Source organism: Ixodes scapularis, unplaced genomic scaffold (assembly GCF_016920785.2).
Source record: "Ixodes scapularis isolate PalLabHiFi unplaced genomic scaffold, ASM1692078v2 PGA_scaffold3__209_contigs__length_174095766, whole genome shotgun sequence".
Taxonomy (NCBI): Eukaryota; Metazoa; Arthropoda; class Arachnida; order Ixodida; family Ixodidae; genus Ixodes; species Ixodes scapularis.
In genome coordinates this window covers 92,493,740-92,741,465 of record NW_024609868.1, presented here as the reverse complement: position 1 = coordinate 92,741,465, position 247,726 = coordinate 92,493,740, and the positions used below count along the sequence as shown (strand labels likewise).

General features: G+C 44.3%; 3 protein-coding genes across 5 annotated transcripts; 1 reads left to right on the top strand and 2 right to left on the bottom strand.

The window, feature by feature from the left end:
* The first annotated feature begins 18,060 nt into the window (after nucleotides 1-18,060).
* LOC8026816 (putative helicase MOV-10) lies at nucleotides 18,061-112,143 on the top strand. Of its 2 annotated transcripts, XM_042292551.1 has the most exons (18): nucleotides 18,061-18,243; nucleotides 18,761-18,919; nucleotides 31,951-32,179; nucleotides 35,075-36,240; nucleotides 38,483-38,623; nucleotides 51,093-51,255; nucleotides 54,021-54,172; nucleotides 55,159-55,335; nucleotides 58,840-58,987; nucleotides 66,584-66,745; nucleotides 79,868-79,968; nucleotides 88,552-88,769; nucleotides 93,497-93,657; nucleotides 99,215-99,460; nucleotides 100,911-101,087; nucleotides 106,718-106,806; nucleotides 109,232-109,347; nucleotides 111,668-112,143. In XM_042292551.1, the coding sequence occupies exons 1-18, from the start codon at nucleotides 18,200-18,202 to the stop codon at nucleotides 111,724-111,726; spliced, it is 3,708 nt and encodes a 1,235-aa protein (XP_042148485.1). In that variant the 5' UTR covers nucleotides 18,061-18,199; the 3' UTR covers nucleotides 111,727-112,143. The 2 variants fall into 2 exon arrangements, with proteins under 2 accessions (XP_042148485.1, XP_042148486.1); XM_042292552.1 differs by lacking the exon at nucleotides 38,483-38,623 and having other exon boundaries at nucleotides 18,094-18,243.
* A 5,112-nt stretch (nucleotides 112,144-117,255) lies between these two features.
* On the bottom strand, nucleotides 117,256-124,216 carry LOC8024088 (vesicle-trafficking protein SEC22b). The gene is made up of 5 exons (XM_002404279.4): nucleotides 123,737-124,216; nucleotides 122,865-122,977; nucleotides 121,221-121,381; nucleotides 119,631-119,777; nucleotides 117,256-118,037 (listed from the first exon to the last, which is right to left on the bottom strand). The coding sequence occupies exons 1-5, from the start codon at nucleotides 123,809-123,811 to the stop codon at nucleotides 117,889-117,891; spliced, it is 645 nt and encodes a 214-aa protein (XP_002404323.1). The 5' UTR covers nucleotides 123,812-124,216; the 3' UTR covers nucleotides 117,256-117,888.
* A 1,998-nt stretch (nucleotides 124,217-126,214) lies between these two features.
* Nucleotides 126,215-196,573, bottom strand: LOC8024086 (bifunctional 3'-phosphoadenosine 5'-phosphosulfate synthase). Of its 2 annotated transcripts, none has more exons than XM_040502073.2 (12): nucleotides 196,081-196,573; nucleotides 150,860-150,971; nucleotides 148,709-148,944; nucleotides 143,951-144,089; nucleotides 142,339-142,457; nucleotides 140,061-140,286; nucleotides 137,280-137,485; nucleotides 136,366-136,497; nucleotides 133,634-133,763; nucleotides 132,009-132,151; nucleotides 130,641-130,766; nucleotides 126,215-127,369 (listed from the first exon to the last, which is right to left on the bottom strand). In XM_040502073.2, the coding sequence occupies exons 1-12, from the start codon at nucleotides 196,108-196,110 to the stop codon at nucleotides 127,130-127,132; spliced, it is 1,839 nt and encodes a 612-aa protein (XP_040358007.1). In that variant the 5' UTR covers nucleotides 196,111-196,573; the 3' UTR covers nucleotides 126,215-127,129. The 2 variants fall into 2 exon arrangements, with proteins under 2 accessions (XP_040358007.1, XP_002404324.3); XM_002404280.5 differs by lacking the exon at nucleotides 196,081-196,573 and adding an exon at nucleotides 154,062-154,322.
* Between the last annotated feature and the right edge of the window lie 51,153 nt (nucleotides 196,574-247,726).

Sequence of the window (247,726 nt, the reverse complement as noted above, 5' to 3'; positions counted from 1 at the left end):
GTTCGAAACGGCTGCAGCCAATCAGGGACGCAATATTTTCATGTGACACCCCTGTGGTGGTGATGATGACAGCTATAAACTTGATTCTGGTTTGAAATGGATCGTTTTTGGAAATAAACCTTTTCAGAAAGATGAGTTAGTATTCTCAACACCATTCAAAGGTATAAAAACACCTTTTTAGCGCGTAGCTGTGCGTCTAAATAGTGTAAGAAAAATCAAATTTCATGATGAGGATAGCAAGTCCGAGCAATTCGGTTGCTGCGTGTGAACGCGGGCGGCCCGTGTTGCTGGAGTTGCTACGTCAAGTTGCTGGGCGAAATTGCCCAGTCGGAAGCGGGCCTTACAATTCTACTACCTGATTGCCGTCCGCGTGCCTCGCTTCCCGCCGGTGACGGCACGTTTGGATGGCGGGGAAAACTGGGGAAAAACTAGGGAGAACGAAGTTTCGGTTTCGGTTGCGAACAAAATATCAATTTTTTAATTAACTAGAGTGAATCAAGAGGAACGAGGTAGCATTTCGGAATCAGGAAGCCATCCGCATTCAGATAATGCCTTTTTATTCGGTAGTTAAAAAAATCAGCAGCTCCCCTTTAAATCCTAACTTGCATCGCGTTCGCTCGAACTAGTGTGTGGGACTCTAACGACGCATTAAAAATATTATAAAGAAGACATCTGATGTATTCTGAACATAATAGGTGAAAGAAGTTCAAAATTTTGAGCACATTTTTGGTGATGACATTATTGGTCTGAACCAATAGAGAACCAAAACGACAAGAGCGCGCAACAACCATGCGCTAAGTAACATCCAGTTATGAAGATGTGAACGCCCCACCGTTTTGCGGGTGTTTCAAGCAAAACTTTTAGTGAGAATTACGCGCTGAAAGGATCAGAAGGGGTCGCGTGCACCGATTCAGGCAGTCCTACCGCTAGAAGTTTGTGTCGTCATTATCCGACGCTCTAGACCAATGTCGTCACTAAATGCTCGTGTTTGACACTGAGAGGTACGCCCTTTGAAGCAGCATTTGGATTTCTTAGTACCCCATTCACACGGTCAACATAAAGGTACCGTTAAAGGGCTACTCCACCGTTTTTTTCATTGTATCCGATTTGCTTGAAATTTTGCTAAACTAACCAACAAACATTGCTAAAATAGTATCCCAAATATTAGGTCAAAATATTGTTTTTTCGCGAAGTTATTGAATTTACAGTTTTGGTCTTCACCATGTTTTTCAAACTGAAAGTCTCTACTGGCAACAATGAAAAAGTGACGTCAGTGGAAGGCAGGGGTTAACTTTTTGGACTACAGAAGTTGTTCCCAACGGATTTGAAGCAGTTTCTTGGTGTCAAATGAGTGCTTTGGAAGCTCGCACCCGTATCCGCGCTCCAGCACGGAACAAATGATTGGCATATTCTATTTTTAGAGTACTTGCTCGACTGGCAAGCCTGCCTGCCACTGACGTCACGGCACTGAAAAGTGCGCGAATATTTGAATGTTGGTTTTTGCACCATTTTCATTTGCCGATTTCACAATACCTATTATGAGTTTCGCCATGCTAAATAGCATACCGGAAAGGCTAAAGGCCGGGGAGTCAGAAAATATAGTTAGTTGAAGTAGCTCAAAAAATCGGTGGAGTACCCCTTTAACATAGGTCCCTTTGCTATCGGCGAATCAGCCGGTGCTCTTGGGTCGCGAGCACGCGCCACGCCCAGAAAATCGTGAACTGATTAGCCGCAAAGAATAAATTAAGGTCCCTTAGCTAAAGGTAGGGACTTTCCGAGCAAAGTACTACTTCCAACTTCAAGGTACCCATTCTCCAAAATTCATCTTGTTAATTTTGTATCACAAATTGATGCTCTGTCAAAAAGAAAAAAAAAAAAAGAAAGGAAAAAAGTCTGATAAATTGATTGTGTTAAATAGGTATTCAGCGAATGTAAAACAAACAACTCTGTGGTCACTTCACTTTCTCCACTATTCGCCGCCATTTCCGAAAATAACTGTTATGCATTCCTGATTACCCCCGGGGCAATGCAAATCAGTTAGGGGGAAAAAAAAAAGAAGAAAAAGAAGAAAACATTGTTTAGGGGAATGAAAGGGCACCATAAACGATTGCGTTAAAATGTTACTTTACTCTGAAGGTACAGTGCTCGTCGCACTTGTCTCTAACGCGGGAGCGCGCGCCTTTCTCCGAAGAGCGCTCAACTGGTGCCGTGTGTGCCGTATGCTTTTGATGAGGCGGGCGGGGCATCCCTCGGGCGGATTGTTCCATGTTGCCCCACGTGACTAGATTAGTTGTCGCTTGATTGGCGCTGTGCATTGTATTTATACTACTCTACTTCGAGTACTCTGCGCCCGGTAGACTCACTACTTTACCTGACGTATACATAACCTCTCATTATGTTTTGCACTTCAATTACTTTTTAAATGTTCTTTACCTAACACCGAATTAAGGAAAGGCGTTTAATAACGCACGACCCGGCCATGCTTAATTTGTGAACTGTTTGTATGTTTATCTCGACCTTCCCACCCGACGTGCACATTCCAGAAATTGGCAAATTAAAAATATGAATATAAATGAATGACGAAAGAAAATGAATGAATGAATGAGATGTACAACGTGGTGGTCTAGAACTAACCCGTGTATGCCACATGGAGCATGCATGACGAAGATAGCTGCAACAGAATGACCGTCTCGCGCCGTCCAAAGTCGACAGACCGCGTTGGTCTCGCGTCTCATGTTCGTGACCTTCGACGCCGTCGCCTATTTTATAACTGTTGGTTGGTTCTGTTACGTGAGAGATTTCCCACACTTGGTGAGGTTTCCTGGTCATTTGATGCTCAATTTTATCCCCAACGCTGAGAGACCTTTTCTTTTTCTTTTTCTTTTTTTTCTTTCTTTTTTTAGGTTGCAATGGTATTTTAACACGTTTCAATTTCTGCGAAGGGTTCCGATGCTTATTTTGATGGAAGCTTTGCCGAAAAAAGCGAGCATAACTCCACTGTCAAACGCAAAATATTTATAATCCAACTGCAAAATAATTTTCAACTATTTGCGATATAACGCGGACTTCAAATGTAAAGTTGGTCAAAACTGTGAATAGCTCATAAGCCCTTGCCCACGCTCGCCCGGCAATAATCCTTCGAAATGGTCCCGATCTGCATTTCACGCTTTCTCGATCTTCGAGGGTTTGTCGATTGCTTGTACGGAAGCCGTCAACTAAAACACGCGTAAACTATTTAGCAAAATACCTTCGTTACGAGACGCTCGCCATTGTTAAGTTCATTAATGATCTTCTAAACATAAACAGGCCAGAAAAAAAAAAAACATTCCGATATAAATAAGTAATATATACGTTTAACCGGTTTAAGGGGTAACATGGGTCTTTGGAGCCAAAAACTTCGTAATTCTGCATTCTTTTGAAAATGGCGATGGCTGTCGTTCTTCTGAATCTACCAGGCTTATAAATTTATAGATGAATATTTGAGCTATAAATCACTTTATAACTCTGTGCGGGTTGAATGTGCATCAAAGTTGACTCTAAAACATTGTTTTCACAAAACACAATTTTTGGACTCGTTGAGAATTTGCAGGAAGGATATCTCATCATCTAGAGCAAATAGAAATGTAACTGTTCCTGAAATGTGTAGCTGAACATGTGAAGCATACAATGTTGAGAGCAGAATTTTTGATATAAATCTAGAAAATTTTATATTTGATCTTTTGCTTTATTACTTGTTAGCCATGCATTGAGATATGAACTTCAATGTGAGGTAAAATCACTAATAATGAGTTTTTCTTAAAAGTGCTTCCAACATTGTATTCTCTACACTTCGTAGTATCTAGCCATGTGTTAAAAAGAATATTTTCTTGAGCAGTTTTTTTTTTTCTATCGTTTTTCCAAACAAAGGCAGGCAAGTTTTAATTATCTTGAGGACAATTCTACTGGCTGAGAAAGTGACCAGATATATGAAATCAGCACAAAAAGCTGAACAAGCCTGTGCAGTTTCATTGGGTTTGGTCATAAAATAAGAAAAAAAAAAGCTCTAAGACCAGCAAAATTATTTTCTTCTGGGTTCTTTTTTGGAAACCATGAGCAAAGCTTTTAGTAGTATTTCAACCTTACAAGAAACAATAATAAAAAAAATAAAAAAAAACTACGGGAACGCCTTTTGTGTTTAGATATTCCCGTGTGATTTAGAATAGTTCTGGTGTCCCGCCTTAAAATTATACTGGTACAAATTTACATCGTGAAATTGTCAAGGATTGGGTGAAAATTTAACCTCTTTAAAAATATCATGGGTACAAATTTACGTCGTGAAATTGTCACGGATTGGGAGAAAATTAATAAAAAAACAAATTCTATCTCCGTCTGAAAATAAAATAGATGCTAAGTTCGGACCGGTGACACGCGATGAGGTCCACGCCCGGTGTGGAGTCAGCGGAGAGGGCGGGGGCTAAAAATATGGAGTACCTCGGCAAATTGCTGACGTAAACACGTCAACGCGGACAAACCGGAAAGAGCTCAGACCCTGAGTGAAATGTGAATTCACCAAAAAAGTCACCACACACGTACAAAAAAAAAAAAAAAAGAAACAACAACAACTTAAAAGTGTGCTTTTTTTACACACACACAAAACAAAGATGAATAAATAAAGAGTACTGAAATTTGCGTGACAGACGCGCTTTTTGGTTTCAATCGTGATTTTTTTTTATTTATTTAAATTGTGCAATATGCCGACGAAATAAAGAACTGGATCGATGAAACTAATCTGTCCGCTTAAGTGACTCTTGTGAAACCTTGCTTAACTTTGTGCGGATTTCAACACTTGATTTTTGGTCGTATTGATCAGTACGCAGTTTACAAACAAGACCGAAAGGGAGGCGTAGTGCGTCGTGCGCACGCATCGTCGTGGCCCCCAGGAGCGTGCACCGCAGCGGCGCAACATCCGAGCTTATCTGAGCTGCGAGCAGGCTTCGGGAATGTAACAGAAATTGGGCGCAATGTTGACATATGCCTGCGAACGATCATATAGAGACCCTCGGAGAGAAGGGCGATGCAGGTTTCAAATTTACGCGCGGAGGTTTTTGCTTTTCAAGGTCGTTCATTATGGGACGGAATTTAGGAATGGCAGAAAGGGTTAATAACGGTTTGTGTTTGGTACCTGCTTCACGGTGAGCTAATAAAGCAGGCCTTTTCAAGGTGTGCGGTGTATGGAAATCTTTTACGGGCCGACTATACGAACCATGGATGTGAGGACTATATGGACCGGATGCAAACTGTCTGAGGAAACACTCTTATTTTTCGTCCGAAATTTGACCCTGCGGAAATCTGTAAATATACGGCAGTCACACAATTTGCCGATGCAGTAATAGATGCATTGACTCATTTTCGCAGTGAGGATTCACTAAAACATTAAAGATATGATTCAGACCATCAAAAAATATATTGGACCGTTTTGTCCGGGACAGTAAAGTTGACTGGTCTACAATGATAATCGAATATATAAAAAATATCCGATAATTTTATACAATTAATTTATTGCACTGAATGGTCGAAAGTGTAGAATACTGTAAAACCTAAATTTTGTATACTTTGTAATATTTATTTTTATTCCGTGCCCGAGAATCAAATATCACAATTTGGTCGAATTTCGCAGTTTCCTTCTTTGAATTCTCTATGACACTCTAGAGCCATGCATATCTGCGGGTTACCCGTGGATATCCGCATTAAACTGGCGAATGTGGATAGAAATGAATCATATTTGGAGGATCGCGGATCGGGTGCGAATCAGAGGCTGCGGATGCGGATCGGATGCGCATTTCCGTGGGTCCGGTTCAACATTTTTGCCGGGGAAGCGAGCAAGCCGGCCGTGTCGCGGCAGTCGCCTATTGTTCGCCGCGACCTAGCGGTAGCCGCCGCAGGAGCATCGGGGAGCAATGGCGACGAACAGCACGGCAGGCAGTGTCCCCGTCGTGATTACGAAGGAATTTAAGGCAGTTACGAATTCAGAAAGTTTCTTCGGTAGCCGGTGCCGTCGGCGCAGAATCTGCAGAATTATCGGGAAGTAATAGCAACGGACGCCACAGAGGACAGTAAGCGATTACGAATCCGGAAAGCTTCTTCGGTAGCCGGTGCAGAATCATCGGGGGGACGCAATAGCGATGAGCAGCACAGCGGACAGTGTTCCCGGGGTGATTACGACGGGGTTTAAGGCGGTTACGAATCCAGAAAGCTTCTTCCGTGGTACCTATGAAGAAGGGAAAACTCCTTCGTGAATCTCGCCGCGTGTACGACGTGAAGGAGGTCCGTTTCGGCGGACAAGTGGATGTCACGGCGCGCCGTACTCCGCTAACAAAATTAAGCGCGCCCGAAAAAAAATGCACTTGGCGTTGAGTGGACTGTGGTAATTATGCACGTTTATTTCTGAATCAGCTTGACAATGACTAGACGATTTTTTTAGCGCCGTTCCGTGATTCCCACTACTATCTTCCTGTAGGCTGATGGAAACATCCAAGGGTAGGCTTAGATGGGCGACCGCATTCCGCTTCTCGATTCCGGTGAAGTATTTGCCGCATACTTTAGAGTTGGCCGTCGGTGTCGATGCTGTTGCATCGTCGCTAGAATAGAAAAAAAGTTAATTCTATTATTCGTGAGCAGCTTAAAGCGCGAACTGGAAGGTAAGAAACGCCACTCTGTATGGACGCACAAGTCGCACCTGGCCGCACAGTACTCCGCCTCGTACGCTTCCAAAGGGACGATTTAGTACTTCGTGCCCTGCGCGATCTTCAAAGTACTGTTGCAGCCGACCACGCAGCAATTGTTACGGCTTTCTTGGTGCGGAATAGCTATCTCAGAAATTACAGCGCTAACCCACTACAACGCACAACCAACGCAGCGGCTGGTAGAAGCTCCCCGATGCAATGGACCCGTTTGCCGCTAGGGGCGCCCTGGTCGGGGCTTGAATTAGACCCACACGGTTCCTCCGCACAGTGTAGAGTGAAGAAGCGAGTGATACTATAGAAATTCATCACCGAATGCATTGCGGGAGCGAACTACTTCCTTAGATAAAAGAAATGCATATCGGGAAAATATTGTTCTTTGCGACATGAAAGTTTTGATCCTCCGCGAAGATCGCTTTATAACGTCCTATCTCGTCAAAAATGCTGTTCCTAGAAACAGTAAAGAATGTATGAGCATCAGTCGTCCCAGGAAGGCGTGTTCTTGTTTGGCAGGGAAAGAGCGGAAAGCTTTCTTTGGGCAAAGAAAGCTCAAAACGTACAAGCCACAAGAAGGTAGAAGCCTGGAAGTGGCTCTTCGCCAAGTAGATCGAGGAGACTGAATTTGATCCTCTGGAGTGGCGGAACTTGAGCCAGCACGAGTTTCCGCACCTCGCTCTTGCAGCACAGTTCGTGCATGCCATCTAAACATCAAGTGCACCAACGGAGAGAGAATTCTCATTAGCGGGTATTAATTTTAGAGAGGGGAACCAGTCTGAATCCGTCCAGACGATATTCTGTGTCATAGCCTCTGTGTAAAGGCGGCTGGTTTCTCGATCGGCCGGGCGACGGTCGTCTTGTCCGGCAGCGTGTATGATGCTCCCTCCCCGGTCGTTTTGTGTATAGTTTCGTTTTTCTGACGGGGGACCGCGTGGGCCTTTCTGCCGACGCGGCCCCCCTGGGGAGCGTCTTCCTGTGTTTCCCCCATCGGGATGACCCTTCGGGAAGAAATGTTCTTTTTTTCTTTTGAATCTGGAGGCTTGCGCATTCTAATTTCTACGGGGCTTCTTGTGTTTCAACCTAGGGGTTCCGGAGAGGCGCCGCTGTGTCTGCAACGGAATGCACGGACGAAGTTACGGAGCTGTCGGCTGACGCCACCAAGCGGGAAAACCGGGAACCAGCCGGACCAGGTCGTTCCGCGCCCCTTTGCGTCTCTGGCGGCTTTCGCGGATACGTGTTGTCGGCGCGGTGGCGAACAACTTAATTTGACGGACATGCGAATATTCCTTAACTTTGCCCGACTAGTCATTAGTGTCGTGAAGCCTCTGTAGATTGTTTCCACCCATCACGTGTTTGAAAGCGCGTTTACTCCACAACATACGGTCGCGTGTTTTCGATTTCTTGGATGGGGAGGAATCGCGGAAAAACGTTTTGATTTCTTGTCTGTCTCGAATCACATTCAAAGTGACGACGAATTGGTATCTGATAACTGGTTTCTTTATACGGATGTGGAACAGTACGTGGACCGAGGACGACAGACGAGGCATTTCATGTTGTAGTCAAGTGAATGGGAAGGTTCGATAGCTGCTTTTCTTGAGTTTGGTTGTGTTCGGTTAGCTTCCAGTTTGAGCCACCCGGGTCCATATCACAAGAGCGAATGGCCTTTCTAGCGAACAGTGACATTTGAGCGAATCGACATTTTAGCGAATAACGGGGGCGTGCGTTAACCCAACCGCCGTGCTGCGCTTTACGCCGCTTCGCCGGCGACAGTCTGCGGCGGCTCATTACAAAAATGTGAACCCAGCTGGCCCACCCGAAAACGCCGCTTCCCGGCGTCCGACTATTCGCTAAAGTGTCATTCGGTGAAACGTGGGCGTTCGTTAAAAGGTCATTCGATCAAGTAAGTGCCTCCCGCTTTCAAAAGGTGGGGGACGAGTCTCGCAACGTTAGAAGCTGTCACGGCACTTTGATCTATCGCGCCTCCAATATTTATATTATACCCCCGTCGAAGACAGCAGGAATGTACGTCTGCATTGCTCAGGTTGACCGGCCACAAGAAATACAAATTTTCTCCGTTCAGGATTCGAAGCAAAGTTCAATGCAGAGAGGTTCTGCGTGAATCTCCGATGACGACTCTCTTCAGTTTGTCTCCGTGCTGCCGGCTAGAACCATTTGGCTAAGTTTAAGGAGTAGCTCTCTTTCTCTGTCAAATATACTTTTATTCAGCAGTTCACCTAACAGCTAGTCAACTAAGCTCATATTTCAAAACGAAAATATACTAATATCGCTTTAGTGGGACATAGTACGCAATTTAATAGATAACCCGCTCGTCAAAATGACTCGTCGATTGCTACTAAAACCTGATTTGGAATACGAGTATCAGCTGCTTAGCGGGGCGCCGGCGGGTTAACATGGTCCTTGGCTCAAGGAGCGTTTGCTTAGTTTTCGTCATTTTCCTGTAGCCTGTGCTGTTGACCGAGCAGACGACTGGAGCTGTTTCTTGAACGCGGATACGCACAAAAGCTCGATTTCGCGGACAGATAAGTCGCATGGTCGAGGCATGCGAGTTAGCTGAAAATTACTCTAGGTGGAACAATTCTGAAGTCATCGCCGCTTTCCTTAGATGATCAAAACTGATTAGAGTCTATTACCGTCTCTCCGGAGCCCATAGTTCCGCTTTTGAACGAAATCTCCGAAACGAAAGATTGACATGAAAAGAATAAAAAACACCGGGAAAACAAAACTATGCCTTGCAAGTTTATGTGCACCGGCTACACCTAACCGTCTCAGTTCAAATACCTATAAAATTGATCATTGAACTAAAGAAAATCTGCCAAATTGGACGCGCCAACTGTTCAGGCGGCCCAGCCGAGCCGACGCGACCTGGACTCAGCCGCCATGTTTGTTTGGTGGCTGGAGTCGCCGTTGGAGAGAGAGAGAAGCGTTGTGAGAGAGGTTTGGGGGGGGAGGGCAAGTTAACGAATGTGTATCGACACCCTTGCCAACCATTGGATGATGGATATCACGTGGTTCCAGCAAAACTTTGAAATGATTCGTTGATCCTCGCCCCAGAGTGAGGGGATCAGCGTCTTCAAAAGCCCGTGACTGGAAAGAGAGAGGCTCCTTTCTGGCTTGGATTTGGACTAATTTGGAGGACGGGGATTTCCCCTTGCTTTCATTTCATTTCATTTCATTTCATTTATTTGGCTCAGGAGAGTCGGGAGTACAGCAGAAAGGCCGAAGGCCCATACCAGTTGGTCTGCAAACACCCAAACTAAAGGGGGGGGGGGGGGGGGGGGGGAAGCAAAAGCAACAAAATACTTTTGACAATACATCACAATACAACGTTCATCAGCGTTGTAGAAGCTTTGTACAGGGTGCGGTCGTAAGGGCCAGCACATTCGGCACACTTGAAATTGGGCATGCGACCTATAGACCTTTCCAGCGGCAGTCTCGAACGAAGCGATTTGCAGCGCGCGTCCCTGGTTTTGAGAGGGTAGGTCAGTGTTGCCCGACTGCGCTGAGCTGTGGAGTTTCTCGTCAGTGGGCTGTGGCAGCCTGCGTAGGCGCACTTCCGGACGCTGGTGGAGGCTAAATTGCCGTGTTCTATTTTTCTTTTGTGTTCTATGGCGAATAGGATTTCTCGGCGTTTTTTTAAGAATGCATAGTACTATTTTTGGGAACAAAAACAAAGCAATGAAAGCTGTTTTGGTGTGTCCGTGAGCGACAGAACAAATGCAACTGGAATGTTCCTTCTATTTCATGTTGATCTCTTTACGGCACCATACACTCAGCCGTGTCAATCTACAAAGGTTTTAACCGTCGAAAATATTTGACCACACACGATATTCCAACTGCATGCATATTCCCCACCCACAACATAAAATTCAACCAGTCTCATCAATCGAACAACATATATTGTACGTACCCCACGGTGCCGCGTTATCCGAACAGGACTTGAAAAAGGTCTCAAATAACACAGCATATCCAATAAAGTGTCGACGATCGGACGGAATCCGGCGTGTTTTGGGCACATGTAGAAAGGAGCTGATTTTTGCACAGCTTCAAAGCAAATGAACGAATGTTTCTCTTCCGTCCCCACACCCCGGACCCGACCCTATCAGGTATTTTTCGCGAAGACCCGGAACACAAGCCGGGAAGGCTTTTTGGAGATTATCTCAACGGAAATAATCCTCGAAGAACGTCGAACGGCCCGCGTCGCAGGCTGCTTGACGTTCGCTCTCTTCGTTCGTTTCTTGCGAAGGCCGAGCAGGCTACGAGCCCTGGTAGTCCCTGGTTCTCACAGTGGAAGATAACACACAAAGGATAAGCATCCTAAGCAGGCAAATAAAGTAAAAATTTCCAAGAAAAGCCGGCGAACTCCGAATGCACAATGGAGCTGCGGAGTCACGCTGACCGGGTTTCCACAGCTCAGGCAGGTGGCAGAAATTTCTGGCTAATAGGGGTCGCTCGGTTCGCAAAATGGCGGCGGCCAAAGAGCTTTTTTTGGAAAGGACAGAAAGTTTTATGTCTATTTCTTAAGGCCCTGTCACACTGAGGCAACACGACGGCAACAGCAACACAACACGTTGTCCAACAGTCGGGCAACTTGTTGCTCGCTCCCCGTGTTGTCCGACAAAGCTGTCACACCGCGGCAACTGCACGACAACATGGACGACAACTAAAATGTTGCCTCGGTATGACAGCTTTCGGCAACAAAAACAGCAGCAACTTGTGTTGGACAACGAGTGTTGCCCCGATCGCTGCCTGAGCGAATTTTGGGCCGGCAACACGACAACATAGATAGCTTCGATGGTAGAGTTAGTCCCCTGTCAATAAAGTCTTACTCAAACAAAGGCTTGGAAAACGTTATTTAACAATAATTAGGGCTGGCGTGCAGCTAAAATATTTTCGATTAATGTTTTTGCTGCGTAGTTACGGAAAGTGATTTTCGAAATGGTCACAGCTACGGTCGTGAACGTTCAGACTGGTTTTGAAATTAGAACTCCCGAGAGACCAGCGCACATTACGGAAAGTGAAATAAAATGGCATGCCTACTCACCCACTAATAAAGTATAATAAAAATAATCCAGAAAACCTAAGATTAAAAAATCGAAGCATAAAACGACCACTCTGATCATGATTGTTGATGCTTGGAACTTGGGAACAGCCGCTACCAGACGCCTGATTTGTTTTAAAAATACCCAGGACGTTTTGTGGGAATGAAGCGATCACGTAGCAGCGGTAGGCCAGTAGACAGCGTTGAAAAATATTTATTTCACCGATTGTTATGAAGGCCGATGGTGTCGGTGTCGCAGTTTTGAAGCACTGTCAGTTCAGCTCAACACCACGTTATAAAAGACGCTTTGGGGTACTGCCGGTGCTAACGCAATTTTGCAGTGGAGATAGGAATTGCATGAAAGAACCGGACAGAATCACTTCATACGGTGGCGTAAATCCCGAACACACCTCAGCAATGTCACTTTCCTCGGTTAGGGCTATCTGCTTTGTCAGCGAATGTAGAACATTTCGATAAAATAAAGAGCGCAAAACACTCCCCGCGTCAAGTTTTCTAATCACAGTCACTGGTTGATGTCGTGCCGTGGTAATTCCCGGCCCTTCGAACGCACTAGCACTTTGTAGAGTCACATTTCCAGCGATACCGCGCCGCACACGAACGAAGGTAAACAATCAATATGGCGGAGTATTCCCCGTGTTGTCCTCGCCGTCAGCGCGGTGTGACAGGGTTGTCGGACAACAAATCGGGCAACACGGTTGCCGGGCGGCAGCAACATGTTGCCCGACTGTTGTTGTTGCCTTGATGTGACAGGGTCGCCGGCAACACGACTTCCCCGTGTTGCCGGATAGAGTTGTCCAACTGTTGCCTCAGTGTGACAGGGCCTTTAGAGATCAACTCGGAGGTAGTGACATATTAAAAATGAAACAAAATCGGAGTTTGTGTATTTCCTATGTCCTATAGCAACCCGTTCCGTTCGTCGTCTACACTCTGTGATTGAAGAGCTCGCTTGTGGGTGGCTTGCTCAAAGCAAATTCGCCGAGAACCAATAATAGAGATAGAGGCCTGCGATGACCAAGATATTCGCTATAATTAATACTTTACCCGAAATATGTGAACAATGGCCACCTGGGAGCAAGCTCACAAATCAGGGTGCAGGCGACGGACGTCCGATATTTTCCAGCGCTTATCACCCAGGCGAAACATACCGAGTCGGTGGGCTATGGACGCATTAGCGGCGTCGACATTAGGGAGTTTTCGTAGACCGCGTTTCCCCCTCCGCTAAGCCCTCCGCAACGAAGCAGCCGTTGCTGCGCCGGCGCGCCGATAGCCTTGACTGTAGAGTTCCGGCTAGCGTAGCTGGTTGCGGAGAGCGTTGCGGGACAGCGGAAACGATCTACGAAAACTCCCTATTGTACCGACAAAGTCGCCGGGACAACTGTTCGCCCTACGCAACACGAGGAGCAACATGCGAGGCGCACCTAATTGGATACGTATGCCATTATGAGTCACGGTTTTCCCTGCGGCGCCGTCGTTGCTGCTGTTCTCGCTGCTCAGGACACAAAACACGTTGCTTGTCCCTCTTCGGTGGCCATCGCGTCAACCTTCGACAACATGCAATCACAGAAGCCAAAAGAGACACGAGCAGAAATCTCGAGGGATCAGCCTGCAAGTGACGTCATGCTAGGGAAGAACGGGGCCCCGCACCATGTGGTTGACTTCACACCGCGCGGATGTGCTTGCCAAGGCGTAGGATGTTTTCAACAAAGGTACCAGTTATGTTAGATGTGAGCTTCGAAAAACGTGCCGCGCTTACGATGATGACGTTTAGCCAGTACGTGCAGAATTTTTCGGCATTGGTGCGATCGCGCTACGAGCAGAAAGCCTTCGATATGCCGCCGACGCAGTTTTAAAACATAACTACTGTCGTGTCAAAAAAGAAAAAAAAGCTGAATTGCGTGTTTTAACATTTGACGAACGGCTCTAGGAGTCGCTTGTAGAAAACTTGTTACGATATTGCGAAATACTAGTAAACAACGCAAGGCTATATACCGTCAATCCAGTCGGAGACGCGTTCCAGGCACCATACCTTCGATAACTCTTCGGCGTCTCTGGAGCCTTGAGTGTGGACGCGCAGACGAAGCACGACTGAAGGCAGGGAGCGCGTGTTTAAAGGACCCATGAAACGAATTTTGGGCTGGAGTAAATCAATTTATATTGGGATTTTACTAATAGCACATCCTTCAGTGGGCCAAAAGAACAAAGGTAGAAAGTCAGAAGCCTGACTTTCGCTACGAAAATTTGCAAAACATAGCGCGCTATTTCGTACCTCCTTCCCTTCGTAAACTCTCCGCCTTTTCACTGTGATACATCCGCGGACCCCGCAGCGCGTCACCGGGCTCGTCACCAGGCCCAAGCGCACGTCATACGACACCGGACCTCACTTAATCCCCTTAAGCTGACATTGCGGTGGAAGCTACACGCTTTCCGGACCAATCAGCCGCCTCCCTTTCATCACCTGACCTCATCCTCCCCGGGTCGGTATGCGCGAGAGAGCGTGATCACGTGAAAAATGTATGGCTGGCCCAACGAGCACGTAGCTTCCACAGCACTGTCAGCTTCGGGGTGAACGGGGCGGGGAAAGCAACCAGTCGGAATTTCGAGCGACGGGCTAATCTTCTAGGGGGACAATGGCTGTGTCCGGCTACACAAGCGAGATTCCGAGCAAGAGGGGACTCCCCCCTTTCCGTCTTCTTGAACTGTTGGGTACAATGCGCGATTTATGAGTTGAGGAGGAAAGCTAAACAGGAAAAAGTTGGAAAAGCGTTTCATGACTCGGTCGTGCGTCCGAGAGATTCCGTCAGTGCCATCACATCGCGAGAGCAGACATCTCGCTTTTTGAACCTGTTGAAACATAATCGCCCCCCCCCCCCCTTTTCCTTCTCTTTATTTTTTTTTTCTTTAAGTCTGCCAGTCGCCGTTGTACATGTGAAGCATCCAGCATGGTCACCGCCACACAGGTATACGCAGTGTTGGGAAGTACTTTGTACTATTTCAAGTAGGCTTGAAGGGATATTGAACCGAAATTCGGATTTCGCAAAGTAAGGCTGCAGAAGTGCTGAACAGGGCGCTACGAACTCCAAAACACCACTCGTACATCGATATTTTAAACGGACGGCCGTACTTTTGGAAAAGAAGGGCGCGATCAAGCGAGTTCTTTGACGTGACTGTCCTCCGGGAGAATTTGAGAATGAGGAGATGCGGCCTCGCTTCTCTCCTCCTCGCTTCGGTTCACCAGCTTGACGCGGCGTAGCGAGGAGGAGAGTGAATGGGAATCGTGACGTGCCTTGTCTCGTCGGCCTCGTCGGCCGGGTTCAATCGCGCACTTCTTTTCCAAAAAATACGGCGATCCGTTAGATATATCGCCGTATGAGTGATGTTTTTTGGTTTTGCAGCTTCCCGCCTATCCGCCCGGCCTTGTTTAGCGAGCTCGAAATTTCGGTCCAGTATCCCTTTAAAAAACTTGTACTTTACTTGAAGTACATTCTCTGAGTATGTACTTGTACTTAGAGTATTCTTTTCTGGTACTTTCCGAGGAAAGTACAATTCCCGACTTCAAAGTACATTCCCCAAATTTGGCTCTGTTAAATTTATATCACGAAATGAAGCTTTGTCAACTCCTAAGAAATACTGGGAGGGATATTTTTCTCTATCCAGAAACGCGAGCAGACGACGCATCGCTCTGTTTGTTCGGGGGGCGGCTTTCCCGCAGCCTTTTGAATTCTCGCTACCTCTCGGTCAGTCAGCGCAAGCGAGGTTTTTAGTCGAAGAAAAAGACAACAGAACGTCACAGACTCACAATGTTGTGAGACATTCTCTTTTGTCTTTTCCTTCGACTTGAAAGTTCCTTAATTTTTTTCGTGCCCCAATCTCAGGTGTCACATTATTATTAATTATCACCAGCTCGCTTGCACACTTACACACACACTTACACACTACGAGAGGATTGCTTGCGGAAGCTACGGGGCTGCCGTCATGCTCTCACCTAGTTACATTTTAACCCCCTCGCGCGCAACAAGTCGGCGCAAGCGGCGCTAAATTTAGAAGCCGAATGGACTTCTGAATTTGGCATTATTTCTGAAAATGACCACTTCGCGGCCACTTGAGTTTATCACTATTCGCCGTTGTTTTTGAAAGTAGGCAATGCATACCAGTTAAAAAAATCACTGCATAGGGGAATGAACGGGCATCATTAAAGATTGTGGTAAAATACTTGTATCTTACCTTGAAAATATACATTGCATTTATAGTACTTTAGTTCAAGTACATTGCACCCAGTGTACTTAGTACTTTACTTGAAGTACATTACGTCTCATTTACTTTGTAGTTTACTTGAAGCACCTTTTAGTTGTACTTTACCCAACGCTGGGTATACGGCGGCGATTATACATTGGAAAGTTCCCACACGTCGCTTGTCGGCTGCTCTAATGCCTCTCGGAACTAAATTCATAGAATGAAAACTCATAGTTTAATGCAGATGCTCTGTAAAGTACCTCCCATTCTGAGAGTCTAAAAGGCAAAAATAAAACCGAATAAAAAAAAATTAAGCAATTTTTTGTTATTAATATTTGCATTCGGTGCTTTCCCAATAAATGCCTGCACGTTAGACGGTAAAAAAAAAGGGCTGTGCATATTTGTAAAAAAGAAAAACACACACAAAAAAAAACACACACACATAATTAAAGAAAAAAAAATGTTTGATCGCGAAAGGTGGAGGGTGTTTCGCAGGGCAAAAACTTAATTACTCCCCCTTTTCCTGTGTCCGTCTTCTTTTACTAAGTTTCCAATCTTTTACCACAGTCTGGGGTAATTTTCAACAATATTCTTCGTGGTATGGTATCGATGAGGACCATATTTCTTTATGTCAAGTGGACCACAACGTTCTTTGTGTGTTTGTCTCTTTTTGTGTAAACTCCGTAACGCGCTTCGAAAAGAAAAAAAGAAAAAAAGAATACAGCAAAAACTAGAAATTTAGGATTTTTGAGGCGAAAGGGGATGTTTCTGTTTGTATTTACTCCTCAATATTTTTACTTTTTTTCTTGAGGTGTGTAGACAGTCTTCAGCAGTGATGGACCGAATCTGCCGGCAAAGTTCCGCACATGCTGCATTTTCGAAGGAAAGTTCGGCAAAGATTCGGCAAACGTCTGTGCACGCGCGAGAACGCGACATGGCCATGGATTGCAAATGGATACCGCGCGGTCGTGCGGTTACCACTCCTCCTTCGTAACGTGTAGTACAACCAGCATTTACGGCGAGGTGTCGAGTAGGCAACAAGACGTTTGTGAGCTTTGTGAGTGCGGTTCTCTTCAAAATTTTCTGCCTCGAGACCAGAAGATCGACCAGTAATTTACGCTGTCCACTGCGCAAGTGACAAATGATGCGGTACATTCTTGATGACGTGATTTTCATTTAACCTTTCCAGTGATGCAACGAGGTAGTTACAACATTGACTGACAATTACTTTAAAGCACCCGTCGCAGTTATAACAAACTTCTTTTCGGCTCACAAGTTGTTTGTGCCAAAACCAATAAGATTTCAATTTAATTAGCGTTATTTCGCGGTTTGCATGTATCTGCATAAAGCCACAAAGAACTGTCATGCTCGACATTTCACATTCTACATTCCTAACTCTTCGCATCTTCCTAAACTTACGTGTGTGGCCTAACACCAGAAACCGGCACTTCAAAGGTTACAAACAAGACGTCGCGAATATGGCACCCACACTTTCATGCAAAGCTTAGTGACTCAAATCGAAAAACATGCAAGGCTCAGCAACCGCAGCATTTGTTTTCGCTCACAAAACGGTGACACCAAGAGAAAGTAAGAAAGCAGTCACTTGCAGGCTTGCACTGATAAAGCTTCAAAATCGAAACACTCGTAGCGTGATTCGTGACTGCGCCGGGTACTACTCAACCTCGTTGTCACGCCACTTCTGCAAGAAGTCACTTGTAAAATTGCCAGTAAACACAAAAGCACGACACCGATACAATTATCTTGCAGAATATCACCTTATTTAGTGATAACTGTAGGTTAAAAAAAATATTTTTCGCGAGAAAAAATAAAATTTCAACGTTAAGTCTGGCAACAATGTGTTTTTGCCGAGTCTGCCGAATTTTTAGAAAAGTTCGGCGCCGAATTTTCGATCCAGCAAAAGTTCGGCCCACTTCAAAAACCTGCAGAAAAGAAAAATAGGGGCGCATAGGGAATCTAGGCATCTAGGGAATTGGCCGGCGCTTCGCGCATGCGCACTGGGCGCGCCAACCATGCACGCGGATGACGCCGATGATGCGACGCGCGGTTAGTTCGGTTTGTTATCTTGACGCGGTCGGTTGTGTAGTGTGTGCTGCTGCTGCGGGTGCCTGTTGTCAGTCTGCGGTCTTCATGTGCGTCGGCGGAAAGCGAAACTATGTCTGCGGACACCCCGTTGTGTGCGAGCGACACCGTTTATAGGTATGCGGTAGATTTGTGTTTACCTGCTGCATATGGCATATGTACGACGGAATCTGGGGGGCGTGCGTATGTGCATATGGATAAAATTCATTTAGTCCCGTACATGTCTTTCTTTAGGACGTGTAGTTTAGGACGTGCAGCCTTTAGGACGTGTTTCTTTGGGACCTAAGTAGTTTGACACTTCGTCCTCTATGCGATTAATCTCAATCCGAATTCTTCGAGTACGCTCGGAAACAAAGAATCCGTTTTTCAAGACTTTCACGGTTTTACTTTTCAAACGGCATTTCACAGCTTTTGAAGCGCAGTGTATTTTTTTTTTTTTTTTTTTGGCTCTGATAGTAGGAATTATCGCTGCTTAGCAAGTTGTGGCGGTTCCACAGGTTAGGGTATTATTTTCGTACCTCGGGCTTGTGTTGTATGTTATTAGGAGTACTACTATACCTGTCCTTCGGTGGTTTAGGATGCCCATAGCTGGCGCGTGCATGCTTATTGCCGGTGCTCTTGGCTTTCGTTCCAGCGTTTCTGCGGTACCAGCGCTTCCAGCGATGTCCGACGAGGACGAGCTGACTGAGCCACGCGGTCCGAGTTGTAGGCCCGACCAAGACGCTGAGCCGAACGGCGCACATTCAAAGGCAGACTTCGTGGCATTCCTCAGGCGTCACTTGTGCCAAGACGAGTGAGAAAATGTTTGCACCATTGCCGATCTATCTGCAACACAGCGTTAATACGAAAGTCCAGTCGACCGTTAATTTCTGCACGGTCGATCAGCGTTTCGACATCTTTGTTTCGTGGTTTCTAGTTTGGACGTTGTACGAAGCTGAAGGCTTGACAGCCTCTACGGATCCGTTAAAATGTTTTCCTAGTGCCTTTGTTCTGCATTCACCGAGATGCTGAAAGGGTGTTTTATTTTTCTAGCATCCATTACTGAATTCTAGCACGTTCGTGGCGCGTATGGCAGCCATCTTGGACATGCTCGTTTTCAATAATTGCCTTATTTTATTGCAGTCTTAAGAGGTGGTTTGATTATATACTGTGTCAGCCAAGCATAGTTTACTGTTTGTGTGTGAAAATAATGCTCTACGATTTCGAGGACAGTTTTAACAGCATGCACAGGAGACTTTAGGATAGCGGCATGCACAGGAGACTTTAGGATAACGGCATGCACAGGAGACTTTAGGATAACAGCATGCACTGGGGACTTTAGGATAACAGCATGCACAAGACACTTTAGGATAACAGCATGCACAGGACACTTTAGGATTATATAATCATGTGGACTTACAGGGGAGCTCCGCTGATATTCTTATAGTCTTCGATTTGGCTGGAAATTGGCAGACCACATCAATAACCCTTTCTCGCAGGTCGCGTGTTTTACGCCCTCTGCTGGCGCTATTGTTTTCTCTACACCCTTTTAACTTTTATGCCTCATTTAGTAGGTATTATAGAGATACCTTGATGTATTCAAATATTTTTAGGCATTTGATTGTTTTCTAAAAAACATGTCAAACTCGTCACTCCAGTCGCTTTTCGGTCAAATTTGACTGGTCATTACTTTTTCTGTACTTAAGTTAAATTTTCTTTCTTTGGCTCTACAGAAAGCCCAAAGCAAGCCCATTATAGATATAATAATATCATTATGATCTGTCAACTAGCTGCTCCGCTACCTTCACGTAAACATTGTAAGAAATAACAAATGTTGAAAGTTTGAGGTCGATTTTCTCAAAAAACCATTCATAAATTTTTATTTTTTAAATTCTTTTAGACATAGTCTACTACAAGAAAAATCAGTCTAGAAATGTAATATTTTGGTTGTATGTCCTCTGAGCCGCAATCGCGTGAAAGATGTGAACATTAGTTAATTTTCACAAGTTTGCGTGAAGGTAGCGGAGCGGCTAATCGGCAGATAATAATGATATTACTATATCTGTACTAGGCATGGTTAGGGCTTACATTATATTTGTTTTGGGCACCCAACGTACACTCTCGGAGTTCCGCTCACGTGGCCGATCTGTTGACGAGAAGCGGCCATTTCACCTAACCCAGCCATACACGCCTCTTCGCGGCGACAGTCTGATGCAGCTTATTAGAGAAAAAAAGCTAATTTGAGTCGTCGAAACAATCTGTTGACGAAACGTCTGTCGTTGAACTGCTCGTCACTGGCAAGCGAGGTTGTTGCATGTGCATAAAGACTACAGTTGCTGCAGTTAACCACGATGCAGGCAAGTATCCAGGGAGAGGGTCCATGGGGCCTGGGCCCCCCTTGAAAGCTTTCATTTTGCTGGGGCCTCCTCTCCCCCCTCGTCTCATACAGCATTTTGTATGTTGTATGGGAGGTATGCTCGACAGTTACATTTTGCATACAATTTTGGGAGTCAGTTGGCAACGGAGCGGAGTGGCATGGTTTCGGTTTGGATCGAACAGTCGTAGTCTCTGCTCGCGCAACGAAGTATGCACAACTGCAAGCCTGCCGAAGTTGCCCTCACTTACATGCAAACATGATAGCACGACAGACGCACCTGCTGGGACGCTTGCAATCCATTGTTTCATATTTGCTTACTTTTGACGAAAATATTGCACTTCGGGTATCGGTAAAAGGGCGGCAAGTGGTATTTCGGAATTGCTCGGCGATGCCTACAGCACTGTGCACTTGTGGGATGTCTCATTATTAAAACCACAAGCAGAGTTCCATCACAACAAGTCACATCAGAACACAACACAAAATGCCTTTCCTTTGTACAGCACTTAAAACAGATATTACTGTTTTCATTGCTCCAAAAGGTACTCCAAAATAGCTTAGAAGAATTGCGTCGCTGCACAACTCATAAGAAGTGCTCAGGTGCCCTTGGACTTCTTTAATGCTCTGTTATCGCGCGACAGACAATGCCTAAGCAGAAGTGCAAGTTCAACAAGGTGCTGAAGAAGGAGTTTCCATCCACAAAGAAGACAAAGTCGGAGTCCGATGACCTCTGCGATAAATGCGGAAGAGACTTTTCTGTTGCCCACAGATGTTTTGACATCGTGAAACACATCAGCACTGAGAAGCACAAGCAGAAACTGTCAGCTGCTGCCTCTTCCTTTTCAGTCAATGGGCTACGTTTTAAAACTTCAGCAGAAACTTTTCGACGAGAAGTTTGCCTGAGCTTGCACGAAGGCTGAAGTGATTGCCTTGAACGTGCTCACTTCTGCAGTAGAAGAGTTGAAGGCAGACCTTTCAGGACGCTCAGTTTATTGGTCTTCTGTGATGAATCAAACCACAAGGATATGAAAACATTTCCAGTAATGGTCTGCTACCTCAGCTCTGCTGTAGGAGTGCAAACAAAGCTGCTTGAGGTCGAAACATTGCCAGGCGAGACTTTGATTATAGTGAGCCAGTACATCATGAGCGCACTGGAAGCCAACAACATAACGTTGAAGCTGGTTGCTTTCAGCGCCGACAACGCCAACTGCAATTGTGGTGCTGCCGCGTGGAACAGGAAGAACTATGTCTTTGCAAGAATACAGAACACTTACACTCACAAGCTCATTGGGATTAACTGTGCGGCACACATAGTCCACAGCCCCATCCAGACTGCAGCTGACTGCCTCCCAATTGACATTGAAGCTTTGATTGTTAAGGTATATTCATACTTTTACGTCTATATAGTCAGGGTGGAGTCATTTAAAGAGTTGTGCAACTTCGCATGCATGGAGTACCAGTGGCTCCTGGTAAAGCTAGGTGGTTGGCATTTATGCCAGCTGTTGAGAGGATGCTGAAGCTCTTTCCTGCTTTGAAGCCATTCTTTTTCAAGGCGGACAAGAGCCCCCTTTTTGATCAAAACATTTTTTTGGAGATGCATGTGGAGATCTTTAACTCTACTTTTTGCACAACCAAGCTGCCATGTTTCAAGTGACTGTGCTGCAGATCGAAGGAGACTCGAAGACTGCCATCGAAGTCCAGAAAGCCTTAAACCAGCTGCAGACGAAAGTCCAGGACAAACTTCAGCGGGGATTTTTGCCGTCGGGTGTGTGCTCCGTGATTACTACGCTTTAGGGACCAGAAGTTGGAAGAGGATCGGTAACGGAAGTTGTGAGGAATTTCTATCGGACATGCATGTCATACCTCCAGCGATGGTGCAACCAGTTTGATGATATTAGCGGTCTCTCCTGGGCCTCTCTCGACGCAGCACTACTTTTGGGACAATGTTCAGAAAAGTGAGCAGGTCATCGATTCAGAGTTCATCCACATCCGTCTTGAGGAGAACACTTTATTTGATGAGGCATGCAATGTTTCGTGTTCTTTCATGGCCAAAAAGCTGAAAGAATGGAAGAGCCACCAGAAACCGGTTGAGGAACGGTGGGTGGAAGTGCTTCAGCATTTCGAAAGAAATTGTGCCTTGCGGCAACGTGAAGACAATCACTGAGTACTGCATGTGTGTGCCAAGTACGAATGTGCCAGTGGAGAGGGTGTTTTCGTTGATGAACAAGGTATGTAGTGTAGGGAAGACATAGCTTCATGTGGCAACACTCAAGGCAATGCTGATGCTCAAGGTGAACGTCCATATATGACCTGTAAACAATACCACAGACACATCAGCAAAAATTAAGGACTACTAAAAGGATCCATTCTAACCAAAAGTATGAAGTCTGCATACCGGCTAAGAGGAAAACTGAAACTGGAGGGAAAGTAATGCTGCACAGTGTGGATGACACAATAAAAATTGGGATTTGTTGACTTTAACTACATGTCACGATTTTAAGTCCTCCCCTCCTACTCTGGGGTCTGGAGAATATGGTCACTAACTTAAAGCAAAAAATAAAAATATTCTTTAATATTCAAAGAAGTAGTAGGAAACAAAATAGTACGAATATGTTTATCACGGCGTCTCCTAACTGCCGTGTCGTTTTTAGAGCGCAGCTCTTGGGCGCCCGTTTCTGGCTTGAGCGGCGTCGGCGTAGCCGTGCGTTGCATGATGGGACGTTTCCCCTACTGACGTCACGTGCGACGTCACGAAGGTTGCTTGTGCAACCACGAGGTGAAGGTCACGACCTTCACGTGAGATGCAAGAGTGACATCACTAGGGTCATGAGTGACGTCATAAGGGGGGGTGGGGGAAGAGGAGAGCTGCTCTCTAATTCTGTATTACAGGAAAATGTAAATGTCTTTTTTTTTTTTTTTTCATCTTCGGTCAGAGCACAAAGGTTTTAATCAGGTTAAGACTGTGTAAGGAATAAAACCTGATTTATTTGATTTAAATTGCTGTTGGTAAAAAATTTATTCTTTACCACAAGATGTATTTTAATTTGTCCCATCTCTGATAATGATGTGGAAAAAATAATTATTTTAAATGTAAAGACTTCCAGTAACATTTCTTTTTGTTGGTGAAACTCCACCATACTATAACTAGGTTGTATCCTTTCCGGTATACTTTCAGATGTTTATCGGTGTTTATTTCTAGAATACCAGTGCTTTTTGGTGATTTCTCTCGCACAGACACTAAAAACTGTGATTATCGTGGGGAGACAATTGCATATTTAAACGTCCACTGGAAATGAAAACAGTTCAAATTGTATTTATATATTTTACACAATCTTTCTCACTCGAATATTGTAGTATATGCATGGCTACAGTCCTAGGCTTGTGTTGGTCACTGCCGCCCGCTCCTTCCTGTTGACTGCGCACAATTTCGAGAACGTCCACTCAACATTTTTGCTGGACACGGGAAGCCCCAAGACGTCCAATGAGGCTTGGGACAGTTTTGGCCTGTCTGATGCATGCAGCTTCCACAAGGGCATGGGGTCAACTACAGTACTGATGTCATACTGGTGGTAATGAAGAAACTCGGCTTCCAGATCGCTGACCTTACATTCATCAAATAGAAGCCTGAAGGTGCTTTCATAGGGAGCAAATACCGTATTTTCCGGTGTATAAGACGCACCTTTGTATAAGACGCACCCACCCTATATGCAGGCTTTCATTGAAAAAGTTGGTATATAAGAACGCACCCGTGTATAAGACGCACCCGAATTTATCCACATAGTCGTGTATAAGACGCACCCGAATTTATCCACATAGCCGGTCTTCAAGTTCAGGCCACCGCGCCTTCTTTCCGCGGTCAGCCTTTTTTCCACTTTTCATCGCCTGTAGTTTGGTGGACGACTGTCGCCATGTGCGAATCATCTTCTCGGTGACGTCGAAACGGCGACCTGCAGCCCGGTTACCGTGTTCGGTAGCGTACTCGACCGCAGATAATTTAAACTTCGCTGTGTAGCTCTTGCGCGACTGCGGTGGCATATTGTAGCAAGACCGGGCAGATGGCAGGAAAACACGACGACGCACGTACGCAGAGCGAACAAAGATGAAAATGGCGACTGAAAAAGAGAGGCGGCTTGTCCTGGCTTGTCTTGGCGAGAAGCGTGATTGTCGCCATCTGTTGGCATTTCACATTACTTACGCCTGGGACCTCCGCATCCGCAACGACCGCATGTTTGCAATCTTGGAGTTCACCTAAAACGTGGCACGCGGTGGTCCCCGTATTGAAGTATCACCGTGTTACGACCGCGTGATCGGTAGCGATATTTTGTTTTTGGTGAAACAAGCTTGAACATCAACCGAGTAAATTTCAAATTTCTGAACTCGCAAAAAAAAAATAAAAAATTCGCGTATAAGACACACCGTTGTATAAGACGCACCAGCAAGAACTTTTGAAAAAAGCCGCGTCTTATACACCGGAAAATACGGTACCTTTGGCAGCTCCATTTGCACACAAGGGTTAACTATCTGCACGCAGAACCAGAGCGATTCATCCGTGAACTGGAGATTATCAGCGATGTTTCGTGAAACAGTCTTGAACCACTTGTCATGGATTGCGCGGTAGTAAGCCAAAAATGAGCTCTGACCTTAGGACCTCTTCAGTCATCTTCAGAAGTGCTATAGATTTTGAGAGGCAGTGGATTCAACCTTTTCAGCAAAGTTGGGAACGTTACACTGAGAAGAAAGCACACCTCGTGCATGAGGTTTTTTTTCTGATTCGAGATATTTAATGAAGTGAAGTAGCGAGCACGAAGTTTCGTGGATGAAAGTCATTTTGATAACAAGTTCTTGCAAGGAATCTGTAGTTGAAATAAGTGCATTCAGCCTTGCACTTCTGACCACTGTGTCATTACTATTCAGAAAATATAGAATTGGACATAGTAATGCAAAACATCCATGAGCGCCTCTTAAAAGGAAAATCACTGTAAAGGAATAACCATGCCCAAGCGAAAATTTTCAACTGGGACCAATTGGTCTCAGTTGCAACTGGTTTATGGAACAATTCTCAGTTGCAGCTGCCAACTGGTCCCAGTTCGAGTTGGTCCCAGCTGGAATTGGTCCCAGTTGCAACTGGTCCCAGTTGGAGTTGGTCCCAGTTACCGCTGGTACCAACTCCAGCAACAATGAAACACGACACAAAATGGAAGGTTAATTGATAAGACTTTACTGTCAAAAACTTGGAGAATGAAACTAAATAATAGGTTCGGTGACGTACATGCTCCGGGTTTAGCCACTTGCTTGCGATGGTTGAATTGCTTTTTCAGAGGTAGTATTCGTGAGATGAAGGAAGATCGGCCGCTGGCGTCTGTTAGTGAAGATGTCCTCAGCTTCTCTCCCAATCGCGTGAAGAAAGGTGCTCACCCGTGATCCCGCGTTGCGCAGGTGAAGTCCTGATAGGATGCGGTAGCGCTCCCACCTTGCAATCTCTGTCACAACAGTCGAACATTTTCGAGGTAGACCTCTCGCCATTGTGCTCTCCGCGGCGTTTTCTTCCGTCCGGTCTTTCCTGGGTGCCCTCTGATCGCTGAACTGCATCTTTCCATCCTCGAAGTTCACCGCCGCCACCATGGTGTGTCTGCAGTTAGGTCCAAAGAAGCGCAGCTGTAGTTTTGACATTTTCATAACGACGCCAACTTAAGCGGGCGATGGCGACCCTTCTCTACCGCGTCCGTCCGACTCCGGCGTCAGCATAGGCAGCGCCATCTGTCGACAGCGCGTACCACTATTCCGCACCCGCGTGCCACGGCGGCTGGCTAGCTCTGATTGGCCAAAAGATAAATTTATTTATTAAAAGAAAAAAATACTGTAGGTGTTTAAACAAATGTTTTAACATATTTTAATGATGCACTAAATGTTCATTTTGGTGAACACATTTTGCCACTAATTATATTTTCCAATTAAAAAGATTATTTAGTTTATTAAATGTTTTATATTAGTTTTATAAATATATAAATGCACCCAGTAATTCAAAAATTTCCCTATATGTATAAATCTGAAAATTTAAGTGTTTTTAGTTTTCTTCATTAGCAAAGGTCAATACACCCCCAACTTGTCAAAATTGTTGCCCGGTGTGAACTGGGAACGGGAAAGGCATTTGAAGTCCGACTGGGAATCGCTCCAACCAGTTACTTTCCTAACTGGTCCCAGTTCACTCCATTCCCAACTGGGAGTCAAACCAGTTGACCCCCAACCGGGAATGGTTCAAACCAGTTGACTCCCAACTGCGAATGGTTGAAACCAGTTAACCCCTCAGCTGGTCCCAGTTCATTCCCAGTTGGTACCAGTTGAAACCAGTTGAGGTGCCAACTGGTCCCAGTTAGAAATTTTCGCTTGGGTTTACAGACACTTCGGTTCAAGATTAATAGAGTGACAAAGAATATTGTACTTCGGTCGTAACTCACGCGACCTCTTCAGGAGGGCGGGAAGGTGAACGACAAAGTCTTGTAAAACGTCGAACTCAATCAGTTTTATTCCCTCGTCGAGTGTGATGTACAGGAGATGGCACGGGTCTTTGAAGTGCCATGAAGCCAGCATGGGATAGTTTAACGTTTCTGTGCTGCTTGTGCGTGCATGATATTGGGTCCGAGGAAATGACGCGCACATCACGGAAACTCTTGCCAAGCTTCCCGAGAACGTCCTGGATAAGCACACCAAGTGCAACGGCGTTGCACTGCTGGAGGACGTGGAGATCTGCCATAAGTCTTTCGTTGGAGAAGATCACAACCAAACAGCGTCACAAGTACAGCAATCGCTGGTTGGCCACGGAGCTCAAGTGTCTCATTGATGGTGAGGAAAATTGGACGATTCTTGCACAGTTCCAGTAGTACGGACAATTCCTTTGCGAATACGTCGGGTGAGTATTTCCGGCACATATCTGCACAGACGGCATTTTGCAAGCAGTGGGGCACATACTTCGAAAGAGGTCTCCAAAGGGGTCTGCAGGTCTTAAGAGGAACGTCATCTTGCAGGGCCTTGCAGAATCTGTGTGCCACATCATCGGTCTCACTTTCTTCCTCGAGACTTGCGTGATGCACTCGTGGAGCTCTGGCTGGACGTCTGAGATAGCTGGCTAAAGTAATAAAAAAAGCTTAAATTATAGAGGCATTCCAAGATGTGACGGGCATTCCTCCAGAGTAATACATTCACTTAGCTTTCCAATTCTAAATCAAATGAAGACATGGTATGAAAAAAGTACTTCCATTCATCAAGATGATGTTTCTTGAGCTGAATGTGATGCGTCGGTATGTGCTTCGTGATCCTCGTAGCGGCTTTCCCATCTTTTACGCTGACTGTGACCCGGCACTACACAGCATGTACAAAGGGTTGGTACACAACAAAATCTTCAAACTCTAGGGTAATCATCTGGAGCTTTACGCTTTCTTCCCATCCTGGTGACATTAATCTGGTTCGTGTGGGGCGGAACTTCAAATGTTACTTCTAAAGAAATTTTTTGACGAGAAAGGAAGAGTTTTTCTCCTTTCTTTCTCAGCACCCAACCAATGGCGATCACTGTTCTCCCGTTCTGACTTTAATAAAACAAGGGCATTGAGATGGTTCTCATCTCAAGAGAACCGGCTGTGACTGGCCTCTTCGGTTACTAATGATTTTCGAGGTTGATGGCCTAGGAGGACCGCTGACCTTGGAGAACAGTGGAACAAAGCTACTGTCTTCCAGTAGTTCAAGATCACGTAGGTCACAAAAGAAAGACAGGCAAAGTGCATGATTCTGGGCAAGATAACGTTTGACGGAAGTTTGCGTACGACTTTTTCAGTGAAAACAAGTACAACACTGCCAGGTAAACATTTAGAAACCGGTATTTTTTGTTTTTAACAATTTTTATTTCTGTCGCTGGCGGATGTTTATTAGCGTTTTTTTGGTTAAAAACTGTGAAGCATAGTGCTTTTTCAGTGCAAAAAAACCAGCACTTGCTTGAAAATCGAGCAAGCGCTGGGGGGAGGGAGGTCTTTGAGACACATATTTGAGAGTCCCTGGTTTACGTAATTTGCGATTTTTCAGTTAAGCGGGTTTATTTTCGAGGTGAATATTTGGTGTCTCGTGTGTTATTGAAGGATAAATCTTTTTTATTATAGCTATTGTTGCATTGCACTTATTGGACTGAATGTAGCCCAAAAAAGTTTTGGCATGTTTTGCATTAACCATGGGAAAAGCTGGGGTTCCACCCAAAGTAAAGATAACTTTTTTTTAATTACTTTATTACAATTACAGTGATGTGATTGCTGCGCCAATTGCGCCAAGGGGATAACTCTGCTACATCCTGCTCCATTTTGCCAAAATATGGATAATCTGCGCCAAGCCTGCGCCAAAGGACCAATTTTGGTCGCCTTCGAAAACCGAAACTAAACTGAGTACCGTAATTGAGCACTCATGAGCTAGGTGCTGCAAGCAGCCGTCCGACACAAAGTACCCTGCATCAATCATTCATCCGGTCTTGCATGATTTTTCCCGCCGTCTCTCGTCTGGCGTCTTTTAAAAAAAAAATAATTTTGATGATGGACGTGGGCGTGTGCGGACGCTCTGACGCTAGCGTGCTGGGTACGAGCCGTGCCGTCATGCTGTGAAACGAAACCATGTTTTTCCGCGGCGGGGGTTACTTTATGGGCTGAAGCACTCGCTCCTAAAAGCAACGGCCTTGGCCAAACTATATTTGGTCCCTGCCTGCCAGCCACTATGGTCACGCGGCGTCGGGTGTTGCCGTCCCCACGTCACTGCAGTTATGGCACTTTCTAAACTGAAACGTAAGGACTGCCGGATGTTCATCAACAATCCTGTTCTTGTTTAATACGCTACTACAAACATCCCTTTAGCTCAAAGACGGCTGTGTCGAAGTATTGATTGCCTAGGTTCCTCTCGGTAGGCTTTCTTTCGAGACGTACCCCGGTACGTGAAAAATCAGCCGCGAAAGATGTTGGTGAAAAAAAGTGAGATAAAGCAAAGAAGGCAATGTCCGCATGCTGAACCCGCACAGCGTGCTTATTTGTCTCGAGTTCAGTCGTTGCACAAAGCGCCCCAAGAACGTTTTGACCCTGGCTCGCGATGTCTTGCATCGACGTGCTCAGGTTCTTTTTTTTTCTGTGTTTAGCTTGTTAGGCCGGCAGGCACGTGCTTGCCTGCCGGCCTGGCAAGCACATGCCGCTGGACTTTTTGTTTCTTTTTTTTTTTTTTTGTCTTATGTTGGACAGTTACATTTTGCATTCAATTTTGGGAATTAGTTGGAGACGGAGCGGAGTGGCATGGTTTCGATCGAACAGCCATCTTCGCTCGCGCGACAATTTCGCATTGCACGGCAGTAGTTACGGGTTTCATCAGTTGGAGACTGCTTCCATTTATTATATTACTAGTCAACATAATGATGTGATAATAAAGAGTTTTAGTAGATCGTGTTTTCGGCCCACGCTATTTATAGCGGGAGCTCTCGTTACCCCCCCTTCGATGCATGCTCCGAAGCGCGCCTGGAGTGGTAGCGGGCCTTTGAAAACGATCTACTAAAACTCTCTAGTTACTGCTAAGCTGGTTAGTTTCAAATAGATTTTAATTTGTGCAGTTTGGTCCGATATATTCGTATCATTTAACTGAAGCATTGCGAAATGTGCTATGTCATTGGCATTTCAGTTATATATTGAAAGAGACTCCCAGGTGGTCTATCTTGACAATAATTGGTTGATTGGGGCGAGCAATGTGTCCTTCGTTTGTCCACCACTTGAAATTAATATCTTTTTTTTTCTAAGAATATTTGCTTTAAAAGCCACTTTCGTTGCTCCGAAGCACTGTTTTAGCTGCTCCAAAAGCCAGTTTTTCTGCTCCAAAACTCTGTTTTGGCTGCTCCAGAAGGTGCTCCGAAACGGCTTAGGCCAATCACATCACTGCAATTACCCAAACTTGAATGAAATATCAGTTTTGGTTGGTCAAAATTATTCTAGTCCAATATTTCTGTAGAATATACTAGTTGGTTTACCTTTGTTTCCATACCTAAAATAACTATTCACAGCAGTTCATACTGTTAGCGAACAAAAGGTAAGGGCACAAACGAGCTGGTGGTGGTTAAACATTTCGAAACCCCGTCCCTTATTGTCCCAGTCTCGGGTTTTTTTTTCGAAATGTCATACTGTTCCTTGTCAGCATATGTTTGGTGCGTTGTGCTTTTGCACGGAGCAAAATGGCTAGTTCTGTGTTTGAGGGAATCAATCTTGCTGTACAATTGATGCTAACAAAAGTTGCATGCAAGTGGGAAGGCAAAGAGACATTGTCTTGTAGTTGGACAGGCCAACAGATGAATTTGAACATATATTAGCAATGGTATAAAGAAAAATTAAGTGAGTGTTTTTTTGCTTCAAATGTCCTTTTTGCTGCTTCAAAATGACTGACCAATCACATCACTGCAAGTATCGCTGATGCAATAACTGCATTTAGTGTCATAGGGCGCTTTATTTTTCAACTAAAATAATGCCAACATTCTGCTTTTTAAGCATTGGTATACTCAACTGGTTTGGGAAACGATGGCCGTTCCGAGTTTAGTGGTCGGACCCAGGAAGGGACCATCCGACCATGTGCTCCTTCTGAAATTTCGCTCTGACCTAGCAGGCCCAAGTCTCCATCCACAATTTGCCACGATTATCTCCAAATATTGAGTGGGTGCTTGCTATGTATTTTACAATTGATCAAAACATTTGTGTCTGACATTGCTCGAATAAAATGTGAGGCATACGTTTTTAATAAATACAGGTCTATCTCATGAATAATTATTTCACTCTTTATGAACAAGGTCTGCATGCCCTCTGCTTCACAGAGAAAAGGTATAGACCAATCTGTGGAGTGCTCTGCTTACATTTAGCTTAACCCAACAATGCATGCTCATGAATGTACCGGCAAGAGGCGATTTCCTACTAGCTGTCTTGGGATTATGCGGGGATTTTTTAGTTCTGCAAATTTCTTTTGAGCTTGAATTTGTGAATGGTGATGTCTGCTTTCTGGAGGGGCATGCACATATATTGTTAGTGTCCCCTCGTGGAAAGTAACCTTGTAGCACTCTGTTCTCAAAAGACTGTAAAGCCCTTAGATGTATACTGCATGAGCAACCTACTCGGAAGTAAGTCATGAGCCTTCCAAGGAATGTAAACACCTTAATACTATGCTTTAGATCCAAATTACACAGAATGCATATTCGCACAGTTTGTATATAAAGCCATGTCTAATTAATAGGGCCACATTAATATGGATACACTGCCTTGTAAACAGCATTTTTTGGAGATAAACTGAGTAAATGCCTGCCTTTTTGTATTGTTACAGAAAATTCACAATATGGTCGATCTTTGGGGGAAACGGAGGTGTCTATATTAATGAGACATCATTAATGCATCATCTTTTAATTTATTTTTATGGTCTTACAAATGCTATTACAGGGACAGACTTGCACGGGGTAAGAACATCACCGTGTCCTGTTCGGAGACACGGGATCGAACGGGCATCAGTTTGCTGGTCCAGCAGAACCAGGAGCTGCGGTTCAAAGTGTTCATCCGTGTCTCCAGTGGATCGACACCTTACGTGTTGCTCCTGGAATGTGCATTGCTCTATCCTGGGCCGCTGGTTGCTTTTAGCGACCCTACTGATCTCGCTGCGGGAGACAAAGAGGTAAGTGAATTCAAAATATAGCCTTCTGTTCCTGCAGCAAAGTGGTTGATTGACCTAGTTCGTTCACAGCTTAAAAAAAGATAAAGCACCGGGAGGACCAATACAAAGCAAGACAACACAGGTGTTTTTTTTTTTTTCTGTGTAAAACCTTTTTAATATAATTAAACTTTTTTTTTTTTTTTAGGGTGATTGATGTTTTGTTTACACGATATGTTCATTTGTCTCGAATTCGTGAATTCTCTGCTTTTTTTGTTTTTGTATCGGGCTAGAATCCTAATATCATGCAACAATAGCAATCACATGCATCTACTACAGTGATTGGCAAGATGGCCAGAAGAGCTAGCTCGCATGCATGCATGGTCATTCATGCATATGCTCGTCTCGCCAATGTACACAGTGCTGCATGACACCTGTAAGCAAAGTATAAGCCCGCCTTGCATAGTCTTACTTCGTCTTGGTCCTTTTGTTTTCAGCGCTTTATACTTCTGTTCCTGCAAAAATAGTCCAGAACTAAGGTCATAACTGAAGTAAGGATTTGACTTTACATAACAGAACAACACAAATTCATTAACTGAAACCTTTTGCCTACAATGCATCATCAGTAGTTAGTGCATCTATGGTTTATTTTTCAGTGTGCTAACACGCTTGGCTACCAGTTTCGTGGTGGCCACTGATCTCCTAAACAATAATGACATGATCATCATCTTTCATTGTCTCGCATTTCACTTTTGCTCAATTTGTCTATGTTCACAGTTGTGTAGAATTAAGAGCATAATGAAGGGGAATCATACTCATCTGCCTGCACAATTTGTACTCTAAGGGCCTCCATTGGTTTAGAGGAGTTTCAAAACTGTGCAGTTCAATATTTTTTGTGTTTTTTGAGTAGCTGGTTTGGCCAAGTCTCCACTCTTAGCAAAGGTCCCACTCTTAACACAGACATACAGCAATGTCTCACTAATATAAACACCTTTGTTCCCCAAAAAATTGTCTAAGGTGAGTCTCCAGAATAACGGAACAAAAAATGCATCTGTTTACCCAGTGAGTCTTTGAAAATTGTGTTCATATAGTGGAGTATAGAGGGTGCTTTTTATAAAACAAAACTTGTTAAAAAAAAAAATGAAAGTTACACTTCTGTGGTTCTTACAGGCGACTGAGACGGCTATTGGGGCATAGTATAGAGAGCTAATCGTAATGATCAGTCAGTTAATTCAGTAAAATTTGTTAACTTTTAAATTTGTGAAAATAGACATGTGGTTCCAATTAGAAACTTGTCATAAAAAACCCATTAAATTCAGTTTTTAGTAACACTTGAGCTCGTATACGAACAAACATATTCTTTACATAATTTAGCCTGAGACAGGCAAGAAAAATAAACATATAAAAGGATGGAACAAGACACAATGTCTCTGAACCCATATTTGATTTATATAAAGCTCTATTTTAAAATAGGTCTTATGCTCTGTCTCTATCTTTGTATACATGGGCTTTACAGACAAACAAAAGCTTGTGTCCCCAAGCGTCTGTTAACCTTTTGACTGTTAACCTTTTGACGGTCGTCACCGTACACGTACGGTGACCCGGAAGCCTATGTACGTATAGTCGCCGCCGTATCATGTATACAGCGGCAATGATACATTGGAAAGTTCCCACACCTCGTGTGTCGGCTGCTCCTGTGGACTTTGGAAAGGGGAGATCTGGCCCTTCCAATTCAGACTTTCAATGCTTAAGGGGGTACACTGGCTAGAGGTTGAACTACTGAAGTGATCGGAATGAAATTTGCAGGGGAGATTTAATTTCAGATGCAGGTGTACTGTGCAAACTTTCAGCTCTCTAGTACAATTTTACATACCTGCATAACAAGATGTGTCACTCTTCGTTAATTAAGAAATCTATGATATCCAAATGAAGCCATTAAGCATAATTTTAACTGCTTGGATATAAAGTGGGGAATGTGGGACTTCGGGCTATCTAGTTTTTATAACTCAAATGTAAATATTTCAAGAAGAGTGTTTACCTCAAAATATGAGATGCATCTCTCTTATGTGTCAATTTTTGAAAACATGGTTTTTTTCTCAATGAGGACTTTAACTTTAAACCAAATAAAGTAGATAGCCCAATTCCCCAGTAAATTTCAATTCGAAAACATCTTGTCTGTGGTATTGGATTAATTTTACCTTCGAACAAAATATTCCTTCATATGAAATTTGCAGCAAAAAGCGGAACTGAGAAAACTGCATTCAGACATTGTACTCCTTTACTTTGTTACTGACTTACAATGTGTTGGAAAATATTTTATATCAACGTAACTATTTGGTGCATAGTTATGAAATTTTGTGTAATATAAAGGGAGAATGAAAACTCGTCATTAAGTGTAGACGCTCTGCAAAGTACCTTCGATTCAAAATCTAAGACCGCCCGAATGTTCACGGGAAGCGGACGCGCGAAGATGAAACTGAATGGAAGAAAGGCGACAACTTTTTGCTATTAATATTTGCATTATATGCTTTCTCAATCTTGACAGCTTGTAAGCACCTCACATGCTCCTGTTAGATGGTTTTAAAAACGCTATGCATTGACTTATTCTTAATGCTATCCCTTAAAAAAAAAAAATTCTGGGTAAATATTCAGAAGAAAAAGAAAAAAAAAATTGCCGTGAGGGGGTTAACCTCAGATTTTAATATGTGCACCCGTAAATTTATTTGGAATAGCCAGACTCGTAAGAATTGAGGAGCACTCGAAAAGAAAGTTTTACTGTATTAAATTTATCAGGCTGTTTTGAAGCTAAGGTAAGACAGAGTATGTGTATACATACTCTTTGCTGCAGTGGTTGTGATAGCAGAGTCTTGCGAGCAATAGCAGGCTGGTAATGTTTTGGTTGCATTATTTTCCTTCCAGATTATAATTGCACCTGGATCAAGCTATCCCATTGGCTTGCAATGTTTCTCTCAAGACACTGGAACATTTGTTGTTCCCTTGGCCCTTACTTTCCAGCAGGGTTGCTCCAGCTTAAAGCAGTTTACTGTTTTAACATTTTTAGAGGTCAGCTGCTCTGAAAATACCTTTCTGGAACTCCTGGAAGCCAACATTCCAAAGAATATTTCTGCACCAGTTTTGGAAGAGGACTGCACCTCTTCCAAAAAATCTTCCAAACGGAAAGATGCCTCTGCCGAAGCTTTGGAAGATGACTATTTCGAAGGCGTCGGATGTTTGGAAGTCAGTTGCTCTAAAAATGCTTCCGTGGAACCTCTGAAAGTCAATATCCCCGAGAGCGCCCCTCTACCAGTTTTGGGAGACGACTGCTCCAAAGATGTCTCTGCTGAATTTCTAGAAAATGACTGTTCCGAAGGTGTTGGACACTTGGTAGTCAGCTGCTCTGAAAATACTTCCATGGAACTTCTGGAAATCAACATCCTCAAGAATACCTCTATACCAGTCTTGGAAGAGGACTGCTCCAAAGATGCTCCCTCTGCTAAACTTTTGCAAGATGTCTGTTCTGTCAGTGTTGGGCTTTCAGAACTCAGCTGTTCAAAGAGCACACCTGTGGAAACTTTGGTGGTCAACTGCCCCGAAACTGCTTCTGCAGAGAATTTAGGCATCAGCTGGTCTAAGGGCTGGTCTGGAGACATCTCTGTGGAGCCTTTAAAAGTTGAGTACTTCTCGAGAAGCACCACCACTTTTGGAGGTTCCACTTTTGTGGAACCTTCAAAAGTCGAATACCCCAAGGATGACTCTGTGGAAGATTTGAAAGTTAACTACTCCAAGAACACCTCTGGGGAAGCTCTGAAAGTCAACCGCTCTAAAAGCCGCTATGTGCAGGATGTGGATGTTGAGTACTCCAGAAACAGTTCTCTGGAGTTTTTGGAAGTGAACTTTTACAAAAATGCTCCTGTAAAACCTTTGGCAGTGAATGGATTCAAGAGCACCCATGGCTGCAATGGCAGCAAGGGTTATCAGCCTTCTTTTTGTGTGCACAACCCACAAAGAATTGGCTTCAGGAATTTCAGGGGATTTGGACGTGGACTTCCCAAAGCTCGATGTGCTGTCGAGGCATCTGTTCAAGGGTATGTCTTTATCTTTAATACGATTTGGATCATCATAGTCCAGAACAGACAATGCAGTAATCTTGAAATTTAGTTGTAGATAAATAATGCTTACAGGACACACCCTTCGTGCTAAAGTGCACAAATTTTCTGTTTCCTTAGGGTGGCTCCCAACCTATGGGGACAGGTTCAGGCACGCTATTTTCTATTGTACACAACACATGCAAGGTATTGGTGGTTGACACACAGGATCAGAACTTTATCAGCGTGCTGATGAGGCTATTCTAGGTTGAGGACTCGAAGCCCATCTGACTTCAAGTCCTCAACGGGTAACCTCTGAAGCATTTTGGAAAGTGCGAGCACTAACTCTGAAACATGCTTCTGGTACACGTATGATGCAATGCTTTCTCAACACAAGTTTTGTCTGATCTTTAAGCTCATTTGTAGCTTCAGTGACTGCACACTAGTCGAGTTCCAGCCATTTTTTTTTAGTGTCGAGCTATGTACTTGGAACTGCACGTGTGGTTTGCCTAAATTTCTTGTGTTCTGCTATGGCTCGAGAAATGCGAGGTCATTTATGCTTTGAAATGCTTTTAGCAAAGAGTCTAATTGGTGCTCAAGCAAAATCGTAAAATGTCTGAATATACACCAATGCACTGTTTACTAACAAGCTGGCACTTGCACAGACCGGGTGTGGGCACTGCACGTGCATAGAAACCAGACTCGCGTAACCTGGAGCATCGCCGCATGCTCCGTGCGACAGTAGTGCCATAGCAGCGGCGTAGTTTCAGATCCGGGTCTTGGTGTATGCAACAGTGAGATAATTGAGGCACAAAACTGCAATTTTATCATCGTTTTACATAGCCAATGACATTATACACTTCTGTGAATTGTTACCGAGGGTTTTAATTCGAGAAGCATTGCATCATTCCAGTTCTGGATTTTAGTTGGCCGGTTGGCAGGTATTTTATCTACATAGAATTCAGGTCAAGTGTATGACTTTGGTGGGAATGCATACTTGTAACCATGTATTTGTAGTAGAATAGGTAAACAAATAAATGCTGATAAAAAAAAATAGCACTAGACAGATTAGGAAAACTGTGTAGAAAAATATTTTAGCATGAGAGCAAACTGATAGCTTCTCTAGGAATGCGCAAAGATCATTTTAAGATCTCGCAATGTCTTTGTAACAGACGCAATATTTGTCACATCACTAAAGAAATATTTATAAGTGCACACTCTCAATGGAGTAAAGAAGGAATTAGGCTCACTCTCGTATGATTTGCATGCCTTTGATACACATGCACATTCTATGTGCTTTTACTAAAGACGTGGAATGAAACGTTTTTTAAACAGGTTATTTCAACCATATCAAATGATGACCATGTCTCTTGTACCTTTGTATGCCTCCTAGCTGGAATCTATGTACTTGGAAGGTAAACAAAACCTTCATTACATTTGTTACACTTTATTTACCTGAACCTGTTAGAGATGATGGGTTCCATAGAGGGTAAATAAATTTAACAGCATTACAAGAGTAAAAATTCAAAAGTGGCGTTCAAACACTATGTGGTGGTTGTAGATAAATTGTGCACAATTGTGGTCCCCCAATTCAAATATGATAGTTTAATTTCAGGCACTAATGGCGTAGCGTATGCCTACACTTAGCAAGTGAACAGTTCCCTGGCCTTGTCTGATGGGTTCACGCTAGCAAGTGGACAGTTCCTGGTCTTGTCTGATGGGTTCAGGCTAGCCCGTTCAATTCTTGGATTCTAATAATCTCGGATAGTCTGGATTTTGCCCAGACTAGATGAGACTGTCATTGTTGTGCAACAGGCATTGTCTTCACTCATGATTCATTGAGACCATGACTGAAATTGAAGGTTTTTGCAGGGTCTAAGCTATGCTTCCAAATGGGCAAAAAAAAAGTTTTCATAGACTATTTCACTGCTGTATTTTTCTTCAGTCATGTAACAGCTTCTGATGCATAGTCCAGGGAGCTGTGGGCATGTTCAAGCATGTGCATCTGCTTGGCCTTCTTATCCTCTTATCTTGGAACGCATTAAAAACACTAAGGAATGTAGAAATGCATGTGCATGTTCATTACAATAATGGTCATGTGAGTACTGCTTCAATTAATTTACTTTTTGAGAATGGCACATCCATTGCAGACTTAAAGGGCATTCAGTGAATTGATTGTCGCCATCTTTTTCCCTGTTTATTGTCAGTCTTTTGAGACTCGTGACAATTAACTTGTTTGCAGTAAACCCGTATCTGACCTGCGATACATATTACCCCTTGGCTTCTACCATCCTCCCGAGGAGTATCTGGACCTTTATGAGCATGGCATGGAGTGCTGGGATGGAATGCAAGAGAAGCAGGCCATGTTGCTTAAGGGACTTCTGTGAGTTGCCTGTGACAGCTTTACCACTGGGCTGCCAGGAGCAGCACTTTCAAAGTTGTTTGCATGCATCTCATCATATCTTAACACGTGTTTTATTCAGCGTTCGCTATGAAAAAATTGTAATGAATGAGCGTTGTATCGAGCTGCACTCTTGAAACTTTACAGACGTTGTGGTTATATATATATATACATATTATGTACAAAGTTCGAACCACTGGCGGGGCTCGAACCTGGGTCGGTGCAGTGGCAGTCGGATGCTGCAGCCACTGAGCTACTAGTGCAGCTCGTATGGATAGGTCAGTGGTTTTATTTAAATGCAAAAATGCCGCCGGCAGTAGCAAAGTATAAATGCGAAAAAATTGTGACAAAAAAAAAAAAAAAATGTAGGCACTAATGTGAATAGTGCTTTTTGAGTTCAAAGTGGATAGCGGTTTTGACCTAATATTTTTTAATCTAATAAAGAATAGTTTCTCCAAGCCCTTGACTACCGTGCACTATGGTTAAATAAAAATTAGCTTAACTCGCAAAGATTGTTCCTAACCTTCCACTTGCCCACTTCAAGCTTGGTTAGTTTGAATACACCAGGTAACTTTTTTTATAAATTGTGGCTTGCAAATGTCAAATTCATTGTGGCTATCCCAATCAAGAGGAAATTTGTTTGCTATACATAAGTGTTGTTCCAATTTCAAATTTGGCAAAAAGATTTAAAAAAGTGAATTTCGAATGCTGGTTTTCAAGACTTCGCTGCGTAAGCCATATGCATAATTGTGGTTGGTTATTCCCATTGAGTGCGCTTTTCACTGAGCGCCTGTGCACTGTAGGGAAGCAACACTTGCGTGCACTGCGGTTATTGCTTCCCCACGGTGCAGAGGTGTTCGGTGAGAAGTGCACTCAGCGGGTCTCGCCCGTTGCAGAGCCGTATAGGCAGAGTCTGGTCAGTGAGGGGAGTGGGCAGAGCCAGGGCATGCACCAGATGCAGATGGAGGGCTGAACACGCTCTCTTGACAAACTAGAAGCCGAAAATAATCCCCTAGCAGAGGTAGTTAGAAACACTTTTAATGAGGCCGTAAGAGGTAAATGTTTTAACTCTCCATGGTTGAAAATATGGTGCATGTTATGTTTGGATTATGGTCATGCAAAAAGATAAAAGCAATAAATGTGCCGCTCAAACTATGTTTTGCTAAGACAGCAGACGCTCGGCGTTTGGTGTACGGATTATGTGCCATGATCGAAGCGTCACTTGCACTATATTTTCAGTCACCGAGAGTTACTCCGACGCACTTCCTAATTTTTGTTTCTGGCGACTGCCGCCAGGGTATTATCCGCAGCTTTCGGTTGGCCACATCCTAATTTGTGAACTTGCCCTGGAACATGCACAGCCTGCTTTCAGCCAATGGCGCCTCCTCATTTGCCTCGTATTCTTCCCAATAAATGCTCAAACTTTCTATATTTTGCTCTGATCTACTGTAATTAAGACTGAGTACGAATATCACAGTTCATCTCTGAGCGAATAACAAATAGCATACTATTCAAAAGTACTAAGTACTATTCGAATATTCGCACAACACTAATCAAATTAATAAATAGAAAATATAGTGATATAGTAAAATAAATCAGAAAGTAGATAATAGAAAAATATATTTAAAGTCTAGCATGAACGACACACTGTGTAGGATAAATTCTGTGCTCCTTGGCCTTTGTCTACACAATCGAGCCTGTTCAAATTTTTTTTTTAATGCGAAAGCTTTAATGGTTGTATGGAGCGCCGCCGGCATTAATTGTGACTGCAAGAAATGAGCAATTATTTCACATTAAAAGCGAGGGTGCCGGTGAGCGAGCAACTAAGAAGAGCGGCATGCGCTTGGCAGCCCCTCTCCCCCCCCCTCCTCTCTTGGGTCACATGTCGGACCTAGTGTACCCTTTCTCCCCCCTCTTTGGGGGAGAGAGGGTACACTTAAGACTGCTCACATGTAGGAATGCAAAAAGCATTCCTACATGCAGTGCATTTCTATACGTAGGTTGTCTTAAGTGTACTCCTGTAATTTGTTTTAGTTTCAGCATACTTGTGCTTTTAAATGCACTCTGCATGTCAAACCAGTGTAGTATTGTTCACACTTGTTGTGTTGAACAGGTCAAGATATTGATTTGCAATGGGCCGAACTGGCTAATTAACACAAATTAATTAGCCAACTTTTTCAATATTAATTTGCATAAACCCCCCAATACAAAAGTTGTAGACTGTCGAGAAAACTCCCACTATGTCATTTCCATGCATCAAGACAGCCTTCGTGTGTAATATTTTCAAGCTCTAAAGAAACCGCGCAATATTTAAAAGTTCCACGTGACCATAAGGGCACTGATGTCTCACTTCGCTAGCTGGTAGTTGCGGGGTATTTTTCAAAGTCTTGCGCTTTCTTTAAAGCTAGAAAAACTCTACACAAAAGTTACTTCAATGGAAATGCCACAATGCTACGTGACTTACAACACTCTACAACTTGTGTATTGGGTTTGTGCACAAATTAGTATTAACAAAACATTAGCTAATCGAGTTTTGTGCATCGCAAAGATATCTTGACTCGCTCAATACGACTGAACAATACTGCATTCCTTTGACACTTGTTCTCTGAAGTCTTAGCACAAGTTAACTGAAACATCCTGTATCTAGAGATGGTCATAGGAATGCATGTGTCCTTGGTGTCTTTCTATATCTTGACTTGCTTTTCTTTTACATGCCATACAATCCAGGCCTAAACTGAACCTGCTCAGATTTGTTCTAAAAGAATTGTATTTGTTATTCAGGATGTAAATGTACCTTCCACAGAACATTTTAGCAATAACTTTTTTTTTTTTTTGACACGTTGCATTTTATTGAGAAAAAGCCCCAAGAGGTGAAAAACACAAAAAAAGGTTTGAAACGAGACTGCAAATTAAGTTTTTAGTTAGTCAATATATTCTAGATTAACCAATATGTTTCGTTACGCATTTCCGAGTGTTTTTAAGGGTGAAGATGTGTTAAAAATTCTTAAAAAGTAGAGATTCACCTTTTATTTTTGAGAACATGCTACCATATGAAGATTTAGAACTTGTGTGTATTAACATATTTTCGTGATTCTAAGCACCCCCCACACACACACACGTTTTCAGACATAAACACCTGAAAAAAAAAAGTTTGCATGCAAATGTAAGCATCCCCCTCCCAACAAGAAATTTGAGATCGGAGACGCCGGTATCGCCGAGCGCCTGAGCCGCAAACATCTGCTGGCGCTTGGTTTCAATGTCAGTAAATAGATGGCAGCACATACCGCCATTTTCCACTTTCGCATCCATGCAGGTTGCGAAAGGGGGTGCATTGCCATGCCCTCCATCGAAGCTGTTTTGTTTGGTCTCTGCGCTTCTTGCAGTCAGTAGTTTAGCCTGTTAAGCATATTCGTCAGCGTTGGCCTCGCGATTGTATTCCGTTCATTGTGTGCACGTGGTTTGCGGAAGTCGTCCATCATAAGTGCGAAGAGAACTTTATACACAATGAAGTTTGTTGTGATTCGAAGAGCCCAACAAAAATAAGAAGGAAATGAAGCAGGGTCGAGGCGGCCTGCTGGAAAGCCGAGGTCTCGCATGCCGAAGTGGGGAGGCCAGCACCGGCGGCCCAAGGGTGGGAATGCCCTGGAAGAGACGACACGTCAGGTAGGGTCAAGGTCCAAACACCAGTGATGTGATTGCTGCGCCAATTGCGCCAAACTGCGCCAAGGGACTAACCCTGCTACATCCTGCTACATTTCGCCAAAATATATGTAATTTGCGCCAAGCCTGCGCCAAAGGAGCAATTTAGGTCGCATTTCGAAACCGAAACTAAACTGAGTACTGTAATTGAGCAGGCGTGTGTTATGTGGGGCAAGCGGCCGCCTGACACAAGGTACTGTGCGTCAATTGTCCACCGGGTCTTGCATGGTTTTCCCGGCGTCTCGCACGCTAGCGTGCCGGGTACCAGTGATGCCGTCATGCTGTGAAACCAAACCACGTGTTTGCGCGGCAGGAGTTACTTTGTGAGCTGAGGCAACGGCCGTGGGAAAACTATATTTGGTCAGTGCCTTTCAGTCACCGTGGTCGGGCGACGTCGAATGTTGCCGTCCCCACATCACTGCAGATATGGTACTTTGTAAAATCAACCTAAGTACCGCCGCATGTTCATCAACATTCCTGTTCCTGTTTAAATCATACGTTACTACAGATATTCATCTTTAATTCAAAGACTGCTCTGTCAAAGTATTGATTATCTAGATTCCTCTCGACGGGCCTTCTTTCGAGAGGGAAATCGATACGTGAAAAATCTGTCGTGAAAGAAAGTTGGTGAAGAGAAGTGAGCTAAAGCACAAAAGGCAATGTCTGCACGCTGAACCAGCACAGCGTGCTTGTTTGTCTCGAGTTCAGTCGTTGCACAAAGCACTCCAAGAACTTTTTAAAGCTGGCTCGCAATGTCTTGCATCGATGCACTCAGGTTCTTTATTTTTTGTTTTTAGCTTGTACCTTGTTTGCCCGCCTGGCACGCACGCGCCAAGGGACTGTTTTTGTCGCGTGCTCGAAAGTTACATTTTGTGTACAATTTTGAAGATAAGTTAACGACGGAGCTGAGGGGTATGATTTCGGATTCGATTGGACAGACATTAGAGAGTTTTAGTAGATCGTTCCGATACCCCCGATAGCCCCGATAACGATACTATGCAGGCGCAAGGGAGGCGGTGGCGGAGTATCGGGTATCGTTATCGGAGTCATGGGAACGATCTACTAAAACTCTCTACTGTCTGCGTTCGCGCGACGAAGCATGCCCAACAGCAAGCCTGCCGAAGTTGGCCTCAGGCGCATGCGAACATGATTGCGTGACTGAGGCACCAGCTGGGACGCTTGCAATTCATTGTTTTACGTTTTCTTACTTTTGACGAAATTCTGGCGCGTCGGGAACGGGTAAAACGGTGGCAAGTGGTTTTTCGAAATTGCTTGGCAATGCCTACAGCACTGTACACTTGTGGGATGTCTGAGCAGTAAAAACAGAAGCAGTGAGTTCCGTCACAACACGTCACATCGGAACACAACACAAAGTGCCCTTCGTTTGTAAAGCACTTGAAACAAATATTTTTATTGTCCTAAGAATATCTGCTCCAAAATCCACTTTTGCTGCTCGGAAACACTGTCTTGGCTGCTCCAAAAGCCGCTTTTGCTGCTCCAAAACACTGTTTTGGTTGCTCCAAAGGCCACATTTGCTGCTCCGAAACACTGTTTTGGTTGCTCCGAAACGTGCGCCAAAATGGCTTAGGCCAATCACATCACTGAAACACATACTGTAAAACCCTTAATGTTCGCGAGCCCTCAATTTTCGCGAATTTCACGAATTGAAGAATTCGCGAAATTTAAGGGCGCGCGAAAATTTTGGTTCTTAAGATTTTCAATCCAGGCGTCTGGAGTTAGCGAAATTTAGTGGTCGCGATTATGTCATCTGTGACCGTTTCGCGAAAAATAGGGGCTGCGAAAATAAAGGGTTTTACAGTACTCGTTTATTCATGGTCAAACAACATCGGGCCTGCAAGCACGGGCCCGATGGGTGGACAGTAGCGCCACCTGGCTAAGACAGATCTGTGGCAGTTCGTGGTGCCACCTAGCTAATGTGGTGAAACTTGAAATGAAAAAATTGAAATACAACTTCAAGAGAACTGTTATTTCTTACGTGGAAGACAACGGAAATCACGTCGCTGCTGAACAGTTTGGAGTGCGGCGTTACGCGCCAGTTTGGAGTGCGGCGTTACGCGCAAGCCGGGGCTGGGTGGAGTGGATGATGAAGAGGAACAGTTTCTCTTCGAGACCTTGCACCACTATCTGCCAGAAGCTACCGTGGACTTCGAGGACAAGCTTGTCAACTTCCAACGTTATGTGATGAAGCTGCGTCGTGAATCTTGCTACGGACTCGGGCAGATCGGCAATGCCGATGAGACCCCTGTGTACATCGACATGCCAAGGACGTGCACCGTGAACGAAGTAGGCGCCCGAGAAGTAAAAGTGCGTATGACTGGCTAGGAGAAGCAAAGGGCGACTGTTATGCTGTGCATCACAGCCGATGGTCGGAAACTTGCGCCCTACATCATCCTCAAAAGACCAGTCGCGAGAGCGACTAGTCGACCGTGGTGCAAACTGATAGCAAGCGGGCTACTCTCCAGTCTTTATTTATTTCCTTTAGAACATTTATTCTTTTATTTTGATTTTAATAAATTGATATTTCTTGTGCAAATTTCGTATTTTCGGGGCATGTTCCGAATCTAAGCACCCCGCCTCCCAGGGGGTGCTTAGAATCGAGTAAATAGGGTAGTAGTAAAACAAAGTACCTTTGTTTCTTTTCTGAATCTCAGCTTTTTATGACATTTTTAACACTTTTTATTTTTAAACTGAGTATTTTGCTATGTTTAATATTTTCTATTTATTTAAGAAACACAATAACAAATGTTTTATAAAAATATTTTGATAAAACATTTGCTACTGTGTTTCTTAAATAAATGGACAATATTGAACATTACCAAAATACTCAGTTCAAAAAAAATTATTCATAAAGGTGATCTATCTAGAAATATGTGCTAGCCGGTTATAGGTAGTCTAGAGCACAACAATAAAGCAAATTAAGAAAAAAATAATTTTTAAAAGCAAAATATAATTTGTGAATTTGGTCCATTGTCAGTATTGAAAATGTTGCAAAATATTCAGTTTTCAAAGCATAATCCTAAAGGTGTATGGTCTAAAACTAGATACTTTCTGCCTATATGTAGCTTGTAACTGAGACAACAAACGAGCAAAGATTAAATTCATTTTCTAAAAGTGAAAAAAAAAAAAGTAATCTTGGCTCATCATTGCACTTAGTCTGTCACTGGGAAGGGGCCTTTTAGTCCCAAGGAGCACGACTCAAGATGGTTTCTGGAACAAAAAATATGCTCAGTAAAATCTTTGAAAACAAAATTCATCATTAATTTTCTAGTTTTCATTTCGTGCACTTTCATATCAATCAATTTTTGAAATAAGAGAATTTATTTTGATAAAAGTCTAGGAGGATGAGATAAAAGGTGACCAGAGGCCCCATCTACCCCCTCAATTTTTGCCCTCTCAAAGGTACAAAAATAATATGAAAGTAGACTAAACTTGAGACCAGTAAGTGCCCTGTTCTATGGATGAGCCAAGTTCCTCTGAAAACCCACTGAGACAAAATAACGGCGCAGGCGCGAGAATTTTATCAAGATGCAGACGGCAGCTCTACCACCGGCTATCATCGTCTCGTTTGGTTGTTCTGCTTCGACCGCGAGCTTGCTGCCTTTGTTATGCTTCGGCGTAACATGCACCTTGAGCATGTGTGCACGCACATCCAAAGCACGGCGGAAGGCATGGAGCGCGTGCTGGAGTACACACCCAGCTGTTCTCATCCTGTCGGTTACAACAGCTGGTGTCTGCTTTCGCACTGTTGTGAAAGCAGACGACAGTGGTGTCGTCTGTTCAGTGGCATCGTTTGCTAAGGTATGCAATAATGCACGTCTCTGCCCCAGGGACAGGGATGCAAAAAGGTGATATAACAAAACAACAGAAAAATATCCTCAGCTAAAAGAAAACATTTTTTTTGCTTGTTTTTTGTTTGAATTTTAGACGACTACAACCGTTCAGTATGTATCTTCAGACCAAACGCCTCCGTTTTTCTGGTTTTTGTTTTCAAGCTGAATATTTTTGCAATTTGTTCAAAGCTTTCCATAAACCAAAATTTAAAAAAGAAAGTATATTTTTTTGTAAAAAATACTTTCTCCAAAACAAAATCGAGCACCATTTGATATTTGCTTTGAAAATTGAATACCATGTTATCCGAGAGCAAATCGGATGAAAAGAAGGAGTAAGCTAACTTCCAATATGCAATCAAAAAAAGCTGAAAAGAAAAATGTAAATTTAAGATTTCTTGGCAAACTTGTTATCGTGGCAAGGGGCAATGAAGCAAAGATATATAACTGCTTCCGAATCATTAATGTTTGCTTATTTAACGCCATAGTATAACTAGTCACATTCGAGCCGAGGTCATCATAGATCGGAACACTATATGACTACTAGGAGGAAGCCATCATTTGGTAAAATATATAGCAAATCGAGCCAAAAATAGGGTTGGAATAGCCTTTGGGGGTGGGCCATCTCTCGGGATGTTACGGTATTTTCAAAACGGGCAAAAGACAAATTAAAAAAAAAAACCTTACTTTTAAAATATTTTTTCCAACTTGCTCGTTTGTTGCGCATGTTCTAGACTATAGTCTGATACAACAAAACAAAGACGCAAGGGGGAGAGGGGCACATGAGAAGTCATTGTGGAAAGGAGGTTGCTCCTCTCAACTTCAGCGTTTTCTAGTTTCTGCCAGTTTCCCCTCGCACTGTCTTTTTTACGTTTTATCTGGCTATATCTAAAACAGCTCAGTATATACTTTTCGACCAACAACCTTAATTTTTTTTTTTTTGAAAACTGAGTATTTGCCTTTATGTTCAATATTGTCCATTTTATTTAGGAAACAGTAACAAATTTGTTATCAAAATGTTTCTAATATATTTCGTTTTCCTTAGTACTAACACACCAAGGTTTTAAGTCTTCATATGGATGTATGTTATTGGAAAAGAAATGTGAATCTCTGCTTTTTTGACATTTTCAACAGATCTGCACCCTTAAAAACACTTGGAAATGCATACCAAACATGGATAATTTAGAATAATATATTGACCTACTAAAAATGGTGTTTATCTTGCAGTCTTGTTTCAAACCTTTTTAAAAAGAAAATTGTGGGTTTTACTTGTTTTTTTCCACAAATCTTAAAATGTTGTAAAAAAATGAAACAAAATAGTTGTTGAAAAAATATCTTTGAGAAGGTGCTTTTACATCACCAATGAGACATACAATTTTGAAATCTACAGGTGGGCTAGTTGGATATGCATTTTAGAATTAAATAGCGTGAAGGTCAAGTACACACTGACGAAACAAGCACTACTTTTATAGTGCTACAAACAATCTTGTAGAGCTATTTTCATAGTGCTACATACAATTTTCTTAACCGAATCCGTGAGGGTCGAATTTAGGCCTGGACTGTTTGGCGTGGAATGATCCACCTGTAGAAAGCACCACATCTAGCAAAGAAACCGCTCGGGGTTCCTCCCCTCGCATAAATTAACTGTGCATTGAAGAATGCCGAGTCTTCATTGAACAGTAGTCCCAGTAGTAATGGCGTGATGCAAATTAAAAGTTCAAAGGTTTAATGTTTTTGGATTTGAGAATGGAAAGAAAATAGTTACTTTTTCGATAGTTATATCCAAATGGGCTACTCCCAGACGCTATGACCCCTGGTTTGAAGAGGCCAACTTACCTTTGCTGTCAATAAAGAGTAGTGGCAGTTTTTTTGTGTTTTTTTTATATAAAAAAAAAAAAAAGAAACAAAACAAAGTTGTTAATCTTTTTTTTTTTTTTTTTTTTTGAGCAGTAATAGAAGCGTTGCTTCATATGTGCCCGATTTCATCATGGGTGCTATGTGACGTGCCAAAATACCATTTTTGTGAGGAACCACGTCACAGATGAGCTCAAGCGAAGCAAAAGAAGTCAGAAAAAGGTCCTTATATAGGAGTGTGTGCTGTACCACATGTGCCACAGTTGTAACCTAAAATAAAAATGCTTTTCTTTGGCTTAGTCAAATCTAGCTAGTGTTTGTGCTCAGGACATTTTGTAAGGATTGACGCCACAGTGCTTGCATCAATCTTAGCACCAGAGCACGTGTGTCGAGCTTGATAGATTTGCACCGGAACACTCTGGTAAAGCTTCAGTACTTTGCAGCAGCTGATGCCGGAGAGCCTTTGTGTTATCTCGATGGGCTCGTGAATTATGCTCACTAGTAATGTGGTTTGACTAATGACTAAAGAAAGCTGAAAAAAAAAAAAATTAGATATATGTATTCTAAAACTTGGTTCCCGTGCATCAGTCAGTCAACGGTGCTGCTAATGCTGGGGAGTAGTGTTCAGTATTTGTTTCAAAACACACATGCATTGCTGGTGGTTATCTTGCAACATTCATATAAACGTGGCAAATGTATTTTCATCAATCAATATTTTAAGGAATACGCTGGTTTCTGCTGCAATTTTACAGGAGTTTCTTCACCTGAACTGAACTGTTGCACACGATTCACACGAAGAGGCTTTTTATATTTCTATGAGGAACCATTTTTTTTATCAACTCCTTTTGTAAATTGAACACATTTTGACTCGTGGCTTTTCTCAAAGAGGGTGGTGTCCTTTTTTTATAATTATTTTTATGTATCCTTATTTAAAAAAAAAAATAAGGCATAAGTAGTAGCTTTGAAATGAAGAAATGAACCTTTAGTCATCATCAAAGATTAATTTTTAATAAGCTTTATTAGTTCATCTTTAAAGGGGCACGGAAACAAAATTTTAGCGCCGATCTTTCTGCATAAATACGGGCTAGGGACAGGCACCACCTCGGAAATATCAATATCGCGCTGTAAAACACTGGAGAACTAATTTTAAAACTAATTAAATGATTTCAAATTCACATCTGGTGGATGGTGGGAAAGTTCTCGTGACATCACTTGTGGCATACGAGCAGCGCCGTTCTACGGCAATACGGCGTGCCTGCAGAATTAGCCTAGGCCTGAACGCATTCGCAAAGCCTTGGCGGAGAAAGCCAAAGCGTAGTTGGCCACAGTGAGCTCGTTCTCGTTGCGGCACGACACAACCCGAGCATGTTTCTGGCACGGCCGCCGGCCGGTATTAGTTGCTGCGAGTCACAAGCCGACGTTAAAAAAGATATGTTTGAACTACCAGAGTGTCAGCAAGAGCCATGCAAATACCTGTTCACACTCGGAGCGGACACGCGCGTTTGATCAAAATGCTGGATTCGCTCTGCGAGACCGCGTTTCAGTACGCGTTTCTGGACCGATCTTTTACGATTGCAACTCAATACTGACATGACACTCCGCAAAGAAAGGTTGGACCGACATCGCGTAGCTCCCACGAACTGCTATAGCTCGACAGTGACGTAGCGTCGTGTCGGAATAAAAATGGCATACTAATAACAAAGCGTACATACCGTCTTGCGAAGGTAATCCGTATGGCGTTTATTTGAGCTCTATGTCACACAAAACGAGGAGATAGAATTAATGAGTCCCTTTTCGGCGACAGCGTTCGTCACCGCTGTCTCGGAAAACAAGGAGATCGAGACGACAAGGGGAAAAGATTGACCCCTGAAATTTAGTTCAGGGATCGAACTATTCATCTGGGAAGGGTCCACAAGGGTCGCGCGGGCATATTCCATTCAACAGGCCAGCTGGTCATGGGCAGACGGTCTTGGCCAAGGACCGCTAGAACAACGGTGCGCCGAGTCAGTGTTGCTGCTAGGCCTACTATATTCTGCCGAGCTCGCTTGGTCGGTAGAATCGTGGCCGCTGTAGATCTTCTCGGGTGTTTGTGGATCCTGCATTCTTGATTGTCATGGTCTGTTTCACATACTCCTTCCTTTTTTCTTGCTGGTTGAAGTTGGGACGCCACGTAGAAAAGTAATTGTCCGTTGGACGTTGCTACCAAGTAACTGAGCAACGCTGTCGGCCATGTTGATTTGATCGTAAAAAGTGTGCAAGACAGCTTCGGAGCTGTCGTAGGATTTTGTCGTAACCTGCGCAGAAGTTACGACAATTTAGTTTCGAGAATAAAAGTTTTCTTTCAAATTTGTCGTACGCATTTTTTTCGTCGTGAGTTTGCTTTGAGAATCCAGCTTCAGAGCTGGTTCTGTCAGTGGTGCGTGGTTGCCGACTTGCCGTGATGCAGCGTGCGTGCAGCCCTTGCACATCTCAAACGGCCACGTTGTCACAGGTCGTTAATCGTCGACGTGCCACCAAGTGGCAACGCTTGTAACCACAACATCCACGCCGTAGCCTTTCCCGACTGGCACAAGTGACGTCACGAATACGCCCAATATCCCAAGACGCATCGCGCTCTCCGATGGCTGATTTTTGAGCGCGCGCCCAATCGGGCCCCTCGGGGTGAAAAATATAGCCATCCGTTCAAAATACAAACGCGCGATTATGATTTACGGATATCATTGATCATATTGAACCTATTTCGGACCATAATAGGTGTATTTCGAGTTTCGCTTCAGTATCCCTTTAAGTACCGTGCTAACATATTTCTTTGCACCTGCTCCAAAAGCAGCACGGGCTGCTCCAGACCAACATTTTAACTGCTACAAGACCTGCTACATCAGGTTATATGCAGTTTACATCACTGATTGAGCTTAAACCTAAATATTTGAATATTTCCAATGTGGTTATCCTGTCTCTAGACGTTTTGGCATTACGTGGTAAGTAAATCACTTGTGTCAGGTTTTGGACGTTGTGAAAAATTTGTAGCAAATTTCTGCTCTCCCTCGCAGGGAGCGCTTGAAGAGTCCACTGTCCCCAGACACCTACCTCGAGGTGTTTTCAACGCTACTCTTTCTTGAGGAGATCAAGATTGACGCGAATTTTCGGAAACCTGGCAATGCCAGCTTGCATCTCAGGCCACTCCCAAACTATGGAGGATGGTTTGTTTTGGAGGTAAGTTACCTGGTGAATATCTTGAGAAGCAGTTTTGACCTTTAGATTTCTTTTTTTTTTTTTTATGTGATTCTGAGAAGGTAGTCTTGATATACCGTACGGGTTGTTTTTCTAAGCGTTAGTGAATTAACGAATTAACCAAAATGACTGGTAGCTGCACTAATGTGGTGAGTTATACTGCCAGAGGGACATAGCAGGGGCTCGCAGTCATAAGTCAAATAAAAAATTTTTATGAACTTTTTAATTAAAAAATAAGCATTGTTATATTTAGTAACTTTCTGAGTGTCATAAAAAAATACTAAAGTAATAAATTTAAAAAGGAGTGCCTGGGGAAGTGTGGTGGTGCACTAACGTTACCACTTGCATTTATACGTGCAAGGCTGGCATAGCATTGCTGTTGTAAGTTAAAAAGAATAGCAATTTTCTGCTTTATTGGCAAAATTTTAAAATATTTTCATTTAAGTATCAGTGTGTGAAAAGCCTGAAATTATTACGACTGATAGCAGCGTGCAAAAAACACAAGGACAAAGGGAGGAATTCACGAGACGAGTGCTGAACTTCAACTGAACAATATGAAAAAGATAGAGGGCAGGTACGAGTGCCGGTTGTCTTTCCGACGCCTAGTAAGTTGTTGCAACTTCGCCCCAGAGTGGCTGACAGAGGGAGCAAAGGTAACAGATGTTCTGTAAAACATAGAAATAAAAATGCTGATTGTGCGACAGGAGTGGTGTACCGAATCCCTTAGAGCTGCAGTTGGGTATACATAGTAGTGGTGCAAAACCACCGATAAATTGACTATCGATACTATCCATAGTTTTTCCGAAACTATCTACTATAGTGCTACAGAACTATCGATAGTACTACCGATAGTTTTTCGGTAGTCGGCTATCGATATTACTATCGATAGTTTTTTTGGTATTCGACTATTGATAGTACTATTGACAGTTTTTCGATAGTCGACTATTGATAGTACTATCGACAGCTTTTATTACTATCGATAGTCCAATTTCTTGAGACTATCGATACTATTCATAGTACTATCGATAGTTTTGCACCACTATAAGTGCTTGGGCTAGTTGGTGTCCCATTTGAAAAAATAAAGTGAGAAAAAGAGAAGAGGGATTGACGCAAACTACTAGTTTCGCAAAACTATTGATAGTCAACCGTCGACAGTAAACTGGAAAAAATACAAAGGAGGGTGGTAAGGTTTATCTACAACTCCTATAGCTGGTCTGTGTCTCCCAGCCAGCTCCTGCAAAATGCCAACCTCGAGAGTCTTGAAAATAGACGACGGAGAGATCGATTAAAATTCTTCTATCTAATCATTAATGACCAGCTAAAGATTAACAAAAACAAGTATATCTAATTTTTTCAGCCACGATTAACAAGACGATCACATCAACTGTCAATAAGGGAATTTTCCGCTAAAAACAAGGTATTTTATTATTCATTTTTTCCACGCACTGTTAGAGAATGGAATTCCCTGCCAGCCGACGTTGTGAATAGTTCAACCTTGTCTTCATTCCTCTCCCAAATCGGTTAGAAAAGTAAATAGTTGTTGTATGTGTGAGTTGCATCTTGATTGTATATTATGCATTCTATACTCGCGAGTGTTTTCCGATGGGATTGGATCAGCGAGTCACTTTGCTTGTCTGTGTCGCGTTGCAGCAAGGCGCTGCCGAGATTTTGAACTGTGTATAACGGCACTTTTTTCTTTTTTTCAAACATGTACAGTTTCACTCCTGCTATCGCCTCCACGAGGTGAGCAGTATTAATAAATAAATAAATAGGTTTAAGATAGTCGACTATCGTTAGGTTTCTCATAACAGTTTAACAATAATTTTCTGATAGTCTACTATCGATAGTACTATCAGTAGTTCGGTAGTAGACTATCCATAGTACTATGGATAGTTTTTCGATAGTCGAGTATCGATAGTACTATCGATAGTTTTTCAATAGTCGACTATCCATAGTACTATCAATAGCCTTTTAACTATCGATAGTCAGATTTCTGGCGACTGTCGATAGTACTATCGATAGTTTTGCACCACTAATACATAGGCTAAACAGGTCAATGCGTCAACGACCGTGCGCGTGAACATGCCCTGTCACTGCGCTCAACAACGGGAGGACATCTGCTTTTACACTGTGCCACTTGCATGTTTCAGCCAAATTTTGAATATATTACAATTGTGGGGAAAGGGGGTGACAACTGCAAGAGAACTGCTGGAAGCGTACTTGATAGGAAAGGAGGGAGATAATTGTGGTTGCCAGACTCCAGTGTATTTACATAAAAAATAAATAGCCTATCTTGAGCGTTGATTTAATAACTGTGTGGTCGTTTACTTGGGTGTGTTCTTTTCATTAAACGTTCAGTTGAAGGTCAGCGCTCGTCTTGTGAAATCCTCCCTTTTTCCTTGTGTTTTTTGCGCGCTGCTACCAGTTGTAATCATGAACCAACTCTCCTGCATCGTCACACTGAAATTATGGTCAACATTCTATTAAGTTTTTTGAAGTCTGAGCTTAACCGGAAACTTTGCGTCGCCTTGATGACACCACTGCACATGTGATTCTGAAGACTAAAAATTAAAAGGTGCCACAAACTTAATTCATTTCTTCTTTATTTTCATACAGAATTTAGCACACTCGGGCAAGAGTGTTTTTTTGTTCCTCATTCTAGGAGTGACGGAGACCAACTCCCAGAATTATTCAACCAAACTCCGGAAACCGTTGCACTGCCCTTGTAATTCAATGTCATTTATTAGGTTCCAGATTCGTTGGTTGGAAACTCTTCTATTCTGGAGGGAAGCAACGTCAAGGTCGATCTCTACTCTGGCCAAAAGAAGCTGGGTCCTAAATTTGCGGGCAAAATCACGGAGATCAAGACCGGAATGATCTTTCTCAAATTTTCTGAAAGGTGAAGGAACCTCTTGGGCTACACTGCAACATCGCTGCGCTGCGCGTTACCTTCTCGCCAGAACTGGAGACTGAACGAAAACACGCTGGGATTTCATTTCCCATGTATTTTGTCAATAAAGGCAACGTGGGCGTTAATTTGTTTTCATGCCGCTACTAGAAGCTCGTTGCATGGCACGCAAACGGCGTCTCGGTAAGGATCACGGCCCAAGCCTTGGGGGGGGGGGGGAAAGGGAAGGGAAGGGAAGGGAAGGGGGAGCTTGGGCTCAGCTCTGTTCCCCCCACCCCACCAGCCTTGATGCCCCCCCATAGTCTATGCCTATGGATGTGAGTCCTCGGCGGGTTTCCGTGAGCCCTATGCACCGTGAAACGCGAATCTGCTGCGTCGGCCACTTGCAATATCCTTTCCCGTGACACAGGAGTTTGTAGCGAATTCGTGCGTGTTTATCGTATCGTGAAACGCGAATTTGCCGTGTCCGCGATCTGCGGTATCAGTTCGTGCATCACGTGGTTTGTAGCAAGTGCCCCAGCGCTTATCATTATTTTGAAAAAGTTCGGCATCCCCAAAGATAACCCACCCCATGTTTTTCACCATTTATCTCTTCAATTTTGGTGGGCCTCTTAACTGGATTTTGCGGTATATTTTCATGCGTTATTTCGTATACAAACTCAAGGGTGGATTTAATTGCCTAATAAAAGTTTATAACTATCAACAGTTTATGTGAGCTTCCTTTAAGTGCACTGTGGTAGACTCTAGCTTCATTCAGAATGTCAGTGAACTTCCTACTGGTTTATTGGCTTTTTTTCTTGCCTTAACATGGATAATAATTTTGTGCAAATATTTTCAACTCATGGAATTGTCCAACCAGCTTTTATAAGATAGTAGTACTTTTACGAATGTGCGTTGTGTATTAGGTTATCATCCAGTGTGATGACCAGTATAGAAATTGTTTTCTAGATGTAATTTTTCATTGACTCCTTATACAGGTTTCAAGAGACATACAAGGAAGGCATGAAGGTAGATCTGCGTTTTGTGTTGAATCGGTTGCCACTTCGCCTCATGCATCGTGCCATCAGAATGTGCAACGAGCGAAAGCTCTGGAACTTCGTGCTACCAGATTGCGATGACCCTTCACGGCCTGCTGTGAATATTAGTGAACTCAGGTGAATGGTGATCTTTTTGCTTTACTATTTAGGGTTTCTTTGTTGCTGAAAGTGATATTCATATTCAATGTTGATTTGCACCAGTCCTGTCACTGCATCCTAAAACGAAGCAGGAACCTAGCCCAGTGGTTTTAGAATATTTGTTGCTAGAATGCTTTTTTGATGGCTAATTCCTAGTTAGTTCAGTTGGTAGGGGTGCTCTGCTGGTCTTTGGAAAGGTCTTCGGATCGATGCCTGGACCAGGTGGATTATGTCAGCTGCGCACCTGTTGCCTAGAGAGCACGAACTACGTTCAATCTTCTGTGGAACTAGAGTTTTGTCCACAAGAACCACAATTGTTCAGGCCACGGTAGATATACTTCAGTCGCAATGGCTTTAACGGTGACCTGAAATGAAAGTCTTTCACAGTATCTTTTGCTTGATGACAATCTAAAAAGCAGACTACAAATGCTCCAATGTTGTTGCCAAGTTGTCGGAGGACGCATAGACAAAAAAAATTGTGCGCCCAGATTAACCGACGTGACTGTTCAGGGCTGTTTATACTCTAACATCGACTAACGCAACGCGCTTTGGCGCAGACCGATGTTTGTCGGTCACTATGTTGCGCCGAGAAGTGCCTGAATTATGGTATTTACAGTCCAGCGCAGACCTATGCGGTCCAGCGTGCCCCGACGAACTACCCCACTTTGTGCATGTGCGTCTCCATGGCAACCGCATAGTCTCTACGGGTTATCTATGGGCGGTAGCTTGCGCCACCTAGCCTAGATGCAGTTGGTCAGTGTGGTTCGTCCTCGTGTTGTCATGCTTCAAAACAACCATCCAGGGTAGCGGTTAGCAGTTCAAGAACAAGCGAATGATAGTGATAATGAGTGCGAACCAGCATTTATTTTCTCCTAAATGTCGCACAAATGTGACATTTAGGAAAAAACAGCCCAATATTGCGTTCGTTGAACCTAGCTGCTTCGCAGGTTCGCTGGAGTCATGCCAAACGACTCTGGCGATTCTGCCAGAATGCTTCAATGAAATCAATATTACACAGAGACCTCTTTCTGACAGATAGACGGTGTGTTATCATCATAGAAGACTTTCACGCTGACTTAAGAAACGGACACTGAAGAGAGCGGACGATGCCTAAATTGTGCAATGTATACGTTCGAAATTGTAACGCTTCTACAAACAATACATGATTTAGTCTAATTGTCGTTGCATACCGCTTTTATCGTTTACAAGCCGAGACAGCCCAGCTGAAAATTTCTGGCCGGCTAAATAGTTTAGAGGTTTTACTGTATCCGCCATTCCCGTTCATTCGACGACGCTTTTTCGATCGGGAACGACTGCAGGTGAGTGGGACTAGCACATGGTTGTAAATAGCACCCCATTAGGTTGACCGTATGGCGCACCGTGCATTCACAAGGGCGTCCATCAAACCATTCTGCCAATCCTTGGCTGCCAGGCAGCTGCGCAGCCGCCTCGCCTCAGACACGATCACATGGTCGTGTCGCCGCGGGGTCGATCGGGATCTCGAATTCGGCTCCCGACGCGCCGCTTTCTCTCCTAGCCACTGGAGGGCGCTGCAGGCGCCCCCGTGGCGGGTGAGGAGAAACCTCCTCGCCCATCGATGGATATATACTCGATGGGGCAGGGGGCGAGAGGCCTCTAAGAACTTAGGACGAGACCAAGACGCAGGCACTGGCAGGCAAGTGGGTGGCGACCGGATCTAGGATATCGCGGGACGCGAGGCCTAATGGCCTTCTTTGTGTTTAGCGTTGGGCTTAACGTGCGTTTGTAAATATTTGTGTAATGTCGCGTGTATTTGTAGTTTAGATTAAGTGTTTTGTAGAGTTGTGTTTTATTGTACGAATAAACGGGGAGCAGAATCCCGCTCCTGTGAAAGAACCAGGCTGGACTCGGTTTGTTGACGGGCCACGTGGGAAATGGCGAATCGGCGGCGGTACGCGATTTCCTACAACCTTAATTCTAATTAACCGTACCTCTGGCGCGTCATCGAGCTTCTAGCTTTTGCTGGCACCCAAACACCATGGCCCACCACCACCGTCTCGTTAGATCGATAGGCCTATCGAGAATCGAGGGTAGCACATCCTTGGAGCGGTCCACGTCCGCGCGCACACTCTCCCAGTCAAGCGCACAAACGTTAATTTACGTACACCAACATGGGAACACGACAACCACACGCAACACACCGCAAGGACGACGGATTCAGATCTCAGAAATGAGAACCTTGCACACACCGACTGGCCGCAACGATCCCGACATTTCGACAAACAAATTCCCGAGTGAGGCACTCGTGCGAGGTTTTCTGGGATAGCCTTCGTCAGCGCTGTCGTCGTCCAACGTTGAACGTAGAGCGTGTCCAAGTCCGTTGTAAGCTACACTGTTGCGCGTCAAGCTGCTCTTCGCTGCGCCGCATTCAACTTGGCGGATTATAGACACCCCCTTCGCAGACAGCGTCGGTGAGCGTGAACGAGCGCGTGTGCTCATTGACGTTACGATGGGCTATAAATGGCTCAGCTTGACACTGCGTGAAAGTGTGTGGACTTTAGTAGCAACCTCGACAGCGAAAATGGTTCCGGTTTTTTACGAGCAGACTTATATTGTCAAAAACAACTTCCAAGCACTAGGTGACAATATGTATTGGGTTGCCAAAGGCATGGTAGCGCTTTTTTGGACGAGGACAAAAGAAAGAAAGACAAGACAGACACAGCGCTCGTGTCTGTCTTGTCTTTCTTTCTTTTGTCCTCGTCCAAAAAAGCGCTACCATGCCTTTGGCAACCCAAGACCAATACCAACTAGCCCAACATACAGCTTTGACAATATGTAGTTTTCTGAATGAACTTAAACTGAAGTTCACTCGATGAGGTAGGACTGGCTCGGCCGAGAGGTCAATAATATGGTCAAACAGATAACTATTGCATCATCATCAAGAACCATCTGCGTGCACCAACTTGAATGTGGTGAATTTGAAAGAAGTGCATAAAACCATTTGCCAGTTGGGGTTTATTTTGTTTACATTATGTTATATTATATAATGAGTGTATCGTATATCTACAATTAATGAGATTAAGGTATTTGTTTCACCTTACAATGAACCTCTGAAGGTGCAATACGAGCCATAGAAGCCATTTCAATGCTATGTGAGCGTCTTGTGACCCTTGAGAGGGGTGCTTTGATGAGCGGCGTGCATTAGTCGCGTAATGCGTGCACGGTGCTTGAATAACTCATAGTTTCTGCAGTGGTCCATCGTAAGGAGAAAAGAAGCACGGAAAAAAAAAATATTTGAGTATTACAAAATGGCATATGCCGAGAGGGGCTTGAACTTGGCATTCGAGCACACAACTGTTATGGTTAGAGTGCTTGTAATGACTTTCGTGTCTGATTTTTCAGATTCTTTTCCTCGCTTTACGTAAGCATGAGTAACTAGAAGGTATGTCTGTGAGAAAGTCTCTTGCACCCAGTCTAATTGCCTTTGCGGTTCTGTGCCCCCAGCTTCTTCAACCGCAGTATTGCGACCAATGCGGAGCAGTGCAGCGCAGTCGAGAACATTGTCTTGGGTTTGCACCGACCATACCCGTTCCTCCTCTTTGGACCACCTGGAACTGGGAAGACCGTCACCCTGGTGGAAGCTTTGATCCAGGTACGATCTTCCCTTTTTGTTTACAAAATGTGATCTTCAGTATTGTCAGTGATGTTCACTATCACACAAATCATTATTAACATTATCCATCGTTAACAAATTCTTTCAGGTCTCGTCATAATAAACAAACTTAAAAAAAAAAATCCATGTATAGTTTGCATTTATGGACAGTCCAGAACACGTAAAATTCCAGCTTTGAAATGTGTAATTCGAAAAATATTAAAAGCCAAATTGTGTCTTGAATGTTGGCTCTGCCACATTTGACCAATTCTTTCTCATTATTTTATATATAATTGTAGGGCTTGCTGCTTGCTGGTGGGCTTCCAGTACCTTGTGGGTCAGTTTGTCTTTGTGCCTCCCTACGATGCTTGTTTCCCCAAATTACGGACTGCACGTGCACTCATTACACTGTGTTTCGGGGAAACAAGCATCCTAGGGAGGCACCAAGACAAACTGACCCACGAGGTACTGGAAGCCTACCACATCCTATCTGCAGATAAGGAATGCATCAGTGTTGAATGTGTTGCATTATCAAACAAGGAAATACGCTTTTTAACACACAATGAACCATGGTTCCCGCGAAACATGAGGCAAGATGAAAACGCGACAGTAGACTACGGATGAGGTGCTCGTCTTCATCTTTGACAATGAAGAGCCCGCACGAGCCAAGATTGATGCAAAACACCCTGCATGATGGCAACGTGACGGGTACTATTTATTTTTCATCTTTCTTCTTTCTTCATCTTTATTGGGGTGATGAATTTTTACAATGTTCTTCCTCCTCTTTATCTAAGTAAATATAGTTGTGAGTAGCGCTCTTTTCTGTGTCTCCTCTTTATGTGTACTCTAATGCCGTTTAGATGTTTAAATACCAACTAGCCCAATTATCAGCACTTTTACATCACACACACAAATGGAGACACTTACACAGTGCTATGCAAGTGCCTCCTTCATTTGTGTGTGTGTCGATTTGAGTGACTGTTTTGCGGTTGTGCTGTTCCCGCTGTACATCAGGGGACATCTAGTCATTCTATCCAAAAGCCATTCGAGTACCCTCAGTATTTCCATTTAACTCCCATTTGTTTCAGGCTAAGCTGTAAGTTTCTAAATTATACTAGCATTTAAATACAGTCGACTCTCGTTAATTCAAAATCTCTTAATTCAAACTTTCGGATAATTCAAGCTAACGTGCAGGTCCTATCCTACGCGTCTCTATGGGAAGAAACTCCTGATAATTCAAACTTTGCTTTATTCAAACAAATTTTCGGCCCCCCTCGAGTTTGAATTAATGAGAGTCGACTGTATCAGAGTTGGGAACTCTTTGGTGGTCTTTCTATGAAGGAGGAAACAATTCTGATAGGTGGAGTCTTGCACACAGGAGATAGCCACAGAAATTAACTTTCACCTTTCAACGGAATGTATGCAATGTTGATTACATTTCACTTTTCTTTAACTGCTGTGTCATTTGGTGTTGGAGCCAAGATTACACATTACTTAGACGCTAAAGGTTTACTCCTGGAAACTGCCTGGTGCTGTCAGACGCAGAGGTCAATTGCAATCTTTTTGAGGTGTACCATATTTGCACGAATATAAAGCAAGTTTTTTTTTCGAAATTATGTGCTCTAAAACGCACCTTGCGTTATATTCGGAATCGAGTTCAGCCTTGAGGCGCGAGAGTCTGGAGAAAGCCATCCCCCCCTGGCTCAATGCAAAATATCCGGTGGGAAAAGAAGTGGGGGTGTGGAAGGGAATTGATTAGCTATTGGGCCACGTGAAGGGGAGAATAGAAAACATAAAGCATTTTTATTGCTTTTATGTTTGTACAATGTGCGTACGCCGCAAAAACACAGCGCGCGCGCGCGCCGTGCGGGAATGCGGGCGCTGGCCAATTCGAGCCAAGCCAAACTGGGCCAAGTCAAGTCAACACAAGCCAAGCCAAGACCACCGACCGCGTTTACACAATCGTGCAACACAAGGCATTTGTTTATGCAGAGGGACCAGAACAAGAGGTGTGATCGTGTATCGGGTTCAGCAGTCTTTTTTCTGCTTGCGCATTGTTTAGTTTCTGCTCCAGAGTGGTCTGGTGTTTGTGTGTTGGTGTTACTGCTTCGTGCCTTGTTTGGATTGTGGGCTGCCGAGGAGCTCGCATGGAAGAAAAAGGAACTACCAGATAAGCAGATGCCGTGAGGCTGCTTATCTGCGTGCTGTGCCGCTGCTTATCTGCGTAGTCGCCAAGTGGATTGTGAATGGAAGGATCTGAGCAGTTAGGATGACTGCAGTCAAAACATAAACTGACATTTCTTCTATTTTCATTGACTTTTCACTTCTGCTATGCCCCCAAGTGTGAGAAATTGACGTGGCCTCGGTTCGCGTTATAATAGTAATAAATTTTTTTTTTTCTTTTTCAGGGCATCAAAACTTGCCCTCGCGTTATATTCGTGGTCGCGTTATATTTGTGCAAATACGGCAATTATGCACATAAGTCGAACCTCGATATAACAAACTTCAATGGAAAGAAATACTCGATTTAACAAAGTATTTCACTTTGCATAACTTGTCCTGAGAACCCCATGTATTTTTAGTCTCAATATAACATCTGTTTTGCTGCTATTTTAAGATAACTAAGTGCCATTGCCATAGAAGGCAATAAATAAATAAACTCTAAAAAACTACTTTGCAGATAAAAAAAAAAAAAAAATTCTGCGAGAACGCGAGCATTTGAGAGGTTAATTCATGGGGACGAGCCTCCCAACATGCCCAGACTGCCCGAGCATGCGGTGCCGGTAGTGCCGGCGAGGCAGGCAGCAAAGCACATCCCGCAGGGCTAGCCAGAAAATGCTGAGCAAAAAGTTACCACAGCATAACAGCAGCACCACTGATATTCACTGATCATTAGCATGGCACCGACAGCACAAGTACTATCCCACTGTAGCGCGAGGACCAAAATCGGCGGGAGCGGCGTAGCAGCGCTGTCATGCCATCTAGGAGGAGAGTGGGAAGACGCATTATTGTTTAAGTTCTTTCTCTAGATGAGAAAGCGAATGTTCTGGAAGCCATCTCCAAAGGCAAATGAAAGAAGGATGTTGTGGCTCACTTTGGCAGTGATGGAAGTGCTGCATCAATTGCACCATGAACGAAAGTCTGCTACATCTCGTGCCAAAGTGTCATTTTTGCTCAAAATTGCGCCATAACTGTGCCAGGATTGACTTAAAACAGAATGCACTAATATTTAGAAAAGTAGACGGAAAAAAAATGAGAGGCGCTATCAAGCGGCTCCGGTACAGCGTCAGACTTGGCTACTGCGCAACGGAGGCGCACAGCTGGGCTCGCGGCGGTGCTAGTGCGTCTGCCGCAGCTATGACGTCACTCCTCTGGAACGCGCAGACCAACAAGGCGTGCGCCGTGTGACGTCACTGCGTCTCGCGCAAGTGCAGCACGGCTTCTCGGGAGCCACGTGAAACTGCTCAACCTTGGCGAGTGTAGCTCACACTTCGAAAAAATGGTTTGAATATATTTCACGGCGGGCGGGGGCGGGCGGGGGAGCCCCGGAAGGAAGGAGGTGTCCGACATGGATGGTGGCTGGTGGCGTACTCTGTTTATTCAACGGTAAACAACATGGGGGTCAAGCGCCACTGGGACGCGACCCTGACAACACGGGCGCAATGGTGGACAGTGGCGCCACCTAGGTAGTGTATATAGAAACTGAAAAATTTAAATACATCTTTCCTTTTCTTAAAAAGTAATTCTCATATCCTTCCCTTTCTTGGAAAAAATGAATAAGCACTCTTCCCAAAACAATGAGGGAAGGAAAAACTGATGCCAAACTGCAGGGCAGTTGGAAAGTATGAAAATGCACTGAAATTAAATGCTTAGTGAGTGACTGCTCTATGTCAAGACACTGGAAAATACAAAGTGAATGAAATGGAAAAGCATGTCTCAATAACATTTGCGGAAAGCACTACACTGGAAAAGCTGCGCTGAGGCATTATGCTGGATAAAGAAAAATTCATATTGTTCACACATATCTTGAACCCAGTCCAAAAGAGTTAATGAAATAGTCCTTCAGCACATCTGGCAGCCGACGACGACACTCTTGCGCAGAGGCGTCTGGACCCTGGGGCTCTGGTGGCTCCGGTCTGCGGAACGGCTTGGGCTGCGTTGTGATGGGTGTCGACGACACTGGTACTGGGAACGGGACTGGCACCGGTACTGGTGCACCTTCAAAGGAGGTGCTAGAGGCTGCATCCTCAGTGGCAGTCTGTGCGCAGCTGGATGAACAGCTGGCGGCTGATTGGGCAGCAGCAGGAACTGCAGCAGGAACTGCAGACGGAACTGCAGCATGAAGGGCTGCAGGCAGGGCTGCAGCGGGAACTCAGGGCTCCGGGGGCGCCAAAATGTAGTAATCCCATCCCCGTCGCCAAAAATGTTGTGAATAAAAAGAAAGGTGGTCACCCGTAAAATAAAAGAGGGCCTGTGTGGGCCAAAACAAGTTCAAGGTGAGCAGTGGATGACTGCTCAGGTTCAAGGCCCGGCATGCAATTGTCGGAAGGATGACAAAGGGGGGAATTGACATTAGTCAATAGGCCTCAAGCCGCTGCTAGGGTTGAAAAGGAATTGCGAGGAATCATGCTGCAGTACAAGCCATCTAACATTTACAATGCAGATGAGACTGGTTTTTTTTATCAGATACTCCCAAATAGGACACTGGCCCTTAAAAGGAGAACGATGCCACTGAGGAAAGCACAGCAAGGAATGGGTCACGATTCTTTTCTGCAGAAATATAGACGCGAGTGACAAGCGAATGCTGTTCATAATTGGAAAAAGTAAGAAGCCGTGATGCTTCAAAGGTGCTCGGGGCCTCGAAATAGAATACACGTCCAACACAGATGTGAATGACCTGCGACATCTTCTGCGGGTGGCTTGATAACTCTGACAAGGTAAGGTGATGAATGACAGCTCCGTATTGTCTACTGCTGGAAAACTGTTCCACGCACCACATACCAGACCTGGAGCTAACAAACGTGGAGCTGCAATTCTTTCCACTTGACTGTACATCGTTGATTCAGCCGCTCGACTGGGGCATCATCAACAGTGTGAAGTGCGTGTATCACCGGTAGCTGATCGACAGGGTTCTGCTTAACCTTAGCCTAAAACGTTCAATGAGCGTGGACATCTTTCAAGCACTGGAAGTGCTCTCCGCATCTTGGAAAGTCGCAACAAACGAAACCATCCAGAACTGTTCCTGGAAAGCTGGGTGTATAACACCTGCAACATCAACAGCCAGGGCTCTCTGGGAAGCAAGCGAAAGCGCTCGCATAGTTTCGTCCGTTCCGAGTGAAGATGAGACGAATCAAGATGCTCTTCTGGGAGCATGGCAGTTCCTCCGTGGCAACACCGTTGTCTCCGACGATGTCATTCTGGAGGACTACCTCTACGGGGATTCTTGCATGGTTGCGACAAAAGAGGTTACCAATGCTTTCATTGTGCAGTACGTGGTTGGGAACTCGACGGAGGATGACTACGATTTTGAGGTTGATGCCCAAGAAACTTGCGAGATCCTGAGCAATTGGAAAGTGCTCGACGCAGTTGACGTACTGAGGCGGCACACGAGATCGCACAGGCAGCAAGATGCTGTGAAGTGTTCTGGGCGCAAGGCTTGCGCCTTGCAAACAAGGCGCAAGCAAATGTCACGGACTACTTTACCCGCAAAGAAATGTAATTTTCTGAGAGTTTTTGCACCCGTAAAACACTTCGAAAAGCTTTTGCATTCTAAACCCGAATTTTAATTAAGCAAATTTTTGATGTAACGAAGTAAATTGCAAATTTCACCAACTCGTTACATTGAGCTGGGTTTGACTGTACTGTAAAATGCGCAGGAAACACCCCTTCAAAATTCGGAGATAACCTTTAAAATCTGAGGGATTGGCGCTGGTTACGTCCAAGAGTGGAAGTGCAGAAGAGACGCATGATGGGGGTCTGCTTCACTGCTTTGCACCAGCGGGAGTGCATCAAGCCTCACTGCCTTGCGCTGGTGCGTGTGTGTCAAGCTTCTCTGTTTCGCACCGGCGTGCTCAGAGAAGCATCTCTCTTCACTAGGGGGACACTTGATATGCCCTTTGCTTATTTTTTAAAATGTTTCAAGGAGTAGCGGTAGGGTTGGGACATGAGCACGTGGTCAGTAATTTATGATAGCTTGTGGTTTTCTTGTAGTAACTTTGGTGAGATGGTTTACAAAAAGTTATTAGCTTCATCCCTAAGCAAAATAGATATTCAGTGGTTAGTGCTGCAACTAGTATATATACCATTTAATATCTGCTCCATATTATTACCGTATTTGCACGAATATAACGCGACCACGAATATAACGCGAGGGCAGTTTTTGATGCCCCCAAAAAGAAAAAAAATATTATTACTATTATAACGCGAACCGATGCCACGTCAATTTCTCGCACTTGGGGGCATAGCAGAAGTGAAAAGTCAAGGGAAATGGAAGAAATATCTGTTTATGTTTTGACTGCACTCATCCTCACTGCTCAGGTCCTTCCGTTTACAATCCACTTGGCGACTACGCAGGTATGCAGCAGCACGGCACCTGCTTGTCTGGTAGTTCTTTTTTCTTCCGTGGGAGCTCCTCGGCAGCCCACAATCCAAACAAGGCGCGGAAGCAGAAGCACCAACACACAAACACCAGACCACTCTGGAGCAGAAACTAAACAATGCGCTGGCAGAAAAAAGACTGCTGAACCCGATACACGATCACACTTCTTGTTCTGGTCCCTCTTCGTAAACAAATGCCTCGTGTTGCACGATTGCGTAAACGCGGTCGGTGGTCTTGGCTTGGCTTGTGTTGATTTGACTTGGCCCGGCTTGGCTTGGCTCGAATTGGCCGGTGCCCGCATTCCCGCATGGCGCGCGCGCGTGCAGCGTGCGCGCGATGTAAAAACACAAAAGCGATAAAAATGCTTTTTTATGTTTTCTATTCGCCCCTTCACGTGGCCCAATGGCTAGAAAATGGCCCTCCACACCCCCACTTCTTTTCCCATTGGATCTTTTGCATTGAGCCGGAGGGATGACTTTCTCCTCTGGCTTTCTCCAGACTCGCGCGCCTCGTGGCTGAACTCGATTCCGAATATAACGCGAGGTGCGTTTTGGAGCACGTAATTTCGGAAAAAAACTCGCGTTATATTCGTGCAAATACGGTATGTACTCATTTATTAACTGACCAAAACAAGTTGAAGGCTTGACTTACCTGATAGCAGTATTGGTACCTTTGGAGTTTTCTAAAGCTAGCATTGTCAAGCATACTGTGTCTTTCTGAGAAATGCAGCAGCAACTGAGGGGAATACACATTTATGGGGGCAACCAACATGGCCATGCAGCTTCATGTGCTGGCCAATGGTATTGTGTGAAACGCCGTCACGGTTGTGGTTCTGGTGTGCACCACTCACAATCGATTTAATTCTCAACTCTTACATGCATATGTTTTGCTTTACATACAGATCCAGCTTACCAATTTTTCTGAAAAATTCAAAAGCTTACTTACTGCATCATTTCAGCATCTTCAGGCTTGAAACTGAAAGGTTTTCTTCTACTAAGGTCTGCACGCTGATCCCATCGAGCCACATCCTGGTGGTGGCACCATCCAACAGCGCTTGCGACAACCTGGCAGAGAAATTACTGGGTTATCTAGGGCCGTCGCAGATACTCAGGATATACTCTGCCTCTGTGCACCGGAGCAAGCTGTCCAAGAAGCTGCAGGTAATTTGTTTATTCTTCAGGTGTCGCTAAATCGAGCAAACTATCAGATTGGATGTGTTTCAATGATGCGAGGTCAGTCTACCTTGTAGGGTGGTTCTGGTTCACACTGGGTGAGAAATCTAGCCAGAACAGTACAGTCGAGCCCGGTTAAGTCACACCCGGGTATTTCGAATTATTGCTTATATCGGACAGTCCAAACATCTCCTTGAAAATCACATGTAATAGTATAGGAGCGTTGTCTTTTTGTATCGAACTCCCATGAGCTCCCATGGCGGGGACACTCGATATAGCGAACTAAGCACGGCGGCCCTTCGCTTCTCCCCAGGTCAGATTGCGCCCACGGAGCACAAGCTCGCGTTGCCGGGCTGGCAGACCGCCAAGCCAGCATACGCACACGGGGATCTCAGGGATACTCAACAAAAAAGCAGTTGTAAAAAAAAAGAAAAAAAAAAAAAAGAGAAACGGAGAAAGAAAAAAAGAATTGAGGATGGCAAAAGCAAAGGGAAGGGCACGCGGTCGCGCGTAGAGAGGCCAGGGGGTGCTCCTTAGCCTCAAGTCAAGTGTGTGTTGACAACGGTTGAGCAATCACACTTCTAACGCCTTATCTTCGTTTACCTTTTTGTTTCCCTGCTTTTGCTTTGCGCGTTTCTTTTTTTTTTGCCTTTTTTTGTTGCTTGAATTTAGTGAGGTTTCTTTTTTGTTTTAACTTTATTCTATGGATCGAGTGTTTTTTTGTTTGTTTTTATACGACTTGCTCTTTCCGTTCTTTCATATTTTTTTTTATAATTCGTGTTTTGTCGCTAATGACGTGCAGAGGTCGCGCGCGCGTAAACGATCGCAAACATTGTGGCGTAAATGCTGTGGTGTTTGTGATCTTTACCAGCTAATCTCTAAGGTATTTAGCGACTCTTAGTGGCTCTATTTGGTAAGGTCCCCTCTTAGTGGCTCTATTTGGCAAGGTCCCATTTGTCGCAGCCTTCGGTATTAGCAGAGAAGTGCGGAAATTTTAATTAGAGCTTAAGTTAACATATTTTTGTATATCAAATTATTGATATATCAAACTATTTTACGATCCCCTTTGAATTCGATATATCCGGGTTCGACTGTATGACTGGCGGCCTGGGGTCTTTAACATGCATCGCGCAGTAGTGTTATGCTACCACGTGCCGATACAATGCTCATCTAGATTGAATTAAACAAAGGTGGGGATCAAACCCAGGGTCTCTTCCTGCAGTGCCAGCTTTTACTCTGTGTACTCCAAGCTGTTGTGTAGTAACATACCTGGCCATTAGCCCTGTAGGTGTCTCCAGACTCGCAAAATTAATGGAGTTGAAACGCAACCCTGTGTACACATATAGTCAAATTGTACCTTTCACACCTTTAAAAGTGAAAGGAACAATTCACACCCTTAAGGTTGTGAATTTTTTCATTGTTTCTAAAGTGAATTTTTTAGATGTGTCAAAGGATGAGGTTTTCAGGTTCCCACGCTCTAATCCCTGCTTTCGCCCGAGCCCGATGCAGCTAGAAATAAATAGGTAGCGACTATTTCAACGTCCACTTTCAAAATATTTTTTTAATTTTGACGTCCATGGTGACGCCACTTCCTGAAGATATGAAAACATTAATTTCCAAATGTGTTTTGACATCCACCGTCAAAATATTTTTGTAATTATTTTGACGTCTCATACTTGAAACTTTGGAGCGAGCTTCAAAAATTGAACTAAAAACAATAATAAAAAAAAAAAAGCGGAAAAAAAAATTGTTTGCTGGCTGTGTTGTGGTTTGACCATTCGACACAAATTTTACGGAAACAAACATTCTTCCCTTTAAATAAAGTGTGATTAAAAAAACAAAAAAACCTTGACGTACATGTTTGGTTGTGCTCAACATTACAAAATGTGGCACCACTGCATTTTATAATTTGTTTCACGTGTTTTATATAAACAAAGGAGCTAAATGCTGTGTCATAAAATTTGCAGTTTCGAAAATGTGTGTATCTCGTACGTACAACCGTGCCAGAACTTGTGTTCGTTTGCACCGGTCAAAACTAGGCAGTATTTGCATTTACAACCTTTTATTTGGCATCCCGCTTGTTTTATAGTTAACCAGCTCGTTATACATGAACCAAACAGATAATCTAAACTGCGCAACAAACTCACGAAACCCGGTTAAAAACTGGGCGGGAGCCAGATGCAAAGCGAGACCGCAACCATACAAAGACGCGCCCGCAAGATATGAAGACACAAAAAGCGTGCCGAATTTCTCAGTGTTATTAGTGTATGCAATTACATTACGCGCAGGCGAGACAGGGATATCCAGCTCGCCTTTGTTTTAGATTAACATTTTAAGTAAGACAGGTGGCGAAATAACATGCAAGCTCAGAACATTGCCACCGGGCGTGTGAGGTCCTAATGAATCAACTGTCTAGCCAGTCCCACACACGCTGAATAAGACATTTCCAATGCTGACTAGGACCGAAACTTCCTAGGCACGCAACAGATGAATCCTTCAAAATAACAACACAGCACTGACAAACTAAACAGAACGAAACCACGAAAACAGCTTTCACCCTACCACTGCGACGACCGCATTGAAGGTAGACGTCGGAATAATAATGCCCCTATTTTGACGTTTTATGGAAGTGTCTACGCAGACGTCGAAATAATTTATGGAATATTTTGACAGTGGACGTCGAAATACCATGAACAACTTAATTTTCGTGGGTACCTAATTTTTGCGAATCGCCGACAATTCGCGAAAAATAGGTCCTGCAAACAACTCTGGTAAAATGTAAACACATTGGAATTTATATTAAGATCCCACCGCGTAGCAAAACTTAGAACCCGCAAATTATTAAAAAAGTTCAGCCTTGACCTACATTGCGAAATGTTAGACCCAAACCAGACTTGAGCTCGAACAGGACATGTCATTTATTGCCAGATTTAAGTTGGGTTCGGGTTTTCGGGCTTGCCTGAGCCCACGCACATCTCTAGTAGACTTTTTGGTTAAGTCTGCTCAGCGAGTAACCTCCTTGTTTTGTTAAAAAAATGAAAACTGCTGTGACCCAAAAAGTTGTTTGTTATTTGATAATTAACCTTGGTGAAACCATTGGGCTGGTGTTTTCTCGGTGTCTATATGTAGTACCAATGATGTCATTGCTGTTTGAATGTTCTGAACCTGCTACACCTTGCCAGATTTCACCAAAATGTGAGGAATTTGGGCCAGTATTGTCAAAAGTACATTTTCCTTAGTGCTGAAACAAATAGCTCAGGCCCTGCTGCACTTCTTGATTGCTTTAGTAGGCTTGTGTGAATTTTAAATAGGTTTCAGTTATTGCTGAGTTTTTCCACGTCATTCATGCAATGATGTTTCAGATGATATTTTTTATATTCAGGTAAAAAATGTGAAAGCCATGCTAATGGTTGGAGAGTTCAGGTACATGTGAACGCCTTAGCTAATTTGCTTTGGGATTATGTTTTTGAAGCTCGAGACATAGAGATTGCCAAAGTTTCACTATGGCACTTTGCACAGCCATCGGTTTTACACCAAAGCACGCACATACCATAGTAATAACTTCCTAATTTATTTTATGACAGATTTATAACATGTACACAGAATATTAAAAATAATTCATATGCATAAAAAGCTATGAAACATGTCAAGTAAACACTGTTTAGATACACATTCACAAATTATTTACCAACAAACTACTTAGTTCCAACAGTGTGAAACATAAAAAATGAGTGTCTTTAAGTGAATTTTATGAATATATATATAAAAAAAGGTGCAGGCATTATTGTAGTTTTGTTACTAATGAAGAAACTGCTGATATCTCTAAATGTGGCCAAATAACATACCAATATTTAAATAAAAAAAATATATATATTTATTAAATTTAACCATTTGTAGTGACTTGATCTAACTTGGGATGCATTGCTGCATGATATCGGCTCCAAAAAGATATTTTCTGTAACCTACTAAGGCTGTTCAGGGGTTCTGCTTTATCATAGGGTGTAAGAAGTCATGCTGTTCCTAACTTAGCTTTATATTAACCTAATTATATCAAACACTGTTGTTGTTTTTTTCTAAATTTTTCCTTTGGTATGGACCAATACTACATCAACCTTTTTTTACAGTGCGATGCATACTTTTCACAGGAACGATGTGGCCCGTGTTTCGTGAAACACCCTGTATACAGGGTGTATACGGGTTTTTAAGTTTCGGTTTGCAATCGGAGCGCTTCTCGGCACCGACGGCACAGCACCCCGTGGACAAATAGTGCAAGCAGTCTCTGCTGCATTGCGCGAGGACAGCGCAGCAGGGGTTGGGTTGCACTATTTCTCCACAGGGTGTGGTACCGTTGGCGCCGAGAAGAGCTCCCTTTGCAAAACTTGAAAACCCGTCGAAATCATGCGGTTTTTCAAAAAGCTGTAAAGTACCGCGCGTGCCATTCTATCATTCTGCAATTTGTTGATTTAGTGTTTTTCAATGATGCTGAGCAAGGTTCTAATTGAAACCATGCCCTAAAATTCAATATTTAAAAAATAATTAACTACTTAATTATTTCAAACGTAAATAATTTTCATAGGCCAAAACTAGAACCAAAACGACGCGAGCCTTTTCTTCGGTGCGATGCATAGTTTTCGCAATATCGAATTTGTCCAACTTTCGTGAAACACCCTGTATATAGCTGGGTGCTTCTTCCAAGGACATTACTTTCATATACCGTAAACTACTGGGGGAGCGCCCACTATACTTTTACTGAAAACCGCATTAATCTAGACATGGTTGCTTGTCCAGTAAAATGGGTGCTTAATGTTTAATTTGCAGAATTTTCTAGTTTGCAACACATTAATAATGGGCGCTTAAACGAAGTGGGCACTTCCGCAGCATTTTACAATAGTATATATTTTACAGAAATACACAAAATATGACGAACCATCATTTTATGAACTGACTTGGAAACACCCAACAACAAAACCCTTGTGGTTATCATCATCTATCTGTATTGCTGCATGGTGAGCTGGTTTGTTTCTTTGTTTCACAGAAGGTCGAAAACCAAGATACCAACTTTTGAGATACTACTTCTTAGCCTTCTTTTTTTAGTGACAGACCTTTCTCATGTGCGGGCTTGGGTCTCTCGGTAATGTGCTGTGCATACAGTTCTCAACTGCCCACAGAAGCAGCATCCGCTGACAGTTCAGGAGCAAGAGGCCTGGGGAAGGGAGAGGGGTTTTAAATAATTAAAAATTATTGGCCTGCAATTTTTCCACATTTAAAGAGGTCAGCTGTGCTTCTGTATTAATAACATAGCTAAAAAGTAATGGTAAGCATATCTTTTTTATGTATTTGTTAAATTCGTATGAAGATGCTCATTCTTATGTTTAGAGCCATTCCATGTGAAGTAGCTTGTTGGTAAATAGTTTCTTAATATGCCCCTAAAACGTGTTTACATGACGTGTTTCACAGCTTTAATTGAATATAAATCTTTTATTGTAACTTTTAATTGTCGCCGACTGATTTTTTGGACGCTGATAATGCGGTTGAAAGTTTGATTTTTTGGACAAAATCGTTGAGCGATCAGCAGGAAATGCCACCTAGAAGCTACCATTTTAGATTCTATGCTGGCTGCACATGGATTGGTTTGGTTTGGCAGTGCTAATTGAGTACTGCTAAGTCCTACTGCTAGGTGACGCTATGCAATGGCTTTTTAGGGTGCAGCGCTTAGGCGCTTGTTCCTGCGTTTTGCAACGTAGCCGTCGGCATAACAGGAGGAGGGGAGGGTACAGAGGAGGAGGACATAGAAGAGGAGGGGAGGGTAGGAGGTACCTCCCCTTCTCCTCTTCCACGCCCTCCCATTCTTTCCCTCAAGTGCTGTACTCTAATTTTGCATTACAGAGATTTGTAAACGTCATTATTCTTATTATTTTTTTTTTTTAATGTGAAACATTCTTTGGTTAGCTCAGGATTTCGTGAAGCTAGATTGAGTTTTCCAGCTAGATGTAGCGGGAAAATTGACATTGTTACCGAAAAAATTACGTCACAACTTCGTGTCACGTGACCTCCACACAAATTCAGTTTCCCTGCTAGATTTAGCGGGAAAATTGTGTCGCATAATCTCAACACCAGTTCAGTTTTCCTGCTGACTTGGGGAGAAAAATTACATCACATGACTGTATCACACGATGTATGCATAAATTTGGTTTCTCCGCTTAATTTAATGGAAAAATTGACATCATGTGACACTATCTCACATGACCTATACATCAGTTCAGTTTCCCGACTAGCTGGAAAATAGACGTTGATGACCTCAACGCCAATTCAATTTCTTCGCCAGATTTAGCAGTAAAATTGATGTCGCATGACCTATACACAAGTTCAGTTTCCCCGCTAGATTTAGCGGGAAAGTTTACGTCACATGACATGGGGTCTGGGCAGGGTTTCAGAGAGCGCTACCGTCGGTCGATCATCAGCACCACTGTGGCCAAATGAGGCAATACTGAGACGACTAAAATCGGCAGCGCCACCGGCGTTTCTTTGCGAGATTACATGATTACCAACTTCGAGCGTTGTGTTGCACGCTACACTACCGACTGTTTTAAGAATCTATCAAATGTTATGTATATAATTGCGCATGCATGTGTGGTTGTGTCGTTCTAGCATTAAGGTGTTTTAGTAGGTGCCTTCCTCAATAGGTAGACAACCCAAAACAGGAGCTTGCAGAACAAAATTGATCGCCCTGATATTACGGCCGAATATAGCTATATAGAATATAGAATATAGTTTCAGAGGGAAATTTTTGTTAACTGGTGCTATTCGGCCCCATGTTATCCAAAGCTTTATTGGCTCTCACTTTCCCATTGAAATTTTTAGAAAATCGCATAACTTTTGGTTATGAACGGTTCATTCTGAAACTTTTGCGTCTGGTTCGGATTGCTAGCGCTATATTTGGGCAGATGTCGTGTCCGTGTGGTGATGACAACTACAGCCCGAATACTTATGAGTTTAATATGACCCAGAAGAGCCTCAGTGCCTAGCTTGCGCCATCGGTAGCTCGCAGTTCCAGAGTGCGCGCTCAGGGATCGCGCGCACAGGGCAATGCCGATCTTCGTCCTTTATGCGCGAGTGGCGCCGCGCTGGACATCACACTCCTTCCCCCTCTAGAGGCCGTCGCCATATCTTTGAGGAGGTCGCCTTTGACGTTGAGGTCTAGCGGAACTGTTTGATGGAACCAAGTCGGCATTGGGCTGCACTTCTGCTTGAGCCTCTGGGGCACATTGCTGTTCTGCTGGTGACGGTTCCCCAGTCGTCGGAATGGTCCACTGCGCTGGTAAACCTTGTGGGCCATTACTGGTCTTCGCTGTCGAAGATGCTTCTGTGACAAAATGTCTCGGGTGGTCTGTTACCGGGTTCCTTATGTGATCTTCGTGTCGTCGTACTGTGCCTTGGTCTGTTCTGATGATCCAAGAACGAGATCCAAGTCTTCTTATGATTGTTCCTTGGATCCACGACGGTTTGCCTGTAAAGTTCTTAACGAACACCTCTCGGTTAACAGAAAGATTTCTGGGAGACTTGGTTGTTCCTGGTGTATCCTCATCTCTTCCCCTTGCTTGCGGTTGGAGGCGAGTGATCGCCGTTGACAACTCGCGACCCAACATCAGCATGGCTGGAGTCTGTCTCGTCGCGCAACTGATGGTGGTGTGTTGCTTAAAAAGAAACCGAGCGATTCGGCACGATAAGCACCCCGTCTTATCCTTCGACACCGCTTGTTTGGTCTCGTAAACCATCCTTTCAGCTTGTCCGTTGGTCGCCGGATGGTACGGTGCACTCGTGACGTGTCGAATACCGTTATTCTTAAAGAACTGTTCGGTTTCGGCTGATACCAGTGACGTACCGTTGTCGCTGACGATCTTGCGTGGTACTCCGAATGTTGCGAATACATTACGGAGTTCCTGGATGAGTGAGCTGGAAGTGATGGTGTTCATTTGACGAACTTCCAGCCATTTGCTGAAGGCGTCAACTATTATCAGCAACATCTTGCCTTCAACGGGTCCGGCGAAGTCGATATGTAATGTATCCCATGGCGTCGTCGGTCGTTGCCATTCCGGAGAAGGTGCTTTGGGCGGTGCCCGTTGATGCTGTTGGCAATTGCTGCACGTTCTTGCCTTGGCTTCGATGTCTCTGTCTACACCAGGCCACCAAACGTAACCTCGTGCAGCTGCCTTCATGGCCACCATGCCTCGATGACCTGCGTGGAGTAGCTCGAGGACGTGAGCTCTGGCTGCACTGGGAATGACTACCCTCGTGCCTCGCGTCAAGCAACCGTTAAGTGTCGACAGTTCAGTGGCGATAATTTTGTACAGCCCGCACTCGTCCTTGCTCAACTCTCCCAGATTGCCGTGATGTATGGCCTTGTAGACGAGTGCCAAAGTTTTGTCTTGCGCTGTGAGCGCTGCAATGCGTTCTGGGCAAAGTTGAGGAATAGGCGAGCCGGCCAACATCAGTACATCTCCAGGTTGGCAGGGCTCGTCGACACAAGCAGGTAGCGGTAGCCTGCTCAGAGCGTCTGCGTTTTGATGTAATCGTCCCCGTCTGTACTTCAACTCGTAGTCGTATGCACCTAGTTTGATGCACCATCGTGTCATACGCGGGGATAGCACTTGAGGTATTGTTTTCGAGCCTCCAAGTATTCCCAGAAGTGGTTGGTGGTCCGTGTAGATGGTTACCTGTCGTCCAGCGATGTATTCATGGAAGTGACATGCTGCATAGACAATGGCCAACCCTTCTTTATCCAGCTGGGAATAGTTTTTCTCTGCTGCTCCTAGCGTCCTCGACGCAAAAGCAATCGGAGCCTCACGTCCCAAGGCGTCTCTCTGAGCAAGCACTGCTCCTACGCCGTAAGGGGACGCGTCGCAGGAAAGAAGCAGGGGCTTGTTTTCGTCATAGTGGGCAAGGACCGTGGATTCCTTGACTAGTTGCTTGAGCTTTCGGAACGCTTCCTTGTGACTGTCCTTCCAGAGCCAAGGAACATTTTTCTGGAGAAGCTTGTACAGGTCTGTTGCGACTGTAGCTCTGTTCTTGAGGAAGCGGTCATAAAATGCCAACAACCCCAGAAAGGCTTGCAGCTCAGGTTTCCCGGTTGGCTCTGGAGCGTCTAGAATCGCTTGCACTTTGTCAGCGGTTGTGTGAACCCCTGAAGCATCAATTTTGTGTCCCAGGAAGGTAGCTTCGCTGACTGCAAACTTGCATTTTTCTTTTTTTAGTCTCAGGCCGGTGCTGTCTAATCTGGACAGTACTTGTTCCAAACGCTCAGCATGTTCTTTCTTGCTCGCTCCACTGATGATGATGTCATCTAAATAGACACTTATTCCGTCTATGCCGGCGAGTGTTGTTTCCATCATTCGCTGGAAGATCGCTGGTGCTGCTGAAATTCCGAACGGAAGTCGTGTCACTCGGTACAATCCTTTCATCGTATTGATTGTAAGTACAGCTGCCGTCTCTTCAGTTACCTTTAGTTGCTGGTATGCTTGGCACAAGTCTAGCGTGGAGAAAGTAGTTCCGCCTCTGAGGTTCGAGAGCACTTCTCCTGTTGTTGGTAGCGGATAACTGGCCTTTTTCGATGCGGCGTTTACCGTACTCCTGTAGTCGCCACAGAGTCGGATAGCTCCGCTCTTCTTGCGAACGAGTACAAGCGGCGTAGCCCACTCAGAGTGTTGAACTGGCTCAATTATCCCTTGGTTCTGCAGCTGTTGAAGCTCGTCTGTCACCGCTGATCGTAGCGCGAGAGGAACAGGGCGAGCCTTGCAAAACTTTGGCGGGGCTCCTTCCTCCAGCTCCAAGTGCACTGGAGGTCCCGTGTATCCAGCGATGTCGTCTTGGAATACCTTGGAATGTCGTTGTAGCACTGCCTCCACCTCCGGTGGCGTGGTCTGCTGCTGCATCTGATTGATTCCTTGAACTCGGATGTTGAGCGCGTCGAACCAATCTCTACCCAAAAGGCTGCAGCCGGCCCCTTTCATTACCAGAAGCGGCAGTAGGTAATCCTTGGACTTGAAGCGTACTCGAACTTGAAGCGATCCCAGAAGTTTCAGGCCTTCGCCACTCCAAGTGTAGAGCTCCAAGTCGTTCTTCGTGAGCTTTGGTGGGTTCTTGGGCCAGGTTGAGCGAAATGTGTCTTCGCTTATCAACGAACAAGCGGCTCCAGAATCGACCTCGAACTGAAGTGGTTTACCTTCAATCCGAAGGGAAACATAAAATTTCGGGAAGCACCTTCGCGTGGTCAGCTGGTTCAGCTCATGACATGTACATCTAGAAGAACACGCTGGCTGGCTCACCACTTCAGTCGCTGCTTCAACGTTGTAGTTAGCTTTCTTGTAGCCTGTTTTACCTTGTTGTTTTTTCTTTGCAATGCATGCCTTTTCAATGTGTCCTTCCTTTTTGCAGTAGTGACACTCGGTAGTCTTGAATCGGCAGGCCTGTGGGTCGTGTTGACCTGTGCAACGATAACACGGACGTCCCTTGTATGAAGCGGACTTGTTGCATGCATCCGTTGTCTTGTTGACCTGGAGATCCTCCTTGTTTTTTATACTCTGTTGTTGTTTCGAGGCACTCTCAGCACGGACGGCGATGTCTAAGGCGCTTGCGAACGTTAAGTTCTTTTCTGCGAACAGACGTTGTTGCAGAAGTTCGTCACGGATGCCGCAGACAAACCTGTCGCGCAGCATCACGTCCAGTGGCAGTTTAGTGTCCCATTGTGGAGTTGCCGGTTGTGCAGCCGTAGCCACTGCATCGGGTGCTGCTTGTGACGCCGGTTGCTGCGACGCCGGTTGCCGTGCCGTTGTCGATGCCCCAAGCGTAGTTGCGGAAGCTAAGATGCCGAAATTGCAGTCTCCAGCCAGCATTTTGAGTGCCGCCACGTAGCTGTTTATGGACTCGTCCGGTAGTTGGTCTCGCCTCTGGAAGTTGTACCGGCTATAGAGCTCCGAAGGTTTTGGATCGAAGTGCGCGCCGAGGATCGTCACGAGTTCTTCGAACTCGACATCCCCGGGTCCTCTGGGTGCTACCAACGCTCGTACGATGTCATATGTTTCTGGACCGCACAGCGTAAGTAGGACAGCTCGCTTCCTGTCCACGGCGCTGATGTTATTCGCCACGAAGTAGAATCCGAGGCGCTCAATCCAGGATGCCCATGACTTGCCTGAGAAGGCTTCCATTTTGCCTGACTTAGACATGGCTCGAGGTCTGAGGTTCCAGGCGTCGTAGGTCCTTGATTACTCGTCGCCAGTGTCGTGTCCGTGTGGTGATGACAACTACAGCCCGAATACTTATGAGTTTAATATGACCCAGAAGAGCCTCAGTGCCTAGCTTGCGCCATCGGTAGCTCGCAGTTCCAGAGTGCGCGCTCAGGGATCGCGCGCACAGGGCAATGCCGATCTTCGTCCTTTATGCGCGAGTGGCGCCGCGCTGGACATCACAGCAGAGAATGAGCGTTAGGTGATGCATAGTTTATTTTTGCAATAAACAAACCCCCATAATTTTTTTTTTTTTTTTTTTGTGACAGTCTTATTATTTTTCCATGTGCTCTTGTAGTTCTGTGTTTACCTGCGGATAAACTCTGGCCCGTCTGGAACCCTTCCCCAAAAAAACGTGCCCCAGCATTCTATTTGTGTTGGTACATATTCGAAAGCGCGAGTGCCGTATTTGGTCGTGGCAGGATGTCGTGAACCAAGGTTGGCAAATCGAAACCAAAACTTTGGCCAATGAGTTTCCAAGATGCTTTGCGTGGCACTATGTCGCTTCAATCGCTTTGATTTTTCGAGAGGTCTATATCTGATTTACATAATATTGGGTTTATCTGAGGCTTGTTAACTCACTAACATCTGTAGGAAAAAACAAAAACAGATGTGGCATTGATGTTAATTGAACCTATATGAGGTTAACCTGTAATTTTGGGTTCCTACATTAACAAAGCAGAATTCTATGGGAAAAGGTCCATCCCTAATAATTTTATGTGTAGAGAGACATGGTCCATAGAAATGGGGTCCATATTAATGAGTTATAACTTCACCACTGATAGGAGCCTGCACAGAACTGTAAAAAAATTGTTTGTGCTAGCCACTGCACGTGTAAAATTTTTGAATAAAAAAAAGTGCTAAAAAAAATGAAGATCCCTTCCACCCCATGAAGAGGGAAGTCCAGCAAAAATGACGCTCTGGTGGGATTTGCTATGTTGGGGTTTAGCTATATTGGAAATAAGGACAGTGGCGCGCTCTCCGCATCACTCACAAAGGAAACACACAATTAGTGGGTAGAGACAATGGTGTTTTATTATAGCGCGGGTAGGTCAATCATGGCGCAGGTTCTAGGAAATGCCGCGCGCCAAAGAGCGCGCGGCATTTCGCAATGTTGGGAGAGAGCGACGCCGCACGTGGTGATGCGTATACACGAGTTGGCGAAAGAGGCGGCGGAGAGGAGTATAAAGTGGAGGCAGACATCGTTGCGTTTGAAAATTGTTGGTCTACGTTTGGTCTGCCGTCGGAGACGATCCACCAGAGCCTAGCCATAGACAGCTTTGCTGTAAAAAAAGGTTTGTTTTGCTCCAAAATTTTAACTGGCTGGGCCATCGCTGTAATTTACACGCAGTCACTAATACATGACTGCGTCTGTTTTGATAGCTGACAATATAGGTAAAGATGCTTACTCATGAACATATGTGCCAAAAGTTTCCAAAAGCTTTATTCGCCGAAACAGTTGTTAAAGGGTATTGCAAAAGTTTCGGAGTAGTCATCAGTCGCCACTTACTAATGGTGTGTTGTCATATTGCGCCGATATTGCACATTATGTGAAATAGACCTTCACTTGTTTGAGTAGAGCATTTGCCAGTTTGTTTAAGGTGAAAACCAACTTATGTTGGTAATGTTGTACTATCTTGAGAAAACAAAAAGGTCAAGCAAACAATATATGCATAAGGAGGAGGCTGTGACTTCGGTATATAGCTTCTAAAAGATAAAGGACATTTATTTAGCATTGAGAATTTTTGCTTGAATGCTTCACCTATTGTAATTTTGTACGCATGGTTTAATATGCAAAAAATTCGGACACAATTTTGTTTTCTTTTTGCAGCACTGTTCAAACTACGTTGCAGGTGGGACCTTCTTCTACCCTGACGTTGAAGACTTGCAGAAGTACAGGGTCATTGTCACAACTCTTGCTGGCTCTGGAAAGCAAGTACTTTTTTAATCTTTGTTTCATAATACGGTCGAACCTCGTTATATCGAATAGTGCGAGGACCGTGTAATTATTCTCTATAACCATAATTTGATATACAAAATCACACCGAAAACGCGTCGAAGTGCAGCGCGATTTAATCACTAAAAAGCTAGCGTGAAAAATGCCTACCCATGTGAAGCGTTAAGCTGAACTATTTATTCCGGCAGAAAACAACTGCCGCAGCGTAGATTGCTTCTTGGAGTTGACCGCAATGACTGCATGCCCTATTACGGCCCGCCCCACGGTGCCTAAACATTTCACCAGCACCAGACCACTACCGTCGATTGCGTTGCAGTAGCGGCATAAATGCGTCGAAGCGGCCACAGCTTCGCCTGAAGTCGGGCGCAGAGCAAGGTCCTCGGCGTTTGAAGGGCCAGGTTCGGTAGCTATCTCTTCTAGAGCCAGCTCGCAGCTGACCTCCGCGACAATTTCCACGTTCGTTAGTTCGGTCATGGTCCCTGCTACTTGCGGCGACGTTTTGTGCTTGGTGGATGAAGGCGAAGGCCTTTGTTTTCTGTTGAAGCATCGGCCTCGACACCGTAATGTTCCGAGCCCTTGCGTCCATAAACCACTTGTGAAGTGATCTTTCGATGGCCGGTGTCTAAACGCAGAGTGCGTCGGAGTGCTTGCTTTGTTAAGCCTTCGATTTGATGTCACTTTTCATCTTCAGCAGCGTGCTCAAAGTGCTCTGCGGTATGTTGTACGCTTCGGAAACACTGGACTCCTTTTCTCCTTTTTCAACGCGGCGGATGATTTCAAGCTTCGTTGCAACCGTCAGCGACGTACGTTTCTTTGTTTGATGCTATCAGTACGCCACACGCGGTTGACGCAATGTCAGAAGAACGAAACTGCGGGAGCTACGCCTGCTGCGCCACTGCTATCCTTCGATGTATTGCGGGAAAGCCTGCCGTATCCTCTGATGTGTTGCTGCGGGAAAGCCTGCCGCCTGTCTCCGGAGCGCATGCTTTTCGGCGCTGTAAAGTTCGATATATTCATTTTTTAACCAATTGAGTTTGCTATAAAAAGTTTCAAATGCGTGTAATTCTTATGACAGTTCAACAACGATTTGATATAAGCAATAATTCTATATATCCATGTTCGATATAATGAGGTTTGACTGTAATCAGGTGCAATTAAAGTCAGTAATTATAGTCTCAGCAGTTCTGGTTCTTAATCTCTTTCTCTCTCTCTTCCTCTCCCTCTTTCTCTCTCTCTCTCTCTCTATATATATATGGGTGATTTCATTTGAATTCGACCAAACTTGTCGGGGGGGGTCTTTAGATTTAATCGTAAAAAATATATATGATACCCGAATCCTTGTGATGAAAGAAACTGCCTTTGAAAAAAATTAGAATTGTATAGTTTGAGAGAAAAAAATTCTGAGGCGCTGCAGGGTAGAAAACGTCAAATTCCCAATTTGATTTTATCTCGACTTTAGCCGCCATTTACAAAATATCGAATTCTTGCAGAATTATTATATTTATTACGCAATATTTACGCAGACTTGGCTATTTTTAGAGGTAAATTTCTGTCTTCTGTTATTTTAAATTAATTTTCTAAAAAATCTCAAACATGCAACCTAGAGCAAGTGTGACGCAACTTCGGACAGCTATATAAAACGAACGGTAGGGCGCAATGACGTGAGACAGATATCTGTGCGTAGCTATAAATGTAAGCTATCGATTGACATGTATTTTCTGGTTATTGTGTTTACCGTGTTGTTTTTATTCTGCCACAAATATAGACAAAAATGAAAAATATGCAAATTTTGAAGTCAATTTTCTCAAAAAAGCCATTTTTTATTTCGTTCATACTTTTTTAATTTATTGCCCAGATTCTGCTTAATAACCGGGTATAAATATTGCTTGACCTTTTTTTGTTGTAGTTTTAGGACAACCAGTTGAATAAGTCATTTTTATCGCGTAATACCAACCTCCGGCTCCGGTATGCGGGCTTCACCGCAACATTGATAATTGGCTCAGCAATATCAGATTTCACTGAAAACTACTTTACCCCGTTGAATTTTTACTAATATATTTTTTAAAACATCAGTAACGTCATAAAGAAATGAGAGATGGCTGAATTGTCGAAGTGATGTCTGCGAAGTCACAGCATGCATTTTCGAACGTCGCCACGACAACGTTTTACTACTGAGGTTGCACGAAACTTATATATTTAAATTATTTGTTTGAACATTGTGCCGTGATAAACAACAACAAAAGTAAATTTAGTTAACATCAATGTTAACTAGCCTAAGCGAGTGGAGAGATCCAAGACGTTTCATCCGTTTCGATCATGTCGGGTTGCATTCTACGGCACTATCCAGTCCAGAAAAACAATATCCCCGTTTATGCGTTTCGGACAATCTTTATTTTATACAAACATTATCAGAAAATCGGCTCGAATTTTTTAAATTTACCGCATGGCATTCTTTCGCCTATCCTTCATTGGCCCTTAGCATTCCGAGGTACGTGAAAAAAAAATTGACTACATTTTGTCCATCCTTCGGCTTTTGGACTACTTGTTGCATACGTTTAAATTTTTTGGGCTACGCACAGCATATCGGAAGTTGCTTTTCAGCTTACAGTAATCATACTCTTTTGTTGGCAGTATGCAATAAAACATTCATAGGTAACAGTTTAACAAAATCACTCTATTTATTGAGTAATTTATTTGGGTTAACAAGGCACACCTATAGAAACACATAATTTTTCACAGAAGCGCAAATGTACAAGAAGAGGCTTTAACAACAAAACAAAACAAAGCCGTAGATCATCTGAGAGTTCCGCACGTGCACCACAGAGGTTCATGCATTAAGACGAAGATAGAACAGTTCGCTCAAGCTGCACTTCGCCCCTTTCGCGTCGCCACACGTGCGAAGCGCGGATGCCTTTCCGAGTCGGTACGCAACTCCACTCTGTTTTCTTGATTCTGCGGAAGTCACTCACCTCCTTCTCGGTTAAGTTCATGAGAGTTACGTTTTTGACACGCCTTCCAACCTTGTCCACAAAATCTACTGATGTTCGGACGAGCTGCTCCTCCGGTGAACGGAGGTTGTGCACCGTTGCGTGGTGTTTGAGAAGCCCTCCAACCCCGTCACAAGAGTTTTTACCATGCCCAGAGGCAGAAAATATCCACTTCAATTGGGTATGGCCCACTCGTTCGAACTCATGCAGCTGAAATCTATTTTTAAAATGAGCAGGTGCCCCGTCGGATATGTACGTTAGTGAAGCATAAACTGGGATGTGCTCCTCCAGCCAGTCTTCTATAAGTCTCAGAGCCAGCAGCGCATGGGAAGTGTCATGACATAAGTCCTCACAGACAACGCCGAAGCATTTTGAGCCTTGCGACGTGGATGCCACACACGTGAACACAGAGAGCTGACGCTTGTGCCAGTGGTACTCCTGTATCTCGTGTGGCAAAATTACCGTCCAGTTCTCCGCAAAATCGAAGTGCATGACGATGTGTCTTGAGGTCACACTAGACTTCTCAATCCGTATGGCTTCCCGTTGTGTCCTACGAATAAAATCGTGCGTGGAAAACCTTGTGGCCCATTTCTGTAGCTCTTTCAAAAAGGCGCTGGAGTCGGCAGTCTTGCTTATCAAATTACCATTCTCCCATGTGAAAAATGTAATTTCCTCTTCAGGCACCATTTCCAATGATTCTAAGGAGAGTCTGTCAGTCGAGGGGCAGTCTTTGCATTCGCCTCTGAAACATTTGGACGAGGGTTCAGGGCAGAGGCACAAAGCGAGAATCTCCTCTTTTGTTATTTTTTCTTCTCGCATGCTGTTCAGGGTGGAAAAGCACAAATCGAAATTCGTACAGCACACACATGCACAGACAGTCTGTTCAGGGTTTAGCTTGACCCACTTTGGCTGCAGCGAGTAAAATTTAGTCAGACCTAATTTTGAGTCCGGGTTTGCTTCCTTAAACAGCCTGTACGTCTCTCGGACAGACCTTGTCATATACCGCTTCACGACCACATGTTCTTCGCCATCCTTCAGAAGCTTAACAGCATCTTTTTTGTTTGGGCTCTGCCGAGAACAGTCGAGATCGTCGTCGGTGTAATATTGCGTGGCTGCCCGTATGGTGTCCTCGCTTATGCTTCCACCGTGATAAGGCTCCGGACGCTCCCATACGCCGAACCGTTCACGAAGCTGCTTTGATTTCTTCAGAAGGTACTTCGATGCCTCAGGAATTAGCCGTTCTACCTCCCTAGTGGCTACGCCCTTGGGCACAAGCGTGAGGAGCTGACATCTCTCCTGGTAAGATGCCGCCTTCACAAAGGCCTCTCTGATGTTTGCCCACCACCCGTCGCAGCCGGGGCATGGTTGATCACTGCGAGAACTTGACCCACTTGGCTCCAAGGTATATGCAGTCGCCAACTTTTTTCGTACCTGTCGGCTGTGTGATCCTTCAATCTCCCGCTGTTTTCTTTCAGCATATGCCTGACGGCTTTTCGGGTTTACTGTAGAAGGCATGCGCAAAGGAGTTGTTTCAAGCCCAGCAGCAGAAATCTCTTCGTTAAGACCTTCCACTACTTCGTGCTCTTCGATGCAGCTTGCTGGAGAGCTCGAGCATGGATTACTGACAGATGATTAAAGCTTCTCACCGGTGTACGGGAAGCCGTTCTGGCAGAGCACGTCATCCAACGCAAGAGCCGCGGCTTTCGATGGAGGCAGGATCATCTTCAAGGCGTCTACGTTGAGATCGGTAACATAACGAAAACGTCGGTTGCGGTATACCCTTCGCTTATGTCTCTCGAAGTAGTCCGCGCAACTCTTTCTTTTAAAGCTGAAAACTGCAGCCATGACTGAGTTCAAAATAACGCGTTCATTCCTCGGGAGGTTCCGGCTTTCTGCTTTCGACGCAGTTCCGCAGTTCTCTTATACAAATTCATTGCTGCAAGCCCTCTTCTTATATTTTTTTTATTCTCTTATACTAGATGAGTTTGTCAAATATAGACACTGATTAGCGAATCAACCTAAGGACGCCAGAAATGTCATGGTGCGTGTTATTCGCTTACAAGTAAAAATAAATAATGGATAAGAGAAACAGACAGACCATAGCACCAGGGGCTCAAAGAGGACTACAAACATTAGTTCCGGAGAAAAGCGCTGCAACGAAGACACAAAATGATACGCCAACCAAACCTTCCTTTTTGTTCTGATGCTCTTGCCGACACTGTGGCCATGTTTGTACTGGTGATAACTTGCCACCGTTGAAACAAATAAGTATCCGCAAAAGCTGTATGTATACAGTTACGACTCCATCGACCGGCGTGATAATGTCTAGTGTTTACTGCATTTGTTTTCTCCTTTTGACAAACTTGACCCAGCCGAGCTACAGAAACTTCGGGCACCAAAGAGTCTCAAGCTTCCGCCCATAAATTTATTGGGAGAAGGACAAGGACTGCTTCACACAGTTCCACTTCGCTGTGATGCATTGCGACAGCCTGTGACGACGCGAGTTCCACTCTAACAAGATTAGTATAACCCTCTTGCAACGGCGCACGCCGAGGTCAACTAAGAGTCGCATGGTAATCTTCATGATAAGAATCGCAGCCTTTTGCTGGCGCTCGCGAAGAGGTTACTGAACCTATACTTCACCTAACAACTGGACCAGTTGCAACTGATGTAACGAACATGGCTCTTTCTTTTGATGTAAAAACAAACATAAAGAAAAGCGCCAGAAAACGTGCATACCCAGCTGGTAAGCAACACACGGGAAATCAATTAAAAAAGTTTGAAAGAGAAAAAAATATTTGCCTACGCCACTTGCCTTCTGTCATTTTTTTGTGACATTTCTTTTTTTGTAAAAAGTATATTACTAGGAATGCAACGAGGTAAAGTGGTTGTCAGTGAAATCTGATATTGCTGAGCCAATTATCAATGTTGCGGTGAAGCCCGCATACCGGAGCCGGAGGTTGGTATTACGCGATAAAAATGACTTATTCAACTGGTTGTCCTAAAACTACAACAAAAAAAGGTCAAGCAATATTTATACCCGGTTATTAAGCAGAATCTGGGCAATAAATTAAAAAAGTATGAACGAAATAAAAAATAGCTTTTTTGAGAAAATTGACTTCAAAATTTGCATATTTTTCATTTTTGTCTATATTTGTGGCAGAATAAAAACAAGACGGTAAACACAATGACCAGAAAATACATTCCAATCGATAGCTTACATTGATAGCTACGCACAGATATCTGTCTCACGTCATTGCGCCCTACCGTTCGTTTTATATAGCTGTCCGAAGTTGCGTCACACTTGCTCTAGGTTGCATGTTTGAGATTTTTTTAGAAAATTAATTTAAAATAACAGAAGACAGAAATTTACCTCTAAAAATAGCCAAGTCTGCGTAAATATTGCGTAATAAATATAATAATTCTGCGAGAATTCGATATTTTGTAAATGGCGGCTAAAGTCGAGATAAAATCAAATTGGGAATTTGACGTGTTCTACCCTGCAGCGCCTCAGAATTTTTTTCTCTCAAACTATACAATTCTAATTTTTTTCAAAGGCAGTTTCTTTCATCACAAGGATTCGGGTATCATATATATTTTTTACGATTAAATCTAAAGACCCCCCCCGACAAGTTTGGTCGAATTCAAATGAAATCACCCATATATATATATATATATATATATATGTATATTATAATACCATTTTGGGAGGCTAATTAACCATTATAGGGAATGGTTAATTTAAATTAGCTTATTTGTTGCACATAGGGTATACATCTTGGCACTTCTCTTAAAGGGTTTTATTGAAAATAGTTACCATCTTTGGCGATATCATTTTGCATGTTTTTAGAATAATGTGTATGGTACATATTAGTGATGGACCGAATCTTCTGGACTTCAAATTTGGCAAAGTTCGGCAAATGCCGAACTTTTGCAGGAAAGTTTGGCAAAGATTCGGCAAAAATTAGGCAAATGTCTGCGCATACGCGAGAACACGACGGAGCCCTGGATTACAAAAGGACGCCGTGCGGTTACCATCGTGCAGTGTAGTACAACCAGCGGTTACGGCGCGGTGTGGGGTCGGGAACACAGCAACTGTGCGTTTGTGAGCGAGTGTGGTTCTCTCCAATATTTTCTGCCTCAAAAATAGAAGATCGACCAGTAATTTACGGAGTCCACTGCGCAAGTGACAAATGATGCAGTGCATTCTGAAACATTGAGACATTGGCCGACAATTACTTTAAAGCACTCCTCGCAATTATAGCAATTCTGTTTTCGGCTCACAAGTATTGTTTGTGTGAAAACAAAATAATATTGCTTTTTCAATTAGTGTTATTTCGCGATTTTCATGTATCTGCATAAAACTAAACACAGAACTATAATGCTCGACGTTGCACATCCGACATTCACTCTCCCTATCTTCCGAAACATTTGTGTGTATCCTAACACCAGAAACGGGCATTTTAAAGGTTAAAAACGAGACATTGCAAATATGGGACGCACACTTTCATGCAAAGCTGATGTCGAGTGACTCAAATCTGAGAACATGCATATTTACAATAATATTATTCTCTCTCCTGGTGATGGCTCAGCAGCCGTTACATTCGTTTTCGCGCACAAAACAGTGACTCCCAGAGAAAGCAAGAACGCAGCGTTATTAATGCCTTTATTTTAGCAATGTACACACACATGCAGGCTTGCGCTGATGCCTCAAAACCGAAACTCTCGTAGCGTGATTCGTGACTGCGCCACGCTCGCTTCTACCAACCTCGTTGTCACGCCACTTCTGCAAGGAGTCACCAAAAATACCAGTAAACACACAAAAACGACACCGACACAATTATCTTGCTGAATATCACCTTATTTAGTAAACATGTTACATTTAAATTAAGAAAAAAAGAAATATAAAATCTTTTTTTCCGCCAGAAAAAAAACGAAATATCAACGAGTCTGGTAACAATGTATTTTTGCCGAATCTTTAGAAAAGTTCGGCAAAAGTTCGGCTTTGCCGAATCCCAAGATTCGGCAAAAGTTCGGCCCATCACTAGTACATATACAGCAGAGGTTGAGGAGATCCCTGATAAGGCATTTAATGAAGCTGACAATTCAAATGGTCTCCACTTGAAATATCTGTCCCATTAGGTGCCTTTTTTGTGGATCTCCTGAGCCTCTGTTCTCCATCCAACCGGCCCATGTCGATTGTGTTTAGATTTGTCGATTATGTTTAGAAGGCGTGAGGTCGGTCTACATTCGAGGTATGGCAGTACTGGTTTATTTGGGTAATGAGAAATTTAGCCAGTGCAGTACAACTACCAGCCTAGAGCCTTTAACAACTAAGGTGCATCACGCAGCAGTGATGCACGACTGCACGCTGATAGCATGCTCATTCAGGTCGAAATGGGCAGGGGTGGGAATCGAACCGATGACCGCTGGGCTCTGCAGCGAGAGCTTTCGTTCCACGTGTCCCAAGCTCCGGTACACTAACACACTTTGTTACCAGTCCCACCCCTTAAAGTTTGTCTCAGCTTGCATTGTACCTTACTTCAAAAAGGTCTCTTTTTGGCTGTGTAGGTTGGTGTCTGGGCAGGTGCCCATAAACCACTTCACGCACATCTTTGTTGACGAGGCTGGACAGTCGCTGGAGCCAGAGTGCCTCATCCCTGTGGTGGGGCTCATGACTCCATGGAACCTAAAGCGCAAGGGCACGGGGGGACATCTGATCCTGGCGGGAGACCCGCTCCAGCTGGGGCCCGTTGTCTGCAACCAGTGGTGCCGGGACCACGGACTGGGTAACGAGGGCTCGGGCGTGGCGGGATGCGTGTTGCGGAACATGAATATGGAATGATCGACCCCAAAAAGTTTTTGCAGCGAAATTTCTCCGAGCAGAATATTTCGTGTTACAGGATAATTTACATAAACAATCAAATAAAATGCATTAAAAAAAATGTACCATAGTATTGCGAGCAAGTGCCCAACTAAAATGTGGATATCTTGAGAAACTGGGGGATGGAACTCTCAAGGTTTAAGGGCAAAAAAGCGAAATGCTTATTTCTGCATGCGTGGACGAGTGGGCAGCGCACGCGGCTTCCATGCGGAATTTTCGGGTTCGAATCCCTCCAGTAATGTTTAGTTTTCCTCTTCATTTTGCCTCTGGAAGGTTCCAGATCATTTGTTATTTGTTTTGTGTTCTGGATTAGGACATGCTAAAACACAAAGCGGCTATAAAAGCAGCTGCAGCGCAATGCTTACAGGCATCTATGCCGCGGGCGCCGACGTCGACGCCCGCGATGCCCAGTTTATTCATCTTTTGCTTGGCACAGGTTTGCCACATTAAACCTTTAGTTTTTTGTTTTTTTTTATTTTGCCCCTGCTTTGTTGTGTGTCATTCATGATAATATGATGGGGTGTGCTTCATTACTTTTTACTGACTTGCGTGTGCCAAGCTTCACTGTTGTGCACCAGTGCACATGTATCGTGCTTCACTGCTTTGCACCACTCCTCACAGATCAAGCTTCATTGCTTTTCACCACTACACATCTGTCAAGCTTCACCCCTTTGCACCATTGCTTGTGCATCAAGCTTCACTGCTTCTCACCAGTGCACACATATCAAGCTCCTCTATGCACCGGTGTGCTCAGAGAAGCGGCTGATGCTGGGGACCATTTTGGTTAGCTAGGTGGGCTCACAAGTAAGGGGACAGAGCTTGATTTGTCATTTGCTAGGTTTTTCAATGGTTAAAAAGAATAAGTGGTAGGTACTTATTGTGATATGGGCATCGAACCGGGTATTTTGTGGTAGTATACTAACGCATGAGGCAGGATTTCAACTTATTAATTCGGTTAATGGTCAAACCTAATATTGCAGTTTTACCCTGGCATGTTCATCTGCCCTCTCCAGGGGTCCGATTTTGGTCAGGGAGGGAGTGGGAGCATTCTCGGCTGATGATTGGACATGACAACAAAGCTTGCACACACGCAATTCAACCAATGAGAGATTTTCGACCCATTCTCTACTTTACAGTCGGACCATATTTTGGTGAGAATACAAATTGCGTCAAGACTGACTGTCTCCAATGTGTTTCCCTTAGAATTTCTTAATTCTCCTGTCTGTCAGCTTGTGTACAGCACCAGAACAGCTTGACATTTGCAAACAAAGTGTGGGTTGTTGATGGCTTCCAATGTGAGACAGCTGACAATAGGTTTCAAACCGCATCCAATCTTTTTTTGCCGTGGTATTCAGCTCATACGTAGACAACTTTTTCTCCAGTCTGTTAGCAGACAATGTACAGTGTTTTGTTTTGTTTCCCTCTGCGAATGACGCTTCATAGCAGGCAAACCGCATTCTTCGCTCGCAAACAGACAAAGTATTTATGGACGCTACCTTCGCTCACTCCGCGAGAGGCAAAGTAGATCTTGCTCTCGCAGTAACAAAAATGGGACCCCAGGTCTTAAATCTCTAGCACAATAGATGGCCACAATATCTCAAAGGCAGTACAGCCAATGATTGCAAAATTTCTTTCTTAGTTCAGTTTTGCATGCGACCATGTAATTTTTAATCTATACATGCAACGCCATCTTAATCGGTCTGGATATCTTATGGAATATATGAAAGGCTGTTTTCTTGTATCATGCAATTCAAATATGTGCATGTGTGGCTACTAAGGGGAGCTGTGTGGGGTCATATTTTGTTTCATTTGACAGAAACGCTATTGCTCAAGGTCCCACTGTATGAGGATTCGAACCCAGCTTGTGGTTGCTAATCCTCTTTGAGACTTTGAGAGACAAGGATGTTTATACAAGTCAATTTTCCCTGAGTATTCATGAAACTGCTGGATGGTTCATGCATTGTGAGCATCGGAGGTTTATTCCAAGCATTATCTATACTCAGTCTACAATTCGTTTTGTGGCCCTTCTGGGCATGTGACATGGTGATGTGTAAAAGTAGTGTTGTGCAAACAGAAAGTGTTGCATAACTGACCTATATCTGGTATCCACTTTGTGAGACTGAAAGTGCATTTTTAACTCGCATGTGTATTCATGCCCTCGACTAAATTGCCCCAAAAATGCAATCTCCACATATACAGTTGAACCTCGATGTAACGAAGTCGGTAAAATTCGCAATTTACTTCGTTACATTGAAATTTCGCTAAATCGAAATTTGGCTTTAGCATGCGAAAAAAAAAAAAAAAAACAATTCCGAAACATTTTACGGGTATGAAAACTCACCGAAAATGACATTTATTTAAGGGCAAAGTAGTCCGCGAGTTTTGCTTGCGCCTTGTCCGACAGTAGCAGCGGCGTCGGCGGCGTCATACGGCGTTCGAGCGCCCAGAGCGCTTGCACGGCATCTTGCTGCCCATGCGACGCCGTGTACCTCCTCAGTACGTCCATTGCGTCGAGCACTTCCCGAGTGCTCGTGATCTCGGCAGTTTCTTCAGGATGGCGTCCAAAACGTTCGCTTTCTCATCCAAAGAAAGAACTTTACGTTTCCTTATGGCAGCAAGCACGTAAGTGAACCGCCCGGTTAAAAAATAAAGCTGTTTAGTTTAGGCGGTGCCAATGTTTCCAACCGACACAGCACTCTTGCCCGCACAGTTTACTTGCCCCCTTGCGCCCACAGTGTGCTTGCGCCTTTGCTTTACATCACGGTCGCAAGACGATAATCGGTCTTCTCGGTCTTCTCCTAGATGGCACTGCCCCTGCGGTCGCGCTGGGTCGCGCCATCACGTCGCTCCCCCGCTGAAGTTGGCTCCCGCGCTACCCGCGGTACAGTGGACTATGATGATCAGTGAATGTCAGTGGTGATGCTGTTATGCCGTGTTAACTTTTTGCTCGGCATTTTCTGGCCAGCCTCGCGAAATCCGCTTTGCCGCATGCCTCGCCGGCGCTACCGGCGCCGCATCCTCGGGCAGCCTAGGAACGTTGGAAGGCCTGTCCCCGTGAAGTAACCTATCAAGCGCTCGCGTTTGCGCATAATTTTTTTTTTTTAACCACAATTTTTTTGCGAAGTTGTTTTTTAGAGTTGATTTATTTATTGCCTTCTATGGCAATGGCGCTTCGTTATATTGAAATAGCAGCAAAATAGACTTCGTTATATAGGGACTAAAAATACATGGGGTCTATGGGCAAGAAATTATGAAAAATAAAATACTTCGTTAAATCGAGGATTTCGTTACATTGAAGTTCGTTATATCGAGGTTCGACTGTACTGCTACTTGGTGGAACCTATGGCTATTGAGTGAGCGTGCAGATGATAAATTTCTCCACCACTGCTTTGCAGCATAGCAATGCGTATATGGGAAAGCCAGCGATGTGATAGCTGTGCCAATTGCGCCAAACTGCGCCAAGAGGATAACCCTGCCACATCCTGCCACATTTCGCCAAAATATGGGTAATCTGTGCTAAGCCTGCGCCTAAGGACTAATTTAGGTCGCCTTTTGATTGTTTTTGCCACATTTTGTGTACAATTTTGGGGATAAGTTAGCGACGGAGCTGAGGGGCATGGTTTCGGTTTCGATAGGACAGCCGTTGTTTGCGCTCGAGCGACGAAGCATGCCCAACAGCAAGCCTGCCGAAGTTGGCCTCACGTGCATGCGAACATGATTGCGTGACTGAGGCACCAGCTGGGACGCTCGCAATTCATTGTTTTACGTTTGCTTACTTTTGACGAAAATCTGGCATGTCGGGAACCAGTAAAACGGTGGCAAGCAGTTTTTCAAAGTTGCTTGGCAATGCCTACAGCACTGTACGCTTGTGGGATGTCTGAGCAGTAAAAACGGAAGCAGCGAGTTCAGTCACAGCACGTCGCATCAGAACACAACACAACACAAAGTGCCCTCGGTTTTTACAGCACTTAATACAAATATTTTTATTTTCCTAAGAATATCTGCTCCAAAATCCACTTTTGCTGCTCGAAAACACTGTTTTGGTTGCACCAAAGGCCACATTTGCTGCTCCAAAACACTGTTTTGGTTGCTCCGAAACGTGTGCCAAAATGGCTTAGGCCAATTGCATCGCTGGAAAGCTTTCCGTTCTGAAATGGTGAACATTTTCGTACAAACATCTCTTTAGTGCCCATGCAAAAATTGCCAACTGTCATCTATTCACTGCTAAGCTGAGAGTGTAATAGAAGCTGCATGCTTGTGGGACCAATCCACTGTCGGTCGTGTATTACGGGGACTTGTGCGCAGAAGGTGTCGTCAAATGATGAAAGGCAAGCGACTGATTTTCCTAGCAGATATTTATCCTCTGCCATTCTCTGAGCCTATTGGTGAATGGAATACACAGCTGTGACTATCGCACCAGCATATTTATCGATATTTGATAGTCTACGTCTGTTCACTATTTACTAGCCTGAAATGTTTAGATATCCCCCAACAGGCCTGCTGGATCGAATTAAAATGAGGATAAAAGATAGTTTCAATTCTTCTATTGGCATTTGTCCTGAGATTCAAGACATTAGTGATTATAGCAGTGAAAAGATACGATCCAATGAATTGAAATATGCATTTCTCTAGGAACGTCTCTCCTTGAGCGACTCATGAAACGGCCTCCATACAAGCGCCAGGCAGACGGTTGCTACAACCCACGGATGCTGTCAAAGCTGCTCAAGAACTTCCGCAGTCACAAAGACATCCTCGAAATCCCAAACAAGCTGTTCTACGAGGGAGAGCTTCAGGTTTGTGCACCACAGTATAGGAGGCACGAACAGTTCCTTTCAACTCAAATCAGGTTACAATGTTTATGGAGGAGGCATTTCTGTTTGGTCCTTGTATCAGCTGTGGATTACTAAGTGCCCCATCATCTGCTAAGAATGACAATTTGATGGTGTGAAGTGGATGAGGCTTAAGATCACTGTCTACACCCACCCAATGGTCATGTACTATTGTGGGAAATAAACATTTTCTATGCTGTGAATACATTAATATGTTGTTTAAAAGTAAGATGAATGTTGTGATCACTCAGTAAACTGGAACCCATTGCTTTCTCTTGTACTATTCATACTGTAATACATTTATGAATTTTATCTATATCTCTTGACTAGAACCATCTTCCTGCAATCTGTGCTTGAATCACCAACATTGCTTTTTTTTTTTTTTTTAAAGATTCATTAAAAACTTTATTACTTAGGCTTTTTTTTTATTTAATTTTTAATTTTTTGTGTATCTCTCCAATACTTGTGCCCTGGTATTAGCTCAAAGAAGAGGGAGTGGCACCACCTCGTGGCTCCTCGTCGTGACGTTGAAAGGATCACGTGACTGTGTCTGCTCTTTGTTCGTAGCATGTAGGTTGAGGTGTATCGTTCACAATTCATATTCAACTTGCTATTTTGGTTGCTTTCGACCGAGTCTTTTCGTTGCATTTGTCAAGATTCAACTCGAGCGCGACAACAGTGGCGTTGCACTGACCACGACCGAGTCGGTTGGGGTAGTGGCTTCGGAGGCTAGGTGACCAATAATCTGGTGCGTCGTGGTTCCCGGGGCGGGTTTCCTTTTTTTTTTCTGGTCTGTTGGAAACGGACAAAGCAAACGGAAATCAATCGCGAGGGCAGCCGAGCAGGTGTCATACTATTCCAATCGCCTTATCTTTTTTTTTTTTAGTTGTGCGGTTTTGAGGCAATTTATTTTCCGTGAGATCTGATCGAGCTTTGAAATATCTCGCACACAAGGCATCACCATGGCATTACTTTCTGCAACAACTTTTCAGGCTCGATACTTATACGTGAGGCAGAGGAAGTCTTGGTCCGATATTGCGGAACTAGCGTACCTACCGAGACATGTGCTAGCTCAATTTGGATTTATGTTTGTACCACCGTCACCTCAGAATAAATAAACATACTTGAAAAAATAAAGTGTATGTACCACATAATGCGAGGATATCCATACCATCTTTATTTGAGCTGTACGTCAAAGAAAGCACCAAATAGAATCGACGAGTGCGTCACTGTGACAAGAGCTTTAGCTACCACCACACAACACTAAAAAATGACAAGGGGACGACAAAAAGATAAATCTTGCCTTCAGAAGCGGGAAATCTGAGCCAAGGTTCAAGCTATTGATACCAAAAGGGTCGCACAAAATTCTTTTACTTTACGAGGCAGCCAATGGTGGGGGCAGCTAGTGACGGGTCTCTTGCCTGCTGAGTACGACCGCTGAAGTCGGTGGGATCATTGTGGTTGCTTCTGGAATTCGTGAATTGAGCAATCTTCTGCGAGCATTGTAGTTTTGAGTATATTTCTCTCCTGCTGCTCCAAGTTGGAAAGTTTGCATAAAGCAGGTAGAAGTATTCCTGTTGGTCTCCACGGCAAAATATCTCGGAGTGGTGGTGGTGGTGGCCATGAAGATATATCTTGGGATTCCATTGTAACCTACAGAAAACTTCCCATTGTTTCGCTTAGCGAATTGGGATTTGTATGAATATTTTGCATCATAGCACAAACAAGATACGCGACGGGAGCCCCAAAAGTAACCGAAATGAACTGTATAGGGGGCAAAATCAAAATCGTTCCTCATTTTTTGCAATGTGATTTGAGGGAACAGTGTGCTGCCGTGAACTTCTGTTTTCTTTTACGGAAAGCTGCAGCAGAAACTCTGGAAATTCTTCAAGCAGTTTATGAAGAAGATGCTATGAAGAAACCATAGGTCTTGGAGTGTTTTTCTTGTTTCAAGGCCGGTGAATTATTAATTGACAAACAACGTCGTTCAGGGCAACCCTCAACCTCCGTAACTGATGAAAACATGGAGAAATTCTGGCATTGTTCACTCAAGCGTTTGATATTGCTGGTGAATGTGTTAATGCGCTTTTTTACCTGGGAGTTTTGTGGCTTGCGTAGCCCAGTGAGGCGAGAGGCCCAAATTTGTGGGAAAGGGGAGAGTGATGGTTCCATCACACTTCCCCAGCACACATGCATGCCTTGTCAGTGCAGCAATTTTTTTAACTCTGCTTTTCCACCGCCCCTATTCACTGTACCTTGCCCCGTGTGACTTTTTTCCGTTCACCTGTATGAAAAATGTCCTGAAAGGAAAATGTTTTTTTGTGGATGTGGAGGTTCTTTCAAATCGGACATTGCAAAAATGAGGAATGATTTTGAAGCGCTCGAGTAAAAAATTCACATTCTGCTAGAACTTTAGCAGATACAGCCACTCGGCGAACTGACTCTGGAGGGGCGCTGCCAGTGGCGGAAGCTCTTGCTATGAATAGCCCGCTGTCCAGAAATAATTTCTGGTAACATTTTGGGTCCTCCCTCGTACTTAGCGAACTGTTTCTGCTGCTACGTGTTAAATCGCACAACCAAAGCGAAGGAAACGCCTGTCACGTGATCCTTGTGTCTATATTACCATCCAGTTATCGCAGCACTCCACTCTGTCGTGCTTGGGACTAATACTTGCTCACATAATTATTTTGTTCTTATCCTTTGCCTAACTTTATGGTCTTTTGATTTTGCTTAGTCAGTCCTAAATGAGTAGAAACCTTGACGGCCAACATACAGCCTCGTTTTCTGGAGGAAAGATGGTCCTCTTAGCGTCGTCCTCCTAAATTGCGAGGGGGCCCTATTGACGCAGGGTAAAAAGGAGACTATACACAAAAGGAGGAAGCGAACAAAGTGTGTCTCTTCCAAGGGCATGAATAGTGTAGCAAGCCAAACATGTCCGGAGGAACAGTGCTTAAAATGTGCATTGACATTTGTGACTGGATGCGGTGATCCTTTTCATTGACGTTCTTCACCCAAATTAAAGGAAAACCCCGCAAAACAAAGCCTAAATTCTATCAATTGCAATCTTGTCAAACCAAGACTTTATCAACAAGCCTGTGGATGTCTTAATTTGTTTCCAAAAGTTTGAAGGTACTTGCTTTCCCATTTCCACAAGTATTGCTCTTGCAAGTTACACCTAGTCCTGTTACAAAGAAGCAGCTTCGAAATTGGCACTTGTTTCAAGGGAAGCTCTCATTTCTTGAGAAAAGTAGAACAGAGGTGAATTTCACATATTTTTATTTCACGAATTTGAATATCACGTTAGTTTTTCCCGAAGATGTAACTAAATGCAAGAAAACACGAAAAACCTTCGACCAGTCGTGATGTCATACTAGGATCTTTGAGCCGCCAAGTGCATCTTGCTCATGTGGGCTAGCAAGAGTGTGCGTGCATAGTTTTGATGAGTGCCTTAAAACGGTACTTGTAAAATTAATTTCTGCAGCCTCCGTGCACCAAATTGAAAAATAATCTCAATATTTGTGATCCTGGAGCCCAAATGAAGACGAGGAAAGTGGGTTTCCTCAAGTACAGAACCATTTGTTTCCATTTGACCTTGTGCCAAGCCCGATTTCCAGTTGGACATTCCTCTTTTTATTCCCTTCAAATATGCAGTGGCCTCAAGCCATTGCACATTTATTTTGTCGAACCCCTGTGCCCCAGGGCTAAAAGGCAGTAACTCTGAGCCTCAAACTGCACACATTTTTTTTCTTTCTGAACAACCTCTCTGTTCAGTAAAGCAGTTTCTCAGTGATTTCAATCTGTCTACACAAAACCTTCCCTGCATTGTCTACGGCGTGGGGGCTGTTTTTAAATGCCTGGCATTCATAGGGCAGGCACTTTTGTGCTGGCCCAATAAGTTAAAATAAATTAAAATGTTAACAAGTCAAAGCTGCAAGATATTTTTTTTTCCCTTGATTTCTTGCACAAAAGCATGTAAAAATTACAGCACCACAGGTCAGAGGCCCATGTCAGAGACTACCCAGCTTGGCATCCTCCGATAGATGAGCTGGCTGGGCTAGCGGAGCAAACTGGGCAATGCTGGCACTGCGTCAGTGTTGTACGGAACGGCGTTCCAAGGAACGGCGTTCCTGGAACGCGTTCCTTTTAGGAGGAACGAAGGAACGCTGCCGTTCCATTTTGCATCGATGGAACTGGAACGCATTCCATTTTTACTGGAACGGTAGAAGGAACGGCGTTCCTTTCTTTTCGTTCGGTGGGGTAATTTGCATTTTATTTCTAAGAGGGAAATTCTATAAGCATAAAAACAATATTTTTACGAAGTGCAGGGTCTCGTTAACTTTTTGGTTACTTATCACATGGTTTATTTTGTGTTGTCCTCCCTTGATAACAGTCGGGTGAAGGAGAGCTAGTGGACATTTATATTTTTTTTTTTCAGTGCCAGAGCCTGCGGTATAAAAAGCAAAACGCTTAGTCGAAGGAAAAAACACAAAAAGAGGGACGTCCCAAATTCAGCTATTTTCTTTGCTTCCACGAATCCTCATGCACCCAGAAATTTAAGGCCGACTACAGCCATCACTGAACTTCCACAAAAAGACCTAGAGTTACAACAAAAGAACAGGTTACCTTACATTGAACGCACCCTTGTATCCCGAATATTGGTCACTTAAAGATACACCAAAAATTTTTTTTGTATCTTCTCGCCTCGTTCCCCATACTTCAAACTAAACAACGATTTCAACCTTGACGAAGGACTTGTAGTTTTCAGAACTGACCTTCCAAAAACCCTACCCTCTTCTTCACTTGCTCGTCTTGCGGACAGGAACATCGAGAAGCAACAGTTAAGTTCGAAGAAGGGTCTTTATTAGGTTGAAACGTAAGAGGTTGGTGTAAAACGATCGTGCGATGTGGAGTAACAGTACATTTGGCTCATCTGAATCGCCCACCACAAATAATGGTTGAAAGTTGAGATTTCTAAGGTAAATATTTTAACAAATGAAACCCTGTTTCCGCTTGTATTCTTCTTCTAGTGCCCTTCCATCACTGCATTCAAATTCGTTTGTTGCCATTTGATGAGACAGATAAAAAAAGAAAACTGCTTGATCTAACTAAATAGGGTAATCAGCAAACTACAAATGTAACGTAAATGTAACGATCCGTTCCATTTTTTCAACTGTAACAGGAACGAGTTCCTTTTTCACATATGGAACTTGTAACGGGAACGCGTTCCGAAAATCACGAGGAACGTGCACAACACTGCACTGCGTGCCGTGGGCAAGAGCACGCGGTGAACATGCAATACGCACAGGGTCTCGCCAGAATGTCATACCAAAGTTTCTCGACCACACAAATCGGTGTTGCCATCTGGGGATCAAATTTTAAGCTTCTTCAAAGTGGCCGCCAAGGGGCCTCAGCCTTAAAATAGTTCCTTTTTATGGCTCTGGTTATGTCTGTCCGGCCACCTCTGGAATATATGAAAGAGACTAGCTGTTTTGTTTTTGTTTCTTATGCTGCACGAATGCAGGCGTGTGCAGAACGGCGTGTGTGTGAGCATATGCTGCAGTGGGAGGGCCTTCCCTGCAAGGGCTGCCCCCTGCTCTTTCATGCTGTCCGGGGAAGCGACCTGAGGGAGGAGGACAACCCGTCCCACTTCAACCCGGAAGAGATTCAGCTGGTGCTGCACTACGTGGATGTCCTGCTCGAGGGCAGCGACAATTTCTCCGCGATCAAGGAAGAAGACATCGGAATCGTGTCGCCTTACCGCCAGCAGGTGGGGTACCCCGCGGGACACATACCCTAAAGCAGGTTTTCTCAAACGTCTCCATCTGGAGGAACATCTATCTCCGTTGAATGGCAACTGAGGAACTCCTCCTCGGGTTCTAATCTGGACACTCGGCGAAAAAGTTTGCAAGGAATCCAGCAGTCGTGATTGGCCGGCGCCCCACTTGACCTTGGTGCCGGCCAATCGCGACGGTTTAATTCCTTGCCAACGTTTTTGCCAAGTGCCCAGATTAGAGCGCCTGGTCTTGTCATTGGCACAACAGAGCACTGCAGAAGCCTACAGACCTTGTAAAGAATAATGCGCATATTGGGGAATGTTCGCCACATATTAGTCCGACAGGTTAGATGCTCTGCCTCGAGCGCGAGCCTTCTGCCTTTAACAACACTTCGTTGCATGCGCAGGCAGACCCTGGTGGAAGGCAGTGAGCATGTGCCAGAGGCTGAGCATCTACTGGGGTTTTCAACCTGTCGCCGACTATAGTTATGCAATAATGGATGGCTCAGATTTAATGGAGAGCACTACTTGGGGCAGGTACGGCCGAGGATGTTGGGTAGTCGAGGGAACCTCCGAATGGGGGGGGTTTGTATCAGTAATTGCCCACACCTAAAAGCCTATTAAAAAAAAAAAAAAAAAAAAAAAAAAAAAAAGGACATTGTGTATTTACCCCAGACTTCTGAGCCTACCTAGCTAACCCAGGTGATCCTCCGTGTCGGCTGCTTCTCCGAGCATGCCAGTGTAAACTAGTGAAGTACGCACAATCGCAACACTGCGATTTCAGGGTCTCAAAGTGTCACGGGATACCATGTAACATGACGTTACCCGACCATGATGTCGCATGATGTCATATTGTTGCGTGCGTGGCCAAGAAGAAACGCTTCTTCACAGTTAAAGAACGTTCATGTTTACCCTTACCTGAAATGTTCCACACTAAGCTTCTAGGACGAATGTTTAACACACCTGAGCGTAATAGAAAAGGAGCCCAACGAGGCCTTGCCGACTCACTCTTGGACTCTCGCTGCTATTTTATTGACGCTCGTCATCGTGTTCCTGGCACAAGTTCGTGGACTTGACCTTTATTTTTAGTTTTACATTTGTCTATCCTTTTTGTCCGCAACAATATCATGTGAGACTGTGACGTCATGTTACACCTTGACATCGTGTGATGCTACAGTCATGCGAGGTCACGCACACACATAGCATGTGCCCAGCTCATCCATAGCGTTCTGTGTTCCCCGATTTGGTCAGCATGATCAGGCAGTGATTTTTTTGCTCTTCGACCTAACAAATGCCCATCGTTGGGTAGTTGCCGTCTCACTGTACATATCAGGATCTTGCAGGGGGCCTATATCTAGAGAGCAGCCTTACAAAAATTTGTTTGATTCGAAAGCACTGATGCTGGATGTTGTACAGCGTTTCTTCTGACCATTCCTTGTTGCAGGTGATGAAAATCTTGGCTGCGCTGAATAAACGGGGGCGCAAGGAGGTCACCGTGGGATCCACGGAGCAGTTCCAGGGTCGAGAGCGTCTGGTGATCATCATTTCCACCGTTCGGAGTGAAGACAAACCTTCGGGAAGCGACTCCCTGAAGTCCCTGGGGTTCCTGACAAACGAAAAGGTGGTGGCTCTGCTTTTCACATTATTGGTGTCTCGGATCTGTATCATTATAGTCTTGCACAGCTTACGATTTACCACAACAGTCAATTCAAGCCATATCAGGCGATCCGGCACTCCACACGAGGAGTACAATGTTAAAAGGGCAGTGCAACGCTTTTAACATAGAAAGAATTTCCAGCTTGTATTTTTATATTGTTTATCTTGGCACAAGCGAAAGCAAACTGACCATCAGCCATTTCTGCCGCAACGTGATGTCACAAGAGTGCTGCGGTATGCGGTAGAACCAATCAATTGCAGCTCCACTGCGATGTGACTTTAAAGGGCGCTACACCAGTGTTCCTTGACTGAAAGCTAACCCACTTGCTGCTCGCTAAACAGTAGCCGGTCGCATCCAGTGGTGGAACTGCTGTGCCATTTGCTCCAAACTGTGCCAGAACGAATAACCTGCTACATGCTGCTCCAAAGGCTATTTGTGCACAATTTGTGCCATGTCTGTGCTCACGGTAGCTGTTTTGGGAAGCACTTGGCAATCCTGGGGATGCCAAAATAGATTTTTTTTTCTTTTCAGACGCTTATGTACGATGTGTAGAAAATAGGGCTGCGCAAATATTGGAATTATAGAATAGTAGGTTCAAATTTTACGCTGATATTTGCTTCAATATAAACTGAGATATTCATACTTTTTAAAGTGTTTGTGGTGGGTGAGCCCCCTTAAGTATGCTTCTCCTCAAGCACCGGTGCACTGTAGAGAAGCGATTCCCGCGGAGCTGATCTTGCTTCGCAACAGCTCGGCCACGCATTAGGTGAAAAACACCTTCAAAGTCGTATGGTGCACGCGCGTGCGTGGTGTATTAAAAAAAAAAAAAAAAAGACAGCACATGTTATGATTAAATTTTCATTGCTGTAAAATCTTCAAAATTTAACTGTGGCTATTATGCAAGGGCATATGTTAAACAGCGGGTTTCTAACAATCTGTGAAAAGTTACCCCTCTCGTTACAATCATGGTCGTGCTAGGTTCAAGTAAATACAGTAGTTAATCTGTAAAATCAGTAACACAAGGTGCGTGATAACAGCATCCCAGTACAAACTTGTGATGTTGAATGATCATACATACCCAAAGTACCTCTAAAAAATTGTTAATATTCACAAAAAAAAAAAAAAGAAAAAAAGACGTTTACAATTCCGTGCAACACCGGATTAGAGTGCAGCTCTTGAGGAGGAGGGGGAAGGGTACTGAGGGGAGGGTATACCCCTCCTCACCTCCTCATCCTGCCTGCTACTCCTCACTCTAAGCGGCGTCGCCGTCGGCGTAACCGTGAGGTCACGTGACGTCTCGTTACCTCACGGGGGTCACGTGACCCCCTCAGGATTCCCTAAGGGGGGGGAATCCGGTACCCCTCTCAGGGTGAGGAGGTCACGTGGCCCCCATGGCGTCACGTGACACCACGCGGACGTTTTGGCACGGTGCCTAAACGTCACCATGCCGAAACGTTGACGCAATTACGGCGACGGCGCTCAAGCCAGAAACCGGCACCTAAGAGCTGTGCTTTAAAATGACTGTTTACTTTTAATAACCCCAATTAGGATGCCTCCACCGGCGGTGGCTCCGAGGCGAGAGCGTCAGCCTACAGATCCCCATGTGGCGGGTTTGAATCCCGGCCAAGGTGCCCGCAATCTGACCGAGGCTTATTGCGGAGCTTTTCGAGCTTTCGGTTGCACGTCAAAAGATCCCCAGGTGGTCCAAATTAATCCTCAGTCCTCCGCTGGGGCGTGCCAGATGCCCGTCGTTGGTTTGGCACGTAAAACCCCCAAATTTGACGCCTCCACTGGTTCGCAACTCCCTGTCCTGCCGAAAAGTAGCAAATTGCTTTTGTCCAAGGAATAACTCCGTGTCTATCTTTCGCCGAGAGCGAAGTTTTGATCTATGCAATAATACTAGCATTGCAACTGTCTATGACAGCTTAAATCGTCACGTTTATTCAATAAGCTTATATGTTTGTAGAAAGGACAGATAAGTTTGACAATAAGTCAAGACTGTCGCTACCCGTCTGCAATTGCTAACCAGGAACAAGTACACTTTCCGGGGCAGGAATAGTTGTGTCGCGGCATATAATACTGCTGGAGTTATGCAGTCGAGATAATTCTGCGACTTGCCCTGCCTCGCATAGAATTTCTCATTCAGAAATAATTAATTGTAGTTAACTTTGAATGGGGGGGGTGGTTCCGTGCGAATCTCCAATGAGCTTCCTTCGCGCTAAACGAGTTGCAAAAGAAACATCCTTGCCAACACTAATGTTCATTAATTTCAGTTTCGCCTTTAAAACCAAGACTTACTCTTTTGCCTTGCAAGCAGAAAATTTGACAATGACTGGCCAAACATTTCTTGACAGTGTACTGGCCAAGCCTATAAGCCCACTCAATGACAAAAAAAAAACAAAGGGTTAGTTTTGCCATCAAAGCAGTCAGATAAAGCCATTTTTGTTTTTTTGTTCAACTTGTGCCCACGTTTCTGCAGCACTATCAGCGATGCCATAAAAAAGGGCGTTATTTTGCCATGACTATCTTCTTGGTCATCCAACCAATGACATAAGGCAGTATTTGTTTTCCTCTGCTGTCACGTTTCCTGTCGTTTACCTTGTTTAAAAGCAGTTTTTTTTTTCGACAGATACAAGTCTTTTACCGATGTTTAGAACCTTTTCTTGGATAGATTGTTTTGTTTGCTTTATTTCATCAATGAAATTAATTAGTGCTGCTTTGCCAGCATCAAACCCCAATATCATCAAATAACAAAGAATGTGTTAAGATTTAGCACAGCACAGAAATAAGACCGCCCGAAATTTACGAGTTTTTTTTTGTATTGTCCCGTCAAGTCTGGCAAGTTTGTGTAAATGTGTGTCGGCATAATAAGGCGATATGTTATCAGGTTGTTTGTTTTTGCATCTATCCTTTCTAGTATCATGTTTACTTGCTGTATCGTGAAGTAAAATTTTCAGTATTAAGTCAGGGCTGTGTGTCTGTACCCCGTCAACTTCTCTTTCGCCTTTTGCACTTTTTTTTCGCTAAAATATTGCTCTTTTTAACCCTTTGTTGCATACTTTAAAACTGTCCATGCAAATCATAAAATTTTGCGTTTTTGCAACCGTTGGTATCGAACTGAGACCCAGGCTTTTTTTTTCTTAGCTTTCAGGAATGTAGTTTATTAATTACAGAACGTCTACTACAGTGCACGTCATACACTGGGGGTACAAGATCCCTTTCGTCCCATGACCATAACTTTGGCTTTTCCTTTTGAACTCGACGTCTTTTTCCTGTAGATGGAGCTTGGGTTTCCGTGTCGCGATCCTCATCATCAGTTTTATCACTTTGGCTGGTATCTTCCGAGCTATGATCACACCTGCCTTGATCCTCCTCTATGGCATAATCAATCTCATCATCCTCGCTGTCTAAAATAACATCGCCTCCTGACAGCAGAACGTCTTTAATTAGGACATCGATTCCTGAGTCAGATGGTGGAATACCCAATAATGCATCTATGTCTACTTCCCTCAAAGGCGATTTGGTAGCAGTCCGTTTGCCACTAAAGCAAAAAATAACAAAATATAGTTGTTGTTTTTCACTACAACAGAAAATTGGACCATTCCAGTATATTTACAGCGCCGCTGACCAAAAACAATTTGTGCATACCATATTGCCCCGCAATGCTGCTGTTCATGGTGTCCACCAGAGCGGACACGCCACAAATAGATCACTTACTGAACAATGAAGACCTATTGAACACTCATATTTATACAAATTACACCTCAAGACTTCCTCGAAGGCATGAAAGCGTTTAAGAGGGGGGGTGATAAGTTTTTTCAACAGTTTACGACGCTTTTGCGAGGATGCATGTGCCTTATCTGGAATTTGTGGAAGCTGCCATCTATGATGCTGAATATGTCAACACCAGTGGAATGGTGGCGCCATCTATGAGTGGCAATCAAAAACCCATATGTCCACTGAAGTGGACACCATGCGTATGGGTATTACGTGGCCTGGCACTTTATTTAAAAATGAAATAACTTTGTCCACTGTAGTGGCTACTAGCAACAAAGGGTTAAGTTTCTGACTAATTTGTAAGCTCACTGTTTATGTATCATTACCAAGACATCAGCTGTTCATGAGCACAAAAAATAAACAAACAAATGTATGCATGAATATAAAACTCTCACCCTCGGCATGCTACAACCTTCCAGGGTGTCTACTAACTGGGAAAACCGGGAATTCTCAGGGATTTTGAATAGTCTGGAAAAACTCAGGGAATTTGTGCTTCTTTTTTTTTTTTAATTTTAAAAGTGTTACAGATGGACTCTTGAAGTCCAAAATTCTTCAGATGTCAATGGAATGGGCCAAACGTACAGTCGAGCCTGGCTATATCACACCCGTGTATTTCGAATTGTTGTTTATATGAAACAGTCCAAACATCCCATAGAAGATTGCATTGTTTTTCTGTATCGAACGCCCATAATTCCCATGGCGGGGACACTCGATGTAGGGAACAAAGCACGGCCGTCCTTCGCTTCTCCCTTCTCCCGTGGTCGGATTGCGAGCACATAGCTCGGGCTGCCAGACCGCCAAGCCAGCATACGTGCATGTGGGGATATGCAGCAAAAAAACAATTTTATAAAATAAAAAAAAAAAAAAAGTAGAGGTTGGCAAAAGCAAGGGAAAGGGCACTCGCGTGTGTAGGGAGGGCAGGGCAGTGCCCGCTGTTGGAACGGTCGCGTGCGCTCTTTTCCCCGAACACCACTGTCGCTACGCGACTCCTTAGCCCCAAAATAAAGTGAGCGAAAAAAATAAAAAAAAAGTCAGTCAAGTTGAGTGTGTGGACAACGGTTAAGTAATCGCACTTTGAACGCCTTATCTTTGTTTACCTTTTCTTCCCCATGATTGCTTTGTTTTTATTTTAGAGGGCAGCTCTTAGGCACCTGTTGTCAGCTTGAGCCGCGTCGTCGGCGTAACCATGAAGTCACGTGACCCCCCCCCCCCTCTCCTCCCGAGATTATGTGACCCCTGAGGTTGCGTGACCCCCCTCTCCCCCCCCCCCCCCCCCCCTGAAGTCATGTGACCTGGGTTTTTTTTTTTGGGGGGGGGGGGGGTCACGTAAACCCGTTTACCTTTTTTTTTTATATTTTATTCACTATCAATTTTACTAATCACTCCGTTCTGTTTTCTTTTTGAATCTAATAAAAGTTACTCATTACGATTAAAATTGTTGGTTTTTTTTTGTTTTGTTTTGTTTTTTTATAACATGCTTTTTAGAGAGTGACAGTATCTGGCGACATGGTGTCAGCCCATCTTGACCTAAAACTAAGCTCTGTGTCACTCGGGGAATTTCAAAAAGTACTCTGGGAAAACCTGGAAAACTCGGGGAATTTGAAAATGTCAACTTGTTAGACACACCCTGCCTTCCAAACAACCTCCTCTTTTTCTTCCCCCTCCCCCCTTGTTCTCCAACTCTGCAGGAAATTCATTGCACAATGGTTTTTTTGTTTCTTGGCCTAGGATAGAAGTCTTGATAAAATCTTTTTTTTCAGTATACCCTATGGTTCAAGTTCTCATGAAGCTGTTATTTCCGTTTTTTGTTTTTGCAGAGGTTCAATGTCTCCATCACGAGGGCAAAAGCTTTGCTTATTGTCATCGGGAACCCCGACACCTTGAGTGGAGACCCTTGCTGGAGGAGGTGAGATGCTGTACATAAAAAAGTATTAAGATAGAAAGCATTTTAGAAAAGGCTGGAGGTACACCTATAGTCGGTTACCAGTGAAGAAGGTAGGAGAAGCTCCACCCACAAGCGTGATGCGCCCGTTTCAAATCTCTCCGCAGTCGAAAAAAGAGTTCGCTGGAAACACTCCTTGTTCCGCTTTAATGGATTCCAACTTGTCTCCGATCCCACTTTTTAAGAAAGCGACCTTTGTATTTATCAGAGAGGAAACCGAGCCCCTGAAAGCAGCCTTTGTATCCATCGGGGGGGGGAAGCTAATCCCCGAAAGTCGTATTTGTTTCCGTTGATGGGGGAGAACTCTAATCTCCCTCTCGTGCCTTGCACAATGCTAAGTAAAAGTCGAAAGATAAAGCAAATATGTACAGAAAGGCAAGCCCTTCCTCGCGCGTTGGCCGCGACGTCACGGAAACGGTTGGCCGCTATTGGATGCGGAGGTGGCGGAGGGATATCTGATTTCCTTTGAGGGGCATTTGCCGCTACCTTCTTAACCTGTAACTGACTATAGCACTTCTTATGAGTTATGAATGCAAAAGTATGCACGCCGCTCTTCCGCTCCCTTATTTTGTCTGCAGCGTACTTGCGTCGACAATTGAGCGCACGCTGTCTTTGCTGCGCTGACCTTGGGTGGGGAGTGGTGGAGCCGTTACCTCGTGGACACGTAGCGCCCATGGGGTGGCGGTCGTTGAAACTGATGTGCAGCGGCCAGTGGGAGCCTCGTTTCTTGAAACTGTCGTGCGCCAGCCAATGGGACCGAAGCCAAAATCCATCAGCTTCACTCCGCTCCTTTGGGATCGGGGAAACTAGGTGCCGTTTGGCTAGGCTTTTCGCGTGTTTTCAAAGCTGGGAGCTGGCTTCACTTGGAGAAAGGAGTTGAGGTGCCATTTGGCGCGGCTTTAAACCTGATGACGTCGGCTTGCCATAGGACAGTTAATGCTTTCGTATTGAAAAGTTCGAACATAAAGCATTCCTACTTCATGTCTATATTAGAAATAGAATTCTGGATGTATAGAAGAATAAAAAAAGAATAATTTCGCCAAGAATATGTTGAAGTCAGATTTGTCTGCAGGGGTGGTCCAGTTGCACCATTTTGATAACTTCCCGCTTGCGTGTGCCTTGTTGTGCCCATAGGGAAGAATCTCGCTAAACGCGTTAACTTGTGAACAAACTAGTTTTTGGAAGGGTTTTTGTTTTTGTCTCATCTGTGGGAATCGAGTGGGGTTTGGCCATTAAGGGTCTTTCACATGAAGAAAAAAAAAAACATGCTTTTCGGTCGACGCCGCCGTCTAAAAAACAAGGCGGTCACACTGGGCCTCCCGACGTTGGCGTCTTCTCAGGGAACCTTGCTTTTGTCGAGAAACGGGGTATTTTTTATTTGTCTGCTTCATACGATTGGTGTTGCCTTTCCTTCGCGATTGCATGTGCACTTGGAGACGACCGTTTTCAGTGAATGGACAACGGCGGCATTTACACTTCAGTTGTATGCAGCATACGTGAGAGGCACAGCGTTGAGGGCGCAGATTCAGAATGTGCTCTTTGGGCTCGTTTTTGTGCAAAGCTTAGCATGGTGCCACACCCGCATGTCCGCACCTTTGATAGCACTGCACGCAGCTTGTGCGGTAGCGTTTTCGAAGGGGAACTGGCATGCATACAAAGAATGCTCGAAACAGATTGTAGACGATCGCTCTTGCGCAGTCTGAACATGCTGCAATGTTCGTCATTTGATGGCGGCTTTTGCACAGACGATGAAGAGCATTTTACAGCGTTGTACACACACAGCAAACACTGCTCACATTCAGATGTTTCAATTGGCTTGCTTTTCTCCACTTTGAAATGCTTCCAGCCAAAAAGACGACACGGCGTGTCTGCCCGCTCAGATTTGCTCAGGCGCGCGCGTCGAGGGAAAAATTGAGTCCAGATCTCATTGTCTATTGGCGTCAGCGTCCTTAATGTGCAACCTTTTTCAATTAAAAAAAAAAAAAGCTTTTAGCACATTTTTTTTGCTGTGTGAATGTGCCTTTACATTCGCATCCAGGTAGCCATCTTTGCGGCATTGTTTCACCCAAGGTTTCACAACAATTCTACCAACAGCTCTAATGTGGCACAGTTAGGTCAGTTTTAGTGGCATTTCAAAGCGCACTACTGAAGATTAGCAAGCGCAAATATTTCTTTCTGCTTGTCTGTGTTCAGAAGCGTGACGGTGTTTTGTAAAAACATGCTCGCACATGGTTTCCACTTCGTTAGCATACTTGGTCAAGACTACTTCGTTGCAAATGGTTGCTTTCTTTTTTTTTTTTTTTTAACAGAAATTTGAATGCCACTTCCATCACGGAAACTGGTTATTTTAATAAAGGTTGGTGGCCTTTACTTTTGTTTTACTTTCTAGCCTGGTAGAGTTCTGTATCAAGAAGGGAGCCTACACGGATGCCCCTTTGGCAGTGCCGACGGAGAGCTGCCCGAAACTTCCAAGCGTGGAGGATCAACTCTCTAGACTTGTCATCGGTAAGCTTTTTGAACACTACTGGCATAACTTCCGGTGTCAAGCAGGCAAGTTTCGCCTCACTAACCGAAATTAAAATTTTGAAGCTTGTTAAAGAGGCAATTCATACGTTCAGAAAACGGGGTGGGGCGGGGGCTACGGAGAACTCCCCGAGCAGGTGGTCTTGCACGTCTGGCTGGTGTGTTTATGCGAGCCAAAGAAAATGCTGGATCAGAAGCAAGAGGATTGTGTTACATAGCAGACATTTTTTTAAATGTTTTTAAGAATAAAGGCCAGGGGCCTGCTATAGAGAGACTGGAAGGAAAGACTGCAGGAATTTTGGCACGCAAAAGAGAAGCCATGTTATGAACATTTCTTGGGAACTCAAATTTGGCAGTTTATGCTTCTGGTGCATATTATGAGATTTCTTTAAAGGCTTCGCATTTCTGGGGTCAGCCTCAGGGACTTGGCATTCATGGCATGTAGCCTTGATGACATCGCAGTGTCGTGTAACATTTTGAAGCCACATGTCGCGAGTCGCGTGACTTCATGATGTCCCGTAACACCACGACATCACACGATATCAGTTTTACGCACCGCTACGGACGTCGCTCGACATGTCGCATTACACTATGATGTCACATGACATCATAATGTCACGTGACATCCTTGATCTCGTGCAACACTGACTTCACGTGACACTGTGATGTCATGTGACACCACAACAGTCTTATATAGTTACAAAACCCTCACAGTATGCCCTTGAGCGGCCTCTACTGCCTGCATAAGGAGGAAGTTGCGAAGGGTATGTTTAAAAGTAAATCCCAATGAGGGTGCAGCCTCTCGGCAACCCTCATCTTTACATTTGTATAACGACAGTTCTCATTCCTTCCCTAATGCACAAACTTGCAACAATAGCTGAAAGAGTTTGATTGGCTGAATTTATCATCCTTTAGAACAAAAAAATAAATCGTGAGCCATTCTACTCTGAAGGTGGACGACTAGCGAAGCTGCTTAGCACACGACATGACCCGCCTCGAGGAAACTAGACACGCACGACAGGACCGCCACCCCGGGAGAGCGGACGGAAAGGAAACTAGGCACGCAAACACTTGGGAATGACGACAGAGAAAGGCCGGCGTGAGCGTAGACATGGCTGCTGCGGTTCGCAGTGGCAGATCTTTATTATCTACCTGAGGGTCTACTGATCTTGAAAATGGTGCCTATTGATAACTAATCTGCTGAATAGACCTATCGCTAAATTACCCAGGCATCAAGGAGAATGCAGTGAATGGTGCTGCAGATGCCGGCACGTGCTGGCATCTGCAGCAGTAAGTGTTCTAAAGCAAAAGCCTAAAAGAAATGGCATCTTGCATGTGCGCTTGTCAACGCTTTATTTTGGGTATTTGCTTCAAATCTTTTCATACGGGGAAGGCGTGCGCGTGCGGCGGTGCGAGCGTAAAGTTTTTAGTCGCTGGAACACTAGCCATAAACAACAAGATTTTTTTGGCAAGCTCATGCCCAGAAATTTTCGGAGACCTTCGCAAAGTACTTCTTAAGTATTTCTCGTCGGGCACCGCCTGACAAGAAATACTTGGAAAGGTGGTTCGTGCAAAAGCGGCAGTTTACCTCTAAATGACACACAGTTGTCTCGTTACTTCGGATGCTCCACCATATAGACACTATTTTCTGGGACGAACTATAGTCGGTGACAGGCTACGGAGTCCAAGGTAAGTTCCTCCCACCCCTTACTACTTGAACAAAACAAAAGCTGGAGAGGAGGCAACCTCCTCTCCGGCATTGTCCCTTCTAAAATGGAAAGGAATGGGATGGGCTTCCTCTGGACTTCTTAACCTGTCATTGACTGTAAGTAAATTCACACATTTTGTTTCATTCATTATGAACACTTTTCCGGAGGAATGGTGGCGTTTGCATTAACGAGACATCACTATACAACTTTTTGTATTTCAATTTTTTTCTGCTCTCAAGTACTTCAGTTATTGACGGCATAAGAAATTCAGGGTGTGGCCTATTCTATTTACACCTCTCTTTCTGGTTTGTTCTTTGGCACTTTGATAGGCTAACACCCCAGCCTCCTTGGCTGTAGAGAGAAGAAAAAATACGCGGGATTCACCGCGCCCCGTGTTTCTCAAGCTGTCATTGACTATTAGTTGTAGGTTTATTTATTTTAGACGTCAAGCAATGACGTAAATGTGTCGAAACAAAAAAAATCAACTTATCAAGTTACTTGGTCGTATTCATCATCTACATTTTGGAGAATACATAATTCTGGAACAAGGAACCTGATGGACAATCTGTGATGCCCTCTTTTTTTCTTTTTAGGCGACGACACTTCCACCAGCAAGGAACAAAGGCCAGATCAATTGGGATGGCAACACTAAATGGATCTGAAGAGTGCCAAAGGCGAACAACTTCCGTACCAGTGCCAACGGTGCTTTTTTTTACTCCACGCGTGCCTTTTGTTCCACGGTCGTCTTTTGCTACGTGGACTCGTTATTTTGGGAACCAAAGAAAGCCAAAGAACTGTATAGTAAGCACATGAGAAATTAAGTTTTGCAGTAAGTGGTAACTACAATTTTTAGCCCTGTGATGTTTTGTTCCACGGGCATTTTGTATTGTGAACTTTTTTACTTTGTGAACCGAACAAACCAATATACTGTACATTAGTAAGATTTAAGTTTTGCAGCAAGCGGTAACCAGCATGTGGGCCGCATCTGCAATTTTTAGCCACTCTTTTTGTACCAATTGTACAAGTTTTGATGTTTTTAATAAATGATCCTCCCGGTCCGATTTCGCAACTGTGCTCAAATTTGTCCACCACAAGGTTGGCAAACTATGGTTACACTGGCAAGCTGCACGTGCGTGGCAGAGTGGCAATGCATGCACCTGCCATGCGGGGAAAGTAGGTTCATATCCAGCTTGACCTGGTTGTATCTTTGGTGAATCGTTACTTTCTGGAACGTTGCAGCCCATTCTCGGTTGCCATCGGTTCTGGTTTGGAACATTTCCGAATGTGTCGCACGTATAAAAGCAGTGGGAACGCGTTGCTTCGGAACGGACACTCAGGCTTGCTTTATTAACCCCTTAACCGTTTTTAGTTTTTGAGATATATGACCCTCAATTCTGTTAAAGATCAGATTTCTCCCTCTGCACGTCCAAAAGGGTTAAACATTTATTTTCAGTTTCGCATTGTGGGATGCTACCAACAGAGGAACTGATAGTAACCAAAAAGTTCTACAGCGGCAACGATGATCTCAAAGCGGGAAGATACGAATCCTCTTTGCACAATAGCCGTTACCATGTTTAAAAGCTCAAATTCCCGGGTGAAAGGGTGTAGATTGCGGCCCCCAGATACAGGTGGCCAGTCTCCACAGGAACGAGTCTACACCTAGCAGGGCAACTGGACGTTCTTTCTCGCACCTGTTGCGACGGCCATTGGGAGCCAAGCAGCAACAAAAGTGTCGTTTTTGCACTCGCCGCCTTGTACATTTGCTGGCGCGGACGAAACCATTCATGCACAGCGAATTTGCTGCAATCCTGCATTTTCTATACACGACCGGTGTAGCCGGTAATGGCAAACCTCAAAGACTAGCGCTGTAAAGCAGAGTATAGTGCGACCAAGCATGTGGACGAGAGTTTGGCACCACTGTGACTCGGCGTGTCCTTTGGCGTGTTCCAGGACCTTGCCTTCAAATTCTATGCTATGCACCTTCACTTGTGGTGCTGGCTCGATTATAGTGGGGTAAGCAACCTTTGCACAATCAAGCCAAATCTGACCGCTATGGTGCCACATCTGTTAGCCTGTTCTTTTATAAAGCTAGTTCGAGGCAGGGCCACTGGCGTCTTTTCGTTGTTAGTAGGTCGTTTCGGCTCGCATAATTCAAGAGCAGTGGTTCTCAAGCATTGATGATTTGCGGACCCTTTGTAAATCAGCGGATATGATGGAGGACCCTGTTTGTGGTGAGGGGAAGGAAAAGTTTTGGTTTAATTACAAAAATTATTTAATAAATGGATATAACTAAGGGCTAGTGTGGGGTAGACTTCTCTTAGTGACATATACCTGAGAAAACTCGCTCGAGAATTGTAATGTTTCTTCTCAATGCGAGACAACTTTTACTGCTGGGCTTGACTGATGAGGGTGGGCTTCACGGACCCCTAGAATACCTTGAGAGCCACTGTCCAAAAGTATACATCAGTGTCCGTAAGAACCCCTCCTTTTGCCTTCGCATCACTCAACCCTTACCTCGTCTTGTTCCAGAGTCGCAAGATTCCCGCAGGCGATGTATGCTTACTTGCTCAGTTCTAATGCGCTGTTTACGAACGGGCCTTGTGGAATCTACTTTCAAACGGAGTGCATGCAGATTGCAATTTTCGGCAGAAGCCTGCTGAATGAAGTAGCACCCAAGTTCTGAAAAATATTCCTTCTGAAAATGATCTGCATTCTGGTCATGTGAAATTTTATGTTCAGTGTTGTAGCACAAGTAGCGTTTTCTGTGTGGAAACATTGTCATCTGCCAGAAATTGGTAACTTTATGGGAATGTAGACTGGCAGGTTTTGTTCATAAGCATCATGTTTAAAGGGAAGCTGAAAAGGTTCTTGAGGAAGACGAGGTAGAGGTGAATTCCAATACAAGGCTCTGGTAAATTCTAGCGCGTTTTGGTCCCATGAATTTGGATATCGCTTGTGAGGGAATGTGTACTGCGCTTATAAATGGTCGGGTAAGGCTTGCCGAAAGCGTGTAAATGTTGAGGTCTGTGTATAATACATAATGATTCCCTCCTCGCACCAAACATGACAAAAAGAAGAGGTGTAGGCTCTATTTGAAAGCGCTGTTGTGGCTACTTGGCACATCAATCCGAAATATAACTTTGAAATTCGTAATCATTTTTTTTCTCAAATAAAGAACTGCTTCAGTGTCTCTTTAAGAAGCTGAGCGACCACAATATGCTGCCAGTATTATCAGGCTTTTAGTCTGTTGAAGTAATGTTCCTGCAGTAAACTGTTGCCAGGTATCGCACCAACTGGACCAGTGCTTGAGACAGCAGGACAGTAGCCTTGTCCAACCCGGAGCACTTCTAGGCATTCCCGAGACTAAACCGCTAAACTAGAGTGCCTCAATGTTGCTTGCTGGCTGCGCCAAGCTAAAGTGGCAGCATCCTTTGGGAGGGCAAGTGTCTCCTTTTGGCCGTGGCCACCATTTTGCCTCCCGCAATGTGCTGACCTTGTATACATGAAACCGGTGGATCGGCTTGTGCCCATGAAAATGCCGAATTATGAAGTACTTGTTGAGGTGAGGATAGATTATCCCAAGTAGAGGCTTCCTCGACTTGGTAATGCAACTAAGCATTGTAAATGCGGTCATCTTTACAATGTTTTTGCATTATCATTAGACGCATCGCCGAAAACAAACACATAGTTGATGTAACCCATGATTTACATGTTCCCAAAGCAGTGATATTGCTGTGCCATTTGCACCAAACTGCGCAAAAGGGCTTTCTCTGCTACAGTCTGCTAAGTTTATCCCAAATGCATTGAATTTGCCTCAATACTGCACCTAAACTTGATTTCACTTTATTCATACCGGAAATATGATTTGCAGCCCGCTACACGTCCGGATCGTCGTGGTATAGAATTTTTAGTTTCCTTTCGTTCTCGGTCATGTACGGCTCGTATGTGGTATGTGGGACGAATAAATAATAGATATTTCAATTCGCAGTATGTGAGAAAGTGTAGGTGAGGCAAAACAAGAATGTGTGACAATCGTGCAATTTTTGTGAGCATGTTGCCATGGTGTGGAAAGATCAAAACAATGTTTCAACACATGCCAGAAGTGACGACAATTAAGATGGCTGCGCCCTTGTGCAAAAGGTCTACGACTTGTGCGAATTCCCAGAACTTTCTATTTTAGCCACAAAGAACATACTACTATCCTATTTGACACCTCTGTCAGTGTCAAAGATCGACAGTACTTGGAATTTCAGGCGTGCAAGTTAGCTTTGTTGAGTGCTTCTCACTGGTGTACTGCAGTGAAGCGGTAACCGCAAAGCAAGCATGGCGATTTTGCTCATCTTGCTTCGCCGCACTGCATCCGCCTGCTAAAGGGAATGCATTCCCCCAGAGCAGGACATTAAATACGCATGGTCTGGCATATTAAAAAAAAAAAGAAGAAAAAAAAAGGAACTTTGCGAGTGGTAATGTGAACGCTCTTGCAGTAACAATTTATAAATATAACTGCGGTGGCTATTTATGATAAACTGCGGTATTTAACCGATATCCTTTTCAAATTCGGGATTTAGCGAGGGTAATTTATGTTTATACAAGTTTTTTCTGTTCAAGGTGGTCTTAGAATAAATGAAAATAGGGTGAAGCAGTGGAAGCAAGCTTTGGAATAAGCTTAACTTTGACTGGATTGTTTTAGGACATATTTATTGTTAACTTGCCAATCTTTGTTATGAAGTTCAGCATACAAAATGTCATCGAGTTTTATAACTTAAACACAAATTTTTTTTCTTTTAAATCAGAATTAAAAATTTGTTTTATTAGAACCCTTGGAGCTTGAATGATGCAATTTGTGTTCACAGGATTGTTCAAACATCTTTTTCAGAGGAATATACTATTTGGTCTACATATTTCACATCCAACATTACCATTCACAGCACCCCATACTGTCCATCGATCAGCACCTTGTAACCATGCATAGTGCTTCTATGTGCAACTAAACAGTTGCAGGTTTCTGCCATTGCATTGCAGAAGTGCAATGGCAGGTTTCTGCCATTGCACAGAAGTGTGAAGGCAAAGCTTGCACATTTTTTTAGTTGGACAGGCCCACACACAAATCTTAACATAATATTCAGTGATATGAATAAAAATGAAGTGTGCACTTGTGCTCCCAAACTACTAGTTGGAGCTCCATAATGGGCTTTTGGCTTTTCCAAAAGGTGATACAAAATGACTTTGGTCAATTGCATCACTGCCAATGTTATCCCTCATCATTCCCAAGTGGTAATGCTCAGTAAGTGCGCAATCAACTACATACGAGTGGGAGGCAAGATGGCCATTTGGCTAGCAGACAGGGTTGTTCACTTTGGGGGGGCTGGCAGCATTGAGGCACTCTACGCTGTACTCCGCTACGACTCGCCGATCTCAGCAGTCAAGTGCCGGAAGATCTCAACCACAACGCCATGCCACAGACTACACTCGAACTGGACACTTCATGTTTTGCTGTGAATATTTTGCTACATATTTTATTCTTTGTCTCCAATTAGCCTTCTCTTAAATACAGATTACAGACATTTAATGAGTCTCATCTTTATTATTAACTTAGCACATACCTCGTGCCCGGAACGCGCTTCCGACTGGCGTTTGTCCCACTGCACCCACGCGTGGAAAGTGGGCCAGAAGTAGCAACAAAATGTTGGGGGCCGGCGGCTCATGCCAGCTGTTGAGATGGTGACAACTGGTTACAGAAGCACTAAAATGAGGTAAGTGGACGCAGGCGTCTCAGCATCCCGTTCCGCAACTGCTGGAGTTCCGTCGACTGGCTGGCTGGCTGCAGAGTGAGGTATGTCCGCTGCAACCCCCTCGGTTGCTGTGCCACCACCAAGATTGCAACGAGCGAAGGCGGGAGACTGTTGTCGTGCCAGAAGGCAGAGGTCGAGGGACCAAAAACGTGGTGGAAATGCACCCCAGGCACTATGCCCTTACTGCACCGCAGAACGGTCGCTGCACTTTTGACTGTTTAAAATTGGCTATTGGCATTCATTTTCAATAGACTCCTTCAGATGAATGCATCTCTTATTTCCCAATAAAGAGAATATCAAAGGGCATTCCTATCAGCTCTGTGAGGTCTCCGGCAATAAATAATCGAATATGTTCCAATCAACTAGAAAAACTGGAAGAAAAAAATCAATCTGGCGGAGTTGGGTTGTTTTATTGATCGATTGGGTGTGTTACCATTCCACTACCCTGCCATGTTTTTTGGCAATTTCTATTGGGCTCGTGAAGAGAACGAACTGGAAGGCGTCCAATCGGAACCATTGTAGATAAACGTGTCACCATGTTGCGAGCAGTCTTGCTCCGTGCGTTTCAGAAACCTCCCGATTAATTCCTCCACATGGCACAGGCTTCCGTTCGTAATTGCGATGGCATCGGCAGACGCTGAGACGCGAGGAGTGAACCCAAAGGAATTTTCCTTGTATTTTGGCTAATCTCTGAGGAACCAGACCCAGCTAAGCGAGGTAAAGTTCTAAGGTATACAAGTTCTAGTTTACTGAGACTTTATTAGACAACTTGCACGAAATGCCGAGCATCATGGCGCACCCCCCCCCCCCCCCCCCCCCCCCTCCTCGGAAAGATACGAAGTCCCATACACTTCCTTTGTGGCACTTGTTTGCCGTGCCAAGCAGCAGGATCATGGGCCGACCAACACCGCGGTGAGCAAACTGGCTGTATTTACACGTAATACAATAACCGACGAGTGTAAAAGGTTAGGTGGCATGCCCGGGGAAGGGCGGCTGCAACTCCCAAACTGTGACCCCGTCAACTAGAAGATGTAGAAATACAGAAAGCCTACAAAGACTACGACCGCAACTGCTGCCAGCTTTGCATAGGTGGAGCGCAGGTTGAGATACCGGGCGTCCTTCTTGTACTTCTGGGACAACAGAGACAGATTGCTTGCCTTGCTGTCGAGCTCTGGAACAGTTCGAAAAGGATGTTAGCCAAGTTTGCTCCTGTGTCTCTGGCCAACATTGTAGCACACTTGTGCACACCCTATTTAGTGCTCTACGAGTCTCGCCTCCTTAAAAGTGGCATTTTTTACCAGCCAAGTTATGTAGTGGTCGGTTGTACAAGTGTGTGTAGCACAATTGCCCCGTAAGCTGAATCCCCATTGCAAAAGCCCCGCATCAACCTAATCTGCCAAGGGGCCTACAGAGGGTCTTTTAAGTGAAGAGAATGACAAAATGAGCTTAAATTGAACCATGGAAAAACCTGGAATGACATACTATTGTCGGTTACAATTCAAGAAGGTAGGAGAAGCTCCTCCCACAAGTGTGATGCGCCCGAATCAAATCCATCCGCAGTCGAAAAAATCTTTCACTTGTTCTGCTTCAATGAATAGATATTAGCTACAGAGTGATGCCAACTTGCCTCCTACTGCCACTTTTTAAGAAAGTGACCTTTGTATTAATCGGAGAGGGAACTGAGCTTCTGAATGTGGCCTTTGTATTCATTGGAAGGGGAACCTAACGCCCCAAAGTCGTATTTGTTTCCATCGGAGGGGGAAAACTCTCGTGGCTTCCACAACGCTAAGTCAAAGTCAAAAGATAAAGCAAATATTTACAGGAAGGCAACAAACACTCTCTCCTGCATTGGCCACGACGTCACGGAAACAATGGGATGCTACTAGATGCGGAGGTGGCAGAGGGATATATGAATCCCTTTGAGGGGCATTCGCCGCTACCTTCTTGACTTGTAACTTACTCCATTTGCATAGATCTGCATAACTAGCGATTCACTCCGCTGTCATAGAGATAAGCCCGGACGTAGAATTGTAGACTTTACCTACCTATATGGATACAAATATTTTTGGAACGACGTAAGAATGGAACTGGTGTTTGATGCTGCACATAATACATGTGGTGCCATGAGCTACGGGTTAGCAGTTTTGGCAGAACCCACTTCGTCAAAAATGTGAATCTGCACAAGCTTCAGAGTCGACGACAGCTTTGGTTTAGTGCTATTCATAAAAACTGTTTTTGCCAGCAACTGATATTTTCTGTTTGTTTTCACTTTTATTGTTTTAAAAAACACATGCAAAGGAAAAAAAAAATTTTAAACAGGCTAGATGGAAAAAGAATATTATAAAGCAAATTTACAACAAAGGAAAAAAATTTAGAGCTATATTTATGGCACAAAACAAATTTGTAGTTGGTTGTAGTCTATCTTCATTGTTTTTTATGTGATCCAGTCATTTGACAATCTAAATCCAAATAATACACTCAAAGTTTGCGTTAAAGCTTGGTATGCCAATCTTATTAATGTGATCTATGTGTGTTGAGATGGATCAAGAATCAGTTTTTTTTTCATAGAAAAGCAAGTTACGACAGTAAATCTTGTGGAATAAGCATAGACAGATGAGCCACTTCATGACGTGAAGGCATGTCGGGAAATACGCTTCACACTTGTACAAGGCAGGTTTTACAGGTATGTCTTGTAGTAGTTTATTGCAATTACTTATACAGCCTGACAGTTCAACCGCTGTAGAAATGCGTAAAAATGCCTTACCCGAGATCACTGATCCCCTTTGCAATACATCATCAATGTTCTGCACCATGATTCGCTGCACGTCTTGTAACTCTGAATTCAGGTTGGTCAGGTTTCGTCGTGCTCTGGAGTCCATGAACGATTTCTTGGCCTTCTGTATGTAGGTGTCTGTGCAACAGAAGCAAGGACATAAGCATTCAAAAGAAGGAAAGCTAAATAGTTGGCCTCATTCACAATTCAGTGCCACAAAGATGCCCGAGCATTATTTACAACGGAAGCTCGTGCTTAATTATACGCCCGTTACATGCACATTGAGCTCAACCACTACTGTCCAGAGATGAATGGTAGGGCCCTCCATGTTTCAGGTGCAGCCCGCAGCCAAACTTGACCGTGGTTAAGCATGGTTGGGTCTGCATCTCAATATGATGCAAGACCAAATTATGATTTATTATATGGATGGCTGCACATACAGAGCAGATATTTGATGATTTCCTACTAATAATAAGCAGGTGTGCCATGCATGAAACATTGGTGAAATGTATAAGATAAGTTTATTCATCCCTCAAAAATGTTGTATATTGTGGATTGTTAAGACAGCACATGACACCTCAAAATAAAATAAAGTTTGTTAATACAGAAAAAAAGTCTATATTTGCCCCGTTGGGCGTGTTTCTTACCTAGCACCAGTGCACTGCGGAGAAGCAACACCGCAGAAGTGAGCTCCGCGGATGCTGCTGCTCCGCAATGCACAGGTGCTCGGTAAGAAACAAGCTCAACAAGGTTGACAGAACAGAGAGTATGAATTACACGAAAACGCCCTATGAATTAAGCAGCTTATGAATACATTGAAAATTTAGTGGGACAACCTAAATTTTGAAATATGTCTGAATTGAACGAAAACGCCGTACGAATTAAGCAGCTTATGAATACATTGAAAATTAAGCGGGACAACCAAAATTTTGAAATATGTCTGAATTAACCAGAAGTATGAAATATCCAAGTTTGAATTATCACGAGCCTACTGTACTGTAAAAAATAACCTCTGTATACACCGTTTCACCTTACAATGGACTACAGTGGATGCTACGAGCCAGTTCAGTGATTTAAGTGCTGTGAATGTAACGTGACACTCGCATGGCATTCAATTGATTTCGATGGTGCTGCAGTCTATCGTTAAGCGACATAAAGCTTAGCCTGTGGCAACAGAAGCCCTGCATACAGTACTCACTTGTCGTGCTTTTGCTGCATGTGCACTGAAGTGTCACCAAAAGTAGAAAGTTCGCACCAAAGGTGGAGCTTCAACTGCAGACCTTATGTTGTGACAGGCTGTTGATAATTTACCTCCTATGTAATGTAATACCACATTATGCTTCTCTGCAGACCTCACGTTGCACTAGACTATTGATAATCTACCTCCTAGGTAACACAGCACCAAATTATGCTTTTGTAAAACAGAAATGTGTATGTGTGTGGAAAAGTGTGCGCACATAGTATTCTACAAGTGCAGCCGAGTTCGGCGACAGCCATAGTCAGCCTGAACCAACTGCAGAAAACTTCATCCACCCAGGCTGAACTCGAGGAAGACAAGCAGAGAGCAAAGGGTGTGCTCACCAAACTCTATGAAGCTGTAAGGCCTGTTCACGGAATTTACCCTGGAGCCATACTGGGAGTTAAATTCGTTCTGAAGATCTTCGAGGAAAGAGAATGCCAGTCTCTTCGAGAAGGACTTTTCTGTAAGCACCAGGTAGCAGACCCCATTCTCGATGAGGTAGCTGCAAAATAGCGGCGGGTCCCTTGATGTCTCATCAGCCCGCAATTTATTCTTTATTTATTTATTTTGAGCACACAGCCAGCCAAAGTGATGAAGCATATAATGGATTTTGCTGTGTTTTCTTCTAATTGCATCATCACAGTCTACATACACAACATACTTGTGAATATCAATAAAGTATTGAACATGCTCAAAAATTAGAGAAACTAGGCAGGTAGTGATGAAACTGTGAGAACGGCCACTTTGGAATGGCAACTAATTATAAATGTTTAATGTATACTTTGGCAGGCATGGCACAGACATAACCACGTGCATAGCAGAGCAGACAATGCACGTGGCTGCCACGCATAGGAACGAGGTTCGAACCCTGCCCGGCCTGGTTCTTTTATTTGTCAATGTTCTTCTGAAAAGTTCAAGCCCATTCTCGGGTGTCATTGTGTGTACTGGTTCAGAACATTCCTGAATGTGTATAAGCAGTTGTAGAACACTGCTACGGGACAGTCGCCCTTCTGACGCAGATGCAAGATGCGCGGTTCTCTTTTAGTTTGTAGGCACGAGTTTGCCTCATTAAAAGTTTATTTTCAGTTCCACATTCATTTCCTATTTTCATTCGTGACAATATATTAAACACTTTAGGTTTCTTTTGTTTTTTTTTCCAAGATACCTGCATCTTGGACATGTTTTCCAAAAATGGGTGGTAAACCACATTCAGGTGCCACTCATTTGGTCGAACGACGATTTAGCAAACAAAGTTCCGCCCTTGACCTTTTATCAAAAGACACTTTAAAGAATTCGGCCACCGCGAAGCGGTGTATACACTTAGGCCAGGTGGGTTAACATTTTTGTAATGAGCCGCCACAGACTGTTGCCGCGAAGCGGCGTCAACAGGGGGGCCGGGAGGGCTAGCATGCGCCCCAGTGATACACATCATTCGCTAAAATGTTGATTCGCTCAAATGACTGCTGTTCGCTAAAACGTCATTCACTCGTGTGATATGGACCCACTGCATTCTGGTCTAGCACATGCATGCATACATAGAAAAGGTTGGGCAAACAATATAGGAAAGTCAACTGTTTGTTTTAGTTGCCAAGTTATTAGGAAGACACTTTTTCGGTACATACAAAAAATGTAGAAACTCTAAATATAACTATGGTTCCCAGTTTAAGGCTTTAAATTGGAATCCGGAGAGGAATTATGTTCATTATTAGGATTCAGGTCAAAAATAGTTTGAATGGGAGAAGACAATGACCAAGATTTGCTGGACAAGATCAAGTAGCACATCACATTTATCTGCTTTCAAGTACTGCAACATTGCAAATTGCTGAAGTCACTTCCTGGTGTCAAATGTGCCTCGTGAAGATGAAACTCCTACTTCTCCCTCTTAGAAAGTGCCACAATCTCAGTTTTTCTTTTGAGCGAAAGTTTGGCACGTACTGCTCGTATCTGGCATCAACATCTCCGCAGATTAATAACAAGCTACTCACTGGAAGTTGTAAGGTCCAGTTTCAATCGTCGACTTGGAAAACGACTGATCATTCAACTTCTTAAAGAGCATTTTGGCCTGGTTCTGATATTCAGTGTTGCCTGGCCCCAGTTGCTGCAAATAGTTAAAACATTGTTGTTAGAGGCTGACATAACGAAACAGGTTTTTAGCAACTCAAGCAATCTTATTCACTGACAACCACATTTGACAAACTTGTTTTTTTGTCCCTGGTTGGTGGGTGCTGAAACACAAGACATTGTATGCAGTGTGTATACGAGATAGCTAATGTTCGCTTGTTTGCGTAATGGGGCGAGACCACACGATCGATCTACACCAGGAAGGAAGCACACTTGTTCCAGAAATTACTTTGAAGATTGCACCAAGATTTTGTAAAGATGTAAGCAAATTGAATCAGCTTTGCGAGAGGTCGTGACAACAGCCCATATGATCAACACGAAACAACTATTCGACACTCGAAGCCGAGGTAATGCACCGCGGGAGCTGTGAATGAGCTGCGAAACTAGCAACCCACAGGAGTTGGTTGAACTCTGGGGGAAATAGTTCGCCTATATATAAATACATTCATTCGTCATGTGTGGGTTCTTCAAATAAAAGACTACTTTATTTCTTCATTATTATTATTATTTTACTTATTTTATTTTCTGTTAACCTGAGTTTTTAGAGCGCGGGTGGGCGCACTAAAGGCCTGGCAAGCGACCTGGGTGAAGGTAGGCCTTTCAAAGGGCAGCTAATCAGGAAGAAGACGAGCGACGCTGCCATTTCAGCAGGAGCCCATATGCCGAAGGATACAGTACTAGTACCGGACTCCGAAACAATTCGTTGCACGTACTGGTAATCGCGAGAAGTTCATACCTGCTGATCGTCTTGGACAGAGGCCGACAGTGGGAGCCCGTCGGCGACCCTCGCGATCATTGTCATGAGAACCATGGTCGTTCTGCGGTCTCCGGAAGGCAGCCAACAGATGCACAGCCGTACAGGAAAAAAGACGGGGAACAAACAACTCCAGAGTAGTTACGCGAGAAACATCTCGCGACCACTAGCCGGCAGTGACGCGCCCGCAAATGAACAGATGACGTGTCAGCATGGTTGCCAAGCGTTGGGCGGTATAAAGCTGCTGACACATTTCAGCCAGCACATTTTGCGTGATCTTGCATGCGGCTACCTTCGAACCTTCACCCTACAAATATTTAAGCGTCTACCTTTTCTGCGGTTTCCACATCTCTTGGGGTTCAGGCAAGCCAGCGGGCACGGAGAGAGTAACTAAATGTCAGTGAGTCATATTTTAACCGGACAACGCGGAAACCTCCTCCACCTACGAGGGCGACCCACGTTGCCGAAAGCGCGCAATATGTGACGTCTTTGGTCCTGGGCTTACTACTGGTCAGAGCCGCTAAAAGCTTTTTTTTTTAGTCGAAATACAAAATATAAGTGTTGCGAACCGTTTCAATTATGTATGAAAGTAGGTTTTGTTCGGTATTTTAGATCAGAAAAGAAACAAATGCAGTTTGTAAAGTACGGAAACAAGAAAAGACCCGTCGACAAGCCCGCCACCAAGCGGTGAAAAGAACGGCGCATACTAGAAAAGGCTCCGACGAACAGCGAGCGTAGAAAGGTCCTGGATGTACGCGGCGGCGCTGCGGTTGTATACCGGCTCAAGGATCCGACCGGTTCCGAGCATTCCGAAGGCTTTCGGTGCGGGCTTGGCTGGCGATTTGGCCATTTGGCGGTATGGCAGCGCGAAGTGGCTCCCGTTCTGAACTGATCGATCTTTACACCGTGTTTGCTGTTGTTTGTGGCCAATGAAGTGTTATGCCAAATTAGTCTTTAATCGCGCAGCAAATGCAATGCGAGCTGCCCTGGCCGCCTGCTTCATACAGCCTATCTAACACGTGCTTTAGTGGCGCCCTCTCGAGCCGTCGACACAAAGTGTGGCAGCCGTGAGCGCTCGATGAGCTCACTATCTCCTCTAGTTCACGGCCAATCAAGCCAGGACCTTCGACGTCGTGAAGGAGGTTATTTTTTGCTCGTTTTTGTAATTCTAATTTGCCTATAACTTTTAAAATAAAGCAAAATTTGAGAAAAGAAAAGTTTTTTTAAGTTACTACGTTCAGTGCGCTCAGGTTCGGTGCAAATTAAAGACCAGTCAAAAAGTTGTTGCAGGGCCCCTTTAACCTTCTTTCATTGGCAAAACGATGATGTTTTTAAGAAGCCTTCCTTGTCCTTGTCCCACTGAGCGAAAAGTCTAAGTAAATGGCCATAAAAACGCGAATGCGCGGCACGCGTCCCGTTACCTTGGTGTCGTCCCTGCAGTCGTCATTAACCTCTAGGACTGTGAGGACACTCTCACTTGTCACATTACGTAAAAAATAAGCGGCGTCGGCGTTGCTGTGCCCGAAAGATAGCCATAACGATACGTCACCAAGCGTCATCAAACGTCATCAGCGTGGCACACCGAAAACTAGCTCACCAATTATTTTCATCAGATTTGTTATCGACTTTAGGTGGGCCATTTCTCGAAATAGTATGGCAAGTCCAGACGCAGCCGACGCTCCGAGGTAACGGGACCAATCAAGCGGCGTCAAAAGTGCTAGTCAATCGGCCTTTTCTGTTTCCTATACATGCCTCACACTCACGTCATATGACCCATTTCGCACCACAATTGGAGAGAAAGGCAAAAGCGCCTTTCGTACAAATCTTGAGTGACGGGTGAATCTGCTATAATCTTCTAGAGGGAGAATAGCGATGTCTGGACCATACAAAGGAGAGTCCCTGTGAGGAGAGGGTTCCTCCTTCCTCTCTTCTGTTGTGGTTACCGGAAAGCTGACGAAATGACGTCAGGTGCAACACATGTATTGGTTCAGCGACGATAGAACTTGTACAGAAACACGACAAAGACCATGAGAGTGTGCATTTGATACCGTTCGATGGGTCCTATCAGCTTGTAGCGGCCGCTGCATGCGGATTTGGAGGCGAAACAAAGTCTAACTTTGCAAGATCCAGCGACTTCACTGTCGCCAACAAAAACAGCGGGGCACCTCTTTGGGAAGCCCACCCTCCAGCAGGTGCATGCTCATTGCTTTTAGTCTTGCTTTGACTGCACACTCGAGGCTCGCACAACGCTGAAGCTTTATTGAAGGTCGGAGCGGAAGCGCTTACTGGAACCTCCCTGCCGTTCTAGTCATGTCGGCGACTAAAGCAGTCCAGATGTGATATGTTGGATCTACTGCAATGTGGTCGACATTTCTGCAAATAACGCGTCATTCTACCTTTTACGTTACCTTCCATTCCAAAATTCCAAAACCAGCATCGAAAAAACGGATGGCACGTACAGGCAAGTTTAAAACATCTTTATTAATAAAAAGTGTATATCAAGAATTCTCAAACGAATCGAAAGTCTGCCACAACAGTGCTGTAGAAAAAAATTGCACAGTGATCACCGTATGCGGTATACACGCATAATGCAGCCCAGACAGCTGCATAAAATAGTTCTCGTAGAAACTTTTAAAATATGTGGGAGCTTGCAGGCAGTAGTTGCAATAGCAGTGAGCATGGAAGAAAAATATTTCCATTGCTGCCGTCTTGATTACAGGTCTCAAGCTGATATATACTACATAAGAACAAAGCTTTCTTTGCGAGATTTCTTATAACTTACGAAGTTAGGTCGAATTGGTCCCACAATGAGTGTTGCGAAAACAAAGTATACAACGTGCCACATAAGAGGTAGTTCAGTGAGCACTTAGCACGAAACACTTTATGCCATTAAAACTTATGCAGGAGGAAATACAGCTGGCAAAAGACAATAGAAACTACAAAAAAAAAGAGGGAAGTAGCCCATACACTGCCAGGTCTTCCCTGCCTCCTCCTCATCGCATATCACCATCAACACAACGTTCCCAGGTCACCAAACGCAACACTGCTAAGTGCAACAAGCCCTCTAACTCACACATAGATATGTCTCTACTGCAACACTCCTTCTCGACACTCTTTGATCAGTAACAAGAAGACGACTGGCGCAAAAAACTATGCAAAAAAAACCAGCCGTGCGTGCACAACAGTCTACCGCATCGGCGCAATGCTAAAAACAAGTATACAAAAAATACTGCACAACGGGGCTCTTCTTCACGTATAATAATATAATATATTCTCTCTCATCAACTCCAACAACAGGTTTAAAAAAAGGCTCTGCAAAAACCGGTTTCCAAGTGTAAAAAAAAGATTAAAAAAAAAAAAAAAAAGAACTGTACATCAGTTTGCTAGGGAGCGGTAGTACTCGGAGAGGACCTTCCAGGCGGAAGGGTCCATGAACCCTGCCGGTGGCTCCTGGCCGCTTCTTGCCAGGGTACGCATCTTGGTGCCCGAGATGAACTCGAAGTCCTCTCTTCGCTCGGGCTCAAAGAAGGTCATCTTCTTCTTTTTTGTGTCGTAGGCAGCCACTTGGAACGGAATGATCTCCAGCTGGGTCAGGCCCGGTGCCATCGTGAGCACCTGCGCGAAACAGATGGCGAGCCTGTTACGACACTCAAGTGGCGAGGTGGCACCACGCGAGAAAAGAGCATGGCATACGAGTGAGGGAGGTAAGGAGCGGGTTGTTTCCCTCATAAAAATTGTTGTTAGAATTTTACTCAGAGTATCCAACAGACTCAAGAGAATATGTGGGCCAATATACCCACATAAAATGGGATAGCTCTCTATAGACACTTGCGTGGGTGCTGCCATCTTGGCATCACGTGACCCATCCGCCATCGCCAGCCTTTACTTTCCCACTGCTGCACTACTTGCAGCATTGCGTACCTGCGCTTCGCCAGCCACTGCCGAGGTGTTACATACGATGGAATCGGATTGTGAATGGGTCAGCGACACAAGATTATGGCCTAGACTCCAGAAACCATGCAAGTTCATTGCATTTGTGACGTTTTTGCCAGTGCGACTTCTGCAAATGTCGAGTTGACACAGCAAGGCTATCGCAGTTCTATCCATTGCTGCATGTGCATACTTTACTCTTTGCGGTCTTGTTTTTGGCTGCATATGGGCACTTAATTCACATAGGCGTTTGGGCAAGCGAAAAACTTGGTGCTCAGCTACGGACTTAGCCGTGCTTGCTCTTGCTGGTCGCATCGCTTGGTCGTAGTAGACTCCTATAGTCAGTTACAAGTCAAGAAGGTAAGAGAAGCTCCTCAAACAAGCGTGATGCACCCGTTTCAAATCCCTCCGCAGTCGAAAGAACAGTTCACTGGAAACGCCCCTTGTTCCGCTTCAATGCATAGATATTGTCTCCGACCACCCCTTTTCAAGAAAGTGACCTTTGTATTCATCGAAGAGAGAACCGAGTCCCTAAAAGTAGCCTTTGTATCCATCGGACGGGGAACCTAGCCCCCAAAAGTAATTTTTGTTTCCATTGGAGGGGGAATACTCTAATCTCCCTCTCATGGCTTCCACAACGCTAAGTCAAAGTCGAAAGATTAGTCAAATATTTACAAGAAGGCAAGACCTTCCTCCCGCATTGGCCGCAACGTCACGGAAACGATGGGATGCTATTGTATGCGGAGGAGGCGGAGGAATATATGAATCCCTTTGAGGGGCATTTGCCGCTACCTTCTTGACCTGTAATTTACTAGAGCGAGCTTCGCTCGTCGCTCGGGAGTCGTTTGCATGCGGTCTTTGGCGCTGCACCTCACCGCTCATCAGAAAAGTATCATGTTCAATGTTGGGTGCATCGGAATAAGTTACAGCAGACAACCTATGCATTGGGTAGAAAGTCTTGCGTGAATGAGTAGTCGCTAATGTGCGAGCGCGGCCTGAGAAAAAAGTGCTGCCATTCCCGTCTTAAAGATGCTCTGCTCAGGTTATCATATAAATTGGTGCATCGAAAACGGCACCAAGCACGGACAGTCCATGTGCTTCAGCGGGGCATGTTCAGTGCACACAGTGTAGTTCCAGACCTCAATGTCGTTATTGCAGCATTTTTGCAACCCACTACCAGTCGCTCAATCAGAGTGCAGGTGCAGGCTATGCAAGCTAAAATATAGGCTAGCAATGTCAGCCTGGGGTGCACACCGACTGGTGGCAGCTCGGGTAATTGACGTGCTGAAAGAGTCTATAGACCGTTCCATTAGGGTCATAGCAGAGAGGGTAAAAGAGAAAAAAATGCACTCCCCCTCTTACCCCGCGTTCCGTCCGCTTCGCCGAGTGGGCTGTAGCTAGCGTCCGGCTGGCGTGCAAGCTCTGTTTAAAATCGCGTCATTTTGGAATTTTCAAGCGCAGATGCGCAGATTTTGGTATGTCAGTTGTCGTGTAATATTATGCTAGATAAAAAGACCCACAGGGTCCGATTGCGCTGTTACCAGCGGGCAAATAAAAGAAAAAATAGGGAAAACTGCGTCAGATTGGCCGATCTCTTTGGCGAAAAGTAAATCCGGTTGCTGTATTTTTTTTACTATACAAAGTTCGTACTGGTGTAAATCTTTAGCGACCATGACTGGAAGTCTGAAATAATAAATAAAACGTGCTCTCATGCCGCAATACACGCAATAGTTTAGGGTAGTACTGCCGGCTGACTCAACTGCTATTTAAGTAACCGAAAAAAGATATGCTAGTTGATCATTTCGCAAAATAGAACAACAGAGAGCTATAGGCTCATTTTGGAGTAGCCACAACTATTCTAAGAACGCGAACCACTTCACAACGGCAGCCACGAGCGAGACTTCGATGTTCGGTAGAGCCCGCCGATACAGCCCAAAGATGGAGAACGGCAACCTCCCGGTTTGTCGTCTGCTAGCGGAGTCTGGCGCGAGCCCTCTCTCTCGTTTTACCCCGCCGAACCCGCTGAACTTCCCGGATGTGTGGAGAGGGCGCTGCGGGCGAACAAAATGGTGCCGCCCAGAGAGCGCTAAATGGAATGGTCTATAGACCAGTGGCTCTCAAAGGGTCTGCAGACTCTTTGGGGTCCCTGAAGGCCTTCTTGGGATCCCTGAAGCCCTCAACCATCAGTCAACCAGAATAAACCTTTTTTTTAATTGACACTGGCTATCCCACAAAGCTAGACAGACCAGACCGTGTGCACCAAGCGAGTATGGTTCATTAATTTTCGTTTCAGAGCTTTGTTGGTTTGCACACATTTAGTTTTCTTCATTTACCATTTTGTCATTTTTATCGTCCAAATCTCCCCCCCCCCCATCCTCCTTCCCCCGGTGGATGGGATCCCCATAACCCCTACCAATCATGAAGGGGTCCCTGAAATATCAGTGGTTGAGAAACACTGCTACAGACCGTTCTAATACAGAGGTAATATTGGCAGATGCCATCTTCGCAGTGTGTGCATATGGTACCTGCTCTGCTCAGTAGACAAAGTAGGTGTATGGGCCTATGGCAGCACGGTGCAAGGTCCATTCATTTCAAAAATGAATTTTACACCAATTGTAATGGCGTGAACAGTAGTTTTAAAAGGCCTATATGACTGACCTTTATTGAGGCAAGAAGTTTTGGAAAACATTTCTCAATGAAAATTGTTTGCAAAGTCAGTTCTCCTCTCGGGAGCAGAATAGTTTATACTACTAGCGGGGGGACAGAGGTGCCATAGGAAATTAACTTCTCAAGTCGTTCACTATAAAGCTGCAAAAGTGGCAGTGACTAAAGCAAGTACTTGGATTGATACATTACGCTTTTAGAGCAAGCATCTGTCTGTGCAGCTAGCAGGTGCAAGCTGGAGTACTATCTGGGTGGAAAAAGTGTGCGAGAGCGACTTTCAGAAGCTGCTCACCTTAGCGCCGTGCGTCGGGTCGTACAAGTCTCCCGGCTTCTCGGGGTGAGGCAGTCCCGCGGGATCCCTGCCCACAATGTAGAAGTTGCTGCCGCACACCATCCTAGCCTTGGCATGCCACTGGACCTGGGGAGCAAGCACAAGCCAAAGGCTTACTGTCACAGCAAGAGTCGGGGGATGTTCTCAGAACACTGAAGCACTCAACCCTAGTGCTAGAGCTCCACCATGGTGCAGAAATAGATATAGCTACAAAATGGCGGCCCTGCACAATCAAATGAAACTAGGGCAGGAAGACTAGGCAGAGCTGGCTTACAAATAGAGAAATGGGCCAACCTTTTTTATTCACAAACTTAATTACGGGCTACTTTATATAGAAAGTCCTAGCGAAAACCCACACCCTTATCATACATTCCGACGTGTTGTAATCTGGGCGCTGTTCAGAGCTCCTATAAAGAAGCCTAATTCTGTATTAGTCGAGGCTTTATAGCATGAAAGCAGCACAACCACCTTCTGTCGTGATGGGGTCACAAAAGAAGGAGCTACCACAGCAAAAAACAAACAAATGTGGATAAAATGGAAGATGGCGCAAATGCCCAAGTCTGAAAACCAACCTTCCAAGAAAACCCAACTGAGGAAATATGATTCTTAATAACTGTAATAAAACCTGGAGATGTGATATCGCTATTTAAATTTTTCATTAATTTGGCTTTTGATATAAGCACAACTAGAACTGAAGAAAATCAGTCGCAACTTACTAGCAAAACGACATGCAGATGCTGTGCAAGGGTACGATAAATTTTTACACTGTTTCAATGGGCAAATATATTTGAAGCTAGCATACCTGAATAATTCTCGCGTAAAAACATCCTGTTAATAGAGAAGGGTCACTTGCAACGCCTTACAATATCATTTATGCTAATGAGCCTCATTCCCACATGTGCACAGCCTACATATTGCCAGCACTTTCACATCATTGGAGCGAAAGCTGAGAACTAGGGATGTATGAATACAAAATTTTCAAATACGAATAAAATACGAATAATGCAAAAAAAGTGACTTTGAATACGAAATATGCACCTAAAATAAAGGCTAAAGGTTTTGACAGAACGTCGTGCAACGCTTTTATCCACTGCGGCTGAATATTCACAAAGAACCCATAGGAGGCAACGAATCAAATATAAATTAAATACGAAAAGTATTCTATTCATATTTGAAATTCTGAATATTCGCACAGCCCTACTGAGACACATGCACGGCATAATTATCTTCCAAGACTGTTAGCTCACAATCACATACATCGCAGATTTCACCCCAGAGTGAACGGTGAGCAAAAGAGGCCCTCCTCAAAGAGACAAGCAGTGGTGTTACCTCAGTGGGACCAGCATACATCATGGGGGAAGGAAAGATGGCCAGGACGGTTGACTTGGGGTCGAGCACGCCACTGTCCAAGACCGCCTTGTGCTGCTTCATGCGAATGGCCAGTGGGACGTCATCATCTTTGGTCCACCCACCTGGAATTCGGACAGAAGACAGCCAGAGTCAGCATGCTACTCGTTTATTGCGCAATAAACCTATGTCTGTAGTGAAGAAAAATGTAGCGTCTATCCAAAAAAAATGGGCAGTACCACATGGCTTCCCAAAGTTCGTAATCTCCCATTATCATTGTCGCCAACAAGTTCACTTCTTTGCCTTATTTCACTTTCGCTTTTAGAAGTGCAGTGATGTGATTGGTCCAAGTCATTTTAGAGCACGCTTTGGAGCAGCCAAAAGTACATTTTGGAGCAGCAAAAAGAATGTTCGGAGCATAAGCACGCACTTCATTTACTGTGCATATTACGTTAAGATTCATGTGTTGGCATGTCCACACGATGCAAAAAATACATTTAGGTGATGCCACTCAATCCGACGGAGCATCCAGATTATGCTCGGCATGCCTGGTGCTTCTCTTGAACGTGGCTAGATAGAGCCCGGATCAGGGGTCCCATCCATCTGCTTCTTCCTCATTATATCAGCACTCCCTCCCCATTGCATTAGGAAGGAGAGTTTCTTCCTCAGAGGTTCACTCACCTACGTGGCATAACAGCGCTGTTTGCAAACGCAGGCCTTCTCTGCCTCTTCTATTTCACTGTACGCCTCTTGGTTTGAGCACCCTCTGCGTTGGTGTGAAACAAACTAGTCCTGGTTCGAGGCTAGCTCCGAACACAATTATCTGCGCCTCTCTTTCAGTGAATGGCACCTAAATATGTTTCTTACATCGTGCCTATCAGTGTTGCGGAGTTGCTGCTCCGGAGTGGAAATGATTCCGAAATCATTCCGCACTTTCGCGACCCCGAAATGGAATGGAATGGCGGCAGTGCTGGGGGGAATAAAATGGGAATGGTATTGGATACCTTTTACTTGGAATGGAGTGGGAATGGAATGGGCCCGGTTGTTATGTGCAATTCGTTAGCGCATGGTAAGTGGCTCTTAAAGGGCGTAATTTACCAGGAGACGACTGACGGATTGATTGTCTCACTGGCTTATGCGCCTACGAGGATGAAAATGGTGCACCCTCGGTGAGGCAACCAAAACTGAATAGATGTAGAGGGACAAGGTGTCATTCCTGGTGCCGCGAGACGCGACAAAGTGGCTGTTATAGTCATGCGTGATCAGCATGATGTAACTAGTACTGTTGCAGACAGGATTGGAACGACAGGGCTTCTTTTTCGAATGATCGGCCTCCAGCACAGTCGTGTTGCCTTCGGTCGTACTTTGGCTGCACGTGCATGCTCGCGAGACGCCCAAGCATTACTGAAGGTAGGAAGCTTGCCCTTGGGGGTAGGTCAGCTGAAAGACCACCCTGCTGTCTAGTTTTGTCAGCAACTCTAGTGCAACATAAGGCACTTGGTTATAGAACAAATAGAAGCAAAAACACTACAATTGTTGAGAGCGGAGCATCGTGAAAGCTGAAATCGCAACTACTTTCACGTATGCTACAATTCGAGATGTCGTACCCAGAGGATGGAGCAGAAGCACGGGCTTCTTGTAGCCTTTCTCCATCAAGCGCCTCTTCGTGTCTTGCATAAGAAGCGCATGTCCATTGTGCACCGGATTCCTCAGTTGGAACGCAAACACGGCATCCGCCTAGGAATTAAAAGAGTTTGTTTGTGAGGACTGTACGAAACTGCAAAAACGTTGACTCATTCTCAAGGAAAGCTCGTGCACCACTATGCAACAAAGATGCAAGCCAGAACATTCACTTTTGTAGATTAAAAAAGCATGACTGCAGCTTAAAGAATTTCTACTTTATAAACATCTGCAAATAGTGGTTTTTGAGTTCAAAGCCAATAAGAAGTAAATTGTGGTTTGGTAGAATATATCCGAAACGAATATTGAAGAGCTTACCCAAGCTTTTCACTACAGTTGCACCATGCTTAAACAAAAGCCCAGCAGGACTTGTGAAGGATGTTCCCTTGTCCATCTCTAATTGAATTTTAATCTAACTATTTTATGAAATCTGGTCTCAGAAAGTCATATTCTGCCATTGGGTGGCAAGTAAAAACAGATTCAGCATAAAACATAACCTATAGGACTCCCAGCTATACTTAATTGAGGTAATATAAATCTCCTTGTTATTTGCAAATATCCCTCAATCTCAAATTTAAAGAAAAATAAAATAAAATAAAAAATAATGAGTGCAGGTTGTCCAGACATCTCTGCATAACATATACTCTTGCATCAAAACTTGGCAATAATCTAGATATCGACATTCACAAGATTTCTATTTATTTATATTCACTCTTTGCCGCACAAGTTAAAACGTGGTGGCACCAGTGTGCAAATATCCCCCAACCACTTCCGGTTCTCAACTAGACAGCAGGTTTTGCAGTCTTTATGAAAGCAAATATAGAAGCTATCCCCTGGGAATGGTCACTTATAGCACCTCTAGACTTAATTCACTCTTATGATAAAAGAATGATCAGCAAAAAAATTAAGAAATATATGTGAACCAGAAGTGTGCCAGGGCTACCCAATGAATGGTGCCACCGAGTTTGTTGCCAAACAAAAAAAGAATACATATCAGGCACGCACATGCACCATCCAGCTTTGAAAGTGTGCTTTTCTCCCAAGCATATGTGACTGCAATATTCATACTTTCGAAGTGTTGAATGCGGCAGATTACTCTCGTTGAGTGCGCTTCTTACCTAAAACCTGTGCGCTGCGGAGAGGCAACACCCGTGGTGCTTGCTTCCATGGGTGTAGCTTCTCCGCAGTGCATTGGTGCTCGGTAAGAAGCGTGCTCAACGGGGCCAGTCAGCCACGGTCAACAGCTCAAAAATTATGAATATCGCAGTTCAGCTTGAAGTGAATATAAAAAAACACATTATAAGAAACTACTGTTAAAAATATTACAATTCACACACTGCTTTACCTTCTTTCCTTCAGGTACTATCCTAAAATACCAAGCATCTAGCCATTCCACACTAAGCGCCCATCCCTAAATGTTGTAACATCTGAAAAAATATGCGCAGTACAATATAGATAAAATTTGTGACCTAACAAGCGCTCATCCCCCACTTTCTTGCAGCTGTCTCCAAATTTTGAGTGGGTGCTTCATCGGTAGTTTACGGCAGTAAAAGAATGCACTTATGCTATTTTTTTAGGGCTAAGAGTCAAAGCAATCAACAAACGAGAAGTACAATGTCATTCAATAGTAAGTGAAGCTGAAATATGTGTACACACATTTAAACACATTTAAACAAACTGTGAGGGACTGACAAAAGAAGTTGTGTTTTACAGCTCACTTCATTCTATACTTTTTGTGGGAAACTTTGAACATATGAAGCTGAAATATGTGTACAGTATATGCATAAGCAGTTTTGAAAAATGAATTGTGCCAATTCTTAAATAGAAATCTCTCATAAATTTGAAGTTGGACATTTCTTGAGATATATTAACACCAAAGCTTTACATGCCACAAAATTGACTCCCATAGGTGCCATGCAATATTTATGTATCACTTGAAACTTAAACTGCATGAGTGGACTTCAGTTCTCTTGAAACTCCTTTGCAGAAGCTAGGGCAACAGGAGCCTCAGAAGCTAAACATAACATAATAATTTACACTTTGCGACTGTTCAGTGGTTGTGCCAACACATACAAGCCATTAAGAATAAGATGGGAAAATTTTCATAAAAGAGAGGCATTCATTACAAAGGCATTTGAAAATCTGTAAATGTGGTAAACATTTATGTATTTCCTAGACTTTTCATGTGTCAACAGTGAACTTGAAATCACCTTGACTGTCTCATTGGCACAACAAGTTAATGACCATTAAAGAAAAAAAAAACGGTCTCAGCAAAATTGCAGTTGCCAATTTGACTATATCTTCCAACAGACTTGCATGGCCAAATAAATTTTTTTAGCTGATGCAGCTTACAAGGTCTATGCTGGAGTAACAGGTGATATAGCAAATCATGTCACTTTTATACAAACTCTCAGGCTACAGCCAGTGACAGAATGAGAAGGGTAGAGAGATCTTTCAGTCGCCCCACCTCCAGCACGAGTGTCTTACCTTCGAAGGCACTTTGGAATCTCGTGAGCTTGAGCCTGCATGCAAAGCCAAAGCACATTGGAAGGCAACAAGCATGTGCCAGAGGCCGGGCATCCGAAACAAACGCCTTGCCGTTCTCATCCTGTCGACTACCGTCGCGCGACTCAACGAGACTCAACTGAAAGAGGCCTACCCCCAACTTAGAGAAGACCTTCCTGAGCTCGCGGGGTGTCAACCGGTACTCATCCAGGCCATCATTCCACCGGATTCGCTCCAACACTTCCAGGTCACCTCCGACCAGCCAGTCACCACTCTCGTTGATCATCTGCGAGAGAAACAGGGGATTAAAATGTGAGGACAGTGAATTACCTCGACTTTGATTACGCTTTTTTACTTTGATGCAGAGAAATAATTATATTACGAGGACGGTTATTACCAACAGCACATGAGCCCAAATCTCCTTACGGCCTATGGTTTGGTATAGTTAGTGGTGACCAGGCGACCAACTCTGGTGGTAGCCAAGGTCACATGTACCATTTTGGCTATGTGACTGTACGTTTCATTGCATATTTTCAAAAATTTTCTAGACCTTACTATTTTAACAACTATGTGAAAAAACTACACAGTGCCCCACTCCATGTCCCCTGTTCTTCTCTGCTATTCATTCCATTATCTGTTCAGTCCGACACACAGTCGTCGTTTGACATCTGCTACCCTAGACCGAGGGTTCTTTTAAATGTTGAAGAACCGCTATCCACTTTGATATATAGCTGGGAACCTTTCTTGGTCCTGGCATTCATGCAATAAAGTAATGTGGAAGATTATGGACCTCGCGTAAGAAAAAATACACATACTGGGGAGTGCTTGGCTTATAGTTATGCATTCAAGGGTGGCTCAGATCTCCATAAAAAAGCACTTAAACTGCAAAATCTTTATGTAGAGAAAGGGACAGTCAAGGAAGCTTGGGAGCTTGAGGAACCGACGACGGTACTTTGAAGAACCCCCGTGTTCCTCGCAACCCCGCAGTGTACAGCAGCACCAAGGTGTCCTCACAAGAGAATGCTTGCTCAGTCTTTAGTTGTGCAATGCGGGAGTGGCAGGTCACACCTTGATGTAGGGATGTCCCGGGGTGCTAGTCCCAAACTGTCGAGAGCAGCGCTCCTCCTTGCGGTGCGGGAAGAACTCCGGCTGCCGCAGAATGGCGTACACCTTGCCGTTCCATCTGAGGGCGATGGACTCCGCGTCCTCGAGGCGCTCCTTGTCTTGCGTCGTCGCGGGCAGCACGATGGGAATCGACTGGTTCGTCACCCCTCCTGCCGTGGAAAAAGTAAAACGGGGGCGGACAGCACGTTAATTTGAGGTGCTGGATATGCGTTTGCTTTATAACAGTATTGCCCCTAGATTGCTCGGATCTTCTGTGGCGATCGCAAATCGGGAAACGTTTTGGAACCTGGCCGATCCTGTGACTGCCACAGAAGATCGTAACCATTTAAGGATATTGTTTTGATTTTATTACTTGAGAATGCTTCATCTCCCTGCTCAGGTTAGTTAATTGCTTTATAACAGTATACGCTCTAAACACCTCTATAAATTAAAAAAAAAATTAAGCATTGGAGCCACAGAAATTTACCTTTATCCAACGGATAAAGTTGGTATACAGTTCTTGCGTGGCATCCCCAACCTGTTGCAGTTTCGCATGGTTACCCACATGGTTCCTGCCCTTGTGTAGCAAAGTAACTATCGCTTTACAAGTCTCCTCTCCGGCAACAGTGGTAGACTGTCAGGCTCAGAATCTTTGGGCCCTAGGTTTGATTCTCGTTGAGATACGTCCGGAATTCCATTCTTTCTTCTAAATTTATCCCTATTTATTCTGAATTATGTTATCTTTTATATACTTAGCGAGGACCAAAATCAATTTTGGTCCTTTATAAGCGAGAGTTTTCTTGGCTGCTGATTGGATGTGACATCGCATCTTTTTGCTGTCTGAGCATTATCGAACCATGAACAATTTTTTATCCCTTCATGAGTAAACGATTGATCAACAGTTTGGTGAGAACCTTTCACCTATGAATAAATGATGAAGGCGGTCTTATGGACAAAGATGTGCTTCTCGGGTGTGCTCCTTTATTTACTGGTATTAAATGTCAGTTTGTATACAGCAGCACAATAACTCAACATTCAAAAAGAAAGCACGGGGGTCGACTGCTCCCTTTGGAAAATAGAAGACGTTTACAATTTAGTCTCTGTTCGACCACTTCAGTGCGGCACTCAAGTCGTAGGAGAAAAACCACCCGTCTTTGGTCCCGTTAGCAGAAAACGCATACGCGCATGTTTTCTTTAGTTTCGTCGGCAAATGATGCTTCACAGCAGACAGATCACCGTTCTTTGCTCACATTAGCGGACGAGTCGTCTGCTAACGCAAGCAAATATCTTCACTCCACGAGAGCCTGCTCAGACTTTGCTCACTCTCTCTCTCTCTCTCTCTCTCACACAGCTACCAAAATCGGACCCTTGGTCCCTCAGGGCTCCTTCGACGGATGCATTTTGGGTGCTCTCTGGTTACGCACTAGTCCCACTTGAGCGACACATGGCAGCAACCGAAATTGACCAGTTGCAAGCATGTGCAGCATGGATGCAACAATATCACCATCAGGCTTACAATTATTACACACACCACAGCACACTATAACAAACAACACTCACACCTTACACACGAAGAATAAAGCGAAATTCAAACAAACCGCACTGACTGACAACTCTTTTTATATAACTTTGTCTTCTTCAACCTCTAGCTCCACCGAATTTCCCAAATCACGCCCACCGATCTCCTAGATGCCTAAAAATGTTTTCTCTTTTTCTGTCAGGTGTAAAGATGGTGTACTTATACAGTTGTTATAGTTCCTGGCGATATGTTCTGCTTCGATAATTTCTCGAGTTAATTGGTTTCTGTTCCTACCTAAAATTGTACAGTATGGCAGGTGAACGTCGCACCCACAATCCCGGCAGTGTATGCCTAGATGCCCTGAGTTGGCTCTGGAGCTGTTGTTGTTGTGTTCCCGGAGGCTATCATTAAGGCATCGTCCGGTCTGACCTATGTATACTTTCCCGCACGAAAGGGGAATTGAGTACACCACTTCATCGGCACACTCAACGAACCTGTTCTGATGGTTTTTGGTGCATCATACTGTTCGGTGGAAATCAGGTGAATTGACTTGTTTACACAAGTTGCCAAGCTTATTGGGAGCAGTAAAGACGACCAATTAACTCGAGAAATTATCGAAGCAGAACATATCGCCAGGAACTATAACAACTGTATAAGTACACCATCTTTACACCTGACAGATAAAGAGAAAACATTTTTAGGCATCTAGGAGATCGGTGCGCGTGATTTGGGAAATTCGGTGGAGCTAGAGGTTGAAGAAGACAAAGTTATATAAAAAGAGTTGTCAGTCAGCGTGGTTTGTTTGAATTTCGCTTTATTCTTCGTGTGTAAGGTGTGAGTGTTGTTTGTTATAGTGCACTGTGGTGTGTGTAATCATGTGCAACCAACTCGCCCAAGCTGCTAAGTTAACAAGGCTTACAATGTTTCAGTGCTCGTGAAGCAAGAACGAGCAAATGCAGGCCTGCCAGAGATACCTTCGCGTGAATGCTGCACGTGCTCAAGGTTGGTCAATGTCGGCTGTTGCTGTTTGTCGCTCCAGTGGGAATACAATTTCAGAGCAGGGGAATGCCCATATCTCCTGTTTATAGCCAAGCAACCCCTCCTGGTCTCACCACTTATGCATTAAAGTGCAAAATAAGCCTACAGACCCTGTAAAAAAATATTGCGGGTACTAGGGAATGTTTGCCACATAGTTATGCAGATCGAGCAAGGGCAACTTCGCCTACCCTCGAGGTGGCAGCCGAAGTGCTGGCTCTGGAGGTACTCGGACTCTCGCATGAAGCCCGTCAGGGGCGTGGCCCAGCCTTCGGAGAGCACCTGCACCCACTGCAGGTCCAGGTCCGTGATGTCCAGGGTGGGGAGGCCGGCCGCCTCCTCCACCACCAGGGGCAGGTGCTCAGGGCACACAAACAGCTCCTTCACACAGTCCACCACGCTGCCAGGGATCACCCCCTGGCGGAAAAAACCGAGGCAACATGCAACATTAGGACACCCGCCGAACCTTCACGATACGACATAGCATCTCCTCCGATTTTCCAAAATCTGTTCCCAGGCCGACTTAGAGAATCGTCCTCTGCCAGGCAGAAAACTGGCTCCCAGTTTCCTTTTCTCCACTTCCTCTTGCACTCCTCTCTTCCCCTCTCTCCACAGGAGCAAGGGTTTCCTCCTTTCTGGCTGCTTGTCGGCCAGAAAGGAGGACACTACTGCATGAATAGGCAGTCCGTTTCTTAAAGTTCCGTCGGCCATTGGTATAAATATACCAATGGCCGACGGAATACGGGTATAAATACTTAGGAATATGAACCTATATTTTTTTTAGTGGCCGGATTACAGGTGCAAAGAAGCTTTTTTTTTTTTTTGCGCAACTGCGAATTGAAATATTGTTGGGCTAAAACATTTATTTTACAAAAACATTGACACTATTCATACACATATCACATTGGTTCTCCTTTCCTATCACTGTTTGTCAAAAGAAACACCATACACACTGCCGAAGCTGTTTTAGTTAAAACAGAACTGATGCTTGCCTATTCGAAAACAACTTTTTTTAACGCTTCACTCGCATAATTTTGCACGCTTACAACATGCTGCCACCACCGAGCTACATATCGCCGACAGAGTGTAACGACACTGCTGGCCAACAAAACTTTAGTAAAAAAGAAAGTGCTTGGCTTAGACATAGGTACTATTAAATGCAGTAAAAGTGACAGCATTTGATTGGCTTTTGAATTAGCAGCACTTTCTATCGGGATTTAAGGGGGAACACTACTCCGGAAGGCTAACTTTTGAACCGTTTGTCTTATTTGCATGAAATTTCTAGGTTGTACTCATAGCTCTGGACAAGGATGCCCTGGAAACTTTCAACCCTATAAATTTATCCCACGATGAGTTACATAAAAGTCCATAATAAAAAAGTGTATCTGCTGAGGAAAGCTATCGTTTAGAAAGGGTAATGAAAATGGCCAGTTTTTTTGCTGGAACATACAGCAGAATACTTGCTTCAGACGACTATGAAAAGAAATTTCAAAAATTATAAAATTTATTCAGAAAAAAAATATGGAAAAAAAAAATTTTTTTTTGGTGTACATTTGATTAAAAGAAATATAAACTTTTTATAACAAAAAGAGCAGAAAAATGCAGAAAGTAAGTTCACAGTCGTGTTCTCCAGAAAATTTCGATATAGAAAAACCAAAATATATCTGCACGCACAATTTGATTTTGAAATTATAGCTTCCCTGAACTGATATTTGACACTGAAAAGTGAACCTGAGATAAATGCACTTGAAGTTCCATGATGACGTTCTAAAAATATATTTTTGCGTCTTAAATGTCAAATTCTTTCCACCATTGTAGGTGATGTCTTCTTCAAACGTCTTCTGATATACTGACATTGCTTTCAGCTATTTTCACTTGTGAATGACGAGTGCTGCGCAGTGCAGCACACCTCACCAACATATAAAAAATAATTTTTTGTGACATTGTTTGTTAGTGCACATTGACAAGGTTTTGTGAGAGTGTTCTTTGTCATCCATACATGCCAAAACTTTGAAAGTTCTAAATATGCATTTTGTTAAAAAAAGGTGCAATTCAACGTAGTGTCCCCCCTTAATAACGGAAACATTTCTCAACTGAATTCAGCAGGGAGATTGTGACGTCACATCATGTGACACCGACGTCAACACCATGACGTCAAACTACCAAGTTAACTCGAGGAATTGATCTCGTGCGACCTAATGTCATCTGATGGCAGGTCACATGACATTGCGCCCTCATGCAATCAGACCAAGATGAGTAAGAGAGGCCCATGGGGGGTTCCGATATGAAACCACCACTTTTATATCGTATAAATGGTGGATAATGCCAACGTATAGCATGCTTTGGTCCAGCTGTCATTGCTCCATGTGGCCGAGGAAGGAATGTATGCACCTATGCGAGACTGGTTCTCCGACCATTTCTGCGCTGCTTTGCTAGCTATGCGCTGCTGATACTGCAAAGGCCGCTCACCCTTTCCCTGAGAAGCTGCACCACGTGCTGCACGCAGTCCTTGATAGTGTCCTTGCCGGCCTTGATCAGGAGGTCTGGGCAGGCAGGGGCCTCGTACGGCATGTCAATACCCGTGAACCCTGCAGTAAAGAAGGGCCTCCGTGTGTGACAGACGACCTGAACAGCTACCAAACTTGGCTCGTAAATTTAAAGGCCCGTTCACACTCTTGCGACTTCTTAAAACTGGGTTCCTTAAAACCTGCTACAACGAGAAGACACACTGGTGCCACCTATTGGGTAGCAGTGTAAACTTGGCGGTCCGGCATATTTTCTATTGCTGTTGCGCATATTATCCTTTCTTTCTTGGCTCGAAAAACTTTTGTCAACGTTATGAACGAGCCTTTCTTATAGGTATTACACACATTTGACCTCTGAAATCCCGCAAAACCTTTGCTCTTGTGAAATGCCGTTCCAGGGTCACCGCATAGTTGGCGCCAGTGTGCCGGAGTGTTCTCTTGTCCCAAGAAACTTTAAGAGGTTTTAACAAGTCTCGTCTCTCCCTGTCGTACTCGGTTGCAAGAGTGTAAACGGGCCTTAACTGTGCCTAGCACAAATGCATTCGTGAGAGAAATGACTTAAATTGCCTGGCTTTAGGCTCTAGAAGACTTTCTGGATTTATTGTCATGCTCATGAAATGCGCACAAAATATTTGACTCTAATAAGGTTAATAAAGGTGCCCCTTCGATCTAACGCCCAAATGTCCCACATGTAGAATGCATTTTAGCGTTATTCAAACAAAGCTGCATAACTTTGGTTAGTTTATTTTTTTATATCCTAACATCAATCATGTCTTGGTCATTCAATTTCTACTCTAGCGCTAAGCTCATCGTTGTATTGCTTGATCTATGAAATCTCTTCATATTCATTTTGAAGTTTTGGGTATTAGCAGTATGTCGTTGGTGAATTTTTATATGAACTGTTCGCTTCTTATTCTTTTTGCTTTTGTACATGTTACTATCATGACTATTCCTCCCTTTTTGCTCTCCCCCCCTCATGTAACGCATAATGAGATACCTTCGAGGTAAATAAATTAAATGAAATGAACTTATGGATGTACATATGTGAACATGGGGAGTGCGGCAGCGGGACAATAGGTCACGCGACCCACAATGCAAAGTCATGATGTCGCATGATGTCACGGTGTCAATAACATTATTAGATTTAGTAACGTTGGTGTCAAACCATTCTGAAAAGAATTCCTTAGATTAATAAGTTCGAAAATTATTGAAATTCTTAGCATAAGAAGTTCAAAAGTTCGAAAAGCTTCGAACTTCTTAAGTGCAAGAAGTTCGAAAATCATCAAATTTTTTAGTCTATCAAGTTCGAAAGTTCGACAAGCATCGAATTTTGCAGTGTAACAAGTTCGAAATTTCGTAAAGTGTCGAACTTCTTAGTTTAATAAGTTCGAAAATTCGAATTTCTCGATATGGAGAGTTAGAAAGTTTGAAATCTTTCGAACCGCTTGATTCGATCATCGAACCTTCGATTTGGAAAAAGTTTGCGGCATCCCTAGAATTTAGCCTTGTAGCCAGGTTGAGCTTTCTTCTTTTATGACAGTAGGGTTCTAGCTTGCCTCTGATCTGGCCTGCACGGGCCTTCTTGTAGAGGCCCTTGACGTCCCTCTTCTCGCAGACTTCCAGCGGCGTGTCAACAAAGCACTCTATGAAGACCAGACCCGCTTGTTCGTGAATCTCCCTTGCCATGGTGCGGTCCTGCAAGGATACAAAGAGTTCAAATCAGTCATTGGGCCTCACAGTGCCGCAAACAGCCAGGCTGCCTTCCTCCACAAATATGGCAGAGCTTCAAAGGATTGGGGCATTCTCATTTCTGTACCAGGTGTCTTTTTACAACAGGGAATTTGTTTCCGCGACAGGAGTGTCGTAGTGACAGGTACAATCTTTGGCATACTGCGACAAAAAAAAGTTTTTATTTTATTTTTCAAATTTTTTTTTATGACAGATAGGTTTTTGTAACAATACTTTCTTTGCAACGCACAGTTTCATGAGAGAGGGGTCAAACCTAGCCTAAAACACCGAGCGAGTGCCCACCCAAGATTTGAAGATAATCTAAAAAAAAACTGGGGGATGGGTGCATGTTAGGTCCGAGCGCCAAAATGCAGAAAGCGTGTGTGATAAGGTAAACTTCACCGTTTTGCGCCGGCATGATTGGAAAAACTGCTGACGTGGAGAAGAATCAATTGACTGAGTAGGCACAGAAGTCTGGGGTGGGTGCATGACATATCTGTCGCCTAATTTTCTTATGTTTCATAAGTAGCAGGTGGGCGCTTACTGCAACATGGATGGACACTTGGGAGTTTATAGTAGTGGATTCGGTCCATGGTAGCTTAGTTCCGACACAAAGACGATTTAAAAGTGAGACTTAGATGAGACAGCCTTGCACAAGCTTGCTTTGTTTGGAGCAGACAGTTTTTGTGAACAATGAGAAATTAGCGCGAAAGCTTCGTGAACCATCGTTTGGCTGCGTCAGCATTATACACAAGACATGACCAATAATTAAAAATCCTGTGAACTATTATCAATCCCTAATAGCATCCCAAATGTTTTCAGCTAAAGACGGAAAAACAAGGAAAGGTATTTTAGCTGCAAAAAATAAAAACATTGACAAACACCTGTGCCATTATGCACCTGTTAGGGCTGCGAGTGCCTGCAAAAATTCTCGACTTCATTTTTAAGTGGGTAATATGAAGACTGTGCAGTTGGAAAACAACAACCAAACACAGTAATTAGAGCTTTCTGTATTCTGAGTTAATTTCTCACAATATTCGGAGAGAGATTTTCCGAGCTAGTTCTTTATGACAAATGCGGAATTTACCTTATTGTGCTTGGTGCACAGGGTGAAATTTCGGTAGAAAAAGAAAACTCTTTCCTTAGATAGGTTGCACCTCATGCATAAGTCCGCACGCTTAGTAGTTAGTACATAAATCTTCTCATACATAGCACACCTTGACAAATGCCTGCTGTGTTAGTTCACAAAAAGGCTTATATTACATATAAATAATCAACATATTCTTTCATTCACAAAATTTGCCATGTCTCATCACCTAGACAAAAAAAAAAAGTCTGGTATAGTGGATAGTTTGCACCGCATAAAATTTCAACTTTTAAACATGTATAGTTTGCGGACTATAGTACGGAAAATACAGCATTAGATATCATATCTTAAATAACCTGAACAGTAGCTTCCAAAATGCACCTTCTTTGATTAGCTTGTCATGATCCAGAAATAAAACATTGACTGATTTGCAGTCTGGAACAGACGTCAATTATTCGAGGTTAGAAAAAAGACTGGAGTGGTCTCTCCACGGGACGGATGGCCCAATACTTGATGTGATGCATCCTAACTCTTTTGTTGTTGTTATGATACTGAATATTGGAGCTTTTTTTTTTTTAGAAATCCAAACTGCTGACAATTTTACTGGTGAGTGTTTTTAACAAGCTTATAGATTCTATCCAAAAACTTAAAATCTAGTATAAAAAAATTTAGCAGTAAAAGCTCTTTTGTACAGAACTACATTAGTATGCTATGCAGTTAGACCAAGCTATGTTTATAAACTAAATTTGTTCTATTCATTAAAAAGTGTCATAAAACATTACGAGAACAAAAAACAAAAGGTCTGACCAGCTAATTTAGGACTCTCAAAAACAAGGCCCACATATTGCGCACATTTCTACCTTGAGAATATAAGACATACTAACAATACAAAAGCAGCCCTGCAACTTGAAAAAATGCAATGAAGCATAAAATAGAAAAAAAATTTTGAAAATGTTATGCCACAAATTACAATGCCTGTATCTGATGCGATGTAAAGTCATTTATGTTCAAAGTGCTACAGGTGTTTTATAGGCCTGGCTGCCACAGCTGGGTAAAGACGGCAGCCAAGTGTGCAAAATGCCACGAGGTCTGCTGGAAATGCCGGGAGACATCCAGCGAAGTTATAAACCTCTCAAACAGGGAAAATGTCTCCAGCACATCAACGAACAAATAAAAATTTGTGCAAATTGTCAAATTACACAATGCCAGAGATTGAAATGGCTTTTGAACGGTTTATGTTTCTTGGCATATTTCTTTGTCTGTGCATTAGCCATTGAAATATATGTCTTCGCTAGAAGGAATACCGGTCCCCACAAAATGAGCCTATGAGGTGCTGATACGAATGAACATGTGAAGTTTGCATCGGTGCGCCGATACAAACGTGCGCAGTCAAATCGGCCTTAAAAATATTAATCCTGCCACTCGTCTCTACTAGGCTGACGTGAGAAGAACCAAATAAGCGTGTCATTTCAAGTCAGACTACCCACAATGGTGTTGCCATAAACAGTACACTGTCGCTGGGTAAAACTACTGTGTGTAGCTTCCTCTATTAGAGCTATTCATCAAAATTAAGTTGCCTGGAATGTGTCTTCGATAGGTGTGCTTAGCGCCCCATCCTGCGCATGCTTTAAACGTGGTCTCCAAGTGGCAACGAATTGTGTCGCAAGAGCAGGTTAGGCGTGTCATGCTGTCGGATGTTGCGATCCAGGTGGTTGGTCGTAGGAACTCCAGTAAAAAGTAGGAGGGAATGCAAGTGTCGCTGCCACTCCAGCATCCCATCTCCTGGGCCAGGTTGCTAATCAATGTGGCTGTCTGGGCCAGCAGATAAAATATCTGCAATAAGGGATTTTCAGATCACGTGACCAGCTCCGTGGGGGAGAAAGTACCTAGCGTTCTGGCCGATTCCGCTCAACAAACATGTGCCTTGCCAGTCATTCTTTAAATCTCCCTTAAAAAACAATGAAAAAAAAAAAATTTTTTAAAACAAGCTGGTTGGGACATGCTGGTAAAAAAAAATGTTACGTGAAAAAAAAAAAAAAGAAAAATAGAGCATTATTGGTTGCACGAGATTTATATTATTTGCATCTGAATTATGCACGCAAGGTCCACGACGTCACAGAATGGTCATACACTCTTTCCCCCTCAATGAGATGGTCACACTCTCTCTCTACCTCAACGTAAGCGAACCAAGGTGATCCACTACCAAGAGGTGAGGCGTACCTCTCCTCCCTGTGCCCGAAATGCAGAGAAAGAAAACAAGTGGAAAGGAGGTGACTACCAACAAAATTACGTCTCACGCCAACAATATTGCTCTAAAATTTGTTGTTTTCTTTTTCTTTTTTGCGTTAAATTTTATTTTTAGATTTGCGTGTTTCAAACAATTTGTTTAAAAAAAATCTTTTTTTTTTCTTTCGTGGCTTTATAAGGGAAGACCCTGGTCATGAACATTTTTCTGTCATTTCTGATCTAATTTATATTAAATTTCCACATCTATATAAAGCCCAGCAAAGCACAAACATAAGCTTCAATTTTTTTCATCTATTGTAGTTGTCAAGAAAACTTCCAACTATGACGAATGTTTCTATTCAACTCCCTTTTACAATACCCCCATCAAAAAAGATGGCACAAAGTTCCACAAACAGAAGAAAGTGTGACAAACATATTGTTATACTTTTAGCACCATTCTAAAAAAAAGTTATTGCAAGTTGAAATTTTTTTGCTGATAAACATAGACGTGTCATTGAAGTCTTTGCCAGTTAGAAAACTTTGTAGTTAACATTTTCCAGGAATAGTAGTCTCGTTGCACTTTCTGATATGTGATGCATTCAATCCTTAAAAAAGTATTCAGGTCCAAGTTCTAGATGCAAAGATACTGGGGCAAAACTGTGTTGGGATGAAAAAACAAATTCTGAGGTAACAGGAAAAGCTTTTCAAAACATGCTTACAAACAGCCTGGATATAAAATCTTTGAATCCATGTAACTATATAAAAATGTGCACTTTCTGACAATACACATTGTTTGCAACTTGAATTAAAAATTTTTTTTTTATAAAAAAATAACTTTCTTATTAATTTTTAGTATTTCTAGACCACAGCCTCCCCTTAACAAGACCTCCCCCAGAAATAATGTCACATGCCACTTCCAAAGTAGACAAATAGGAATTCCGGAAGCCATTTGTCTGTAACACTAGACACCCTTAGTGTTTTGTCCTTAGACATCCAGTTATTTGACCACAAAGTCCCTCTCTCAGCCATTTCACCTGCTGATTCATATAACCGCAGAGATCAACACACCGCTGGAGAGCGACCTACAAGAGAACAAGGGTCTGCCATATCCAGTTTTGCTGCTGTGTCTCCGTCAGAAAATACACGTGTGCGACATCATCGGGTGTAAATTGAGGGATCACCAATGAAAGCGTAGTAAGCACAGCAGTCGGAGAAGCGTTTCGGGCACCGCACTAAAACCGCCTGGGGCGACCCCAACTCACCCCCGCCTCACCTTTGCATAGGGACTGATGAAGCTGGTGAGGCAGACCACTCCGGAGTCGGCGAAGAGCTTGGCAACCTCGGCCACTCGCCGAATGTTCTCTTCCCGGTCTTGCGACGAGAAGCCCAGGTTCTTGTTCAAGCCGTGCCTAATGTTGTCTCCGTCGAGCGCATAGGCTGGGATGCCGTGCATGCAGAGGTACTCCTCCACGCCGAACGACACCGTGGTTTTTCCAGCTCCCGAAAGACCTGTTGTGGAGGTAGATGACGGAACAAACACTGCTGCATCCTCAAAAGTGGACCATGTTGAGCAGCTCCCACGAATTTCTTTCGACCACCACAAATTACTAACAATTAGCTCGCAAAACAGGAAATTAGATAAAAAGTCTTGATACGCCCAGTGTGTTAGCATGGCCACAGTTAGCATCTATAACATGTGCCACTCAATCGCTGCTCTATGGAACCGTTTCTGCAGGAAACGGTTCCACCGAGCCAGCGATTCCCACTTCCGTTCCCGCGGAACAGAAACGGTTTCCACGGGAGTTGAACACAACAAGCAGCTCTCATAAATATGATTTGAGAACAACACATTCGGATTTATTAGTTTGTGGACATGCACAAATAGTGCATCTTGACTCCGAAGTGAATTCGAAACGAATGGTGGTTTTGGCTGAATATTTTCTAATTTAATATTGAATAGTTTAGCAAATCCTTTCACCAGTGCACCATGCTTAAGCAAAAACCCAGCTGAATATGTGAAGGCTGTTCCCAAGCTTACACTTATCTAACTTATATTTATCAACTGTGGCCTCAGAAAGTTCTATGCCTACATCGGGATGGCAAGTAAATGATGCATTTGATATAAAATTAAACCTATAGAGGTGCCCAGCTACACCTAATAGAGTGGAGTTATAAATATTCTTGCTGTATGCAAATATCTTTTCTTTAATCATGAATGATATATGCAGGTTGTCAGGGCACCTCTGCCTAACATATACTTATGCATAATAGCCAGTTTAATTTTGAGGATTTTTCTGTTATGTGAATACATTCACAAAGATTCCATTTCTTTTTAAACACACCAGGCACGTGCGTGCACCATTCCCGTTTGAAAATGTGCCCTCCTAAGCTAGGGTGTATCAAGTCGATGCCGAAAGCTAGCGCTCACAGGGAAAATACAAAGAAATCGTCGAGAACAAAACATCACCGTAGCACAGTCAGCGCCACAAGCACATGCGGGGACATGCTGTTTCATGCGCTTCAGAAAAAAAAAAAAAAAAATAAGCGTTCGGAACAAAATGGCCAGATGTCATCACCCTAAGCAAACCACACATAAAGAAACCCTATCCTAAGCATGTGGCTGCAATATTTGTACTTCTCAAAGTGGTGATTGCGACATTTAGCCCCCCCCCCCCCCCCTCCTTTTTTAAATCCACGCCTGAGCAGATAAGGGGACTATAAAAAAAGGCATTGCATAACACATGCTCCTCTAATTAAAGCTCTTTAGCCCTAGCAGATCCCTTAATGATCTAATGGTCGCAAGGGAGATAAGGTTGGCATCCGATAGTACTGCAGCCGATGCAATCAGAACTGGCACGCAGGATGAGAGAGGGGGGGAGGAGAGAGTGGGATGGGGCTCCGGTTGCAGTAAAGGAAAGAGCCTGTGGAGGTGTCCCTTACAGAAACAAGTCCTGATCAGCATACCGGGCTTGATTTACAGTTACTATCTCCACACCACCCGCCTTAAACACAAATCACTTCTGGTAACCTGACGCCGGCCTTGCAGCAAGTTCACAGTTTCCACAACCATTTGTGCAAATCAATTTCCAAAAATTCCTGCACATTTTGCCTTCCCTTTGGCATGGACACACTGTTTGGTACAAAGCTTAACTTTGCTAAATTTGTAAACAGCACTAAGTTAGGAGTCAATTGTAAGGCATGTGCTTGAAGTATGAATTGTCTAAAACATACCTGAAACACAAAGGGCACACAATAAGATATTTGTGTGACTGAACATATAAAATCTTTTTGACCGAGCAAAAAAAAAAAAAAAATTAAGGAAGTTAGAACAGCCTTTGCTGCTCTTTACATTTGTCTGTCTATTACTAGGAATGGTAGATCATACATGCCATGAAAATAAAAAAAGGAAAAACAAGGAACCCACCCGTGAACCAGATGGTGCAGCCTCTGAAGCCACCCTTCTGGCCCATGATCTGACCACGCTTGTCTCGGCTGACATGGTGCTTCTGGAAGACCACATTGGTGGACTTGTGGTTCTGAAGAAAACAAAAGTAATCACCATCAGTGAGGATTCATACAGAACTTTTAGATGTCATTCCATGTTCAGGGTGCAGCACACCTGATACGGATGTATACAAAGGATGTATCAGCAGAACCTTCCCTCCTAGGAAATTAAGTTCAGATTCCTCCAACATTTGGAACCATTGTATAGCTAATTTTTTCTCCCTTTTGTAGGTAAGTGAAACTAGTGAATTTTTTATTTTTTATTTACCCCTTAACAGTTCTATACTTTGGGAGAATTCCTGCCCTCAACTGCTTAATTGCCTTGCTTCAAGCTATAAGTGAGCCTGGTTCGTCTAAGATGGTTGAGTGCGTGAACCGGGGAAAGCAACCGAGTAATGCACGTCCTGAAAAGTTTGAGGATCGCTCCACGTTGACGAGCTATGCTCGTCCGAAACGGTTAAGGGTGTAAAGAGCTGTGTTCTGCATGCAATTTTGTTGGTGTTATTAACAGTGCAAATGCAAGTACATATAAAACTTCAATCTCTGGTGTTGTATTTGAAACGCTGCTGTTGTATTTCTCAGTGTCCATGATCAACTCTCTCTTGCAAGGACACAACGCATATTTAACCTTTGGAGAGTTTCTCAGTAATGTTGATGAACTGGTCCCACTGTCAGTGACTATTGAGCCAACAGCAACGAGTTTGAGCAAATTGCGAGGATCCAAGGGTGTTGCAAAAGTGCCAAGCGCAACGAGCAAGTGCAACGAGGCAGCAACACTGGGGCACTTGAGAGTGCAATCTGTGCTCCATATATTTTGAAGTGCGCAACAACCTTATTAGTCTGGCAAAGCAACCCTGATGCAAGGTGCTCTCCCAACCAATAGATAATTTTTCTTGTGTTGTTTATACAGAAAACGTGCCTGGGGACTCTCCGACCAGAGATAGCGATAGCTGTAAAGGTGACTCGTCGTTCAAACGACGCACCGACAGCAGAAAGCTATTGTCCCAGTTTTTATTAGGAAATGCGATTGAGATTTCCGGGCCGCATTGACGTCATCAGACCTTGCTTTGATTGTTTCGAGCGAGGGCACCGAAAAAAAGCGTAGCTCTCCACCTCTACGAAGAGAGTTGGAAAAGTTTTGATTGATATGGCCCTAGTTACAAATTGACTTTACAGAACAAGATGTGTAACAAATAAAAGTTACACTCTCCCGACTGACCTTAACAAGATTGTCGCGTATTCACCAAATGAGCATTCATGCACGGTTAAAGTTGCCTGCAACTATAAGTGCAAGATCTAGGAGACTGTTCGACAAACAATATATTAATACACAGCAACGAAATGACTGCATAAAAAACAATTTAAGACATCATGGTTTCCTAGTCAGAGCTTGGAGCATTTATGCGTTGTGGGGATCGTTGTTCGCTCTTTCCCGAAGGCCTTTGTAATGCTCGCCCTTCGCCGCGAGCTCCGACCTTTTCCATGAAGCGTATGGGAGTCCCCCGTCTTGGAGGGCGGACCTCTTTCACTCTTACCCGAGGGGTGGGGGGGGGGGGGGGGGGGGGGGGGATTTTTGTATCCCCCACCCCCCTCATCGGGTAACCTAGCCGTTTTGGGTGATGACGATGCCCACCAGGGAAGGAGGTTTTCGTGCGTTCCCGGCTTCAGATACAACAGAGAACAGACTTATCGCAAGGGTTTTCCTTTGCTCGCTCTGAACTGCGCTCTCGGGACGGTGCCGACAAGGTGAGAGGCCTTTGTATCTGAACGTGTCGGCGGGAGGTTAGGGGACGTGCGTCTTGGTGTTCTAATAAACACCATTGGAGCCAGTCCTATTGTGGTATGTGTTCCTCCTAGAGAAGCGATCATTGGTGTGGCTGACGTTTGGAGCTGCCTGTAGCGGTGTTCTTGAGAGAAAGTTGCGGGGTGTGGGAGTAGCTAGGCTCGGCATCCGTGATTGGGGGACTGTCGCCGAACCCTCCGGTTACTACCACAAGTGACCATCCCACAGCATCACCAAATGTTTGATTATGGCTGCATAATGCATATTTAGGAAAGCAATCTCCAGACTGGGGAGGGGCGCTTGTCCGGTCATCAATTTTACATATCAATGTACTGTGCATATTTTCTCATATCTTACAAATTTGGGAATGGGCGCTTAATGTGGAATGGGCGGATGCGCGGTATTCTACGATATGTTCCATCTACAATATTCAATGAAGTAGTATGTCGAAGGTTCCCCAGATAAGACTACTTAGAGACGAAGCGTGGAATATTTCCAACGTGAGAATATTGACACAACAGTGCTAAGTATTCATTGACTATACACCCTTTCTAAAGTGATTTCCGTCCAGAATGCTACAATCCAGGAATCATGATTTAGCTGAAAAGAGGTATGTATAGGTCCTGTCTAAACATGCCCCCCCTCCTCCTCCTCCTCCTCCTCCCCCCCCCCCCCCCCCCCCCAAAAAAAAAAATGTTAACTGTCAAGTTGTTGATATTATTAATTGATTGCCTCTGGGACATGATGAATAAATGCATGGGCAGACAGACCGTTAAATCCAAAGACGGAAATCCAACTTCCCGAATGCCGCACGGTTGAATTATTTACTCCGGGGAAAAAGAAAAAAAGAAAAGAAAAAAAAAAAAACGCGCGCCTTTCTCCTTAGTAAATCCTTGAGCCCTGTCCGATTTGAGGTCGCAGCGCGGTGGTTCTCAAGGCTACAATGAAACGACCGCGCGCGCCACGAAGGCACGTCCTTGGATAGGCGGGCACCGCTTCAAAACAGCTTCCCGCAAACCGCGTGAGCGGCCACCGCTTCGCCACGTTCGTTGTACGCGGCTTCAGTTACGTCATGCGACCGATGCAGCTACCTCGTACATACGTGCCAGACGCTCATTAACTCGTCGTATCTATGTGTGAAAAAGAAGTATTTAACGCCACAACACACGCTGAGGAGCGCATATCATTCGCATTTTACACTGTTCACAGCGCGCGTAATCTACGTTTCGACTCCAGGTGGATCGATAGGAAGATAAACATACATTAGCCGGTAATCGAAGACCTAAATTGATTGGCACGGGGGACGTAGACAGGATGTATGACATGTAAGAGTACTCACCGACTCGAAACTGGTACTTATGTTCGGCATGTTGGGACGACGTTGGGGGGGTGTCTCGCGGACGCAAGTGGGCTTCGTCGAAGGCACAAAAGCGACTGTAGTCAGTTTGTAGTTAGCAAGAAGCGGTTGTGTGTTTGGAGCGAGTGTGACGAAATTCTACGAGTGGCCGGAGCTGCCTCGACGATGCGGCCGTAGCGGCGACAGTCACGGCAGCAGCTGAGAGAAGAGGGCGAGAGTAGGTAGGGGAGGGGGAAGCGCACTACCGCAGCGCCCCTGCCGTCAGCGCTGAGCGACGGCTGCTGGCCGAAAGGCGAATGAACTCACCGCTTTATTGCGAGATTTACTGGCAACATGCCCATCCCGGGCGAAATTAATCCGAAAACAAGTAGTCAGACACGCGCGCGCGTGCACAAAATAACATTACGGGTAATTTACATAAGTAAAATAATAATAAAAAAACGTCAACTTTTTTTTTATTGCCGGTTCTTGGGAATGACGAGTCGTTTGAAGCCAAGGAGGTTAGAAGTACTAGGAGGGGGCACGTTGCAATATTGGTGAAGCCTAGTCATAAAAAGTTTAAACGATTTTGTGCCCAGCGTGACCGCAGATCTCTCTGGCGATTGGTGCGCGTGACATGTCACGTGTGATATGGATGGTTGATTGTAGAAGGACTCCTTGCAGGCTTGCGCGCGCTCCGTCCGGTAGGTTTTATCAGATCGAAGTCTAGACTGTGGTGTATTCTAGTACTCCATAGCAAGACGAAGGCGAGCTACGGTCACGTGATGTGGTCACGTTGGCATGGTAAGTGAGGAGAGTAAGGAGGAAAATGAGAACGAGGCGAGGCGTCAGGGGAGCATGGCTGGTGGAGGCTACGCGGCCGACGTCATGCCCTCTCCTACCCTTCTATTCTCCATGTTTGAAGCACACGTTTGAAGATTCTTCTTCAACTGACTTAAAACTTCGTTTTCTTCTTAGTTCATCATATCCCATGGTATTAGTTTCATAAGTTGGGCGAGTTGGTTGAACATCTTCAAACGTGAAAACAGGGCAAAAATTTGACAAAGGACGAGTGAAAGAAGTGCACGGACAAAGCGCTGACTATCTACTAAAATTTAATTTTCACTGCGAACCAGAAAAATAAACACAGGGAGCATAGGAAAGAACCAATCAAGACACAAAAATACAACCCAACCGACAAGATTTCTACCACGTCATCACCCTCACACGTGCCTGCCATTCTCCTTGATAAAAAGGTCTTACTTTGACGCGTAATAAAAGTAAGACCGCCAGAGAGATTGAAGAGGCATTTTTCATTTTATCAAAAGGGAAGGGGAATGTGTGAGCGCACCGTCGGTGCACTTAGGGGATGACGAAGTCCTTTTTATCAAGGAGAATGGCAGCCACGTGTGAGGGTGATGACGTGGTAGAAATCTTGTCGGTTGGGTTGTATTTTTGTTTCTTGATTGGTTCTTTCCTATGCTCCATGTGTTTATTTTTCTGGTTTGCTTGAAAATTAAACTTTAGTTGATAGTCAGCGCTTTGTCCGTGCACTTCTTTCACTCGTCCTTTGTCAAATTTTTGCACTGTTTTCACGGTTGTGATTTATCGCATTTAGGGTTGGCTATAAATTTGACTTCGAGCGTGAAATGAGACCATGCCGTATATCTCGCAGTACAATTCTTTAAAACCTTAGGGCACCATACAATCTTAAACATTTTCGCTTGTTTCCAGTAAGCGACATTGCCCTGTTCAACCGCGATTATGACAGCAATTTAGCTCTCTTTTATAAAGTGCGTACTTTATTTTTAGATACGTTTGAAGGGGTTACGCAGCTGCGATTTATTGAACTGATACATCGCAAAATGCCCCTTTTGGAGTAGAGCCAGTTTGACTAAGTTTGACGCCAAGCAGTCTCCCCCCCTCTGGGCTGCTGCCAATCGCGCGATAAGAAAACGGAGACAGTATGACGCCGGGATCAGTAGCTTCTTCCCGGCACTCGACTGCACTTTCACCGCCGACTTCCGTGAATTTTGTGCCCAAACTCTTTAGTTCATCGGCCGATTGCAACTCCAGCTTGTATGTGCTGGAGAAAGGTCGCAGTAACCTTCACACCGAAAGGACTCAACGGATCTCTAGATTCAGTTCCGCATGCTCTGACACTGTAATTTAGCACAAAGGTACGGCAGCATATTGCACATATATTTTTATTCCTTAAGAAGAAAACTTGCTGCAATCAAAATTTGCTAAAAAATAAACAATTTCTATGACTTTATGAAGCTAACTATTGGTTTGGATGTCCTGAATCCTGACCCTCTTCTTGAATTCTGCATGTATAAAAATTTAGGGAATGGAAAAGGGCGGCTGCCCTTGTGACTCCATGGATCAGTCGTATTGGGTAAAACGGAATATACATATATTCATGACATGGAAATCCTTGAGGAAGAAGTAGTCTCTATAGAGGCGATGTTTCCGGACCCCGGTTTTGGGTTTAAGGAGTAGAACAAAAGCCAGATCTAAGACGTCTTCCAGCGGCAAAAGATGATGTATAAAATTTGAGGGACATAATCATTGATGGAGGAAACGTAAATGTAACTGCTAAAAAAAAAAAATCAGTTTGATATAGGACATGTAGCAAAACAAGCTGTAGTCAGTTACATGTTAAGAAATGTTTTCGAGGGAAAGGAGGACTGAGGAGGAGGAAGCAGACGGAACGCTAGAGAGAGGAGGTTTCCTTCTTTCCTCCCCAACCCTTCTTTCCCTCAAATACTTTTCTCAACCTGTAAATGATTATAACGAGTGTTATTATACACGATTGACGTTCGATTACTCGAAAAGCCGAAATATGGACATTTTTCTTTTAATAATTATTTACGGTCTCTTTTTTTTTTTTTTTTGGGGGGGGGGGGGGGGGGGGGGATTGCTTTATAAGTCTTTTTTAATTTTAAATTTTTAACCCTCACTTTCTTTGTAAGATGCGGCTTTATATCACTCGTTCATGTTAAACAGTCAACAAACTTCAAGTCTACACATCTTCTTTGGGCGCCATTTTTCGAAGGGAAATGCGGATGGGAACATGCGCTCTCTCAAGCAAGGCGTGTACACACGCGGCAGATGGTTCTTCGGCACATCTCGAGCAATTCAGCTTATTAACTACAAGTACGCGTGTCTTCTGGAGGGCATTATGTCCACATCGTCAAACCGCACGTGTACATGGATGCATCACCAGGCAACAGGAACGCCGCCTTTGACCTTGGGATAGCTCGCGCCTTCGAAGATTGTACACGCGCAACGGCGACCGCGAGAACGTCACGTGGTTTTGGCGTGGCGCAACTCATCAGGGGCTCCTCGGTCCACAAACATGTCAGTCGCGGACGCGGCAGAAATTGAGCTTCATTGCCCCGGGGTCTGGCGGCAACGGATAAGGGGCAGAACTGCAATTCTTTCAGAACCTGCCTATATACGACTGATTAACACTGGAGACAGCAACACATATCTGAAGATAAGCGGCTAAGTTTAAGAGGTTAATCACGAAAGTGATCTTATACAGACAGCCATACCCACCCTTCCCACCAGTGGCGTCAGAAGTGTTCGGGAGAGGAGAGAGAAGAGAAGGGGATTTCCATCCGCTTTCCCGAGATGTTTATTTATTTCTGTATGCACTTTTTTATACTGTCGGCCCGTGGGCCATCACAAAGAGAAAAACAAAAATCTTTACCAGCGTTTTTCGTACGAGGCCGCGGTTTCTCCAGTCGCTGAGGTGCAGGTTTCAAGGTGTTACGTCAGTTCAGTTACGACTGCGGTGCGAGGAGCAATGGCTACCCCCATGTGTGATATGCACAAGTGGGGCAGTCATTGCTTTTGTGGTCCGAGAGTGCGCTTGGAGCCGATATTTATGGAATACCTTGTGTCTTCGATAAACAAAAATGAAAACAAACTTGTCAAGAAGGAAGAAAATATTATTGCCTTTCTTGCGGACAAGTTTGTTTTATTAAAATGATTCAGAGCTCCTCCAATAACCATTTTAATAAAACAAGCGTGCCCGCAAGAAAGACAGTATTATTTTCTCTCTTCTTCACAAGTTTGTTTTCATTTGGCAGTAAAAGGGTTAGGCCAACGTGAACGTCGGCTCATAAGGTCGCTTTTGTACCTCCTATACTTTTGATCCAAGTATACCGTCATGTTCTCAAGCTTTTGCACGTTATCCCCACTGACAGCGTCACATTCTGACGGAGTTTCCGCCTTCTGGGGCCTTAAACTCGTCAAACACAACGTTGGAGCCGAAAGTTCGCGGAGCACGCCGATTGGACGCCGGCGACAAAAGTGCGAAGTCATCGTCCTGATAGTCCAATCGGTGCACTCCGTGAACTTCGGCCCCAGCTTTGTGCTTGATGAGTTTAGAGCCCCTGCAACGTGTAGCACGGGCCGAGAAACCGGGGGCCGAGAAATCGTGTTTCATTTTCTCGATGATCCAGAAGTCGGAATGATAATCAAAGAATCAAATATGAAAAATAATTTTCCGCCAACGTTTCGAAACGGAAAATCAAATGCTGCCCGGACTCCTTTCCTGCTTATTCGAATTACATGATATCATGCACACGTGTATGAGAGGATGAGAGTCAAACTCGAGGAAGTTTTCCAAGAGTTGCGTAGCGTTTTCAAGATGCTCGGAAACGTTTGCGAAATGCAGGCGCACTCCGTAAGCGGCAGTGTGGGCTGTGGATTGCGTGCTCCACGCTGCGCACGCCCGTCGTCGCCATGCGCCAATTACAAGACCGCTGTTCGGGTTCCGCGCACGCGCAGTATGGAGCACGCAACGCTAACAGATACGCACAGCGCCTGCGTTCGCTCGCCTACGCAATACTAATGGCGAATTCGGGTGGTCAATCGTCGGCAACTTATTTTGCCGGAAAACCGGCAATAGTGTTCGCGTGGTCAGTATCCGGCCGGCGCGCACCGTTCGGGTGGTGGTTCTCCGGCAAGCACCGGAAACTTTCCGGCGCTTTTCCGCCCGAGCTCCAAACGGCCGGGCGAGTAGGCGTGGTAGGCGTGTAGGCGCCGGACTGTATCCGGTGTCGTCGCTTCCGAAGTGGGAGAGAAGATCAGTGAGAAAAATAGGAACGAAAGAAGGAAACTAATCTGAAGTCACTTCAGCAGCCACTACTTGAGTCCATTCAAGCCGTTGGGACTTGGGTGACGGCGGCGACAGCCTCTCGCTAGCAGCGTCGCGCGGGCAAGAGGCAAAGTAAACTGCCACCGTCTGGCGTTTTGTGTTCAGGCGGTGAGGGCCACGTGGTGTGCCGCCGGCGTGGGTCTGGTTGCCGGTTCCGCCGGCTCGATCTCGCCGGCGATTGACCACCCGAATTCGCCATAAAACTCACGTCTGCCATATCACCGAGTGAATGCATGTTTGCAAGCAGGCGCTGAAGGTGGTGCCAGTGTCGTTTGCTATGCAACTGGCACACGCTAGGCGCCTCGGTTATAAATGCGAAAGCATTGACTGTCTCATGGAGCGAGCAAAAGTCATCCGTTTGAAGCGCGAAAGCGGCTCCTAGTTTCCGCGATCCCAATAAGAGCGATTCGCCTTCGGTTCCATTGGCTGGCGCGCGTCGACAGAGCTCCCATTGGCCGCTGCGCCACGGCCTCCTAGATCCCGAAGCGCGCGCGCGCTAGTATGCTGCAGACGACAAAGGGAGCGGACGAGCAGACGACAAAGGGAGCGGACGAGCGATTTGCACGCTTTTGCATTCACAACTCATAAGAAATGATTAAGTGTATCCTCGAGCTTTATTGATGTTCGTGTTGAGAGAGACGTAGAATTGAATTGGAGCTGATAATCTGACTGCATACTTTCATGGAAGGGTGGTGGATTGTACAGACGTGAGGGCGAATAGGAAATATTAAGAAACAAAGCAAAACAAATTCAGAAACCTCATTCGCATATACACAAATACACGATAATAAAGATATTCTTCGTCAAAGCCGTTTAAGAAGCTCAGTATCGTCCAAGTACTTTAGCGTCGCCAGTTATCTCGAGGGCTAAGTATTTTCTCATTTCGACCTAACTGCAAGGTCCTGTATCCAGTCGAGGAAATGCTTTCTTATCGTTGTGTGTTATCGCGGTTCACATGGCTGTACAAATGCTCGTCGCGTTTTCGAAAATTGCATAAAGATGCTTTGCCCAAGCTGTTTTATACATATATCCTGGTGCACCTGTTGACACTGTCTTTTTTCTTTTATTGCTTCGTTGTTTGTTTGCACTGCTAATTTTCCCACCTCTGCAAAAATTTCCATCGGGAGATGTACCGCCATATTCTTAAACGCTACTCGACCAGACATTCGACACGAAACTCGTCTTGAGGGTGGTTTTGCGATTCATAAACAGGTATCCACTCGAAACTCCACTCGACTCCAAATAATCCACAGTAGTATCGATAAATAAATAAAAATGCAGCCTCAAAAAGTTTATTGTTAGTTCATCTGGCGAATGTGCGGTTAATTTCCGGTCGTCTACAGGCAGCAGTTCGGTCTGTTGGATGAGGCTCACTTAATAAACGCAGGGCATGGCGAGTCCCGCGGGCATATTATTATCGCTTCGCAGCCAATGATATTGCGGCATTAGTAGCCGGTAAGGACGGCTAAGGGCCAATCACGAAACAAGGAGCGGAAGCGTATAGTTGTCCATGCCTTGTGCGTGACTATAGGAACAACCATTTTTGGTTTGCTTATGCAAGTATTGAAGTACTTATTGTTTATATTTAACTTTATGACAGTTCTGTCGTAGGCATTGTTTGTTCGTTGTTTGCTCTTAGCGGCCCTATCGGTTTGATGATTTCCATTGATTTCGCTGTTGCCAGGGGTCTATTGATCTGACGACGTACAATGGGCTTGTTGCATGAATATTTATATTTTTTTAGATCAATAATTGGATCGCCAGATAGTTCATGTCTCGTTCCGTCGCACGTGGAAGCGTCATTTATTCTTTTGTGGTATTACGAAATTCCCTTTCAAATATTGCTAAGCTTGTGAAAGCTGCAATTCTACAGGGTGTCACAAAAGAAAATTTACACTGTCTTTTTCACCGCAAAAATAAACTAGGCATCGCCCAACGCTCATTCTCCGCCCAAACGTAGAGCTAGAGGTCACAGTTTCAGCCCGATCCGATAACTTAATCAAAAGTTATAAGTGATTTTCTGAAATTTTCAATGGGAAAATGGCGGCCGACGGCGTTTTCAAACACATGGGGCTCTATGGCACCAGAAACCGAAAATGGGCGAAAATGGGCTCCATTTTCCCATTGAAATTTTCAGAAAATCACTTATAACTTTTGATTAAGTTATCGGATCGGGCTGAAACTTTGGCATCTGGTTGTGACCTCTAGCTCTACCTTTGGGCGGAGAATGGGCGTTCGGCGATGCCTAGTTTATTTTTGCGGTGAAAAAGACCGTGTAAATTTTCATTTGTGACACCCTGTAGAAAGTGGGTAATTTGAAATATTCGGTTAGATTCAATGAAGGCTACTAAAACTTTTCAAATGACCCTCTTTTTTTCTTAGGGGGGGGGGGGGGGGTTGCTTTTGGGATGTAATTGATCACCAAAAGGTAGAGCTCCCTCCGCCTTTGTTGAGAATGTTTGGTGGGAAAGATTTGCGATTTGGGGAATATTTGTTCAGCGGAATGTAAGTGCCGGGGATGACAACAGATACAGATCTACCGATAAAAAACACAAACATCTGGTCCTTGAACATTTAGAACTCGATGTTATACGTGTGAAAATCGGACATACGATGCACCCTTCGAGTGCACCGATGCGATGAATTGTAGTATGAATTCTCATCCATCGAGCTTCACTGCAAGTGTGATTCGTTACAAAATAAATTTTTCTTCCGCAAATTGTCGAGTTTATGTTCCAACGCTAAACTTGTCTTTCTCAATCTCTGCTTGAGTTAACAATCTATAGAAGAATTGAGTAAAGTCGGGTGATAAGGGTTCATGATAACGTTATCTTACGCTGCTTAATCTACGTGCCCTAAGTGGAGCCGTAGTTGGTCTTATAAATGATCGTACGAATACGCGAGTGCCCTAGCATTAATCTGTCGTGCACACTTTCATTCGAGGCCAAATCTGCCGAGGGAGATTAGGAGATGAGAGTGCCTGGTGGCGGTCAGTGCGCCGAGTTCTGATTGGAAGGATTATTGGATAGAGGCGCCAATGCTATATCTGCCCTTGTCTAACACCTCCTAGATAACAAAGCCCTATAGTGCTGATAGAGATGGCGTCATTAGCGAAGGCCAGCGCTGGATACAGATTGGACGCGACGATTGCGTCAACGTTCGGCTCAAACTTGACTCGAAGCTGAGCGCTCACGCAGAACTCGCTTCCAATCTGTGCCCAGCGTTGGCCTTCGCTGGTGTCGGAAAAATATCAGCACTACGGCCTTGCCTTCTAGGCGGTGTAGCCTTGTCTCTATCCGCTGTCTCCCTCCACTCAGAGCGTCGTCTGCTCCTCGCGCCGTGTCTCGCGTTCGAACGCGTTCGAAACAGTGTGAATAAGAGAAAGGCAGCTATCCCTTGTGTCTGCCCGCTATACCTTCCAAATCAGAGCTCAGTGCTTTGACGTTCCCGAGAATTCTCATCTCCTCCTCTCCCTCGCTTTCTCTCGGCATAGTAATACAAGAGATACTTTCACAGACCCTTTTCAAAAGTCTATGGAGCAACGTTGACAGTGGCCATTGCGAGTCCTTTCAGACTTCGGCTAGACGGCGCAAGATACCGCCTGTTACAAAGGCCATAGTCATTAACTTCCATCCATCCGCGGACACGAAGCGCGTGATTGGATCCGAGTCCTCGGCGAACGATGACGCAGCGCTCGTCTTCAATGGTTGGAGCGGACTTTTCAAAAGGGTCTATTCTGGTTTGGGCGTCGCTAATAATAAGCATAATTTTTCGTTATCTCTAGCACAGAACCTTTTGCTCCGAAAAGAGAGTATTCAAGCACCACTACATAGGCTCAACATTCCCTAAAGAGGGCTGCAACACGGGTAAGGGCAAACTACGATTGTGGCAGCTGTGCTTGGTTCCGTCCGTGGAAGCGGACGCAGGTGCGACTGACACAGCTAGAAGCGCAGAACAACAGCGAGTTTGGTGAGTGCGCAGTCCGGACGCGGACGGCGCAGGCACAGTAAAAAACATTTTGATGTAAAATAGGCGAAGACTTTCTGGTAAATGAAGCAAAGACTCTGTTTTAGTAAATTACGAACACAGCTGCCGATTAAAGCCAACTCTCCATTGAAAAAAAGAACAAAAACAAAAAAAAAAAACGCATCATTTAAGAAAAAATACGAAAAAAACGGAGCATAAAAAGTTACATTTGCTAAGAAAAACAACAATATTATTTATCTAGAAATCATGATTGTTTGGTAAATAAACATAAAATAAACTGATATCGTTTGTAAGAAAAAAGGAAAACACAATTGAAGCTGTTTTTTTACAAAACCTTTCGATAAAAAAAAAGAATACAGAGTGGACAAAGTGAGAGTCTAACGTGAATTGCTTTATTTTGACAACGGGAATGCGATTAATGCGCACGAAGGAAATGCAGGTTTATAAGACCAATAATTAACTTGCTGGTCATCGCGAATTCATACAGAGAAACCAGTCTCACTCAAGGCGATACTTTTTTTTTTTTAAGGTAAGTTTTAATATGAAAGAACTTTCTAGTCCGCCGCATTTGCCGGGGCGGTGTTTGATTTAAAAAGAAAGCACTGTAAAAGCTAGAATTTTATACCCCGACGCGTTGTCTACAAACGAGTTGGCGTTTGTTCGCGCCAAGTACGCGTGCGATTCGCGTAGCGAGTGTCGATGAAATGTTCGTGTCGACGAAACATGTGTCCATGAAAAGTGGTCCACGAAACGCATATCCACGAAACGAGTTTCGACGAAATGATAGGGACCCGGCGCCGTCGTGTCAAGCGTGCGCGCTTGTTTGCCTTCGTCGTCTTCAACGGCGTACCGATGCCACTGAAATGTTGCCGATTCCCGAACGAGAATGATTTTCGTGATACTATACGAGCGATCCCGCGGGACAACCTTGCCGTCTTGAGCCACAAGGTGAGAACTTCTCATGTTTCAAATCATTGTTTGCACTGGTAGGACGCAAAGGAAGAAGAAAGTACAAGTTCGAGAATATTAACGTTTCGAGATTCAAGAAGCGTGTCGCGCTTTGTCCTTAGCGAAACCAACGCACACGTGATGTCATTTATTGCGGGTACGACTGCTCTTCTTTGGCTAACGGTTTTGACGTTTGACCAATTCCCAACCGTTTTAGAGTTCGTGAAATGGCTGAAGCGCACTACTTTCGCTCGTTTGTTCACTCTCCCAGCCTGTTCGCTCACGCTTCCCGTCGCTTACACGAATTCGCTTTTATTTTCTAGGTGTGCGAACTTCACTTCACGGAGTCTGAAGTGCTCCGGGAGTAGCGTGAACCAGCCGTCCCGCGAGAAATTCCAAAATCTTCAAAATGTCCCGCATTTCACACAGTCGTAAAATTCCCTCCGCAACTCATGGTGCTGCCGAACAAGGGAGCACAAGAAGCGCGGAGGTCGCTGGTAATCCTGTGAATCGAAATGGTACACCATTTTCTATCCAAGCATTGCGGGAAGCGACCGTCGTTATTGCAGGAGAAGCGACGCGCATGCGCCGTTGTGCCTCTCCGCTTGGTGGCAAAATATTGTAAGAAAAATTGCTCGCCAAAAGTTTAAATATAACATATTGTAATTATATTCAAATCGCTGTGTCTGAATATTTTTTTCTGTGAAGACACTGCAGTTACATTTGCAATGGTCGAAAAAGCACATAATGTTAAAATTTTGTGCAGGACCATGTTGATAAAAGTAAGCGTTGACAGGAAACAATAACCCGAAAAAGATTTACTGTTTCTTATCTCCATTTGATGCATTGAGTTCTGATACAGTCGATTTTTATGTTTTCAACTTCGACATATATAATAATATTTGGCCTTAAAAACATATCACTGGAATGAAAATTATTTGAGCTTAATTGCTGCAACACAATTAGCAGGTATATGAACAGCACGGGATAATAAATGCGTTAACAGAGCCTCGGTTTATTGTTTGCGTGTTAAAAATTTCCTCTAACCCCCCCCCCCCCCCCCCCCCTTCCCCCTCCCGCCGCCCCCTGCCCCGCGTGTCCCGCATTTTGCTAGCAGGAAGGTTATCACCCTACCCACGTCGACGACGCTACCGGGAGCGCATCCGTACTGGAGTTGTTCCGTCGAAGTTCTCGGGGTGCCCGACCAACTTGTCAATTTCGCACACCACGAGTGAATACCCGAATTCAGACAGGAAGCGAACGGATGCCTTTGCTGTGCAAGACGCAGTTGCAGAATTTGTGTTGGGTTGTGCGTATGTGCTTGTTGCCTTATGGAATACACGCGATGCCTGAGAGGTGTTTGAAAGGTGATAAATACGCCATTTAGTTTTCCGGCTTCCCATGTGAATACTTGAAACAGTAAGACTTTAAATACAATGTTTAAGTTTACACGTAATTTTTGTTTTTTATTATCAGCATTGTTTAGTTTCACTTTAGAAACACATTTTAACACTTATTTAATACTTAAGATGATACACACCAAGTATTTGAGGTTAAAATATTGACAGTAAGTTGTCGGCGCTATGATAAAAATTTGGCAACTACACTTAAGTTTTCTTTAATTTATGTTTGTCGTGCTTGCTCCTCCTACACATAAACAGTGTTGTGGAACTAACTGTATTCGAGCCTGTGAAGTGCATCAAGTAGCGCAACAAGTACATCACAGGTGACAAGTGCAGTCGCAGCCTCGAAAGTGCTCTTTTAGCCGTTACGTGAGTGTGATGGAACAGACGTATTTCTGAGAAGTTTGTATCGTGGTGCAAGAGAGCCGTTTTACTTGTATACTTTACTTATACATAAGTCTACTGAAGCTCATAAATAAAATATTTGACAAAAAATAGTTGCTTTCGTAGGAAATACTCCTGAACTACCATAAGTTCTGTTGAATTACGTATTCTCCTACTAAACAGCTCGAGACCCGAGCACCCATCTGATTACTATTGTTAGTAGACACCAAGCCTACGAATGTATATAGTGCGCAGGCGAGCTGGCTGAAGCCTATCCTTACCATTTATCAGTTCTGTGGCGCTGTGGATCTACATGTCTATAGGTGGTTCAATTAAATCATTTAGCTGGGAGACGTGTTTGTCCCTGTTTATTTCTTTCTACCACTGTAAAATTTTCTTCCTGCTCCAGTTTCGGGTCAATATCATGATAAACTAAGTCCACAATTTGCAGCAATAGTCATACCCTATTAAGGCTTAAAGAGACCACTCGTATCGGTCTCGAGAATTCATGACGCCCGCATGTTTGTCTCGCCTTGTTTTTCTTCTGAATTCTGAATGATGACAATAATCTTGCGAAATAATAGTAATGTGTGCCGTTAAACAGAATTCGTGTTTCAATAATCGTTTATAGCTGGCATTTTATCTAATAAAACAAGTTTTAGCTATCAAACGTCGTTCATACGATGGTTCGTCCACGCTTGTAGTAGTTTTTTTTTTTTTTTTTGCAATACCACGAGGCGCTCGATCGCCTTCTGCGCAATAAAATATGTTTCCGAGCCCTAACGTTGTGTATAGATTTACTTTTAGCTCGCTAGGCAGGTTTTTGTCCACTAAAACTCGTTCGTACGACGGCGAACTCACGTACGATTCGCTCACTTCCATACAGTACCGCGGCGTCCGTCAGTCAGCCAACGCCCGTGACGTCACTGGAGGAGTGCTACGGCCTTGTCTTCTAGGTGGTGTTGGCCAGGTGCCCTAAACTCGCCAAGCACAAAGTTGGAGAAGAAAGTTCGCGGAGCGCGCCGATTGGACGTCGGCGAAAGAAGCGCGAAGTCATCGTCGTGATAGGCCGTTCGGTGCGCTCCGTCAACTTCGGCCCCAACTTTGTGTTTGACGAGTTTGGAGTTAGAGAGAGATGAGCGAAGATTGTGGAATCACAGCTGCTGGAGCGGCGTCTATCGCCTCTTCAATCAGACAGGAGTCCGTCGCGTTGAAGCGAGCAAGCCTGCGGATAAGAAATTGCTGCTGAAACCACTATTGTTGGTTGTCTATGAATTGCGATAGCATTCGTCTATGAAAACCTCAAGGACGACGTCGAGGACGGTGACGAAGACGACGTCCCTGAAGACTACATCAAAGGATACCTCTAGGACGACCTCTAAGGCGATCTCAAGGAAGACCTCTAGGACTACCTCAAGGACGACGTTTAGGGCGATCTCAAGGGCAACCTGTAGGACAACCTCAAGGACGACGTCAAGAATGACGTCCTAGAGGAGGACGTCCAGGACGACCTCTAGAGTGACCTCAAGGACAACGTCGAGGATGTCGTCCTCCAGGTGAGCAAAACGTGCCCCAAACGCGCCCCGCCTGTTCGACTCTCTCGTTTGCGTCGCCGTCCGTCGTTGACCCTGGCAAGTTTTTTGGCCCAGTTTATTATAGAAAAGAAGCTACCCTGTGATTTTACAAGAAAAAATGATAAGTGAAATATACCTCTGACGAAAAGTTTAAAATGCTACGTGCAGGCGCCGAGAGCCTCATGAAAGCTAAAGTGAAGGCGACTCATTCAGTCCGCAGCGCGGATGCAAACGGTAGAAGTATAAGTTAAACACAGCGAACTGGACTTTCATTTTCAGCTGAAAAAGAAATTAGATTAATTAGTGAGTGTTCGGGTTCAGTCGCTCAGTACAGTCTTATTTCGCAAAAGAAACTTTTACCCTCTAAAACCGTCGTGGACACATGCTTGACCCCTTTTACTAGCTATAGAAAGATTCCGTTTAGTGCTTTCAACTAAAAAGTTCATAAATAATTTCACTGACTCATGAAAAAAAAAAAAAAAAAAAGAAGCTTGAACGCATTTTAGGACGCCACCGAAATCGACCGGTTATGCTCAAGGTCATGTCTTTGACAGAACTCTCCCTTTAAACGTTTTCCCATGGTGGACGACGAGGGACGAAGCGGATAGTGCGGTACGGCCAATAGAAGGCATCCGCTCACTTTGGCGTCGGCCGCCGGCCTGCGCATTTCCACGGCCTTGGATGAACTTGAGCTGTGTACTTTTATTTCGGTCCCAAACAACTCTCGGAATGCAATTTAGACACGCCAGCCCACTTCAAGTTTTTTTTTTCTTGTTAAAGGGTTTATGTGCTTATAAGAATATATTGCGCGTGCATTTTTTCTTGCATCGCAGGAGGTTTTTGTCGGTTAGTGGGTATAGCCGCGCTTACTTTTTGTCAGAAAGAAAAATGGCAGCGACCCTTCGTCTTAGAACTCCAACAAGCTAGGAAAGGCATTATCTAGGTTGCCGTCGTTTAAATTGATTTAGAACGCATTAAAACTCGGTTCAGAGAGCGAAAAAGGGTCGTCCTGCAGAACTCAGGGAACATCAATTCTTATCTCTGTCCGTTTCGATCTAAATGAGCGTCGTTCCGGCGCGCGGTCGTGTATCACCCAGGCCAACGGTTGTACTGCACTAGCTACATTCGCCATGAGGCATCAGACTCCCACTGGGGCTGACTCACTTCCCGGTATGTGCATAGACACACAATTCAATTATTAGTGAAGAAGGACGGGTAGCGGACATTTCATCGAACGCCGTTTCATCGAACGCTGTTTCATCGAATGAATGGACATTTCATCGAACGCCATTTCCTCGAACGCCGTTTCATCGAATCGCTAAGGGCCGTTTCATTGAATTTCTCTGTATCGAGTTTTGCGGCATAACAGTGCTTTATAGATGTTTTACCTTACATTTGTTAAGACCAAGGTAGTCACTTGTGAAACTGTTTTTAGGGTGGAGCCAAATTACTAGAAATAAAAACCATTGGTGTGAAAACAAACGGTATGCGACTTACTGAAAAGTTTTACTCATGTACATGACAGAAAGCATGACACTGGAGGTAAGTGACCGACACATAAAAAACTTTTGAATGTCTGTCCTTTTTTTTTTTTTTTACCGGCTGTCTGGGGGTTTCAGTAATGTGTAATTCACACCAGCTCGTTTGCACACTTACGCTTAGTTGAAGGGTTATTCACGAAAAGCATTTAACTGCCAGGGCAGCACGCTTATAATATAACGATACTCTGCCAGGAGAGCACACGAAATAAAATCTAACGATACTCTGATTATCAGCTTTATGCTCAGACTGAACGTTTCTGTTTTTTGTTTTTTTTTAGTTTTTAAATTTTACAGAGACAAAAGCTGCACAAAGTGGAACCACCTCCCCTTCACTGTCAACTTTATCACCTACCCTTTTGCCTATGAATGATCTTCAGGACGCTTTCTTATGGAGGCCAACCCGTACCAGACAAGAGTAAAGCCCTGGGTGTACTACCCAAGAAGACATAACCCTTTCGGATCCTCACATAACGCAAAATTACACGTACGCGCTGTCAGACAATAAAACACTACCCGCTTCCCAGAAAACACATCGTGCATTCTGTTTTTTTTTTTTTTTTTTGTCTCATTTGTAATTGTTTTATGTGACATGGAGAGGGATCATTGTTTCATGGAGGCTTTTTTCTCGAGGCAGGACATGTTCACGATGGAACTTATCTCGTCACTGCACCCTGTGATTTTAAAAAAAAAGAGAAGAATTAGATGACGTTGTGTATAAAAATTAAAATAAATTACACAAATATTGCAGGCTGTAACGGCGTTCGATGAAACGGCGTTCGATGAAACGGCGTTCGATGAAAAGGTGTTCGATGAAACGGCGTTCGATGAAACGGTGTTCGATGAAACGGCTTTGATGAAACGGCGTTCGACGAAATGTCCGGACATATATTGCTCATTAATGGCAATCACCTTTCTCAACAACACCTCCGTGCACTACGGGGAGCATCGTCTTGTAATTGTAGCATGAGGCGGGTTTATATCACACGAGCAAATTACGTTTCAGCGAACAGTGGTAATTTGAGCAATTCGACGTTCTAGCGAATGACGTATCACTGCGGTGCGTGTTAACCTACCCGCCCCCACATCGTTCACGCCACCTCCCACCCGCCCCCCTCCGCTAGCGCGCACGCGCGTATGTGTGTGTGTGTGTGTGGGGGGGGGGGGGGGGGAGGGGCGGGTATAGTTATGTATTATACGTCGTCTCACCTTAGCATGGACTATTGTTAGCCGCGCATGCTAAAAGCGCCAGCTAGTTGCTTTGGATGAAGCCTCGGTGGCTGCGTGCACAAGCGCTCGTACAGCGAGAGCTCCAGTCAAGGCAGTCAAGGCTAGCCGCTCGCACTTGCACAGGCTTCGCAGTTAGTCCATGCTTAGGTGATATGAAATATAGTTTCACTCCGACGCGTGAATGCATTGTTTTGCTTACTTTGCCAGGGTAAACAAACCGGTTGTACTGACATGCCCTGTCATGGATATCCAGGGACGAATTAACTTTAGGGTGCAGAGGCTTCCGTTATCAAACATCTAACGTTTTACAAAAAAAAAAAAAAAAAAAAAAAAGCAAGAATACTTTGCATTTAATTTCCAAATGCCTCACGAGACGGAAGCACTCCACGGGAAAGATTCTCCACGCAACCTTGTCTTTTCTGTTCCGACTTGCGTCACCAGACGTTACCAGGTGATACAACGACCGCAGATTGTAGCTGACTTTATTCGGGACTCCGGTATTCTTATCTTGGCCTCCTTCTTATCTGTTTGAGCTCTCGACGGCTGTAGCCATTTAGAAAATACTTGTTGGACCGACACCTCCGAGTGGTCGCGATGCCGAGAACAGTGTTTTCAAGGTGTCTCGGCCGTGAGCACGCGCCCATGCCTTTTGCAATGTCTTGGCTATACCCATGGCTTGCGCACTGACGCCACATCAGCTACCAGTCTGGTGCCCTTGGTGCTAAGCGGACAATATAAGCTGAAACTGTCCTCCATGCTTCTTTGGAGCAGTTTTTCGGAATAAGCGCACCCATTCCATTCCAACTCCATTCCAGGGAATTTGATTTTCCGATAATTCCATTCCTTTGAACTAAACACTGGGCCCACTGCCACTACTGAATGGCTGAACCGTTTCATTTCATTCCACTAATTCCTAATCGTGAGAAATGCTGCTTGATAGCTACATTAGGTTGCCTGCAAATAACGTCAGCATAAAGCTGACGTTATCAAACGCATGGATAACTGCAAAACTATGCAAAAGTATGTCCCGAAAGCATTGATTCTACTAAGCCGAGCGGTGGTCACAAATAGTGCCGGTGGCAATTGGTACGTTGAGACTGCAGATGTCAATCGTGCGACCAAGCGTAAAGGGCTCGTAACCGAGTGCAAAACTTTAAAACACCCATTTCATTCACAAAAGGACCGTATATGCCCAGCACTTCTAGGGGATACATTGCACGTGCATGCATCCAAGGTACTCGGGCGGTGTGGCATTGTCCCTGCCGGGTGGCCTATGACTGGTGCTGTAATCGCGCAAGGTCACAACGGCCAAATTGTCGCGTCTCGCGGCGCCATGGCCCCATGGAATGAGACCTTGTCTGCCTAGAACTCTACATTTTTGGTTGCCTCTCTGGGCACTGGGGGGGAGGGGGGGGGGGCACCTTCATTTTAGAGGGAACATGAACCGGTCAGATAACCAAGCGGTCAGTTACCAAAAGTGCAGTGGTGCTGTCTCAAAAAAAAAAAAAAAAAAAAAAAAACCACCTTTGACAAGATCGACACAGGTCACATGAAAACAGAGCCCATTCCATTCTCACTCCATTCCGGGCAAAACGCACCTAATTCCATTCCCATTCCATTCCTTTCGGTGCTGCACTATTCCATTCCCATTCCATTCCGGGGTCGTGGAAGGGCAGAATGATTCCGGAGTCATTCCAACTCCGGAGTGGCAAGTCCGCAACACTGCTTTGGAGTATATATCTGCCAGTTTTTCAGAGAGCTGTGGTCCCAACTAGGAATGGAATGCGAGGTTAAAGACCCATGCTTCGGACTGTTTGATAAATTGAGATGATCGAGCACATGTGGTGACCGCAGGCGTAGATAAAGGCCGGTTCGTGTGTTTCAGCTCGTATTGTCCGCGGGGATACTTTTCGCAGAATGAGCTAGAGCAGGTAGTGCAACCAAAAAGTCTCCCCGTATAGTACTTAAGCGGCCCTGGGGCGACCTATGGTTATGCCATTTCGCAAGTTGTGTGGAGTGCCAACGAAGACATTTCAGAGAGCAATGATATATGCAGAATGTATGATCATTTGAGTATTCACTCATAGAAGGCGCTTTCGAAAACCACACACTTCCTTTGGTAGTATACTACACATCAGCGATATATCACTTTTATACTATTATTTGACCCCCCCCCCCCCCCCCCCCCCCTTTCCCCCCAAATCGCCTCCCCCAATACGAAATCAAGTTTGAGTTGAGCCTTGAAAGTACCCAATATCTCTTCATCCTGTCCACGAAATAAACTTTATACGTCGACTTCAGAACCGTTAATCGAACCGCAGTATATACAGGTCGAGATGTCTTTAGTTTGCACAGTTGCGTGTGCATGCCATGAATACACTTTGCGAAAAGAAAGTCCTTGTATGCTACTGCTTGCGCCGCCAGCAACCCACATGCAGAATTCTACGGCAAGAAGGCTGCCTGCGCCATCTGTGAAGGATAATGCCACTTATAACTTGACTTATCCTCTGCCTTTTCCGGCTTATCAGGAAGAGGTGTCTCCTCTCCGCGGACCGCAGGCCTATCCAAACTTTCTTATCACAAACACGCCACTAAAGTATGTGCCCAGAGAAAAGGAGCACCATAATCTCTAAGGACGTTGAACAAGGCTGCAAAACAAATGTCGTTCATCGAGCCAACATTTTTAATAACCTTTCCGTGAAGTAATAATGGTGTTTCATAATCCAGATAGCAACCTTTTCGATCGCGTTGTGCATATATCGTCACATACAAGTGGTCACGTGTATTAATTAAAAAAAAAAAGCTATGCTTTGTTTCACTTTAAACGCAGCCGACGCTACGAGCGGATGCGACCGATCAGACAGCGTCAAAGGGGCACCATCATATAGTGTTCGTCATGGTTTTGTACGAATTCTATCATCGCTGAACCATTCATAAACGGAAAAGGCCCAGTGACTGTCTTTGATACTGCTTAATTGTAGCTTGTAACGTCAACTATAAAAATATATATATATATATTTTTTTTTTTGTTACAAGTTCACTGGAATCCAGGTGTCATCGACATATGTCTCAGGGCAATCAAACTAGCTTTCTCCTCAGTCACTCTTTGGTGCCAACGTCTCATATCTTTTAATTTCTACATGGTATATATGTTATCATTATATTCCATGTCACTTCCACTTTCTGTTTGTTTTTTTTTTCCGTTGGTCTCGCTTCCTTACTTTCTTTTAATTTATAATTTTATTACGAGTTTTTGTAAACATGTTTCATAATGTATCTTCGTTTTTTGTTTCGACTGCGCAGCGGGCAATTCCCGGTGATCTCTTTGGATGAAAGTAGGATTGAATTTGAAAACTTTTTACAGAATGACAAGGCCCCATCGAGGAATTCTACTTTAATATTTCTTTGAACTATGCTTTCTTCAGCTCGTTACTGTCGCCTTATGCCTTTGTTCTGTCGAACGCCACTATAACTTTTTTGACGTCAATTTTAACTCGCGGATTCTTCTTTGTTACAAGCTGAAACATCAGAGTTCACCTTAGTTGTGAGCTTCTGGCACGCCAGCTTCTGAACGAGCCACATTAATCGAAGAACCGAAATACCCTTACAGTTATTCTATTTATTTGTGACGTGACCAACATCAAAGCAAAGCAACAGCTCTGTAGAAATGTGTCCTAATAAAATATTAGTTGCAATATAAGGTGAAAAGTGTTCGGCACCCGGAACGCATGCAAATTAAAAAAAAAAATATTTATCATGTGAAAATTAAGATATGCCAAATCTGCAGCGCGTGCAATATTATAGAATATTGGGGTGCAGCGAAGGTGCACAATGAAGCGTTCTTGACAAGTGGAACTTTAGTTCATTCATTAAGTATAATCAAATGGTCTGCTCACCAGTGAGCTCCAATTCGGTTCGGCACCAAACTAGATTCAACGCTCTCCTAACAGCGAAAAGAAAAAAAAGTTCTTTTCTGCAAGCTTCGAAGTCGAATTTGGGGGTTTTACGTGCCAAACCAACGACGGGCATCTGGCACGCCCCAGCGGAGGACCTGGGGATCTTTTGACGTGCAACCGAAAGCTCGGTTACACGGCGCCTTCTCCGCAATAAGCCTCCGTCAGATTGCGGGCACCTCGGTCGGGATTCGAACCCGCCACCTTTCTGTAAGCTTATTTTGACACTGTGATCTAACGCTATTATCCCGCGTGTGACCGCTGGTGATGCACTCATCACACTGCTAACCCAAACACCTGAGTATTCTTGATATATCAGATATATAAAAAATATCAAGTTTTCTAGATAATATTTGTCTGATGATTCCGGGCGTTTGCTATTTAAATGCGGATTGTGTTGTAAGCAAACGCAAACGAAAGTGGCAGATTCAAGAAGTCAATTTATCCGTTGCACATGCAGCACTCTTACGTGCTACTTTTCTGCATCGATGCACTAGTCCACTTCTGACGAAAAATGAATTATTGTCTGGGAGCAGAGTTTGCAATTCACATTGAAATAACTTTGCAGTATCACTTTCTTTTAGATATTTGGCATGAGTTAAAGAAAATGATAGTCTAGGAATAAGGTTTGCTACTCATACTTCAACAATTTTGAAGTAATACTCGCTTTTAAACAAGTTAAAGAAAATGATAATCTAGCAGTAGGGTGAGCTTCTGAAGATTTCAATAAATCAAGGCAGTAAACGATATTAAGAGTAGAGTTTGCTATACACATTTAAATAGCTTTTTCCAGTACTAGTTCTATGAATAATTGGGATGAGTGGTATTTCGTCATCGACAATTACAGCAAAACTATTCGGAAACTGACAATTACGAAAATGTTTCCTTAATGAAGGCTGGCAGATATTTTTATGTATTATTAGAATATTTATAACTTGCTAGACAGGTAAAGATGACTGTTTTGATTATGTAAACTGTTCAACCAAGACTTCAGAATGAACATGCGAAACGGGGGAACTTACTCTTTTGATATGTGTAAACATTTCAGCAAGTCTTTATTTTCAGGCAGAAAAATGAATCCCATGCCAGGACTAACTTCAGTATGAACAAAATAAAATTAAGAAAATGATCGTTATGAAACATAATTTGTATGCAGGATTCAAACATCGCAGTCCCAATAATTAAGCAAACAAATAAAATCAATATTAACAAAAGTTTGTTGTAAAACTGTGAAATAAAACGTGGGACGTGCACGATGTTCAGCGTTTCTAGGGTAGTTCTTTATGCTCCAATCAATATGGTGTACAAATAACCAGTCACTCTTCGCAGCAACCGAAACGACAGAAGCGACATAGTCACCGGGACGAGTGTTCGCCGTTCACGACGTGGCAAGTGATGCAAGAAATAGCTTCGCGAGGCAATCATGAGTTACGGTTGTTTCAGTGTTTTAATGCGAAAGCGTTCACTGTCTCATGGAGCGAGCTGACGTTATCAGTCTGAAGCGTGTTTCACATGCAGCGGTTTTGACCCTCGAGCGGCACGATTTCTGCCGTCGCGGCGCTCTGGCCAGCACCAGCGGTTGAGCGGCAGGAGCGCCGCGAAGCCGGAAATCGCGCCGCTCTAGGGCCAAAATCGCTGCATGTGAAACACGCTTGAAGCGCGAAAACGGCAGATAGTTTCCTTCAGTTCCATTGGCTGGCGCGCGTCGACGGGGCTCCCATCGGCCGCTGCGCTCGTCAGTTTCCACTACCGCTCACCCCATGGCGCTGCGTGTCCATCAGCGTGGGACGTCCAAGGTCACCATGGGAGCACACGTGCCGACCGGCGACGAAAAATACGCAGCAGACGAAAAAGGGAGCGGACGAGTGGCTTGCATGCTTTCGCATTCAGAACTCACAAGGAATGCTTAGGTGTACCTCGAGCCTTTTTTTTTGTGGTTTCTATCGTTTCTGTTGTTGCGCTAGTTGTGACAGCAACGGTCGCAATTTTGCGAACCATCTTTAATACGAAATGATGTGTCATGGTGTCATGTGACAACATATTGTCACGTGATGTCATGACATCACGTGACTCGCAATGTTCCCTGACGTCATTAGGTCGTGTGGCGTCACTGTGCAGCGTGACTTGACATGAGAATGTCACCTCATGGTGTCAGTTGACGCCAGGTAACAGGTGACGTTGGAGTCGTGTCGAGCGGCGTTACGTCAGTGTAGAATCTTTTGGCGGAGTGCCGAAAACGCCCCGCGTCGATATGGAGCGCTTTAAACGGCGCGAAACCAGCAAAGTGTCCCACTAACTGTTCTCGCAGTAAAATGTAAAATAATGTTTTGCAACAATACTTTCAGCGTTGCAGCGCGACTTTGTTAATTTCAATGTATATAAAAAAATCCTTCCTTTTTTTTGTTTGTTTTTCAGTGCTCAATATGTTTAGAATTTACACGGCGATAAGTCCGATCTTACAGTGCGGTTACCACTTTTTAAAGGTTAACGCAAAATTCAATCACGCACCTCTGGCATACTCTCACAAGCACGTCTTCGTCATCCGCCATGACGACATATGAGGTGCCTTCGCCAGCTGCGACAAAAGGATAAGGACCATGACGGTTCAACTGCAGGTTCAGACCATGTAGATGTTATTACCCTCACAAACGTCAGCACAACACTGTCTATCTACCTTCTTTAAAAAATAAAACGGAAACAATTTTATTATTTTTTTAATCAACAAAAGATCGAGCGGCCTGCCGCGTGTCTTTTTTTTTTTTTTTTGCTTCTTTTGCCGGGGGAAGCAGAAGTGTTTGGAGCGGCCGCAGTGAGTTGTATTAGGCATGAGGCGCTAAGGGACCTCGATAAAACGCCAACAAAATCAGAGGCCCTCGACAAAATTCACAAAAACAAATCAAGGGACATTAGGAATGGAAACTGTCTTCAGTTTCCATCACTTTTGTCTTTCCGAGCGGGAGCGGCGCGATGGACGAGCAACGCAAACCGTCTCTTCGATCTTGAAATCGCGGTCATGGCGTCACCATGATACAAATGTCGCTCAGCAGGTTTCGGACATCCTGCTCTAAGCACGAGCCTGACGACATTCGTAGTGTTACGTGGAAGGGCATTTCCCGCCCGTGCGCGTTTAGTTGGTTCAATGCTCACGTGAAGTCACGCGTCGACGCTACACCCGTTGTCGCGTGACTCTCCTGTCCGCTGGGTCGCGCCCGCAGCGACGAACTCACGAAATTCAGCTGGCTCACTGACGCATCTGCTGGTGATGCAGCAGGCCATGGCGAAGCGAATAAGCGGCCATGTGTAGGCATTGCAGGTCGCTGCCGTCTTCCACACACGAGAGCACACATGTACCGAGAGTTCGAAACCGCGTGACGCAGCGTGACTCACACACGTGGCATTGGTGGCTAACAGTATGAACGCGCCGCAGCTCGACAGGACGACAGGACGTGGCGGAAGCTCACGCTGCGATCACCTCGCGATGCCCGGTAAAGTGCCTATATAGACTAAAGGGCCATTTAGGACCATTCACAGAGTTGCGTTTTATTGCGTTTGACCGCATTGCGTCGTGATACGACTGCGAGCTACCGCAAAATCCGTGCTTGGTATGCCGTGTGCCAAGTTACTTTTTAAGGGGGACACTACCTTGACTTGCACCTTTAAAAAAAAAATGCATATCCAGAACTGCAGAGTTTTGGCATGTATGTATAACAAGGAACACACTCACAAGTTATTGTCAATGTGTACTGATAAACAATGTCAAAATGATTCTTTTTATGATGGTGAGGCGTGCGGCACTGCGTAACACTCGTCATCCAAATGTGAAAATAGCTGAAAGCAATGTCAGTATATCAGAAGATGTCTGAGGAAGACATCACTACACTGCTGGAAATAATTTTTGACATTTAAGATGCAAAAATAAATTTTTAAAACGTCGTCTGGAAACTTCAAATGCATTTATCTTAGCTTCACTTTTTGGCAGCAAATCCCACCTTATAATACTATCGTTTGAGTATGAAACTACCGAGAGACTTAATATTTGCGGATTATGTACCGAAATTTTACTTAGATTTTGCATTTTCATGTTCCTTTACTATGAAAAATTGTAACTTGCAAAACTTGGCAAATGTAAAAATATAATATAATTTCATATTTTTTTTTAATTTGAATTTTCGAACAAAATTTTTTTTTTTATAGTAACCGGCAACAAGTATTTCATTATGCATTCCACAAGAAAAATATGCCGTGATAAACAAAATTTCTAAACGACAGATTCATTGAGCAGATTCCGTTTGGGGCGTATAGAACCTCATAAAATTAGTTCACAGGGCTGAAACTTTGCATGCCCTCCTGCTATATGGCTGCAAACACCACCTGCAAATTTCACTTCGATTGAGTGAGCGGTTCAAAAGTAGACATGCACAGGCAGTGTCCCCCCTTAGATCAGTTGACACATCTTACGGAGCACGGAAGCCTCCGTAACTCGCGGCCCTACATCTCGACGCAAGCTCCCGCTACTCAGTCAAGCGCATTCAAATGCTCTCAAACTGGACTTCAACGATCGCACCGCATGCATTGATCATGCGGAGAGAAAGGAGAGGAGGAGGTAGAGCGTGCGATGTCGTCAGGGTGTCGAGCTCCGGTTGGGAGGATTAGTGGGTGGACGTGAAAACTAGCCTACCTTCGAACGGAGCGACCAAGAGCTTCACCCGCGCCTTTCTTACGACCCAGGGTCTGGCGTTCGAACGCCAAAATGCCGACAGTTGAGACGTCATCTCAAAGGGACCATGAAATGAATTTTTGGGCTTTGATAATTGATTTTAGATTGTGAGTCGCATATCGTTCAGTGGGCCAAAAGAGAGAGGGCAGAAAGTCAAAAGCCAGCTTTTCGGGACGAACGTTTGAAAAAGTATAGCGGACTATTTCGTGGCTACTTTCCTTCGAAAGCTCTCCTCCTTTTCACTATGACGCATTCGCGGTACCCAAAGCACGTCAGCCGACCCCAACTCACGCATTGGACACGAGAACATGCGGACTAATGCGCTCGTCAACAATGAATCCTTTGGCGAATATTTAGATTCGCGTTCGTGGCCAAGAGGTGCCCTGATGGAACTGGTCATCGCTTGCTATGGTGTGCTTAAAAAGCACAGATGAAGCTTGGAGTCATTACACCGGTGCCCAAGCATGTCACGACCACGTGATTTCTTAATTCGCTTTTGAGCTGAAGATTACAGCTGAGGAAGAAGCTGAAAATTAATTTCACGTCCTCTTTAAACGAATCACGATACGATTTGTTTACTTTCGTTAAATACCTCTCAACATGAATACTTCACGTTTGTGACCTACGAAGTGCTCAGTCCCACCCAAAAACAACTTCAAAATTTAAGAAAAACAGGGTGGACAGAAAATTTTTAGGTGATTTAAATCGTGGTTTGAATCTGTTTTACTATAATGAACTTATCGAACATTTTCCGCAAAAATAATTCTAAAAGCTCGTTTTTTTTTTGTTTTGTTTTGCCATTTGTCTATTATGATTCATTTGATGCTTTGTATGATCATTTCTTTTGTATTGAAATCAAGAAATAAGTAAGCGAGCAAGATTTACGACAGACTGACCGCGAGCACAAATCAGTGGTCTTCTGAGAAAATCGGAACGTTGCGTTATCTTTCTACCATCTACTTTCTTCGTCAGTTACGTTTCACGTACTATTGCAAGTAAATAGGAACGCGAAAGAAAGGAACTAACACGAGAAAGTAACCTCCCATTGTAAGAAAATCAAAACGCAAAAAAAAAATCAAATAAAGCCTTTCTCACCAACTACAAAATACCAAGCTGCTTTTGTTCTACTGTGGCAAGGCTTACTCATAACAAAAAAAAAAGTTAAGAAACTTCACTTTCAGTGTACACTCATTCTTTCTTCCGCGTTCTTTTTAGTGATCAATGAAATCAATCATTCTGTCATGTGTACAAGTACACTAACTGAATAAAATAGAAAGCATTATTCGATAATAGAGTAATTTAATTCAAATAGGTCTGATTTTAGTCAAATAAATCTGACTTAAATAAAATAAATCTGATTTATATATTATAAATATGCTTAATTCGATTTAAAAATTAAGACTTTTCTCCACCTTTAAAAAAAATTGAATAGCGATCACCCCCCCCCCCCCCCCCTTTTTCTCGTAGCTACAATTCAAGCGACCACGTGACCCAGCGGGGTTTTATTTTTTTCGCATTGTGTTTAACGTCACTCTGTACTTTGAACGTTTACGTGTTTTTTTTTTTTTTTTTTTAGATCAGAGTAAAATGTTGCACGTGCCTTTTATATTTTTAAAATAGGTTGACTTAGTGGTTTTCGGTGACCCTCCCCTACCGAAAAACCTAGTATAACTTTTCACTATCTGGATTATGGAACTGGAAATCTGTTTCTGCAAACCCGAAATCCAGATTGCATACAAAGGAATAATTTCTGAAAACCTGAAATCCAGCTAGAATCCAGATAGATTTCCAATTGCATAATCGTTTCTCGGTAGGGTCAGCAGGTTTTTAATTGAAACCATATCTATAAATTCACTAATTAAAACGTTATTTACTCGAATATAATGAATAAACTAATTATTCCGAACGTTATTAATTCTCTCAAGTGGACCTTTAGGCAGAGACCAACACATTGGCTTTTTTTTTTCTGTGCGATGCGCACTTTTTTCCTAAATGATTTGGCTCACATTTTGAGTGTTCTTATGGCTTTACAGATTTCATTAAAAAAACCGTGAAAGCTACACTGATCCCATCTGTGCAGATGAGTTATACGGTTAAGGGGACATAAAATAGGGGACTAATCGTCACGATAAGACATATAATTAACTAAAATCTATTGATTAACTTTTTAGTTGATGAAAATAAAGATCTATATTTGTGTTCACTTAGCAAAACGGCAATAAAAAAAAATTAGTTAATTATCCAATTTATCGCGTCGATTGTCCCCCTTATTATGTTCTATTGGCAGAAAAACAAAACACACCTGTACACACCGCATGACCCCATTAATGTAACTTCCCGTCCTAAAAAAAAAAAAAAGTAAAGTCTATAAAATGTTCTAAAATATATCTAACACCGTAAAGACGCGAGTCAGCTTTAATGAAAGCATTAACTTGGAAAAAAGCGAACGCGTAGCGCTACAAGAGCAGACGGGCGCACTGCATCCAGAGTTCGTATCCGGAAATGTCTCCGCGGACAGAGCCGCCAGAGAGGCCCGCGAGATCGCGTCAACGGTCTTAATTCCATATTTGAAAAGTGACGCGACTACTTGATGAAGGAATATAGGCAAAAAGATAACAACGTGTATGTGGGAAAATCCTCAATGTCACGACCCCTCTCTCTACAATAGGTCCTCGCTCCCTTTCCCTGCCCAACGAGGAGTTCGGAGAGCAGTTGACACTGCATTGCATAGCATTAAAGCTGCAAACAGCAAAAATTAGCTTCATAAAATAGGCAGAGCTGACTCTTTCGGAAGCATATCATGTAGAAATGTACATGACGTCTAACACCTATTGTGCGACTGTATGGTATACAGCCCTGAAAGAGAGGCAATGACGACCCGAATGAGCTTGACAGAAAGGCAGCATGTAGACCTTCATGTTCTGCCCAAGAAAACTCACCCGCACCGAAGAAGCGAATGTAAACTGATATAGTAAGTGAAGATGTACCGACTTCTGGCATTTTTTTCTAGTTAGTTTATATTTGTATTTTGTGTGCTCTCTCTTTCTCTTTATCTCTTTCTATTTCTTTATCCACTGACATTTTTTTATATCTAATTACGTTTCTCCCTTCCGTTCACTTGACAACTTGACAACATAGCGTATACCAGCAATAGTCGCCTAGTTGATCTCGTTGTTTCCGAAATCTAAATTTATTTTATTTTAGAAGATATCATTGTTGAACCCCTTAACCGCTTTGAATGAGCCGAGCTCATCCACCTAGAGCCGTCCCTAAACCGCTTAGAACGATTGTAGCTCGTCTGCGCTCCCTAACTCGTCCCTTTGGTTTTGGACGACTCAAGCTCGTTCAAAGCTTAGTTTGCGGCGCTGCTAAATAACAGCGCGTTTTTTTTTGTTTTTTTTATTGTGCACGTTTTTAAGGGTGGCGACCGAATGTGGAGACAGGTGCAACCCAACCCGCACGTGCAAAAAAAAAAAAACCGGTTTAAAAAAAAAAGCTAGATGGGCGGTGCTCAGAATGAATTGCTGACGTATGCAACTAATGAAACACGCGTTAGTTTTTTTCTTTGTGCAAGCAATAGTAATAGCCCCCTTTCCCTCTAAAAAATCTACAAACCCCCCCCCCCCCCCCAAAAAAAAAAAAAAAAAAAAAAACAAGCAGGGTTTTCCGCTCAAATTGCTGCGAGAACAAGCGGCCACGTGATCTGGAGCCAATTTATGCACCGCCAACGTTTATCATAGCCACGCGCTGGGAATTGGCAAAGCACAGGACACGCGCTGAATTCCAGACGTTGTTAGGGTTCGACAATTTTCGTCACTGAAGCGATGGAGTACGAGCCACTAGCCGAATGCTTGTCGAGCTATTGATTATTGCGAGCCCAAATCGAGTGCTCGCGCAATGCTCGGGTCCCATGAGCCGCATTAAAATATCGTCGCCCACTGGGGGACACTGCGACCTGCGAACTGCGATGTCAAGTTTTGCGCAGGAGAAATGAAAAGAAAACGCTCGCTTTTATTTTTGAAATAACAACGCAATATATAGAGGTTTCTTGGTCAGTGGCGTTGGGTGCGAGTACAGTTGGATCAACGTTATTAGATTAGCTCCAGTTACGGAACTGCTCACAGACGCTGCTCGCAATACCCCCCCCCCCCCCCTCCCCCTTCTTACCCCACGACTCGCCTCCCGACGTTCGACGCGCCGGATGGCTGTTATGGCAACTGCAGTGTATTCTATGGAATGCGTACGTTTCGAAGCACAGCGTCTACATGGCGTTTCACCGTTCTCTGTGGAGTGCACAGTTTTGCAGCGACAGTCTAGATGGCGCCTCAAATGACGGAGGCACTGAAGTGAGTAGGGAGGGGGAGGGTATTCCCCTTCGCGGGAGTTTTACCCCTGAGGTGATCTAGTAATGTTGACCTGGGTCCAATAGTGCCACTAGGATCGTGTAAAGTGAAAAACATTCTAATTGAATATTGTTGCACTACGCCGATCCTTTCTCGGTGCATGCTTGGACCCGTCTCGGGACTTGTGCATTGTTTGTCACGCTAGGTGATACTAACGTATTATCAATACAGAGTTGCTTCCGGGCGTTCCGTAACTATCTTGCAATACTTCTCCGCCCGTATAATTAATTTGGCCTGACGTCACGTCCGCTGCCATTGTGGTGGCAACCTTCTGAAGACATTGGGCGCTATCGAACTGGGTTTTCTCGGCAAGAACAAGTAGGCATGACTTAAGCCCCCTGCTCTTATATAAAGAGGCTTTGCAGGATTCACTCCCCCCCCCCCCCTTCCCGCCCACACACACACATATATTTTGTGCAATGCCAGGGCACTCAAGGAGTAATAATTTATTATAATCATGCGTTTCTCTTTGCCATGAAAGTGGAGGCAAATGCCTTAATGCACGAGACCCGTGTCCCTACGTCTCTAGCCAACAAATGGCGGCGCAACACTCCCTCGTGGCGCCTATTTCGCACGTGTACCCTAAAACGGCTGTCGGTACTTGTAAGAAACACGAAGAGTTATTTCTATCACGGGGCCTTAGAAGTGACCATAAACAGGATGCAACACTGATCTCCACTATAGGGGGCTGGATGGCGCATTGAGCAGACAGGTATGAAACCACCGGAAGTAAGCGGCTTATCCCCATAGTAAGCGCTTGATAGGCTTTTCAACTTTTCCGAGATCGAACAGCGTTCAGGGCGCTGGATTTTTACTTGTCATCCCAAGAGAGCCTGCTTGTTACGGAGTAACCGCGCATGCGGACCCAACAAGCCTCCTGGGAAGCCATACGATGTGAACATTTTTAGATTCTAGTTTATCAAGTGTGCGTCTGTCCCACTTTTAAATGCCTTATTCTCAGGATTTAGTTCAGAACGGGAGTATTAAACCCAATCCAAGGCACAGAAAAGCATGGACCAAAATATCGTCTAAGTGCACTAGGAAGCCCAGCACACGTCCGACTTCCGGTGGCTTCACTTGCACCAGGCTCGGAGAGCAGCTATGCGCCATCCAGCCCCCTATAGTGGAGATCAGTGGGGTGCAATAACGCCACGTGCAAGCCACATATCACCGGATTACATCGACACCATATCGGATATCATTGTGGTTGCCTCGCTGCCGAGCGCGTACCATTTATGACACACATTTTCGCACCTCCAGGTTTGTTTAATTACTCGGCAAGAACAAGAAGGAATGGCCGCCAGCACGGTGCGACGTCGGCACGTGCAAACCATGTAGTGAGATTACGGAATGCCGCCGACATCCAAATGAACCTTGTGTAGACTTGTTTTTGTAAACATCGAGTTATTCTATACTTTTGCGGAGAATCCCAAAAGGCCCGGAGGCAATCCCATAATGCAGCGCCTGACGCAGGGGATCGTGGGGCTGTTCCGATGTACACATCGCGACACTGTTAGCGCGAACACGACGTCCGCACATTTTCGCCTTTTTCTTTTAAATAGTATTAGCCAGCACGAAATTTTATCGCTTACATTATAGAGCTAATTGAGCTCTTTCAGTAGCAATAATGACTTGGATGTCATCCCTTAGTTTCAAAGACAAAAACTGGAAAAACCGGCGATCGCTTGTTCGCGCTAACAGTGTCGCGCTCTGTACGCCCGGGCTGACTCGGGCGGGCGCTTCATCCCGGAAGCGGCACGACCACTTTCCTCCTTTCCGCGCGAGTTCAGAACAAAACAAATTCGAAACATGCTCTGCTTTCTTGTCGCCCCGCATTTTTTTTTTTTTTAAATATAAAATGTGAAATCAACATTATCCTTTTGTTTTTCTATTTATCGGCACTGCTTGCCGAGTCGTATACTGCGTAGCACTGTTAGCGCGAACACAACATTTTAGGTTACTCAGTGAGCCCTTTCCACCAGCATACATTGCTGGAATGGTATCCCCACACGGTCAGGCCTCCAATAGTGAAGCTATCGCCGTCGTTATCGCCGTTGTTATTATGGCCGTCGCGCGCAACACGACAAGGTTCGATTATCGTCGAAGTGGGTATCACGGGAGCAGCCCCTGACGCGTCTCCGATAAGCGAGTGCAATGCTCTCGGGGAAGGTGCGTGCACACGCGGACGAGGGGCCCGCCTCCTGCACCCCGGTGGTAAAGATAAGGCGGGCATTCACCGTTCGGCTTCGCCGCGTGGAAAGCGGCCCGGCCCGTCTCGGGGATAAGACATCTCGAGGAGTTTTTTTGTTGTTTTTGTTTCGGCCAAGACGCCACTCGAAGCCAAGGACCAAGTTCGAAACCTCAAGGTCCATATCCCTCCCACCCGGGCCTACAAGGGTCTCATCTCGTCGTTCGCAACCTGTGGACAGAAGAAGCGAGAGTTTACCTCAAGATTCCAATGAGTGTACTCATATGGCAGTGGATACTATTGTTCCTATAGTTGGAAACACTTGAAATTCATCTTCTATACTCGATGTCAACTATTGTGTGCCACGTTGTCAAGGCTAGCGTAACTTCCGCAGGGCTTCAATGCTGGGAAAGCTCCTTCCTGCGAGAGGGTGTGCGAATGAGAGGCGAGACGAAGCCACGTGCTCTCGTATAACGGTCCGCGGGGAGGAACGCACTGTGGAAGCTACGCCATAGTGTTGCCAGTGTAGTAGGAACTAGCTGACGCCGAATAGGGATTATCATCGTTCTGGCATGCAGTCGCCTGATATACCGCGTGATTAAGATTTGACAGCTTAAAGTACATCGCGCCAATATATTTGACAGCATTGAAGCACTGCGGAAGCTACGCTATAGCCTTGACGGCAGGAAGTAGTTGAAGCCGGGGAATAATAGGAAACAGTTGAATTCAAATACCTTCTAATGATGCCTGCGGCGTTTCTCCTATAGATGAACAGTTTGGTTTCTTCAATATAACTTATCTCATTCCTGACCGCGCCCTTAGGTCATCGATCACCGGTGATCGAGCGCCGTCAAGAAATTATATTTAGAGCGGAGCATTATTATCCACGATCTCGTGGATATCCGAAGAACGCTAGTTTCTGTTACAAGGTAAGTTTAAGCTTTATCATAAGGTGGTGGGCTATCAAAAATAGTCCTGGGAACGGTGGTTGCACTTGTCTACCATGGCTAACTGCTTGTATCGGTATTTGTAACAAAGATGGCATTATTTACCTAATTCAACTGTACTTTGGCATAATCTTCTAGGCCTCGAGAGCTCTGAGAACACTTTAAATTATGTTATAGGCGTCGCTTAACAGATGGTTTTCAGTGAGCATCACTATAATTTCCAAGGCTGTCTTAAATCGGCGTGCACGTTTTATGTTCCCAAAAAGGCGCATAAAAATTCTAAATATGAGGGAACTGAAGTCAAGGCTATAAAGCCAAGGTAGAACACAAAGAAAGCATTCCGCTGGGGATGTGATCTCTACTATTTGTGCTTCTCCAATGAATAGCATTCCTTAGTTGAAAAGCTCACATCTGACGGGAGTTAACTCTCCGACGAACCAAAAATAGACAACGTCAGTAATAATACAATAACTCAGAAGTAATAGCCGTGGGTGTGGGGCACATTTTCTGCATTTGGAATTTTTCTCGTTTGTCGTTTAATTTAGCATAGCTGTAGAGGTTTCGGCGTTTGTACGCCTTCCGCACATACATCGCATTTTCAAGAAATAAAACTTCAAAATCTTTTTTCCACATTATACCAACCTCTGTTTCTTTTTAAAAGAACAACTAATTGGTCACATATGTTGATGTGTCATAATGCTCCATGCGCAAGTAAATTACGAAAATAAAAGCATTTGCACGGATCCTTTAAAAATTGCTACTTTTCCCGTGGCCGGGAAAGCTAACCTGGGGTCTTGTAGTGCAGCACACAGTAGGGACTACACGACCGAATGCCCCAATGACTATGATCTAGATCCGAATGAGCGAGGGGTCAGTTTACAGCAAAGAGCTGTTCGCGGCATCATCACATTTTGGCGTCTCGCTTACGAGCAGCGATAAAGGAGTTCTCCCCAAAATAGTGATCTACTTGTTATCGTGTAAAAGAAACACTTTTTCTTTTTTTGCTGCAAGGTAGAACACAAACGGCAACGACCCCGTAAGGGGCGGCGTTGCGGGGACCCTGCAACAAGAGGAAGCAACGAGCTTATCGCCAAGCGCCTATCAGCGATAAGCACGGGGAAGTGACAACCGGGAACACAGCTGATATGAAAAAGCCTTATTTCATATGTTAAGAAAGGACATGTGACCGCTACTGATCCTTTGGATTGCCCTTGCGATTCCCTATTAGTCTGATACACTTGCGTCACCAATAATGAGGACTTATTTTTTTATTAATTTCGCTTATAATGTCATCTGCATTAATGTAGATATCAAAACATTATCACAGAGATTAACACATTTCTTTTGTTGTTTGTTATTGGGCGAGTGAACTTTCGTAAACGTTAAAGTTTGCAGGCAACACTGCCTACGTAACCATAAGCACATAGCACTTGACGCCGATACTGTTGCTACGCGTTCTGATGTTGCATATTGCATCTGCTAGAGTTGTATCTGATTCTCACACGTTCTTATGTAGTTCGGGTACTAAGCGCGAGGTGTAAATAACGATTAGTTAGTGCACGTAGCTTTTTATGACTTTCAAGGCGGGTTTGACGTCACGCAAGGTTAACAACAACAGCAAAACCGTCATTATTCTTGCCCGTCTAACATGTATCAATGCCACAAACTTTTGACTGACCGCTTAAAAATTCACAGTGGTTAACCAAGGCTCCAATAATCATTAAAAAAAATTTGAAGCAAGATTTGTGTTGCTTTTTTTTATCTTGTAGAATATTCACCTGCGTTTCTGGTGTAAAGAAAACTAGCTTAGCCACGACTAGTAAAAAAAAAAAAAAAAAAGACACACATACTTCAGTTTTTGACAGCGGCAGCCCTTGTCGAATGTGCTCCGTTTTCTCGCCTTTGTCTGGTTCCCGATATTTAATTAATTTAGCCGGCGCACTAAACCGCTAACTTAATCCTTTAAGGTGCAATACACGTAGAAGGGTGAATCTCGCTATCACGACGAACGACACGTCCTGCAAGACGGTATCTTTTTTTTTTACAAACAAATTTGAGGAAATTTGAAAATTTCAAGGTGCTTGACCTCTGAAACACAATCGATAGTGAAATACAAGACATTGATACCGTTTCTTACTATAGTCGGTGACAGGCCAAGAACGTAGTAAAAGCAAAGTGCTAGCTTTCTGTTGGTAGAATATCGACGCACGCTCAGGCACGTTCCGTTAGCAGGCAACGAACGTGCGCTGGAGGCGGAACTTCTATACCGCACGCTTAACCGGTCACTGGCTATATTAGGATCATTACACGCCAAACGTTCCAGGCCTAAATTCTACCCTCCCAGATTTTATGTTAAAAGATTGTATGTGATATTGATGGTGTAAAAGTACTGTTTACAATAAAATTTGGTTTAACATATATATATATATATATATATATATATATATATATATATATATATATATATTTGACGAAACCTTAACTTTTGTGGAGAACATGCCCCAAGGGGTGAAATCAATGTTCCTTTTTCATGAAAGGCTTGAAACGAGGCTGCGAAATAAACATATCGTTTTTAGTAAGTCAAAACATTTTTCTTGATTATTCATTAAGTTTTGTTACGCATTTTCGAGTGTTTTTAAGGGTGCAGATTCGTTAAGAAATGTCTTAAAAAGCTGATATTCACTTGCTATTAAAAAAAAAGCAAGCGACTACAACAAGGTTTAACGATTACTTGTGTTTCAATATTAAGCGTAACAAAACATACTACTGAAAATAATATTTTGCTAGAATGTGGTACTATGTTTCTTCAAATAAATTGTAAATATTAAACACTTAGCAAAACACTCAGTTTAAAAAAAAATCCTCATCAAGTTGGTTGGCTTAAACTTTATATACTCAGCAATTATGAATAGCATATAATTAGGGTTCCGTATTTTCGGAGTTTATTTTTTGACAAATTCGGAAGGAGTTTCTCGGAGTTTATTTTTTGCCAAAATTTCGGAATTCATTTTTCTTAGGTAGTGTTCTTTATTATTAAAATGTATAGGTGTAAACCTGTGCTAGCTCCAAAAGAACGATGCTTGCATCAATTACTATTTCTTTAACTGGATTTGGAGTTGGCGCCACTGCCATTGGCAATACTATAATTTGTTCCACGACCAAAGTTTCAAACAAGTGTTTCTTTGACAAAGGTCGAAAGCTTAAATTCAATAGACTCCCCGAGGTGGTCGCCAGGAAGCCTCGTATCATCCCATTCTATCCATCAATTTACCCAGCGGCAGCGCTGGGTAGTGTGTTAAAGGGTATAGGTTTCAACTGCCCGCCCCTTCTTCCCCCTTTTATGAAAAGGGTTCACTGCTTTCACTGTTACAAAAACACAACCCCTCCTTCCTCTAAGAAATCGGAACAGTGGCTTTTGTTGTGACCCGAAAGACCTGTTATCGTGATGAACTTTGACGGGATTAGCGGTGAGATTCCCTTTGTCCATGGTTCGAGATTTGAAAGAAAACTAGGGTGACATTTTCTCAAGACCACTCAGCCTGTGCGCTGTCCAAATTTAAATGCTACATTAAAATTCGGAGTTAATCGGATTGACGAAAATTTTACTGACGGATGTTTTTCGGAGTTTTTCGGAATTCTACATATAATCGACACAAGCGAGAAACGTTTGAAAAAGTGATATTTTTAAAACCGAAAAAAAAATGTTTACTTGATCTTTGCCAGTACTGAAAATATTCCAAAATACTCGGTTTAAACTAAGGTCTAAAATACATAATTTACGGTAATATGTAAACAATTACCAAAAAAACAAACAAATAAAGTTCGAATTTTTTTTTTTAATTTCTCTTTTTTTTAGCATTTGACAGATTGCAAAATGCCAAGTTTAAATACAAAAAAAAACAAAAAAAACAACGAAGAGGTGTTTAGCCATAGAATGCATAGTTAACAGTTTTACGTAGTTCAAAATTTAAATTAAAGAAAGCAAACTTTAAAACAAATAATGTTTTTTTTTTTTAATTGAAAATCTTTTTTTCATAAAAAAAATATTTTTTGTTTGTTTTTGCTTGTAATATTTATTGCGCCCCCGTCCTGAGGAAGAGACGCGAATTATTGCATACGTTTGTTAACGATGCCACTGAACTGAAGAGCAGACAACGCCAGCTAGAGACGTTTGCAAGCAGCCGTGCTTCGAGAGCTATAGTCTGGCCACCGTGGATGGAAAGCGCTTCGTTTGGATGCTAGTCTGGAAACCGTGGGTACGCCCCAGCAATGCTCGACTATCAGACGACCTACACACACCAGCAGCAAGATAGCGGCGCCCACAGGCCCTTCTTGCAAACGTCTTATAAGAACATTGGAGCGTCTCCTTCCAGCGTCCGACCTCCATCACGCGCCCCATGCCTTCCACCGTGCTTTGACTGCACGCTCGTGCTCCAGGTGCACGAAGCGCTGAAACTTATAAAAGGTGGGAATATCGCGCTGGAGGCGGGTCAATTGAAGCTGGCTTTTGCTTTGTCGACTACAGCCAGGAGTACAAACGAGACGACAATAGCAGGTAGCAGTGCTGCCGTCTGCGTGTTCACAAGAACGATTTCACACCAGCGCCGTTCGCATTTTTTTCTTTTTTGTAAATGGGGTTATTGGGGAACCATGGTTCATCCATGGAACCGGATACTGATCTTGCCTCAGAGTTTCAAGTTGTGTTTTAAGAAACAATCGTTATATTTTTCTACCTTTAATAGGCGAAATGAGAGAACCACCACAGTTAAGGGGATGGGGCCTAGTTGTTTTTCATATTAGTTCTCCTTTTTTTTTTTTTACTTACCCTCAGGGTCAGAATACGTTACGGAGGGGAGTGGTAAACACATAAAGAAGCAAAACAGCAAGAAATAAAAAAAGACTTATCGTACATCAGAAAACAAGAAGAAAAACAGGACATTTTTGAAAGCAATTGGGTCAGGGAAGGTTGCCGTAGGGTGAGGAAGGTGGTTCCATTCCACAGAAGTGCGAGGGATGAACGAATAGCAAAATGCATTCGTGTTGCAAGGCAGAACGTCAACCCCATTTTGATGATTCTGCACCACCTGAAAACTAGGTTTTCAGGCGGGGCACGATGATAGTAAATTTTATGAAAAAGACACAAGCGAGAAAGTTGTCAACAAAAAGGAAGATTAGACAAAGCTAATTATAGCTTCATAGAGGTTGCACTAGAGGTGCGATGATAGTCAGAAAGAATAAAACGTGCAGATTTGTTTTGAATCGATTTTAAGGATCGAATGAGGAACTCCATGCCGGAGTCCCATACGGAGGCTGCTTGCTCAAGCTTCAATCGAATCAGTGGTTTATAGAAAAGGAGGTTAAGGGATGAGGTAAAAGTACGAAAAACTTATCCTGAGGAAGCCGAGTATCCGGTTAGCATTGTTAATTACGTGCACTATATGAATGTTCCATGACAGGTTAGACGCAAATGAACGTCTGCACGGATTCCGATTGCATGGTGTTAAGGTAGTAAATAGGCTAAAAACTGTGTTACGACGGGACACGCTCCTGGATTAGCACTTGGTGATGTTTAGTTTCATTAGCCATGAGCGGCATCAGTTAGCTATTGAGATTAGATCAGACTGCAAAAGGCTGATGTCATTATCGGTTAATATTTCTCGGTAAACTACACGATCATCGGCACATAAACAAACAGAGGAGGAGATGCAGGCTGGCAGATCGTTAATATATATGAGTAAAATTGATGGACCTAGAATTGAATCTTGAGGAACACCTGAGTTAAAGGTGCACTACAGACGTTTCTGTAGAATTCGAGCCATTGACTGTTACAAATTGACGCAAAAAGAGCACTAAATCCAATTAAGTACGTTTGAGTCGATATTAAGTTTACTTTGTTTGAGACACAATAATTGATGACTGACTTTATCTAAAGCTTTAGAAAAATCAAGAAATACGCAGTCAGTATGTGACCTACGGTCCAGATTGGTATACAGATTATGAAGGAAAGATAAAAGTTGCGTTTTGCAAAAGAAGGATTTCAGAAAGCCGTGCTGATATGGGTGAAAAAAAAAAAAACTGTTTGAGTCAAGGAAGTTGGCAAGACTCCAGTGAACAATATGCTCTAAAAGTTTGCGGGGAACGCTCGTTAGAGATAATGGACGGAAGTTATTGGGGGAATGCTTAGGTCCGCCCTTATGTAGAGGCACCCCCACCTTCCAGTCATCAGGTAAACTGGAAACATTTAAAGATTAATGATATAGTTTTGCCACAATTATAGAAGAGCACATTTTAGTGCGTTTAAATAATGTGGAATTAATTTCATCAGCACCAGCAGACGAGGACAGCTAAAGAGAATCAATTAGTTTAATTATACCTACTGAATCGTTTATTACAGGGAAGAATGGGAGACAGCTGACTTTAAATAAGGATTAGGAATGGTTTCCAACAGCAGAAAGGGCCTTAGAAAACGCGCTGTTTAATAAGCAAGCACAAACATCGTTAGGAACCCCCTCGACGTCCTCGTCGGTTAGTGAAACAGGACAGGTTTCTTTCCCGTTTACAGTATTTTAACACTGTTTCGGGTTTTCTGTTAGCATTAATGGTGATGTTGTAGAAAAAAAAAAGTAAGTTTAGCCTGGCTAACAGCATTCTTGTAGTTTTCGGCAGCGAGTTTGTAGATTGCCCAACGACTTTCCTGGTCTTCCTAGACTTCTACCAAAATAAAACAGTTTTTGATATGGAAAAGTTCATTGATTTGAAAAATGCACAAAAAAATGCAGAATTTTGTTTTCAGAGCGTTTTTAGTTAACACATTCTTTGCTTCAGATCATCTTCAGTCATGTCCTATACTCAAAGGTCCCCAAGTGTCTAGCCCCCAACCGACTTCAAGCCCCCCACCCCCCCCCCCCCCCCAAAAAAAAAAAAAAAAGATTGGGGTTTATTTTTTGAAAAATTTATGCTGTCGTTACCAATATATATATATATATATAATCAAATTTATAATAAAAATACACTGGAATATTGAGCTTCCGGCTCAGCAACACTTCCTTTGATTTCCTTGCTCTCAAGACTCTGACTGAAATACACTGGAAAAGGTACTCTTACGTCACCAGTAACACATATAATATTCTTAGACCGAATCCGCGAGGGTCGAAATTAGGCCTGGACCTTTTGGTGTGGAATGACTGTCACCACGCCTTTAAGTGTCTTTTGCGCATGTGGGAGTGGTATACAGTCAGATCTAAGTCCCCTCTTTTCCTCGTCATCACAATCACTAACATTCCAAGAAAGGGCTACTGACCGGCGCTATTGTTCAGTGTTCTTTGAGCACTTTGCTCACTTTCTGAAGCTGTGGAGAGTGTGCACTCTGGGCTGTGGGCACGGGCTGTGGGTAAACATTGGGACGGCGTATACCGATCAGCTGATCAGGGCGAACGTACGAGTGTATCCCCTTTGTTCTTTGGTTAATCAACGCCAACCAACCGACTCAAAGGTGAGTAAACACGAATGCTGTGGCGCTATACACCACGTCAATTCGCGTAGAACGTTCCCGACAGCTGTTCACGCGGCCAAATTATAAATTACTCCCACTTCCGTCGATCTGAGCGGTTATCACGCGCGCAGCTTGGAGTGCTGCAGCCTCATGCCTCTCGGCTTGTTTTTGCGACACACTCCGATCGAACCACTGGCGCAGTCGCGCAGCTGGCGAGGCCTCACGTGCCAACTTGGATGTAGGCACTGCACCCGAAGGGACGAGCGTTTTGCGTTAGAGAAGCCAAACCTTGATGGCCGTATGTATGCCTGCCAGCACGAAGGCGTCAACGTTTCGAACGTGTTGAACGATCACGCGTCGCCAAGGTCACCGCCTCGTGTCCTCGTTCGACTTCCGCGAGCCGTCTCAGATTTCACCAAAAAAAAAGAAGTTTTTTTTTTTTTTAAATTAAATTGTATTTGGCGAAGACTGAAATGGATATTAGCGACGAGATGTTTCCGTGGCGCCCTCGTTTGGTTACCTTTCGTGACGTCATTACCTTGTGTTCAACAAGTTCGATGGTGTTTGTGATGGGCATGGTGGAGGCCTGAAATCATAGCGCTCTCAAAGCATTGCTGCCAATGCCGTCGAAATTGAAGGTCTTCCATTCCTCTTATTTCCCTTGATGAGACATCCTTTGCTGACGTCATAGGCAGCATTCGGCCAATTGTGGTGGACCGACCACAGCGACGCTTTCGATCCCTCACGTCGACAATAGCCGACACTGTGAATTCAGTGGGAACACCTCCGCTAATTTTCAAAGATTAAATTTAAAAAAAAGAAAAAATAGCGTTTACATACGAAGGCTTGTTGAGAATAACGGCCGAAGTTAATCATGAACACGTGAGTTTTTTTGTGAGTGGTATTCGCTTAGCTTCGTTCGTTTTATAAAAACAAAATAATAAGACTTACATAATTAAAATATACATATTTACTACGTTCCCCTGCACTGGCTATACGTGCTATGCTTTTTTATTTCTCCGGTTGTGTTTTTACATTGCATGATCGGGCTTGTACATTTTACGCGGCGAAGCAAGATTACGAGACAACCCGCAAACGTTATAACAACTTAGGTAAATTAACGTGTGAACATGATAAGCGAAAGTCCTCGCATCGTGACGTTTCGGATACCGTTGTCATATCAGCCGATGCTTGATCCATTAATTACATATACAAATTCTCTCTCGTATGCGCGATTCAACTCTTGTCGATTGCACATATACATCTCATGACGTTCGGGTTATCCAGGATGCACATCTACCGTATTTCCGGCGGAGAACTTTAACAGCATTCCATTATACGCATGCCAGAATTGCCAATAAAAAAAAACGATTTGTTTTTCTTTTTTGCAGAGGCGTTAACTGAGAAACGAGTGACACCACTACAGGAGTAGATTTGTTGCGTTTCAATGATACTTCTTTTACAAAGTTCAACTTAATGTACGGATTCCCATATTGGACTCATCTATGTCCAGTAGGATAAACCTCAAGCCGGGTTCTCAGTGTTCACACTCTTATACAAAAGACAGCCTGCAAACACAAGTCACCGCAATAGCCGTGGTTCAAATTCCGCGTGCCAAGTCTTCTCCCTCAACTCAATGCCACGCGGCATTCGAAGCGTAAATCAGGCGGTGACTCCGGCCGACTGCCATTCGGCAGTCCGCCGGATTTGTTACCCATCTGTCGTCGTCTTTGAATCACTGTTTACCTACAAAGTTTAATGCAATGCAATGCATTTTCTCTACATTTACCGCAAAGGTAGACATTCAAGGCAGAGCTACTAAGAAGGCTCGAAAATAAAAGAAAAGACGTGGCTTTAATTTACATTTGTGTGTGTTGATGTCTCGCATTGACAAAACTATGCGTCCGCTTTTTTTTTTCTTTTTTTGAAGCACTTGAAGCGCGATTGAAAATTCTTTTAGTGCTTGCAGCAGAACTGAGGCTACGCCACCGAGGTATTTCTACAGAGACGGCTCACATTCCGGAGCTCATAGTCGTCAGAAAGTCAGGAGGACCAAATAATTCCTAGGTCTCTGAATCCACTCACCCGGTACTGGTAGGCGACGCAGTTGATCATATTGGCTTTTCACGGACCAGAGAAAATTCCCCAGAAGAGAGATGACGGGTGGACGAAGGCAAGGGACGCAAGCTCCCAGCGGACCCCAGGTAACCGGCAGGCGGTTAGTATGGTTGCACACACCGATCCGAAGCGCGACGTCGTCTTCGCCGACAATTCCGACGCTGCGTGGAGCGAGCCTCCGATAGTTTGTGCAGCGCCGAACCAACTCAGCTGTGGCTTTAGCCAGCGATAACGCTATACGCTTACGTCACGGGTCTCAGGGTCTCTCGTAAACACAAAAATATAACGGACGCACCTGACGGTTTGCCCTTCCCCCCCTTTTTACTCTCTTTCTCTTTCTATTCATTACTCTCCCCAGGCTTGCACTTTCCGTTGTTTTATCCTGTTTAAAGTTTTATTGTTCCGACAACCCACGAAGCCTGACTGAGTTGTATCAGTGATACGCATGCGGTGAGGCCGAAATCAGATAGGACGAGCCAGACGTCTCAATCCTTTGCCCCTTTGGGGGTCCTTTTGTTGAGGGTGCACAGCTTTTCCTTCCTGGATCTCCTCGTATCTTTGACCCGTTATCCGGGGGCTTCTTTTTGTTTTCCTTTTGTTTTCGCGCGAGCGCTTCATTTATGGTGCGCGAAGGATGCGACTGCTAGGTCGGCTTACTAGGCGCGTAGTTGAGCAGCTCAATTAACGACCAGATCCGCGTTGAAAGGACGATGGCTCTCATTACGCTTTTATGGACGCGTATCGGGACCACTGTTTATAGCCTCGCGACGCATGGCCGAAGCGGAAAGCCTTAACGAGTGGACTCGAGATTGCGCTTTAAACGGTGTCACGCATCGTCTGCCGGCCACAATATATGCAAACTTTTTGTTCGTTTTCTTTTTGTTTGTTTGGACTCCGGCCTGGAACATTGAGCTCGCCTTTCCGCTTGCCAGCGCGCTTATGTTTCCTCTCTGTTTTGATGCTCAGCTTTCTTGGCACTTTATTTAGTTTTTTTTTTTCCACCCATCACCTGGTCATGCAAAACAATGCGATAAAACTAAGCATGGTTAGTGTGCTTAGGATTGCAATAAAATTAAATGGAAAGTAACGCGATATCGAGAACGGTTGATATTTTATCCAGGTTTCTGAATGACAAAGTTGCCGTGCGTGTGACCATAAAGTGACTTAATAGGGAGTATTCGCTGGCGGCCATAGCTGTGTGCGCGACTGTTGAGCGCGTGCTGACGGCTTGCTTCCATAGTTCTTTCGCCACGTGAATTCCGCACCACCAAGATTGCCGGTCTGAGCAGGCTATTAATAAGAGCTCGTTCCGAGCATGCGCTCTAAACATCGCCCTCAAATATGGCGTCCAGTGAATATTCCCGATACGCAGGGTCACGGTAGAAGAACAGAAAGCTGGGTGTCTGAACAAAGGCAGAAAGAAGTTCGGGATGTCGCTCGGGATTTGCGAGTCTCCCGGCACGGGCACTGTCGGTTTAGGGGGCGCGGTCATGAAAGCGCGTGCGCGAATAAGGACGGTCCTTCGAGCTCTAGTCAAGTTGCGAATCTGACGGCGTTTGCCAAAAATGCGAGCGAATCCTCGATACGCTCGTTCTGTGACGAGGCGGTGCCCGTTCAGACATCTCCTCCTTCTTCCACCGCACGCACGGTGTTCTATTGCGTTATATGACTATACGCGTTATCGCAGTATTCTAATTTGTTTGTGTCGTTTGACTTGAAATGCGTGAGCGTGGAAAGTAATGATATTGCGAAAAGAAAAGTGACACGCGACGCTAGAAAGCGGAATGGGTGAAGTAGGACGTTGGTCGAAGAACAACGTTGTCGACTTTTGGAGGAAGAGATCACGACACCAAAAAACCGAGGCTCCGTCTTCGGATTCCTAGATGCGCCCGATAACACAAACCAGAAATGAACGACAAGACGTTGCCAGTCACCTCGGTGCTGCAAACATGATCTACGAGGGTCGTTCAAGTTGGACCTGAAAATATTTCCCTAAACAATCGCTGAACAGGTTAAGAACGGTCAAACTTGCTGAGGGCGTTTACACATAATCCTTCTTGAATATAGCGCGCTCAGAATCACGTATTCACGAAATGAATAACGACTGCCATGACAGCTGTAGGTGCTACATGCGCAGCAATTACAGCTATTATGGCGGCAAGTAGTTTATCTGTAACCGCGGGGAAGCGGTGCATAATCCAATTTGTGGTGAAGGAGAAAGCATCGAGAAGATTGCAAGCAAACTATGGGAAACATAGTTTTACGAACAAGAGTGTACGAATGGTGCCAAGAGTTTGGCGAGGGAAAATAGCCAGTGATAAATGAACCGCACAGAGACGCTCGTCCGACTGCAGTTACGCAGCCGAGTCCTTTTGACGCCAAAGGATTGAATCAGAGGACTGACGAAACAACAACATCAACGGTGCCTGCAAACGAGCGTGAAAAACTTAAAAAGAAAAAAAAAAACAAAAAAAAAACAGGCACAGTTGTGTGTTTGTCGAATTGTTTATTTCCTTTTTTTTTAAAATGAAAGTCCCGGTGAGCCCTGAGTGACGCTCGTATTTATGAGGCGGTCTATACAGTTTACATGAGCGGTAAAATAATAATGTCGTGACGCTATAGTTTTTTAAGTGAAACTGAAACACCGAACGCGCTTTTTTGGCTGCAACGAGGCTTTTGGACTGTCTGTTAATTGCTAGAAAGTTACTTTTGTCAAGCCAAACGTTTCGTGAATTTTCTCTTAATTATAAAAGTTGGTATAGGCTGTCAATGTGACATATACTAAGATCTTCATTTGAGAATGCAATTCAATTTAACGCGCGACCACTTGTACAACATGAGGCTTCAGAAATGTCAGCCGGTGAATCTTCGAGCATGTAAAGGGGTGTCAATACGAGAAAGAAATCCCGGGGGTTTCTCCCCAGCGCGCGCATCACTCGACGAAAACGTCAGCATTCTGCGATGCGGCACTGCGACGTCAGCTGCGTGGAGCAGGGAGAGAGGGATGCTTGGGCGGCACAAACAATCCTGGTTTGGCGGCGGATCAGTTTGTTTTCAATACTATTTTGTCGTTAAACTATTTGGTGTGAAATATAGAGCTCGCTAAATTCATCTGCGCTGGTGTCAAGTGTGGAAAGTGCTCAAAAAGACTGCAAACGCCGACATCCTTCCCCCTGGTATTTTGTCGGAGAGAACGGCGAAGCTGAGGAAGAAATTGCGCCTGCTGTCGACGTCACGCACATCCCTGAGCGGATCTCTCCCCCGAGTGAATACCGGGACGAACATTACATCCTAAATAATAACTAGGATGTGTACTTTCCGGTGTTTATTTGTGAGAAAAATCGGCGGATGTTTTTCGGTGTTTATTTATTTTCAAAACACCGGTGTATTTCGGTGGAACGTCTCACGACGAGGCTAAAATCGGTGAATATCGGTGAAAAAAAGCGATTGATCACAGGCAGAGAGTTCCAGTTTTATTCACATGGTTCATACACTTCTTCTCTAGGAAGCAACTATTTCTCACACTTGGTTATTATAGTAGATGCAAACACACTTTCATGCTTCCATCTACACGCAAGGAACGTGCTGCCCTCATGGCAGCACGTTCCTTGCGGTTCGCAACCCGCAATTATGAAAACGTACTCTCCTGTACGACACGGACGTTGGCAGTGTCTTCCAGGAACCACAGCAACCTCTGAATACATGGCTTTCACCGACATCACTTGGCCACACACAACGAGGAAAAGCCACGTGAGAGCCTACCCTCCAATGTGTTAATTTTTCCCCAAAAGGGGGCCATGGGAGACACAATAGGTGAAAGGCGTATGAGAGCTTAGCTTCCACTGCGTTCACTAGACGCTTTTGACCCCCAGAAAGGAGGGCGGACTGGCGCCACCTGCAAGCCATGTATAAACACTGGAAGGATGCAAGATCCACGAGATAACACGTTTGACGAACCTCTACGGGGAAAGGGTTTCGCTAGGTCGGAAACTAGCAACGACCGGTGTTTTTCGGTTTTAACCAGGGCGAAAATATCCAACCACCGGTGTTTTTCGGTTTTAACCGATTTTATATTTTCGTCACCGACGGATGTTTATCGGTGTTTTTCGGTTAAAACCGGAAAATACACACCCTAATAATAACATAATTCTACATTTTTCTGATATCTATTCATGGCCCTCATCAGAAGAAGTCAGCATGTATAGTAAACTTGAGGAAGAAAACGAGAAAGGACGGACAAACACAAACACAAAAGTTTGTGTTTGTCCGTCCTTTCTCGTTTTCTTCCTCAAGTTTACTATCCATACCAACCCGCTCGTTCTGTCCCTCAGCATGTATGTTTTTGCTCTTTTACTCGTATCGCTGAGCCGTGACGTCGGGAGACCGAGCGTTGGAGCATCGAGATTCCGAATGCCCAGCCGAACGCGCAGCCATGCTCGAAGCTCGCGATAGGCCGCAGCTGCGTTATCGAAGGCTCATCGAAGTATGTCATGACTTCCGAGATTTTTCGCGCGCTCTGCTTTGGCTTCTTTAAATGCTGGGCTGCCCAGCAGAGAAATCGAACCGAGCCAGTTGAGATTTCCGCATGCGGCGCTTAGAACCAAACCAGGATCGGAAACAGAATCGCCTCAAAGCACGCTGTCAACTATGAGCCCGCGGCATGAAGCTCGCATCATCATTGTTCTCGTCATTAGAAAGGCAAGTCGATCTTTGTTGATTCGTAATTTTTATTCGCTGCTCCCATCGTTGCGCTGTTTCGCTGGATGATACCTCAGAATGCAAGCTTTAGTGCGAATCTCTATTTGTCGCTGCGGATACTGTCTGGGCCGGCGGGACAGGCATATAAATATATTTGCCATCATGCATGAGAACAGATTTCTGAACTTCACTGACGTGCACGTACATTTATTGTACACCTTTCGCGCTTTGAAAGGATGAACCTTCAAATTTCGATCAACTTCCTCCTTGCCAAAGGCCTGTGTGTTGCGGCGAGAGGCGGGGAGCACATTTCGCGCTGCTCCCAAGTTCCGTGGACATAGTAGACCATAGATAATGGCAATGCTGATAATTCGCGGTTGCCGACGCCACCAAGCGCCCCGCAGTAACAGTTTCTACCGGCGAATGCAATGGCCTAAAGAGCACAGCCTGCGCGAGAAAAATCTCGGAGGCCATGATCGAAGGCATAATTTATTTATAATGTACGCTAGAAGCTCAACTGGCACTAGTGTGCTCTTGCAAATGGGAGCAGACAGCAAGCAGTCGAAAGATGACTTCCATGGGAAAAAGTGAGTGCATTTTCTCCCTGCGCTTGATAATAAGAGCAGATATCACGATAGCTTGGTACATTTCTCAGGCAAGCAGACAAAAATATTAGTCAATTACGGCGTTTTTCTTTCAAATTCATAGCAGAGTGCTAAAACGGCTTCATACATGTATTTATGTGCACTGTCGGACACTTTTAGCGCGAACACAGCGGCGGCACTTTTCATCATGGGCGACGTATACGTGTCAAACGAGCGAAGGGCATTTGGAAAACCAAGAGAGGGCAAGAACTACGCAGCAACACTGAATCAGTAACTCCCTATGCATGTAGCTCATCAAAATAAAGTTCATACCACGTAATATAGTCTGATTTGCAATAAGTACTGCCTTATTCTTTCTGTTCATGAATATGTGCGAAGATACTGGTTCTGCATTCAAAACATCAGCACCAATTTAGTTTCCCCGCTAAATTTAACGGGTAAATGGCGTAACATGACTTGGTGTCACGTCACCTATGAACAAATTCAGTTTCTCCGCTAGATTTAGAGGGAAAATTGACTTCACGTGACCCCAACAGCAATTCAATTCCCCGCTATATTAGGCGGGAAAACTGATTTGCTGTTGAGGTCACGTGACGTCAGTTCTTCAGCTAAATTTAGCTGGCAAACTGGGGGAGGAGGGGAGGGTACGCATGAGGAGGAGGATGGAAGGAGGAGAGGAGGAGAAGCATACCCTTCCCTCCGTACCCTCCCTTCCTCCTCCTCAAGAGCTGCGCTCTAATTTCGCGTAACAGAGATTTGTAAACGTCTTTAATTTTTTCAATGACGCTCTTCCGTTACAGGAAGTGCGGTGCAGAAAATTGCTAAACATCAACCATATACCACAGTCGTTGTTAAAGGTCGACGAGCAGCCAGAGAGGAGGAAACTCACCCTCGATTCCTCCTTTCCATCCGAGAAAAAAGAAAATCCTTCATCGTTTTTTTTTTTTTTTTGCTTTTTTTTAAGGGGGGGGGGGGGGGGGGCGAGTAGCTCAGAGACCCGCTCCTTTGAGGAAAGGAGGCGAGAAGAGTGCGAGAGACTGGAAATTGAGAGAGAGGAAGAAACGAGAGCCCGTGGGGACATCAGAACGTCGAGCTGTGGTTGGAATGATTAGCGGGTAGACCCAAAGCTAGCCGCCTTTTGTCTCCACTGCACTCGTCGAAAGCGTTAAAACGCGAAACGCAGGTGTCCGGCATTTGAATCTCGCATTCGAACGCGTTCGGCGAGTGCAGTGGAGGGAAAGGCCTTAGGTCTACCCACTGATCACTCGAATTAGAGCTTGGCGTTCTGACGTCCGCTCCCGTCTCCTCCTCTCCCTCACTTTCTCGGCGCATAGCTGCCTTTGACTCCACTGCCTTGCTCGAATGCGTTCTAACGCGATCGCCAAATTCAGCTTCTGTCACCACATCTACGGTGCCTGGAACGCGTCTCCGACTGGTCTGTGTTTACCGCGTCCAAAAAGCCGGTCCCTCGATTTCCGCCTGATGACGTAACAGAAGTGTCCCAACAGCTGTGGTGGATGCGGCAGACGCGTGTCCTGCTGCAGGTCGCTCTCCAGTGTGGCGGCCCACGGAAGTTTCGGACGCCGTGACGACAGCGACACTCGCGTTCGGTTGTGCTACTCGCAGCTTCTCGTTAGCATTTCTACGACCAACCGCCAGGATCGCGACATGCAGCAACGTGACACTCCCGCTTTTGTGACGTCATTTGTTGCCACTTGGGGACCACTTTTGATGTACGAGCGCCATACGACACTAAACCCACCAATCGAAGACGCGCTCCAGGCACCATACCACTACTTTTGTTCGAACGTGCTCGTACGCGAACGCTGACGTTCCGTGTCCGCGTTCGACGAGCGCAGTGAAGAAAAAGGCTTTGCCTCTACCCCACTAATCATTCCAGTCAGAGATTGGCGCTCTCGCCTCCTCCTCTTTCTCAGTTTCTGCCCGCACAGTCACTGACATATGACGAGAACGGCAGTGGGTCTCTTTCAAACGGCCGGCCTCCAACAGACGCTCGTTGCACTCCGTCGTACTTCCGCTGAGCGTGTTCGCTCGAAGTTCGCGAGACGCCGAAGCGTTATCAAAGGTGGGAAGCTCGCGCTGGTGGAGTTAGCACAACTGAAGTACCCCATTGCTGTTGTCAACATTTCAGTGATTGTCTATTTATTTATGTATTTGTTATAGTGTCCGTTTCAAACTGTAGTGAGTGCAGCCAAGTCTACTGACATGCACTCATTGTTCTTAGGTGACTCTCATTGTGCAGTTCAGGCCCATTCCTAAACAAAGCGCTTGTGACCATGGCCTTCGCGAGCATTAACAGAACCCTTTCAGAAGTCAAGGCCATTGTTGGGTTTTGGGGCGGTTGCGAGGACGTCGAGCCACGTAGCGGGCCAGGGGTGGAGCCAAGCAGCAAGCTTTTAGCCGCTGAAAAACGGGGTTAATTACATTGTTGAAGATGGGGGGTTATTCACAGTGGGCAAAAATACACACTTGTCGCCGAAGCGACATAAGCGAACGAAAGCGAAGCAGAGAACCACTCTCGCGGAGCACGCTGCTCGTTATATAGGCACACTTCTCCACATATCCCGACGAGCAGATTCCATGCATCAAGATCGAGAGCCAATCACGGCATAGGTTAAGTTTGTCATACAAAATGCCTGGCCCTCGTAGTATTCACTGTAAAACAGACACACACACACACAGATACAGCACTGGCTGAGAAGGAAGAGATAGCAGCACCCTCTCCACTGAAATTTCGAGACGGAGTCAATTGTCCCTTTCCGAGGCGCCCGCTGTTCCGTGGACTCCCGTAAGTTGATCACCTGGCTCTAATGGTGATGCCCTGGCTCCTATGGTAATCTTGGATCTGGGAGATTCTTTTAAGGAAAGCGCGCCTTGACGACGATTGGCAGCGCCGGCAGATCCTTTTAAAGACCGACGTACTGTGCACTTCGCGCTTTCCACTTTTGCCTGCCTCCTTCTTTCCTGTGTCCTCTCCACTTTTTACCTTGCCCCAGCTTTACTCCCCTTGGAGCTTAGGAGAGTGAGAGTGCTAAGAAGACAACCTCCCTTGCAAAAAACTGAGGTTATACGTCGGCCTAAGGGATTCGTGTCTTGACGACGAAAGAGGGGTTGGCGACTGATGAAGTCCAACTTCAGGATTGGCAGCGACGACAATAAAAAAAAGTCCGGGAGATTGATCATCTTGGTCTTACGGCCATCCTTTTGAGGGATTTGCGCTTTGACAAACGAAGGGCTCTGCTTCCGTTGGCGACAGGTGAAGGCCAACTCCAGGACGGAGCCAAGAAAGGCCGTCGCAACACCATCTAGAGCTCTGCTGCTGCCGCCCTACTGGCGGCGATAGAGAACACCCCGAACTTCGTGAATCAAAGCTGACATGAAAGTACCAACTTAAAATAATACATTCCCCGCTTTCTGCCCTACATGGTTTCTAAGACATTCGCTTTTCTTGGTGTGGAGAAGCTACTAGAGCGTCGTTACATTTGGATCTGGCAACGTTATGCTATAAACAGGGTGGCTAGATTGACTTTTGAAAAGGGTCTATTGGCTATACTCCGTTTCACCTTCCGTCCGAGCGCAGCGGACGCTAGGAGCCATCCCAGCCAATGCGGCGTTGAGGGAGTGTCATGCGACCTTGAGCTCCCTATGTCGCCCCGCCCCACCGGCAGGTCACGCGCCTTTCTCCCGGCGCTGGATCGGCTGGGATGGCTCGTGGCGTCCACTGCGCTCGGACTGAAGGTGAAACGGAGTATAGTGCTGCAAGTATGTACGGTACGGCTAAGTGGGATAATACAACCTATCGGGGACACAGGAGAGCAAGGACTATTTCTATTTTTGCATACTGATAGCGAGCGGAAACAGATAAACATTCTGTCTCGACGGGACATTCCGTTTGGAGAAAAACGCGGTGCTAGAAATATCGGGAGATACGAGGTCAGGAGACACACCGTAACTTCTGTGAATGCGTATCTGCGTGTGCTAGGGGACAACTTTTTGCGGTTTCTCCAGGGAAGCAAACAATCGTGCATTACCCATCACACGAAGAAATATGATAAAAGCTAAATATACATTTTATGCTTCCATAGGCGCACTTTCCAGCGAAACAAATCTTAAATAGAAAACACGAAACGTGCACAAAACATTCTAAAACAAAGACATACACATGTGGAAATTTTATAAATTCAATTGTCAGACTTTTTTTACTTATGTCGTGAATGATGATGATGATGATTAACTTTATTTTCAAAAAGGGTGGCGCCATGGCTTCATTGGGGGATGGGGAACATAGGTAGGAAAAGTTTACATTCGGCGGTGCACTCCTGTCGAGCGCGCGAATTCCCATAGGGAGAGTATTAAAATTATTTACTAAACGACAAGTTCAGTCAGTGGGCGCGTTAAGTCCGTGCTCCGGAGCGCGAGAGTTTGGCAAGAATTTGCGCTCCGTGACGTCACGTAAACAAACAAGATGGCTGCGCTGCTGTTGAGACCGTCGAGACGAAAAGGCGTAGCCGGACCGCTGCCCCTTTTCAGTTGATTAGTGCATAATCCAGCGGATAAAAACGATTTGATTTGAAAGCCAAGACAGCAATTAGAGAAAAAGATCTGTTTGTGCATCTCGCCTGAAAGAAGGAATTCATCTATCAAACTGTAGCGTGCCGATTGCACCAACGTTTGATTGCACAGCGACAGAGAAGTTGTCGAGATGAGGAGACATCCGGACCGCTCTGTCCCTTTTATAATGCTTAACCCAGCAAATAAAGATACTTCGATTTGAAAGCCGAAACATCAGTGAGCGTTGAGGAAAATTTTGTTCGTCTGTCTTGTTTAAAAACGAATCAATCTATCGAACGAGCGTGCCGATAGCTCGGCGACAGAAAAGTTGTGATGAAAAGACAGTCACACCGCTGCCCTGCTTAGAATGCTTAGTCCAGCCGCAGCGAATAAAGATACTTAAATTGGAAAGCCGAAACACCAGTTAGCGTTGCGGGCAAGGTTTGTCCATGTATACCGCTTAAAAACGAATTGACGTGCAATCGAACGACGGTGTGCCGGTATCGGCGTAGCTTCCGTCTCGCTGCGAGACGGAACCGACGGAACTAGGGAATCTGAAAATTTGAGGGTTTCCTGCGTCGACGAGCGGGTTCAAGAATGTTGACTTTAATTTAAATCGGAACAGCATGCATGGTCAATAAATAGATCGGGGCGGGTAACCTTCCACATATGTGCACAAAACGAGTCTTCAAACTTTTCAGGAATATTAAAATGTTCGTAGAAACTTCATAACGTCGCCGTCTTTTTTGCTTTAGACTCTGCCGCTCCACACGGGCCTAATTATTTATCATCGAAATATTTTCGGCTTCTGCCACCCGTATCTACGGTCGGAAGGAGCTCGTGTGGCCCGTCTGTAGCGTCTGTAGCCCGTGGATAGTTTCTGGCCGTGCTCCAAAACTTACTCGATCTAACTCTAGGGTAAAGTTGGTTATCGAAAACCTACCCGCGTCCAGCGTTTCTCTATTTTTGTTGTCACGTGACATAATCCGCCAGGGTAACTCTGATCCATTCGAGTAGGTTTGGAACGCAGCCTCGGTGTGTCGCGCTCCTGTACGATATGCGTACAGGAGCGCGACACACAGCAAAAGTCAAACTGAAAAGCAAGGATAAACAAGAGACAGTCAAATAACAGGATGGTTTAAGCGAACTGTCTCATTCGTGCAATTAGTTGTCGCATAACAGTGCAATGAGCTTTGCTCCCCAGAAAACTTTAATATCACCAACAGCTAATAGTGACGTAAGTAAAGAATGATATGTCCCGGAGGAAAAAAAAAAAAAAAAAGCACAAGCTATTTCAAGGAATAATAACTGGGACAGATCTTGATGTACCCCATTGGAGCACGCGGACTGCTAATTATGCGAACGTGATAGAAGCATCCGTAAAACAAATTTCAAGCACTCTCTATTCAGCAACAAACGCATATTCGACAAAGAATCAGAAAAAAAAGAAAAAGAAAAGAAAGGCGTTTGCAATTCTCTACAATGTCGAATTAGAGCGCAGTTCTTAAGGAGGAGGAGGGGAGGGTATGCCCCTCCTTCCCCTGCCCTCCCATTTAGCAAGAAATTTTCGCTAAATTTCCCGCTATATTTAACAGGAAAAATGCTTCGCTAAAGTTCTCGCTATATTTAGCGGGGAAAATGTTTCGCTAAATTTCCCGCTATATTTAGCAAGAAAAATGTTTCGCTAAATTTTGCGGGAATTTCGTCTGTTAAATTTAGCGGGTAAATTTTTCCGCTTAATTAATTTAGCGGGGAAATAATTCCGCTAAACTTAGCGCTGAAATTCTTCCGCTGAATTTAGCGTGGAAATTATACTGCTAAATTTAGCGGGGAAATTTTTCCGCAAAATTTAGAGAGAAAATTTTCCCATAATGCAACGCGCGGTTACGCCCGTTTGCATTATTACCATAATGCAGAGCGCGCGGTTACGCCGACGGCGACGCCGCTCAAGCCCGAAACGGGGCTCTATAGGAGGAGCTGCGCTCCAAAAACAATTCTTAATTAAACAATTTAACACCGAAAAAAAAAAAATGCCGTAATACATCACAAGGTCCGCAAATCTTCCGAGTCTCACGGTTTTCAAAACCCCGGTCCTCGGGCCAGATCCACCGACCCGCGGAGGCCTTCTATTCTCGAAGGCCCGCCAGTAAAGAAACGTGGCCAGGACGTGCACGAAACGCGCAAAAGAAAATAGAAAAAAAAAAAAAAAAAAAAAAATATATATATATATATATTTTTTTTTCTGTTTTTTTTAACATTTTTATATTTATCTTTTGGTCCCCGAGAGAGCTACGACCGATCGCCAGGCCGGCCCCCTTAGGCAAAAAGTTTGGTGACCCCTGTGCTAACCGAACCATCTCCCACGCGCACTTTCATTACAACGTGGAAAAATGAGTTGCGTTTACACCAGCCGATGGGCACACAGTAACGTTGTCGGAAATGCTTATCATTTCCTGGATCGCAAATGAACAACGCACGTGTTGCCAAGATGACTAACAGGCGAGGAACGTTGCAGTTGCCTCCCGATGCCACAAAGCGGACAAGGTCGGCCGTAGAGGCAATCACAATACTCCAACGACTGCACTTTTTTTCTCGCAAGGTCTTCGAACAGGTTTTCTGGTTTCTTGGCACACGTGCGTACGTAGAAGGCTATTTAAGAATTCCAAGCCACTGTGCACGCTACGCCCGGATGGGAATGACCGACCAGCGTGCTCGCTGGTTTCCGACCTCGATGTTGTTTTCGCTCTTTCTGTGATTGGTCAAACGACGGGCATATGAGCGTCGTCAGGATGCCGTATTTGGCGGTGTTGGTTTAAGAAGGCGTTGGCTCTTGGCTTCCACTGATCTTTTTTACACACACCGTCAGGCTATTCGTCGCGACTGATGACAAGTAACCAGAGTCTCAACTCGTTACGTCATGGTGAGGCAAATACCGGTTACGACGTCAAGGATGGAGACAATGAGACGGCGCCCCCAAAAAAATCTTCGCACGCGCAGCTCAAGCCCGGCATAACGCAACGAGCGGTAGCTGGAGGATGGGCACCTACTGCATTCATAGCCTGTCACTGAATCCACTTCAAAAGCACGCAGTTTTGTAAACGCTGCTTTAATTCCGCGATTTAAGATAGCTGAGACACATAGGGATGATTTCCTACCACAACCCGAGACGAGGAAACAAGCGGACACACCTACGCACGTAAGAGACGGTGTGTGTCCAAGAGTTGTGCCGGATGCAGGCAAGAACTCGTCTTCATTGCCCCCTTCCCGTCGTCACATCGATATCTTTTATCTACGGGCGAAAGTGTAATCACGACGTTTGCTGCATCTTGAAAGGTAGCTCGGGCGGTTTCTTTGGCTACCCGAACCAACTACATTTGCGTGCTCGTTATTATCTCTAAATTCGTAACAGATTGTGAGAAAACGGCAAATGAGGGTTTTGCCTAAAACCAAGATTCAAATTACCCCGCGCTTGCTGCGTGCTGCCATCCTGATTGTCACTTGCACGTCCTTTCTTCTTTCCGCATCATAATCATCACCATCGCCATCGTCATCAACAACAACAGTATTAGTCACAAAGAGGCGATTAGAAAATTGGTGGAAATGATTTCTAGGGAAAATTTAATGATGCACAACTGACTATATAGCACAACTGGGGACAGGCGGGACAGAGGAAAATTGGAACTCCCTCCCGCCTGGCTCCGGCCCAAGGTCTCAACCCTGCCGCCCAGTGGGTCCGGTGCTGGGGTAACGACGACTAGGTTTGATTAAAGGAAAATTGGCGACTCCCTCGCCGGGAAGAATAGGTGAGGGTGACTTTTTTTATTTTGTTGCCCGATGCCCCAAAGGTTAACCTGGTGATATCCCACACTGACTAGTGATAGTTAGGGTGAGAAAATTAACTTATAAGAGTAGGAATCATGCTTTTCTTTTTACGCTTAGGCTAGGAGGCGCAAGTTACCGCCCGTTACAAAAATTATAGCCATTAACATCCATCCATCCATTCTACACACTACGTCCTATACACAGTATTGAGGACTAGGGCATCTAAGACAAAGTACGAGGAAATGGACACGCGGTGTGCTGTATGCCAAGGGAAAGACGAGACAATAGACAGTGTTGGGTAAAGTACATCTAAAAGGTGCTTCAAGTAAAGTACAAAGTAAATGAGACGTGATGCACTTTAAGTGAAGTAGTAAGTACACTGGTTGCAATGTACTTGAAGTGGAGTACTATGAATGCAATGTACTTTCAAAGTAAAGTACAAGTAATATTAATACAATCTTTCATGATATCCTTTAATTCCCCTACACACGTTTGCAAGTCCGGCTTCAGGGCGCTGCCATCTTGCTCGCTGGGGTGCGCTTGGGTACGTCCTAATCCGATTACGAAGCCTTGCTAAGGCGTCATAATCGGATTATGGCTGTTCCCAAGCGCACCCCACTGGGCAAGATGGAGGCACCCTGAACCCGGACTTAAGTACGGGTTCAGGGTGCCAAAATCACTGTATACACGTTTGCAATTGCAAACGTGTATACAGTGATTTTTTGACTGGTGTGCATTGCCCGGGGGTAATCAGGGTGCATGACGTATTTTTAAAAACAGCGGCGGACATTTGATAAAGTCAAGTGGCCACAGAGTAGTCATTTTCAACATTCGAGCGGAATTCAGAAGTCCCTCTTCTGAATTTGGAGCCGCTTGCACTGGATTTTTGCACCCGAGTGTTAGATATATACTAGGAGAGAGCATGACGTCAGTGAGTGTGCAAGCGAGCTGGTGATAATTAATCATAATGTGATATACCTGAGATTGAGGTGCGAAAAAATTGAGGAACTTTCAAGTCGAAGGAAAAGACAAAAGAGAATGTCTCAAAGCATTGTGACGTGCTCCTCTGTTGTCTTTTTCTTCGACTTGAAAGTTTAATTGTTCCGCACTACAGTTTCAGGCGCTATATTATGATTAATTTTGCCCTCATAATATTTTAAACCGCCTCATTTGCGCTGAACGACCAGGAAGTAGCGAGAGTTCAAAAACCTACGGGAAAGCCGCCCCCAGAACAAGCGGAGCAATGCGTCGTTTCCTCACGTCTCTGCTGAGAGTAGAATATGACTCCCAGTATCTCTTCGGAGTTGACAAAGCATCGTTTCGTGATACAAATTTGACAAAACCAAATTTGGGGAATGTACTTCGTAGTCGGGAATTGTACTTTCCTCGGAAAGTACAAAAAAGTACTTTAAGTAAGGTACAAGTACATACTCAGAGAATGTGCTTCAAGCAAAGTACAAGTTTCCCAAATCTACTTGAAGTAGTACTTTAAGTACAATGCACTTAAAGTACTTTTCAACACTGACAGTAGAACATGTGGTGTAGAGGTGCACAGGGATAGCTCCCGCCCTCCCGGAGGAGGCGACGGATTTAGCCTAAGTGCTGGGTTTTGCAGACGAGAATGAAAGAATGGATGATAAGTACATTTTAATAACAAAGAGGAGATTGGAAGACTGGTGTAAATTATCTAGGGAGAACTGAATAGACGTACAACTAACTGACACAGCTGGGGATAGGCGGGACAGTGGAAAATTGAGACTCCCTCCCAGGTGGCTACGGTCCAAAGTCGCCACCCTGTCTTTCAGTGGGCTCATGCAGTGCCGGGGCAACGCCGACTAGGTTTGAGCAGAAGTAAATTGGCGACCCCCTCGCCGAGGGGAAGGGGGGGGGGGTGAAGTTTTTCGTTTTTTCGCCTGATTCCCCAAATGTCATCCAGGTGTTATCCCACACCGCCTGGTGATAGTTACGAAATTGCAGAGGGTAGGCAAATCGGCGAAGTAAAGAAATCATGCTTTTGGTTCTTAACTTCTAGGCTAGGTTGCGAAAGCTACCTCCGGCTATGAAAGGTTCAGCCGTTAGCATCCATCCATCCATCCATCCTGGCGGTACCACCATTCGCTTGGCTCGCTTTAACATATACCGCCCTGGGCCAGCATTGTACAAAAAACGATATCGATGAATTGAAAAAAAAAGAAAATCAAATAAATCCTTCGTTAGTCGCTTGCTCGACAGACAAGACATGTATTTGAGTGAGAAACGCGGGACTAAAAACCATTAAGTACCCACAGCATCTTTCATATACCCGCGTACACAGGCACCTGCATCCTCGCTTTGGACAAAACAGTAAACAGAGGAAGTGCACCACGCAATCTCACTTGAATAAGGGTATGTAAAATGGTTTTCTCTGGTCTCTGAGAAAAATAAATCTATTGACAACTTGCGTCACAACCCCCTTGTTGTAAACACTTGTTTACTGCAACAACACCAGTGGCGCAGTTTTGGTACGCCATGCGTACACCGTTGCACAAGACAGAGCCCATATTAACATGTTCTATTATAGAAAAAATAATTTCGTGTGACCCGTGGTCGAGCGCTTTCTCAAGGTCCGGGCCTGTAACATGGCAACTCTTCGCACAAAAGAATAACAAAAAAGGCGTTTACAACTCCCTGTAACGCCGAATTAGAGCGCAGCTCTTGAGGAGGAGTAGGGAAGGGTACTGAGGGGGGGAGGGGGGGTCATGTAACCTGGGGGGGGGGGAGTCACGTGACCTCGGGGAGGGGGGTCACGTGACCTCGTGGGGGTCATGTGACCTCGGGGGGTCACGTGACCTTGGGGGGAGTCACGTGACATCGGGGGGGGGGGGGGGGGTAAAGCTTTTAGTCAGTATGCTCAACTATGTATGCAGACCGCAGAACAAAAGTAAGGTCTCATTAAAAACTCCCAAGCGTTCAATATCTCCTATTGCGAAATTAGTGGCACTTTTCGGGGCTTCGGGGTTATTGACATTCCATGATAAAAAAACTATTGAAACTATAGCATGGCCGACACGTGTTCTTTTGTTCGGTTTTTAAAGCGATTCTGCCTCACCGATTGTTTTCATTGTATTACTTCGCAGATATCTTAAGGTGACTACAAACAGCGGGCTGTGCAAAGTCAACCAGCTGTTCATTGTCATTAGGGACATACTGTATACACTTTGCTCTAAGTTATTTGGTGTAGTGTTTCATATAATGAGTTTTCGGGGTTACTATGGCGTTTGTCCTTACTACGGTTATTGTTCGACAATCTTTACAAACTTGGTCGGCTTTTTGTCAAGTATTTCAGGTCTTCTTGGGAGACTCACAAATAAAATTTTAGAGCGCAGCTCTTAGGCGCCCATTTCCGTGTTTGGCGGCGTCGGCGCCGGCGTAACCGTGCTAAATTTAGCGGGAATATTGACCTCGGGGTGGGGGGGGGGGGGGGGGTCACGTAACCCCTTCCCCCCTCTCCCCGAGGTCACCGAAGGTATCCGAGGTCTTCCCGAGGTCCTCCCGAAGGTACCCGAGGTCCTCCCGAAGGAACCCGAGGTCCTCCCGAGGTCCTCGGCGCAAACAGGCGCCTAAGAGCTGCGCTCTAAAACACACCGGAATGCTACGGGCGACGTGCACGCGTGTTACAATCAGACTTGTGCCTATCTCAAATACTCTACTCAAGATACTGTATTTCAAGTACTTTTTGAAGTATCTTGGTATCTTGCAAATACTTTTCACCGAGAGTATTTGATACTCTATTTTAATTACATTGCTGAGTATCTTGTACTCATTATCTCAAATACATTTTTTACATTCCGCCATTATCTGAGTTTTTAATATGAAGTGTCGTAGGCGTGGCACGAACAATCGTGAACATTCTTTCGAGCAACCAAATGCTGTTCCTGGTTCCGATTAGCTGCGATAACTTTCATTAAGCTCGCGAAAAAAAAAAACATAGTTTTTTTGCCGGTTGTGACTCATATTTAAGCCCGAAGATCGTACAATGAAGTATTTCCCCTCGACTTCCCAAAAGCGCATTTTGTTTCCTAGAATTTCCCCCGAAAAATCGTCAAGCAAAAAGGGTACGTGGTTTTACGGCAGTAAAGATTGCCACACTGAGGCGCAACGCAGACCAGGAAATGACCTACGACATCAATGCAGACGTGAGTGTCAAGAAAATAACAAAAAAAAAGTGGACTAAAAAATTTGTTTTGCTTGCTGTATATTTAACCCTGCTACGGCAAACCGTCGAGGCTTCCTTTGTTTATTTTCCTTTTGTGGCCAGTCCGTCACTTATTGCTCTCGCGAACTGTCTGTAAACGAACATTGATAAGCAGAGAACAGGACAGGAAATGAAATAAAGCTGGATGACCTCTCAAAATCCAAACAAAGCGCGCCCAACGTTGAATGCCTTTCTGAACGCAACCTACTTGGAAGAAGGTGAGACCGCTGCCGTGGCTATTATGTAGGTTCGCTTTGTTATCCAATCACTCATATCCGTATCCCAAGTTCATTTATAGTGAATCCCCCATATAGAGAATATAGATTGTAGTTAAACAATGCGTCTAAGGTGCGCCGCAGGACGTGATATTTAGCGATGTGACTATAGACAATTGCAAGCATGGCGCCACAAGTGGTGCCCCATGCGTGCAAGCGCGTGCAACGCGCGGGTGAAAGTAGCTTTGGCAAGTTCGTAATCGCACGGGCGTGGCTGCTCGAGCAGAGACATGGCGGCGGCCAGTCGCCCAGCTTGCAATCGTCTATAGCTAAAGCGGCCTCTTTATTTCTTTCCCAAAATGTTTTGTAACATGTGTAAGTGATATTGCCACGCGCGTTGCCGAGCGAGCGCGTGGTGGGATGGTTACCGCGCTTGGTTCTCGCGCGGAGCCTCCGGGTTCGACTCCCGGGAGCGAACTCTTGTTTTGTTTATTCTTTCAACTTGACATTTCGAAAACCTTGTCGTCTGATCGAGTTACGAAAGTTCTACGCGCCGAACGTCCTACGCCGGATGTTCCAGAAACCCACGCGGGTACCAAAGGTGCTCCGCTTGGCGGTCTGGAGTCAGTCTCGTCCCAGCGCTCGATCCTGCTGTTTCGTCGACATGGACGCCTGCGGCGCTAGCCATTCTCTATCTTGTTTTGGGCACAAGTTCGCCAGATTAAACTGCTAGTTTCTTCAGTTATTCGTCGCCTCATCCTTTGTCATTCAGAGACAATATCCTGCTCTTTATAGTTAGACTGAACAAAATATCCCTTCGATGCTTCCTCCCCCCCCCCCCCCCCCCCCCCGTTTTGTATTGTTACGTGGTCATAAACCATTCTGATAAACCAGATTTGTGCAACTGTATAATTGTTGTTGTCACCGACGTCGATACAAATTACTCGATGCGTAAGTATCTTCAAAAGTAATTGAATTACATTTCGAAGTATTTGAACTGTACTCAAGATACTTTATAGTGAAAGTAACTTGAGTAGTATTTGAAATACTTTATGAAGCAGGTATTTTGTAACCTAACATAAATACTTTTATCGAGTATTTTGTCCAACACTGGTTACAATGCCTTTCATTCCGCACGTCTGGTGTGGGCCGACGATAATGTTTATAACTCTGCAAACCTTCCACTAAATCATTCATCAGTATCTTATAGTCTATGTTAAGTTATTGTTATCGGACGGTACGATCCAGCAAAGCAAAGTTTTGAGAGGTTTTCACTTTTGGGCATAAAATCGTGCACAAAAACGACAGGGGTAGAGCTTTTAGCCCGTATGCTCCACTATGTACGCAGACCGCAGAACAAAGGTAAGATCTCATAAAAAAAACTCCTAAGCGTTCGATATCTCCTATTGCGAAACCGGAGTGGCACTTTTCGTGGCTTAGGGGTTATTAACATTCCACGATAAAAAAAAAAAAAAAAAAAATTATTAAACTATAGCATGGCCGACACGTGTTCTTTTGTTCGGTTTTTAAAGCGATTCTGCCTCACTGATTGTTTTCATTGTATTACTTTGCAGATATCTTAAGGTGACTACAAACAGCAGGGCTCTGCAAAGCCAGCCAGCTGTTCATTGTCATTAGGGACATATACACTTTGTTCTAAGTTATTTGGTGTAGTGTTCCATTAAATGAGTTTTCGGGGTTGCTATGGCCTTTATCCTTACGACAATTATTGTTCGAGAATCTTTACAACCTTTGTCGGCTTTTTGTCATGTGTTTCAGGTCTTTTTGACAGACTCACAAATCAAATTTTAGAGCGCAGCTCTGTTTGGCGGCGTCGGCGCCGGCGTAACCGTGCTGAATTTAGCGGAAAAAATTGACGTCACGTGATCTCAACACCAATTTCATTTCCCGCTAAATGTAGCGGGAAATTGAATAGCTGTTGAGGTCACATGACGTCAATTTTCCCGCTAGATTTAGCACGGTTACGGCGGCGCCAACGCCGCCAAACACGGCAATGGCCACCTAAAAGCTGCGCTCAAAACTTTAATTTGTGAGCCTAGATTAGATTTATAAAGGCCATCAAACACTACATTTGGACGCATCTGAATAGTTGTGTATGAATGTATGTATGAATGGTATGTATTTTGTATTTTCTATTTTTATTTGTAGTTTTGTGAGAAGCTTGTAGCCATTCGCCATCCGTTATCTTTCTGTGTATTAAAGTTGAAACGATCTTAAGACATGTTTCCCTGTTTAATGTGCATATGTTAATCACATGCTTTTATGTTTACAACCGGTTGGTCTGTTTGTGTTTATTATTACCATTTTATTTTTTTCTGCTGTGCGATGTATAAGGGTGGGTTGTCAGGTAAAGTCTGTTTACATTTTGCCCACCCACCCGTGACTCAAGAAGTCCAAACAAAGGTTATTATTAGTATGTAACTTCATTTTCCCCGCTAAATTTAGCGGGGAAACTGAATTGGTGTTGAGGTCACGTTGCGTCAAATTTTCAGCTATATTTATCGGGGAAACTTTGGGAGGTGGGGAGGGCGTGAAGGAGGAGGATGGGAGGGTAAGCAGGAGGAGGAGGATGAGGGCAGGAAGAGAGGAGGAGGAGAGGAAGAAGGGAGAGGACGAGGAAGAGGAGAGAAGGACGGGAGGAGGAGGGGAGGAGGGCATGCCTTCCCCTCCGTACCTTCCCCTCCTCCTCAAGAGATGCGCTCTAATTTTGCATTACAGAAATTTGTAAACGTCTTTATGTTTTTAAAATTATAAATACCTTACCTTGTTAAACGTTTTCGCAATCTATACTTCGTTGTCTTTCACGAACTAAAGTGAATCTGCATTGTTTTTCTGAGTCCATTGAATGCTCGCAAGATGCTTAAACCGAAAACTCAAAAGCCTCTTGAATATTCATTAGTGTCATCGACAGATAAAACCTTTAAAACAACAACAAATAAAATCTTACAATAGGTGTCATGTGTACGTCAATGTTAACATCTAGAATATTAAGTTGTTCTGTATGGAAGAGGCAGACGAGGACATGAAGACGACAGGACAGCGCTGTCCTGTCTTCATGTTCTCGTCTGTCTCTTGCGCTGTTTATATTTAGCATACGTTAACGGCTGTTAGGCACACATATAGGAACTTGTATTATGAAATCGGAATAACTAATTTAAGAAAAAGAACAGTGAGTTTGTGCGACATTACCAAGTGTTCCTGTTCCTTGATGTCAATCTTTGGCTTATGTACTGCTAAATGAACTTCCATTTCGACAAATAGATGTCCACTCGAAGGCGACAATACCCTACCCCCGCCCTCCCCCCCCCCCCCCCCCCCCCAAAAAAAAAAAAGATAATAATGGCGAACTTGTTTTAAGTTTTTTTTCTCCAAATTGAGGACCGCTTGCCGTTCTTCTCATTTATAATCTATTTCTTGTAGGGCGAGGGAAATTGTTCTTCACCAAACTATGTGAAAGATATTTTTCTGCGTTATTCTAACGTGAGACTACTTTTAATTACACTTTTTATGAATGCTAGCAGCAAATGTTTTAAATTGTCAGCTAATGTGTGTTCTTTTTGTTTTTGTTTACACGCCGTTTGTTAAAAAGACGCGCCAAGAACAGGGACAAATTACTCCGAATATTTGATTGGGTTTACAGATTATCCGATCATTTTATTTTATCTATCAAGATAGTGAAGTCTCTATTTGACTCAATATTTGGAACATTACAATTTCATTTGGTGTTCAATTAACTGCTTGCTCTAACTATTCCAATATTGCGCCGTATTAATATGATCCTATTTTCAGGATCTTTACTTTTACGTGAACACATACGGAGTTGCTAGCATGTGCTCACCTGTGCGATCACCACTCCACAGAAAATAAGAACATTAAAATAAAAAAGTGAAATTATTATTATTATTATTATTATTATTATTATTATTAGAACCAACGGAATGCCATGACCGCATTCCGTCGGCCCTATTGAGGGCCTATAGTGCAATATTTATCCCTATTTTGGTACACATTTTTAACAACTGCGTAAAAACTGAAGTGTTTCCCGTCTTGTGGAAAACAGCACTTGTTGTACCCGTACATAAGTCCGATTCAAGAACAAACGTCTCAAATTACAGGCCTATATTTCTTCTTTGTACATTTTCAAAACTCTTCAAAACAGCTTTACACAAAATATTGTCGTATAAGCTCAAACATTCTCTCATCCCTAGTCAACGTGGTTTTATGGCGGGTCGCTCAACCACGACTAACCTCACTTGTTTCATGTCAACTGCTGCTCAGGTCGTCTGTAATAGAGGCCAAATTGATGTAATTTACTTTGACTTAAGCAAAGCGTTTGATCTTGTAAATCACGACATGTTGCTAGCAAAGCTGTCAAAGCTTGATGTCCACAGTCCGTTACTTTTATGGCTCAAAAGTTACTTGCATGATAGAATGTGTTTTGTCAGCTCGAATGGTAATTCGTCTGCTGCTTATCAGGCTACGACGGGTGTAGATCAAGGTTCCGTTCTCGGCCCCCTTCTGTTTTCAGTTTTTGTGAATGATGTTTCGGCTGTGATCCGTCACTCCTCCTTTCTACAATATGCAGGTGACATTAAGACGTTTACAGAGGTACGAGACGAACGCGACTGTGTTTTGCTACAAAATGATGTATATCCTTTCGAAAACTGGTGCAGTCAGAATGCCCTAAAACTAAATAGTTCCAAAACTAAAGTCATGTCCTACACTCGAAAGACACGTAATTATATTTTCTTATGACATTCAGTCAGTTCTTTTGGCACGTGAGAATGAGATCAAAGACTTTGGAGTTGTATTTGATAGTACCCGTACATTACGCTTTTCGAGTCATGTTGACCACATCGTGAGCTCAGCTTTACGCACGCTTGGTATTGCGTGCCGCATTACTAAAGAGTTTAATAACCCTAGTACTTTTGTCGCACTGTACAGTGCTTTATGTCGACCACACGTCGAGTAGGCCTCTGTTTTATGGAATGGAATCTGCGCGACAAACTCGGCTAGGATCGGACGTGTACAGAATAAGTTTTTATGTATCTACAGACATTGTTTCTCGTCGTGCAATGCGTCTACCTCAAACGATGATCCAGCAGTCCCAGTCCAACATAGCTTGCCCACCCTGCGGCGTAGGAGAGAACATGCCGATATCCTATTTCTGCACAAACTTATTCATGGCATCACTGACTGCATATCATTGATCTCAAATGTACGTTTAAAAATTCCCGTAAAAACTACATGGCAAAATGCATCCTTCTACAATGCTCGCGTAACTAATCTTCACGACCCCGTGTCAAGAATTGGGCACACCTACAATTCCTCTTTTACAGACCCTATTGATATATTTAACAATAACAGACCGGAGTTCATCAGAGCGCTAAAGGTCCTCACCTAAATTTTGCTTACCATGTTTTGCACTTGATTAAGTTGCTCAGAACCAAATATTATACTCTCGTTTTCTTTTTCTTTCGCTATCGTAGTGGTATACCGTAGAGAGTTCGTGTGACATATGTGATCTGTTTTAAGTGTTTTTATTGTTTACTGTTTGTTTGTTTTGTGTAGTGTTATGTTTTTCATGTTTCCTGAGTGCACCCGTACCAAGACCGCCAAGGTTGTTCCTGGGCACTTCAATAAAAACATTGATTGATTGTTTGATTATTATTATTATTATTATTATTAAAAATTCTACAGTTTCGGAGGCAGTCATTTTAAAACATTTATAATAGTTGTTTTTGACATTTGTCTGCTTTTATTTTAGGACTTTAACAATCATGTATAGTTTATTGCCTAAAGTGCGGCTTTCTTTAATAAAACGCCTGCTAGTGTATCTTCGCCTATCCTCACTTAGCAGGCTACTTATGTGAAATATACTAACTTAATTGTACCAAAACACTATTTCTACTAGTCGATATCCGATGGCATTTAATAGTTCTTTTCGTCGTTGTGTTACGGATCATAAAACTATCGATGTTGATGATGGCGATGATTTCTCGTGACGATTGCGTATATTTATAAACATTATATGTACTGACATGGATGAAGAAAGAATAAGACAATTAAAACAGGGACAACAAAACCACATCTTTCAACTAGCAACAGACGAGTAAATTTTCAACAGCGAGCAGCCGACTATAGACCATTTTACCGAAAGAGGGCGAGAGAGAAAAGGGGAAAGGGCTACCGGCGCGTTCCCCCTTTCTGATTGTGTAGAAAGAGTGAAAGTCCCGGATGAGAGGCTTCACCGGTGTTGTGTGTCTGCTGTGCGCGAACTTTGTTCGCGCTTTCTTTTCTGTTTTAAATTCGCAAACTTAATTAGAGCCAGAGGCTTCGATGGCAACAGTCCCCCGGTCATCGGGACACCATTGCTGGGTCATAGGGTGAACGAATAAAAACAGAAAGCATAGAATACTGTCCGAGGACATATGTAGCTTGCAAGGAATCCAGCAAGGCGAGAGCGCCTGCAATGTCTTTGAGCTTCATCGCTTTCCATATGACCCCTGTCTCCGGGGGCAGTGGATTGCGTCCGTAAACCGAAAAGGCGTTTCCTCAACGCTATCCTCTCGACTTCGCTCGGAACATTTCGTGAATGGAGCGCGCACCGAACGCTGTACCACCGATGAACATGGGGTACGCTGGCAATGTGCGTGCGAGTTTTCTCATGATAACTGCTGTTTCAGCTTGGAAAATTTCGTAACTGAATTTATCTTAATAGCGATAATTTGCAGTGGTGACTGAATCGATTTTATCATCTACAACACTTAGTTGAAGGCTTATTTCCGCCGCCAGGTGAGGCTGGAAATTGTTAAAAACGTAATTCTATTGGTTTTTTTTTTTTTCTTTAATCGCGATCTTCTGCCCGATACCAGAGAGCCGGCAAAAGCGCTCCTTGGAGTGCCGCTGGTGGGTTGTTTCCGTTGACTAAGGCCCTTTGAGGCGCTTGATAGTCGCTGCAGGGAACGTCTAGTGTGTTGCGATCTGCGTTTTCAAGCCCAGTGTGCACGTTTCTTTGTTTGAGTCATGGCATCCGCCAGTGTGGCGACGGGGGGAACAGCGGCAGCGAACGTGCCAGCTATAGAAATTGGAGGTGAGTACCCAAAATATTGCATCAAATAGTAAAATAATTTGTGGCTGCTTCGAGGCTTTCTGCGGTTCGATAAAAGTACATCTAGAGCGTCTTCGTCGTTCATTCACAAGGAAATATAAGAACAGGGACACGAAGATAAAAACAGCACAGCAAGACGATATGTAGCAGCTCCGGGCGTTTACAAAGATAATTGAGGTTCCCGTTTCGTGTATCGCTTGTTGATTACAACTAAAAGCGGCTCCGTTGAAATAGGCCATTGCAAGCAAAAATGTATAAATGGTTCATCATTTTCAGTCATGCGGAAAGCAATGGAGCTTAAAAACATTCCAGCCGTACTTGCCTTGCCGGATTCCATGCAAGCTACATATAAGCCCTCGGACGGTATTCGACGCTTTCTGTCGTTATTCGTGCACCCTATCACCAGCAATGATGTCCCGATGACCGGGGGACTGTCGCCATCGAAGACCATGGCTCTAATTAAGTTTGGGAGTTTGCAACGTAGAAGAAAGCGCGAACGAAGTTGGGGCACTGCAGACGCCCAACACTGCCCAAGCCTCTCATCCGGGACTTCCACTCTTTATACACAATCAGAAAGGGGGAAAGCGCCGGTAGCCCTTTCCCCTTTTCTCTCTCGCTCTCAAAATGGCGCTACCCACGATAAAACGGTAGGAGTAGGGGAGAGAAGGGGGAGAGAAGGAAAGATAAGACACGCGAAGTGCAAGTCAGTGTGGTAGGGTTATCTCGGATTGTAAAAATTCAACCTGTTTTCGTCAGCAGGAGGGAAGGGTTTGGATTTCCCTGCCGAATCTGCTGTCATGCCCCCCCCCCCCCCCCCAGGATTTTTGTGTCATCAAAGAGGGGATGAGAACGCAAACACGAACGGGCATGTATGACTATGGGATGATAAGAATCTGGAGAGGCCTTGGAAACTTCTTTGTGATGTTCGTGGAGTCTGTGATTGGTGCCTCTGCCGGTCTGTCCTATGTATTGGTGGCCACAGCTCAAGGGGATGGAGTAAACTTTGTTCTCTTTGCATGGAATGAATTTCTTTTCGTGTTTGACAGTGCAGCCAATCGGGATCCGGTTGTTGGTCACTTGTTGACAGAGTTGTTTAAGACGCATGCGGCACGAGAAGACAACATATGGTCGGCTGCTCGCTGTTGAAAATTTACTCGTCTGTTGCTAGTTGAAAGATATGTGGTTGTGTTGTCCCTGTTTTAATTGTTTTATTCTTTCTTCATCCATGACTTAGACCAACACGCTCTTCTCCCAAGCATTATATGTACATACGTAACAGATTCATCCTTCGAGTAACACTGTTGGGATTCATGTTCGGTGCGGTTTTTTAACGAAGTATTTTTAGTTGAGAAAGTGGTGTGGGAGTTATTAGGACACGTTGTTTGGACGCTCGCGTCTCGAATTGGTGTTTGTTTCATGCCTCGTACACGTACAGCGCAGGGCATGGCCTATTAGCACTCACGTTTCTTGCTTCGTGATTGGTCCTTCGGCTTTCTTATCGGCTTGTGGCACGATCTCATTGGCTGTAGAGCGATGGTAAAAGAACTCTCCACACCCTGCGCTCTTTATGCAGTCAGTGACGGCGGTCACCAACGGTTTTGCAGCCCAGTGGCACTCGTTTGTTAGGTGAACTGATGTTTTTGTGGCTTTTTACTAGAAACACCGATCGTTTTTTGCTCGTTCGTTTCCGAAATATTAGTGAAGAACAACTTGGCACCACAGTCCTGCAGTCTGATCGGTGTTCAGCCGCTTAATTTTATTTGTGGACAGTTTTGTTTTTGCGTAATTCAGAGTTGATTTTCATGCAGGAGCCAATCATGGTAGCAAGCTAACTTCTTAAATGACAGAATATCAAACAACCTCAAGCAATACAATTAAAAAATATATGGTTCTATTTTTTTTTGTCTTTAGCACTTTTTTTTTCCTCATTTGTGTCTAGCGCCGTTTGCCTCGTAACGAGAATGTTTATTGATTTTCTGTCAAAAAATCAGAAAGCAGTGATTTTTGCTCAATAAACTGAAGTTCAGTTTCCTACGCCACATAACCCACATACAATGAACAGAGATAAATTTGGCCAAGTCTAGAAGTGCTGAAATTATTATTTTCGAAAATTAGTTACGCGCAGAAATGTTCTGAAAATAAGTATTACATTTTTTTTTTTTTTTATGTCGGGAAGCATACTTTGGGTAGACCTGATGCTAACAATTGCGTCATCCTCCGAACTTGGTGGCGCATAACTTCTGATATCTAATGCTAAGCGGCGCATCGTTATGTCCCACACACTTGTTTTATACCATTTTTTGTACCTAAAATCAAATTGCCGGGAGTTGAAAGAGTGTGTAACGCCTCAGTTTCAGCTTACGTACTGTTGTAATCTAGCTTAAAAAGGTTTAGTGTATTATCTTCAAGAATACTCCAGTCGTTCGTGAATATTAAACGCAAGTTTTTTTGTTTGTTTTTTTAGTTAAAATTGACGGTTGCTTTTTTAAACATTCAAGAAAAACGGAATGAGGCGTTTTATTTTTTCTAGGTTTCAGGCCTAGACCATAGAGTTATTATAATGTACGCTAGAGATTCAATTTGCGCTAGTGTCTATGCGACTTCCGTGACGCAAATTGAAGCAGACAGCAACCAGTCTACTTTATCGGTGCTCCTGTGCATTCCTATGGGAAAACGCGCGTGCATTTTTCTTCTTCGCCGGAAAATAATACGGAACACTTTGGTTATCTGGGTTGTACCGAATAGTATGTACCTTGATTAACACTGTGAAAGTGTAATTGCTTTAGTTAGCGCATTTTTCTTCATTAGTGAACGATGTTTAACTTCGCTACATTTCAGTCCCAAACGTGTGTTCCGCAGCAGGTGAGTTAAAATAAGCGTCGATTCAAAGCAAAATTAAAATCGAAACAAATATAGAGTGGGTTCAAGGCTCGCCAGCATTCTGGGGACGACTGTATATTGATAATATGCCAGTCCTGTCACTATATGAAAATGATCCCGTCGTGCATGAGCGGATAAAAACCTTGAAAACGTAGATTATGAAGTCCGTAAGCTATGAGAGGTGCCTCTTCGTATTGTTTTCTCTGCCGAGCAGCTTTTATCGCGCACTTGTTCTCAAAGATATCGAGTGCGCGGGTGATATTTTGAACTAGAACAAGCAGCTTCGCACAGAGCAGAAAGAATAAAGCGGTACTTACTTATTTAAAATCGGAATAGATTACGTGGCTTTCAATTTATTTTGATCGTACATACACTGCGAGTTACTGATCCAGTGTTACTGCGCAGTTCTTGCCGCCGCTCTTGATTTTCCAGATGTCCTCCGTTCGTTTGGCATGTATATCCCCCATGCTGGAAATCGCCGACGCCGCGTTCGCGCTTACAGTGTCCGACCGTGCACATAAATACACGTACGAAGCCGTTTTAGCACCGTTTTTAACGCGATGAATTCAAAAGAAAAGCGCCGTAACTGACCAATTCTTTCGTCGGCCTGACTGTGAAATGTTCCAAACTATCTAGTACGTACGAATTATTTGGGATATTTACTCTTATGATCGAGCGCAGGGAGAAAATCCACTCACTTTTTCCCAAAGAATTGCATTACCGGAAGTCAATTTCCGACTGGTTGCTGTCTGCTTCAATTTGCGCCAGCACACTAGCGCCACTTGAACCTCTAGCGTACATTATAACAACTCTATGGCCTAGACAGCAGTCGGAGTACAAACATTACTGAGCCGCAGCTACGTATCTATAAAATGTCCCGGCCGGTCAGTCGGGCAATCCCGATCTAAACCACGGACTTGATGTGGTCTTTTGAGTCTTGACAATAAGCCTAATGGGTCAAAAACCGCCCCTCCCTTAGCACGTGCTTACAGCTATTTTGAATACACAAACGTTCAGCTCTGGGGCTGTGGTGACGCCATGGGGCTGTGGTGGCGCTGCTGTCGACGCTGTGCATCCGTAGACGCTTTGCTTGATGCAAATATGGTTACTGGAAACGCACACCAGGATTTGTTTCGTAAACAGCGGCTCATAGGAACTAATTGAACAAAATATAGAATTGCGCTTCATGATTGGCGAACGGAACGTCGACCTAGAACATCCGTAAAACATTTGTAAAGTGAATCGGAGTGTAAAAGGAATAAAAGGAACAGGGAAAGTTTATAAACAAACAAGGCTTAAAGCTGCTCGGCTAAACAATAGGTGAAAAAAAGTGGTGTTACCAATAATAACCTATACTGGGTGATTCAAGGAGCGGCCCGGCTCTTTAAATTGACCGCAAATTTTGGTTTTTTAACCTATTAAGCTACGACTTTGTGCAGCGTTGCCCTCAGATGGTGCTTTTTTTTTTTTGTAAAATTTGCAAAGAGCGAATTTTCTTGGTGAAAAAGTAAAGAAAGAAAAAGGCTTAGCTCCTATGGAAACGCAGCGAAGCCTCCGGTCTTCAAACAATACGGCGCCGCTTCGCACGGGAGACAAGAGATGGCGCAAGCCGTCGCGATGCCAACTGCCGCCAAGAGCATACGGCGCCGAGAGCCGGCATCATTAGCAGACGATCGTTTCGACTCAAAAGCGGCGTGAGCTTTTCTGATATTAGTTGCGAATGCATTATTTTATCATCCTTACTAATAAAACATATTGAATGGACAGATAATCGATTAACAAAATGGTTTGTCGGGATGTTTTGAATGTATTTCTCGGCGTACTGATGTCGTCTGCTTTGCAGCTCCTTTTTACTACTGCGTCTGTTTTACTTTCTACGGCGCCGCCTGCCGAACGCGCGCCGCTTTTGAGTCGAAAAGTTCGTCCGCTAAAGATGCCGGCTCTCGGCGCCGTGTGCTCGTTCGTTGGCGGCAGTTGGCATCGCGACCGCTTGCGCCATCTCTTGTCTCCCGTGCGAAGCGGCGCCGTATTGTTTGAAGATCGGTGGCTTCGCTGCGTTTCCATAGGAGCTAAGCCTTTTTCTTTCTTTATTTTTTCCGCAGGTAAGTTTGCTCTTTGCAAATCTTACAAAAAAAAATGCACCATCTGTGGGCAAAGTTGCACAAAATCGTAGCGCGATAGGTTAAGAAACCGAATTTGGCGGTCGATTTAAAGAGCTTAGCCACTATTTGAATCATCCAGTAGTTACGCTGCGGGAAGACTCGATGAATATCATTCAGTTTACCCCCGAAAATGTGGCTCGGCTAACTGTTTACCTTAAGTTAGGTTTCGTTGTATGTTACGTAGACCACTGATCTCTATGACAATTGCTGGATCGCGTTTGCCCGCTCCGCGAATGCGGCCACTGGCCGCCATCTTTTTGGTAGAGTTATATTACCTCTAGCCAAGGTACAGCTGCTGCAGCCACTATCATCCATTCATGGCAGACAGCGTTGTGGTAGTTGTGGTCAACGTTACTGGAGCAAGCTCAGTTTCGCAGCTTCCTACTCTCGCCTGCAGAGGCGAGTGGCCCAGGTGGCGGTCACGAGAGCTAGCGGCGCTGCAGTCTGATCTTGCTTCCCTGTCTCGCGCGTTGTCTGCTACCACTGCGTTGAGAGATTTCTTTTCTTTTTTTTTCTTCCTTTTTTTTTTACTTCCATGTGTATAATAGCAAAAAAACAAAACAGAAAAAAATAACACAAAACAACAAAACAATACAGAGGGGATGAAGATGAAGTGTAACCCACCACAGAAATCAGAGTCAACGCATTGTAAGTGTTCTTTCTTTGTGTGTTTGAAATTTATGTTAGTGTGCGTCTGTTTCCTTGCGCTGTGAAGTGTTGGTATGAATCAACAACTCGCACAAGTTCAAGTGTTGCTATTCAAACTTGGCGGGCTAGACAATCCGGAAGCAAGACTCGACTGCAGCGCTGCTCGTTCTCGTGACCACCACTGGGCCCACGCAGCCCACGTCGCAGGCGGAGCTGTGAAACTGAGCTTGCTCCAGTAACGTTGGTTGTGGTGGCAGGCTGCCATCAACATAGCGTGGGTGATATTTCGTGCTTGATTGAAATTGTTTGACGAAACATATTTTTGAAACCCGGCGTGAACGGTAGCCCGATCTTTGAGGACCTGGTGAAAGTTTCACGAAATCGCAGTACCGGGGAAAAGCAGCACGGCACGCATCGAAAGAAGCATAGAAAGCAGATGTCGGTACGGAGTCTGTTTTCGATGCGAGCTGCGCTGCTTTCCCCCGGTGCTGCGCTTTCGTAGAACTTTCGCGGAGTCCTCAAAGATGAGGCTGCCGTTTACGCCGGATTTCAAGAATCTGCTTCGTCGAACAACTTCAATCAAGCACGAAATATCACCCACGGTACAGTGTACTATATCCACGGCTATTTTGTGGCAGCCTGCCGCCATTGCGCTGTCCGCCATATTAATATGATGGCTAGAGATAATATAACTCTACCAAAAGATGACCGACCGTGGCCGTTTTCCCGTCCATAGGCGGAGCTGGTGAAACGCGATCCAGCAAATAGACATAGAGATCAGTGGTATAGACGCTCAAGAAGGACTGATGATAACAATAGTGATAGGGTCTCCTTTGCAACAATAAGATACGCACTGAAAACTTACAGGTCCGCAAATATCGATAAAACAACTAATGATGTACCACAACAGTCCTGATAATACTGACTCAGTTGCGTTTCATGGTTCTGCATAGGTTTGCGTCGGTGGCCACAATCAACATACTTGTTCATGTGCCTTTACGGCACATACAACACAATCAACATCTTTTTCAAATCGTGCGAGATTTTATGCACGAAAATAATATGTATATATATATATATATATATATATATATATATATATCCGGGCGGTTTGACATTTCTATTCTGTTTTCGGCACCTGGAAAGTTTACTCTGTACTAGAATTGCGGAAAAGGCTGGGGGAAAGAGCCAATGTGTCGTAAAGCACAGGAACAAGTATGTTGATTGTATGGTTGGTGTGGTATATAAGATCCCACTAAGCTGCAGGAGAGTGTACATCTGCCAAACTGATTGATGTATTACTGACAGAGCCCGTGAGCATGACTGGTCACTCCGGTGAACCGGTCACTTGTCCCTGCATTCTGCTGCTTGTAAATGCCAGCTGAAATTCGACATCATCATCATCGGAAGGGACACAGATAAAACCACCAGAAAATTATTGGAAGCGTATTCAATAACAAAAGAGGGGCAAGATGTATGTGTCACCCAAACATCGGTTTTTCTATGCAAAAAAAAAAAAAAAAAAAATTGCTTAGCTTGACACATATGAAGCGATAGTGCGGTTTGCTTCGTTGGTTATTTTTCAATAAATGTTTAGTTGTGAGTCCAGCGCTTGTTTCGTTCGCATCGCAATAAAAGTATGGCCCACAAAAATCACAAGAGCAAGCCGAATAATTGAAAACTTTATTCAGGGCAAAGCCACAGTAAGGGCAATTAGAAAAGGCGTCCAAGCAATTGGTCTCCGTTCATAGGCAGGACCCAAGCTTTATTTGGGAATAAACAGACGTCATGCGGTTTCTCACACGAAACTACTGAGAAATATAAAGGTGAGGGAAATGTTTCTGAAGAGTTTTCGCACGACGATGTTCTCAGAAGGACAGGAGAGGAGAAAGTAGTTTTCACGGGAGCAACTCTGTCTTGATGCTCCACCGAAAGCGACAGCTAGCTACGATCACCCCGGAAAGTCTGCTCCTTTGAAACAGCTGTGCCACCTGCCACAAGGGGTCCCAAAGTCCAGCGGGTCTACTCCGACCACCGATTCCGAATCCAACAAGAGCGTTTGTTTGGGAGGACCAGAGCTAGTACCATCGACGCTGACCCACAACAAGCAAGCTAGAAGACCATGATACTATTCTACGGAGATTCCTGACTCGAGGAATTTCCGTAGAAAACGTGTAATAATTGTTGACCGAACTTCTACCAAGCAGCGCACAGGAATATTAACCCCCACCCGGAGCAAACGATGAAAAAAAAATAATAATAACTACGGCAGGAAACGAGGAGATGAAAGCCCACACCGTTGACAAAAGTATTCCGCTAGAAATGCACCAAGAAGCGAAAAAGATCATAATTCCGCTTTTCGGAGAAGGAAAAAATGAAAGATGTTTACAAATCTCTGTAATGCGAAACTAGAGCGCAGCTTTCCAGGAAGAGGAGGAGGGAAGGGTACGGAGGGGAGGGTATGTCCCTCCTCCTCCGTACCCGTAACGCGTTTGTGAATACCGATTCGAGAACTTCTAACGTTGTGAGTAACTTACGAGTTTCTTAGCGAACATAGCCGTCGTGGTATAGGCGTCGTGGATGCCACTGAGGACCGCCAAGAGTCCTCGGAGATTCGTGAAGTGGTTAAGCGTGGTGGAAGCTTCTAAAACCATCCAACATTACCAGTTACATTACGCGTAGTAACTGGATACTGCCAAAGTGGGATTTCGCATAACGCGAGGAATGCTTGGAAACAACTGTTTGTTTGCAGCAGACGACAGGAACACTCTGTAAGGGCACAAACGAGCTGGTGGTGGTTAAACATTTAGAAAAAAAAACCCCCGAGACTGCATGTTACAATAAGGGACGGGCAAACACGAAGTCTCAAGAGACTGTGTTTGTCCGTCTCTAATTGTCCCAGTCTCGGGGTTTTTTCGAAAGGAACACTCTACCTTCGTCGCGTCGCTACAGGCGGGATGCCGGGGCTCCCCTCTCTTCTCTCTCCGCGCTGCGCGGCCAGCGGGAAAAGCCGACTTCCCTCTCCTCGTGCCAAAAGGGGAGAGAAATAAGAAGGGCTTTTCCACAGCGGTGGTGACAGCCCACGAGCTCGAAATCTCTGCAAAGTTCCGCCCGTATATCTATCTCTTCAAAAAGTCTTAAGACGAGACAATCTTAGTGGATACGGCCTCTGGGCAATAGTCGCTGCGGTTTATGTGTGAACAGGCTTCTATGCCGGGGTCGCACTGCTCATAGATCATACAAAAGACAGTCTGCAAACACGAGATTCCGGAATACCCGTGGTTCGAACGCCGCGTGCCAAGTTTCTCCTGGAACTCATGGTAATGCGGCATTGGAAGCACGGATCTCTCGATGACTCGCATTCGAATTTGTATGCTGACTGTCTTTCGTGTGATGCATAAGCCGTGTGACCCCGGCTTTAGAGTAAAGCCGCGTTACCACTGCTCGTCATATATATAAAAAAAACAGTGTTTGTTGCAGATATGATGACAGAACTATCTGTGGACATAGCACGTTCGCAGCTGGTATCCGTATGCTCGCTTCCAGCGTGTCTGCGAACAGTTCTTGTACGACCAGCGCGATACCAGAACCATAGCCTCCTATATACTGACAAAGCTTGGCAGATCGCCACGAGAAACGGCCGCCGAAATGGAGAAGGTGGAGTAGCAGACAACGGATAAAAGGAGAGCCACGTGACCGGCGCCCCGCTGCGGCGAGACTCCGAAACACACATCTCCCGAGCGAACAAGTGAGCTTCGAGTCCTCGCCGCTGCAAAAGCTATGCGCTGACGTCCAGGTTCCCCGTGAAATGGCTCTTTGACGCTCTGTGCTACCAGATCCTCGCGCTCCAAATCTCCGACCGGGCACTCTATGGCTGCGTCGTCGAACTGCCAGGCTTTGTGAGTATAGAGGACGCTATGGTATAGTTCGACCACAGCCGGCGATTCAATGGAACTAATCAAGGAGCGCGTGAAAAGTGCATCGTCACGACGCACGCTCGCCGTCTTTGTGGGCTTGCCGTTTTCTAGACGGTGGTTTTAAAAGCGCAAAGGACTAAGAAGAGCAGGAGGGGACAGGACAGAGCGCTTACTTACAACTGTCAAATTTAATAGAGCATCTAGAGAAAGACAAGGTGGAAGTGAAAAAGAAGAAAAGAAAAATGAAATAAAATGAAAGTCACTGCTGCTACAAAGAACATATTTGATTTTAGAAATCGAAACAAAAATATTTTAACTTCAGCTAAAGGCAAAGTACTTGTCACGTAAAAAGAAAAACTGTCTATACAACAAAATGAAAAAATAATAAAAAGAAAATTTGAATAGAAGAAAAAAAAGGAGAAAAAACATTAAGCAGAGCGACCGGCTAAAAAGTCTTCAGGAAAAACACCGCTAGAACTGAAGATCTTTTTGTGTTTCAAGTCTTTAGGGCAAACACGGAAGGAACTGAAGTTCTTTCTGTGTTAGGGTCACTGATGGGGCGCTTATACACTTGTCGCCGCTGGTGAGGATGACTTGAGCCTCGTACAGCTCTCTAATATTTTTGTCACGGAACCGCTTCAGAACTTTGGTGTTGTTAAATGTTGGTGAGCATTTGCAGTCTCTGACATGCACCGCAAGATGTCCCGATGGCGCTGATTTCAACGTTTGGGCATGTTCTCTTAATCTCGTATTAATACATCGCCCTGACTGACCTACATTCGGCGACTTCATATATTATCGAACTTGGATATCCCGATGCTTTCAGTCTTTGTACTTGAGCATCAAAGCTTTCCCCCGCTGAGTGTACGCAAGATTTTTTAAGAGCTGTATTCAGGCAATTTTTTGCAATTCCTCTTTTAATAATTTTGGAATGAGCCGAATCATACTGTAAAAGACCTTTCTTCGATCGAAGGGAATACATCCAGCAAGCGTGTTTGTCAGAGAACACCAGTCTTAGATCTAAAAATTGGAGTCTGGAGTTCACTGGGGACTCTTGGGTGAACTTGAGACCCTGGCCATTTTCTAAAAAGTTAGATCGGATGATGTTGAATAGTTGCGTCTCATTCTCACTTGGGCGACGGTTGAAGAAGATTGAGGTAATCATCAACGTATCGAAAAATATGAGATGCATGACTGTTGGAAAGTGTACTGGCTATTGCCCGATCACATTGGGCCAAGTAAATATCACATAATATAGGCGCCACACAGGAACCTATACAGATACCTTTCTTTTGTAGGAAAGATTTACCTTCAAAAGTGACGAATGTAGCAGAAAGGTAGAACTTTAAAACTTCTAAGAAGCACTCTACCGGAATGCCGCACTTGTTTTGAAAGGAATTAGTTCCATTGGCTTCAATACATTCGCTTACTGCTGCAAATAATTTGATGTGTGGTACTGAGTAAAATAGATCCTCCACATCAAGTGAGAACCCAAAGCGCACTGTCATCGCATTTAGTTGCAGATACTTAATAAGTTCCTTTGAGTTTGCTATCCCCCTCCTTCTCTTCTTAGTCCTTTGCGCTTTTAAAACCACCGTCTAGATGTTCAACCAACTAGCCCCCCAATTATTCTTGACGTTTTCGCTGGCTAAACCTATTGCACGCGCAAAAGAAAAGCACCGCGACACATTTACTGCCTTAAAGGTCGAGGCATGTTCGTTACGCAGAATATATATGTTCCTGAAGCAGACGGGACGGAGTCAACGATACGCGCGGCGAACACGCAGACCTAGACGACGTCGCGGAAGCAACACGCAATCGTCTCGTGTTTCCAGCGCGGTGTCGATGCACCCTGCGATGTTTATCTCACCGACGCGTCCGCGGCTCAACGTTTTCCTGAACCGTTATCCGGGAAATTCTGATCGCGGGACCCGACTCAACGATCGAGTGAAAGTCGTACGAGAGAAAACCCGCCATTGCTGCGTGGATGTTCCGTTGTGGTTATGTATACCATGGGATCTCAAACACGCGGTCCGCGCCTCGCTGGGACATGGCCCCCAAGTATCCCGAGGCTGCGAGCCCGGGCCCGTTTCCGTGTCTCGAGGGCTTGAAATGGCGTGCCCCATAATGATCTCATGTGGCCGATTCATCTCCGCTCGAAGCTTAGCTATGCTCTAATAACGTGTTCACATAGTTTGTACTATTTTTTTTTTTTTTTTAATTTGCGTTGGGTTTTGTTTTAATTTTTGCTTCCCAGATTTTTGCAGACATGTACAAGTTACTCAGAAAAGGTAATTGAGTTACTAAGTATCGGCCTCAAAAGTAAGTTTAGTAAAGTAGGAATTACTGAAAACAAAAGTAATTGAGTGAACTCCTAACTACCGAAAAAAGGCAGTGAATTACCTTCGAAATTACTTATTTATATATTTAACATTACAAAGAGCATAGGTTTTGATCATTTAGTGAAATCCCGCTAGCCATATATATATATATATATATATATATATATATATATATATATATATATATATATATATATATATATATATAACTAATTATGTACTGCGGATGTATAATTTTTAATTTAGAGCCTGACCTTGATTTTCCAGACAGTGTTTGCTTGTTTATCATTTCTTTTATTAAACATATTGATGGAATTACTAAAGATTCTCAAAGTGTCTTTAAAATTTGAAAAACCTGCATATTCTGAGTTTTGGGAGGAGAGGCAACGCAAAAAAAAAGTGAAAGCCGTTTACAACTCCCTGTAACGCCGAATTGGAGCGCAGCTCTTGAGGAGGAGGAGGGAAGGGTACTGAGGGGAGGGTAGACCCCTCCTCCTCCACCTCCTTGTCCTCCTTCTCCCCTCATTCTTTAATATGCTCCGGGGGGTCACCTGACCTCGGGGGGAGGGGGTCACGTGAACTCGGGGGGGGGGGGGGGGAAGGGGGGACGTGACCTCGGGGAGGGGGGTCACGTGACTTGGGAGGGATCACGTGACCTTGGGGGTCACGAGACCTTGAGGTCACGTGACCTGGGGGTCACGTGACCTTGGGGTGACCTTAATTACGCCGACGGCGACGGCGACGGCGACGCCGACGCCGCTCAAGCCGGAAACGGGCGCCTAAGAGCTGCGCTCTAAAATGACACCCCTGCGTGGCCCATACAGCACGCGATGTTTCAAGTCCAGCACAGACAACAGGAGCACCACATGAGCTTCAGCGCCGGTGCTGCATTTTGTTGGTTCCTTTGAATGAGGATGCAGTGTGCAATGGCAACACCTACTGTAATCGGCGAGAGTTTTTAGGTTGGGGAGAAGCGGGGACAAGCCTTTCTTTTAAATGCGCGAAGTGTTTGTGTCCTTGAGTTTAGGCAAACAAAAGACCGCCAGACTCGACCGCTAATCCCGCAGTTACTCGGTCAAACTCGGCCTCACTTGAAAACACACTCGAGACACACCTTCGAGTCTCGTGCAGCGTCCCAACAGTCGATAGGCAGACGAAGAAGCGCACAGAGTCCCGGAAAGATAAACTTCTCTCTGGATTGCCTTGGCTTGAAGCCTTCCCCCTCTTTACGAATATCAGCTGATATTCGGACATCTCATCTGTTTTTGTGTTCCACTGTTTGTTTATGGGCAAATCTATCACTAAATTTCGAAAGTAATTTATAATATAAAAAACTTTACTCGGAAAAATTATTTAGTTTAAACTACTAATTACCTGAATAAAATAAAATTTATAGTAATTAAATTACTAAAAAAACTAGTTAAACTACAGTTACTTGAGTGGAGTAGTTGAATTACGTACAAGTCCGGCATTTTGTCATGTAAAAAACACCTTATGATAATAGACTCTGCTAAATTATCCAAGCTCAAGGAGAGCCCGTGAGTGTAGTTACACCCGCTGTGCGTACTGCCTTCTGCAGCAGTAACTGTTCAAAAGTAAAAATTCAATAAACACGGCACTGCGCACGCACGCACATCAACGTTTTAACTTGGTGGCGGTGATTTTGAGATTGAGACTATATATGGAGGTAGACTAAACAAACAAGTCCGCTGTGGTTGAGACGTCGCCCTGTCTATTTTCTGTGTCTCCTACGTTTTTATGCTTCTTCCCTACCCCAGTCTCAGGTTAAGCCAACATGGTTAGCTTGGTTGTTTACTTCGAATATTTAATACGAATACGGCAACGCGTGCAATGCATGTACATACGTATACGTACCCAGCATTCTTTTTAAAGCGCAGCTCTTAGGCGCCCGTTTCCGGCTTGAGCGGCGTCGCCGTCGCCGTCGGCGTAGCCGTGCGTTGCATTATGGGACGTTTCCCATAATGATGTCACACGTGACGTCACGTGTGACGTCACGAGAACAAAATTTCCTCGCTCAATTTGGTGGAAAATCTCCGGGCTAATTTTAGCGGACAAATTTTACCCTAGTGACGTCACACGTGACGCCACATGTGACCCTTTCTTCCTCCTCCTCAAGAGCTACGCTCTAATTCGGCATTACACAGAATTGTAAACTTCTTTCAGTTTTTTATGCGTGGGTAATTTAGCTAACGGTGTATTCCGCTACTAGGCCACAAGTGCGAGCTGTTTAAGGACGCACCTCTTCTACACGAACTTTCTCTCAGCAGGAACGATCAAAGATAAAGCTCAGAATTCTCGCATTCAGAAAATATCACCATTCAAATACAAGTATTTCCTCATACTGTCGCTGCAAATATTGACAGGAAGGCAAAAACTGTCATATGATGATTTTTTTTTTTTTCGAGACCTGTTAAGCTTGATTATTTCCTGTGTGAATTGAGCAACCGGGGAATGACAATTTGAATTCTCTCTTGTTCTACTAAAAGTGACAGCACGATGGTGGGGCGGTGCCAGCTTAATTCGTGTTGGTACATCATCTGAAGGCCCAAAGTTATCCTATAAACATATAGAAGCTAAAGATAGGCAAAACTGCAAGTTTAGAAAAAGCGGAGAGCCCGAGATCAAATATATCGACCCTTCCCTCCGGTTACGTGGGGGGGCGCCACCGGCCACCGTAGTGACAAGGCGTGTTTCTTTTGAGTTCTGTGTTGGACGCCCAAAGGTGCAGTAAAACCGTATCGTGTGCAAACGAGTGGTCGCCACCGTATTCTACTCAGCGAAAGGCACCCGGGGACACCAATTTTTCGCCGGTGAGTGCATCTAAGGCGAAATTAGGAGGACTTTTCGAGCGAGCGGGATAGGCCTACCGCTAGCGTGGTAGACGGCGATGAATCAGGCCTCGCCCGGTGGAACCGAGGCAGGCTGCGCGGCTGTCGCGAACGACTCAGTCGTCAGCTCGGATACGGATGAAGTTAATTTCATGTGCCAACAAAAATGAAAGTGCAGCAGATAGCCAGGATTACCCATCGTCGGGTAATCCTGGCTATGGATAACCCGAATTCGAAACAAGACAACTTTCGATCGACGTAGTCTCGAAGGCACAGCGTCGACGAGCTCGGCAACAGCTAAGCCTAACCCAAAAGCAAGCCACTCTGCCACCTTCGCCTTCGCCGCCGGGGAAGCTGACGAGAGCTACGACCAGCAGACTTGTTCCCAGGCCCGCACCTTTTCCCTTGGACGATTTTAACCTAGTCTTGCGACCACGCAACGGACTCAACGTAGGCCGGCTCTAACCGTCCACGCTGGCTCTAGCCCCGCTTCAGGCCACCAGCACAACGTGGCGGCAAGACACCATACGCCTTCAGATCAACGAGAGTCAAAACACTGCAACGGTGAACACTCAATCAAAAGAAGCTGCGGCACTATTAGTTAACATAACCCAAATCAGGATTGGGGAAGCAGAGCACACGGTGGAGATCTACGCACTTGCGCCCGACGATGCAGTCAAAGGAGTTATACAAGTAGTTCCGGTCTAGTTTTCGACATAAGAATTTATGGAATTATAAACCAAGATGGATTTGACCTGACCTAACCTAACCTAACCTAACCGCTCCTCACACAATTGGTTTTAAATTCCACGTTCTTTGTTCGTGGAATCTATTCCCATTCAAGAAGCATCTTTTTTTTTTCTTTTTTTGCAGGAAGCATTACGTCATCATATGTATACAGCGCTACTGCCATGATGGCGTATCGCCGTTACGGTGTCGCCTTTTTTATGTCCTTCTACATTTTTCTACTCTCGTGAGCATGCACCGAGCCCTGTTGTCGAGAGTGCGACCGTCAAATGCGTCTGATAGCACTGACTCCCCGCCGTTCGTCTGAATACTTGAGTCAGGGAGGGAGTCCCGCTGGTTGCGTCGATCACTGACACTGACATGTTTTTCGGGGAGGCTCATCACTCCCCAAAAAACATCCCGGGAATACCCATTTACACACGAATCTATAAGCAAACTGTAAGGGCGAAAACGAGCCGGCGAAAATTGTCGCTTTGTGCTGTCCTCGTCCCACCTAAACCAGTCTGGGGTTTAGTGACATCTATTATACAATTACAAAATGTAAGTGAGGTGCATGTAAATGAGGTGGACTACTTTTAAATTATCCCTTGACGTCGATGTGGGCTGGGATTGCTGGCTATTCCAAGCTAGAAATCAACTTGCAAATGGGACATTCGCAGTGCCACTGATAGTAGAAAATTAATTCGGAATTTGGCCAATTTAGCATATTTAGCCAATTTAGGAGAGCAAATCACCACAATTTACGGAGACAGCTGAGCCAATGACGATACCGAAACATATGTTTAGACGAAAAAACGCAGTCTGAGTTGTGACATTAACAATGCAAGCGTGACGTTTTGCATTGCTTAATGTCACAACTCAGACTGCGCTTTTTGGTCTAAACATATGTTTCGCCATCGTCATTCGCTGAGCTGCCTCCGTAAGTTGCGCTAATTGGCTCTCCGAGTAATGGGCGGGAAAGTAGACGCACGGGCTTTTTTTTATAGTGTACAGGAGATGGCATTATGAATTGGATCAATCAAGTACCACTGCTAATAATTAATTAGTTAGGAATCGGGCCCATCCAGCGCCACTGCCAATATGGAATCAATTGGGAATTGGCAATTGTTTGTGCCACATATAATATTAAATCAATTAGAAATTACGGCAATTAAGAGTTACTTTTAATAAGGGATCAATTAGGAATTGAACCGGTTCACTGACCCCGCACATCAGGATCAATGAGGAATCTGGCCAAACCAGAGTCACTAATTCCAATGGGAGGATCAGAAATCGTACCAACCCGTTGCACTGCAAAGAAGGAATCAATTCAAAATTGGGTTGATGCACTGCTAAAAGAGATTAATTCAAAGTTGGGTCAATCGAGTGTTCGATATCAAACACTGATTGGGCAGCTCCAGTGTCGCTGCTGACAGAGGATCAGTAGGAATCGGATCAGTCTATTTTCCTCTTCTAATAGACAATCAATTAGGAATTGCGTCAAAGCGGTGTAACTCCTCATATCGAATTTATTAGCATTGTGCCCAAGTAATGCGAGGGATAAATCAAGAGTTGGACTGATGCTTATTAAACTGACATTTGGGTGAATTTGTGCTATTTCTAATAGAAGATTAACAGGGAATTCAGCCAATATAATGCTGCTGTTCATATGCGATCAGTTAGGTATTTGATGAGTTCAGTGCCACTGCTAAATTAGCCCCCCCCCCCCCCCCCAAAAAAAAAAAAAAAAATTCAGTATTCAGTGTCACTTCTATTGTACGACAAATTGAGAATCTGGTCAATCTATAGTGTACATTCAAGTTTGCAGTTTGAATAACCCAGTAACTTAGTTAGCTATAGAACGCTTGATATCTTTACAAAGGAGATTGCAGCTAAATCATCGTTTAAACGCTTACTATAACGACGAATGATGCTCAGCCATGAAAACACTTCACCGGAATGTCCGTACACGGCACACAGTTTTTGCTCGGAGTGCTGTATTGTACGGAACGGTGTTCCGAGAAGCGACGTTCCCGGTGCGCCTTCCATGTACGAGGAAGGAAGGCACGCGTCGTTGTTTCATTTTGTGTCGGTGTAACTAAACCGGACGAGAGATACTTTTTTTTTTTTCTTTTTTTTTTTTTTAGGGACGGCACGTGCGGCATTTTTAGTCAGTATCTTATATAAAGTGAATTATAGGAAGAGTTTTTATCCCAGGCAATCGTAACACGACGCGCATCAAAAAAAAAAAAATTAAAAAAAAACGACCCTGATTTTTATTGTTACGCAATACATTTGTTCTTTTTGGGGCATTAGTACGAATGAAAACGAAATTAGCGATGTTTTATCCAATAATGTAAGGAAATGGAACGCTTTTGGAACAATGCCGACAGCTCGTTGCAAACCAGTGGATCTCATGACCGGAACTCGCTCCGAAGGCGAAAAGAAACAAAGAACGGGTTTTCGCTTCAGCCTTTCTAAGAAACGTAAACAACCGGGTAAATATTTTTTGGCAGTCTTTTTAGCTATTGAGATTTCGGCACATATCTTAAAAGTTAAAAGTGCTCCGGCGTCCAACAATCTGCCAGTTGGCGGTATGAATCGGAACAATCTCACGATTGCAGTGAATATCCAATAGTGTTTACAACTAAGTTCAAATTGCATGGTCAGGGCTCTGTCATTTATTCTCGTGTTTAGCTCCAGTACTATTGTTCCGTGCACGTTTATTTGCATGGAATGTTCCTTCTTAACAAATAAAATAAAGATATGTCGTTTCCTTTTTAAATAATTTACTCTAGAGTAGAAAAAAACCCCTAAAAAGTCGGACAAGCACATACAAAGTCCCAACGTCCTTTTTAGACGTCGTGTGCATGTTTGTTTGTTTTTACTTTTTCTATTATTGAATAAGTTACGAAAACCTCACACCAGGTTTCCTGCGTTTTCAACCTATATTTTTCATGTCTTTTGGGTTTCTACATACTTTCCGGGACAACCGGAGGTTACCGTATATAGCATTTTAAATGACATTGTTTGTTCGACAAACATGCCTGATTTGTTTGTCCCAGAAAATATTCTCACACGAAATCTGACTACAACCGAAGTGACAGTAACATCTATTTACATATGTTTTGTTCTGAAAAGATGCGTGATATTTTTTCATTAAATATGTACATGTTTTTTATAGAAAATATTCCAGCACGAGAGGTGACTATACAGTGATTTCTCGTTGCCATGGACACCTCCGCTCCCAACAACAATCATCCGTAATGTGAGTCGTCTATAATAACGAGACAAGGCACATATTTACAAGTATCATTCCCGAAAAATGTGTCTACCTATCGAGGTATTCATATGAACAGGGCCCATATTAATGAGTCATGACTGTATAACATTAATTTACTTTATCTGTATTGTTACTCGAACTTCTGGTATGTGTTTTGTTCTATTAATACTTCGGCGCGAAATGTGACTACAACCGGAAGTGAACATTTTTTTACATGATATGTTTTGTTCCACAGACATGCTTGCTATGTTTGTTACAGAAAATACTTCAGCTTGAATTGTGTCCACAACCGGGGGTGACTATGACATTTATTTATATTGCAGGTATTGTTCCTTAAATGTGCGTGATATGTCCTGTTCTATAGATATGCGTGATATGTTCTGTTTGACAAAATATTCCAGCACGAAATGTGACTACAGTCGGAGGTAACTGCAACATTTCGTTACATGATATGTATTATTCGACAATAACGCGCGATTTGCTTTGTTCCCCAAATATTAGAGTGCTACTGGAGGTGAGTGGCCGTAACATTTATTTACACTATATATTTTGTTCCACAAACATGCATGATTCTGTGTTTCGCTACCTTGCCTGGACAATACCTGAGAAGGATATAGACGCTTTACACACGCGCCAAATTACAGCCGCCATTGCTGACCTTCTCTTGTCTTACCGAGATGCCAAGCAACTGAAACGGTAGTTGACGATCCTCTAAAAAGGCCGATGCTTTAGAAAAGGATACAGTTGAATCTAATATGGCAATAACCTGGCCTGCTATGGTAATGATGAAGTGAATTAAACGAAACAAGAGGAAACAAAAACTGAAGGTCAGTTATGGCGGCGTCCATGCACAGCTGCTGCAAAGCGTCTATAGCCAACGGCCTTTGCAATTGGGGCAATCGCCACCTCCCGCCGCGATTCGCGGGGGGCGCTGTCACCTCACACCTGGGCTACCCTTTGCCGTTTGCACAGAGCGCGTCTGACATTGTATCTCAGCGCTGTCGCAACTTGCGGCAGAGATTTTTATAGCCTTTGACACCTGATCCTTACGTTTAGACCCTCAGCCACTATCTAATGCGCTTCTCATGAGCCCAAAACGGTGAATATTTGACGCACATCTCCGAGAGATTCGGAAGTAAAAAGTAGTAAGTAGAGACAGCGAATGCAGTTCTGAAAAAAACTATACTCGTCTTTACCTCCAGGACTTCTGTTGCAACACAAGAACAGGAGGAGACGGACCCCTTCTACGTGAAGGAGCTTTAAATGATAAATAATTCGTACACTCTCGTGGAATGTAAGCAGGCCTAATCTATCTATTGCCGTGGTCTGCACCATCATTTGATAGGCCGCACAAGAAGTCGGTCAGCTGCTCTAGACGAGGGTGTAGTAGTCTGCACAATTTTCGCACAGTGATGCGTAATACAGCCTAAAGTGCTTCCTCAAGGGCTTGTGCACATATCCAGCTGATTTTTTGTTTCTGTTCGTGACCGTCTTTGCATGGTTAAGCAGAAGTATTCTGAGGAACTTGTTGCAGACTAAACCAGCCAAGCGCTTTGAGTGACTGTTGTCAATGCCCTTTGAGCAACTTAGGATTCGCGCGTCTTCAAGATAGGGTGGAGCTCCGGACTTGGAGTGAAAATAAAGGTTTTCTCTCTCTCAAGATAGGGTGCAATGAGTAGCTGCAGACCTTCGTGCACATTTGCACGCGTAAAAAACGCCCTTAAAAAGAAAAAAAAAAAAAGCAACAATGTTGTCCAGAAGCGCGAGGAACCTAGGATTTGGACAATAAAGTCCGCTTTTATCCTGGCCTTTCAATAAGACGAACACGGGATCACCTCTGTTACTCGTAGTCAATAACATAACACAAGCGTCGCACCCAGCGAAGTTTAATGAACCGTTGCCAAAACAACAACCTACGAAGCTCGAACACCAGCGCAAAGCAGCTCGAAGAGGCTCTCCGAGTGGGGTGAAGTGGGGTGGGGTGGTTGCGCTTCTGGCGGCAAGCAAGTGAACTACATAGGAAGAAAAAATGCCATTGACTCCCGGGCGATTGCAAAGGCCGTAAGAAGAGAAAGAGAGCGCGCGCTTCCAGTTTCTGGATTTTTGATAGTTCGCCAAACTCGAACCGCGTACCATTCAGAGGCTATCGTACGTTTTCAGGACAAACCGGAGTTAGAACTAAGGCTGCGCAGAAATCAGCAGCCGCACAATGCCGTCTTCACAAGAAGGGCCGAGGACCAAGCTCGAAGTATACTTTCAAGGCTCCCGAAACACTTAGATTCGAAAATAGGGCGAAGGCAGTCTGTCCCTTTGTTCCCGTGTCCACGTATTTTTTAGGCGCTTTTCCAGTTAAACATGTACCGACTATCCCACTTAGCCATTTTACTGTCTATCCCCTGAGATATTTTGAAGGGAAAGTACCCGAAACAAATCGGCAATCCGGGTAAGATATACCGCACAATAAAATTTTGCGACACTAACCGAAGTCACTATAAGAGACTATCACTGTATTAAGTTTGGGATTATAGAATTCGAAGAGCGGAAGCCACCTTAATTAACGAATGCCCACATACAGACACATTTCTAAGTAGCTCATCAAATACAATTAAAAAAAAGTATTGAAGTTTGAACCCAATCTGCGGGCTCGCGATTCGCGAGCTCTAATTTTTATTATTTCTCCGTCCGCCTCGATTATGTATATCTCGTTCCACATCAAATGACAGGTGCGGTGCGCACGACTCACATCCGTTTTATCCCGTTTTATTTTTTTTAATTTTAATTTTTTTTTTTTTTATATGTTCGAGTAGCGACAGCAATTCAGGACGGTGGTCCGGAACGTAGAGGTGTTCGGGATGTAGGACTTTGATTACTCAGGCTTGTCGTGATGCCCTTTGACGCGCTCGGGTTTGTCCCCGTGTCCGTACGCGTCCACGAATGGCGTCATGAGACCGGGGAAAGCAAAACAACAAACTGACCACGCACACGGGAAAAAAAAAAAGAAAATACGTGAAACACCGGATTTGAAGAAAACAGAATGAAATAGAGAGCATGTGATTCAGGCAGCAAGGGTCACGGAGAGCATTGGGCGTAGCGAGTTCCGAACATCTAATTATTGTTCCGCAGCCAATCAGATCGCGGCAGCGGCCAGTGAGAATGCCGAAGGACCAATCGGGAAGCGTTGCTACATATTGAGTCACGCCCTTCGTTTCTAAAGCTGTCGGTGTGTGACTTCCTCGGAGAAGTATGGATGGTAAAATGTGCGGTTGATTCACGAGTGAATACGCCTTGAACGCCAACAGACCGTGTCCAGGGATTCCTGTCTTCTCCTTGTCGGCGTTATTTTTGGTCCTCCAAGTATCTGTCGAGAAAGCTGCTGGATCAGCGTCCATTTAGAGAAAATCGCAGTTCACACCCTCTGGATCGCACCGATGCCCCTCGATACTTCCTTTTACGCCTAACAACGACAACCGACGCGCACGTCGAAGCAGATTCCGCAGGAGCGAAATGGCGCGTTCCAGTTTATTCTGCATGCTCCTTGCCACCATTCGCATAAAAAAAGAAAAAAGTATGTTTTGCCACGCTTTTGTTTCTTCAAAGAATGTCGCTAGTTGCAAGAAGCACCAAGTGCGCCTTTTATCTATACGCCAACACACTGTTTGCAAAGAAGCCCTTGTTGGCCCACACTAAAGTCACTGGATCCTGGGAATGTAACGCCAAGCCCCCCGTGTGGTCGCCATCTTGGTCCGTGAAATGAGCAATTTCTCCTTGACCCCTCCGTTCTTGGTGAGCCGATCTAGATTCGCTAGTGACGGGTAGTTTTATGGAGTGTTTATTTGTATACCGAGATACTGCTAACCACGCCCCGGCGAAACAAGCGTACACCTTCGTACCACCACCAGATGCTGTGTCGGTGCTTGGAGGCTCTGAAAAATAAGTTTACTGTCTTGAAATGCGCAAGAAGAACAATACAATTGTAAGAGATCCATGGAGATGGGCATGAATAATAAGTTGATTGCATACAGAGTGCCAAAGACCCTTATATTGGCGAGGAACGCCTTCAGTACGATGATGCTCTATGGTAATCTTGGCGCGACTGGTTTAGAACGACCCTCTGGAAGCTTCGAAGGTTTAAATGGACCAAGATGGCGATTTCCATGGCAACATAGACCGATTAGCCAATCGCCTTGCTAGGTTTGGGTCGTCTGTATGTTAGTATCCGTTTGTGTCCGGCTAGCAGGTAGGGAAGGCAATGGCGCTACTTTCCCAAGATCCAGTGACTTTAGCCCACACCGGCGCTGCTGTGGGAACTGCGTCTGCCCAGAAACCAGATTTGCGTGGACAAAAGGTCTGCGCACGCGCCATGTCGACACCAGCGCCACCGCAGTGGTGTGACGTGAGAGAGTTGAGTTTGTCTCTACCCTAAAGTAGGGTTCCGCGTTTTCGGTTTTTGTTTTTTCAAAATTCGGCGTACTTTTTTCGGTGTTCATTTTAAAATTCAATTTTCGTTGTTTTTTTTTTTGTGTATATTTATTCCCAAAAAAGTTTACCAGTTTTTTTCGGTGAATAAGAAAGAAACACAATCGGACACCGGATCAGATGATCCTTGTAGCTGTGATATTTGTGATCTCAAAGAACAACGACACATATACATGCGTGGTCTTCGCTACAACTTTCGTCAGGACACACCTCAAAATCCCGGAATTCGCGGGCATAATCTTCAGCGCACATCTTTTTCCTTCCCATTCTGACGACGTGACCGTCTGGGGTGATGACCGTACGATGACCAGCAGGATGGCAAACACGCAATGTCGAACCTTGCAAAGCCCCCCCCCCCCCCCCTCTCTCTCTCTCTCTCTCTCTCTCTCCCCCTCCCCCACCGTACTTTTATCGGTTTAAACGGAAAAACGCCGAACCTACAAACTGACCTTTTTCGGTTAAAACTGAATTTCCGAAAATGGATTCGGCGTACTTTTATTGGTTTAAACCGAAAACTCCGAACCTTACCTATAAGGAGTGGTTGCGGTAGTGCGTTACAATAAATAACGGCATTACAGGTAACACGTATCTTTTATTCTGTAACTTAGTAACGTACTCGTTACTTTTTCAAAACAGTAACTGGTAACGTGCTTACGTCACTTATTTCGAGTAACGGGTGACGTATTTACGTTACTCATTACATAGTTCCTTCCCGAGATCGTAAAAAACTACACTTACATTTTTTTTTTCCTGTTTCCATACTTTGTTTTACCTTAAGTCCAGACGCAGCCGATACTACGAGCTGATGGGACCAATCAGAGAGCGACAAAAGGGCACCATCATGGTGTTCCTCATGTTTCGGCACGTGTTCTATCATCGCTGAACCAATCCTAAGCAGAAAAGGCTCAGTGACTTTCGCTTTTGTCGCTGCTTGATTGATTGCATTAGCTCGTAACGTCGGTTGCGTCTGGACTTAAGCTGATACGAAGTATATAGGAGGTCCGCTTCTGCCATCCGGCCCGTCTTTTTCTCCCAATAAAAAATCATGCCCCGTTTTCGCAGGAGTGCCTATTCGAAAGTAGCATCAAGCGAGTTGAAGCGCGAAACTATGCCTATTTGTTACAAGTATATTTAAAAAAAAAAATACCATACGTAAAAAAATATTCACCCAGAGAGTAAAATTTAGAACTGTTCTTGCCCACAAACACCTTCCAAATGAGTTCATGTAATTGAACTGTGAGTGTGACAGTGCCCTAGGACCTAGGGCTTAGTGCAATATGGTAAAGTTTTGAAATAAGAGCACTTATTTCATTAGATTGTCTCTCCCAACCTCAATCTTTAATACCTAGGGATTTTCGTTTTTGGACAAAACCCGATATCAACCGAATATTGCATTCCGAACAGTTTTTAGAAAAATCGGGTTGAACACGATTTCTCCCCGAATATTTGTCTTGAAATCAGCTGAATTTAGCGAAAAAAGGATTTTTTTGTTTTTTTTAAGACAGCTTTTTTGGTCACTTGTTTGATGATAACAAACTTCTTCGATTTGCGTTGCCTCTGCATATATTCGCTTCAGAATGAGTCAGAAGGCGGAAATATAATGTAAGATCGAGTACCATTGATATATCATATAATTTGTTGACCTTTGTTCGTGTAAATAACACATTTCAGGTACCTGCCCTGCTTAAATAAGACCCGAGAAAGCCCAATTTCCTAATGCCTTCAGAAAGACCCGATTTCGGCGCGATTATCAGCCTGAAAAATAGCACCCAAATTTTACCCCACGATTTTTGAAAAATACAAAAACCGGAAAAAACGAAGAACCCTACTAATGCCCCCCCCCCCCCCCTCCTTCCCCCCGCTGGGATGCTCGTTTTTTACCTTTTTACCTTGAGGAATATGGTCACTCTAAATAAACGCCTACCTTTCTCTACGTTATGCTTCGCGTCGCAGCCTAACTATATGCGACGTAATGCGAGGTCGCAAACGTCACAGGAAGACGCTCATTAGGAAGGGTATTTTAGGTGCATTTTTCGAGGAACATTTACGGCGAGGCCACACCGCCCTAAAGATGGCAGTTTCCTCACAAGGGCAGCTTAGACGTGTGTATATACATGGGTTGCACGCGACGTCGTTCAAAAAGCGCTCCGATGATCACCAGAGAAGAGGGGAAGGGGGATCTCCCCTCTTATCAGGATCCTCTTTTGTGCTTCCCGGATTTGCACAGACGTCGCTATTCTCTTCCCAGAAGATTATAGAAGATTAACCCGTCACTCAAAATTCTTACGAAAGCAGCTTCCCTCTCCCCCTCTTACATGGTGGTCAAAAGTATGCGATGTGACGTCAGTGCAACCCATATTAAAGTTACCGAAGGAAGCCCCCGTCGATACCATTGAGAGCGCTCTCAGTGGCTAGGGTTGTTCCTTCTCAAATCTATATATAAATAAACAAACTGGCTGAGAGCGTGGCTTAGGCCTAATTCGTCGTCAGGTCTATACCCGGATTCATGTACAAAGAGCGACACAGTTCGCACGAACGCTGTGTCGCGCTTTTCGCGGTTTCAGGCACATAACGCGCTAACCTTCACACCTGTCGAGGCTTCACGTAAGAAAAAAAAAATCGGCTAAAGATTTTATTTAGATCGCAACCTTCCAGCTGTGAGAGAGGCATAAAAAAGAACTGTGTCGCGCTTTAACTGTGTCGCTCTCTTTACGTGGCGCGACACAGTTGGCACCAAAAAGCGATCGCTTACTCTTTTATGGTTATTTGTGAGATGGAATGCTTTTTAGGAAAACTACCGCTCCATCTCACAAGCTCTGCGCAGTGCTATGCTATACTCCATCTGAGCGCATGTCTTTACTATACGGTCCCCGACCGACAGTTCGCGAGGGAAAGCGGGTGACTGCTCTCCACAGGAGGAATGTACCCCAATGTGGTACGTTGTCGCGTGCTTCTTTTCTTTTTTTTTTTTCAAGTTATCTTGAAATTGGGTATAGCAACGGAACGGGCGCGATCGTGGGCTTTAGAAATGCTCTATACTTCGTTTCAGCTT

Bases quoted from the DNA above. Each gene is read 5' to 3' on its own strand.
- LOC8026816 (XM_042292551.1), top strand. From the start codon at position 18,200: ATGTCTGCGGACACCCCGTTGTGTGCGAGCGACACCGTTTATAG. The intron at 18,920-31,950 runs GTGAGAAAATGT...ATGCTATTACAG, and splicing joins CGTCACTTGTGCCAAGACGA to GGACAGACTTGCACGGGGTA. The intron at 36,241-38,482 runs GTATGTCTTTAT...ACTTGTTTGCAG, and splicing joins GTCGAGGCATCTGTTCAAGG to TAAACCCGTATCTGACCTGC.
- LOC8024088 (XM_002404279.4), bottom strand. From the start codon at position 123,811: ATGGTTCTCATGACAATGATCGCGAGGGTCGCCGACGGGCTCCCACTG. The intron at 119,778-121,220 runs GTGAGCACACCC...TCTGTTGCACAG, and splicing joins TTACAGCTTCATAGAGTTTG to ACACCTACATACAGAAGGCC. The intron at 118,038-119,630 runs GTAAGGCATTTT...GAACTGTTCCAG, and splicing joins AAGGGGATCAGTGATCTCGG to AGCTCGACAGCAAGGCAAGC.
- LOC8024086 (XM_040502073.2), bottom strand. From the start codon at position 196,110: ATGATCAACTGCGTCGCCTACCAGTACCGG. The intron at 140,287-142,338 runs GTGAGCGGCCTT...TTTTTCCGCCAG, and splicing joins TGCAGCTTCTCAGGGAAAGG to GGGGTGATCCCTGGCAGCGT. The intron at 136,498-137,279 runs GTGTGACCTGCC...TTTCTCTCGCAG, and splicing joins CGGGACATCCCTACATCAAG to ATGATCAACGAGAGTGGTGA.